Source organism: Pelodiscus sinensis, chromosome 20 (genome assembly GCF_052426305.1).
Source record: "Pelodiscus sinensis isolate ZL-2025 chromosome 20, ASM5242630v1, whole genome shotgun sequence".
NCBI classification, from domain to species: Eukaryota; Metazoa; Chordata; order Testudines; family Trionychidae; genus Pelodiscus; species Pelodiscus sinensis.
In genome coordinates, this window is record NC_143071.1 from 27,418,818 (window position 1) to 27,696,425 (window position 277,608).

At 51.5% G+C, this 277,608-nt stretch overlaps 3 protein-coding genes and 1 long non-coding RNA gene across 7 annotated transcripts; 1 reads left to right on the forward strand and 3 right to left on the reverse strand.

Annotated features, from left to right (window-relative positions):
• The first annotated feature begins 261 nt into the window (after positions 1-261).
• On the forward strand, positions 262-3,115 carry LOC142819165 (uncharacterized). Its single transcript, XR_016347568.1, has 2 exons — positions 262-376; positions 2,846-3,115. It is a non-coding gene; the product is annotated as an uncharacterized LOC142819165 (long non-coding RNA).
• Positions 3,116-23,460: 20,345 nt separating this feature from the next.
• Positions 23,461-55,388, reverse strand: PMP22 (peripheral myelin protein 22). 2 transcript variants are annotated; one of them, XM_006118701.5, is made up of 5 exons: positions 55,151-55,388; positions 52,413-52,513; positions 51,495-51,594; positions 30,505-30,645; positions 23,461-25,054 (listed from the first exon to the last, which is right to left on the reverse strand). In XM_006118701.5, exons 2-5 carry the CDS (start codon positions 52,488-52,490, stop codon positions 24,888-24,890), a joined length of 486 nt encoding a protein of 161 aa, XP_006118763.1. In that variant the 5' UTR covers positions 52,491-52,513; positions 55,151-55,388; the 3' UTR covers positions 23,461-24,887. The 2 variants fall into 2 exon arrangements, with proteins under 2 accessions (XP_006118763.1, XP_075759628.1); XM_075903513.2 differs by lacking the exon at positions 55,151-55,388 and adding an exon at positions 54,101-54,259.
• Positions 55,389-69,270: 13,882 nt separating this feature from the next.
• Positions 69,271-235,802, reverse strand: TEKT3 (tektin 3). 3 transcript variants are annotated; one of them, XM_075903508.2, is made up of 8 exons: positions 234,194-235,802; positions 86,615-87,222; positions 85,295-85,378; positions 81,658-81,728; positions 80,419-80,562; positions 75,382-75,604; positions 71,840-71,994; positions 69,271-69,632 (listed from the first exon to the last, which is right to left on the reverse strand). In XM_075903508.2, the coding sequence occupies exons 2-8, from the start codon at positions 87,191-87,193 to the stop codon at positions 69,416-69,418; spliced, it is 1,473 nt and encodes a 490-aa protein (XP_075759623.1). In that variant the 5' UTR covers positions 87,194-87,222; positions 234,194-235,802; the 3' UTR covers positions 69,271-69,415. The 3 variants fall into 3 exon arrangements, with proteins under 3 accessions (XP_075759623.1, XP_025038206.1, XP_006118761.1); XM_025182421.3 differs by lacking the exon at positions 234,194-235,802 and adding an exon at positions 92,057-92,181; XM_006118699.5 differs by lacking the exon at positions 234,194-235,802 and adding an exon at positions 91,587-91,724.
• On the reverse strand, positions 186,669-240,666 carry CDRT4 (CMT1A duplicated region transcript 4). The gene is made up of 2 exons (XM_075903512.2): positions 240,558-240,666; positions 186,669-187,208 (listed from the first exon to the last, which is right to left on the reverse strand). The coding sequence occupies exons 1-2, from the start codon at positions 240,664-240,666 to the stop codon at positions 186,733-186,735; spliced, it is 585 nt and encodes a 194-aa protein (XP_075759627.2). The 3' UTR covers positions 186,669-186,732.
• Between the last annotated feature and the right edge of the window lie 36,942 nt (positions 240,667-277,608).

The following is a 277,608-nucleotide window of genomic DNA, read 5'->3' on the forward strand; positions in this document are numbered from 1 at the left end:
TCTCTCTGTCCCCAAGGTGAGACCCTGAAATGGGGCCTCACCTCTGCAGAGCCACAGTCTTTGAGCTTGCCCCAGCCTTGCCCCTCTGTCCTGCCTGGCTGAGGTCAGGGTCTCTCTGAGGTCACCACCTCCCCACCACTGTCCCCCAACAGGGCAAGGTCCTGCCACAGGCCTTTGTGATGTCACTGCCACCCCCCCACCCCCCCGCAAGGCTGGTGTCCTGACCCTGGCCAGCCTCCCTGGATGTTTGACCAGCTTCCCTTGGAGCACCCCACTGAATAGCAGCTGAGTCTGGGGACCAAGCTGGCTGCAGTAAATCCCTAGAAGCTGCTTGCTAGGCCGCGCTCATTTTCCCACTAGCTAGTAAACTTTTAAGGTAAGAAGAGACCATTAAATCGTTGAATCTGACCCCTGCCGATCCCGCCCCTTCTGTATATCACAGGAGCTAAGTTTTGATCCAAACACCCACCAGGAAGGCATCTAGTCTTCATTAGGAAACATCAGGAAATGGAGAATCCGTCACTAACTCTGGTAATTTGTTCCATAGAATCCTAGGGCTGGAAGAGCCCTCAGGAGACAAAGAGTCCAGCGCCAAGCCCAAAGCAGGACCAACCCCAACTCAATCAGCCCAGCCAGGGCTTTGTCAAGCTGAGACTTAAGCACCTCTAGGGATGGAGATTCCACCCCCTCCCTAGGGAACCCATTCCAGTGCTTCACCACCCTCCTAGGGAAATAGTTTTTCCTAATTTCCAACTTAGATCTTCTGCACTTTAACTTGAGACCATTGCTCCTTGTTCTGCCATTTGTCACCACTGAGAACAGCCTCTCTCCATCCTCTTTGGAACCTCCCTTCAGGAAGTTGAAGGCTGCTATCAAATCCCCCCCTCACACTTCTCTTCTGCAGACTAAACCAACACAAAACCCTCAGTCTCTCCTCATAAGTCATGTGCTCCAGCCCCCTCGTCTTTTTGGTTGCCCTCCACTGGACCCTCTCCAATGCATCCACATCCTTTCTGTACTGGGGGCCCCAGAATTGGACACAATACTGCAGATGTGGCCTCAGCAGAGCCAAATAAAGGGGAATAATCACTTCTTTAGATCTGCTGGCAATGCTCCTCCTGATGCACCCTAATATGCCATTAGCTGTCTTGGCTACAAGGGCACCTTGTCAACTCATCTCCAGCTTCTCATCCACTGCAATCCCCAGGTCCTTTTCTGCAGAACTGCTACTTAGCCAGTCGGTCCCCAGCCTGTACCAATGCTTGGGATTTTTCCGTCCCAAGTGCGGGACTCTGCACTTGTCGTTGTTGAACCTCATCAGATTTCTTTTGTCCCAACCCTCCAATTTGTCTAGGTCATGCTGGACCCTATCCAGAGCTGGCCCAAGCTATGGGCTGACCAGGCTACCGCCCGGGGCGCCCAAACAGGGCGGAGGTGGGGCCGCGCATGCGCCGGGCACCCGGGGCCCAGGGCGCACGAATGGCTCAGACCAGCCCTGACCCTATCCCTTATTGCTAATATGAGTTTGTCTGTTTTCACCTTCCAGCCACTGGTCTTGTTCTGCCTTTTTCGGAGACATTAAACAGCCCTTTAATACCTGACATTTTCTCTCCAGGATGGCACAATGAAGTCATCTCTCATAGACTGGGCTCGTCTCCGTAGCTCACAAGATGGTGTTTTTCTACAGCCTCAAACACTGGGCTCTTTGCTGCCCCAGCTCCGATTTTTCAACATCTTTTTAAAATGTGGCTCTTAAAACAGACTGCAGACTCCAGTCTCGGTCTCAGGCCGGGTCTACACTAGCCCTGGAAGGCTGGGTTAAGGTACACAACTCCAGCTACATAAAACACATAGCTGGAGTTGGCTTCCCTTAACCCAGGGGTGGGGAACCTTTTGGGGGTCAGGGGCCCGCTGACCCACAGAAAATTCAGTTGAGGGCTGCACACAAGAGAGAAGCAAAAAAACCATCAAAACCCCCTCAGTGACGTGACCCCCAACTGAGAAGGAGAAAGACCCTCCCCACATTCCCCTCGCATCCCACAACCTAGGGGGGCCCAGGCTCGTAGATTTTGTGTGCTCCAACTCCAAGGGGGGGGGGGGGAGGGGCAGCAGGGGATGGAGTGCCAGCAAGGGCTCCCTTATGCTGGGGCGGGAGCCCGGAGCCCCAGAGGCCATATCTAGGCAAGCTGGGGGCCTTAGGTTCCCCATCCCAGGCCTTAGGTTCCCCACCCCTGCCGTAAGCCAAACTTGGTGACATCATCAGAGAGGAAGGCTAACTGAAGTAAACGCTTCTGTTGGCTTCCATTACTCCTCAACTGCAAGGAGTACCGGCGCCGACCAGAACTGCCCTCAGTGTTCGATTTAGCAAGTCTTAACTAGACCCACTAAATCAAATGCCAGAGGATCGATCTCCAGCGCAGCAAGTGGAGACGTGACCTCCCTGATGCTATGTCACCTCCCTGCCCTATTCACTTTTCTTCTCATATGTCTAAGGACAGCTTCAGCCGGGTTCCCCACAGCATCCCCTGGGAGCCCCTGTTGGGTGGCTGGCCTAGCATGACCCCTTGATCCTCCTCAGAGTCACTTCTTGTCTGGGCACAGTTTCCAGTTCCTAAATCTGGGCGTGTCCTAAATCTGTTTTGGTTGTGTGGGTCCAGCTTCCCAAGGGATCCTGATCCCTCTATTTCACTGCCCTGGCCTCAGCCTCGTTCCCCACTCTGCTCCTATTTTGTCCCCCACATGTGGCATCAGCAGGGATTCCATATTTCCTTCCAATTCATTGATGACAATTGTTTAAAGACAATTGTGGACCCCGAGAACCTGCCTTTCACTACATCTTTTTCAGTTCCGCTGTCTGCTTTTTGAGATGTCACCCAAATCTGGACAGAGTACTCCGGGTGCAAGCGTGCCGTGGATGCAGGTAGAGGCACGATGGGATTTTCCCTTTCCTAATAATCCCCACCATACCGATGGCCTTTGTGATTGCTGCTGCACCAGGAGTAGAAGCTTTCAGAGAATTACCCATGGTGGGTCCAAGATCTCTTCCTACTGTGGTAACCTCTAATTTGGAATCCATCCTTGGATTAGCTTTGCCAATGAGCATCACTTTTCACTTTTCAGTGTTGATTTTCATTCGCCATTTTGCTGCCCAGTTTATGAGACCTTTTGTCGCTCTGCGCTGTCTGCCTTGGACTTACCCTTCTGCAGTATCTTTGTATCTTCTACAAACCAGCCACTTCCCCGTTCACCTCCTTCCCTAGATTATTTGTGACTCTGTTGAAGAGCGCAGGTCCCAGTACCAGAGCTGTCCCATGCATAAGATGGTTCGTGGCGGCCGTTCCAGGCCCTGTGTTTTGGGGGGGTCCCACAGCAGTCACTCCATTTGCCCTGTGGATGGGACAGTGACCCCTACAGGCTAATCTCCATAAGGGGGAGAGGACCCGGGGGATTGCCTGGTGGATCTAGGGCCAGCAGCAGGGATTGGACCCCCGTGCACTCACCACACCCGCCTGCTCCTCTCCACCGCCACCTCCCAGCTGGGTCCCTCCACTTCACTGTGGCAGCAAGAAGCAGAGCAGCCTGGCCCCCGCCGGCTTCACTCCCCTGAGTGATTCGGACTCAGAGGAGCAGAGGCAGCAGGATGCTGGGTCACTCCAGCTCCCGCCACTGAAGTGAGTGTGGGGGCCCGACCCCTGCTACCACCCTGCACCAGCCCCTCCCCCCCCCCCGTAATTCCCTGGGTCATGTCGCTGGGGGGGGGGGTTTTGGGGGAGGGATGCAATGGGGTCAAGAGAGGGAGGAGTGAAGATGGGAAAAGGCCGTTCCAAAGTTTGAAGCCCGCTGGCCTGTCACTCCTTTCTGTGGGGAGAAAACGCCTGTCTCGGGGCTCTGGAAATAGCACCTCTCAGCAGCACTGGATTTGCCTGCAAAGAAATGAGAAGCCTCACATGGACAGCTCGCACGGGCACAAGATTTATCACTTTGCACGCATAGAAGGTGCAGGCAATTCTCTGCTCATAACTAGGCATGCACACAATTGCTTGCTTGCAACCACACAGGCATAGTGTGCCCGTGCAATCCCCTGCTTTCACCAGCGCGTGAATCACTCGCTGTGCATCACCTCCCTGTGCGGTGCATAATCAGTGGACATACCCTGCAGACCTATGCGCAAAGCAGGTGCCTACTGGGGCCAACTATCCTGTCCCTGCCCAAACATTTTTGCTAATCTGGTGAAAATCCAAAGTTCGCACTTTTATTTCGTGGCCAAAGCTACATCTCCCCTGCCCCCGCCCCTTCCCCTGCCCCTGCCCCTGCCCCTGCCCACATCCCCAACCTCCCACAGCCCAGCTCTGCTCCTGAGCAATTGCAGCACGTACCACAGAGCTGACGAGGGCATTGGGGAAAAGCACTGGGAAAAATATCCCAGCCACCCTGCCCGCTCCTCTGTTGCCGAAGGGTCAGTGCAGCTCCACCTACAGCCAAGCAGTGGGAGCCTCCTGCCCTGGGGGCAGAGGGGCTGGGGGGCAGGGGAAACTCTCCCTAAGGGGAAGGAAGGGGGGACACAACAAGATTAGACACTGAATAATAAGGGGAAAGTAATTCATTAGCCCAGCTTCCTGCCAGGCCTATTCAATCAGCCCGTCTTCTTGGCCGGGGAATAGGTGCTGCCGGAGCTGGGCCCATGTGCTGGGGGCAGATGGGAACGTTTCCAAATCACCCCGGGTGCTTCACGGTGAATTAGAGGCAACGGGCAAAGCCAGGCAGGGGGTTAAAGGTTATGAAAAGGGCTGGGCCCGGGACTCAGCAGGGGTCTCCTCCGTGTGTTTCAGAGACACTAATTTAGTTTAATTTACTTCAAAGACTTTCCGATACACTGGGGATGTGGGGATCCGATCTGGCTCTCTAGGAAGAGGGGCAAGGGGAATTCTTGCGCGCAGGCGAGAGTGTTTACAAGGCAGATCAGAGACGCACTGGGAAGCAGGAGGGCAAGGCAGGGCCGCATTATGAATTTCGTGGGCCATAGGCACTTTTGCCTTCTTGGGCCCTTTCCTCCATTAAAAAAAAAAATTAAACATTATTTTTGATATAACTGTAAATACTTCCACATTTTTTTTTCTGTTTTAGGCAAAATGTAATAGATTTTCGTGGGCCCTAAAAGTTTCATTTTTTTCTGCTGTGAGAAAAAAATTTAAACATTGTCTTCGACTCTAGACGTTTGGTTTTTTAAAACATTTTCATGGGCCCCTAAAAGTATCGTGGGCCCTAGGCACTGTGCCTACTGGATAAGTCAGCCCTGGGGCAAAGAAACGGGAGGAAACGAAAGCGCCACAGTGGGGCAGAACAAAGCCTGTCTCGACACAGAACCAGCACTCGGGCAATAAAGCAGCCATGCAAATGACTGAACAAAGACACCTCCGGCCTGGCGAAGTGCATCCCCTAACAAGAGCTGAGAGAAGATGTTTAATTACCCTGAGAGGCAATTAGACCAGAGGGGAGAGCAGAGACTTTTCACCTTTAACCAGAGTAGCTGGGGAACTGGCTTGTGAACGCTGAACTGGAGTGAACACTGAAGACCGTTCCAGAGGCGAGTGGATCTTCCGGGCATCGAGAATAATGAATCCGTAGCACTTTCCAGAGCCCTTTTCCCTTTCCAAACGCTCAGCAGATGATGACAAAGTCCCTCACAGATTCATTACTCTGTACCTATTAGAACTAGCGGTTTTCAAATATCTAAAAGGGTGTCACAAGGAGGAAGGAGAAAATTTGCTCCTCTTGGTTTCTGAGGACAGGACAAGGAGTAATGGGCTTAAAGTGCAGCAGGGGAGGTTTAGATTGGACATTAGGAAAAAATTCCTAACTGTCAGGGTGGTCAAATATTGGAATAAATTGCCAAGGGAGGTGGTGGAATCTCCCTCTCTGGAGATATTTAAGAACAGGTTAGATAGACATCTGTCAGGGATGGTGTAGACGGAGCTTGGTCCTGCCTTGAGGGCGGGGGGCTGGACTCGATGACCTCACGAGGTCCCTTCCAGTCCTATGATTCTATGATTCTATGATTCATCTCTGCCCAGCACTGGTGCTCACCACCCGAGCAACATGCGGCAACCGCTCCCCTTTCGAACCGCGCCCAAAAGTCATCTCTACGCACTTATGCATCACACCCTTCACTTCCCCACCCTCGTGTCCCACCCCGATAACAAATAGGGGGCTCTCTGACCTCCAGTAGACGGTGGGGAGCCCCGGGGGGCAGCCTTTACTGCACCTTGGTTCTGTGGCCCGTCAGAGACATCAGCACAGGCACGGTTCACCCCTGTTCCTGACACTTGCCCCTTCTGTGAGGGAGACCCTGGCACACGTCTCTCTTGAGTGCACCAGGTCACAGCCCCACTTTCAGCTTCCCCAGCACCTCTTGTTGAGGGCCTGGCTGCATTTCTCCCCTCACCTATTCATTTACGCACACCCCATCTGCGCCCTCAAAAAGTCGCGGCATCTCCCCATCAACTCCTCCTGGCTATGGGCAAGATGGCCGCTTACAAGACCCGGGAGCAGAGGCTGGCTGATGGACTCTCCATTCACTGCCTAGCAACTTTCACCCAGCTGTGTCTCTTGTTGGGAGCGCTCCTGCAACACCCCGAACCAAAACCTCCCAACTGTGTGAGGTGGCGTGAGTTGGCCCAGAGCTTCTGAGGACCCCGTGTGAGCTGAGCCGCTGAAATGGGCTCCTGAAAATAGCTGCCCGACACCCAGCAATGGCACCGCTGCTGCCTGGGTGCTGCCTTGGCGGGGTGACCTAACTTGGGGTGGGCTGGAAATCCAATTCCATGGGCCGCCTCCTGGCGATTTCTGTTTGTATCCACTTTTTCCAGAGACGAAAAGTCACGGCGCTGAGAGTGGACTTCAAACCAAGGTGCCAGGACAGAGGTAGCCAGGAGGCACTGGACTCGGTGTGTCCGTGTGCCAGTGTGTGTGTGCGTGTGCATGTCTGTGTCTCTGTGTGTGTGTCTTGGCTGTCTCTGCAGAGCACAGAACCTGCTTGGCCATTGCAGGAAACAAAACTAGCCTGAGGGGCAGTGTAGTTGAGTGGGTAGAGCACCAGGCTAGCACGGAGATGACCTGGCTACCATCCCTAGCTCTGATACTGACTTGCTCTGTGACTTTGGGCAAGGTGCCCTCTCTCTGCATGCCTCCTTCCCCATCAGCCTCGTAAGGTCTGCATGGCAAATGCAATCTCTGTCTGTGCGTAAAAGGCCTCTTGTAGGTACGGGACAGGCGCTGAAGGAGTAGAGGGGAGCAGGATCTGCCAAGCAGAAGAGATTGGGTTTGTCCCGGGCAAAGGAGCAGCCATTAGAACCTGCAACTATCCCCTTCCTATGGGGCAAACCATCCCCCTTCCCGCTGCTCGACATGGGCAAGTCAAAACCGGCTCATTTTCACACCAGGGGCCCACGGCTAATCTGATCAGACCCAGCTGCCCGTCCCCACAACTGTTACACACAGGCGGTGGTTGGGGGGGCCTTGTGGCAAAGCTGCTGCTGCAGCATGCTCCCAGGGGCGGGGGGGAGGGGTTTGTAGGAGATAGCTGTGCCTCAGTTTCTCCAGTGCCTGCTTTGGCCTCTTTCAGCCATTGGCTTGACCGGGCCCTTGGCAGGGCCTCAGCAGATTTCGCCGGAAGGCAGCCCACCCACAGACTCCTCAGCCACTGAGCTCAGCAGGCAGCCTGCGCTTTGCAAGCAAGCCTCAGCTTCAAACAGTCCCAACACCAACCCTCCTTCCTGGTTTTCATGCCCACCGCTCAGGGCGGGTCACGCTCTCCATTAAGCCAGGAGCTGAGGCTGCCTGCAATCCCTGATCCACCCCTGCCTCCAGTCCAGCATCCATCTCCGGGCTTATCCTCCTGGGCTTCCCTCCAGGCAAAAGTACCAGCTGTCCCTCAGCTGTCTGGATCTCCTCCCCAGCCCTCCAGCAGCAACCTGATGCCCCTTCCTCTATGAACTCCCAGGCCCTCCATAGCAGGGACTAACCACCAGCTATGCCTGAAACCCCTCCAGGTACAGCCCAGTGGGAGAACGGGCCTCCCAGGCCACTTGCAATACTTTCATCACCTACTGAAACAAACTGGGGATCTCGGCCAAGCTGGGCAACGTGTCTTTGACAAGTAACAAACATAGTCAGTCCACCTCAGTAACAAACTCCACTGTCAACTTGTGGAACTCCTTGCTAGAGGATGTTGTGAAGCCCAGAAAATTCAAAATTAAGCTAGATAAATTCATAGAGGTTAGGCCCATCAGTGGCTATTAGCCAGCATGGGTAGGAGTGGTGTCCCTAGCCTCTGTTTGTCAGAGGCCGGAACAGCCTTTCTTATGTTCTTACTCAGACTTAGCATGAATTAGTGAGCCCCAGGAGTGAAAGGTGCTTTCAGCGGGCGCTGAGGGGTTGAGCCGCTGGCTGTGCAGGGCACAGGTCCCCTTCCAAACTTTGGCCAGTGCCAAACTATGTGGCTAAACCAAGCGCTCCAGTTGTAGGTCAGCCATTTAGCAAGCTAGGGTCAGTTGTAAAATTCTGCCCCCGGAGGGAGTTCAGGAGAGGAAGGGGTCAGTCCGGCCCAGAGGGGGGCTGTGGTGAGAACTACCCCCACTTGAATAACATCTGGCTGCAAAGCAGGTGCCCAAACATCCAGGATATGGGGTGATCTCTGTAGGACCTGCATCTATTCTTCCCCCCCATCTTCTGCACCACTGTCCAGACACGGATCAGCGGCTGGGGGAGTTTGCAGGGGGGAGGCGCTAGTCAAGGTCAGCTCCTCAATAAAATGTTATGTCACATAAAATGTCCACAAAAAAAAGAAGTCTGTGCCCCCCCCCCCCCCGTTCTTGCTAAAAGAGAGTAATAAACAGTGACGGGGACGTGCTCCTTTTTATTTAGCCCATAAAACCAGAGGGAGAAGCGACTTTCACCAAAGCAGGGAAGAGCAGGAAAAGGACGATATGTACCAGGGCTGTTTGATATGTGCCACGTGCACAAAAGGAATCCAAGGGTCACTTACTCCCACTGGTTCCTCCATCCAACTTATTAAGGATAATTAATTATGCATCACTTACAAACTCGGCCGCTCTGCTAATTGACTTCATTACCTTGTGCACAGCGGCGCGTGCTCCCGAATCGCTGCAAGGTGTTTGCAAGGCTTGGACCGGCCGTATCCCAGGCCTGGGGCTCTTGCTGTATTGGCAGATTCAGGCCAAGAGTCTATCGAGTGATGATCGGGGGCTCAATTGGAGATGTCGTAAGTAGGCCTAATTCGGGGGGGGGGGGGATTTCGCTGTGCTCTGAAAGTTAGACCCATTGGAGAAGACTTGAACTGGATTCCCCAAAACTAAAGGGTAAATCTACACTACAAAGTTAGTTCAAACTAACAGCCGTTAGTTCAAATTAACTTTCATAGGCGCTACACATACAAACCGCTAGTTTGAACTTAATTCGAACTAGGTAAACCTCATTCTACGAGGACTAACCCCTAGTTCGAATTAAGTAGTTCGAATTAAGGGCTGTGTAGCCACTTAATTCAAACTAGTGGGAGGCTAGCCCTCCCCAGCTTGCCCTGATGGCCACTCTGGGCCAAACCAGGGAAACTTTTCTGCCCCCCTCCCAGCCCCGGAGCCCTTAAAGGGGCACGGTCTGGCTACAGTGCTTGTGCCAGTTGCAAGCTGCCAGCACCCAGCCCTCCGCCTCTTCCTAGGACCAGGCTGGCGGCTGCCAGGAGCCTGCCCGGGGCCCCAAGAGGCGGGTGCCTGCCTGGTCTAGTGCGGAGATCATGGACCTCATCCAGGTTTGAGGGGAGGCCTCCAACGTCCACAATCTCCACACTAGGCACAAGAAAGTGGCCGTCTAGGGCAGGAGAGCTGCCAGCCTGGCCACCAAAGGTTTGCGTGAAAATCAAGTTTGTCCAGTGAGACCCCCGACCCTGAGCCCTGAGCTTAGAACATAAGAACGGCTGTACTGAGTCAGACCAAAGGTCCATCTAGCCCAGTAGCCTGTCTGCTGACAGCGGCCAGTACCAGGTACCCCGGAGGGGATGGACCAAAGACAATGACCAAGCCATTTGTCTCGTGCCATCCATCTCCAGCCTTCCACAAACAGAGGCCAGGGACACCATTTCTACCCCCTGGCTAATATCACGCCATGGACCCAACCTCCATGACTTTATCTAACTTCTCTTTAAACTCTGTTATAGTTCTAGCCTTCACAGCCTCCTGTGGCAAGGAGTTCCACAGGTTGACTATTTGCTTTGTGAAGAAGAACTTTCTTTTATCAGTTTGAAGCCTGCTACCCATTCATTTCATTTGGTGTCCTCTAGTCCTTATATTATGGGAACTAATGAAGAACTTTTCTTTATGCACCCTCTCCACACCACTCATGATTTTATAGACCTCTATCATATCCCCCCTCCGTTTCCTCTTTTCTAAGCTGAAAAGTCCCAGTCTCTTTAGCCTCTCTTCATATGGGACCTGTTCCAAACCCCTAATCATTTTAGTTGCCCTTTTCTGAACCCTTTCCAAGGCCAAAACATCTTTTTGAGGTGATGAGACCACGTCTGTACACAGTACTGAAGATATGGCGTACCATAGTTTGATACTTCCCCTCCTCCTTCTTCCCCTGGCTTCCCCCTTCCAGCTCCCTCCTCCCAGGTTTCCCCCTCCCCTCTCCCACCCTCTCTCTTCCCCTCTCCCACCTCCTTTTCCCAGTCTCCCCAGAGGTTAATCCCCCCCCCCCCCAAGTTTTGTTCAATAAAGAGAGTTTCTATTTTTGAACACACGTGTCCTTTATTTTTTACATCAGGAAGGGTAATTGGAAGGAGGTGAGGGAGGAATGGGGTACGAGCCCCCAATGGGGAGGACTGGGGTGGCTCTGTGGGCTCCTCGGGGTGGAAGCTCTCCTGCAGGGCCTCCTGGATCTTGACAGCCCCCCCAATTGACCCCCCCCAGATGGCAGCCTGTGGCACATGCTAGTTTGAATGAGCAAAACGCTAATTTGAATTAGTTTTTAGGTCTAGATGCACTAGTTCAAATTAGCTTAGTTCTTGCACTTACAACCTAACTCCTGGAGAACTGTCGTGAGTCACGCTGTCGTAAGTCGAATCCTTTTTTCCCACAGGCACAATGTTAGAAATTGCAGTTCTGTTCCTAGAAATCCATTTCATACCCTAAAAATACCAAAATTCCCTGTGGAAATGGAGGAAAATTGAACTAAATAGTACAAATAATGCACAAAAATAACTAAAAAGAGAAGACTGATGTGGCGGAGACGCGCACAGTTCAAGCAGAAGATGCAGATTGGTGAGCCTGACTGACCGTATGTGTTTCCTGTTTGGGGATGATGCGTGCAGTCTGCGTTGTACGCCGTCGTAAATGTGAGCTGCGGACATAAATTGGGGGGACGGGTTAGGAGCTATCTTGCACGAAAAAACTGGTTGTAAATGTGGGGAGTTGTAAGTCAGGTGGTGGTAAGTCGAGGATCACCCCTGCTAGAATTGTGGCTAGAATTGGCTTTGATGGGGGTCCGTGAACGGTTTGGGCGGGTGATTGGGGGTCCGCACTAGTGAAAAGATTGGGAACCACTGCCTTAGGCAAAGCTGTTTTGAACGGCAGGGCGAGTCCTGGTGCAGAGATCACCAGTGAGTGGCTCAGAGGGTTTTCCCATGAGGTTGTAGCAACATTAGACCTGGTCGGCCAACACCCTTGTCTACCTGGAGTTTCGTTTTGAACCGGAGTATGATCTGGTCTCAATGGGGAGTCTAACGCTGATGAAGGTGATGGGCTAACGTCCCTGGGCTGGCTTGCGGTCGAGGGCCGTGCAAGAAGCAGACACGCGTCCAAGCGGCCATCCCTGCTGAGCTGGGTTACGGATTTGCAATGGGAACAACGGGTTGAGATGCCCAGTGCAGCTCATGTGCATTGCATCGCTGCCTTCGACACACCCGGGAACCCTTTCTGCCCTCCCCCCGGCCCCCGATCTCCCCTGCGTGCTACGGCCTGATGCAAGCAGAACTCCCTGCTCAACCCAACAAGGCGAGAGCCCCCGACCTCAGCGGATGGAGCAGGAGTGAACACAAATGCTGTGCTCAGCGGCAGCGAGGACAGGGGAAGGGGGCGGGCCCAGGTGTCAGGTGGGCGGGCAATGATGGGCAGAAGGATGGAGGAAGGATCAGGTGTGCAGGAGGGATCCAGTGTCCTGGGGAGAGGGGCAGCAAGAGGAGGGAGGAAAGGTGGAGCTGTCCCCCTTACTGCTCAGCAGGCACCTGGGGTACACAGGCTGCAGGGCACACCCATGCGACAGAGGGGGGGCCCCAGCGGCACTTGAACTCCAACCCCCCTTCCCAAGCCCTGCTTGGTATCTGCCAGCCTGGCTGCATCCCCCTCCTGCCGGTGTGCCATGTGCTGCTGCCCCCGTTTCCAGCCCTAGCACTAGCCCCTCCCTGGCCTGTCCCCTGAGGCATGTCCTCTGCAGGGCTGGGGCTGGAAACCGGGGAGCAGCAGGTAGAGCCAGCAGGGGAGCCATGTGGCCAGGCCGACAGACACCCACCCAGGATCAGGAGCCTTGTGGATTTGGGGAGCTGTGGCCCCGACTTGGGGGGCTGGATGCTAAGTGTGTGGTCACGGCCCACTCAGGCCTCCCCGTAGCTAGCCCCCTGCTGTGAATCCCTGGAACAAACCTCCTGGAGGCTCTTTAAATAGCTCCCCTCTTGCCGGCTCCCGGGGGAACTTGACATGGCACCAGCTGCTCTGCAAACCCGTCGCCCCTCTCCGCGGTGATAAAAACGGCCTTTGTCTCCCTGGGTCAGGCATGCTGGAGCTCTTCAAAGGCCAGATCCTGCAAAGTGCTGAGCACCTGCCCCTGCCATTGGCTTTCACAGGAGCAACTGGTACTCAGCATCTTGCAACAGGGGCTCTGCCCCATTGCAGGAGCAAGCCCTAAGTGGCCCATGCCCCTCCATGGGCAATCTCACAGGAGAGTTTCCTCTGGGTGAACACAGCTCACTGGCACCACCATGTGATCCTGGGAGGAATTACCCACTGGCTGGGTTAGAAGTGGATCCGAGTCAGAAAGCTAAACAGTGATTTCTAAACATATTTTTTTTGTTCACATTATAATTTTGGAATTTATGAGGCAGTTTTTGGAAGAGGAAGATAAGGTTTTCTCAGCACATATGGGCAAGAATATTTACTGCTGAGCGCAGTAGGAAGTCATTAAAACAATGACTTTTATGATACGACACCCGTTAAAGAAACTTTCCAAATAGCATTTTCCCCCATCCCTCTTCGCAGCGCCTCGCTACAGTGTTGTTGTTTTCCTGTTCAACTGCCTGTTTTATTGCATTACTCAGTTTTAATAGGCCAGCAGCTGCGGGCCACGCTAAAATTCCCAAAGCCAATTTGGTTCAAAAGTGTCCTTCCAGCGCTCAGATTGCAAGTGTGAATTCCTGATTAAATGTTCTGCCTCTTCTCATGACAGGGGAGGAGGTGGATGGGAAACGAAGCACCAGAGACGTCTGGAATGAGATGTATGATAATCCCGAGCTAGGTGCATTGTATCAGCCACGTGTCTCTAAATCTGGACTCAGATATGGGACTTACAATTGTTGGACAATTGACTACATCCTTAGATACTGCTCTGGTGGGAGCTAGAAACTTCCCTACATCTGAGAGAGAGAGATCGGAACTCCCTTTGATAGCAGCAGAAGAGATTTCAGGGTTGCATCCACAAACCTGATGTGCTGACTTTAAAAGGGAATGCATTGCACATGCACTAGCAGACACGACCACCCCGAGTTGCTGCTTTGGTGCTGAGCAATCTGACTGCACACAATGGCTATGTCTAGACTGGCATGATTTTCCGGAAATGCTTTTAACGGAAAAGTTTTCCGTTAAAAGCATTTTCGGAAAAGCGCGTCTAGATTGGCCACGGACGCTTTTCCGCAAAAAGGTCCCGATTGCCATTTTCGCGATCGGGGCGTTTTTGAGGAAAACAAATCTTTGCTGTCTACACTGGCCCTTTTGCGCAAAAGTCTTTCGGAAAAAGACTTTTGCCCAAACAGGAGCAGCATAGTATTTCCGCAAAAACACTGACAATCTTACATGAGATCGTCAGTGCTTTTGCCGAAATTTAAGCGGCCAGTGTAGACAGCTGGGAAGTTTTTCCGGAAAAGCACTGCTTTTCTGGAAAAAGTGGCCAGTCTAGATACAGCCACAGGGTAGAACAGAAGGAGCTAAGGCACACATTTAGCAACATGCAGCCTAGGCACTATGAAAGAGGAAGGGAACGTGTTGGTAGACATGTGCATGGGCCCGCGATGGATGATAGCCAATGCAGTGCTCCAAAACTGGGTGAGTCCATTGGTTGCATACAGCTGTGTGGAGGGCGGGAGGGAGGTGTTGTGGGGGCAGATTGCTAGGATGTTGGTCATGGGTGGCAGGTGAAAGTCCAGCTGGGGGAGGCAGCTGAAGCCCCGCCCCTTCTGCCCAAAACCACACCGTTTCCTCCCGAGACTGTGCCCTTTCACAACCTTTCCCCACTCCCAGCCAAGCCCCACCCAACCCCAGCTGACAGCCAGGGCTGCCCCTGCCCCGCCCCCGGGCAGCTGGGCAGTGTAGGCAATTTTGGGAAGGCAATGCCTTCCCTTGCCTACAGTACCCGCTGCCCAGGATGTTGGTGAGGCAATCTCACTGGAGTCAAGGTCTGGGCTGCAAAGTGATACCCAGCCAGATGGCAGAGCTGTAGCACAAACCTCATGTGGCAAAAGTTGTGGTAGCTGGACAAGATGGGGACTAAGCTCAAAGAAAAGCAGGTTAACGTACAGGAAGCAAAGGGGAAGTACAAGAGATACGTTTGTGCAAGCGGGGAAGGATGGCTGGGTGGAAATGGACTCGGCTTCTGCTGACAAGGAGTGGCAGAAGGTGGCTTGCGGCCGCAGAGGAGGCAGGTGGATAATGACAAAGGGAAGCTGGCGGAAACGAGAGGAGAGGCAGCGGAGTCGTAATCCAGGACGAGAATCGGCCGGAGTTCCTTGCATGGAAATGAAAGCGAATACAAAGAGTGAGCTGCCAGTAGGCAATGAGAGGCAGGGAGAAGCCAAGTTTGGAAAAGACCCTTTTGCTGGTTGGCAGAAAGATCTCTGGCAATACCAAAGAAAGCTGTAAAGGTAAGGAGGATGGCTTTGGAACTCCATTTGTGCACGACCTTCAGGGAAGCCTGCTAGCCATATGGAGAAACAATTCCCAGAGACCGGTGGAAGTCTGTCTGGGTCCCCATACCTTAGATGGGGAGCATCCATCAAGACAGAAATGACTGAGGGATAAAGCTATTGTTGCGTGGGGTGAACATATTGGAGCAGGTCCTGGCTGTTAGGGTTAGGAGAATGCTAGAACCTCTCCTGGAAGAAGAACAGCCCAGCTTTAGGAAGGGACGAGGAACTCCAGAGGCCATGTTGGCATTCGGCGAGAGGTAGACAAGCAGCTAGAGTACCAACAGGACAGCGTCTGGTCTCTTAGGGTACGTCTAAACTACATGGCTCCGTCGACAGAGCCATGTAGATTTGTTTGTTCGGCAAAGGGAAATGAAGCCGCGATTTAAATAATCGCGGCAATTGCGGCTTCATTTAAATTTAAATGGCTGCCGCCCTGAGCCGACAAACAGCTGATCAGCTGTTTGTCAGCTCAGCGCGCTAGTCTGGACCTCCCCGGTAAACCTTTATCGACCTCCCCGGTAAACCTTATCCTACGAGGCATAACGGGGAGGTCGATAAAGGGCTTTCAGGTCGGCGCGGGAGCGTCCAGACTAGCGTGTTGAGCCGACAAACAGCTGATCAGCTGTTTGTCGGCTCAGTGCGGCAGCCATTTAAATTTAAATTAAGCTGCGATTATTTAAATCGCGGCTTCATTTCCCTTTGCCGATCAGCCTAATCTACATGGCTCCACCAATGGAGCCATGTAGTTTAGACACCCTTATAGACCTGGAGAAGGCATATGATAGAGTGGCCAGAAGGATGTTCACGCCCGTGCTGAGGGAATAGGGACTGTCGGAGGAGATCAGAGCTATTGTGAATACTCTGTCCCACAGAGACCGAGAACAGGGAGCCAGACATGTTTTGAAACAAGAAATCCCTTCAGGGGAAAGTCAGACTGTCCGAGAGCAGGGCATGGGTGGTCAGGCATAGTGGTTAAAGCAGGAATTGGTAGTGAGGAACTGGAGCCTGGTCTGAGCTGGAGTCAGAAGCCAGGAATCAGCAATGAGGGTCAGAGACCAGGTTGCCTGGAGAGGGGATGGCAGGAGCTGGAACAAAGCTATAACAGTTGTAAGGAATGTTCTGATCAGCTGTTGAACATCTCCTGGGCTCTAAGGCCAGTCGGCTGTCGCTTCCCACCAACCAGCCACATAGCCAATCAGGCAACCTACTCCAGATCAGTGGCGCTAGCTGGGTTGCCTGGAGACAGGCTCTGCTTCAGGCCTCAGTTCCTGACAGGCGCTGCGGCCGCTACTACTTATCACGTTGATGGGCTGTGTCTGCAGGAAGAGCCTAACAGGAAAAAGCAAGGAGCTGCTAGGTGCACACACGGCATCCGCAAAAGAGGACCTGGAGGAGATTGTGAACTAATGGTATGACCAGCTATGCTGGCCTGAGGTGACCGGTTCAAGTCTCTTGATGGAAGCTGCTGAGCTGGAGTGTGAGAGATTGGGGAGTGCTGGAACAGCATGGGAGAACACCGCAGGGGCTGTGTACCACTGAAACTAAAACCAGGCTCCAAAGAACAATGTGATATGGTGCAGAGGCAGGGGCGATAGAGGTGGCAGGCGCTGAGCTGACGTGTTTGAGATGAGATGTCTTCACCCCACCTAAGGCGGGATAGATTGGGAAGCGGAAGTATGAGGATGGAAATCAAGGTCCGTGATGTGACTGACAAAATCCAGGGATTCTTTCCTGGTTCGGACACATGCAGAGGGTGAAAGAAGGGGAGCTGGGGAAGATAGATTGGCAGGAAAAGGTGGTAGGAACGAGAGCCGGAGGAAAGCCAAGGATGTGATGGATGCACTGCGCCAAAGATGGTCGGCAGGGGGCGTTAGCGCCACATCGAACAGATGGAGAAGGCTCGTGCTTGAATGGTATAGAAGGGTGTTCTAAGAAGGAGGGAGAAAAAATGTTCTCCTTGGCCTCCGAGGACAGGACAAGAAGCAATGGACTTAAATTGTAGCAAGGGAGGTTTAAGTTGGACATTAGAAAAAACTTCCTACCTGTCAGGGTGGTTAAAGTTGGAATAAATTGCCCAGGGGGGTTGTGGAATCTTGCAGGAGGCATAAGAGATCTGTTGAAAAAGGCTTCTTTCTCGACAGATCCCCCTCTAGACTGCCGCTTTTTGCAGACAAAGTGCTGAGTCGGCAAAACGCAGCGGCCATTTTTATGCAAATTAGGCACGGGATAGTTAAATCCCTGCCTCATTTGCCATGTCGACCTGCCTAATCTGCATCCCTGTGCCGACAGAGGGATGCAGTCTAGACATACCCTCACTGTATAACCCTCTCAGGAATGCATTAAAAACCGCCTACCTGAACATCTGCTGTAATCGCCAGAGGCCTCCCGTCAGCGCACGGGTTATTCATACGCAACGCATCATGTTCGGTGTTGTATCCTGCTCTGTGCACACAAACCCCTCAGGCCCTGCATAAGCCGAGCTGGCCGGTTTCAGATCTGCATCTCATACAGAGAGGGGGGCATTTAATCCCAACTGGAAAATGTTTTAGCAGCCATGAGGGGCAGGCCTGCTTCTTCCTGTGGTGGGACAAGGCGGCTGAGGTAAATATCTTTCATTGGTGAGAGGGAGAGAAGCTTGGGAGCTACACGGAGTGCCTCTGGGCACAGTTCACCACAAGGGGGCAGAATTACACCACATTTCACACCCGTGTGCAGCTGGCGGACTTTGCCAGCGCAGGCATGAAGAGGGAATGGATGCTGTGGAGGCAACCATGGCCGCCTGCAATCTGTACAGGGCCCACAGGCAACCTCCCTCAGGGGCTGTGTGCAGAACCGCCAGCCAAACTGTGCTGCCCGACTAGTCTGCTGCAAAAACCTCACCTTGCACACACGGCTAGGGATCCGCATCCACTGGCCACAATGCCCCCTCCTGGGCTGGGCCGTGGTCTCCTCTGGTCTTATTTGAGCCCGTTTATTCACTCCATTGCCCTGTTTTCCTGCTTTCCCAGGGTGGCCGGGTGCCTCCCCATTGTGCCACACCCCAGCTCTGCGCCAGGATACCACAGGGTTGGGGACCATCCACGAGGTGGCCACGCAAGCATTCTCTGGTCCCGGACATTCTGGGACTGCTGAGAACCGTGTCCACCCTCGCTGGTGTGACCTGGTACACTTGGGCCACACGTGGGCTACATTCTTGTAACATAGACGGCAGACAGGTTTTGCTCAGAGCGTTTCAGCCTCAGGAGACAATTTTGAAGGGCTTGAAAGTGAAAATGGGGTTACAGTTAAAACTGAATTGCAGCCACAACTGTAGCGCTCTCGTGATCGTTGGAGGGAAAATTGCCTCATTGTTACTATTTATTATTTGCATTACATTAGCATCTAGGAGCCCCAATCATAGCTCTCTTGTGTCAGTTGCTGTGTAAACCCAGATGAAAGGGTGATCACAAAGAGAGAAAGGAGGGGAATGGGGGGAGGGGGAAAAATTGGACAAAGAATTGGAACGTTTTGCATTTTTCCATCACAAAACCAAAAATCTCTGTACAAAATTCAATATGAAATAAAAAATTTTGTTTAAAAAAAGTGGAAATTCAGAAGAGTTTTTCTACTAACCCTTAGAGAAACTATCTTATGCAGGTGGCCAGGGTGTTAACCTACTGCAGGTGGAAATCCAGATTCTTATCTCTTGTTCACCTGACTTGGTTTCCTATGTCCACCTGGATCAGTAAACTCTTTCGAGTAGAGACTCCACTGTCTGTGTGTCCATACAGCATCTAGCCCTGGGGAGTCCTTGTCCATGACTTGTGATGGTGGCATCTACAAGATCCATAGCAATCTCATTAGAGAGCTCATGAGACATTTTCTATCAGCAGGGGTTTGTCTTGCCCCAATGACACCTTCCCACATCCTGGCTGTTACGTGGTAGGTACATTGTCCTTCTGGCTGCTGGGTTCCTCCAGCGAGCCCTGCCATGGGCTGTGAAATTCGGCAAGCTGCCCGAGCTGTGTGAGCGCGGCCAGCTAGCTCGTGGGGACTAAGAAAACTGCATCACACACAGGCTGGCAGCCTGAGCATGGAGTTCAGTGTCGTGCCACAAGGGTGAAGGGCATATGAAGGATACAGACCGGGATTAATACACCTAGGCTGTGTCTAGACTGGCATGATTTTCCGGAAATGCTTTTAACGGAAAAGTTTTCCATTAAAAGCATTTTCAGAAAAGCGCGTCTAGATTGGCAGGACGCTTTTCCGCAAAAGCACTTTTTGCGGAAAAGTGTCCGTGGCCAATCTAGATGCGCTTTTCCGCAAAAAAGCCCCAATGGCCATTTTCGCGATCAGGGCTTTTTTGCGTAAAACAGTACTGTGCTGTCTACACTGGCCCTTTTGCGCAAAAGTCTTTCGGAAAAAGACTTTTTCCCGAACGAGAGCAGCATAGTATTTCCGGAAAAGCACTGATGATTTTACATGAGATCATCAGTGCTTTTCGGGAAATTCAAGTGGCCAGTGTAGACAGCTGGCAAGTTTTTCCGCAAAATCAAATGATTTTGCGGAAAAACTTGCCAGTCTAGACACAGCCCTAGTGGAAATCCTTTGTGTAAAACATTTTCCCGCCAAAATAATACGGTTTCTTCAAAATCTGTTTTCACCAGAATATGTCAGTTCCAACAAAAATGATACGGGGAACCCTCAAAGGGGAAATTCTCATTTTGAGTCAGCCTTTTGAAAGGAAACAAGAATATTCGTTTTGCCTCCACAAAATGTTGTTTGGTTTCAGTTTAACCCCAGCCCCACCAAAATAACACAACTTTGTCTGTCACAGCCTTGACCGGAAACAACAAAATGTGTTTTGGCTTCAACTCTCTTCTCCTTTTGGTACTTTTGTAAACTGAAACAAAATGCTCTTTTAGTTCAAAACAAAATGAATATTTTTCTTCCCTTTCGAAAGGTCCATCCAAATCCAAATGTTTCTCCCCAACATTTTCAATGGGGAACCGACCAGGTCTAGATGAGGCAGAAGAGAAAGGAGTCTCCTAACCTAGATCTTGAGAGACCAAGGCTGTGCCATGCCATAGGTTTCCCGTGTGTCCGTGGACCATGTGTTTAGGCCTAGGTCCTCAAAGATATTTAGGTGAAACCCCCCACTGGGACAATTAAGGATCTTGGACAAGCCTGGATGCTCAGGGACAAGGTGGGACAAGGCATCTCCCACCTCAGTGCCTTGTGTGTGGCCATTCTCTCTCAAGGCAACCCCACCTGTTTTCAAGCCCCACTAGTGGTTGGGGGGCTAGGCATTGTGCACATTTGTGTGTCAGAGAAACCCGTTGGCCTGCTTTCCCTCTAGGGCTACGTCTACACTGGCATGATTTTCCGGAAATGCTTTTAACAGAAAAGTTTTCCGTTAAAAGCATTTTCAGAAAAGCGTGTCTAGATTGGCAGGACGCTTTTCCGGAAAAGCGTCCATGGCCAATCTAGACGCGCTTTTCCGCAAAAAAGCCCCGATCGTCATTTTCACGATCGGGGCTTTTTTTGCGGAAAACACTACACTTTTTTTGCAGTAGTGTTTTCCGCAAAAAAAGCCCTGATGGCGAAAATGGCGATCGGGGCTTTCTTGCGCAAAACCGCGTCTAGATTGGCACAGACGCTTTTCTGCAAAAAGTGCTTTTGTGCAAAAGCGTCCATGCCAATCTAGATGCTCTTTTCTGCAAATGCTTTTAACGGAAAAACTTTTCCTTTAAAAGCATTTGCGGAAAATCATGCCAGTCTAGATGTAGCCCTAATAAATAGCAATAATGCACAGCACCTACCACACTAGAGAGATGGTCCATGACTGGACGTCTAGCCATGACTATTGCGCCCACTGACAACGATAATGAATTGTAACCATCTCGCATGCGCTTTCATTCATCCTGACCAAATCCCGAGTTCCTTACTCAGCTCTAATTCCGTCTCTACGTGCGCTTTGGTGAATGAGGGCTAAGTCAGTCCTGACTGTAGGGTTGCCAGTTGGGGCTGGCCATGTTCCTGGAGGTTTCATCATGCCTTCAAGTCTTTGCTTAAAGGGTTACTTTTTAATTGTTGGAGACTCCAAGACACTTCCAGAAGGCCAGCAACCCTAGTAGGGACTAAGTGCAAAGTAAAGGCCTCAGGTTTCAGTCCAGTGTTTATAACTAGCCTCAGGACTTGGCTCACAATGAGCCATTGTATTTCTGCCAACCCCATTGCTAGGTGAGCTCAGATCCTCAGTTGCCAAGTGCAGATGGAAGTATGTACGTTTCACCACTGGCCTCTAAGACGGTACATACTGTTCGCAGTCTGTTCATCCCTTAAGTCACCTTCTCCAGCTCCATCCTCAGGGCTTGGCACGTTGGCTCAGGGTACCAGCACGTTAGCCAAAATGCTGGTCCCTGGAGGAACCGCCAAGGCCTGTCAAAGCAGAGTCACGCTTAGTGAGTTGTATAGCCACGCCCATCGCTTTGAAAAAGGAAGGGGGTGAGGCTGGGGAAAACGTAACCATGGCAGACTGAGCCTTTGCCATATGGTGGAATTGCAGCCATGCCCAAAATATACCAGCAGTGCAGGTGCTAAAGGGTGTCACCAAAACATCAGGACACAGGCTGGCTGATGTATGGACCTCTCTTGTTTAAGACAGATCTGCTGCTGCTCACCCAGCATGCGAGCCAGGCTGGGGCTATTCAGCTGCCAGCTGAAGTGAGGCAGGTGCAGAACCTCCAGGAAGCAAAATCATTCCCAGACCTCCCTCCACACACCTTCCCCTCTCCAGAATGCAGCATGATCCTCTGCACCCTGCTAGACTTGACAGGTGTCCCATCATTGCGTCTTCTGAAAAAAAACAGAAAATACTGGACATGTTTTTCTTGGATGGAAGGCCAGGGGGACATTTTTCCCTGCCGTGTTTGGCAGGGGGAGTGTTGAGCGCAGGAATTTAAAGACGAATTTTTTTGCTCAACAAATGTGGTCTCCGAGTTTTGGTTTTTTTTTTTGCTCAACCAAATTTTTCCCCACCATGTTCAGGACTCTGTGGTGGCTAGTGCCCCTGTGGGCCTGAGCAGAGAGCTCAGACCATACAAGCACATCCGTACAATGCTCTCACTCGGACCACACCAGCAGCATGGTGGCCCGGCCCTGGGGACGGGCTCTGCCCATTGGCTCTGTGGGAAAGTAGGCAGTAAGTGCAGTTGCAATCCTCATCAGTACCTGGCATCAGACGCGAATTCAGGGGTCGCATCCATGTGCCACCTCAGGCATGGTGCCCATGTGCCAAGCAGCAGCACCCATCTGCCCCTGGATGTCTGGACCTCGGGTTCTTCCAGAAGCTGTCTGGTGTCAGAGAGGTGCCTAATGGCTAGGGCACTGGACTAGGCCTCGGGAAAACAAGGGGTCAAATCCGCGTGTGGCTGCAGACCGCCTGTGTGACCATGATGGGGTCACGTCCCCTCTTCTGAGTTTCAGCTTCTGAGCAAACAGGGTGCGATGGGGTGCCCGGCCCCCATGAAGGCGGAAGGAGTGGTGGGGCAGGGCTGGGCCAAGGACCAGCTGGCCAGGGTGCTCTGGCAGTGGAACGGAGGGTGGGGGTTTGAGGTGAAGGACAGCGAGACGGCAGAGAGGCTGTAGCCTGAGGCAGAGTGAGCCACAGGGGTAGGACCAGGACTGGTAGACCTGGCCAAGAGGCTGGGGCCCGACCGGGGGAACAATTGGACTCCGAGTGAGCTGGGAAGCACCCCTGTCAGCTTTAGAAATGGCTGAAAGCAGAGGTGCGGGGGCCATGCCCCAAACTGAAGGGAAAACAGGGAAGGTGGAAGCAGCCAAAAAAGGCTGATCTGGAGTAAGAGGCAGAAGGGATTGAGGCCTTTCCACCTCAGGGCCAGGCCTAGACTTGGTGGAGAGGGTGGGCCTGGGGACCCCACTGTTCCCTCCTCCTTCAGCCTCTTGAGAGTCCCTGGCAGCCATGGGAGACAAACTTGAACACTGGGCCCCCAAGGCTCCCCAGCAAAGCCAAGCCTTGCGATAGGAGACTGGCTGCAGCCTGACCACCGTGCCTGCTGGCCCCTAAGCAATGCCCCCCCCCCCCCCCCCCCCCCCCACTGCATGGCAGGATGTGGTGAGGCCCAAGCCCAGGCAGTCAGATGGCATGGCCAGGGCAGGCAAGCAGATCAACTGGGAGCATTCACAGTCAAGCCCTGAGTAAGTGAATGAAGCTGAACCACTTGAGTTATTCTGACTTTTATTTCATTGCTGCTTAGTCCACACAGTCGGTATAAAATCAGAAAAAGCAAAGCAAAAAACAACAAACATCCTACGGTCTGGAGTCTTAGCATCAGAAGGCACCATATACGAATCTACAGTCAGATGCCCATAAAATTCATTGCCAGACACACCTCTGAAGCACAGAAAGAGGGTTACAGAAGCTGGACTCTGGGTTTCCATCCAGAGATTTGGTTTCTCCTACTCCTGACCAAGAGGGGGGTGGGGGGGATTGGTTATAAACATATTATTAACAATAATACTAAGAGCAACTTGTCTAAGTACAAAAGCCGTTATAGACCACTTATATTACACAGAATTATTTCTCGTTTCTACCTTCGTTGTTTACCTCATAAAATTGTTAACTGAATTTCCAGTGAGTAAGGTTAAATGGCTAGTGATAAGGAATGGCAAATAGATAGCACCATTTCACATATTTGGTATTTTATTTCATAGCTATATATTGGTTTTGATTTTTCCCCATCTTTATCTACACGGCAAGGAAGGAAAAATACATTTCAAGGTCATAGGCTACAGTGCTTGGGTGGTTTGGGTGTGTGGGATGGGACGTGAGAGCGTTACACACAAGATCTAACACCAGGACGTATCAGCATTCTAAGGGGAAACTTCCAAAATTAAGGTACGCACGTTACAGTAAAATTCCAGTGGAACTGGTAGCTACATATTTTAAAAGTACCTAAGTGAGTTAGAAGCTCAGGTTCCCAACTGGGTGTGGTTGGCAAGTTAGGAAGACTTCGGTTCCTACATCACCTAGGTGGTTTTGAGAATTTGGCCCTGTGCTCCTAAATGTCTGGGGCCCGGTAGTGATACATGCACATACAGGATCACCGCACGTGTGGCGGGGGCCAGACCTTCAGCTGGGGTAAGTGGGCACGATTCTCCCTCAGGTCACCGGCACGACGCTGATTTACACCCGCTGGGGATCTGGTCTGGCTTGGGGATTCTTTGGCGGGTTGCTTTGGGGTGGGAGTTTTCCAAGAGGAGTCCATTGGCATTCAGGGCAAAACAAAAACAAGGACACAAAAATACTGCGCTCTTGTTATACTGTTAGGAGTTCCTTAGGCACTTTCTTTAGGCTTTAAAACATAGCAGATGGTCAACAAAAGCAAACAATACTATGTACATATATGTAAAAAGTGTTATAAATAGGTTTTTAAACCATAGATACTATATACATCTTCAATGAACACAGTAACCCTTGGCGTGGTTCCTTGTGGGGTTTGTTGTTGGTTTTTTTTTTAAATTTGGAGGGTGAGGAGTTACTTAACTCTCCCCCTCCCCCATTTTCTCGTCTTTTCTTCCCCTGCCTCAATCCCCCTCCATGGACGTCATGAGTGCCCGTGTCTCGGCCCCCTCGCCTCAAGCTTCGTTATTCGCGCTTCCGCAAGATGACGTAGATCACCCCGCTGGTGACAGCCAGGGGGAAGGCCACCCAAGCCAGGATGTAGGCGAAGCCGAAGGCGGTGTCCCCCGTGGTGGGCTGCCAGTCCGTGTGCCTCACGGTGAAGATGGCGGCGCCGCTCATCACGCACAGACCTAGGGAGAAGACGTGATATGAATCAAGCTGCCCTGAGGATGCTTGGTGTCATGCAAGAGCTGCCCCGGCTTCCCCGGCCTGCCACGCTGGCAGGGATCATGCCGAGCAGCGCTGATTAAAAACCCGCCCATCCTATCGAGAACCCTGGGCCACAAAGCAAGAAGCCTGGTTGAAAAATCTGGGGGGGACAGGGGTGCAGCTGGAAATAACGGCGGCCTGAGACCGGAGATGTTGAGCAGAGCTCTCGGTTGGTGATTTTTGGACTGACACACAATCGGTCACCCCAACCACTCGTGCGACCTGCTCGCGGAATCTGAGCTCTGAAAAGGCAATAGCATGTGGGTAACCCCCGCCCTTGGGGGCGAACGCTCACGGGGTTAGTCCCACCGCAGTCCCTGGAACAGAGTGCTCCCCAGGGCCAGGAAGGGCTGTGTAATCGAGCCAACGGCCTCCCACAGCTACTGGGCATGCTCTCGAACAGCCCTGCCACAGCCCCTCGACCCCACTGTGCACCGTTTCCCAATTTCGCAATTCCTGAGCCTCTAGAGGAGAAATCCCCCCCCCCCATGCCCAGTTTCGTAAGATCCCCCACCCAACTCCTGCTCCACGTGAGCCAAGCCATGATTCAAACCCGGAGTCTGCAGCGGGCACTCACTCCCGTCCCACTAGAGCGCCGGGCCGGCAGGGTTAGATAGCACAAATGCTTTCGATAGGTCTTGGATCCGACCCCTGGGGCATTCGACGGGTAGGTCTGTTTCTGAGCAATGTGGCAGGTGCGCGGATTCATTTCCGAACTCCCAAGCCTTGCGTCAGGAGCACGAGGCACAGGCTTTGCCCGGGACACCCCACGCCTGCAGGTGCAGCAATGCCAAGAGCCCTTCTGCCGTCGAAATCTCAGGCTGTGGCAACATGCAGAAGTCGCCAAAAGTTAAAACGGATCAAGCCGTTTTTTCTGCCTCCCATTGTCAACATTTCATGACCACATTCCTTGCTCCCCTGACGCAGAGCAAAGCATTATGGGTAACCATCCCACAGGGCAGAGTGGTGGGAAGGCAGAGCTAATCCCTGTGCTTCTTGGGATTCCCTGGTAGCTCTGGGAACTCTCCGTGCTGAGGAACGTCAAAGCAGCATGGCTGTCTCTCCAGTCCTCCCTCTGCAACAGCAGCCTGCCTGCCGCTGTGTTCCTAGCAGGGCAGAAGAGAAGCAGTCCAATGATTTGTTCTTTGTTTGTTCCCCAAATGGAGCAGCTCACTCAGCTGTCGGCCACTTCCCGGAGCTTTAAAAGGGGAGGGGCGCAGGCCTGCCGAACAGCAGAGATCACAAAACACTGAGCACAGCCATTAGAACAGGCACTGTGGGATAGCGGCGGGAGTTAGTTCTCTTGACAAAACCAACAAAGGAGTCCACACTGGCTATCTGTCAGCAATAAACGGAGGTGGAAAAGACAAACATCCCTCGCAGGGCTGGAAGTGTTTTGTTGCCAAAAGGCAGTTTTTGGTGACAAAATGTGCCAGTGCAGACAAGGCCTAAGTGTGCTTCAGAATGGGTCTGTATCCAAATGTATTTGGTAAAAGTGTGCTCGAGTCCCTCCGCCCCCGCCCCGGTCCCCCCTGCCCGCACTCTGGATCAGCTCACAGATGGGGGGAGGAAACAGAAACACCCGCCACCGTGGACAGAGTTTGTCTGTCAGGGGATGAGTACACCCTCTCTATTCCCCTGCTACCCCACGCCCAAGACTGCCAAGGGCCAACCCTAGGAGCCCTGTGTCAACAGTGGGCCAGGCGCGACCCCTCTGAATCATAGCATTGACCAACGCTCCAGCAGTGTCGCAAAAAGTGCCTACGTCGGGGGCTGCAAAATGCTCGCACAAAGCCGCCACTGTCCCCCGCCAAGAACAAGGCTTTAGTTGATCTCCGCAATACCATTATCCATTCACGGTGCCATTGAAGCTAACTCTATTCCAAATCTCTCCAGCGGGCAGCAGGACCACCTACAGCTAACGGCAGGGCTCCGGGAGCTGTTCTTTCCCTTCACACTGCGCCTTTGTTTGTGGGAACTGCAGAGGTGGGAATAGGTTCAACCAGCAAGCTGCTGAATGCCGTTTCCATTTTTCAAACAGAGAAGAGAACTCCTACGGCACTGGCCCGCGCAGAGAAAGCAAAACGATTGTCTCTGCACTCGGGTGGGACAGAAAAGCAGCAGGCGGCCATTCCAGAGTCACCTACGGACGGCTAGAAATACTGCGGTCGATTGTCCATTGAAGGAGTCTGGTGGAAGAGAAGAGATGCTAATGACCACGTTTCTCTTAGCAGTACAGAGCTAGCGATTCTCACCAAGGGGATACGCTCCTGTGATAAAACACAGGGGAGGGCTCGAAGAAAGCTGCAGTCTCTTTCCTGTTCCAAGGCGCAACTTGTGCAACTCCTTTGGGGCTTGAGCTCCAGATACCTGATGGCGATGCTTGTGCACAAAGGCATTTGCATGAATAATACTTCTCTTCCAAAGGACGTGGTGGGGTCTGAAAAGCACGTTGAGATCCTTGGATGGAAGGGCACGTAGAAGTGCAAAGTAGTGTAATGTTAGGCTGTCCGCACCTTGCCTCAGTTCTCGATCTTCTGTAGCTCTTGGTAGCCTGAACCCGCAACCACCAGGCAAGGACAGCTGTGAATTAAGCCCACCCTCCCATCTGAAGGGGATTGCGATTTTGGGGATTTGGGTGTGTTCATAGAGCAGCATTGGGAAAACTTGTACACTTGGCTCTCGCCCACCCTCTATTTTGTGACTTTCAGACTAACACACCTCTCCTATGGTTAGATTAGAGGAACTGTCCTGCAGAAGAAAAGGAGCTAACCTGTCTGTCCTGAGCTAACCTGTCTGCTCTCAGACGTCTTTCAGTAGCAGGATGACCCTGGTACTATGTCTGCTTGTTGCACGCAAGGAGTTGCAAGCCGTTGCTGGGTGTAGTGGCTGCTGTCTTTGCCTGCACAACCACCTTTCCATCTCAGGGCTTTGCAAAATACCTTGACATGCATGGAACGCAAAAGCCCCTCAGAAAACCCAATTTGCATCTGGTGGAGCCTATGCCACAAAGGAGTGTAGTGTACTGACTGCCGTCAGACAATGAAAACTGGTGACGGAGCCGGAAGCATTGACTCGCGAGGGTTCTTTCTGTCTGCCAACAGCCTGACTCATCTCATGCTTGTACTGTGTGTGGAAGCGATCTACGAGTATTTGCAGCAGTGGACACCCAGGCTAGATTGGGAGACGTTTAAGGGTGGCGGAAGGGGGCTGACTTAGGAGTAACGGGCTGAACTCGCAGCGAGGAATCTTTAGGCAGCCTGCCAGGAAACGCTTCCTAACGGCAGGATCTAGACCCTGAAAGAATCCCCCGAAGAAGGCCTTCGGGAAAATGCTTTAGGGGCCCCCAGCACTGGCCCAGAAGGAGGTACCCAATGAGAACTCACAGGGCTGGTCTCTCCTGAGTGCCTTCAGCTCCATGCTTCCCACAAGGCTGGGATACACAGGAGGACTATGGGCTGCGGCACCTCCCCAGAAAGCGTCAGCAATGGTAGGAGATGGGCATCTCCCCTCAGCCGAAAGGCCCACATGGACTGGAATGAGCGCAGCCGGGTCCGAGAGCCGAGCCCTTGCACTTGACAGCCCCGGCTTCCGCCCTCGCACAGCTGGTGAGTCAGGCTCCACAACCAGAGGAGTTTACGTTGCGGCCCAGGCTGAGTCGTCTAGTCAGCGGGTTACCGTGGGGGCAGGATCATCTCAAGAGAGTCAGGGCGTGCCTGGGAAGAGACCGCGCCTCCCCGCCCACACGGGCACGCTGCAGAAGCTCCACCCGGCCGCAGTGGGATTTCCATCGCTCGCACTGGCACTGCCAGGGACCTCCAGAGGGAAAGCCACAGGCAGGTGATGGTTCCTTGCTGACGGGCTCTAAATCAAGGCTCCTCCGGAGCTGGGCCTTTCCAAGACCACATACAGGGCAAGGATAATCCCCACAATGACAGGATGCAGGGGCGGATATAGGGCAGGGCGAGCGGGGCGGCCGCCCCGGGCCCCACGCTTCAAGAAGCCCCGCGCATGTGCCGTGTCAAAGGGGGCGCCCCACGAAATTGTGCTGCCCTGGGCCCCGCAAAATCCTCATCTGCCCCTGACGGGATGCGACACGAATGTGCTCTTTTGGCTGCCAACACCAGCCTGTTGTCTTCCGGCACGTGAGGAAATCGGGGTGGAGGCCAAGGGGAGACCCGCCGGCTCTCCTCCGGTCACAGCTGCTGAGCTCCACAGGGGGGAGCACACGGATTCTAGCTGCTGTTTGCTTCCAGCCATCCTGAAATTCAGCTCACAAGGCCTAGCAATGCTGAGCGACCCCGGGCAGACGTGGGGTCACGCACGCAAACACTAGCCTGGTCTCCATTTCTACCCCCAGGGCTCCTTTGGGACTGGACATCTCACAAGGGCCTGTTTGCCCAACTCCGTAACGGATCGCTTAGGAACGATCCGCACTACGCAGCCCCGGCTGTGCGGGCACCTAACTACAGTTCAAAGAAACAGGTTTTCAAAGCTGAACGCTATCTAAGATGGAGGTGCTGCAGCTGGGAATTGAGGGGCTGGCTAACTGGGTGAGCGGCAGCGCCCCTGGCTGACGTGCAAGGCCCAGCTATCAAGCACCTCTCTGGGGGAAGACGTCTCAGGTCTCGTGCCATCGGTTCAGGAAGCCTCCCGCTGGTCAGTATGACAGCCCGGAGCGGTGAGGTCCCTGGGCCGGTCTCCCTCCGCAGGCGGCCAGCACCCAGGCTCTCGGCTCACCGAAGGAGGACGTAGCTCCTGGACCACACTCAGCCCTGCCGTCCATCTCCACAGCAAGTCGGTGGAGTTGCCCCAGGGTCTCAGCAGCCCCCAAAAGTCAAAGGGGCCGTTCTGCGTGTGCCCAGCCCGAGGGGTGCTGGGGCTGAATTTCAGAGCTGCTGAGCACATGGAATCCCCGGCTAATTCATTCGGAGTTAGCACCGACCCCGGCGGATGGGCCAGGGTTACCATCAGGAAGCTGAAAGCGCAGGAGGAGCTAGAGCCCTCCCAGCAGGAACTCCGACAGGCTGCTAACCTCTGGGGACCGGGCAGGGTGCGGGGGCCGTGGAACACGCCCACCGGTGCATTCCACATCTCAAGGCAGACCGGGCCTCCCCTCACGCTCTCTTCTCCTCGGTGCAGGAGTCCACTCAGAGGCTGTTGTGCTGCCAAGCAGGGCAGCTGCTAGAAGAGCCAATTCCCACTGCCCCGAGCCTAACCCTGCATCAACTAAACCACTGTAACAACCCGGCAGAGCCCTCTGTGTTATTCCAGAGCTTGCTCCTCGCCCGCCAGCAGCCTCGCACCGCCACCCAGCAGCGGTTTCCCTCCGCACGCTCCGAGCCAGCCCCATTTATCACTCCCCACTTACCGGCAAGGATCTGGAAGATTCCAGTAAGGTAAAACCGGCCCCCCTTGGTGAGAGTGAAGAGCTGGCAGAAGAACAGGAACAGAGACAGCACGCTGAAGATAATAGAGAGGATCATCATCGCCTGGACGGACTGCAGCCACTCTGGGGAAAACAGAAACACACTGGCAGTTAGAGCAGAGATCTCGGGGGCGGGGTGTGTGTGTGTGTGTGTGTGTGTGTGTGTGTGTGTGTGTAAGTGTGTGCGCGCGCGTGTGTGTAAATCACTGTGTGTGTAAGTGTGTGCGCGCGCGTGTGTGTAAATCACTGTGTGTGTGTGCGCGTGTGTGTGTGTGTAAATCACTGTGTGTGTGTGTGTGTGTGTGTGTGTGTGTGTGTGTGTGTGTGTGTGTGTGTGTGTGTGAGAAAATCACTGCTCCTCCCTCTCCAAAGCCGGGTTCCCGGCCCCTAAAGTCAATGGATGTTGTTCCAATGACTTCCGGGCGCGCTGGCCCCGGCCCAGAGGCTCTTGGTGCACACAGATGTGGCTCCACGGGAATGACACGACTTGTCTCCACTCATGCACAGCAGGGACCCATCCTGCAAGGCTACAGACCGGCCAGGTCTCTTTCCATCCACGCCACCTGTGATTCACGGGAGAACAAACATCCTTCCCTGAGCAGACACCAGGTAATTACAGGAAAGCCCTGCAGAAGCTACCCCCGCTACCCAACAAGAGCCCTGGGATTTAAGGGCAAGCCGGCCTGGACAAATCATGCCGTGGTCCCAGCATGGTGACACAAAGCACCGTAGGAGCGTCCCCGAATGCCGCCATGCCGGGCCACCAGGACCTCCCTCTTCGGAAATGACTCTGGCCCATGTTTGCTCAGCGCCAAGGAGGAGACTTTCAAAGCAGACTCACATGGTTCTGGGATGCCCGACTTCCTTAAGGGAATGGGAATTGGGCGTCCCAGTCCGTTAGGCAGCCCCGAAAGTGCCACGTCCTCCGTGGCAACCGCTTCCCTCCTGTCTCGCTGCTTGGAGCATCTTCCACTGCACGTGGACCACACCCCGGGGCCTGGCCCGTTTGGGAACGAAACAAGGTGCAACGTGCCACACGAGAATTCTGGAACACGTCCCCAAATCCGTGGGCAACGTGGTTATTTGTAACGTGGGAGCATCCATCTCCGTGGGCCACGGGGACTCACTGGAGTCTGATCCAAAGCCCACAAGAGTCTGTCGACATGTTCTCAGTGACTTCAGTAAGTTCTGGAGCAGGCCCTGATGGGAACCACGGAAGCCAAGGAAGCGAGGGACCTGACAGCTCCTTGGTGTCACAAACAGCCAGTGGGTATTAACACTCCCTCTGCCACCTTATGGAACAAAGCCCTTAGCAACGGCTTTATCACAGCAACATTTGGCAACTGGTAAGGAGGAGCTGAGTCAGACCAGCCCCTGCATACCGGCCAGCTCTTGTCATTATTTGTGGGTGCGTAACTCCCCATAGAAAGCAAACCCAATGCTACAGCAGTGACTCAAAGTATCACAACTGTGCTCTGGTGACCTGCAGAGCTCAGGACCACCCGAGCGCGGTCGTTGTAATGAAGGCTCACATGGTAATAGTGGCTCTTTAAATAAAACGGGACATAAACCATCAATACTGCCACGTCCTGAGATAGCAAAGCATGTCAAGTCATTCAGTCATGTACAGGACGCAACGGTTGTGATCAAAGCTCCCTCTAATTTTTTCCATTCTTGTGCAGAATAAATGTCGTTCTATGCACCAAAGCAAGTGCAGATGTGCACCACTGGTAGAAACACTGGCTGGAGATTGTGGGCACCCTGCTAATCAGCTGGGTGGCCACCCTCGGGCTCAGCTTACAGGGAACACTGCTCTTATCCTCATTGTATGGAAACTGAAGCATAGCGCAGGGACGTGACTTGCCCACGGACACAAAATAAGCAGCAGACCCAGGACCATAAGCCATGAGAGATGTGGCCACACGGACGTCCATTCCCACCTCCCGAAGATCGGAGCCAAACCTCTCGAATCCCAGCCTTGTGCTTTCCCCTTCCCTACAGAAGGCTGCTTCCCCGCTACGCTAGCTGTGTCCCACTTTCAGTCCATGTGAACTGTTTGAAACCAGCCAGCCATGAATGTCGGCACCGTGCCCAGCTCCTGGGTGAGTCACATGATGGCCAATGGCTCGTCTCTGTCTAGCTGCCTCCGTGCCGCTCCACTGGGGCTTTCCATTGCATAATGCAGCTATTTTAGAACCCAAAGGTCAATGCTGTTCTCGGTGGCATGGCTGTTACTCCCACTGACGTCCAGGAGCCCAGAGTAGAACTCCCCCCCACACTGAAACACAGACTCTAATTGTGACCCACCCTGGCACCACCCTGCCAGAGACAGCTGCCGAAGAGTCCTGCAGATTTAACAGAAAGCAGTCACTCGAGAATCCTGGAATCCCAGAGCTGGAAGAGACCTCGGGAGGCACCGAGTCCAGCCCCCTGCCCAAAGCAGGACCAACCCCAACTCAATCAGCCCAGCCAGGGCTTTGTCAAGCCGAGACTTAAACACCTCTAGGGAGGGGCTGGAATCTCCATCCCTAGGGAACCCAGCCCAGTGCTTTCCAGCTCTCCTAGGGAAACAGGTTTTCTTAATATCCAACCTAGACCTTCCCCACTGCAGCTTGAGCCCATTGCTCCTTGTTCTGCCATCTGCCCCCACTGAGAACAGCCTCTCTCCATCCTCTTTGGAACCTCCCTTCAGGGAGCTGAAGGCTGCTCTCAAATCCCCCCTCACTCTTGTCTTCTGCAGATTAAAGACCAAATTCCTCAGCCTCTCTTCGTAGGTCATGTGCTCCAGCCGCTGTATCATTTTCATTGCCCTCTGCTGGACCCTCTCCAATGTGTCCACATCCTTCCTCTAGTGGGGGCCCCAGAACTGGACCCAACACTCTAGATGTGGCCTCACCAGGGCCGAATAAAGGGGAATAATCACTTCTCTAGATCTGCTGGCAATGCTCCACCTAATGCACCCCAATATGCTGTTCCCTTCTTGGCTACAAGGGTGCCCTGTTGACTCAGACAGACAGCTTCTCATCCACTATAATCCCCAGGTCTTTCCTACAGATTTCTTTGAGTGCCTCTGAGCTAACAGAAAACACTCAAGGATAAGGCATACAACTCTGGATCTGTTTAATTCCAGAGTTTGTAGAGGACTTGTCATGGAGCTCGAGTGCATTTCTGGAGTCCTGTTAGTTCCACTCCTTTAGGATTGGCCCCCTCCCCCAGGGTCTTTCAAACTTTGCAGGTGCCGTAAGTGCAAGGGGGTTGTCCTAGCAGCCACCCCCAACTCTAGTTCCTGTAACTAGATCCTGCCACCCTAGAGTCCCACGCAGAGGGCCAAAGACAGGTCTTGACCACACAAGCAAAGGGGAGTCAATGAGAGCTGCCGCCATGCAGTTCAAAGCCTTTGGCCTCCCTTTTCTATTGTGTGTCCTGTCCCAAAGTGCAGGGCTATTCAATAAGAGCCGCTGTATTTTATCCCAGAGGTGGCTGCATCTCAGTGGGGAGCCAGCATGTATCCGTTTCTAACGGCACGTGCCATCGCTGAGACGGGAGGACTATCAAGGAGAGTCTCAAGGATCATTCCCCGTTTTCACACGCCACGCGCATGAAATGTTCAGAACGTCTCGTCGATTTCACGTCCCTCGTTAGGTCAACAAAGGGTGCGCTCTCCTTCAGCTCTGCCACTCGGCAGCTCCTGGAATGCTGGGCTCTCAGGGAGACAAGAGGCGGTGAAATGCCACTAATGTAATCAAACTAATGAATCAGGCTGTGCCCACACTTAAAGCACGACAGAGGCAGCACTGCGGGGCAGCCACTCGCTGCAGAGACTCCGGCGCGGTTGTTAATCCGGCTCGCTGGCGAGGCAGTAGCTATGTCAACAGTCGAATTCTTCCTTTGATCTAGCACCGTCTGCGCCGGGGAGAGGGCAGTTTAACTAGATCGCAGCAGGAATGGCGTTTTCACACTCTCGGGGGTTGGCCGTGGCGCTGTGGGTGTTCAGCGGAGACCAGACCAAACCACCGACCTTCTCGACACTCAGCCCCAGCGGATGCACTATTGGGAAGAGCGATGCAGCGACTGCATCTCCCAGTCCATCCGCTAACAGCCACTGCTAGGAAAAAGCGGTGCCCTTTGTCTACACACCTGCGGGGAAGGAGTGAGATCACCACGACAAGAACCGTCACAGCCGTTAGAAGTTGTGTGACCTGCCAGGGTAACAGCAGTGAAAGTGTAAAGTGAGCAAGCGTGTAAGATCCAGACCCTCATGGGATCATCTGCCACATGAACAGAGCGAGTGGGAAGGCCGCCACTCAAAGGTGCAAGACAAGGGAGAAGCCGATCCACAGAGAAAGAAGGTTACTGGAGCATTTTCCTGACCTTAATTTTAATTCCCAATAAATTACAAGCAAAAAGAATCCTGAGGCCGATTCAAACAACCTTCGTGAAGTCCAGCACATCCCGCAAAATGCCAGCAAGCACAGAATAAGAGCCACGTGCTGTAGTCTGCAGCTTATAATGACATTTTGTGTGCACGGGGCATCTTTCTTCCCGAAGGATCTCAAAGCCTAACCTGGACAAATGGCAGCCGCAGAATGCAGCCACCTCTTGGGAGGAAGGCATCAGCCAAACATACAGCCATAGCATACAGCACCCACACAGAAAACCAAGGGGAAGGGAAATTCCTGGCAAAGAATGGTAGGGCAAAACTCTACCATTAAGTGCCTTGGAGCGGAAAAAGTCAGCAGGGTTCACTAAAAACGTACCTCTACTGTTGGAGTGAAAGGGTTACACCTGTTATTGCGGGCGACACCTCCACGTGCCCCTGGGCACTTCTACACTAGGAACTAAATTCAAAATAACTCCCAAAGTAACAAAATCGAAATAGCCTGTCCCCACTACGGGGAACCTCAAAATTAGTCCGAGGCAGGCTCCATGACTGTCGATAAGTCGAGGTAGCGCAAAGCCCCAGAAAGCCCTGGGGAGCCATTACTTCAAATGATTCTGGGGAGTAGTTATTTCAAAATAGCAGCAGTGGAGCAACCCCACTTCCTCCCTTTTGAAATAGCTATTTCTAAATTCGCGTCATTTCCCAAGGAGAGCAGGAGTACAGATTTCCAAATAACCAGTCCGTTATTTCGAAATAACAAGCTTAGTAGTGTGGACGCTCTGCTTATTATTTCGAAATAATTCCCGAGTGTTGGCCAGGGCCCACGTACTCCTAAAGAGACAGTTTCGTGCTTTTCAAGCCCTGATCAAAAACATGAACTCGGTGGATCTGCTGAGTGAGGATGAAAATCTGTTCCCATGCTGCTGAGACTTGAACTTGTGGTTTTAGGGAGTATACATTTTTCAACTAGCCTTGCCCTGTGTTGGCTGGGCCTCCGGCGAAACGCCTCTCACCGTACAGCAGTGCCGTTGTAGCACTTGTCCTCATGTACGGTCACAGCCTCAGCAAGAGCTAGAAGAGACTCACTTCCCTGGCCATCTGAGTGAAGGTATCTCCTCGCAGGTGTGCTGGTCTGGGAATCCCACACATGCCCCAAGCTCAATACGGCTACGGCTCACGCAGGCCTAGTGACTGGAACCAAACCTCCTCCTCTAGCCAAGAGCAGCAGGGAACGTCTGCGACGTAGCTAAGCAAGCTTTCGTCTGGCTAGCCTGGAGCAGTGACGTCATCACGGGCTTGTCACCTGAGTGATCACAACCTACGTTGTCACAGCTTCATCTCTCTTAGCGCCTAAGCTAGGTAGCTTAAAGCCAGATGGGCATGTCTACATTAGGGATTCAGAGGGGGAGTGGTGTTAGTCTGAAACTTTAAAACCAGCGAGTGGCTCTGTGGTTACACTACCAGGTTAATTTGAAATAAGTTATTTCCAAATTACAATCCTGAAATAACGATTTTGAAATCAGCTTATTGCTCTTCACAAGCCGGAGTTATTATTTCGAATCAACGGGCATGGTAGTGCGGACGCTCCGCTGCTTGTTTGAAATAAGGGGAGTTATTTCAAAATAACTCCCCAGCGTAGACATGCCCTGAGAGACCAATATATAGGATCATGAGCTTTCATGGACAAAGCCCTCTGTCAGATCACTGCAGCTCATGGGATGAAGTGGCATTTGCCGACGTGACCGTATATATCAGTCTCTAAGGTGCCACAGAACTACTCCTTTTTAATAGGGATGTTCATGTTTAACCAATTAACCAATAAGCTGGCGCTTATCGGTTAATGTTATCGGTTAAACTCTGTGGGTGGATCCGCCAGCCCCAGCCAGCCTGGCTCCTAGGGAGGTGGCTGTGCTGTGGCAGGGACGCCTCCCCAGGGGTGAGGCTGGCAGGGGCTGGCAGCCCTGCTTCCAGAGAGGTTTCGCTGCGGGCGCTGCAGTATAAAGTTGATTTAACCGTGTAACCGCTCACATTCTCAGCAATCACTCCGTGACCGTTTTCACCGACTTTTGACATCCCTAATCTACATACACGTCCATCACACCCACACTCGCCGTTTCAACATGCGCTAACCTGTAAAGCAGTCCGGGGGTGGTTGCTAAGCCACCTGCCTATTTTCCTGGCTGGCACCCGAAAACGGTCACTTGCCCTCTGCTTTGCTCCCACCCCCACCTGCCACGATCCCAGCAAACCTCAGATTTGTGTTCCCCTCCCCCCGATGCCTCTCTGAGCAGCCTGGCTAAGGAATCTCAGACAGGTGCCGCTGGTTTGTTTCATGCCGTTCCAAGCATGGTACGAGAGCTCTGGACAGGGCTTTGACTCCCGCTGTGGCTGGCCAGGCTCCCAGCAAGGAGAGGTGCACAGGGCACTGGAGAGCTACAGGAGCTCGGAATTAATTCTAAACCCCTCTGTGCTGGCAGAATCCTTCTGGGGGAGGGGATTGTTCCATTTAAACCAAAGGATGCAGAAAATGCAGCCAGGCCCCTTCCATGCCTGCCTCCTCTCCTCTGGCGCCCGGTCACAACAAAGGCACGTTACAAGATTCCTGACCGATAAGGGTGCTAAGCACCACCTGGAGGAGCAGCAGCCTATGCCCAGCTGCTGCCCTGGTTGCTAGGTCAGTCCCTTTGTGTATCAGGGAGGCAAAGAGCCCAGGGAGCGTGGCGGGAGATCAGACATTCCTCACCCATTCCCCTGTGCCAAAACCACAAGAATGCTCACTCGGCGACACCCCGCGCCGGGGTGGAGGGTCCTGCCCTGGCCGTCAGGGGACCTGGAGTCTGGTCCTAGCTCTGCAACAACTTGCCCCTGTCTGGGCTTAGCTTTTCACTCCCCAGCCCTTGTCTGCCCTAGTCAGAGGGGCAGCTCCCCCGGAGCGACCCTCTCATTCCTGCCTAAGGGTGGCTTAAACCCAAGGCAGTATAGCCCAATGGGTCATGAAATGGACTGGGACTCAGGCAGTCCGAGCTCAGCTCCTGACTCTGCAACTGGCCCATAGGGTGACCTTGGGCAAGTCACTTCCCTTCTCAGTGCCTCAGTTTCCCCTGCTGTCAATGAAAAAAAATGATTGAGATCTGCTGCTAAGATCCTGCTGTTATGATCACGCCCCTGCCCAAGCAACGTAAACGAAACTGACAAGACTCACTCTCCTGCTAGAACTGGAGCGTGCACAGGGGGTGCACATGTGTGTGGGTGGGTGGGAGGGGGGGAGATACTGGTATAAGTACCTGTTTAAATTAACACCAGAGGTTATACAAAACCATCAACATTCTGCTATATAGGCAAGACCGTCAATTAAATGCTTCACAGCAGGCTCTGCTGTCCCTTATTGTGTGTGCGTGTACACAACACCAGCACAAGGGGGCTGTCTTGGCTTTGGGAGTTACCCTACAGCGGATACTGACACCACTCTGTTAGGAGCCTGTTATGCTCTCCCAGGGGCATACCAGCAAGAAATCATACTTGGCCAGCCGAGGATGAATTAGCTGAGCTTCACAACCCCACTGTAGGGCAAGTTACCACCATTTTACATCTGGGGAAACTGAGGCACAGAGCAGCTAAGACCACTGCTCAGGCTTTTCAGAGCAAGTGAGAGGGATGTTTCATGTTGCAGCAGAGATGAAGACCCCCTCCCCAGTCACAATCCACAGCCCCCCCTCCCTACCCCCCCCCCCCCCCCCCCGTCCTCAGTGCTGCAGAAATGTTCCGTAATTTCCATCAAGCGTGGCTTGAAATATTGCAGCCAGTATTTTGGTCACCAGAAGATACCCACCCCCCGCCAGATGTGGAAAGGTGCGGAGAGGTGCCAAGAGATGCAGATAACAAGTACTGTGTGGGAACTAGGTACCTAACTAAGGATTTTATTTAGGTTAGCTTAGTAATTTACTTGGATCTGTCTGTTATCACTCACTGCTACTTAAATCCTGTTTATACTTAATAAAATCCCTTTTGTTTTATTATCAAACCCCATATAAAGAACCATTATCTGCAGGGGGCACCAGCTGTTGCTAAAGAGAGCAAAGTTCATTGATAAAGAGAGCAAACTTCAGGAGCTTTATACTGAGTAAGGTGGATTTATTTGGGATTTTGGTCCTATTTAGGGGCTGTGTTCCTGGGTGCTGTCAAGACTCTGGGACACAGCTCAACCCACCAAGCTCAGCTGTTATCAGTATCTGTGTTACTCAGCCAAGGGGAAGGGGGAGCGGTTACCTCAACTTTGTGCCTTTGCTGGGGGAGACCAGAGCTGCTGGCCCAGCAGGACAAGGTGGTGGGGCGGCCCAGTGGGCAGGCTGGCAGGTTCAGTAGTATGATCAGCCCATTAGGTGATGGTCTCAAGGGGATCTCAGTGACCGAGCCGGTCGTAGCGCCTCGCTATGTTAATCGCATCTACTCAAGATCTGACGGAATCCAGCCTCTGAAAGAGACTCCAAGAGACGTGCTACGGTTTGCACCACCAGATACTTCTTCCTAAGTGGAGGCTGGTATCACACACAGTCACGGAGCCACATTCACTAGGATGCCGCAGCTGCCTCGTGCTACTCTGGCAATGCAAAGCAGCCACAATCCATGTCAACACAGTGGTGCCAGGCTCTTGGTGAATCTGTCCAGCATCCTTCCTCAGCGGGAAAGCCACAAGATGATGAATTACAGTCATTCGGCACCACAAGGAATGGAATGTGGCATTGGCAACGCCCACTCCAGAAGTCACGGGAATTTGGCTGAAGAGATTCACACTGCTGTTCCCTGCAGTCAGCATTACTGTCTGACACAAGCGGTCTCCCCGAGAAAGCAGCCGCTCCTCACTTGCATCCCAGGGAAATCCCACTCATGTCAAAGACAGGGATGACTAAGAGACACCCTTGACATAACATGCTCTTGTTGTATTTGTCACACACCAGCGACAGTGTGAGAACACCAGCCGGGAGAAATCTATTCTCTAGATCCGGCAAAGTTTTAGACACGGGATTAGCATTAGGCATGTACGTTTTCCCGCTGAAATGTGCGAGACCACCGTGCGTGAAGCTAAGAACGTGCAGCAGTCTCTACAGAATCAGGGCTTAACCAATTCCAAAGCAAGAAGTTAGAAAAGAGGTTTTAGCACCACGCCTTTGCTCTGAGATGACATCCATGCTGCAGTCACGTTGTGTGACTGTAGCTCAGCTAGACACACTAGCTACAGCGCAGCATGGACTCCCCAATGCTGGGGAAGGCTCTGAGCCTTGGGGTATGTCTAGACTGCATCCGTACGTTGGCAGAGGGATGCAGATTAGGCAGGTCGACATGGCAAATGAGGCAGGGATTTAAATATCCCACACCTAATTTCCATAAAAATGGCCACCGCGTTTTGCCGACTCAGCACTTTGTCAGCAAAAAGCGGCAGTCTAGAGGGGGATCTGTCAAGAAAGAAAGCCTTTTTCGACAGATCCCTTATGCCTCCTGCAAGGAGGTTTACAGGATCTGTCGAAAAAGGGTTTCTTTCTCAACAGATCTCTCTCTAGACGGCTGCTTTTTGACAACAAAGTGCTGAGTCGGCAAAACACGGTGGCCATTTTTATGCAAATTAGGTGTGGGATATTTAAATCCCTGCTTCATTTCCAATGTCGACCTGCCTAATCTGCATCCCTCTGCCAACAGAGGGATGCAGTCTAGACATACCAGATCCAGGTAAGCCAGGGGCTGCATCTGGCCCTCAGGCCGAAGTTTTCACCACCCCTTTATATTCTTAATTTTGCCTTAAGGGAAGCTATTCTAGAAATATGGTTGAGTAGAGGCTATTGGTACTAGACACGGAGAAGATTCTCTGCCTGTATAATCCTGCGCGCACTCCATTAACATCAGTAGGGTTACTCCACCATTCCAGTGATGTTACCAAGATCAGAATCTGTCCCCTTTACAAAGGAGAAACTCTGGTTAGCTTGAATTATTGCAAACTGAGACATCTTCCAATGTAGCCTGTAATCTGAATGAGACCAGCCTTTGCCCGTGATGGTCAGCACAGCTACTGACCATACGATTTCTGGGTTCTGTGATGACAATACTAGGCACTACGCCATCCTCAGAGCCTCATGTGTGTCATTCTGCGGCTGCCCGGCCAAGCTAAGAGCAGCGCCCGGGGGGGGCGCAGCCTACCTCCACGCTCAGAAAGGGGAGGCTGTGTTAAGTCATATTTGGAAGACTCTTTTCGACTTTTTAAATAAACACATTTTGCTGAAAGGAATGGCTCAGCCACACCCTTGCCGGAACAGCCTCCATCTCACCAGTGAAACAGATTTTCTAAGACCCGATCCAGCTTTTCATCAAGGGAGCAGAGTAGAATTTTCCTCTGTCCCTATTTCCATGATGATGTTCGCTGTGCCCGTGTGTTGGGTGTATTCCTGCTGCCAAGAACAGAATTGGACACTGCCCCAAAGAGATATGTCACACAAGCGGATTTAAAGCTGCTTTTAGTCATGAGTTGAGAATGCCGCCAGAGACATGCCTGCAAGAGCCCCCTCCAGCAACAACAGGACTCTTGAAAGACACGATGCTCCGATGAAATCTCTGCTCCCAGACTACGTTGCACAAAACTTCGCTGGGAAACTTGGTCAAGGCTCTGCTCTGGTTAAGGGATTGCATTTGGGATGCAAGTCTGCTCCCCGTTGCGTCTACACAGCCAGGCTCAACCCAGGTCACTTGCCTCAGGAGAGGCCGGAGAACTCTGGCAGATGACTCCTGAATCCATTCTTAGCTGGTGTTAGGAGGCCACACGTGCATTGATTTCCAGGGAGATGTGACGATCTACACCAGCTAAGGATCGGGGTCCTTGTGAAAATGAATGAGCAAGCAGGATCGGAGACGGAAGGAAGCTCCCTGCCTCCGTGGATAGCCTACACTGAGTCACTCCCGATTTAGATGGGCATGAACAAATCAAAAGCAGAGCGGAGGCTTTTGCAGTTGTCTCCTGTCGCTAGGTGGACAATTCTTCTTCTGAGCTCTTCACCTTTCCCTGCTAATTTGTCTCCTTTCGCTTTGTCACCATTTAGTAGCCAACTGAGAAGCAATTCACCTGGACCGGGACTATATTTAACAAGATAGCACTGAGAACATCTGACTTTTTAAACACACTTAGGCTATGTCTAAACTGCAGGCTTCTTTCAGAAGAAGCTTTTTTCGGAAGAGATCTTCCAAAAAAACTTCCAAATGAGAGCGTCCATGCTGCAAAAGTGCATCGAAAAAGTGATCTGCTTTTTTGAAAGATAAGTGTCCAGAGTGAATGGACGCTCTCTTGCGTGTAAGCTGTGATTACTACGGACAGAATGGCCACCAAAGCACCTGTGCTTTTTCCTCTTTCCTCTCCTTCCGAAAGAACTCCCTCTTCCCCGGCCACGCACACACACCTTTTTGCAAAAGACTTATTTCGCAGAAAGGCTTCTTCCTTGTAGAGTGCAGGAGAATGCAGATTCTTCCTTGTAGAATGCAGATTACTTATGCTGGAACAATCCCTCTGTTCTTTTGATTTCCTTGAGGAAGAACCCAACTGCAGTGTGGATGTTCCTCAAGTTGTCAGAAAAACGGCTGTTTTTCTGACAAAACTCTGTAGTGTAGACATACCCTTAGGCTGTGTCTAGACTGGCAAGTTTTTCCGCAAAAGCAATTTTTGCGGAAAAACTTGCCAGCTGTCTACACTGGCCGCTTGAATTTCCACAAGAGCACTGACTTTGTAATGTACAAAAATCAGTGCTTCTTGAGGAAATACTATGCTGCTCCCGTTCGGGCAAAAGGGCCAGTGTAGACAGCTCAGATTTGTTTTGCGCAAAAAAGCCCCGATCGCGAAAATGGCGATCGGGGCTTTTTTTGCGGAAGAGCGCGTCTAGATTGGCATGGACGCTTTTACTCAAAAAGTGCTTTTGCGGAAAAGCGTCCGTGCCAATCTAGACGCTCTTTTCCGCAAATGCTTTTAAAAGCATTTGCGGAAAATCATGCCAATCTAGACGTAGCCTTAGAGAAAAGCAAAAAAGGAGAGAGATAAAATGCAGTTTTCAAACCCAGGGGTGGCAAGTCCATTTAACGAGAAGGAAGAGAGAAGTCTATGGAGTAGTATGTATTCCTGCACCCTGAGTTTCAGGATCCTGGTCTTCTTAAGAGTTGCAGATGGTTCAAAATGCAGGGCTCACCGTGTTATGCAGCCCTCACTCAAGTGCTGTGTTTCTCTCCTGCTTCTCCCGGTGTAAAATGCATCTGAAGCTTCGGTCTCAGCCAACAGCAACATTTTCTGAGCTAGTCTAGTGTGGCTTCTTGTCCAGTATTGTGCTCTTATTCCCCGTGCACGGCTTCCCCTGAGCGCCCAACTTCGGGAGCAGGTTTCATGTCCCGGAAGTGTCAATAATCCCTGCAAAGTCTCAGAAGGGGACTGCCTAGTGATCAGGGTAGGGAACCTAGAAGTCCAGATTTCCAACCCTGGCTCTCATGCAGGGCTCTGAGTCTCAGGGTTTGGCTGCCCTGGGGATTTTAGCCTCTGATGTGGATCTATTGATGGAGGTGCAAGAGGGTGACGCACTCGTGAACCACCTGAGTAAATCATGACTTGCGTCACTCGGTGCCAGACCCATCTCAGCAGCTAGGAGCCGCTGGGACCCAGGGGATCACTGAGTTTGTCTCTCCCCCACCCCGCCCCGCTCAGTCCAGCAGCCTGGGGTGGCACAAGACCCCACAACACCACTACTGGATCACTCTACATGGAGGGAACCTTCCCAGGCTCCGAGTGCCGGGCCAGGGCCTGGTGTGCCAGGGAGCAATGCAGAGCGGTCAGCCCCAGAGCAGAGGCTGCAGTTCGGCATGGTAGCCACGTATCGTAAAAGCCGTCTTCAGAGCGGTAGGTGGAACCCACTGGTGGGCATGCAGCATAGGCCCTGCTCTGGGCCCACGCCGCAGTAAGGGTGTGAATGGGGAAGCAGGAAGCTTTGCCCTTAAAGCAGCCGTGGCTAACCCACAATTTGCAAGCCGCATGCAGCTCTTATCCCCCAAAAATGCAACTCATGAACCTGCTCCTGAGGTCCCTGCCAGCTCTCCCCTGACACCCTTGTGCTTACCGGATCAGAGCTGCGGGTTTTAAAAATGGTACCCAAGACGGAGGCCATCTTAAAGGGGCAGCCTCCTTTAAAAAAAATTTTTTTTTGTTTGTTTTGCTCGACAATTCTGTTCTGAGAGGCGATCTTTTTTTTTTTTTCCTTGATAATTCTGGTGCGGCTCTTCACAGGTCTTCCGCCACTGTTTTGGCTCTCTTAGGTAAAGGAGTTGGCCACTCCTGCCTTAAAAGGTGTGGCTTACCGGTTCCCATTAACTGGTGGGGAGCAGCTCCCCGCCTGCCACAGGCAGGAGGCTGTTCCAGCTCCACAGGGCCTGCTGCAAGCGGAGTGCACTCCAGCCAGCCGGACCATGGTGGGAGAGAGGGAGGGAGGATGCTCCAGCCCTGCCCCAGTGGGTGGCCGCTCCAACCCAGTCAGGCTGGCACAGCCCTCCCCGCCCAACCTCCTCTAATCGGTTCACTGCTTAGGCAGGATGTTTAACCGGTTAACCAATTAAATGGGGTTTACATCCCTACTCCGCAGAAGGGCAGGAGTTTGCTGGGCCTGCAGCAAGAGAGCAGGGCTCTTTAGCTCAATCTTAGCCGATTATGCTTATGTCTCTGCATGTCCTGGTTCCACTCCCTGACGCATAGGCCAAGATGGTGACCATCACGTCAGCCAACAGGAAAGCCCCTTCCCTCTCGTGATGTACAATAACTCTCTGCTTTACAAAGTGTCACGTACTCACAGGATTATTTTTAAAAAACGGCCCTTTCAACGACTTTAAAAAATGACCCACAATCCCAAGAGTGACCCAGCTGACCAACTGAAAGTTACCAAGAGGCAACTGGAGGACCCGGAAGAAGAAACAGGAAAAACCCATTGCAGAATGAACAGTCCTGAAGAGCGGGAAAGGAAGGTGCTCCGTTTTAAGAGTTTCCCCCAACATATCTGTTGGGGGAGGGGAAAAGAGCAATTTGGCAAAAAAAAAAGAAAAAAGTTTGAAAAATTCTGCCTTGCTCTACCTTAGAACCTCAAAACTCACAGGGTCAGCAGGCTCTCCTGTCGTACCTCCAGACATCACTGGATTGACCCCAGTAGACAGGTCCTAGACCCTCCCGGGCTAGACGTTACTTCCATTCGATATAGGGCTTACCATTTGGTTCAATGGCCCTTGCCACCCCCAACACTCCTGCCACTTGAGAATCTACCCCATCGCCTGTTCGATGTACAGTTCTGGGATTCCGTGCTGAATTCCTCAGATAAGTCTGCCCGGGAATGTCTGGCAGCACAAATTAAGCAGCGATTGCAACATTTCTGGCATAGTTCTCAGCCTCTTGAAAGAGGACACCAAGCAGGCGAATGCTGCCAACGCAGCACGGTGCCCACAGATGGGAAAACCAAAGGAAGGGGGCATGTCTGAGCCTCCTTCCATCATGCTGCAACCTGCCTGCCAGGCTCATATGCTCAGGAAGCGCTAAACCAGCCATCGGAAAGAAACTCTAGAGGTCATCGCTCAGCCAACCCCCGCAAGCTGACAAGGTCCAAGTGCGGAACAGCAGGCCTGTGCCATGCACCTAGGTCCCTTCCCAGACGTCTACCTTCAGGTCTGGCTTTGCCACCCACAGATTTCCAAGGCGAGACTTGCATGGCATGATCTGAAGTGTCCAAAGCTCAGGACCAGATGGTCAAGGGCTCAGCGCTCACCAGGTCTTCCACAGAGCTCAGCTCCCAAGTCGCACGTACATGAAAAGACCATGTTCTCCGGAGCTCTTGCTGGGGCACACATGGCTTGGCTTTTATCTGTGGCTACCTCTCGTGAAAAATCCAATCTCAGTGAGTCATCAGTGGAGTTGGGCTTGTTGGATTTTGGGCATGTTCCTTAACCTCTTTGCATCTCTGTTTTCCCATCTATAAAGTCTGGGATCTATGAACAAACATTCATGATCATCATGTATTTGTAGTCTTGCAGTTCTGGGGCCAGGACCCCACTGTGCTATGTGGGTGCTGTACAAACAGACCCAAAGACGGTCCAGGTCCAGGTCCCGGTCCCGGAGAGTTTCCAGTCTAATTATTAGCAATATGCAACTGATGCTGAACCCAGCTAAGTCAAGGGCAAAATTCCCATTGGCTTTCAAAGTGCAAGATCAGGCCCTATTTAATTGCTAACAATTTTTAGGAAGGTTGCAGGGGGCTGTGCTTGAGTCTAGCAAAAGGGAGAGGGAAATCTGACAAAGAATCATGCCATGATAGACTCTTATGATGGGTTGGGAGGCAAAACACCCCACTCATCTTTACTAAAGGACTCAAATTTGCCAAACGCTTCAACGGGAATTTTGTATCCGCCCCCCAAGGGTGGAATTAGAGCTACATTATTAAGTGCTGAGCAGGCTCATTGTCAGAGGCTCAGAAAAGCCGTAAGTTTTCCTAAAGTTCTTTCGGATACGGTGTAACAGCCTGGCATGGTGTGTGCATTGAAAACAGAGTCCTTGAGTCTCTCGTGGAACTTACTTTCCCCCTTCGCTCCCATAGGAAGCAAGTGTACATTCAGCTAACAGCCCAGCAGATGGCAGTACTATAAATGATAAACTTGAAACTACATGGCTACATCTAGACTGGCATGATTTTCCACAAATGCTTTTAATGGAAAAGTCTTCTGTTAAAAGCATTTGCGGAAAAGAGCATCTAGATTGGCACGGATGCTTTTCCGTAAAAGCACTTTTTGCGGAAAAACTTCTGTGCCAATCTAGACGCGCTTTTCCGCAAAAAAGCCCAGATCGCCATTTTCGCGATCGGGGCTTTTTTGCGGGAAAACAAATCTGAGCTGTCTACACTGGCCCTTTTGCGCAAAAGGACTTTTGCCCGAACAGGAGCAGCATAGTATTTCCGCAAGAAGCACTGATTTCAGACAGTAGGAAGTCAGTGTTCTTGAGGAAATTCAAGCGGCCAGTGTAGACAGCTGGCAAGTTTTTCCCCAAAAGCAGCTGCTTTTGCGGAAAAACTTGCCATTCTAGACACAGCCCATTTGAGGAGGAGTTAATGTGATTTACCACCCCAAAAGAACCAGCGTTTAGGCCACATCTACACCAGGAAACAATTTCAAAATTAGTAAATTCGACTTAACTCCTGATTTAACAAAATTGAACTAGCACGTCCACACTACGGGGAAGCCTTGAAATGAGTCCGAGGCAGGCTCCGTTAATGTGGATATTCTACCTCGGACTTAGAGCTCCAGGAAGCATTGGGGAGTAATTAGTTGGAATTACTCTGGGGAGTAGTTATTTTGAAATAGCAGCACTGGAGCGTCCACATCACTGTTATTTCAAAATAACCATTTTCGAATTAGCATCACTCCTGATGAAAAGCAGGCCTGTTATTTCAAAATAACGAGCTTGGTAGTGTGGATACTCTGCTTATAAATTTGACCGGGGGGGGGGGCTATTTCAAAATACTAGTGAAGGTCAGGGCTTAGAGTCTTATTCCTTAAGGGGATGGGGGGGGGGGGGGGGGAGGGAGTTACCCTGCAGCTATGTGCCCAGCCTAGACTTGAGATCTAGTCTCACTTCACTTCCCTGCTCTGCCACAGATTTCCTGTGTTACCCGGGGCAAATCACTTAGTACATCTAGACCACGTTTTTCTTTTGAAAGGAAATATACAAATTTGGCACTAATTTGAATATCTTCTGATCATTTTTTCGAACGTGAAAGCAGTTTAGATGCGGTTCTTTAAAAAAAAAATTTGAAAGAACCGTTTTCCTCAAAAATTGAGGTTTACAGGGTCTTTCGAAAAAAGAGGATTTTTTCCCCTAAAGAACTGTCTAAACTGCTTTCACTTTTGAAAAAAACTGCTTTAGAAAAAGCAATCGGAAGAAGATATGCAAATTAGCACCGAATCTGCATATCTCCTTTTGAAAGAGAAACGTAGTAAAGACGTACCCTGGCGTCTCTGCTTAGTGGAATCACTAATCCAGGTGGTGGAAATAACAGCATGGCCCTACCTCATGGCAGGACTGGGAGGGTGAACACTGCCAAGCAGGTGAGGTACTCAGACTACGGGCGTGGGGGCTACATTAGCTTACTTGACACAAAAACAAACACACACACACACAATGTTCTCTACTGAAAAAACAGACCAGTCTCGGGAAAATGGGAAACAACTGCAGGAGTGAGATGGCCTGCTGCCCAGGTCTTTTTGTTGTGTGTTTGTGCAGTCAACAGCACCGGGGAGTGGGGAGAGGTTGCTGGCTCGTGAGAGAGCTACCATTCTACAGAGTAATTTAGTTAAGGCATAAAGCCCTAAACCTGCAAAGACATGGGTGTAGTCAGACCACCTTTGCCCCATGCAAAAGCACACTGGCTTCTCCGGGGTTTTGCCTTAGGGATGTAAAAGCAATTAACCAGTTAAAACCCACCTGGCCCCACTGCCTGGCCCCCGGTCCTGGCATGCTTACCAGATAACTGTTTAACATCCCTATTTTGCAAGGCTCCAGGAGCATGGAGCGCCTCACAGGACCCGAGTGTCCAGGCTGACAAAGGCCATTTGGGGAATGTTCCTCGTTTGAGTGAGTTTGGGTGATAGCTCCTCAAAGTAGCTCAGATTTCACCATTCCGCTGGCTCGGTGAATGGAGAGAATGGAGCAGCTGGGCAGAAACACCGTTATACATGCGCACGTCCTGCAACCCTGCAAGCCAAGTGGCAGCATCCAGTCACATTTCTAAATCGGCTGCTCAATCGTTTGCCTTGAACAGCACAAATAAATCGGTGAATCCAGGTATGGAATTTATTCCACTAGCGCCAGCAGCATTCGGGCTGCATGCACGTAGCTAAAGAGTTCCCCCTTCAAAAACCTCCTGACATTCTTGCTGCGGGGAAGATTTACCTGGTTATTTTATGCCTTATAGAAAGTGTCCAGGAAATTTCACCTTGAAATTTGTAGTAATCCAGTTATCTGAAGTCAGAGGCACATTTGAGGGGTGACAATTCTGCCCCCCCCCCTTTTTTACAAAAAAGTTTCAGGGAGCAGTTACTGCTGCCCTTATCTAAGCACACGCACAGCCGGTTTGGAGCACACATGAGTGAACCTGAACCAGCCTGCCTACTTTGCAGATTGGCAGTATTTGCCTTACACTGCCAAATGCTGATTCAGGACATAGCGATGGTAATCTGTCGCGCTGTAACAGAAGATTCCAGCCGGGTTCCACAGACAGTCTGACCCGTGTCCACTAGGTGTTGCTAGAAGGCTGTGAAGAAGGCCGAAAGCCACTCTACCAGAAGCCTGGAAATTTGAGCCTCTGCCCAAGATGAGAAACATGGTGCTGCGTTGAGTACAGTTAAAATTAGAGGCAGGGCAAGCGCCTGCATTTATCTCCCATCACGGAGTACCCACGAGTATTTCATTACCCACCGCCTGGCTAGTTTGTCCAGAAAAATTCAGCTAGCAAATTAAAGACTTGCTTTGCTGCAAAGTGGAAACTGATAAGAACTTGCTAAACTCCCTGCACGCATTACCCACAATGCTCTCCTCCACATGGCGAATGCACCCCTCCTGCCCTGGCATCAGTGTTACGTTCAATCTAGGCACTCGATCTTACAGTCCTTCCCCCTTCTTGGCATTGCAGAAACAGCAGTTCACAGTGACGCTCACAGACCAGAGACGAGATTCGACTCTGTTACTCCTGATTGACAACAGTGTGACTCCACTGAACTCGCTGGGGTTATGCTGGGTTCAAACTGCTTACGGTGCAAATTGCTAAAGCTAAGTAATGCCAGTAACAAAGCCCCCTACCAATTGCTCAACTAAACACATTGTCCAGGTATTTGTCCTTAGCTCTTACATTGCACTTTGCATCAAAGCAGTTTATAAAGGAAGTCAGGATGCTGCATTTAGAGATGGGGAAACTGAAGCACAGAGGTGAAGTGGCCAGTGCAAGACCATTCAGTGTGCCAGCACAAGAATGCAGTACCCTGAGCCTGAGTCCAGTGTGGTATCCAGCGTGCTTTCCCCCATGCACGTGCTACAGAAATAGCCAAGCATATCAGGATAACTACAGCAGCATGGCTTACTGCGGCGCAAGTCTGGAGAGAGACTTTGGGAAAGTGACAGAGGCGCCATTCATCCCTTTATCGCAGAGGCCGACGTACGGAGAGCTGGGCTAGCCCACCCTGGCTGAGGAGTGGGAAGTTTTTGCATGCTTGGCTCTCGCAAAGCCACCCGGCTCAGGAAACTGCAGGGACGGGGGCCTATGCAGACAGCAAACCCTGGTATAGCAGAGACGGAGCAGGGAAAATCTGCAACGTCAACAGTCCTCAAACTCCTTCCACCTCCACAGGATAAGCGACCATCCGGAGCACTAGCTCACACCATGACTGGGTGCTGGGACCCATCCCGGGAGTGGCCACTAACCATGGGCAGACAGGAATGGTGGAGATCTCTCCTGGCTGCTGAGCAATATGCACAGAGGCAGGCCCTATAAAAACAAGCAGGACTGGCTGCCACAAGGACCCAGCAGATGTTCTTCATGGAGCAAATCTGCTCTGGCCCTTTAACACCCTCCCCCGTTGAGCAAACAAGAGGCATGCCTAGAGGAGCTACCACACCCGTGGGGGAGCAGGAAAGAGCCCTACCCCAAGGGCTGCCCATGTTTGGGGATCTAGGTACCGCCTAGTAAGAACTGCAAGGAGCACATGCCAAAGAGGTCACATGGGGTCAGTCCCGCTGCAGGTGAGACCACTGTCCATATACCACAGACCAGATGTAGGCAAGGCAGGCAACAGGACCGGACCAAGGGCTCCTCCTCCCCTAGTAGTTCAGCGGCCCAAAATCTGCTCCATTACAGCCACGTAAGGCTAAAGTACCTCCCCAGACCTCAAGGGCTCTGCTCTGGGCTCACACTGAGGTCACAGGCATCTGAGAACTCACATGTGCACAGATGGTCCCAGGATCTGGCCCCGTGGGCCTGATCCTCCATCGCACGGCAGCTCATGCCGCCTTCCCCATCAGTGCACAAGGTGCTGGGCCTCTGTGCACCAAGCCCTGGCTTTCTAGCCTGCAGCGAGGTGCTGGACGGACAGAGGCCCAGCCAAGCGGGGGAGGTGTGCCCTTCAGATAAAGATAAGGAGCAGTCCAGAAGACCCGTGAAGAAAAGGGCATTAAACGAGCTACATTCCTCGCCCTCCCTCTGCATCTTCACTTCAGGCCTGATTCTTCCGCTCCTCCCCAGGGCCTGTACTCCAGAAACTGTACCATCAACCTCCTGGAGCAACTATAGTAACTGAGCCCCTCACCTGAGGGACAGAACCAAACCCCTCAGTGGAGAAGGCTGGACTTGTACCAGACAGAGGCTGCAGAGATTTCTCTGCAATACGTGGCCGTCGCTAAAGGTTTGGGGGAGGCGTTAACGGGGCGAACTCCCCCTTTCTGAGGAACCAGACGAGACGTCAGGGCACTCACCGTTTGTGGAGGATGGTATACACTGAAAGGAACTCGAGACGCCTAGAGTGCTGCAGTTCTGCCAGAGGTCTGCCGTACGCCCGTTAGCGATGAACCATTGCTGAAAAAGACACACAAACCGGTAAGAGGCGCCGGCAAGTCACAGCAGCGAAGGCCAGGGGGAGGCCGGGTGCCGTCCCCAAAGCAAAACACAAACTTGTGCTCCACCACATGCGCTGGTGAGGAATCCTACAAAGCTGCGCATGTTCATTCTTGTTGTGAACTCTTTTGACTTTGTGTGTGTTCATTCTTTTGAATTCTTACGGTTCCGGCGGTTATTTGTGTCTCGGGTATCTCTCTCAGAGCATGCACAAGCATGAACATTTACACACACACCTTTATTTGAACTGAGATTCGAAAGGAAATGTTTCACATTGTACTCAACTGCATAAAGAGGAGACTTTGGTTATTCTCTTTAAATGGGCCAAAGCTCCAAAAAAAGTCACTTGTCTCCAGCGGTGTGGAAAGCTACACTAATGGCTTCATAGGCATCACAACCAGATCTGGGATCCTGTGATTATTTTAATGTGGTTTTTTTTTAACCCTTGGAAAACTAGTCTGGAATTGACTAGCTCAGCAGATCTCCTGCACTGTAAAATATTAAAATAGGGGTCAGCCTAGGTTGGTCACATTCATTCTTTGAGGGGGCCTTGTATTAAGGTCTGGCCCTGGAGGAGTGCAAAGCAGAGCAGTGATTTGGTGCACAAAGTGTGCGGGGACCCCGACTGCAGAGAGAACGACTGCTCTAGAGACCAGCAGGCTGAACCCTTCACTTGAAAGGTGATAAACGTCCTTTTGGCCACCCCATGTGTCCTGGAGACACCCGTGGGACGAACGGCAGGAGGGAGAAGAGGGAGAGGGGATCAAGTTTGTACTTACGCTCACGATGGTCGAGACAAACAGCAGCACCAAAACCGCCACATGGAGCACAATGATCCCCAGCAACAAGAGCAGCATTTTGGCTGAAGTCTTGGAACGATCTGAAGCGAGGGGGAGAGGAGACAGCTTTGAAGCAGCAGCAAAACCCAGTGCAGTCCCGCCTCTGCATTTGTGTCTGCAGGGTGTGTCCGGCTTTCGGGGGAGTTAGCTCTGAAAGGGCAGCAGGGGGCGCTGAACCAACCAGGAATAACCAAGGGGGCTCTAGTGATAGAAATGCAGCCCTGTTAGGCTGGTGTAGCTGAAACAAAACACAGGACTAACAAGATGGTTTATTAGGTGATGAGCCGGCCCACGAAAGCTCATCATCTAATACACCATCTTGTTAGTCTTTAAAGTGCTACATCGTCCTGTGTTTTGTTTCAAAGGGGCTCTAGTGAAGGAAACGTCCCAATTTGTATTAAAACATTATTTTACAACTACGAACAGCCCTGCAGCACCTTAGAGACTGACAAACCATGCTGATGGCATCATGCGTTTTCCTGGGCACACCCCACTTTAATGCCCACGAAAGCTCAGGATGCCATGGACACGTTTTGTTAATCGCCAAGGTCCTGCAGGACTATTTGTTGTTTTTTTAAAGGTTTGTTTCAGACTCACAGGTCCCCCTCCCCCGAAAAATGTGGAGGAAGGGCATTTCTTCCCCGCTGCAACATCTCTTTTGGCAAACTCATGCAGCTACTGGGAGGGGCGGGGGTCCTGCAGGAATCCAGCGAGGGGCTCGAGAGACAAATGGTGCAAGCTTGAAAAAGGCACCGCCAGCTTTTGGGGGGGAGGGGGTAAACATTAGCTGGCTTGGAAAAGGGCAGTCCATCTAGCTGGGCGTGGGGGTCCTGTGCGGCGCCCAGAGGGGCTGGGAATACGATCTGAGGATCAAGGAATCTTCCGCTTCTGCGCTAGCCGCCGCCCTGCTAACCTTCCGCGCTGGCCGTGTCATGATCCGGAGTCAGATGGAAAAAGGGCAACTTCTGTTAAATGCCTCAACATTTCCACTTGGCCCTTCCCAGACAGGCTGAGCCAGGGATCCAAGGGCGGGGCTGGCTCTTGGGAAGCGGCGTCAAAGCCGCCCGAAAGCCCGGCTCTCCGGGCAAACAAAGGCAAGGCTCAACATCCAACTGCCCCCATCGGAGGGGGCGGGCGCCGGGAACCGTTATCCGCTCGGCCGCCCGCACTGGGGCTCGGCCCCGCGGCTGCAAGGTCGGCTCCTCGCCATTAGCCGGGCAGGGAGAAGCGAAGCGGAGTCCGCGCAGCCCGTGGAAACCGGCCAGGGCGCGCTTCAGGAGCCGGAGCGGAGCGCGGCGGGGAGGGCCCAAGCTAAGGTTCCTGGCGGGTTCACACTGTGTCTAATTATACCGCGGTGAGGTCAGGGCCGCGGAATCCGTATAGGGGAGCGACCCGGCTGTAAAGAACCGGGGGGGGGGGGGGAGCAAGCCGGCCCCGCTGCGGCAGAGGGACCCGCGACCAAGCCCGGCGGGGGGGAGTTGCAGCTAGACGCCACCGGGCAAGCAGCCCCTGGCAGGCTGGGGACCAAGACCCGGCTCCACGTCTGGGATCGCCTCCTCTGGCCCCCGCTCCCCTCTCGTCCTCCGCGGGCAAACAGCCCGCTGCAGGGCGGCGCGGCGGCTACTTACTTCGCTCCCGCAGTCACCCCCCCGCGAGCAAAGCGGCTAATCCGGAGCGGGCGCCGGTCCCCGTGTCCCAGACGCACAGAGCCAGGGGCTGGAGAGAGGGAGGCGCCGGCCAGCGCCAAGTTATAAAGTTTCCCCTTTAACGCGGGACAACGCCCCAGATTGCGTCTGGCCGCAGGGTGTGTCCCGGGCCTGGCGGGGGGGGGGGGGGAGCGGCTATAAATACCCCACCCCCCGCTCACTGGTTCGTTGGATCCCGCCGCGCCCGGCACCCCCGGTCTCAGCCCACGTGGGAAGAGGCGACTGGAGCCCAGTACTACGGGGAAGCGGCGCGTCCCTGCCTGGGGGCGCTGGCAGGGTGGGGTCGGGGATCCCCGGTCGAGGAGCAGAGACCCCCCCAGGATCCGCTCCGCGTTTTGCTGCCCAGCCCCTGCTATTTGTGCCTGGGGAGAGGAGCGGCGGCTGCAGCCCTGGGGGAGGGGCGGGGACTGGAGCCCGGGGGGGGGGGGGGCTGCAGGGGTACCCGTGTCACCGGCCTGAAACCCCGTGGGGGGGGCTGCTTCCACCTTCCTCCAGCAGAGTCATCCCTTCCCCCGGTAGCCTGGGTCGCCACCCCCCGGGCCGTGCGCTCTGGAGCCCCGCAGGGCGCAGCGCGGCCCCGGGGCTGAGCGGGGGGGGGGGGGGGGCGAGGGGCAGCACACCCGGGATTTCTGGCGTCGCCCCTCTCGGCTGCCCCCTTGCTCTTCCTAACCCTCCGGGAAACGGACCCACTCGCCCTCCTCCGCCTCCTCAGTGCGCCCCGGCGCATCACAAGCTACTGCGGGAGACGCACCAGCCCCGTGGAAACGCACCAAACTTCGCTTTAGCTGCCGCGGGCTCCCCCTGCGCCCCGCGCAGCTGCCGAGCGAGCCTGGCTTTCGGAGCGCCCGCTCGAGTTCGCCGCGGGCTTCTCTCCGTGTAAACGCGTCTCCCGGCGGCGCGGCGCGCTGGAGAGGAGTCCGCGCCCGGCAGGAGAAAGCGCCCGGCTCTCGGCTTGCCCGGCCAAACACTTACCGCACTCCAAAGCGGGCAGCCCTTCCTGGCACCGGCAGCTCCTAGGAAACCAGCGCAACGTGCATTAAAGTCCCTCCAGGGGCGGGATGCCAGGCAGCGAGGACGCTAAAGGCCACCCGTGGCGCGGGGCGAGCTAAAGGGGGATCCTGGCGGATCGGAGCCCTTCTCTGAAACCAGCGATCTGGTGCATTCACTGTTTATTCATCCCCCAGCCCAACGCCCAGATATGTCACGGTGGCCTGAGAGCGCACAGCCTCTAGCATTTAAAGAGACAGCTCCGCGCTCTGTCTCCTCCCCGGAGCGCAGCTCGCGCGCCCGAGCTATTTAGGGGGGTCCGAAGAGTAACTGGAAGGAGGGGCAGAGACCTCGGGCATGCAAGGCCCGGGAAGCTAGAACAATAACCAGCGCTCCCCTTCTGGGAGCTGTCAGTCAAGCCACCGGGCTGCACGTTGCCAGGCCTGAGGGGTTTGGTTTGCTTAAGAAGGGGCCAGTACCCCGGTCTCCCCGCTGCCGGAAGCTGATGCTGCTTTGCTGTTGTGTGTGTTTTTTAGACAGTTGCTTATTTTCACTCCTAAAATAAAATAAAATAAAATAAAATAATGTGGTTTAAAAGTGGCCCCGTGCTGGTTCTGCAGCAAGTGTGCACACACAAGGTGTGAGGAAGTCACCTGGGCCTGTCCTCCACTTACAACCAGGGTCCGCACCCTGCCTCTTTCACAGCCACCCTCCTCCATGGACCCAGCCAAGCCCCCAGTCACCCCGTTCCTTTCTGCAGGGCTACCTGAGGCATGAGGAGGGTCGTGAAGTGACTAAGCGGTCCAGAGGCAGGCCCAAGAGACTGATTTCCATCTCAGCCACACTGCTGTAAAGTAGGCTCAGTCCACGGAAGTCTGTGGAGTTTGTGCAGAATTTCATGGGGGTAACAGAGAACACAAGGTGCCCCCTAGCAAACATAATATTCCTTCCCTGTTGTCTGTCTAGCCATCCATCCCCATGCACACCCACCCAGCCATCCACCCATCCATCCTTATACACTCTATCTATCTATCTATCTATCCCTATACACCACTCTATCTATCTATCTATCTGTCTGTCTGTCTATCTATCTATCCCTGATGTACTTTTAACAAGAGGGAACAATTTTCTCTCCACCCACTCCCTTCCATTCAAGTGCTTCATCAAACCAAATTTCAGGCCTCTGCAGTCATTCCTGGTAGGCAAAGGCAGCCCATCTATTTCAAAAGCTGGGCAGTCTCTTGGCTACACAACACACCTCCTTCCTTCAAGTCAGAATCATGTAGAGTAACCGATGTACAGAAAGAAGCAGAAAGCACAGAAATTCCTGTTATCCAGGTGGGTGTTCGAGGGGGCAGATTTCAAGGATGCCTGGGTCGCTGATGTTCTGCGTACTCTGCTGTGGAAAAGCTGTGGCCAGCTTGGGTTATCTGATTGTGTCTCAAGAGACTCGGGCCACAGGGCTAACAGTGGCAGTGTGGACGATCAGGCTCCACACTCCGTGAGAAGAGCCCTAATGAGTACACAGCAATTGTTAGGCCCACAACCCAAGTCAAGGAGGGATCTGAGAGTAAAATCCGCTGGTGAGCAAAGGCGTTTGGATTCTTAGGACCAAAGCAGCCCGTGAAGGACTTCAAAAGGATCTCACAAAACTGGGTGATTGGGCAACAAAATGGCAAATGAGTTTTAATGTTGATAAATGCAAAGTAATGCACTTTAGAAAAAATCATCCCAACTCTACATATACAATGATGGGGACTAAATTAGCTGTTACCATTCAAGAGAGAGATCTTGGAGTCATTGTGGATAGTTCTCTGAAAACATCCATGCAGTGTGCAGCGGCAGTGAAAAAAGCAAGCAGAATGTTAGGACTCATTAAAAAAGGGATAGAGAATAAGACAGAAATATCTTGTTATCTTTGTATAAATCCATGGTACTCCCACATATTGAATACTGTGTTCAGATGTGATCACTTCATCTCAAAAAAGGTATATTGGCATTGGAAAATGTTCAGAGAAGGGCAACAAAAATGATTAGGGGTTTGGAACGGGTGCCATATGAAGAGAGATTAAAAAACCTGGGACTTTTCAGTTTAGAAAAGAGGAGACTAAGGAGGGATATGATAGAGATTTATTAAAATCATGACAGGTGTGGAGAAAGTGTATAAGGAAAAGTTATGGGAACAAGGCAATAACATAAGAGCTAGGGGTCACCAAATGAAATGTATAGGTAGCAGGTTTGAAATAAACAAGAGGAAGTTTTTCTTCATGCAGCACACAGTCAACCTGTGGAACTCCTTGCCAGAGGATGTTGTGAAGACCAGGACTTTAACAGGGTTCAAAAAAGAACCAGATAAATTCTTGGTGTCCCTTTCCCCTCTTTGTCAGAGGCTGGAAATGGGTGACAGGGGAGGGATCACATGATGATTCCTTGCTCTGTTCACTCCCTCTGGAGTATCTGGCATTGGCCACTGTCAGAAGACAGGACACTGGGCTAGATGGACTTTTGGTCTGACCCAGTACGACCGTTCTTATGTTCTTACTACAGCCTCCTACTGGGAGCCTCCTCTTGAGTCGAGGCAGGATAATGAGCGAGTTTTAAAGCCAAAAGCACCCATCCATAAATATGATTATCTTAGTCCCATCCATGGTCAGGCCCACCATGTGAGGCCCAGCACCAACAGAACCAAAAGGTCGCCTCTGCCCCAAATAGTTTACTATCTCGTCTAACTTCTGAGGTTGGTCTAGTGGGTGGAGTAGGAGAGATCTGAATGCAGCTCCTGTCTCACCTCGGCCTCAGTTCTTTGGCTGTAAAATCGAGATGCCTCCGTATCTTGCCCTGTATCTTGCCCGGGTTCCGTAAGGATAAAATGCAGCTAAAATCAGAAAGGGCTCAATTCATTCCATGGTACAGGCCATAAAAGCCCCCAGATGAGTTGATTGTGTGAGCAGAACTCTCCCCTGTGGAAACGGGAGAGAAGAAACCCTTTTGTTCCCATGCGTCCGAGAATGGGGCCAAATCTAGCGTTGTCAGCCAGGGAGAAATATTCAAACGGAAGAGAAGAGCAGCCGCAGGGTGAGGAAGCTTTCACTGGGCGTGAGCCAGGGAGAAGGAAATGGAGACGATATGCACAGCAAAGGGCCCGTTCCACAAACAGTCTTCCGGCAGACGTTTGTCTCTTTTTAGAACTGCACTTTAGCCAAACAGACCAGGGCTTTGGGAGTATTTACTGAGCATGTGACTTCCCTTTTAGCTCTGGGGACGTGATACCAAGCTGCTTCCAAATATTTCAATCATGTGAACATGCTTCTAGGAGGGCTATTCTTTATGCCTTCTGCAAACAGAACGTGCGTGATAAATGCCTGTCAGGATACCCGGGAACCTAGGCAGCAAGGGGAATGCTTCTAAAATGGGCACAAATGGTGGCTCCATAGATACCAGTCTAGACAGCTGGCATGAGGCTTGGCACCCAAGAGATGTCAATCACCTCCCTAGGGCCCCCCCCATGGACAGGGGTGACAGTACAGCCCGCTGCCTACATTTCCCCTCCACACAGGTGTCTCTGGGTACAAACAGCCCTCCTTCAGGTCTGGGTAAATGGTCAGAACAAAACTCAACGTCCCTAACATCCCTTAGCCAGCTGCTTCCTGCCCTACCTGTTTTCTCTGGTGCCTCAAAATCCCTGCAGCCTTCAGTTCCCGGCAACACGCAGAGACCTTCCAGCTCCCTGCAAATTCCCTGTCCAGGAGGGCCTGTTTAATAATCTGTGTAGGCTGTCCCCGGGTTGCAGCCCTTCAAGGAGCAGGACGCCCTGTTGCAATATGGAACGGCAACTCCTTGCAGTCTCGTTTTGCTTCTGCGGTACATCATGCACGCAGGACACGCTCATGACGTCCTCCCGACCCTTTCCACGACAGCTGCATGGGGTCATAGCTGCAGGCCGGTCTGTTCGAATGGGACCAAGGTAACGTGCCGGGGAGAGGACAGACTGCAGGCTGTGCGTGTGGATCCGGGGTGCACACACGTGTGTGTGTTTGTGACCACGAGGCAGCATCGGGGCGATGTGTATGCGACCTCACTTTCCAATGCAATCAGACCTCCCACATCATCCCTTTATCAATCTAACGTGTGTACAGGGCAGACTATTCCCCGGGTGCCCCCAACACCGGCCATGAATTTGACCATCCTGTTTACAAGCTAGTCACGCCTGCTTGAGAAGACGGGACTTTCACTGTACGTCTCTGCACAGATGCGCCTCTTCCCCCCCAGGCCCGGCCCTGTCAGCAGGATCTCTGGGAGCCGTTCCAATTCAGATCCTGCTGCTTAAAGCCCCCAAACAGCAGGAGGTTTGGAATGTGTCTGTGGAGGGAAAGAGGCAGCAATCGAAGCTGAGATCAGCAAGCGTGGGATTCATGCGGCTTGGGGCAATGGGGTACAGACGCAGAGAGAGACAGAGGTAGGGCGTAGGGCCAACCTTTCTCTCTTCTCCATTAACGACAGGTATATATGTATCACTATTTATAGGGCGTCCCCACTATAAGTCACCCCGGTATACATCCATTCCACACTAACGTCGTTGACGTTTGTAGGAACTGACACATTATAAGTCCTCCCGTTCCCCGCTATAAGTTGTGCAAAACGCTCCCCCCAATTTGCTTACATGCAAGTCAGCCGCGGGAAAAAACTTCCCCGTTTTAAGTTGTTTTGCTATAGGTCCAAGGTTTTTGGAACATATCTTGGACTTATAGCGAGGTCAGCCTGTATTTGTGTGACGGCGCGTTGGGGGTCCCCCGTCTCCTGCACCCCGAAATGGCACAAACAGACTGCGCCAGCCGGTGGAATAGAGGAAGTTTATTGCCTCTCCGGGATACAGCACAGCACAGATGGAATCTGGTCACAGAGCTGGGCTAGGATGCCTCAGGCCCCCTTGAGATGGGGGAGACTGGGCCCCTAAACTCCAGCCCCTTTCCCTAGGATGTCTCCTCCATGCTCTCAGACAGCAACTAACTAACTCTCTTCCAGCCCTGCCCCCCAGCCAGGGCAGCCTCCACCTTCCTTTGTTCCTCTCCATGGGGGGTGTCTGGCCATACTGGGTTGCATAGGGACTCATCCTGTTTTGCTGGGTCGTGGTACCCACGGCAGCCAGTGGGGGTTACCCCAGAGCCAGCAGCATAGAAACCAGCCAGGTACCCCCACTACGTGACAATTTGTATAGGATACCTATAGGTGGATCACCAGCACATTCATAATTCCATGCACAGAACAAACCATAGAGGTATATTTGAAAATGACAAGTGGTCCCGTGGCACCTTAGAGACGCACAAATAGCGACAGTAGCAAGAGCTGGTGTAAGTGAACGTGACTGATTTGACTGATTAGTACGTGGGTTCTCAGCCTTGGGTCATGATGCCAGCTGAGGTTGAGAACAGATGTCAGAAGCCTCCCTTCTCCCCATCCCTACATAGGAGCAAGGCCCTAACTCAAGCTGGCCCTGGGGGCCAGATCCGGCCCACCTAACACTTTGATCTGGCCCACAGACGGCATCTGGCCGCTTTCTGTTGCTATCCTGCTGCCCGTGCCATTGAATTTCCAGGAAGTGGCTCAGGCAGCAGGATCCTATTTAAATGGCTCCCGGCTCCTGGTCACAGCGCTCTGCAATCCCTTTGAATAGCTGCAGCAACCCCCGGTAGCTGCCAGGCAAAGCAGTAGCGGCAGGGCCAGGAGCCGTGGGCCCTTTGTTGTGGTTTTAATTCAAAGCCTCTGGCCCCGCACAACTCTGGGGGGAGGCTAGTCTCCAGCCCCGCCCCTTCCGTCTCATGCTCCGCCCCTTCTGGGGGTGGAGCCAGCCTATGACTATGTACCAAAATTCATTAAGTACTTCCCGGTGAAAATTATTGCCCAGCCCTGCCCGAAATGGAAGGGGATGGGAGGGGAATCCTGGGGGCAGGGTGGGCATGTAAAAAGCTGGGAGCCCCGGCCTTGGGAGAGCTACTGATCCTTTCAGTAAGGGGTCTCTAAAGTAAAGTGGAGGCTGCAGGGTGGTACACAGGCGACAGGTGCAACGCGGTGCGGGGAAATGCTGATTCCACTGACGTCACTGGCAAAATCGCCCTGCAATTCGGTGGGGACAGGACTTCGCCCCCGGCTCCATGCAGAGAAGCATGGTAGTGGCAGCGTGCGTCTGCACGTGCACCCAGCAGTCCTGGGGCAGCATTGCTTGGCGAGACACAGAAGCAGGGGGTTTAGCGCAGCACTAGTTTTACTTGGGCTGGTTCCTGCCTGCTGCAAATAGATCGACAGCAGCATGAAACTCACTGGCCACTGGCTGGTCCGAGTCCTCCAGGGTGCTCTATCCACAGGGGAAGGGATGTGATTCCGTGATGGCTCTTCGCTATAGAGCAGGACTCTTTAAGCTATAGAGACGTAAATGGTTTGTTTCCTCTTATTGACCAAGCTAGGAGTCAGCACGCAAGGGAGCCCCCTGAGCCAGGGCCCTAGGCTGCACCCACTAAAGCCCCATGTTCCAGGCCAGCCCTTCCTGGGTGTGTGGGGGGGAAGCAGCTTCTCACACTGCTACTCCTCCGCCTCCTGCCACGGACTGGTGCCGCGTTGCAATGAATGACAGGGGAAACTCAGTCCCCCACACTGCGCTCACCTGCAGGCGGCTGTCCCTGCAGCTCCCATTGGCTAGGAATCGTGGCCAATAGGAGCTGCAGGAGGCAGTCCCAGCAGGCAAGCACCTGTGCCCCCCACCAAACAGGAGCTGCCCCTGGTAAGTGCCCTCTGTCCCAGCCATGAGCCCCTCCCACTCTCTAACTCCCACATAGACCCCCACACTGCCACCCCAGCTCCTGCCTTGACCCCATCCTCCTGCACCCCAAACACCTCCTCCCCAGTCCCACCCCCGAACTCCATTGGACTCCTCATCCCCTCCCACACTTACCATCCTGCCTCAATCCACAGCCCCCTTCTGCATATAGAACCCCTCATTTTTGGCCCCACCCTCGAGCCTACAGGGCCCCACAAAATCTAATAGCCCAGGGCCCCCAAAAGAATTAATCCAGCCCTTCTTGCAGCAAGCTTTGAGGCTTCCACCCACGGTGGGGCAAACCAGCACTTGCGCGCCCCCCCCCCCTAACTCTCGCAGGGAAAGGTTCTCAGTTGGGGGCCAGGCCCATGTTGGAAAACAGGTTCCCCATTCCTGGGAGAGTAAATGTATATAGTTTGCGGCTGATACCAAGGTGGGAGGGGTTGCAAGAGCTTTGGAGAACAGGATCATCATTCAAAATGATCGGGACAAACTGGAGAAATGGTCTGAGGTGAATTGGATGAAATGCAAGAAGGACAAATGCAAAGTATTCAGCTTAGGGAAGAACAATTAGCTGCATACATATAAAATGGGAAATGACTACAGAGTACGGCAGAAAGGGCTCTAGGGGTCATAGTGGACCAAAAGCTAAATATGAGTCCATCCTGTAATACGGCTGCAAACATGATTCTGGGCTGCATTAACGGGAGTGTTGTGAGCAAGACACGAGAAGTCCTTCTTCCGCTCTACTCTGCGCTGGTTAGGCCTCAGTTGGAGTCTTGTGTCCAGGTCTGGGTGCCACATTTCAGGAAAGATGTGGAGAAATTGGAGAAGGTCCAGAGTAGATTAATAAAACGATTAAAGATGTAGAAAACATGTCCCATGCGGCAAGATTGAAAGAACTGGGTTTGTTTAGTCTGGAAAAAAAGAAGACTGAGAGAGGACATAACAGTTTTCAAGAAGGAAAAAATTAATCTCCTTAACGACTGATGAAAGGACAAGAAGCAATGGGCTTAAATTGTAGCAAGGGAGGTTTAGGTTGGACATTCAGAAAAACTTCTGGTCAGGGTGGTTAAACACTGGACTAAATTGCCTAGGGAGGTTGTGGAATCTCCATCATTGGAGATTTTTAAAAGCAGGGTAGACTGTCAGGAATGGTCTAGAACGGTGTTTGGTCCTGCCAGAATGTAGGGGACTGGTTTAGTTGACCTCTCGAGGTTCCTTCCAGTCCTATGAATCTGTAAGCCATGATATAGTAATAGGTTTTCTTCTGGCTGCTGCTCCTGTCTTGTGGGTGAGTCTCCCAGTGTTTAATAAACTCTGTTTATGCCACAGTGTATGTCAGAAATTTTCTGCAAGTTTTTATTTCACCCTGATCCATGTGTAGCTCTCCAGGAATTCTCATTGATTTTTTCAGAGCCAAACTTGTTACAGCAGCACTTTGATAATTGGGTTCTTATTTTCTGACTGGGTTTTGGATTGAAACAGGATTTATCTTGAAGTGGAAAGCTAAAGGGTTTGGGTTGATTGTTTATATAAAAGACTGCTTTTCTCCACTGCACCATCTGATTTACTAGCCTAAATATCACACATGCAGATTTTCCTGATTGATAACAATGGGGAGAAGCTAGGAGGAAGAAGAACAGAACCACGAGTGTTGGATGCAAGGAAATTAGATGGATACAGAAATTTTGTTGGATTAACAGCAAGAAAGGCGGACAATTAATCCTCAGTCTCTGGGAAGTTAAATAAATTAACTCTGATTTGGACATGGTTATAGGTAGTGGGGGCAGGTAAGAAAGATAGAAGGTTGGATGGGAGAAATTGAGGAATTCAGAAGGTGTCGCAAAAGAAAAGGTGTCCATCCTGGAAGCAGAGACACGGCAGGGTGGCTTGCTGTGTGTTCCACAATAACTGCTTTTGGGAACTTAATCTTAAGAAATGAGATAAGTTTACCCCTAGAGCTTACCCCTAGATTGTTCTCCAAAGGTGATGTTCATATCTGTGCCCAACCACCATGAGAGACAAATGCACCTCTAAGGCTTGCATAAAGTTCCAAATGGGGAAATTTCACCCAACTACATTCCTCAGAAGAGTCACAAAATATGCGTTTTGTAGCCAGGTGTGGCTTACCTGGATTGGGATCGGCATAGGCCATATCATGCAGAAGAAACATGATTGAAGCTGAGCAGCGTTCGGGAGATGGTGAGCACAATATTACAGGAATTTTAGAGGAAGCACGTGCCAAAGGAAGCAACACGAGCGTTTCTGATTTGCCGATCATTGGCGTGGGGAAGAATGTGAAATACCCGAAGGAAATAGGGAATTCTAGAATGTCTGGGAAATCTGCTTTAGCAAAGTGGAAAGTGTTTGAGAAAGAAACTGGAGAGGCTGCAACAGAAATTCCTGCAGCTAAAGCTAAAGCCAAGAACCGCAGAGTACGCTGTGTATCAAAGGAGTATGGCAGGGACACTTATGGACAGTCAGCTGTGATGCTGCCTTTAAAATCTCATCAATTGCCAGAAGAGTCGGAAGGTGGGCAGCTGATTGGGACAGGCTAGTCTTTGAGATGATCTATGAGCTCATTTCATCCAAAAGACTGATCAAGCTGATGGGTGGTTGAGTGGGTGGGGAGAGGGTGACGGATCTGATTCTATTTGATATAACCCAAAGGCAGAGGGAGAAATTCTGGCCCCATTGAAATCCATGGCAAAGGTCTTAGGGACCTCACAAGGGACAGAATTTCATCCAAGGGATTTCGGAATAAGGAACCACAACTTTTAAATCTAGCTGAAGGGGTCTCTATTTTTGGGTGTCCAGTGTGAGACATCTCAGAGGGAGGGGCCTACTTCTCAGGAGAAGACATTCATTACTCTCTGAAGATCAGGCTCCATTATGATGTCTCAAGCACGTACAGTTCTGGACAGCACACTCATCACGAGACACTCAGGCAAGCAAATGCTGGCAGAACAACGCGAGACACAGGGACATATGGGTACCACACAAAACACATCACCAAGAGAGTCCGTCGAAGCTAAACGCAGAAAGCTCAACGAGCCCGTAGATTTATTTCCAGAGCAGGGAACGGCGACCGTCCGGAGACACAGCAAGAAGGTCCAATACAACGAGACAGGGCCGGCAGGTTAGGCTACACAGCCTTTTCCAGATCCTAAGATGCCATGGTCTTAAACAGGAAGCTGCTCTCTCCAATAGAAACCAATTTATAGTCTCCATGAGACCAAAATCCTGGTGCAAAAGGTCACCAAGGCCAATTGCTTCCTGTTTACTGTTGTGAAGGGAGAACCTGACAAGATGTAGAGGTTGTGGGAGAGGATCCTGCCACAGGTTAGCACGCTGGGAAACTGCACAGTGACTGGGGAGGGCTCCCAGGCTCCTGACTATCTCCATCGCCTACAGCAGCGGTTCTGAAGCTTTTTGGCCCGCGGCCCACCACACTCAGTGCAGATCTTGCTGAGGACCACCAGCCAACCACTCATGCTGACACAATGGGTGCGGGAGGGAGAAGGAGATGCGGAGTCTAGCCAGGAGGTTGAGTGCAGGTGTGGGCTGAGAGTGTGTGTGTGTGTGGGGGGGGTGTCTGGGAGGAAAGAAGGGTGCAGGGGAGGGGTGGGGAGTCTTGGTAGAAAAGGGTGTATGAGGGAGAGGGGTGTGGGATCTGGGCATGAAGGGGATGGGGGCACTTATCTGGCTCCATGCCTTCTGCCGCTCCCAGGCCCCGCCCTCGCTGCCCCCATTGGCCATGATTCCAGCCAATGGGAGCAGCAGGAAAAGCCTCCAGGTGAGTGGTTTCCTACACTGCCATTCCCCCAGCCATTCAAAGCCGCTTCCTTCCCCCACAAGCTGGATCCAGCCTACAAGGCTCCCATCACCCCCAGCAGGAAGCCAGCCTTGGTCTCCAAACTTGTGGGGCCCCGAGCCTGCAGACACCTACAAAATGGTCGCAGTGCGTGGACCACACTTTGAGTCCCACTGGCCTAGAGTATCCACCTTTTAGATACCAGGGACGAGCTTGCTGCCTCCCTGAACTGTGTGAGGCTGATCTCAGGGCCCCGTCGTTGGGAAACGCTGGTCTGGAGAATCGATCCCATTGGTGGCTCTGGCTGGGGTTCTCTGGGCTTTGCCACTGAGACGGAAACGGTCAGAGGACATTAGCCCCGAATGTCCCTCGCCAAGGACTCCTTCTTCCCGAGCCAGCAGCTCTGACGGGGAGCTCCCCCTTCCCAGCAATAGAATTTGAGGCCAGAATTTTCAAAGCAACCTGACTCGGACACGTAAGTCCCATTGGATGCCAGGGAGATTTGGGTGCCTCACTGCTTTAGTCTCCTTTGAAAGTCCCCACCTAAATCCACACCCCTGCGCTTTGCAAAGCTCTGCCCTGCATTCCAGAGAGCAGCAACGGCAACAGACGCACAGAGCCATCAGAAGGCATCCACACGGCGCCGCATGGGACGGCATATGCATGGTGACTTGGGCAGATTGAATACAAAGAACGAGGTGGGGAGATTTTCTGTTCATACTCAATTTCTTTTCACAGTCTTAATGAGGAGCATACACATGTTTCCATAGCACGTAGCTCTGTTCTGACGTTTCCTCAGGCTCCCAGGTGATCACAGCGAATCAAGCACCTTACGAAGTGACCATTCAGTGAGTTAACAGTGGTTCAGACTAGCCTAGGACTAGTTCAAACAGACTAGCGATCGGGGCTTTTTTGCGGAAAACCGCATCTAGATTGGCCACGGACGCTTTTCCGCAAAAAGTGCTTTTGCGGAAAAGCATCCTGCCAATCTAGACGTGCTTTTCCGAAAATGCTTTTAACAGAAAACTTTTCCGTTAAAAGCATTTTTGGAAAATCATGCCAGTGTAGACGTAGCCTATATGCATTGAGTGTTAATGATGGGTGATAAAGCACCACAGTACACCGGCAAATGCTCTGTAGTATGCAGAGTTGTAAAAAGACTCTGCTACTAGGGTAAGTACCAGGAGACCTCACTGCAGTTTGGCGAGCAGCATGTGAGTCCCGCCCCTTCTGTATGCGTGTTAGTGTGTGCTGGTTAGCAAGACTCTATTGTCTTTTCATTTCATTGCTTCTGGCAGGTGAAACCTTCACCTGGCAAAAGCCTTTATGAAACGATGTGCTTCGCTGTTTTGTTCCTGACCGTGGAGGGAGGTTATCAGAACTTCGGAGGTTTAAAATTTGCATATTTCCCTTTGTGCCTCATTTCAGCCTCCACCAATTCATCTGCTCTTCTCTACCAATTACTACTAGCCAATTAGCCTGTCATAAAACGGGATTTTCAGATCTCTCCTCCACGTCCTATTCCCCTTCTATCTCAGTCTTCTCTCCTGAGCCTCCGGTCTCTCTCTCTCTCTCTCTCTCGCTCTCCTCTCCTCCTACTGCCTATCCCCTCCCTCTCAGCTCTCCTCTGTCTCCTGCATATCTCTGTCTCTCTTTCTCTTCTCCTCCTCCTCCTGCCTCTCATTCTCTCTTCTCCTCCTCCTCCTGCATAGGGAGCGTGGAGCCCAAACGGCTGTTTGCCCCGCTTGCTCCCACGCAGCAGCCCAGCTGAGTGGCTGCCTATGAGCTCCAGCTGCTCCCCTGCACCATTTCCCTTCACTCCAGCACTGATCCTGCAGCCTCCCAGTTGTCCTCCACCTTCTCCTCCCCCTCGTTCCCCCGCCCTTCCTCCGACCAGGGTCTGTTCATGACCAGGGGGCAGGGCCTGGAGCCACTGTCACGCCGCACATCACTGCCCTGCCCCCCTTCGCCTCCCGCCGTGGCGCTCATCTGACTTGTGCGCTGCTCAGCCAGGCCGTCGTGGAGGAGCAAGCAAAGCAAATGGCTGTTTGGGCTCCCCCGCGGCGGCCTGGCTGAGTGGCGCAGAAGTCAGCTGAGCGCCATGGTGGGAGGCAACAGCCGCCCAGAGGGAACAGCCAGCATTTCAGCATTACATAGTCACAGACTTTGGGCTACTATATATATGATATGCGTGAGAAACACAACCGCAAACTAGACCAATGGAGGCAGGTCTATCCCATTGAAATCCGCGGGAACAACATTGTGTTCTAAAGATGTGGCTGGATTCACTCCATACACTGATGACAACATACACTGGTGACAAGAGTTGTATCACACATAAAGCTGGAGTGAGTCAGATCAAAATCAGGTCCAGTGAAATTCACATTTTCTCTTAAAAAAAGAAAGTATAAGAAATGTCAATAAAATATCACAGGGCCAAGCGCTGCCCTCCAACCCCTACTTCCAAAGCTCGTTTTCACCTGACTCCTCTCACGTACAGTACACCAGCGTAACTAATGATGTCCATGGAATCACTTCTAATTTACATTGCTATAGGAAGTGTATCTGGATTGTGGACTTGCATTTGGACCATAGTTTTTATCTGATTCCTGATTTTAAGTTAAATGCTTTTATTTGAATGATAATGTTGACAACTTAAAGGAAGACTTAATGCATTATCAGGTCACTTGTCTGATTTTCAAAGTGGTTTAGGCACACAGGGTTAGCTTTTAAAAGATATTTAGGCATGACAAGAGATAGACCGATGCCTACTGGATGGTCAAATGAACATAAGTGCTTAATTCCTAGTTAAATAGTTGATTTCAATGAGAGTTTGGTGCCTACCTTCTTCGTACTTTTGAAAATCTTACCAGACACCAGTGAGACTATATTTGAAAATCTGGCCCTTGGAATCCCAGCTCTCATTGGGATTCTAAAGAAGTTGGCTCCTAAGTCACTTTGGACCTTTTGAAAATGTTACCCCTACACTTGTAAAGTACCTTCAATTGTTAATATGATAGCACTTGTCAGAGCTATCATATGATAGCTCTGGGCTTAGGGTATCTCTTCTATTTAAGCAGGATTATGTGGCATTCTAGACAGGGAAGATAGTTCTGCATTGTCTGGTTACTCGAGTGGTTGAAAGGTACACAGTGCAAAGGGTCCTGAGACTCACAATAATTTGTGTTTATCTTGCTGGGGTCCTAAAAATACATCCTCAGTATCAACACCCAATTACTCTAATTGCTGAGTATTTTTAGTTTTGTTTCTGCTTTTTTTTTCCACTAGAGAGAAACAAAGGGAGAGAGACCCTACAATTTTAGATTTCTAAAATTACAGGGTGAGACGACAGGAATAATTCCCATTATGGAGTAGAATTTCTCTCCGTGTCAAACAGCATGGTTTCAGATTACCTCTGTGCACTCTGTCAAGAAGTAAAGCCACCAAGAGGGGTGGGGGAAAGTCTCCCAAGACACAGTCTGACAAAGAAAGTAATAATTTAATTCCTATGAGGGCATCCTTTAATAAATGAAAATATATCTCCATAGTACTGAAACACGCAGTGTCATTGAGACATGCCCTCCGCACATGCCTTCACTAATCAGTGCAGGAGCGTATGCATGGCCTATGTGTACCCCACCAACCTAAGAGTGTTGGGGAAAGTCTTGCGCATCCCCATGCACTTCTCCTGATCAATGAACAGGGAGTTGGCTTTGACAGCCAGGTCGTGCTCCAGGTTAGATTTGGTGTGGACTAACATCTGCAAAGTGTCCTCCGCATCCCTCAACCTCTGCTGAAGGCTCTGGATGGTGTCGTCAATTTCATGGACCTCGTTCACCAGGCTAGAAGACAACAACAACCACAAAACCAGCATTAGTAGATTCTGGGATGGAAATAGCCCTATAACTTGGCATGTTCCTGGCAAGAAATTATGACCAGGGCTTTTGGTACTGTTGAATACCATCTTGGGTACATGCACATGTTTCAGACTGAAAGCTCATCTTGGATCCCATTCAGAACAATGGCAGAGCTCCTTTCCCCTTCAGTGGGGGCCCTTTAACAAACAAACTGCTCTCAAACATTAGTGACACATGGAAACAGCCCACCTGACAGACTGTGCCCTTTAGAAAAGTGATGGAAAGCTGTGGTTTCCTGTTCTCAGTTTGTTTTTCTGGTTTGTTGGCTTGTTTTTCTGGGTTTCTCCTTGCTTGCACACATGTGTGCACACACAGATGCAAATGTGCATGCACACACACAGCGTACAGGGTGAAAACCAGCTGAACGTAAATATTAAAGAGCAGGATATGAATGATAGATGAATACAGACATTCAGGATGCCAAGAGAACAATCAGGGTATGTCTACACTTGCACCCTATTTTGAAATGGATGCAAATGTAGTGTACCGAAATTGCAAATGAAGCTGGGATTTAAATATCCCATGCTTCTTTTGCATAATCGTGTTCTGGTGCTATTTCGAGTTAGCGCTATTTCGAATTAACAGATGCTGTGTAGACGTGGTTATTTCAAGAAAAAACCCTTCTCTTGAAATAACCCTTATTCCTCGTACAATGAGGTTTAACAGTTATTTAGAGAGAAGGATTTTCTCTCGAAATAACCACGTCTACACAGCATCTGTTAATTCGAAATAGCACTAACTCTAAATAGTGCCAGAACGCAATTATGCAAATGAAGTGTGGGATATTTAAATCCCGGCTTCATTTGCAATTTCGGTACACTACATTTGCATCCCTATTTCGAAATAGGGAGCAAGTGTAGACATACCCTCAGGTGAAGTGATTCTAGATGATTACATAGAGTTTACAGGGGTTGTGCGGATCTTTACAGTGACTCCCTGGAAAAACTCAATATTGGGAGTTATCTCAGCACACCAGTCATGTTCTGTTGGACTGGGTGGCTGTATAGAGAGTTGGGAGACAGCAGGGATATTCTAGCATGCAGGGTGCCGGTCTGGGACTCAGGGACCTGAATTCTGCTCCCTGCTCTGTCCAGAGGTTCTGTGTGAGTTTGAGGACGTTGCTTCATTTCTCTGGGCCTCTATTTTATATCTGTGCAATGGAGAGAGCAGCATTTCCCTACCTCGCAGGGTCAGGCCTTTGCGAGGCTCTTCGCTGCCGTCTGCGCTATGCCACTGCAGGAAGCAGCAGATTGCGCCCAGTCCCTGTGCAGATGGAGCGATGAAGCGCGGTTTTGTGCACAGAACTCGGGAAGGGTCAGCACTCCCTTGGAAACTGACCAGAGCAGCCACACACTGCAGTGCGGTTCTGCGGCTTGCAATGCATTCTGGGGCTGCTGCCTTTATCAGATATCTGATAAAGCCACGGAATCAAGATGGGGGGTGAAATCCTGGGAAAACGCCCACTGACTTTCATGGGGATCAGCATTTCAGCCGAGGCTGCTGTTAGAAACTGGGCTACAGAGGCCAAAACACATCGCTGGAATCTCAATGCAAAGAGACAGGCAAGGGAGGAAGTGACAGAGTCCCCTGCTGAAAGGACAGGGCAGGTGCCAGCAGCATCTCTGGAGACAGGCTGCAAAGGGGGAAGACCCTGGTCCCTCTCCAGGTCGGGGCTGGACCGTGGGCTCCTTTTCAAGAGGTGGTTTGTTTTCAAAAAAGCAACAGTCCAAACACTTTCACGCTTAAAATCCTGGGCACGGAAGGCCACAGCCTGTGGCAGGCCGAGGGCTTTCAACTAGTGCTGAAGTCAGCGAGTGTTAAGGATGCTCTGCATCATCCTTAGTGTCTCTCTGGTCAGGATGGAAACCGTCAATGTTCTCCTTTGGAGAGACAAAGTTTTGGGTAAGTTTAGCCTCTTGCCACACAAAGCCTCGGAAATGTCCTCACTCACAGTTGAATTCACTCGTGTGCTTCAGGTAAGAACATACACACGGAGCCACGTTCACTTCTGTTTGGCATCTTGCAAACCTGGGAACACTACAATGTTCTGACAGCACTGGCCGTGGGTTGTAACAACCGCCACACGGAACAGGGTTTCCTTAAGGAGAGCAGTACAGGCGAACCCGACTTACCGTAACTGGGTGGAATCCCGGCAGAGCTCCACGTTTGGCCGCCGCGTGCGCTCGTCCAGCCGGGTATGAGCCACCTTTAAGGGGGGCCCTTTATCTCTGATGGCTTTTCGAATAGCTGCTATGGTCATCTCTGTTTGGAAGATTTCTTGTAGCGTCTACAATCAAACAAAACCAGGCCAGACACAAATGAACCTAGGCAGGGAATGTGTGTTTGTAACTTCTCTTTTCCCATCCATCATCCAACACTTAGAGATCCTAAATTCAACAAGCAACCTATGTATCAACAGTACAACCTATGTATCTGTGTAACCCACATGCATTCTGGATGTGGCACTGTCCCTTCTAGTTACCATCTTTGTATCTCTGTGCCCATTTGTACCTCTGTGCCCATTGCTTCATTCATCTGAGGAAGTGGGTTGTGCCCACGAAAGCTCATGATGCCATCGACATTTTTGTCTTAGTCTCTAAGGTGCTGCAGGATCATCTGTTGTTTTTTAAGTTTTTTCTGTTACAGACTAACACGGCTCCCCCTCTGAGACTTCGTCTCACTGAGGCCACTTAGGGTCCGTCTACACTGCAGGACAAAGTCGAGTTAAGCTACGCAACGTCAGCTACGTTAATTGCATAGCTGAAGTCGCAGTAGCTTATCTCGGCTCTAGGCGCTGTTTACAGTGGGAAATAGGTCAATGGAGGGATGATAGGAGCTACTATAGAGAACTTTCTGGGTGTCTGGCTGATGAGTCTTGCCCACATGCTCAGGGTTTAGCTGATCGCCATATTTGGGGTCGGGAAGGAATTTTCCTCCAGGGTAGATTGGCAGAGGCCCTGGAGGTTTTTCGCCTTCCTCTGTAGCGTGGGGTACAGATCACAGCTGGAGGATTCTCTGCATCTTGGGGTCTTCAAAGTATTTGAAGGCTTCAATATCTGAGATATAGGTGAGAGGATTATTCTAGGAGGGGTGGGTGAGATTTTGTGGCCTGCACTGTGCAGGGGGTCAGACTAGATGATCATAATGGTCCCTTCTGACCTTAAAGTCTATGAGTCTATGAGTAAGTTGAAGGGAGAACACTCATCCTTCAACTTCCCTTACTCCTCGTGAAACGAGGGTTGCAGAAGTCAGAGTAAGGACCCATTCTTTTGAAATCATTTCGAAATAACGGGCGAGCTGTGTACACTCGCACTCTGTTGTTTCGAAATAAGCATGCAGGGTAGACATAGCCTTACGGAGAGAATAATGAGCTCATTCTACAGACTTAGCTAAAAGCCAGCTGGTTTTCAGCTCTCAGAGGCTCACGCACTTTGCTCCAGAGGTTCCCCAGATTCATTCCACCTGTCGGCGTTATGTTTGTACCACCGCTGGCTCAGGGGTTTATAGTTTGACCCATATTCACAAGCCAGGAGAAAGAGGGGGAAGTGGCATCAGTATTGGCAATACAGCATTAGGGCTGCTGGGCTAGAACCCAAGTCAGTTTGTATCTTGTCTGCCAGCAGGAAGCAAGAAAGACTGGAAACCGCTCCTGCTCCTAGGCAGAGACTTCTGGATTTGTATTTATTTTCTGGGGAGGGGAGCTACAATCAAGCTAACGAGGCAGCACATGGGGGAGGAAGGGCAGCAAGGCAAATCCCATGCCTGCCGGAGGCTTGCCCTTTGGGCGGCGGGGACAATGCACATCCCCCCCCCCCCCTCCAATGATGCCCATGATTCTACTAGATCCGGCTGGACTTTCCACTGCCCTGATTTCAAGGGTCATTCCAGGGACAAGGATCCTTACGACTGCTGCTAATCTCCCTGCTTCCCAGGGAGCGCCCATCCTGAATCAGACCAGGAGATGCGGGAAGGAAGGGGAGGGAGGGAAGGGGAGAGCTGTGGGTGCTCCAGGAAATGCCCTAGGAGCTCTGCCAGGAGAGGGTGCAAAGGCAGAGTGCTGAATCAGTGCCAGAGCCTCAGTCATGGACATGCCCCTGCTGGCAGCATCGCTTTTTGGGCTGTGCTCATCCCCTGCGGCCTTCCTGGAAGGAGAGAGACGGGGGTGGCACAAAGCTGCCTTAATCTCCTAATCGAGGAGCTTTGTGCACCCAGGTCTCTGATGGCAGAAGTCAGCATGGATCCGTGGTCCCCAAACTTTTTCAGTCTTGCCCCCTTCACCTGGACCGTGCCCCTCCCCCTCCAGCTCAGAGGGGCAGTTGGGGGCTGGGAGAAGGGCCAGAGCTGGGAGCAGGGGTTGGGGCCTGCAAGCTGGGAGCTGAATTTGGGGGCCAGGAGAGAGGCTCTGGCCAGGAGGGGGGCTGGAACCGCATGTGGCTGGGGCAGAGCTGGGGGCAGAGTGGGGGTGGGGTAGTGCTCTCTCCCCACCCTATTGGGACTGAGAGGGATCCTGCTGCGCCCTTCCCCCCTGAACATTCCTCCACGTCCCCTAGGGGTGTGTCCCATGGTTTGGGGACCACTGGCCCAGACTCAGAGCTGAACGGAGCCGCAGGTGTTTGGCCACTATTTAGAAATTCAGCTCTGCTGTAACTACTACCGTCAATGGCAGCACAACCATGAATGCAGCCCGTTAAGCATGACGCTGCTGCCTCTTAGATCTGAAAACGAAGCAGTAATACGATCTCTCGGTGCTGTCAGCTTGTCTACAGAAATTGTATAAGGAGCCCCCGATGCAGTTAACATTTGCAATTAGTTTTTGCCATCAGAGTAGAATAGCAAACACTGTCTCATCGGCCATCAGAGTTCAGAGTCTGATCCGACGTCCATTCAGATCAGTGGAAGATTTCCAGTGGGGTCAGTAGCTGTCGGATCAGGCCCTGCGTGAGTGTGTCTCAGGAAATAACTGTCCCATAAGCATTGCGCTGCTGGCTAATCGGGGAGAGACAAACAGGTCTCCTTCTAGTTCACTACAAAGCACAGTGACTTTTTCATCTTCTCAAGAAAAGATAATCACTAAGTCTCGGCTTGACAAAGCCCTGGCTGGGTTGATTTAGTTGGAATTGGTCCTGCCTAGAGCAGGGGGCTGGACTTGACCTTCTGAGGTCTCTTCCAGTTCTATGATTCTATGATTCTATGAACACGTATGTGAACAACACACACACAAAAATCTGCTTCAGACAAACTAGTATGTTGCTAAGTAATTCTGGTCAAAAAATTTCTAAATTTCAAGTTTTCAATAAAATATCTTGGCAAAATTTTGCATTTCAACAAAAATGGAAACAAACAATTTTTTCTACATTTTTGTGAAAAGTTTCCCACGTTTTTCAGCCCGCTCCCTTTTGAAGTTAAAGAATCTAATTTGTGGCTTTCTTTTATAAGCAGCAACGTAGAAAGTTCCGATTTAAATAAGACGTTAGGAAAAGGGCATTAACTCTATAGGCAGTTCAGCCGGGGAAGAAGTTACTAGGGAGGTTGTAGAATCCTTCTCATCCGATTTGTAAAGAATTTGACCTAACACCTGTCAGGGATGGTGGAGGTTTACTTACTCCCTCAGCGTAAAGGGGCTGGACCAGATGAGCTCTTAAAGTTCCCTCCACCCTTTGGTTTCTATGCTTACCTTAGCCAGATGCGTCTGGATCTTATTTTTAGCATCGGCTGTCTCAGAGATGCGATTCGTGAATGCAACGTTCACTCTGTTGAACTGGTTCCACATCTCATTTGCAGTCACAACCAGCAGGTTTTCAATATCGTCCCTCAGTTTGGAGGAGGCGGCTCGTTCGCTCTGGGAGCGTAGAATGTTATCATCCGTAAACTTGGCCCAGGACTCCGGCACAGAGATCCTGGGAAAACAAGACCACAGGTGAGCAATAGCATAATGCAGCTGAGGCTGATGGTCAACTGCCCAACCTAGCAGGGGGGGAAGTTGGATTAATCTGATCCTTGCTGGCATCTGTGATCCTGACTCTGTCCCATAATACATAGACTATCCAGATACAGCTTATTCAATAATGGTGATCTTTATCATTCTGACAAATATAACGCCCGTCACATGCACGAAGACAGCTCTGACATTTGATGCAGGCTACATAGACATTGTCTCACATGGGGACTTTTGGATCATGTCAGGGGGTTTAATGTAACCACGTATTTGTAACCGTTTAGAGTCTGCTCAAGCTCTAGGGGACACAAGTTACAGTCAATTCATTGCGTCCACAAGAGTTCTAGCAACTTCCCACTGAAGAGATAGTACATGCAGTACAGATTGGACCTATATAGTCCGGACTTCCATCGTCCAGCAGCATCTGTGCTCCAGCATCCCTGTGGGCAATGTTCCCTTGACTCTTTCCCAAAAATGTGCAGATTTTTCCCATCCATGTGTGGAATAAATTGTTATGTGCACCGAGGCATATGTGAATGTGCACCACCAATAGAAACAACAAATCATAGAATCATAGAACCATAGAACCGAAAGAGACCTCAGAAAGTCAAGTCCAGCCCCCTGCTCTAGGCAGGACCAATCCCAACTAAATCAACCCGGCCAGGGCTTTGTCAAGCTGAGACTAGCTGGGGAGCTGTTAATCAGCTGGGTGGCATTTAGATCCCTCCTGAGCAGCCGCACAAGCGCCCAGCTTACAGGGAATGCTGCCAATGGGTGTTCCCGGGCTGGAGCACTTGCTGGGAAAAGCAGGGTCCATGCTCAGCAACTCCTTCCCCTCCCTTTCAAAGCATCTGGATTGCCACAAAAGTAGCTCATTTGTGGTGCTCAAGCTCAGGGAGCGAGTTGCAGGCACAGGGATGGAGGCGGTGCTTGGGGGAATAATTTGGGGGCAGGGCAGGAGGACACCTTGGCTATGTCTAGACTGCAGGCTTCTTTCGAAAGAGGCTCTTTCAAAAGCATCTTTCGAAAGAGCCTCTTTCGAAAGATCGCGTCTAGACTGCAGGCGGATCTTTCGAAAGAGAAATCCGCTTTTTCGAAAGAGAGCACCCAGCGAGTCTGGATGCTCTCTTTCGAAGACGGCCTCTTTACATTGAAGAACGCCTTCTTTCGAAAGAGGAGCTTTCGAAAGAAGGCGTTCTTCCTCGTGAAATGAGGTTTACCGCCATCGAAAGAAAAGCCGCGTTCTTTCGAAATAATTTCAAAAGAACGCGGCTTGAGTCTGGACGCAGGGGAAGATTTTTCGGGAAAAGGATACTTTTCCCGAAAAAACCCCTGAGTCTGGACACGGCCCTTGCGGCTGGCTGCAAGGGCTTGGAGCGCAGCCTGGCCGCCAGGGCCGGAGTAAAGGGGGGCTAGCCGGGCAGCTGACCGGGGCACCTACCTATGGGGGGCACCTGATGGTAGCTGTAAGGGGCGCTGTGAGCCCGGCCGCATGGCGCCCCTTAGAGCTGCCACCAGGCACTGTGCGCCCGGGGCTGGGGCCACGCACCCGATTGCAGCTGTAAGGTGCACAGCGTGCCGGGGGGCCGGGCCGCGCATGCGCCGTGTGTCCGGGGCAGAGTCGTGCATGTGTCGCGCACCCGCTGCCCGGGGCGCAGGAATGGCTCGAGGCGGCTCTGCTGGCAGCCGTGGGGCACGGTGAACTTCTGCACGACTGTGCTCTGCAGCCGCCAGTCACTGTGCTCCACAGCCGCCCTGCATCTTCCCCCGAGCTCCCCCCCAACCCCAGCTCAGCCAATGCCGGCCCCTCTGCAGCTGCCAGCACAGAGTCCCACAGCCAGCGGCACCAAAGGGGCTGGCATTGACCTCCCCAGGTATGGCAAATCCCAGAGTTCGGGACTGGTCAGGTCTCACTGGTGCTGGACCCGCAAGGTACAACCTGTCTCCTATTCAGCGCCCTTCCTTCCTAGAAACCGCTGTTTGTTCAGAGCGAAATCCATCCCGGGCACCGGGCCAGCACCCGGCCGGTGCAACCCTGAATTCCAGGTAAGGCCCCTTTCACACATGCCAGCCTGCGGCACGTCTCCCCCACCTTCTGGGAATGGGCTTCATTCATTGTGGCGGCTGCTCTGTGGCTCATCCAAACCCCTCTGGTTCCACTAGGGAGAGAATTAATGGGCATTTAACCATTAATAAATGTACCCTGTACGTGGACTGTGATCATTAACACCTTTTGCCCTCAGCCAGCTACGGTACAGCCACCCGCCTCCTGATTTATGGCTCATTCATTCATGCAGGGCCGGGGCTGGCTAATGAAGAGCAGAACTGTATTTCCAGATGAATGCTCTTTCACCTCGCTCCCATTTTGTTTACATTACTAGGTGTTCTTTAGGCAGCAATCAAAGCCAACCATCGGCGTCTGAGTGAAGGGTGAAATTGGGAGTCAGCGGCTGTAGGTCAGTGCTGACAGAGAGATGAACAAGATTTGTAAAAATATTTGAAAAAACACTTGTGACATTTTACAACTGAGTCGTGGATCCATAACTAACCACGCATAGCAACATGGTCCAGAAAAGAGCAACAAGAAGGATGAAAGGTCTAAAGAACATGATCTCTGAAGGAAGACTGAAGGAATTGGGCTTGTTAGTTTGGACAGGAGAAGACTGAGAGGGGACATGAGAGCGGTTTTTGGGTATCTAAAAGGGTGTCACAAGGAGGAGGGAGAAAAATTGTTCTCCTTGCCATCTCAGGATAGGACAAGAAGCAATGGGCTTAAACTACAGCAAGGGAGGTTTAGGCTGGACATTAGGAAAAACTTCCTACCTGTCAGGGTGGTTAAACACCGGAATAAATTGCCTGGGGAAGTTGTGGAATCTCCATCTCTAGAGATATTTAAGAGCACGTTAGACAGACACCTGTCAGGGATGATCTAGACAGCACTGGGTCCTGCTGTGAGGGCAGGGGACTGGAATCAATGACCTCTCGAGGTCCCTTCCAGTTCTAGAGCTCTAGCATTCCATACGTGTTAAAACCAATGACCCTCGCTGGAAATTAAGGCCATCAAAGGGGTTTGGAAACGGAATCTCATTAATTTTACTCAGAACTGAGTTTCTAAACACTTGGGCTGCTCTGGAAATTTCAGCCAAGGTGTCTCAAATCAAGCTCTACATCATGGGTTCCCAAACTGGGGGGTGTGAAGAAATTCCAGGGGGGCGCAAGGTGACCCAGCCACACATCCTGGGTCAATCCCACCCCATGTTTTGATGCTATTTTGGGGGGGGGCGGGATGAGGGTTTCTCAAAAATCAAAAAGGGGGTGTGATGCTGAAAAGATTGGGAACCACTGCTCTACATGAACTTTATTTTTCCTTTCTTCTTCCTTCTCCTGCCTCCACCCTGCCTCACCCATGCTCAACCCCCCAATCTCCCTCCTTTGTCCTACAGGAAATTTGTATCCTACCCACACTGTAATCCTTTGGTTACAGCGCACTCCACAGAGTCATTATACAGTTAAGACTGGCTAGATTGTCGAGCCCAATGGGTAGTGATCAACGGATCGATGTCAGGTTGGCGGTCGGTTTCTAGCGGAGTGCCCCAAGGATCAGTTCTTGGACTGGTTTTGTTCAACATCTTTATTTGTTCAACAACCTGCATGAGGGGATGGATGGCACCCTAAGCAAGTTTGCAGATGACACTAAGCTAGGGGGAGAGGTAGATACGCTGGAGGGCAGGGACAGGGTCCAGAGTGACCTGGACAGATTAGAGGACTGGGCCAAAAGAAATCTGATGAGGTTCAACAAGGACAAGTGTAGAGTCCCACACTTGGGACGGAAGAATCCCAAGCATAGTTACAGGCTGGGGACCAACTGGCTAAGTAGCAGTTCAGCAGAAAAGGACCCGGGGATTACAGTGGATGAGAAGCTGGATATGAGTTAACAGTGCGCCCTTATAGCCCAGAAGGCTAATCGCATATTAGGGTGCATTAGGAGGACAATTGCCAGCAGATCTAGAGAAGTGATTATTCCCCTTTATTTGGCTCTGGTGAGGCCACATCTGGAGTATTGTGTCCAATTCTGGGGCCCCACTATAGAAAGGATGTGGACGCATTGGAAAGGGTCCAGCGGAGGGCAACCAAAATGATTAGGGGGATAGAGCGCATGACCTATGAGGAGAGACTGAGGGTGTTGGGTCTATTTAGTCTGCAGAAGAGAAGCGTGAGGGGGGATTTGATAGCAGCCTTCAACTTCCTGAAGGGAGGTTCCAAAGAGGCTGGAGAGAGGCTGTTCACAGTAGTGACGGATGGCAGAACGAGGAGCAATGGGCTCAAGTTGCAGTGGGGGAGGTCTAGGTTGGAGATTAGGAAAAACTATTTCCCTAGCAGGGTGGTGAAGCACTGGGCTGGGTTCCCTAGGGAGGTAGTGGAATCTCCATCCCTAGATTTTTTTATGTCCTAGCTTGACAAAGCCCTGGCTGGGTTGATTTAGTTGGGATTGGTCCTGCCTTGAGCAGGGGTCTGGACTTGATGACCTTCTGAGGTCTCTTCCAGCTCTATGGTTCTATGATTCTAAGAGACTACACAGGTGCCACTAAAATTGCCTTTGATTGTTAAAACACGGGTGCTAAAATGGCCCCGGCTGTAGTCAGCGGTGGGGGAGGCCCACGATAAAGGGAAAGCTAAAGGGAACCATTCAACAATTTCGGCCACATGGAAGGAGAGCTTTTTACCTGCGGGCCTGTGTCCCCACAAGCTTGCCCATGATGCTCCAGACGTACTTACGTCGCATCCACACGCTCCACTCCTCTGTAGTAGCTGATGCCATCAGACGTGTTCCTTAGATGGTGACACTTGTCGTCAATCCGATGAGCTGATTGTTTGTCACTGAGGTCTTTCTCCAGCTCGTGCTGGGCTGCCCTGTCGGATCTGTAACACGCGAAGAGCAGTTCTTGCAGCGTGAACGGCACTGAGCATAACAGGCCACATCCTCAGCCTAGGGACAGATGTGGCTAATGTGTCCCCACCTGCAGCCCCCGGGTCCTCCCCCTGCCTGAGTCCCCTCTCTTGCTTGCCCACAGCCAGGGCTGGCCCACAACATTTTGGCACCTGAGGCAGGGAGCTCAGATGACGCCCCCAAGCCCCTTTGCTTGGGCCAAAACTTTGAAAGGTCTCAATTCTGCCTCCTTCCTGTTCTACTCCTCTCCTGGGACTGCTCCGCTACCTGCATATGCACCAGGAGCAGACACAATTTTCTACACTCTGGGTCCTAGTGGCGCCCCCCACAGTCTGGCACCTGAGGTGGCCACCTCAGTTCACCTTATGGTAAGGCCAGCCCTGCCCACAGCCACAGTGACCACTGATCAGCAGGCATTGGGGGCCTGGAGTCAGCTCTGCAGTGGGAGAAGGAGCTATGAGGGGAGTGGGGGAAAGGCGGCGTGTGCCGCATGGGGGGTGGGAACGAGCCCAGAGATGACGCATGGGGTGGTCACCTGCCCCCCAACTTTCAAACGGTGTCCCCCACCATCAAGAGTTTCTGGTTGTCTCTGTAGATGATGCTACTTCCTGCAGCAGAAGGAAGGATCAAACCCCCGTGGTAGCTCTAAAGTATTCCCAACCTGTTTCACGTAACCCTTCAGAAGGGCATTTAAGGCTACATGGTCACAGAGCGCAGCTTCCTGTTAGGCACCAAAACAAACGGCCAGATTTTCAAGAGCGCTCCGCATGCTGGGCCAATGAGCTCCTTGCCCGGCACTCCCAGCAAACATGTCTTACCTCTGGGGGAGCATCTACGTCAGGGCAGCTACTCCAACTGCTAAACACAGCTGCACCTTCTGCTTGGGTCCAACGTCTTCAACCATTGGATCAAACTTAAGCAAGAGCTGGGCAACTTTGAGGAGTGAGAGACATTTCTCCCCCGGCCAGTATTGTTTGCAGGAAAGGGGATTTGCTGAGGGTTTACGTTGGAAATTAGAAAACAAGAAACATTGTTTACTAAGAAAAATTGAGGTGAAACCGCCTTACGCAAGCTGGGCGATCGCCTTATCCAGGTGGCGATTCATCCTCTCCTGACATGACCTGATGACGTCAACTTCCTAGTCAATTGACAAAAACAAAATCCAAATTCCATCATTGTCCATGCTTATGAATTCAGGTAACTTTCATTCTAAGACCCACCCTCATACTCCTAGGTGGTCTCCTCACACATGGGTCCCGGCACGCAGCAGTAACACAATGCCTGCTATTCCTGCCACCCCGAACGAGCATGCCGGAAGTGTGTAAAGAGTAAGCAAACCTTGGCTTCCTCCCTACCACGCACTGTCAGCTGAGCCAGCCCAGACGTAAGTTGGCACAGGTTGAACCTCTCTAATCTGGCACCCTCAGGACCTGACTGGTGCTGAACCAGAGAATTTGCCAGACCAGAGGAGGTCAATATTGTCTAGCAGCATTACTAACACTTCCATGGCTTGCTAGGCTCTTAGACAACATTTTGGGTAAATTCGAGCTAAATAACAGCACAGAACATTGCGAGCCAGGACAGCTGGCTGTAAACAAACTTTATGGGACGGCGGGAAACTTGGCCACACCCATGAAAAGTGGACATCCGGCTCACTAACGACATACAGGACTATGGATGTTGCCAGACCAGAAAACGCCAGAGAGTGCTCCTCACTAGGAGAAATGGCTCCTGGCTCTGTTTCTGATATGCAGCATGAATGTTTGAGCCCAGTTGTGGACTCATAGAACCCCAGGGCTGGAAGAGACCTCAGGAGTCATCGAGTCCAGCCCCCTGCCCAAGGCAGGACCAACCCAACTCAATCAGCCCAGCCAGGGCTTGGTCAAGCCAGGACTTAAACACCTCTAGGGATGGAAATTCTACCCCCTCCTTAGGGAACCCAGCCCAGTGCTTCCCACCCTCCAATGCAGTCACTAATTCCTGCCTTGCTGGAGCGAGCTGGGTGAATCCTTGGGCTGCTCTTGGTGTGGTGTAGCTAAGCATTGCTTCCATCCATGTCAAGTTCTTTCACAATCCCGCCCTTCATGAAACGTTCTTGTTCACATCCAATGAAACACACACGCTACACGGACATAGCACCTCCCTGCTTTTCAGATGTGTCTTGTGCTGGTGGACTGTGGCTAGTCTTTATGTGGACAGGCAAAGTGGGGGAAGGAGCAAGGTACCCCCTCCTCCCTGTACTTGGGCAGCCAAACTTCCCTCAGTCAGGAATAAAATAACTGAAAAGGGGGTAGATAAGTGCAGAGAAGGGGGCAGGGAATGGATGGAATTATGGCTCCTTGCCAATATGTTGCATTTCTCAGGGGTGTAGCAATTTACTCTCCCCCACGGCCTAACTGAGGAGCTCTGACCAGCATCAGTCTCCCTGGCCTGGTCTACCCTAGGGCCTTAATCTGAAATAACCTGCCAAGGCTGAATTTGTAAGTGATACGTCCACACTACCAAGCTTGTTATTCCAGAACAAGCGGTGGCGGAATTCGAACGCTGTAGTCCTGCTTTTCACGAGGAATAATGCTGTTCCTAAATGTGCATGTCCAAAATAACGGTAGTGTGGACACTCTGGTGCTGCTAATTCGAACTAATTGGCGTCCGGGAGGCCTCCCGCAGCTCTCCAGAGCACTTCTTAGGGTGCTGAGTCCGTGGTAACGCGTCCACACTAACACAGCGTGCCTCGACCACATTCGGTTCTTCCCCGGAGTGAGGACACAGAACTTCACATTTGTAAAATCGGGTGCCCCGAAGTCGAACTTAGTACATTCAAAATAATCTCCTAGTGTAGACATGGCCCCTGGGAGTTTGTCTTCATTACGTCTGCGTGAAAACATCGCCCGGAGGAGTCAAACTAGGTAACGTGGTGCTGTTGACAAGTTGCCAGTTAGGGGGGTGTGCCCTAACGAAGGCAAGGCCCAGCCAGCTTGGCTCCCAATGCCTTCCCTTTTAATTGACACCCCAATGCCTCCTCTTTTAATTGACATGAGTTTTCGCAGGCTGACTGTTCATCTGATCACCCTCTCTACACTGAGGTTTGAATGTCATATTAGTCCCATGGATTTCCAACCCCTGCTTGCTGTCCTTCGGCAACTGATCTAATTTTCACCACTGTACTTGAGCGTGTGGTGTTTATTATGCACCCCTCCTCCCAACGGCAGGGAGAGCTAATTCTGTGATGACAGAAGAAGCAGCTCCCAGGTTTCCAGCTGAACATGCCACAATGACAGAGAGCTATTCATAGCCTGCAACCACACAGCAAGTAGTGTAAGAGTTACGGCATTCGCTTGCACGGCCTGAGGACTGGATCGCCAAACATTTGTCCTATGCTGACATCAGTGTGGAGTCCCGAGTAGAGGCAGATTCTTAGCTGGTGTAAATCCAGGTAGCTTCCATCATATGTCAATCAACAAAGCTACACCTGTGCACATCGACTGAGAATCTGCCTTAGTAGCTCCCATAATGCCTTGTCCTATTGTGCAGAGATAACTCCCATACAGCCAGGATCCATAGCACACGGCGGGAGTTTTCTATCTTTGATTGATAGAAATCTCCTTGTTTTCATTGTTTCTCTCTTGGCCAATATGAAACCATCTGGGCTTGTTCAGTACCGAGCACAATGGGATCCCGGTCCAGGACTAGAGCTCTGAGGTGCTATCATAGTACAAACAATAGAGACCCTGCCTACCTTATGATAGTGCCTTTCACTCCGGGGAAGGAGAAGCGCACCTGTGTTAACAATTCTTGTATTTTTGCAGAGACTTGTGATGTTTGCGAGGTCTCTGAAAGCCCCGGCTCCCAGCGATAGGTGATTAGGTTTCAATGTAAATTTCAGATTTTTTAAAACAAGTTTTGAGCCCGCATGGTAGAGGAGGAAAGCTGGAAAACATGCACCCACTGCACCTCAAAGCCCAGCAGATAATAATAGGCCAAGTCCTTAATTAGGATGTTTTATACTCTGCTAAACAGGTTGTTATTGGTGCTGGATCAGCTCCTGCCATGGGGGGGCTGGGGAGGAGGGCTCAGTATTCAGGCTGCCCCAGAGAGAGAGGGCAACCCCAGCCCTCTCTTACCGTAGTGTTTGTCCATGGCTGCTGCAGCCACAGTGGGCACAGCCAGGGGAGGGTGCACGTCTCCCAGGTGGAGGACAGACAGATGCACAGACACAAACTCTCTGAAATACATAGTAGATAGCTGTCCCTTTCTCCACCCCTGCCCCCAGCTGGCCCAATGGGGTTATAGCTGTTCCAGTCCCCATCTCTAGCCCCTCGCTTCCCCCTGTGGGCATTTTATAGTATAACTGTCCTTCCTACCAGATCCCTCCCTTTCCATTTTGAGAAACAATCGAATTCCAGGAACATCCTATTATCCTGGCATAACCAAACTGTGACCTTGCTTTGAGTTATGATAAGAAGGAGCTGCCTAATGAATTTGGTGGTCCTAGCTCTTACTGTGTAGGAGGAGTTCTTGAATAGACTCACAGACGGACAGACAGACAGACAGACATTTCTAACATATATAGTAAGAAGAAGGAGGATAAAGATCAATGATGAAGGTCCTGTGTTAAAGCTACACCACCAGTTACTGCTAGTCAGCACAGGGCTGTCTTTGCAGTTAACTGCTCCTTTCCCTGGTTAGGCTGTTACAAAACCTTACTGTCAACAGTTGTTTTTCCACATCATCATGGACCAGATCGATTCCCATCCTCTTCTCTCGATGGAGTAAGCACTCTTGGGCTACCTGTTGGTAAACAAATACAGTAAACTTCCGATAATCTGGCACCTTTAGGACCCAGGGGGTGCCGGATTATCAGATATGCCGGACTATCGGACGGGGGGGCTATGAGGGGTCTGGGGTGGGGAGGGGGAGGATGCCACTCCAGACTCCTCTTAGCCCCCCCTTCTGATAGTCCGGCTCTGCCCCTGGCGTCCCCGATTCAGCCGCTACTGGTCAGTTTCAGCAGCGGCTGAATCCGGGACGCCTGGGACAGAGCAGGTGAAGTGCTGCCGGGTTGGATGCCGGACTAATGGAGTTTTACTGTATAGCTCTTAACCAGGGATGGGCAATAATTTTTGAAGAGGGGAGCCACTTCATGAATTTCAGAAGTGGCTGCAGATTGCCCCAGAAGGGGCGGAGCCTTGGGCAGAAGTGGTGGGGCCAGGAGACTTCACATATTCCTCCGCCCACAGACCCTGATTGGCTGGGGGAGAACGGGGTGGGGAGCGGCAGGGTAGCTGCAGGCTGGATCCAACGCTTGGGGGGCTGGATCTGGCTCATGAAGAGTGTCTTACCCACCCCTGCTATTAACTATCAGTTGACCAATCAAGTTACACCAGACAGTGATGGAAAAAATTCCAGGACTTAACATTAGTGCTATTCAAAGCTAGATGTTTATCACACTGCATTATTTAGAAATGGCAGTCATCTTGCACTTGGAATGGGAATTTTTCCTTTATGAGACAGATCTTCCCTTGGGTGTCATGAGAAAATGTCATAAGTGGAGAAGGGTCATCTGTTAAGAACACAAGCCATGCCGATACAAATGTACCTATTTGCCATATGCTGGTGTGTGGCTGGTAATAAACAACCGAGCTAAAATATCAGAGTGATCAAACCATAAAGGAGCACACCTATCTGTGGGGTAGCGCCCACTGATCTCAAGGAAACGACTCTTGGCCGGACTTTGGAGCCTTGCAATAGGACATTGTGAAGTGTGACCTTAAATGGGATTTTTGATGCAGTGCATGAGAAAATATTTTGTTAAGTAAATACTGTTCCTAAGTGCTCAACAGGCATTGGATAGGAGATGTATCAGATAGCAAGGGCTGTGTGTATCCCTAGCTTGGCTAAGGGCCTCTTAATAAAAGCCATTCAGACATAATGTAGCTCAAATGAAACTTAATTAGCTATGTGAATAGCTGCAGATGGGAGCCGATCACTATAACACATTGATACATCAGTGAAACGGATTCCTACCTGGAGAGGTCCTTCTGTTTCAGCCAAGGCCCTTTCCAGTCGTTTCTTCATGTCTGTCAGAGCGTTGGTCTCCCCAATCATCTCGTCTATCTCGTGGTTGAGCTCTGATTTCCAAAACGTGATGTCATTGACCCGTTCGCCCAGATTTTTGGTGGTCTCCGTTTGGGTTTTCCTCGTTTGCTGATCTTTGTCCTGGATCATGCGGGATGTGTCCACTCTTAGCCTCTCTGCGCTGTGCCGGGACGTTTCGGACTCTTTGTAATTGGTCAGGTTGGATCTGTACCAGTCGTCAGGGGTATACCTGGTGAAAAGGGCTGTTCGGTTGGAAACAAAGGGAAGCATCTTGCTTTGGGTGAGCCCCTGAGAGCTTTTGGAGAAGGGAGCCAATGTTGGCGTGATGGCTGCTACTTTATAATAAGTACTGGGTCGCCATGGAAGGCTCAAGCTATGGGTCAAAGAGTAGTGAGGGAAACGGTTCTTGTAGCTCGATGCCATGGTGCTGATAGCTGGTAGGAAGTTAGTAGGTGTTGGTCTTGGGTGGGCATAAGTTGCCGTCAAAGTAGAGCCTACAAGCTCCATGATGGAAAGCTGCTATTCACTTTTGCTTCCTGCATAAGAGAAACCCAAAAAGACAACAGAGAATGATCTCATTTAGCAGGGTCCCACTTAACACCTCTTCCATAAGCACATGCAACTCATAATACAAACACCAACATGTATGATAGTTGAGTTTCAAGAAGATGGGCTTCGAATGCTAGGTAGCAAAGCCCTATCACAATGTCCATCCATTTGGTTACAGGACTGAAGTTTCCCAGGCCTGGCCCACACTAAAAAGTGAGCTCAGACTAGCAACAGCGCTCATGGGTGTGAAAAATCCACACCCCTGAATAATGTCATTAAGCCAACCTAACCCTGGTGTAGACAGTGCTAGGTCAATGGAAGAATTCTTCTCTCAGCCTAGCTACCACCTATCAGAGCACGGATTGCCTGTAACAATGGGAGAACTCCTTCGACTGGCATAGATAGTGTCTCCACTGAGGTGCTACAATAGCATAGTGTTTAAGTATAAACAAGGGCTGTATTTCTTTTGCCCCATTTATCATCATTAGGTCCTGATTCTGAAAATGTGTTGTTTATTCATTATTATTATTGTTGTTGTTCTTGTTGCCATGGGACCAGGACCTACTGTCCTGGAAGCTGTACAAAACAGAACAAAAAGACAATCCCTTCCCAAAGAACTTACAATTTAATTCTAAGAGAAGAGCCAACTGATAGATACAAACACAGATAGGAGAGTCAAGGAAACAATGTGTTTTATTTTACTTTTCTGAGTAACTCCATTAAAACCAACAGGGATATTCAGCAGCTAAAATTTCAGCAAGGGAGGTTTAGATTGGACATTAGGAAAAGTTTCCTACCTGTCAGGGTGGTTAAACACTGGGATAAATTGCCTAGGGAGGTTGTGGAATCTCCGTCACCGGAGATACTTAAGAGCAGCTTAGACAAACACCTGTCAAGGATGGTCTAGATGGTGCTTAGTCCTGCTGTGACTGTAGGGGACTAGAGAAGACCTCTCAAGGTCCTTTCCAATCCTCTGATTCTATGACTTGCAAGGAGAGAACATTTGATGTTCCTGTCACCAGCGTAGAATAAAGATATATGAAATGAGCAGAAAGGACAATTACTGGAAGATCAGTACTTTCATTTTTAACCATTGTTACACTTCAAAAGTAATTTGAGAAAACTTTCCCCCGCTGTCGTGCTGGAGCAAACGAACCCACCGGAAGGTTTTCGAGGGTAGTGATGGTGTTATTTTTCAAGTAACTGCATCCTCTGCTGTGCAGGCTATTGTACTTTTTGCTTTGAGGTCATGAGTTAATTGTGTGTCAGTAATAGAATATTCACAGCACACAAAGGTAAATATTGATGTGTAGACAACAGCCATCATTCATTCACAAACACACTGAGAGAGATATTGGGCTACTGGGGAGTTCTCTTATGGTTCCAAGAGTCAGAGTGCTGGTTGAAATAAAAGGGATTTTTGGCTGCACTAGACTGAAAATAACAGCTCCTGTGGTTGGATCAATGGTCTGCAGCAAGTTGATGGACAAAGCTGTCACAAAAGCTACAGTATTTGGATGAGTTTGAAAAAGAAAATGTGTTGTCCAAAATGTGTTCCTTATAATTAAATAAAAACGCATCAAGTATTGAACATGTTCCAATATTCATATTGTACAAGTTGAACCTCTCTAGTCCAGCACCCTTGTGACCTGACCAGTTCCAAATGAAAGCACAGAACACTGAGAGCCAGGATTGGTGGCTGTAAACAAACTTTTTGGGACCACGGGAAACTTGGCCATGCCCATGAAAATGGATGTCCGGCGAACTAAAATCATTGTGGACCACAGATGTTTACAGACCAGAGCGTTCTGGACTAGAGAGGTTCAACCTGTATAAACAACCTTGGTATGTTTATTGTCTGATGTATTTGTACTGGGGTGGCCCCTAGGAACTCCCATCATGGACCCTGGTGGGAAGCACAGTGCGAACACAGAACAAACAGACAGTCCTTGTCTCAAAGGATTTAGAATCTCAGCGTATGTCTTCACTAGATTGGCCACAGCCATGAACCATTTTTCACAGCCCTGAGCGATGTACTTAACTCAATCTCATTTTTAGGAGCAGACCCAAACGAAATAGTAAAGACCTTGATTCAGGAGAGGATCCCCATTCAGGAATGGTGCTTAACCCGAAGTATGTGACTTAAGCACTTGTTTCACGTCATGCATGTACTTATGCGCTTTCCTGAACAGGAGTAAACATATGCGCCTGATGAGGTGTTTTTCTGAGTCAAGAGATGTCCCATAGCTGTATTTTACGGACACAATGCCTATTACCCACATAGATCCTAAACCACTGCAGAAATAGCCCATTGTGAAAGCTACATGCAAACACACACACACACACACACACTGGTAATAGTTTAACAATTATTTTATTCCTTAAATAGTGTAATTGTTATTCCAGAATTTCACTTGTTCCTGCATAGTGTCCAGACACTGGAATAGCTATAGCAGTGTAATTTTTCCAGTACACCTATGCTGGCCCATTTCCCCATGAGAGAGACTGGTTTGTATTTAAAGTTCTAAGCCTCTGAAGAAGGAGGATTTCTTGGTATTTAGTCACCTCCACAAAAATGGAAGCAAACTTGTGCTTTCCCAGAGGCAAACGCAAGACAGTCCTAGATAGGACTAGAAGAGAGACACACCGTGCTGGAAGCACAGACTGAGATAAATATCACGTCTTATATGTTTGGCAGATGACAATCCAGATCAGAGAGCTTACTGACCTGAGTCAGATCTAACTTGCACTCTTGTACATTGGGAGTAACACCACTGAACTCACCCTACCAGATCCTCAGCTTGCCCATTGGTTTCAACAGCGTTATGATGATTTTAAACCAGCCGAGGATCTGGCTACTGGAACTACAAGGATGTAAAACGTGTGAGATCAAAATCAGGCAACGTGGCGGGAAAGCCACATGAGAGCCCAGGATGCATCTCTGCTAACCAGCAATGAACATCTGTAGCTCATCTTTGGGCTGCTCAAACCACTGTTGCTTTAGCATGGCAAAGACTTGGCATTAATACTAATGAATGCCTCCTAATATAAATGATCTGGAATATAATACTGCAAATAATCAGGCAAACCAGTGAAAATGAGAGAGGTCACAGGAGGAGAAAAGGATGTTCTCTGAGGCCAGGAAACTATTAAACTTCCGAGCTGGGCACAGACAGCTTGGGCTGGAAGAGGAAGGCAGGAAGCCACACACAGATCTGGAGGGGACTGTTATGCCAGGTAACTTCTGCTCATTTGCAAATGTCTGGAAACAGGACTAGATCTTTTCCATCTCCAGCGTCTCTGCGTGCTTTGACATGCTCTGTGAACAGCGCTTGAGAAGTGCAATGTGTTATTTACAGCAATGATAAATAGCAGGTAACTCAGCCAATGCTAATGCAAACTACAGGAAAAAAAGGAAGGAAAGTACATTCCCTGCATCTGTGAAATTATTGAATGTGTCAATGCCTTTTGGCTGCTGTGGTGTGCTGCTACTCTGCCTACAACACCTACTCCCCGATCTCTGGAGGTGCTGTCGAGATCAACAGAAGCTGCAGGTGCTCAGCTTCTCCGACGAATTGGGCCCAATTTGTCTCAAGCTGGACACCGCAAATTCGCACAAACTTTTCAAAACGAGGCCCGTTGAGCAGGCTATTTTGTCAGGGCTGGGATTCAGTTTGCAATGCCCACTCCCACTCATCAGTGACTCCCACCCCTTTGTCCTCCTCCAGCTACATATTTAGCCCTAGGGAACAAAGGGTTCTGGAGGGGGAGGGAGAGTTTCTGTGGTTTTCGTCTCCTGGGAACTGCTTGTCCTTCCCCTCCTGACACACAAGGGGAGCTTTGAGGTGGGGTAAAAGCCACGTCATCCTGGCTCCCCCACTCTAAGTAAATTCCTTCCCGCCGCCCTGTACAACCCACTCCCAAAACTACTGATCCATCAACTCCCCATGCCCAGGCTGCACCCCTCAGCCCTCCACACACACCCCTGGAGTGCAGAGCACTTTCTGGGGTGCAGCGGGGATCCCTCACCTGCATGCCGCTCCCCCCACTTGCTCGTCTGTGTGAACATGAGCAGCGTCTCCTTGTCCCCACAGATTTAGCTCTGGGGAAGGGAGATTTGGGGAGCGGCTGGGCTAAATTCCCCTGACTGGCTCCCCACTACATTCACACACACACACCCCTTGAAGCTCACACAAGGCAGGGCAGTGACAGGGGAGCTGGGTTCTTGTCCCTGGTGCTTGCTGGGTTCCTTTCAGCATGTAGGCCCCCAGCAGCCCCTGCCAGGGGCTCCCTCTTCTCTGCCTCCGGGCTGGGGGGCTGCTGCGGGGCGATGGGAGATGCAGGCACTCACCTGTCTGCAAGCTGGTGCTGAGGAGGGAGGGAGCCTCCTGCATCCACAGGCTCCTTCAGCTCACTCAGTGCTCAGCAGCACCCCACCCCTCCCCACTTCTATGCCCACCCCCTGCTTTGTGACATACGCTGTCCCGGCTCCACCCATTGGCCAAGCAGGGAGGGCAGAGGAGGGAGAGAGGAGGAGGGAGCGTTGCTAAGGACTCACAAGATGCTTAGTAACCAGATTCTCTTCCGGAGGCCTGGCGGTCCGGGGATCTCCCTGACGTGGAGCTGGGTGGACAGTGGGAGCCCGGGGGGCATTGCTCAGCAGCCCTGCCAAGGCTCCCTGGCCTGCAAACCGGGCCGCCAGCCCGAGAGTAAAACATCACCATTCTTAACGGCACTCCTGGCCGGAACCACGTAGAGCCAAACACATCCACAGCGGAACCGTGGGTCAGGTCCCTGCTAGCTTCTCTCTGCCCATCTCACCTCCGACTGCTGCCCATGCTCCTCCGCACGCCGGCTCTCACGGGGTCACCTCCCGGTTTCCACGTAACATCGTCTGTGGGCCACAGCAGGGAGGAGGAATTTGATTTAGTTTAGTTTAGAACGTCAGGTAAGATACCTGGCCCGCTGATGGAGAACGCGGCTGAAGGTCAGAGCAAATGGCTGTTTGCAGTCATTTGGTAGCCCTCTTGGTCCCAGGATTTCAGAGAGACAAGGTGTGTGTGTGTGTGTGTGCGTGCATGTGTGTGTGTGTGTGTGTGTGTGTGTGAGAGAGAGACAAGGTGTGTGTGTGTGTGTGTGTGTGTGTGTGTGTGTGTGTGTGTGTGAGAGAGAGACAAGGTGTGTGTGTGTGTGTGTGTGTGTGTGTGTGTGTGTGAGAGAGAGAGAGACAAGGTGTGTGTGTGTGTGTGTGTGTGAGAGAGAGAGAGAGAGAGAGAGAGAGAGAGAGACAAGGTGTGTGTGTGTGTGTGTGTGTGTGTGTGTGTGTGTGTGTGTGTGTGTGTGGCTGGGGGGGGGTGGATAGCTTTTATTGAGACAGCTTCTGTTGGCGAGAGAGACAAGCTCCCGAGCTGACACCGAGCTCAGCATCAAGTCTAGGAAAAGTATTTAGACCGTCACAATTAAGCCCCAGGGGGAACAATAACAGCGCTGGGGGAGAAATGGGATAGGCACTGTGCTCTCCTATTAATTAACACAGAAATGTGATAAAATGCAAAATCCTATCAGCCGTGGGTGAACCCTTTTCACAAGACAGTAAACGGGCGGTAAACAGTCACTCTACTCTGTATCTGTCCTCTCCGTCCTCCTCCTCCTCGTCCAGCTTTACCGACAATCCTGGGAGCTTGGGAGCTTAGAATCATAGAACCCCAGGGCTGGAAGAGACCTCAGGAGTCATCAAGTCCAGCCCCCTGCTCAAAGCAGGACCAACCCAACTCAGTCATACCAGCCAGGGCTTTGTCAAGTTGGGACTCAAACACCTCTAGGGATGGAGATTCCACCCCCTCCCTAGGGAACCCAGCCCAGCACTTCACCACCCTTCTAGGGAAATCATTTTTCCTAATATCCAACCTGGACCTCCCCCACTGTAACTTGAGCCCATTGCTCCTCATTCTGCCATCCATCACCACTGAGAACAGCCTCTCTCCAGCCTCTTTGGAACCCCCCTTCAGGAAGTTGAAGGCTGCTGTCAAATCCCCCTCACTCTTCTCTTCTGCAAACTACACCAGCTCACATCCCTCAGCCAGTCCTCATAGGTCATGTGCCCCAGCCCCTTAGTCATTTTGGTTGCCCTCTGCTGTACCTTCTCCAGTGCATCCACGTCTTTTCTATAGTGGGGCCCAGAACTGGATGCAACTAATACTCCAGGGCTATGTCTACACTCGCAGCTTTTGGCACAAGAACATCTTGCGCACGGGTTCTTGTGCAAAAAGTCTTGCGCAAGAAAACGTCCTCACTGCCATGTGCGCGCTGGGCTTTTGCGCAAGAGCACCCATGGCAGTGTGGACGCTCTCTTGCGCAAGAAATCCCTGATGAGCATCCACGGGAGAGCTGCACAAATAGCTGTGAGGAGCATGGCCCATGGGCAACTCTGCCTCCGCCTCCACCTTGGGCAGGGCTCAAGTATTAGGCTCCCGAGCTCTGGGCTGAGGCTAATGGGGCCAGCCTGCAGCCAGTTACTCCAGGCAGCTGAAGCAAATGGTTGTGCTGCCCTCCCACCCAGCATCCTGGGGCTCGTGCCTGTGGGGTGGGGCAGGGCATGCCCAGCTGCCTACCTGCCATTGCTGCAGAGGTGAGGGAGCCTCTGGGCTCTGTTGGGGAAAGGAGGGCAGGGACCTGGGCAGAACTGGCCGGCTAGCCGGGGTCTAAGATACCCAACCCACCAATCACCAACCTCCGTGTGCAGGGCCCTTATCACAGAATCAGGAGGTCATCAAAGAATCAACAGGTCATCCAGTCCCTCCCCCTGCCCAAGGCAGGACCAACCCAACTCAACCATCCCAGCCAGGGCTTTGTCAAGCCAAGACTTAAACACCTCTAGGGATGGAGATTCCACCCCCTCCCTAGGGAATCCATCCCAGTGCTTCCCCACCCTCCTAGGGAAAGAGTTTTTCCAAATATCCAACCTAGACCTCCCCCACTGCAACTTGAGCCCATTGCTCCTTGTTCTGCGACCTGCCACCACTGAGAACAGCCTCTCTCCATCCTCTTAAATTTAAACTTAAATCTCTGATGGGTACTGTCCTATCGCAACCCGCTCTTTAAAGAGCTCCCTGCTGGCTTTTGCCGCTGCTCAGCCCGTTCTAGGCAGAGCTGGGCACGGCAGTGCACCACTTTACTTTCACCTCGGCTGGTAGTAGCACCCTAAAACACGCCTTCTTCACTACAGCATGGTGGCAACTCATGTTGCACAGCCAGCACAAATGCTGCCTGTCTGCTATACCATGCTGTGGCCTTTGCATGCCCTCTGGGGCTTTGTGTGGAGTAAGTCGTGTGTGAAAAGCTTCTGAACTCCCCTGATGTGTGGCTGTGGCGTAGTGGGGGGGCTGTCGGCTCTGTAACCCGGGGTCCCCCTGCGCTGTGATGTGAGATTCTCATTGACTCATCCAAATGTGTATTAACCCAGACACCTAGGCTCAGCCTCCCAGGGAGAGAGACAAAGGCAGGGAGGCGGAGACCAGCACCAGGTTTCCCATGAAGGGGCAATGGTAGTCTTGGGCTGGAATCATGAAGGAACCAGTCTAAGGACGGGGCTGGAATTTAGGGGCCCAGGGACCCTATCTCAAGGGGGTTGGAGGCATCTTGGCCGACTCCTGTAGCAATAGCACGTCTGTGCTGGGCTGTATCCTGGAGAAGCCATAAACCCTCTATTCTACTGGCTGGTGGAATCTGTTCTTGCTGCTACGGGGGTGCAGTGTTGGGGGAACCCCGACTGCGTCGTCACAGTGGCACTTTTATCCTAATGGCTCCAGATGTCCTCCAAGCCAGCTCCCTGCATGACAGCGGGCCTAGCGCAGATTCAAGGCAACACAGTGACATTAAAAAAGAGGCTTCGGGGTAGCCGAGTTAGTCTGTACAGAAAAAACAAATGGTCTGGTATCACTTTATAAACTAACAAAACATGTACATGGTTTGTTATCAGACCATTTGTTATTAAAAAAGAGGGTAATTGCTTTGTCCTTGAATCCCATATTATTCTGTAGGAAGAGGTTTTTCCAACATTTGGCCTGTCTACACTGGACCAAATGTCAGAAAAAAAACCTTCTTTTGGAAGCCACCATATTCCTTGTGGAAAGGGGAATATAGGGGTGACCAAAAGAGCCTGTTTGCTCTTCCACTAAAAAAGCGGAAGAACAAACGCAACCCAGGATGCAGAAGAGTTTTTCTGGGATATCTCCAGAATCCTGAAAAACTCCTGCAGTCTAGCTGGACCCTTGCTGTGTTGAGACAGGATGTGTAGGCTCTGGGGTGGGAATGAGGGATTTGGGGGTGGGAAGGGGTGAGAGGTGCAAACTCTGGGAGGAAATCTGGATGCAGGAGGAGGTGGAGAAGGGGACACTGGCTCGGAGAGGGGGCTCCAGGCTGGGCAGTGTTGGGATACTAAGCAAGCCACAGGCTTGCGGATGTGAGGGTGCAGGAATTTGGGTTGGGATATGTGAGGGGCTGAGGGCATGAGGTTCCAGTGTTTGTAGGCTCAGATCTAGGGTCTGGGGAAGGGGGAGTGCAGGAGTGGTTGTGGCCAGATGGGGGCTTGGCCCCAACTGGGGGTTTGTTGGCCAGGCTTCATTTTTAAATAGAATACTATGTTAAACACAAAAAGTTTCTGCGTTGTCTTTATTTATGAGAATGGCAGGGAACCTGCCTTGAGTCAGGGGTCACTGACCCATAGAAAAGTCATTTGGGAGCAGGGGACACAGTACTGGGGAGGAGTGCTAGTGAGTTCTGGAGCAGGGAACAGGGTGCCAGTGGGGGCACGGGAGAGGGGGCAGGATGCCAGGACAGGTTTCTGCAGCAGGGGGCAGCGGGCTGGGGGGGGACAGGTTTCTGCAGAGGGGAGCAGGGGGACAGGTTTCTGTAGTAGGAGACAGGGTGCCAGAAGGAACTGGTTTCTGCAGGGGGGGCAGGAGGGCGGGGGACAAGTTTGGGGCAGAGGAGAGGGAACAAGGTTGGGGGCAGGGAGTTCCCTACACCAGCCACGGAGGGAAGCCTCTGACCCGCGCTCCCTCCGGACTGACTGCAGGGCAGCCGGGCTGGAGCGAAGAAAAGCGGCTGCCCGGCCAGCTGGCCATGGTGCTCAGCCAGGGTGCCACCAAGCTCCACGTGGGCAGGCGCAGAGGGGAAGCCACCCAATCAGCTGGAGTGCGGTTCAGCCTCCTCTGGGCTGAATGCCACAGCCAGCAGGCCAGGCAGCTTCTCCTCTGTGCCAGCCCACGTGGAGCGTGGTGCACCCTGGCTGAGTGCCATGGCCAGCTGGCTGGGCAGCTGCTTCTCTTCCCTCCAGCCCGGCTGCCCTGCGCTCAGCCCAGGGAGGCTGCGCCTAGCTCCAGCTGTGAAAGCCAGAGTCAGCTGGCTGGGGTGTTTCAGCCCTCCCGACCTCCCAGCTCCCACCATTCCTCGCAGCTACTCACCTGTGTTGTTGCTCGGTGAGTAGCTGCTCCTCAAATGAGGAAATCTAATGTAAATGTACTGCACAGGCGCGCAGTTCAGAGAGGGCTCAAGAACTACTCTTAGAGCCCCTGAGATCTACAGATAGCTCACGATCTACTGGTTGGTGACCACGGCCTTATTGGAATATATTGAGACTCGAAATGCTGCCTGCATTAATCTCTCTTGCAAAGTCTGTCCCGTGCTATAAGGGGATCTGTCTGGTTTGTGTATAACTTAATGCAGTGTTTCCCAATGGAACCCCGGGGTTCCGTGAAGCGAAAGTAAGGGTTCCGCGAGAACGCAGCATTGCCCCGCCCCCTCTTAAAGAGACAGAGTATTTTGCAGGTTTTTTCGCTCAACCAATTCTGGTGGTGCGTTTTTTTTGTTTTTTGCTTGCCAAATTTTACCCTGGGAACCCTAAGGGTTCCTTGAGATTATTTTAAGCTGAAAAGGGTTCCATGGCCCAATAAAATTGGGAAACACTGACTTAATGAATCGTTTGCTCTGAGCTTGCGAACCCAGGCAAGGGAATTGCCTCCCTCGCCTGTGATGGGAACCTGCCAAGATTAAACGAACCGTTGAAAAATGTCACAACACAAGGAATTGTTGAATGGCCCTATCATCCCTTGCTAATGCTACGTGCAAGGCAGCGCGGGTCACGGACCATAAAGCAGCAGGACCCCAGAAAATATTTCATCTCATTGCTGTTTGAACCATCACAGGTCCAGAGACTAAACTGGCGTGAAAGATCCCCCAGGGCTAACCCGGGGTTTGCCCTGAGTGCCGTTTTGAATTGTCCGATCACTACAGTTCTGACACTGGTAGGATTTACAACTGATGTGTGTTGTATTCTTGCTTGCCTGGACCTACAGATAGCTCATCCCACTCCCCCACTCCGGATAATAAACCTGCACATACTTGATTATAGAACTGGCTACAGACATTGCCTTTGGTAGGACCATCCCTAGAGAGGGGTGGGGCCAAGCTCCGGGCTCCACCCCCATCTCACCTCTTCCTACCTTTGCTCTGCCAACCCCCACTCCACCCCTTTCCCCAAGCCCCCCCTCTTCCCACACCTGCCCCCCCCACCGCCCGTTCATTTTCTCCAAAGCCCCCTCCCCTGAGTGACGCATCCCAGGGGATTACTGGGGGCCTGGCTCAGGAAAGCAGGGGTCCAGGCCCCCTGCACTCAGTGGTGGTGGGAGCCATAGGAAGCAAAGCGACCCAGCAGTCTGCTTCGCTCTGCCACCCATCTCCCAGCCGAGTCACTCAGCTTCAGCCAGCCGCAGGAAGCAGAACAACCTGGCCCAGCCTGCTCTGCTCCGCTCCCCCGAGCCCTGCGTGGCTCCCGCTGCCACAGTGATTGCGGGCAGGGGCCTGAACTGGGCTGCCGCCGGCCCCAGGCCCCCAGGTAACCCGCCCCAGTCTCCCTAGGCCCCGCAGGCCAACCTCAATATGCGGGACAGTCCTGTCCATAGGACAGCTGGAACAGCTGCCGTAGGGTCCCCCAAAGTTCAGGGCCCAAGATGGCCACCCCAAACCATCTCATGGACAGGATAACTCTGGTCTTTGGTGTGAGATCTGGGATTTCAATTGAGCTGGGGTAAGAGGATGACCACTGGAAAAACTGAGGGGCAAGTCCAAGAGAAGGGGGGACTTCTCTCCCATCTTATTTTTTCCACCCTTTCCCAGTGACAAAAGTTTTAAGAGATTTCATGCGCGTGTGCGCGCACACACACACACACACACACACACACACACACACAGAGCTGGGACTTAAAAATTGGCAGAAAGATTCCCTCTGCCCCCACCATTACAAAATGGAAAATGGAAAAAACTTGTAGTTTGAAAAGAAATAGAAAGGTAGCCGTGTTAGTCTGATCTTGGTAAAACAAAAGGAAAAAATATGTAGCACTTTAAAGACAATCAATCTTGTTAGTCTTTAAAGTGCTACATATTTTTTTCCTTTTGTTTTATTTTGAAAGTGAGTCAGAAAAGTGAGAAATGTCATGAACTTCATCATGAAAATGCCACAAAGTGATAGCGGCTCCATTCCAGCAAGCTCTTGGTGCCTCCTTCACTTTCTTTTTAAACTCTAGCTCGAGGGCCAGTGTTTCTTGCCCCTTGATGGACACCAGAGGACACCTGTCAACTGTGACCCCTCCAAGTACTTTTTCAGACTGGAGAAGAGCTCTGTGGAAGCTCAACGCATTTTTCTTTCCCAGACAGAAGAGGGTCCGTTACAAGATTCCCTCACCCACCTTGTCTCACTCACCCACATCTGTCGGTGTGTGCAGATGGGAGGTTTTATTTTACATGAGTGATTGCTTTTCCAGAAAGCTGGAGTCCTTACCAAAATTCATGTTCCAGTGGATTGCTTCGTGGCCTCCCATGTCTTTGCAGCTCTGCAATTTTAATCATCTCGATAAATGTATGTCCACCCACCTCCCCTCCTCCCGCCACCATCTGTTTTCCTGCTCTGCCTGGAGTGACTTTCAGCTTGAGACACAGGCCTTTGCTCCCAATATAGACTGGAGAGTGGCTCTCAGAGGGCCAAATGCTGAGGTTCTAATTGAGGCAAAAGTCACATTCGTTTCAGAGAGACTTGTCTAAATCCTGAGAAGCAGATTGTGCCTTTGTCTTACTAGGTCACGTGGGGAAATATGCGCATACCCAGCCTACCCAGGTCTCGATCCCTGGTCTGGTGTGGTGTGCAGGCTCCTTCTTCAGCAGCTCCCTGCTTACCGCCACCGGGTGGGGAGTAGACACAGAGGCCAGAGGAACAGGCTGAGACTTGGTTCTTTCCCCCACTCACTGGCGCAAAGGGGGACATGAGCAGTGGCCTCCTTCCTGCCACAACCCCCCTTCTCTCCCAAGCTGCTTGTGGTGGAGCAGGGCAGAGGCCTCAGTCTCATAGCCAAGACTCTGTCTACATGAGGCAGTTGTCCCGATATCATCCAACAGGTTTAGAAACGGGTCTAGTGCCATCACCGTGACCCATCGTGGGGGCATTTAGCTTCAGTAGGTGACGCCTGTCCACAGGCAAGTCAGCACCACAGCCAAGGTGCTCAGCAACTCTACGGCGAGGACAGGTCTGCACGAAGAACATCAGAACGGCCACACTGGGTCAGACCAAAGGTCCATCCAGCCCAGTGTCCTGTCTGCTGACAATGGCCAATGCCAGATGCCCCAGAGGGAATGAACAGAATGGGGAATCATCAAGCAATCCCCCTCCTTTCACCCATTCCCACCCTCTGACAAACACCGACTAGGGAAACCATTCCTACCCATCCTGGCTAATAGCCATTGATGGACCTGCCCTCCCTGAAGTTCTGTTGCTCTTTTTTGACCCTGATAAAGTCCCGGCCCTCACAACATCCTCCAGCAAGGAGTTCCACAGATGGACTGTGCGCTGCGTGACGAAAAACTTCCTTTTGATTGTTTAAAATCTGCTACCTATTAATTTCATTTGGTCATCCCTAGTTCTTATGTTATGGGAACAAGTAAATAACTTTTCCTTATTCATTTTCTCCACACCTGTCATGATTTATACCACTTGAGTCAATGTAACTTACTCAGGGGTGAGAGAAGGACACCTCTTGCCTAAGCAACGTAACCTACGTCCACACCTGCGCTATGTTGGTGGGAGGTGCTTTCCCACAGACACAGCTCCTGCCTCTTGCTGAGATGGAACACTCACGCCAACCAGAGAGAGCTCTCCCATCAGCATAAAGCATCTTCACCCGATGCGCTACCATTGTGCAGCAGCGCCGATGTAGCCTGTCTTGTGTAGACCTGCCCTGAGATGGCTGGTATGTGTCCAGTATCCATTTGAATCCAGAACACACACGCCAAAATAGAGCGGCAGGAGCTGAGTGCTGGGTGCTGGGTGCCAGAGCTGTTCTCAGTGGGGGCAGATGGTAGAATGAGGAGCAATGGTCTCAGGTTTCAGTGGGGGAGGTTTAGGTTGGATATTTGGAAAAACTGTTTCCCTAGGAAGGTGGTGAAGCACTGGGATGGATTCCCTAGGGAGGGGGTGAAATCTCCATCTCTAGAGGTTTTTAAGTCCCAGCTTGACAAAGCCCTGGCTGGGATGGTTGAGTTGGGGTTGGTCCTGCTTTGGGCAGGGGGCTGGACTTGTTGGCTCCTGAGGTCTCTTCCAGCCGTAGGGTTCTATGATTCTATGACTCCTGGAAAATGTGGCTCCAACGGAGGTGTGGACTTCTTGAAATCTAGCCCCATGAGGACAACCACTTCAAAAGGTGCTGAGTATCAACAGTGCATGCTCAGCCCCTCTGAAAATGCCGTAGTTCTTAGCTAGATAATTTGATTTTATGGACAACTCTGGGTTTGCTTGTTTGTTTTAAAAGCCACACGACAAATGTGGCATGAATAAATCTTTTCAAATCCATCCTCTCCTCATGAGTCACCACACCACAGGCCTTGCATTTATCTCAAGAGCAAGTGCATGGCATTTTCCCATCGTTAAAATGCAGTTAATTTGTGTGATCACAACATGTGTCAAGAATTGCACTTTTCCTTGACCTTCAAGTGTGATTTGTGGGACATGCACTCCTAAATCCTCTGGACCCATTTCAAAATTCTTCTGTAGGACTTTTTATTTTAAATCACTAACTAAATAATTTGAGTCAAAACTTTTGCTCATTGTGATATATTTAATCAGAATCGGTTACTACGAAGACTCCTCTTTGTCTGATGCTATTTCAAGACCGCAAGTCAAATTTTACCATTAATAAGCTCTCCTCTGGTTAGAGTAGAAAATAGAAACAAATTACTGTAGTTGCATCAAAGTCTCCTTATAGCGTCTATGAACTAGAACAGGCTTGAGGCAATGGGTCTGGATCCTGTTCTTGGAATTAGATTATCTGATAGACAGCCGTGTCCAGTTCTGCAGGAGAGATGTGCTCAGAGTGGAAAATGGCCTGTTTGCATGGAGTTAGTACAACGCAATGCTGATTCAAAGGGCATAAAACCAGAGAAACAAAAATAAACGACCATTTGGAGTCAGAGCCACCCGTAGATTTAGCCACATAAAGATTTAGTCTTCAAGAATAGCAAAAGCAAGAATGAGTTTGAAAGCGATGGATAAGATCTGGAAAGGTAAAGCCATTAGCTTAGGAATAAAGCTGAGCCAGGGGTGGCCTGTCTATATAGATGAACTAGGCAGTTGCCTAAGGCGCCAAGTTAAATGGGGCGCTAAATGGTGGCGCAATATCATTGAGGGGTTTGGAGATGGGGGCGCCGATTGCCTGGTTCGCCTAAGGGCCGGTTGCTGGCAGCTAGTCTAGGGCTGCCCCTGAGCTGAGTGTCCTGGAAACGTGTATTTAGCAGCATGTTGTACGGATGAGAGACATGGGTGATAATGAAAGATTTGAAGAGAAGGATGTTGGCCTTTGAGAGGAGTTGTTATAGAAAGATCCTGAGAATAGGATGGATGCAGAAGGTCACCAACGAGGCATTATCTAGGAAGATACAGCCGAAAGAGAACCTGCTGCAGAAGGTTACACAACGGAAGTTACAGCTCTTCGGGCATATCTGGAGAATGAACGACGAGCAAAAAGTTAAGACCCTGGTATTCGGCATAATGGATGGTCCGAATAGGAGAGGCAGACCCCACAGAGACTGGGTAGATGATCTAGTAGATTGGTGTGGAGCTAGTCTACAGAAACTAAGTCACTCCGCACTGGCCAGGGAAAGAGGGAAGGAAATAGTGAGGGAGTCATCGGACACCAATGGGTGTTGAGCCCATGGTTGTTGTTGATGATGATGATGATAGAATGAAGTGAGAATATTAACGGAGGAGATCGTTTCACGCATGAGAATATTACATTGCGTATGCAGCGTCATCTGGAGCCAGACCACTGCAAAACGCCATGTCATAAACTAGGTTTAGGTTTTATAATAATTGGAATCATAAGAACAGGGATAGGAGGTGTCACTTGGTTTAGATGCCAGACCATAAGTCCCAGGAATGCTGGGTTAGCTCCCAGTAGGCCACCGGCGCCACTATACCTGCACCTCCACAGGTACCAGCAATCGCAGCTCCTATTAGCTGCGTATTGCCATTCCCAGCTAATGAGAGAGGCGGGAAGAGTCATGGACTGGGATACCTACTCCTGCAGCTCCCATTGGCCAAGAACGGCAATCTGTGGCCAATGGGAGCTTTGATCGCCAGTACCTGTGGCCATGCAGGTAAATACAGTGTTGAGGGCCCACCAGGAGCTAACCATGTGGACCAGCTCACCCACACCACATTGATGGCTGGATCTACATCCCATTATAGCCTACACAAAGGCTCCTGTTTAATTCCTTGGCAGCTGGACCAGGCCCTTAGAGATCTGTCATCAGTCGGGCAGGGAGAGCCAGAGGTCCCGGCTTCCCAGTGTATGACACGATGCTATTGGGTGGAATCTGAGGGGCACACGGGCTCCACATTAAATACTCCCTGGAAAGCTGTGGTAGTGCTGGGGTCACAGCGGAGCCTGCAGTTGGCTTTCCTGGGCCGCCCTGCTCTTGAGCCAAGGAGCAATGCTCTCAGCACAGCGTTCGGCCCAAGTAGGGCTCCCGCAGCACACACTGGTGAAATGCAACAGTTGGGGAAAGAAAAGTTTTCCTGAGACTTCCTGGAAATCTGCCCACTCCAGCACTCAGGCACGTGATTCTCCTCACGAGCGCTAGCAGCTCCATCTCTTCCGGGCACCGTGGTCGCCAGCCACCTTGAGTTCCCTTCCACCAGGCCCCACCAGGGACTCACACGGCTCCCAGGCCCCTTCTCGGCCCGCCATTCCCTATTTCACTCCTCACCGGCTGGCAACCCAGCATGCCGGAAACAAAACCCCAGACCAGACACGGAGTCTCTCACCAGTTCCAGCACCACACGAAATCTTGTTTCCTGGGACCCGCTGGCCTGCCACCAGTTTTGTCTTTTCCCAGCCACTCCACCTTCCCAGCATCCTGCTGCCTTGTGTATATTTATATCCACCTGACTCCGCCCTGGTGGGCTCAGCGCAGTCAGAGCTGCGTAGTCCCAGGTGCTGCAACCAACCTTGTAACCACGCGCCTCACATTAAGCACATGCTTTGCTCAGCAGAGACGCGATCACTCACTGACCTAGTGTAACGCATGAGCTTGATGCTCTGATGACTGGGGCCTTGATGGCTTCATCAGGCTGCCTCTACTTCTCCTCAGTTCTGAGTCACAGGTGCAAGCAATGAGCACACCAGCAAGACCATGGGTAAGCCTGCCAGCCTTTTGTTAGGTCAGTGTTTATTTTTGAGTTCACTTTCTTGTAACAAATGTTGGCAGAGCAGCCCGGAAATGTTCTGTTGGGACTGGTTCTTTCTGGTACATCTTGATCCCCTTGGCAGGATTTTGGTTTGGGGGGCCAGGCGTTGGGGTGTATCCCCCCCCCAATACATTTAGGCTACAAGACAACAAAGGATCTTTCTACAGCTCAGTTTTTGTCTCCTCCGCAGCCCCCCAGAAGGGAGTGGAATGCCATTCTGGCAAGGACCCACAAAGCACGTCCAGAAAAAAAATAATAACAGACAACCCGCTGGGGAAGTGTTTTAAAAAAGAAATGAAAATATCCATCCTCATTTGTCAGCTTCCATTGCAGGGAGTAGCATACGCACTGCCACGGTGATCCTTCCATAGCAACGTAAACAATCTTCTCCAAGGTATTCCATGAGGAGGACCCGTGATAGCCACTCACGCACGAGTGCACCGCAGGGTCAGTAAGGGCACCATAAAGACACCCCCAATACTGCCAAACAACGTCTCCTCCACCAGTAGCTGGTTTTGCTCCAGGGAGGCCCTGCCCCAGTGGCCTCTGACATTAGAACCAAGATCCCAGCTGAATCTCCCATAATTTAGAAGGTCTTGGATAAATGGTCCCATGTTGACCACTCACGTATACATTCTGCTGAAACACATGTAAGGGTTATGATTATTATTTATTGGCAAATAACATCCAGTCTGTGCTTGGCACTGAACTCTGCCCGAAGACACGGACAACCTAATGAGTTATTCATAGAAAAGAGGAGCCCGTCATTCCATGTATTTCTCTGATTACATAGATAAGAGCAAGTTATTGTCTAATTCCAGGTGTTGCCACGTTTAGTAACTGCCCTTGGTAACGGGTTGAAATCTGCACACAGATTGCATATTTAAAAACCACCTAATCTGCCCTGCAAGTATCAACTCCACTTATTCAGTAAAACCTCCAGATGCTCTTGTTTACTTTCTGGATTTCATTCAAACTGGATCATGAAATTGGCCTGGCCAATCCAATCTTTTTCCTCGCAGTCCTGGGCCTGAATCAAAACCCTCGTTCTGAACAATCTTGGCCTTTGGGAAAGTTTGGATCCAGAACCAAACTTTGCCATCGGCCGTTTTTGTGGTAATGGGCCAAGTAGAACCTGACTTTCAAACACAAATACACTTTGGTGGAATTGGGCTCCCGGTTAACGCCAGTCTACTCAGCTCATCTTTAATTTTTAGTCAGTTTCATGTTGGAGTTCTCACGAACACTCAGCTGTTGTTTGGACTGTAAAGATTACAGACAGATGTTTACATTTTTTTAAAATCCCAAGGTATTTTCATTGAAAATTAAATTAAATACTTACAATATTCCTATTCAGATTAGATTTTGTTGATTTTATTTTTTGTAAATCTACATACTGAGCCTCAAATGGAGTAGATCCAATCCTTGAATTAAAAATACCTTATTTTCTGTCACTATTAGCTCCCTTCATCTTGTGATCTACCAAAAAGGTTGTAATATTTGTTTTCAGCGTTGCCCTGCCATATCCCTTCTGTACTATCATCAAGATTTCCTCACATAAATATTTTGCGTGGTACTTAATCTCATATTACATGGAATTTTTATCCACTTAACCTCCGGGATTCATAGTGTCTGTTAAAGAAAAATGAAAACCCGGGCTGGCTTAGCTGCTCTGTTCCCTTGCAAGCGACAAGTCTTTGTCAAACAGTTGAGCAGGGAAGGTGTGTTCTGACTGGCTGCTGAACTTGTCTCCAGAGGAAGATTAATCCTTGCATACCATGCAGGGATGAAAGATTGTACAAAAACTGGCAAGTTGACCAAAGTAATTTGGGAAGGTGTTTAGAGCACGTAACTTGGCAGCATAGGATGTTTTGGCTCTGAGCACACGACTCCAAATGGGTCTCTCCTGCAAAAAGAGCTTTCAGGGCCAACTGCTAGCTGGAGTTTGAATCTATGACTGGGATTCTCACAGGAGTTTTGTGCCCAAGTCCCATTTACATTCAAAATCATGAGGGTACCAAGCTCCCTTGGGTTCCCTTGCAAATCCCAGGCCACAATATACCAGAGAAGCAGCAACCAGAGTTTCAGGCATCAATGCTTCACTCTAGTTCCCGTTCTAGCACAGGGACAGGCAGCTCTGCAGAGGCCCAGCAGCAGTGTTTCCTGTAAGCTGAGCGCTTGGGCAGCCACCCAGGAGAGATTCAGGTGCTGCCCAGCTGATTGGTAGAGAGCTCACAGCACCGAAAGTTTGGCAGCATGTGTTTCTACGGGTGGTGCACTTCCGCACATGCCTCGGTGCACAGAACAACATTTATTCTGCACATGGATGGGAAAAATGAGAGGCAACACTTCCCAGCAGTGGAGTTAGGCTAGGCTAGGCTGCGGCAACATGATGTACATGCGTTTGCACATGCACACCATGGCACTGTGTACCTTCACCCCTGCACATTCCTCTGGCTACCACCAGGCTACCACCCCTGTGCACTGGGGACAGTGGCGACCGTAGCTGACCCAGGTGGACAATTAACCTGGCCCAGCTTAGAAGGGGCACTGCTGCCTCCCAAGCACCCCCTTGCAGATGAGTGTGCCTCAGCTGGGGCCTGCCTCAGTTTCCCCTCTTTAAAGAACTACCAACTAGGTCATTTAAACAGCCCTGTCAAGGAACAGCCAGTGCTCTCTACTTTATAGCACCATATCGCCTTTGATAAAAGCTTCTGAAAGGAGGATCCAGACTAGAGCATAAGGGCTCCGGGCTCAGACCCAGATGACGTGTAAAAGTCCCAAAACAAAGAAGCATCTTCTGGGGCAAGGCCTGGGATTCCCTGTTGCCTGGAGAGCTCAGCACTCCGTCCCCTCTGTACTCTCCAACCAGAGAGCATCTTCCCTCCTCCCGAGCTCTCCTCAGCCTGTTACTGGGCCCAGGGGCTCCTTAATTAACTGCCTTCCAGCCTCCGAGGCAGTTACCTCTCCTCAGGCGGCCCTGGTTGGCTCATTCCCTTCCGCGGAGCCTGGCTGCCACAGATAGGCTGCAGCAAGCTCCCTCCAGGGCCAGTCCCAGGACACCTTGGCAGCGTTATTATCCCACACGCCTTGTTCCCTCAGAGACACAGAACCTGTCCAGCATCCCCAGACTCTTCCACTTGCCCCCACAGCTCCTTTCTGTGCCCACTCAGCTGGGACCGGTGCTCCCTGCCCGGCCTCCTTCAGGCTGCTGCACACGGAGGTGGAGCATCGTAATCTTCGATTGAAGGTGCCTGCGTACAGGCCTCCGCTGAGCAGGACTCCTTGGCACAGCACTGTAAGGAGCGTAGGGCTGACAGGTGTCCGGTTTTGAACTGGACAGTCCGGGTATGTCTACACTACCCTCCTAGTTCGAACTAGGAGGGTAATGTAGGCATACCGCACTTGCAAATGAAGCCCGGGATTTGAATTTCCTGGGCTTCATTTGCATAAGCGGGGAGCCGCCATTTTTAAAACTCCGCTGGTTCGAACCCCGTGCAGCGCGGCTACACGGGGCACGAACTAGGTAGTTCGAACTAGGCTTCCTAGTTCGAACTACCGTTACTCCTCATTTCACGAAGCCTAGTTCGAACTACCTAGTTCGTGCCCCGTGTTGCCGTGCGGCACGGGGTTCGAACCAGCGGGGTTTTAAAAATGGCGGCTCCCCGCTTATGCAAATGAAGCCCAGGAAATTCAAATCCCGGGCTTCATTTGCAAGTGCGGTATGCCTACATTACCCCGCTAGTTCGAACTAGTGGGGTAGTGTAGACATACCCTCCGGTATTTGAGGTTTCTGTGAGAGAAACATATAAATGTCCGGTATTTTCTAATTAAGTTAATTTTATTAGTATGAGTAGCAGTACGTAGTTGCATACTGCCTGGCTGCGTGAGCGTGTCTACCAGCCCGGCAGTACGTAACTACACGGGGGGACGGAGCTGGGCCAGGAGGGAATCTCCGGGACCAGACTCACTCGTGCTTCACCAGGACCGTGCACGGGACGGGCAGCACCCCAGGATCTGTGTGCGCTCGGGTCAGTCCCGCTCCCCACCAGCCAATTCTTTGCCCCCACTTTCCCCATCCCTGGCCAGCCCTGCCCCCCCCCCGACCCCCTCCCGGCCAGTTCCCGCCCCCATCTGAGATCAAGTGTGTCCGGTGGTTTTTTTAAGCCATCTGGTAACCCTAAAGGAGCTGCCTAAAGACACCAGAGCAGGAGAGAACCGAACTCCCTCCCTCCCTCCAGGGAGAGGAGAAATCATTCCCAGGAGCATGTCAACTTGTGCTCACTGCACACTCGTGTCTCGCTACCGGCCACGGGGTCAAGTGGTTGCTGTATGCGTGGAGGGCCTGATTCACAATACAAGGGGGGGCCTTCGAGTGCAGGGGTGGGCAATAATTTTTAGAGGTGGGCCACTTTTGATACGTGATCACGGGCTGGCTCCACCCCGGAAGGGGCAGGGCCTGGAGTGGAAGGGGCGGAGCCTGGAGTGGAAGGGGCGGGGCTGGGGACTAGCCGTTCCCCTCCCGAGTTGTCTTGGGCCAGAGGCTTAGAATTAAAAACACAGCAAAGGGCTCGCAACTCCCTGCCCCACCGTTACCCGTTGCCTGGCAGCTGCCCAGGGTTGCTGCGGCTATTTAAAGGCTCCTGGTCATGGCACTACCCCAGCAGGGGCTGGAGCTGCAAGCCTTAAAACAGCTGCAGCAACCCTGGGCAGCTGTCTGGCAACACGGTTGCAGCAGGGCTGGGCGCTGCGAGCCCTTTAAGTAGCAACAATTTAAAGGGCTCGCGTCATTCAGCCCCGCTGCTAACACGTGGTCTGGGAACTGCCCGGGTTGCTGCGTCTATGTAAAGGGCTCGCGGCTCCGGCCCCTGCTGGAGTAGCGCTGCAGCCGTGAGCCAGGAGCTATTCCAATAGGAACCTGCTGCCTGAGCCACCGCCTGGAAATTAGTGACACGGGCTGCAGGATAGCAATAGAAAGCGGCCAGATGCCATCCCCGGGCCGGAGCAAAGTGTTAGGTGGGCCGGGTCCAGCCCCCGGGCTGCATCTTGCCCAGTCCTGTTCTAGTGCCTAGGGGCCAGGAGTAGGTGCAACCAGCTTGCATCCCCCAGACAGCATAGCACCCTGTACAGCGCTCCCTCGGCCCTCACGGGGGGGGGGGAGTTTTGGGGGACAGGGTGAGAGCAGTGCCCCTATGTATTCACTAGCCTGCCCTCCCCAGGGCAGCTCTGAGGGAGCCAGGTAGGCCTGGGGAGCTGCAGTCTGGGGAGGGCTCCTTTCCCGTGAGCCCCCTCCGTACCCAGGCTGGGTACATGGGCATAGCAACAAAGCCTTGCCCACGCCCCACCCTGCCCAGCCTCGCAGCGCCTGTCGCCCACGCAAACGGCCCAGGGAAAGAATGAAGGCTCGGGACCGCCCGGCCAGGCTGCCGGTGACATGTCACCGCAGACGCCTGGGCGCTGTACCCTCCGCCGCGCAGCGCAGGGTACGTCCCGGCCCGCTGATTGTCCGTGGTCTCGGCATGACCCGCAAGGCCTGCCGGCATCCTGCCCCTCCGCCCAGCCACAAGCTGGGACTTGTTCCCTAATCAGGAGCTCGCTCGCTGCGCTCTGCCCTGGCTGCCTGGAGCGCAGGGCTGGGGGCTGGGCAGTCAGAGGCGAAGGCTAGACTAGGAGCCCCTGAACCGGGAGTCTCATGTCGCAGGCATTGGGGGTTTCTTCGCAAACGTTTGGTGCCTGTGACGGGGCGTCGGCCCTGCACTGGCCTGACAAGGGTTAAATCCAGCCCTGAGCGAGGGCCAGCCAGCTGTGGCAGATAGTAGCTAATTAGGCGGGGGGGGGGGGGGGGCAGCGTATAAATAAAACCTCCGGGAGGGGAGGAAAGACTCTCACTCTTGCTCCTGCGGCGGAGCAGGAGGGACCTGGCTGCCAGGGAAGCTGGCGGCTTCCTGACACAGAGCAGGGCTGCGGAAAGGCAGGCGGGGTGGGGGAGCTCTGGCCAGGCAAACACCCAGGCTGAGGCCTTGCTCTCAAGGCCTGAAGCTATAAGGGAGGCAGTCCAGGGCAGCAGAAGGCAGCAGGCCCAGAGCCCCTGCCAATGATGAGTGGCCACATCAGACAGAGTCTGCCCCGAGGCAAGGGGCTAGATGATGGGTGGCAGAAGGCTTAACGAGGCAAGGTGGGTATAGGTGTTGGGGGTTCTCTGGGAGGGAGGACCCCGGAGTGTGGGGCTACTATTGCAGGCTGGAACCCAGAGGGGGGCACCGCACGGGGCCCTAACACAAAGTGGTGAGGGGGGGGGGAAAAGGTCACAGAAGGTGAGACGCCGGCCAAAAGGGGGCGCACCAGGGCTGACAGGCACTAATTCCCAAGTGACCAGCAGGAGGTGCCGCGGGGGTGAGATGCGCCATGTTACCATGAAACTAACTCTGATCCCACCAGCCTGAAGGGCCCGACACACAGTGCCACTGTGGGAACCGATTACACAAATGGCCTTGTGGGATTCCCCCCCTTGCCTCTCAGTAGCTCTAGCAAACACGCTCTGCTTACAAGCTGGGGTTTCCTACCCACCCTGCAAAGTCCCCGGGAGCTGAGGATCAAGGTGCTGTCTGGTTCATGCCCAGTTATTCAGGATAACAACTCTGCAAGCCCAAATTCTGCTCTCGGCTCTCCCTGCACCCTGGCATAACTGGGCCTAGGATTTGGCTGTGCAACTGGAATGCAAGTGGCAATTCTGCTGCTGCTGCCGCCTGAGCCAGAACGCACTCCAGCTCCGGCTTCCTGAGCTGTGTTGGCTCTGCAGGGATCACAGGAGTCTTTGAAAATCTCAGGGTCGCCGCGTTCGTCTGTAACTTTAAAAGCGCGTGGTCGTGTGGTACCTTTGAGACCAACCCAAAATACAGAGAATCGTGAGCTTTCGTGGGTAAAACCCACTGCCTCGGATGCACTGGAGTGGAAATAACAGAAACCAAGGGTACGTCTAGACTACCGGGTTTTGCCGACAGAAGTTTTGTCGACAGTATCTGTCGACAAAACTTCTGTCGACAAAGAGCGTTCAGACACATTGAGTTCTGTCGACAAAGCAAGCTGCTTTGTCGACAGAACCCTGTACTCTAGACGCAACCCTACAGGCAATAACACCTTCTGTCGACAGAACTCTGTCGACAGAAGGTGTTATGCCTCGTAAAATGAGGTTTACCAGCGTCGACAAAACTGCTGAGTTCTCTCGACGTTATGTCGACAGAACTCAGCGGTAGTGTAGACGCTGGTATAGTTTTGTCGACAAAAGTCCACTTTTGTCGACAAAACTCAGTAGTCTAGACACACATATGGAAGAGCAGAAGGATTGAGTTCAGCCTATGAAAGGTAAACATAGCAGGGTATATGCCACCCAGCAGAGCTCTCAGGTCTCCCAGGAAATTCTAAGAAGAGCTGAGAGTCCACCCAAGAATCTTGGCTGTGACTATTTTCTTCCACTATTTGATCTGAGGAAGTGGGTCTGGCCCACGAAAGCTCATCACCTAATAAACCATCTTGTTAGTCTTTAAAGTGCTACATAGTCCTGTATTTTGTTTTAGCTACACCAGACTAACACGGCTACATTTCTATCACTACCAAGAATCTTTGCATTTTCCCATCATTTCCAGGAGTGACAGAACCTAATCCCCAATCAGCCTAGCTCCAGAGAAAAGGGGCTAGAAATTGGCAACCAAAGCAGCAGTCCAGGGAATTGGGAATAGAGCCCTAAAATCTCCAGGCTACTCATCTGAATCCAGTAGGGACCCAAAGTTCCCTCCTGCAGGCAGTTGCCTAGCCTAGTACACAGATCTGCACAGTGCAATTCGCACTTTTGGCAGGCACAGAAAAGGGCCCAAATACCGGTGGGAGTTGATTGGTATTTTCTATTATTTATTTGGCAGTAGCACACAGACCTCGGCCAGGATAGGAGGGCCCCGCTGCTGGGCAAACTCATGGCAAGAGACAGTCCTGCTCTGGAGAGATTGCAGAGTAAACCGACAAAGTGTGGGAGGGGAAACAGACGCGGAGACAAGGGCAGGGGAAGTCGGAGATCAGTGGCACAACTAAGAATAGAACCCCGGCTGTAGTGCTCTATCCACTAGACAATGCTGCCCTTTACAGCACCTGATTTATCTACATTCATACCGCCCTCCAGAATGACCTTGCACCTCTGGGCACCCTGTGTAATAAATAATGATACAGACCTAGATCTTGCTGCCCGAGGCTCACCCATGGAGGAGACTTTCTGCCTGCACTTTCCAACGGAAGGGGGTTTCAGCTAAATGTGTGATGTCAGCCCACCTCCTGCTGGGGGGCTTGCTGGAGACTGAGAGGACTCCAGCTGGAGACCCTCACTCGTTTGTGTAGCTCCTTTGTGAGTAACGATGACTTGTGTGCGTGACTGGGTTTGCAGCATCAGATCCAAAATCAAACACAAGTGAGTCACCGGTGCATGGAATAGTGCAGGCTTGCAGTGCGCTGACGCTGAGCGCTGGCCACGGCGCCAGAACACAACACAGCTGTATCCTGGGAGTAAGGGAACTAAGTGTAACTCCTCATAGCTATCACCCATGGAGAGCAGAGAAACAAGGGATTAGCTCTTAGGTCTGGCGCAGTAATTGGCTGATCTGTTTAAACACACAAGGAAGGTATCCCTGAAAGAAAGAGGCCTGGGGCAGAGTCCTTACTTCAGTTGCCTGGAAGCCCCGGGGGAGCGATGGTAGGACCATTCAGTCAGGAGAGCTCCGGAGAAGGATTTTCACTTAAGTGTTTTTAGTGGGAACATCTGGGAGGAAACAGGAGTTGGAAGCAATTGGCTGCACTGCCTTACAAAGAGATGGTCAGGCTGGTGCAGAGTAAATGTGGATTGAAAGCACTACGAACACACGCCACAGAATTCTAGGCTTGAGACAATCCTAGTGCTGAGTCCGCGGTTTCTTTGTGCCTGCTCTTCGGGAGCCTAGATGCCAATGTGAGAGGCTCTCTGGCAATCAGTAAATAATATGCTGCCGTTTATAATCTTACAGCTCTGTGCAGTCCCCATTCAGACAACACATCTGTTGACTTTAATGGGAGAGAACACAGCCCGGGTCTAATCTAGACATAGATCTGACACAGCAATGCGGATCCAAAACACCCCTCCGCTTTCTGCAGCATACGCATTAGTCTTTCCATCTCTGCTGTTAGTGGAGAGAATCGGCCATTTGGTGTTCAGTCAAGGACAGACGGCCGAGATACGCTTGATGCCCCATCTCACGGAGCCTTTATGTTTGTTCTTTCTTGCTTTGTTATTCGCCTAAGCTAAACTAAAGGTCAATCCAGCTTTCCCTGGAGAGGTTGTTTGCGCTTTGCATATGGAAAACACACTGGGGAGCATGCCTATCTAGAACACAACTGACTATGTTAAACGGTACCAGGGAAAACAGGTTTCCGGAGCCTATTAGAGCAGGTAAATTACTGATAAGATCCAGGCATCATTGGCTCAATGACCAAAACCCCTGATTCAGACTGAGAGGAAAATAATTAGGATTTACTCTTGATTGTGTCAGGCAGTCCGTGGTACTGCCTGGCATTGGAACAGCAACCCAAACAGCTTCCTTCCGATACCTGCAGAGGCGCAGGTAAACAGAGGTGGGGGCCCACTAGGGACCACATCTGGCCCATGGGCTGGAATTTACCCACCCCTGGTCTAACTGATCACCTTATTGGGAGTTGGGGAAGGAATTGGCAGAGACCTGGGGGTGGGGAGGTGTCACCTTCTACAGTATGTGGCACTGCAGCAGGTTTGAAATGGAGCAAATAGCAGATTCTCTGTCAGGTGTCCCTCAGTAGCTCAGCCAGAGGTCAGGGATCTGTGGCAGGAGTGAGTGCGTGAGGTTCTGCAGCTTGCGATGGGCAGGGGTCTGACTAGACGGCCTTGATGACCTGGGTTTTGTACACTTGTGCTTAGCTATAGCATAGTCTCCGATGTCAGATTCTTTAACAAGCCAGCACAGAGAACACTAATCCCACTGACAGAGACCAGAAACATCAGGATCTCTACCAAGCATTTATAAACCTCAACTACCCACCCGGAGAAATAAAAAAGCAAATTGAAAGAGCCAGACGAATACCCAGAAACCATCTACTTCAAGACAGACCTAAGAAAACCAACAATAGAAAACCACTTGTCATCACCTACAGCCCCCAACTTAAACCCGTCCAACACATTATCAATAAACTACAGCCTATACTGGAACAGGATACTACACTCCGAGAGGCTCTGGGAGACAGACCCATAGTCTCCTATAGACAACCACCTAACCTCAGGATGATTCTTACCAACAACCACAGGACGTACCACACTAATACGAACCCTGGAACTTTCTCTTGAAATAAACCCGGTTGCCAGCTTTGTCCACATATTTACTCTGACACCATCATTGGACCTAACCAATTGAGTTATAAGATCAAGAACACATATTCCTGCTCATCCAGAAATATAATTTATGCCATCATGTGCCGACAGTGTCCATCTGCTATGTACATTGGACAAACATCTCAGACACTTCGCCAAAGAATCAAAGCTCACAAAACAGATAACAGACAGTTTCACAAAACAGTTTCTTGCCATTTCAACCAGAAAGAGCATTGTCTCGACGACTTGATTACCTGCATCCTGCTTCAAAGACATTTTAACACCAGACTTCAAAGAGAAACCTCTGAACTGTCATTCATGCTTAAATTTGACATTTTACGACTGGACCTTAACAAAGATGCTAATTATCTTACCCATTACAAAGATAGCTTCCCCAATTATCACCTCTAATATCATTAGCTCGCAGACATTAACCTCCCCACCTCATCTCTCCTCTGTTCTGAAATTTGATTTGTTCTTTTTATATATGTTCACTTTTTTTGATTGTATCCCTTTGGTATATATGGTCATGCCAATTTTCTTCCACAATTTGATCTGAGGAAGTGGGTCTGGCCCACGAAAGCTCATCACCTAATAAACCATCCTGTTAGTCTTTAAAGTGCTACATCGTCCTGTCTTTTGTTCCAGCACAGAGGGCAGCAGTAGGAGCAGGTTCAAGACCTGGCCATGCCATGGGGACCCTCCCACACCAAACAAGGGAGGAGAATGGGTTGCAGCTGTGGAGCTCTGGGCTGTGACCCCACCTCGTTCCAGGGGAGAGGGGTTCACCCAATAGTGACTATTTCTTGCGCCAGTGAATTGAATGGCCATCACTGAGAATTTCGTCTTGTGACTCAAGCACCTGATTAGGTTTATGCTCATTAACCAGTGAAATGCCCGTGCAACTTCTGGCCACCCCACATTGTGTTGACAGACGTTACTATGGAAGCAGGAGCACTTGGCTTGGACACAAGATGTGCTCTCAGACCAGTGCTGGGGACAACCATAAAAACCCTCTGTATTTTCAAGAGCCACGGGAGCCTTCTCCCACTGGCTTCATAGGCATTTGTGGGGTTCCAGAAATGCAGCTCATACACAGTAAGTGAAAGGGATAAAAATATCTCACAGTTATTGCAATGGGATGCACTTTAGAGTCACGTGTTTCTTCCTGAAAGAAGAAAATGGAGTCTGTAAAATTACATTCTCTCTAGCCTAATGTATTAACCAAACATCACTGAGGTAACTAGCACAGGGGACAAAGTACACTGGATTCTTCTGTGTAACGTATTTCAAATTTTCTGTCTGGATTGGATGACTTACTAAATATTTCCCTTTTCATGTTTTAGCTCTGGGATACAGCCCCAGCTCAGGAGGCGGCTGATTGTGGGGTGCAGATTCCTGCCTGCCATGGTTGGGGCTCTGATAGTAAATAAAGTTGCTGGATGGAAACCAGAATTTCGGTCTGAGAGGAAATTCTACAGTTTTCAATTTTTTTGCCCCAGTCTGAAATAAAATGGAAACAAAACCATTCTGAAATGTCCCACAAAACAAAATTCTGGGGAAATATTCGTTTCTTTGATCAAAATATTCCGTTTCAATAAAATCAAACGTTTGCTTCAATTTAAACCTTTTCAAATGCTCCATTCATAAATAATTCAAAAAAGGTGTTAATTCTGATACAATTTTGTTTAGAACAAACAAATCCCCATTTCAGTAATAGTGAAACAGCTGGTTTCAGTACTTTCAGAACGGAGTGGTTTGACATTGAAACTTCATTTTTTTTAAATGAAAACGAACTTGATTTCAGTGAAAATGGCATTTTTGTCGAAAAACTGTTTCAGTGAAAAATGTCTAACTAGCTCTAGTAACATGCTACTCCAGTGAAGCTTGAGGATCCTAGCCCTAAACCACAAGGATCAGGGACGACTCTCTACATGTTGAGGTAAATATCTGAGGTGATAACAGGATGTTATCCCTGAGAGCCAAGACACTGCAGCCCTTCATCTAAGGCGTTGCCATTTCCTCTGGGTGCAAGCCAAAGGGAACCTTAGTCTTAGATAACCCTGTGTTCCTGTCCGGGGCTGACTCTTTTCATCTGCGAGGGTAGGGGTGGCCAAGGCGAGACCCATGGCGGGGCAGTGGGAGGCGGGGGACAGACAGCTGCACCACCCTTAGCTTTGGATTGATGCCAGAATCTGGATTATCTTTGTTCTGCCCTTTTGTAACAAAGACAGGACATTTGAAATGTGCTCTAGGTGAGGCCAATGAAGTAAGTTGAAGGGCTCATGGCAAGTTGCCAAAGAGGCAAAGTCTGGCCCTTCTTCCTCACCAGGCCTCACCACTTCTACTCTCTGTGGAAAGAGTCCGGCGCAGGGGCGTACCGAGGAGAGGAGGGAGGTGAAAATACCAGACACCTGGCAACCCTATGACACACTGAGCAACTGGGCATAGCGCCCCCAGTCCCCAGACTCCCTGCTTACCTGGTTCCGCAGGGAAGCTCCTTTCTGGCTCGACCAAGATTGCAAGGGGAAGCAATGCCTTCTCTGGGTCTTAGTGCTCAACCGCACCACTTCCTATCCCTATTCTGACTCTGCACACACTTAAAGGGGCCATGCTGTTTTATTTATGTATTTATTGTTTAATAATTCTTGGGGTCCTTTTTTTTTTTGCTCAGTGACTTTGGTCCCCCCCCCCCCTTTTTTTCCCCTCAACAAAATTTTGTACCTGTTTTTTTTGTGTGTGTGGGGGGGGGGAGGTGTTCGGTATTTTTGGTTAAACCATCTGGCAACCCTAGTTCTCCTCACGCCTGATCCGGGGCCACCAGAACCACTCACAAAACCCTCAGTTTGAGGGTATCATTCTCATGGCCCCTGGCCATTTTCTCATGGGTCAACTTTCCTTTTTCCCTAGCAGCACAGACCGTTTGGGACGGTCTCACACACATCTCAGCCTGCATATTTGTGACTAGATTATAACTAGTGTTCCGCACCCAGCTCATCCATGTCATCTGATTAAAGAGACCTGTGTGGGGAAGGCTGGCAGACCACCAGCAAGCTTTCCATGAGTCTGCCTGATTTTTGCAGCTGATTTTTAATGAACGGTCTCTTGAATCCTAGAATCCAGGAAGGGACGTTGGTCGCAGGCCAAACAGAGTTGGTTTGGCAGCTCGGAGTGTGCAAAGTTTCAGATGACAAAGCAGCCACATCCCTCTTTTGGACAATAACGTCCCTTGGCAAGGAATCAATTGATTGGGATGCTTACGGTGCCATCACCTGGGGTCAAGGCTGAAACCCATTTCTTAACAATTAAACCTGGGCTATTTATGGAAAGCGCTTGAGGTTTCCCCGGTCTCATTTTCCTAATGGCAACACCCTCTGTGAGACCATAGAAGGGCTATATTTAGCAATGTGTGTGGAGGGGGATTTGGTCAGGACGCTGGAATGCTTTCCTTCCTTTCAAGAACACCAAAGAATGTTGAGAAACCTTCACCTTGGAGGTCCCGGTTTGAAGGGCTTTTTTTCCAGCTATTGGATAAATCAAATTAATTGGTTAGCTCAACATTTAGTACATGGTCACATGACATGCCTGGTTTACTCTAGGAACCAACAGCAGGACAAAGTAATTAACCTCCACTGTAGGAATGACTGATATTGGGTAATATTTACTTTAATTTTTTTTATTAACTGCCACTAGTTTTATTTATTCCCTTCTATTGGCGCCTGAGAATGAAAATTTTTCCATCAAACCATTTTCTTCAATGGAAAAAGGCTTTTCAGATAGATTTTTTTTTTCTGTTTTCATCTACATTCTGGTGGGAGGTCCTTGAAATACCAGAGCCCTCAAAAAATATTTTTGATGGGCGGAAGGGAAAGAGGATTGGTTTATTTGGTGAAAATTTTCAGAGGAAAAAAATGGTGAAAAGTATTTTTGTTTCGTTTTTGTAAAAAAAAAAGAAAAGTTGTTTCTGGGCCAGTTCCACCTTTGAAACACTTAGCCCAGAAGTGGGCAAACCTTTTGACCTGACAGCTCATCTTGGAATGGAAATTGTATGGTGGGCCATGAATGGTCACAAAAGTGAGGCTTAGGGTGAACATTCCTGCTAATCTTTTCCAACCTTGTGTGGGTTTTTCCATCCATGTGAAGAATAATTTTTTCTGTACACCGAGACATGGGAAAATGTGCACCACCAGCAGAAACAAAAAACCTAGCTGTGGGCCCCCTGCTAATCAGCTGGGTGTCATCTGAATCTCTCCTGAGTGGCCGCACCAGTGCGCAGCTTACAGGGAGCTCTGGTTGGGGTGCAAACGGGGAAAAGGGCTTCAGCTGGGGGTGCAGGCTCTGGGGTAGAGCTGGGGATGAAAGGCTTGTGGTGTAAGAGTGTGCTCCAGGCCGGGATAGAGAGGTTTGAGAGCAGGAAGGGGATCAGGGCTGGGGAATAGGATGAGGGCCCAGGAGGAGCTCAGGGGTGCAGTCTCCGGACAGCGGTGGCATGTCCCCCGACCCCCGGTTAACTACATGGAGGCACAGCCAGGCAGCCCCATCTACAGGGGCCAGCAATGCAGCTCCCATTGGCAACAGTTCTCAACCAATGGGAGCTGCAGAGATGGCGATGGGGCAGGGGTGGGGTGTGGCACCCCCCACTACTCCTGCTTCCAGGAGCCACTCAGAGCCATGGCACATGCAGAGGGGAATAAGCCCCCAACTCTGCTGAGTGGCAGCAGGGTGGAGCAAGCCCCTGTCCCCACTTCCCAGTGGGAGCTTGGGGGGTCAGAGTGAAAGGTCTGATGGACCAGAGGCAGCCTGTGGGCCAGAGTTTGCCCAGCCTGACTTAGAGCCACTGAGAGCCTCTGCTCTTTAACTCAGAACATTCCCTGCATCATGCAACCGTTCCTGAGTGCCCCCTCCCCCTGCCAGCCACACACACACACACACACACACACACACACACACACACACACACTGCCCCATTTGCACGAGGAGTCGCCCAGCCTCTCCAACCTGTGGGCTGAATAGGTTATTTCAAACAAGGTCAAGGGTCCACAGCCATCAAAACTCCCCCAACCCACCTGGCCATGGGTGAGATCAGACATATCTGCTCTTAATCTCCCTCCCTTACAGGAGAGCAAGGGGGCTGCGTAGCAGCAGTGACACCCCCTCATCCCCCATGCTTTATGAACTGGACTCATTGCCATGAATATACATATCTCAAAAGTGGTTTGAGCGAATCATTTTGTGTAACCCTTCAATCTTCATGTCACGATCCTCTGGTTCTCTTTACCTTACTCTGTTGTAGGTATCATTAGTGTGTGTAAAATTAGACACAGGGAGTGGGGAATAATGTGTGAGTTTCAAATGTATGAATAGGAGACATGGGAGGTGTTACCCTCAACTGTTAAATTATCTCTTTTGTCCTTCAGCCTGAGCAGTGGTTGGTAGGGAGGGGCATAGGAGAGGAGAGGTCTGGGTCTTTTGGCTGGGCTGCACCTGAAGGAAAGGGCCTCAGACCCCAGGGTGGGGAGGAAAGCCCTGGTTTAGAGGGGCAGCTGGAAAGGAGGTTTTAGGGTGAGTTTGATTCAGTTTATACTCAGGTTTCAGTGGAGAATTAGCCAAGCGGTTTTGTTTCTTTTCATTTATAACCGACTTTGCTCTGCCTACTTTCACTTCTTACTACTTAAATCCTACGGCTTCCACTTAACAAAACCATTTTTATTTTCTATCAAACCAGCATAAGCGATTGTTACCTGGGAGGCAACCAGTGGTCACATTCCCCCTTCCATTGCTAAAGGAGCTTACCTAATTCTTAGGGGTTTGATCCCATCTGGGGAGTCTCTCTCAGGAGATTGGGCCCTAAACTGCACTCTCCTTGGACCAGAAGTGGTTCAGTGTCTGTACTGCTTCTCGGTGGGGGCAGGGACCTCAGCTCGGGGCCTTGGCTGGGGGAGACCAGCGGAGCTGGCCCAGCAGGACCGGGCAGTGAGGAGCCCCAGAGAGCAGGAAGGCGAGTGGTAGTGGCCATGTCAGCACCCAAGGAGACACCCCCGAGTGGTCGTCAGTGACCTCACCCCGTCACAGCAGGGAGGGGACCAGCAGCTGGGAAGAATGATGGTCCAGGAGTGTGGGGGCAAAGCTGAAATTCTGGCAAACCGGGGTCCAATTCCTTGCTTTGCTGCGGATTTCCTCTGAGACCTAGGGCTTGTCTTCTCTTTGCATTGAGCCATGCCCCTCCAGGTACCTTTCCCACTCCAGAGCAGAGCTCTGTGTCACTTGTGAATGGGCCTCTGTCACCAACAGAAGTTGGCCCCACAAACGATACGACCTCGCCCCTCTAATAGTGGGTCAGAGCTGTCAATAGAACTCACGTTTGCTTCCTTCTAGCCTTATGCCCCCAGGGCGGCTTCTCTACAGCACATGGAGGTTGCTGGACTCATTAAATCCCATTTGCATTGAAACATCACATGCAAGACATAAGAAGGTGACTGGACAGCCAGTCACGTGTGCACCGCACTGGATCAACCTACGAACTTCCACTAGGTTTGGGAGGGGCAAAGCCTCGACTCCCCAGGCCCAGTGGAGCTGTAAGGGACCATCTAATGCCCCCTGCAGCATGTGAGGTGGTAATGAAGATACGGCGTCTAATAATAACCTGCATATGCGGTACTGTATGCACAGGGAACTATGTCACTTTCATGCCTTTCTTCTAGTGAGAGCCAAGAAGAAACCAGCTGTAGAAAGGTCATGCCTGGGGAGGGGTTTGGGCTTTTCAGTGCGTCAGGAGGGCGATAGGGTGTATGTGAGCAGTGTACAGTGACCGAGTGAATTGACGCTTGGGACAAGCTTGCGAGCTTCTTACTCGCAAGAATCCAGAGTGGTGGTGTATATTTCCTGTGCTCCTAAGGCAAGTAGTGATCAGCAGCGATGGGTTCAAAGGTTTTGCCTTTGCTAATATCATAGAATCCTAGAGCACTAGAACTGGAAGGGACCTCGCGAGGTCATCGAGTCCAGCCCCCTGCCCTCACGGCAGGACCAATCACCATCTAGATCATCCCTGATCGATGTCTATCCAACCGGCTCTTAAATATCTCCAGAGATGGACACTCCACAACCTCCTTAGGCAATTTATTCCAGCATTTCACCACCCTGACAGTTAGGATGTTTTTTCTAATGTCCAACCTAAACCTCCCTTGCTACACTTTAAGCCCATTTCTCCTTGTCCTGTCCTCAGAGGCCAAGGAGAACAATGTTTCTTCCTTCTCCTTGTAACACCCATTTAGGTACTTTATGTACGCCCCAGAGATGAGAGGGATGCTCAGAGTAAGTGCACCTGAACCTTCAGTGACAAAACCAGAGACCAACTATGACTGCAGCTGCCTTGGAATGGGGAATTATTCACTGGAATTTGGGCACCTAGGAAATATCTCAGCTCTAAGCTTTGGCTCTCAGGCTGTTCTGGGATGGGTGACGGAGTTATTTGTGAACTTGACTAGAACAACACAACCGCCCCCCCACAGTACAACTTGTCCTCAATATTGCAGGGTAACAAGGTTCATATTTTGCCTCCATGTCCACTCTGGACCTACCCAGCCTAGGAACTCAGCTGGAGTAAATTGGCACAGACCCATTGTAAAGTCACTGGAGCTAGGTCGACTGATGCTACCTGGAGATGTGGCCCGTAATAAGCAAGGGTCTAGGCCGGGTTTTGCGACATATGGGAGAACCATTTTGGATAAAGCCTTGGAATTAACCCGAATGGAAACTTGATTGGCATACCTACCACAATCTGATTAACTTTCACTTCATTTTGAAATCCATTGCAGGTGCTTATCTGGCCCCATCCCCGTGTTAGCCACGCACCTTGCAGCCTTTAACGTATTCCTCTTCACTGCATCCCATGAAGTAGGCAAGGGCTTTTATGCCCAAGTTACTGATGTATGGCACGGACTGGAACCAAGGTCTGTCCCAGTCACAGGTAAGCCTCCCCTACAACTCTTGCGCTGTTTCCCCCTCCTGCTTGTTGCATGCTGCCACATACTGGTTGCAGAAAGAAAGGCCCATTCCACAGTTCATCAAGGAACTCCTGCTCTTGTGCTGTTTTCAGTGCGGCGAGAGGCCAGAAGTCTTGGGAACCTTCTGAGAACACAGGTTTTTGCAGGTTCCCCAGCCCCGTTCGGTGCACCGGGGCGGCTCAGAAGTTGTGACTAAGGCACAGAAAAGCAGCGTCCAACAGGGAGGGTGCTACGCAAGGGAACTGAACGCCCACAGCATGAATGAAATCGGACGTGGGATGGTTTCACTGCCCCCATGGCCTTACAGCTTATCACTGCCAGTGGGAGCTCCCATGGCCTTACAGGGAAGAGCGCAGGCACAGGAAGTCAGGCAGTGGAGATAAGTAAAAAGTTGGCCAGAAGCAAAGAAACCACCATAGCTATAAATAATATTTTGGTTTTAAGTGGCACTCAGTGGAAGAGCCGCACCTGCTCCTATTATTGATCATTGTTTTCATGACACACTCGCTGTGCGCAGCCTGTTACGGGCAATTATTATTGCTTGGAAGCTGCACAAGGGCTTAAAAAGAGGCAGTCTAAATAGACCAGTCTTACAAATGGTACAAGGGGAGGCAGTGTTTCCCAGTGGTTATACCACAGGGGTGGGATTCAGGAGAACTGAGTTCTGTTCCCAGCTCCAGGGGCGAGTCCTGTCATCTCTCAGGGTATGTCTAGACTACACGGCTCCGTCGACAGAGCCATGGAGATGAGTTTACTAGACATACGGAAATGAAGTGGCAATTTAAATATTCGCCGCTTCATTTACATCAAAATGGCCACCGCGCTGTGCCCATCAGCGGTTTGGCGGCACAGCGGGGCAGTCTGGACGCACTGTGGTCGACAAGGGGAAACCTTTGTCGACCGATCCGTTATGCCTCGTGAAATGAGGTTTACCGGAGTGGTCAACAAAGGCTTCCCTCGTCGACCGCGGCGTGTCCAGACTGCCCTGCTGTGCCGCCAAATAGCTGATCGGCACAGCGCGGTGGCCATTTTGATGTAAATGAAGCGGCGATTATTTAAATGGCCGCTTCATTTCCCTATGTCTAGTAAACTCATCTACATGGCTCCGTTGACGTAGCCATGTAGTCTAGACATACCCACAGTGTCCCCATCTCCAAAAGGAGGATAATGACTTTTTCCTAAAGCACTTTGAGCTCTACTGATGAACAGTGCGGTATAAGGACAAGGCACTATTATAGAATCATAGAATCCCAGAACTGGAAGGGACCTTGAGAGGTTTTTAAGTCCAGTCCCCTGCCCTCATGGCAAGACCAAGCACCATCTCATGATCCCCAATAGATGTCTGTCTAATCTGCTGTTAAATAACTCCAGTGATGGAGATTCCATAACCTCCCTAGGCAATTTATTCCAGTGCTTAACCATATTGACAGGAAGTTTTTCCTAATGTCCAACCTAAACCTCCCTTGCTGCAATGTAAGCCCATTACTTCTTGTCCTATCCTCAGAGGCCAAGGAGAACAATTTCTCTCCCTCCTCCTTGTAACACCCTTTTAGGTACTTGAAAACAGCTATCATGTCCCCTGTCTTCTCTTTTCCAAACTAAACACACCCAGTTCTTTCTCTCGTAGGTCATGGTTTCTAGATCTTTCATCATTTTGTGGCTCTTCTCTGGACCTTCTCCAATTTCTCCACCTCTCTCTTGAAATGTGGCACCTGGAACTGGACACAATACACCAACTGAGGCCTAATCAGTGCAGAGTAGAGCAGAAAAATGACTACTCGTGTCTTGCTCACAACACTCCTGTTAATGCAGCCCAGAATCATGTTTGGTTTTTTTGTAACAGTGTCATTCTGCTGACTCATATTTAGCTTGTGCCTCTGACCCCTAAATCCGTTTCTGCAGGACTCCTTCCTAGACAGTCACTTCCCATTCTGTGTGTGTGAAACGGATTGTTCCTTCCTAAGTGGAGCACTTTGCATTTGTCCTTTTGAACTTCATCCTGTTTACCTCCCAGCATTTCTCCAGTTTGTCCAGACCATTTTGGATTTTGACCCTGCCCTCCAAAACACTTGCAACCCCTCCCAAATTGGTATCATCTGCAAATTTAGGAAGCGTATTCTCGATGCCCTCATCTAAGTCCTTGATGAAGATATTGAACAGAACCAGTCCCAAAACAGATCCCTGCAGAGCCCCACTTGTTATGCCCTTCCTGCATGACTGTGAACTCTCTGGCTGTGTCTAGACTGGCAAGTTTTTCCAGAAAATCTGCAGCTTTTCCGGAAAAACTTGCCAGTTGTCTACACTGGCCACTTGAATTTCCAGAAAAGCACTGACGATCTCATGTAAAATCATCAGTGCTTTTCCGGAAAAACTATGCTGCTCTCGTTCGGGCAAAAGTCTTTTTCCGAATGACTTTTGCCCCAAAGGGCCAGTGTAGACAGCACAGTACTGTTTTCCGCAAAAAAGCCCCGATCGCGAAAATGGCCATCGGGGCTTTTTTGCAGAAAACCGTGTCTAGATTGGCACGGAAGCTTTTCTGCAAAAAGTGCTTTTGCGGAAAAGCATCCTGCCAATCTAGACGCGCTTTTCTGAAAATGCTTTTAAGGGAAAACTTTTCCGTTAAAAGCATTTTCGGAAATTCATGCCAGTGTAGACGTAGCCTCTGAGAACATCGCTGTGTTGGAAATATTCCTTTAGAAGAGCAGTTAACCCAGCCAGTTATGCACCCGCCTTATAGTAGCCCCAACAGACAGCAGATGAATTTCAGAACCAGGATAAGAACCCCCTTGTGCTGCCCTCTTGATGTAGTGTCTAACCACTAGATCACATGGCCTCACTCCCCCCAGGCCTCTCACGGGCCATCTAAATGGAGGACATGACAAGGAGCTACAACAGACAGGGCTCTTTTCTCCCTCCACAGGACACAGACCTCCCGCTGAAGTCACAGGCCTGCTCATGAGGGGGAACAGAAGAAGACCATAGAATACAAGAGGACAACAACAACCCATGTAGGGGAAGAGCATTCTTGTCAGAGCATTCAGTGGATCAATTAGTTATTAGCAGAGAGGTGGCCAATCCTGGCAGACCTGACCAAACTGCCCAACAGGTTGTGGCTGTTCAGATCTTGGTTTTGGTTTAGGTCTGTTTTGTCGCTCAGTATCGGGCTGCAGCTGGTGCAGATGAAAAGCCAACAGCTGTCTGCGGCAGCCTGGAAATCATGGAAGCCAATCTTGGCTGTGTGGAGTTTCAAACTCGTTTGTTCTGGGATGCGTGAACTTGGAAAGTGTGCACGTGTTCACCTGAGCCCCTTCAATACAGGACCTAGGCTGGTGTATTAGCCATGGTAGCTGAGCCTCTGGTGAGATTGCCCATCCTCCTAGCTGAGAGAGGGGTGCATTGGATGTATTTCTAGAAGATTTCCACTAGGTCAAGCACAGGTCATTAGGTTCAATGCAGGAAGTGCTGGGTGAAAGTCTCTGGCCTGTATTATGCAGGAGGACATGATAAAATATCGTAATGATGCTTTCTGGCATTGGAGGCTATGCGTTAGGAAGAGATTCTTAGGTGGCATTATGGTATTTCTGCTTCTGAACCAAGGCGCTCAGAACCGTGGGAATACAATTTGCATCTACTTTGGGCCTTATTTTCAAAAGGGCCTCACTTGGCTTCCATTTCTGTGCCTGGCAGTCGACTTGGAGGAGAGGCAGTGGTGCCTGTTGGTTAGAGCAGAAAACCTGGGATCTGTTACGTGGTCTGCCACTGGCCTGCTGGGTGACCTTGGGAAAGTCACAGCCCCTCTCTATGCCTCCGTTTGCCCTCTGTAAAATGGGGATAATGATACTGACATCCATAAAGCACCTGGGTATCAATGGGCATTACCTAAATGGTAAGAGCTTGGACCACCAAATTTGGTAGGCAGCTTCCTCTCACCCTAACTTAAAGCCAAGTCAGGGTTTGGTTGTGGCAGGAAAATAGGAAGTTCCTGGAATGGGACTGTTTTCCATGACATGGATAGGGAGGGGCTTATCAGAGGGACACAACACTGCAGAGTGACCACTGGGGGCAGTTGTACCAGGAAGGGAGTGACCAGCTGGGGCTGGGGCTCACCATCTTGCTGGCCATTGGCCCAGGTAAATGGTCCCTTCCCCCAAACCCTTCCTCCTGGTCCTTGGCCCCAGTGCTGGACTGGGCGGGGGGGCGAAAAGCCCTGCCAGTCCCACTGCTGAGACCCCCTTCAGGGGCACTATTGGAGCTGGGCAGTACAGCCCCCCCCCCCCACGATCCACAAGCACACCACCACAGGCCTATGCAGCCCCCCCTCCGCCCTCCCTGGGCCAGCCCAGGGAGCGTCGTTGATAGGTCCCTGCAGCCCACAACCCCCCTCATCCTCGGGACACTCTCTTGGCCCCCCAGCTGCTCTCGGCCAGCCCAGCTTCTAGCCCCCATCTCTGGGCCCAGTCTAGGAAGCACCAGTGGTCGACCTGCCCCCTGCCCCGATCTCCGGCTGGACCTGGGCAATGCCAAGTAAGTCTTCTAGTTTATTTATAAAGGACTATAATTGTGATATCCAGGCACCACATTAAAAAAATAGCTTGAAAAGCAGGCAGGAGTAACACAAGCAGCCTTCCAGTAACAGTCCTGGAATACTGATGCGACCTGTCTCTCCTCCAAGAGAAGTCTGCTTTGTGCCTTGGTCTAGCAGCTCTCTGTCAAGGACAATTTTCCTTTCTAAGCCAGTGGTTGTTGGTTTTCTGCATGTTTCTCCAGCTGTTGATGCACAATCCTAGGCTAATCGTAAGGAACTGGGAAATGGAGGGTGACTCGCTAAATAGGTTTGGGCTTATTTAAGTACAGCACAAGTGTTGTGACATCAAGCCAGCTTGGAACCTTAAAGGGAAACTGCCCTTTTAGCTCAGCCCGGTCCCCAGAAAGCCAGAAGGCAAGAATGAGAATGAAGCCTGAATGCAGGCCCAAAACTGCATTAGTCCAGGGAAATCAGCTGGGTGCACTTGAGGCGAGATCTACACTAGGAAACTATTTTAAAATACCTAAAATCGATTTAATAACTCCCAAAATAACAACATCGAAATAGCGTCCCTCACGATGGGGAAATCTGGAAATTAGTCCAAGGCAGGCTCCGTTAATGTGGACGTGCTACCTTGACAGAGTGCCCCAAGAGGCACTGAAGCGCCATTAGTTTGAACGGCTCTGGGGAGTCGTTATTTTGAAATTAGCCAATTAGCCCGTCATAAGATGGGATTTTCAGATCTCTCCTCCACGTCGGTCTTCTCTCCTGAGCCTCCGGTCTCTCTCTCTCTCTCTCCTCTTCCTCCTCCTCCTCCTACTGCCTTCCCCCCCCGCCCTCAGCTCTCCTTCACCTCCTGCCTCTCACCTCGGGGGACCACAGAGCCCAAACAGCTGCTTGCGCCACTTGCTCCCACATGGCAGCCTGGATGAGCATCGCAGAAGTCAGCCGAGTGCCATGGCAGGAGATGAAGGGGGGGCGGGGCAGTGACATTCATGGCCAGGGGGCGGGGCCTGGAGCCGCTGTCATGCTGCATGTCACCGTCCCACCCCCCTTCCCTTCCCGCTGTGGCGCTCGGCTGACTTCTGCGCCCCTCAGCCGGGCCACCGTGAGGGAGCAAGCGGGGCAAGTGGCCATTTGGGCCCCACACACCCCATGCAGCACGGGCCACCCAGAGGGAACAGCCAGCATTTCAGCAACAGCGCCACCCAGAGGGAACAGCCAGCATTTCGGCAACAGCGCCACCCAGAGGGAACAGCCAGCATTTCAGCAACAGCGCCACCCAGAGGGAACAGCCAGCATTTCAGCAACAGCGTCACCCAGAGGGAACAGCCAGCATTTCAGCAACAGCGCCACCCAGAGGGAACAGCCAGCATTTCGGCAACAGCGCCACCCAGAGGGAACAGCCAGCATTTCGGCAACAGCGCCACCCAGAGGGAACAGCCAGCATTTCGGCATTACAGACTCTCAGACACTGGGCTACTATATATATGATAGCAACAGTGCAGCTTCCGCACTACTGCTGAAATAACTATTTTGGAATTAGCGTGTTCCCCCAAGGAAGGCAGGAGTACAGATTTCCAAATGAGTGGCCTGTTATTTCAAAAGAACGGGCTTAGTAGTGTGAACACTCTGCTTAGTAATTCAGCCTAAGGGGGGTTATTTTGAAATGAAACCCTTTGGGTATATCTACACTGTGGACAAAAGTCGAATTAAACTGCGCAACTTCAGCTACGTCAATTACATAGCTGTAGTCAGAGTAGCGTAACTCGGCTTTTGGTGCTGTCTACACTGCAGAAAGTTGAAGGAAGAACGTTTTTCCTCCGACTGCCCTTACTCCTCATGACATGAGGGTTATGGGAGTTGGAGTAAGACGCCCATTATTTCAAAATTATTTCAAAACAACGTGAGTTATTTCGAAATAACACTGCAGTGTAGACATGTGAGTGTTGACCAGAGCTGAGGGTCAGGACTGAAGAAAAAAAGGAGTAAGGACTTCACATCCCCAAACTGTCACATCCCAACATCTCACCACCATGCACTGCAGACCCTCAAATCTAGATCCATATCCTGTTCCCCCACCCCCGCCACACGACCACAAGTCTGGGAGCGTTTCAAGCTCAAGTCTCCCTGAGATCAAAGACCAGCGTAAATATAGATCCAGGTCCAAGGAACCGAGTCATTCTGAAGTTTCAGCCCCAGCCATGTGTCTCCACCACTTCAGGCACTGTGTTCCAGTAGACACCTCTCCCTCAGATCTAACACTTCTCCCCTCTGCACTTAAGTCAGTGGCTTCCTCCTTGTCAGAGGGGAAGGGGGAGATTCATTGAGCACCCACAGGAAAGGGCTTCCCTTCTTTCAGGCCGGGTACGTGGCCCTGGGGTAGCCCCCGCAGCCCCAAGGTGCAGTTACCGAGGCTATGCCTACGCTAGGTTCTTTTGCGGCAGAGGCAATGCAAATGAAGCACTCATTAGCATTTTCTCATGCTTCATTTGCATTTTTGTGCAAAAGGGCTTTTTTGCGCAAAACGGGTCCAGCTACACTGCTAGTTTTTGTGCAAAAACCTCTTGCGCAGAAAGCATTGGAAGAGATTATGCAAATGAAGCATGAGAAAATGCTAATGAGCACTTCATTTGCATTGCCTCTTCCTCAAAAAAAAAAAAAACAGTGTAGACATAGTGTCCGGGGCATGCTCAGTGCACATGGAATCTTCAGCATTTTTAGCTGCAAAGCTCTCGTGTCTCTCCTGTGCATATGTGACCTGCAGTGTTTCCATGGCATATAACTGAGCCAGAGTTGGGCAGATTTTCATGGCGCTAGCTGAGGGCACATCCTTGACACAAAGACCGGCTCTCTGACAATTTTCAAGTGCCGGCTCCCGAGCATAGGCTTGCTAGAGCTTATCAAAGCAAAGGTGCCCAGAATGGAAGGCAGGCAATGCATTTTCCCCTTGCTTCGTTCTCTGAAACAGCTGAATCCGTTTGGCTGAAATAAAATAAATAACATAAATAAAATAAAAAAATCCTGGAAGCAGACACCCAGCATGGAAAATTTCAGCCCAAATACTTGAAGTTTGGCCAAGGTATAAACAATTGGAAAGAGATTCTTATAAAGGGCATCTTAATAGCAGGGAGTGCTACCAGCTGTGCCTATAATAAAAAGGATAATCTCCCTGTAACAACCACTTCAGCCTAAGGCTCAGAAAGGTACTTAGGGAGGGCTAATCTTTTCCTCTGGAATGAATCAAGTGTCGTTTTTTGGGGGTTTTTTAAGGAAGAAGAAGTGGCTTTTTCTGGACTTCTGTCAACAAGGTCTTCGGAGAGATGTAAGTGACATGATGAACACTGTGCTGTCCAATTAGGACACTGCGTTTGCTCAGTGTACTTTTCAGGAACAAAGTATAAACTAGTCCAGGGCAGCATATTTCATAGATGCTTTGCTTGCCAGACTGCATTGCCCCTTTGCTGGTTATGTGGAAATGAACCAATAAATCATCCAGTTCCTCACTCCCCCACTCTCAGTCCTGGTCTCCACTAGGACTTTATTTCAAAATAACCCCCCCCCACACACACACAAGGTCAAATTTATAAGCGGAGCATCCGCAGTACCAAGCCTGTGATTTTGAAATAACGGGCTACAGAATTCAAAATCTGTACTCCTGCTTTTCATCAGGAGTAATGCTTATTCTGAAATAGTGATTTTGAAATAACAGTAGTGTGGATGCTCTGATGCTGCTATTTCAAACTAATTCCTCCCCAGTGCTTCCTGAGGCTCTAAGTCTTAGGTAGCATGTCCACATTAACAGAGCCTGCCTAGGACTAAAATGTGAGGCTTCCCTGTAGTATGGACACACTAATATGAATTTGTGAAATCAGGAGTTATGAAGTCGAATTTACTAATTTCAAAATAGTTTCCTAGTGTAGACATGGCCTCTGAGAATACACATCCTGGGAGATGGGCGAGATGGGAGAGAGGTTTGAGAGTAAAATATTGGCAGGATTTGCATTGCATTAGTGCCTCAAAGCCACAGAGTTCAGTCAGGAGCACACTGTGCAAGGGGCTGTGCAAATGTAAAACAAAAACATGCTCTTTGCCCCAAAGAGGATACAGCGTAAGGGCAAGTCTACACTGCAAAATTAAGTCGACCTAAATTATGTCAACGTGCAGCCACTACAATAATTAAACCGCTTTGCATGTCCACACTATGCTCCGTGCTTAATTTGCTGTGGCTGAGTCTTGGCACCTCTGGGCCTGGTAAGTCAGAGCCAGGCACCTCTGGGCCTGGCAGTTCTGAGCACGGCACCTCTGGGCCTTGTAGGTTAGAGCCAGGCACCTCTGGGCCTGGCGGTTCTGAGCACGGCACCTCTGGGCCTTGTAGGTTAGAGCCAGGCACCTCTGGGCCTGGCAGTTCTGAACACGGCACCTCTGGGCCTTGTAGGTTAGAGCCAGGCACTTCTGGGCCTGGCAGTTCTGAGCACGGCACCTCTGGGCCTTGTAGGTTAGAGCCAGGCACCTCTGGGCCTGGCGGTTCTGAGCATGGCACCTCTGGGCCTGGCGGTTCTGAACACGGCACCTCTGGGCCTTGTAGGTTAGAGCCAGGCACTTCTGGGCCTGGCGGTTCTGAGCACGGCACCTCTGGGCCTTGTAGGTTAGAGCCAGGCACTTCTGGGCCTGGCGGTTCTGAGCACGGCACCTCTGGGCCTTGTAGGTTAGAGCCAGGCACCTCTGGGCCTGGCGGTTCTGAACACGGCACCTCTGGGCCTTGTAGGTTAGAGCCAGGCACCTCTGGGCCTGGCGGTTCTGAGCACGGCACCTCTGGGCCTTGTAGGTTAGAGCCAGGCACCTCTGGGCCTGGCGGTTCTGAGCACGGCACCTCTGGGCCTTGTAGGTTAGAGCCAGGCACCTCTGGGCCTGGCGGTTCTGAGCACGGCACCTCTGGGCCTTGTAGGTTAGAGCCAGGCACCTCTGGGCCTGGCGGTTCTGAGCACGGCACCTCTGGGCCTTGTAGGTTAGAGCCAGGCACCTCTGGGCCTGGCGGTTCTGAGCATGGCACCTCTGGGCCTTGTAGGTTAGAGCCAGGCACCTCTGGGCCTGGCGGTTCTGAGCCTCGCACCTTTGGGCCTGGAAGGTCAAAGTCAGGTGCCTCTGGGCCTGGTGGTCCTGAGCCCAGCACCTCCAGGCCTGGCGGTTCTGCGCCCGGCGCCTCTGGGCTTGCTGCATCAATTATGTATGTAAATAGTTTACTTGAGCCCCAGGTTCTCATTTGTTACAAACCAAGCACTGACTAGCTATGGAGTGGCTGGAGCGCTTGTAACGATTTAGCTGTTGTGTGGGGGGCATTGTGGGATGGCTCCGGAAGGCAACAGCTATCGGTGTAAGCAATGCGTGTGTACACTGACAACGCGCTGTGCCTCTCGCGGAGGTGCCGAGATTAGGTCGGGGGAGTGTGCAAGTTACATCGGCGGGAGCTTCCGTTTAGTGTAGCGGCTGAGGGGGTCCGGTTAATGGATGCTGCCTAACTATTGTTTTGGCTAGCGCTAAATAAACCTCCCTCAGAAACAATTTCCTGACCCTTTTTTGTTGTTGCTGCTGCCAAGGAGTCAGAGGAGCCATTTCAGATTTTGGGAGGGGAGGGGGTGACCTATGCATACCATGATGGGTCGGGGGGGGAGAGGAAGAAAGCATGGGGGCACATACCAAGGACACATACCAAGGAGGAAGGAGAAAATTTGTTCCTCTTGGTTTCTGAGGACAGGACAAGGAGTAATGGGCTTAAAGTGCAGCAGGGGAGGTTTAGATTGGACATTAGGAAAAAATTCCTAACTGTCAGGGTGGTCAAATATTGGAATAAATTGCCACGGGAGGTGGTGGAATCTCCCTCTCTGGAGATATTTAAGAACAGGTTAGATAGACATCTGTCAGGGATGGTGTAGGTGGAGCTTGGTCCTGCCTTGAGGGTGGGGGGCTGGACTCGATGACCTCTTGAGGTCCCTTCCAGTCCTATTATTCTATGATTCTATGATTCTATGAACAGCTTCAGCAGTGTTACTGAGCATGCTCGGTACAAGTCAACCAGCAAATGGAGTGGACCGACTCCATCCGCCGTCCCTCCTACGCACATATATCATCTCTTTCCAGGAGCTACGCAGGCACCTGAAAACTCTAGGTTCTGGCAGATAACGTAGCAATTAGCTGACAGGAGCACTGTATCTAATTCCTATGTAAAAGAAAGAAAATTAAATATTATATCCACTCAGCTCTAATCCTAACATGTTTTGACATCTTGTGGCAAGGCACTTAAGGAACACTGGCTAGTCTTAAAGTTTTAATATAATTCTCACCTTGTTTCTAACTTTGAAGAGAGAACAAAAGACAGGACTATGCAGCACTTTAAAGGCTAACGGGATGGTTTATTAGGTGATGAGCTTTCGTGGGCCAGACCCACTTCCTCAGATCAAATTGTGGAAGAAAATTGGCATGACCATATATACCAAAGGGATACAATCAAAAAAATGAACACATATGAAAAGGACCAATCAAATTTCAGAACAGAGGAGAGATGAGGTGAGGAGGTTAATGTCTGTGAGCTAATGATATTAGAGGTGATAACTGGGGAAGCTATCTTTGTAATGGGTAAGATAATTAGCATCTTTGTTAAGGTCCAGTCGTAAAGTGTCAAATTTAAGCATGAATGACAGTACAGAGGTTTCTCTTTGAAGTCTTGTGTTAAAATGTCTTTGAAGCAGGATGCAAGTAGTCAAGTCCTTGAGACAATGCCCTTTCTGGTTGAAATGGCAAGAAACTGTTTTGGGAAACTGTCTGTTATCTGTTTTGTGGCCATTGATTCTTTGGCGAAGTGTCTGAGACGTTTGTCCAATGTACATAGCAGACGGACACTGTCGGCACATGATTGCATAAATTATATTTCTGGATGAGCAGGAATATGTGTTCTTGAGCTTATAACTCAATTGGTTAGGTCCAATAATGGTATCAGCAGAGTGAATATGTGGCCAAAGCTGGCAACGGGCTTCGTTGCAAGGGAAAGTTCCAGGGTTGGTATTAGTGTGGTAAGTCCTGTGGTTGTTGGTAAGAATCATCCTGAGGTTAGGTGGTTGTCTATAGGAGACTATGGGTCTGTCTCCCAGAGCCTCTCGGAAGCTCTCTTTGAAGAGAGAGAGACTGTTAGGACTCCTGGGCTCTATCTCAGCTCTGGAAAGGGAGTGGGTTCTAGTGGGTTACAGCAAGGGTATGGGATACAGTTGGGTTCTATATAAGAACATCAGAATGGCCATACTAGGTCTAGACCAATGAGCCATCTAGTCTAGCATCCCGTCTTCCAACAGTGGCCAATGCCAGGTGCTTGTGAAGGAATGAACAGAAGAGGTAATCATCAAATGATCCGTCCTGTTGCCCATTCCCAAGTCCTGGCAACCAGATACTAGGGACGCCATTGATTAACCTTACCTCCTTGAACTTATTTTGTTCTTATTGGAATCAATGTTCCCTCTAATTTATTCCATCCTTATGTGTAATACATTTTGTTATATGCACTAAGGCGTGTGTGGATGCGCCACCAGTAGGAACACATGCTGTCAGCTATGGGCGCTCTGCTAATCAGCTGAGTGGCACTTGGATCTCTCCTGGGTGGCTGCTCAAGTATTCAGCTTACAGGGAACACTTACTGGTCGCCCTCATTAGCCTCCCTAGTTCGAACTAGGGGGCTAGTGCAGACATACCCTAAGGTGCCACAGGAGTTCTCATTGCTCTTGCAGATTCAGACTAACATGGCTCACCCTCTGATACTCTTCATTCTGCTCCTTCCTCTCTCTTAAATGGAGTCTCTGGCACAGTTTCCATGATCATCCAAGAATCCCTCCGTTGCTTAAATGAGCCGCCTTCTGTTATCTTAATCATCCAGCCTCCCTCTGTTTATAAACAACCCCCCTGCTCTAGAGACAGAGCTGGAAGCGGCACAAACTTTGTGGGAGTTAAGAGCTGCCTCTGGAGCTAGCGCATGCATTTTAAGCAGGCCTCAAGTATGAAATCCAGGGGTTCCAACTTTAGAGGGTGGCCTACAGTTTGTCCTTGTAAGAAGTGTTCCTCCTGCATCTGAGCACAGATTCTAGACTAACATAAACCCAAGAGCATAATTTCCAGGGTGGGTTCCACCACCCCACCATGCTCTGTCCATGCAGGACATTAAACCCTGTGATTTTCCTGTTCTGTTTCATGGGGCATGCCATTGTACTGTGCCCATCTGCCCTTCAGCACACGAGAGGCAAGCACCCCCGCTCTCCTACTGTCCAGCTGGCGTAAGCGTCGCAACACTGTTTGAGGAGAGGCCAGCCCCGTGGCAGCCAGTATGCTAGGCAAGGGAAGGCATTGCCTTTCTAAACTGCCAACCTGGCCCCGCCCACACTCCGCCCCCAGAACGCCTGTGGTAGGTGTACTGGGGGCGGAGTGATGCTGCCTCCAGGGCCTGCCTTCCCCATGCGCCTGGCCAGGGAGGCTGGAACTGCTCACCCTCCACCCTCCTTGTGCTGCAAGGCCTGGGAGGCTGGGGCCACATGCCTGCCCTCCGGCAGCTTGGCGCCTATGGAGCAGGGCCTCAGCAGAAGGGGTAGAGCTAGGGTAAGGCTGAGGGAGGCAAGCCCCCAGCCCTACCTTCACCGACCGCCCCGGCTAGCTCTCCACGCCAGAGCACTCCAAGTCTTTGGGTCCAATGACATCTTGGGGAGTGGCATATGTGTAAAGAGAAACAAGAACGCGCAGGGCAGTCCCTTGCTTACTGAAGGTGGAAAGAGGTCAGGAGACAGCATCCTGCCCATGTCACTGCTTGCAATAGCAGAGAGAGCACTGCAGAAAACAACGCCTGCGCGCTCCGAGTGGCGAGACACGAGAACTAATAACCCAGCACATAACAAGGGCGGGGGGCAGTTTGGAAAACTTCTAATGACACCCAGGTGAGCTGGTGAGCGAGACCCTAAAGCAGGGGGAGGGGAGCCGTCTTAGATAAGCTGCTTACAACAGAGGGAGAAGATATATTAGTGCAGAGCTGGCGGGAAAGGGATTTCCCATCCCAGGAAGCTGTGTGGGGTTTCATAGGGTCTCTCTTTGGGCGCTGTGAGTGGGGGGTGAGGGGAAGGCAGTGGTGTGGCAACATTTTTAAAAGCCGGGATGCTAAACCCCCTTATCCCTGTCCAGCCCCAGCTGAGGCCAGGAGCAAAGCCCCAGCATGTGGGACCCTGGGCATGGGGCTGGCAGCAGAGCCCGGGGCGTATGGGGCCAGCAGCTGGGACACCAGGCACCAGCCAGGAACCCAGGGGTGCTGGAGCATCTCCCGCGCCCCTCGCTCCCAGGCCTACGGATGAAGGATGAGGGAAGCAATCCCCTCCAGGGTAGCCCACAGACTGGTGAGTAAGGTACTCGCCTCGTACATGGGAGAATGGCTAATAAGGGACTTACCATGGGTCTCCCACATCCTCACCACCAGGCTCCTGGCTGTTCTCGAGTAGCCCTCTCTTTCTCTCTCTGGTTTGGCCCCGAAATTCCATCCTGGCCCTGAGAACCCTTCCCCCTCGGACCCGCTCTATTCCAGTGAAACGTTTCCATTTCAACACCAAAAAAAGCTGCATCGGCAAATTCCCGACCAGCTCCCCCTTAGAGCAGCAGCAGCTAATTAGGCAACTAGCTTCCCATTATAAATCCCATTTTCAACCCACTTCCTGAACGTCTCCCAACAGAAATGAGAGCCCTTGAAATCTCATGCCAGGGTAGGTGGACCACCCTTTGAAGTCAATGGGAAGTCCCATCTGCAGGGCTTGCAGGATCAGCTGCCTATATAATATTGCAAAATATAGCCCTAGCGGCAGATCTTCAGCGCAGGATCTAGCCCAGAGCCTTAGGCACAGGGTCCTGATTGGAAAGTGATCTGTGCTTCAACACAAGAAAAAAGCGGGGAGGGGCTTCTCTTGCATGTGTGTATGCCAAACCAGCCACCTTGTAAACAGAACAGAGCAAGAGAAGAGAAACACGACGTCCTTTCCAGCATAAGTGCATTTCAATGTGTGCCGAGCACATGGTAGAAAACAAGGGGAGTTTTCATACTGTGGCTGTGAAGAATCAGCACAGAAGAGCCATGTGCTCCCCAAGAAGCACAAGTGGCTTTTGTTCCAGGAGCAATTAGCGCATTCCACCCGAGCCATCAGCCCCGCTCAGAAGCCAAGCGGGCTCCCTTCTAACAGGCTCCATCAGAAAGCTCCAGCAGAGAATTCCAGCCCGGTGGGCGTTTCTACAGACGGAGGCTAGCGAGCCGGCTGCTCCGATGAGGCGTGCGGGATATTGTCTATGCTGGCAAAAGGCTGCGGAGATTCTTGGCCCCGATTCAGAAAGCCCTTATGCACCCACTTGGCGGTGAGCAGGGGAGAACCATTGATTTCATCAGGAGCACTCAGAGGCTGAGCGTTAAGCCCATGTTGAAGGGCATTGATGGTTTGGAGCTTATCCAACTCCAGGGCTCCGGGTGGTCTCCTGAATAAAAGGGGGATCACTATAAGGAGAGAGTTTGGAGAATGGATATTTGCAAAGTGCTTGGGGTCCCAGCATTGTACAAATGTACATAAGAACATAAGAACGGCCGTACTGCGTCAGACCAAAGGTCCATCTAGCCCAGTATCCTGTCTGCCGACAGTGGCCAGTGCCAGGTGCCCCAGAAGGTGGACCGAAGACAACGATCAAGCGATTTGTCTCCTGCCATCTCTCTCCAGCCTCTGACAAACAGGCCAGGGACACCGTTTTATCCCCTGGCTAATAGTCTTTTATGGACCTAACCTCCATGAAATTATCTAGCTTCTCTTTAAACTCTGTTATAGTCCTAGCCGCCACAGCGTCCTCTGGCAAGGAGTTCCACAGGTTGACTACACGCTGTGTGAAGAAGAAATTTCTTTTATTAGTTTTAAACCTGCTACCCATTAATTTCATTTGGTGTCCTCTAGTTCCTCTATTTAAGGAACTAATAAATAACTTTTCTTTATCGGCCCTCTCCACACCACTCATGATTTTATAGACCTCTATCATATCCCCCCTCAGTCTCCTCTTTTCTAAACTGAAAAGTCCCAGTCGCTTTAACCTCTCCTCGTATGGGACCCGTTCCAAACCCCTAATCATTTTAGTTGCCCTTTTCTGAACCCTTTCCAAGGCCAAAACATCTTGTATAATAGATTCCCATCAGAAAATGCAGACACCTGACCCATGAAGAGAATTGAGTGGACACTGTTCAGACACGTACCTGGGAGAAAACATTTGTCTTTCCCAGGAACTGCAAACACTTTCTAACACTTCATCTGCCTCTCCTGATGGGGGTGAGATTTTCAGAAGTGCTCCATATTGGTCTAACAGCTTCCGCTAAAATCAACAATTGTGCCTCGCTCCGATGTGCCACTTTTCATCCGTAGCTCTCAAAGCACTTAACAAAGGCGGTCTGTACGGTCATCCCCATTGTGCAGATATGGAAACCGAGGCATGGGGCCTCGGCGGCAATGTCTTCACAACAAGACAAAGTGTGTTTTACCTGGAGACAGCTAACGTAAAACAGCTCTCTTGATGTAAAACGCTAGTGGAGACTTCACACTAGGGCCTGGTCTACACTGCAGGGGACGGTCGAATGAAGATAGGCAACTCCAGCTACGTTAATTAAGATTAATTAAGATTCAACATATTTTAAATTGTGTTTCCATGCCGTTCACAGAGCAGGAAGACGATGGAGGTAAACAGTCCCATTGGCTTCCCTTACTCCTCATGAGGAGCAGGAGTACTGGCTCCAACAGGGGCGCTCTCTGAGTTCGATTTAGCGGATCTTCACCAGACCCGCTGAATCGAGCCCCAGACGATCGACTGCGGCGCCATCAATCTTCCGCATAGCATAGACGTGCACCGGTAGTTTTTCACCTCAGTCCAGGAGGTAGTCATGATATTAACTGGCTAGGCTGAGGTAAAACTTTCTTGTGCCTCCTCTCCACTAGGATTTTACCTCACGATATCCATTAAAAGCAGAGCTCTGGCAGCCTGAGGGGTTTGCCCATGCTCCCATGACGATTCTGCAGCCAACTTGTGAATATGGCACCACTCGTTTTCATCTGTTTATTGCTGGGAGAGGGGCAGCAATGGAGTGCTCAAATTTGGTCACCTTCCCTGGCCCCTTGTGGCTTAGGGCCGAGTGGTGGCCCTCGCCCCAGCTGACCTCACCTCTGCTTTCGCAGCGTATTTAGTGTGCTGCCTGGCTGTGCTGGTAAGATAACAACCGAAAAACCAGAGCCAGTGCCACCTCCTTTTAGTAATCCCCATGAAGGAAAGAAAAAGAAGAAGCTGTTTTGCTGCCTTGATAATTATCCCTGTGTGTTTTGAGTCTCCGGACATAGAATCATAGACCTGGAAGGGACCTCGAGAAATCATTGAGTCCAGTCCCCTGCCCTCACGGCAGACCAAGCACCATCTACATCATCCCTAACCTGCTCTTAAACATCTCCAGTGATGGAGATTCCACAACCCCCCTGGGCAATTTATTCCAGTGTTTTACCACCCTGAAAGGTAGGAATTTTTCCCTAGTGTCCAACCTAAACCTCCCTTGCTGCAGTTTCAGCCCATTGCTTCTTGTCCTGTCCTCAGAGGCCAAGGAGAACAATTCCCCCCCCCTTTAGATACTTGAAAATACATGCCAGTCAGACCTTTATGGACACATTCCCTTCAATAATCTGCTAACAGAGCCTGAGAGAATGTGCAAATCACAGGCCAGGCCAACATGTCATGTGTCACAAACATTATTTCAATGCCTCTGTGGCCACTGGCTCCGTTCAGACACCCTGTATCATGGGGGGTCATGATTAGACCAGGGCAGAGAAGGGTCAGTCCGTGTTGAGGAAGGGTCAATATTGTAAATGTTGTTTTAATTCCTCACTGCTGGGCAGCTGTCTGTGAAATGGGAATCCGGGAGAAAAAACAACATTTACAAAGTTTTCCTTTGAATCGTTTCAGACTGATATTCTGCCTGCAGGGCTGCAGTGGAGACTGGATGCTCGAGGAGCTGGAGATCTGGGGAGTTGTTGAGCCCCTAGAGTTCTTTGGGGGTGAGCCAGCTGCTGGGAAACCAAGCAGGTTTCTGAGGTTCCATCAGAAGATTTCCAACTGGCTCCAGTAACAATATGCAATTAATTAATTGTGACTTTAATTGAATGTAATCACACTAGCTCCTTATACTTCAATAGCACCTTCCATCAGGGGCTCTCAAAGCAATGTACAAAATAGGAGGATGAAATACATCCCCACACAGAGGACCAGCACAAGGCCCAGTCAACTCTTGCTGGTGGGCCCGAGGCTCAGAACTTCCCCTCCACAGTGGGGTTCACACTCCAGTTCCTGCCCAAGGTGCAGAGACCTGCCACGGGCTGGATCAACTTAAGCTGGAGGCCGGATTCATCCCCTGGGCCGTAGGTTCCCCACCCCTGCTTCAAACCCACAAGAGGAAATTCCGGCCCTGTTGAAGTCAAAGACAACACTGCCACTGGCTTCAATAAGGCCTGAATATAACCGATAGTACTTAAGAGGCGAATAGCTCTTCAACTGGCCCTCTATATGGGGTAAATATTCTCTGTGAATGAATTCGAGGCCTCAGAACAACCGTGTGAGACACCTCAGTATTTTTACTGGTGGGAAAGTAAGGTAACATCCAGAGCCGGTGTGTGGAGGGTCGAATCAGCATGCAGGTGATTTCAATGGGAGTTTGGGTATCCAGGAGACAGGTCCTCCTGGTAAGACATTTGGAAATTGGATTCCCTACTTAAAATGATGGCATGGGGGAGAATGACAACTGAACTACTCCTATAGAACACAATAGAAAATGAATTCCCTGGTGTAGATTTTCTGAATTAATGAAGAATTACATCCCTGCTCTGGGATGCTCTCGGATTTCTACAGAACTCTATTAAATCTTTGTAGTGCCTGTTGATTTCCCCCCTATTAAATTATCCAGCACGTTTCCACAAGGGCACAGCAGGGCCAAAAGAAAACCCTGCCTTCAAACTTCTCGTCTCCAGGAGGACGTTCTGCTCCAAGGCTGGTGTCTCTGTCCTAGTTCTGACGCAGACCAATTCATGTTTTACAATGTGACCCCCGGACCATGTCAACACTAGCAAAGTCTTTTGAAATGACTAAATTTGACTTAATAACTCCTGATTTAACATATTCGAAGTAACACGTCCATACTATGGGGAAGCCTTGAAATGAGTCCGAGGCAGGCTCCGTTAATGTGGACACGCTTCCTCAGACTTAAAGCACCGGGAACAACTGGAGAGGAATGATTGAAGTAGCAGCACCGGTGCATCCACACTGCCGTTATTTCGAAATACCTATTTGGGAATTAGTGTTACTCCTGATGAAAAGCAGTACAGATTTTGAATTCCACGGCCCCAGAGTAATTTGAAGTAATGACTCCCCAGTGCTTCCTGGGACTCTAAGTCCAAGGTAGCGCATCCACATTATCGGAACCTGCCTCGGACTCATTTCAAAATAACTGGTTTGGTAGAGTGGATGCTCCACTTACAAATTCAATCTTGAGGTGGAAGGTAATTTTGAAACTAGCCAATTAGCCCGTCATAAGAGGGGATTTTCAGGTCTCTCCTCCACGTCCGTCTTCTCTCCTGAGCCTCCGGTCTCTCGCTCCATGTCTCTCTCTCCTCCTCCTACTGCCTCCCCCCCGTCTCTCTCAGCTCTCCTCCGCCTCCTGCCTCTCACTCGGGGGACCACAGAGTCCAAATGGCCTTGTGGGCTCAACACTCCTCGTGCTGCATGGGGAGCGTGAAGCCTGAACAACCGCTTGCACCACTTGCTCCCATGCAGCGGCCCAGCTGAGCGGTGCAGAAGTCCGCCGAGCGCCACGGCGGGAGTCAAAGGGGGGCGGGGTGGTGACATTCATTGTCAGGGGACAGGGCCTGGAGCTGCTGTCACGCCGCACATCACTGCCCCACTCCCCTTCCCCTCCCGCCATGGCGCTCGGCTGGCTTCTGTGCCGCCCAGCCAGGATGCCACGGGAGAGCAAGCAGCACAAGCAGCCGTTTGGGCCCCGCACTCCCCAGGCAGCATGGGCCCCCCAGAGGGAACAGCCGGCATTTCAGGCAACAGCGCCCCCCAGAGGGAACAGCCAGCATTTCAGGCAACAGCGCCCCCCAGAGGGAACAGCCAGCATTTCAGGCAACAGCGCCCCCCAGAGGGAACAGCCAGCATTTCAGGCAACAGCGCCCCCCAGAGGGAACAGCCGCATTTCAGCAACAGCGCCCCCCAGAGGGAACAGCCAGCATTTCGGCGTTACAGACTCACAGACACTGGGCTACTATATATATGATAAGGTCCTAGAGTAGACCGGGGCCAGGAGAGCAGACATCAGTACCATGTTCCCAATTCAGCACCTGTTGAAGGCAGCGGGAGCATTTTTACTGACTTCAATGGGCGTTGGCTCAGACCCCCTCTACTTGCAACAGCCTTTGATGACCTAGCCCAGATTGCACATCGATTTTTCTGAGCTAGGGAGTGCCAAGCATAGTCTTAAGGCTGAAGGCTTGCAGCCAAAACTGCCTCCATGCAAAACAGATCGCATTGCGCCATCGGTTTTATCTAATTATGTAACTGCCTTTCCTAATTCACTTACGTTTCACTTTGCCATCCATCATGCGCCCGGGCAAGCCGTAACTTGAGTGCAGTTAGTGTCTCCATCCATGCTCCATGAGGCTGGCGGTGGATGAAGGGAGACAGGTTTGTGTAGTTTATTAGCAGAGGTTTGTGCTCTAAACCAAATGTCCGTGGCAGCTGGTCGCACTGAACCACGGGCACATGAGGAGTGAGCACCTGTGAGTTTGACGGGTGTCTGAGTGGCGGGCCGGCAAAGAAGGCTCCATTTCAAACATTTGGGTGTTGCTTGGAAAATCCAAAGGCTGCAATTTGCCTGCTAATTCTGCCACCCTCTCCCCCCCCCCCCAAAAAAAACCCAGGGGAGTTGTAGTCATGCTCCAATGGCAACATTGTTCTAATGGGAGATGGGGCGGGGAGATCAATAGAGCATTCTCCATCATTTCCAAGGCACCTACTGAAATGCCCCGATACTGGTCTCAGTAGGCTCCCAAATCCCACCATCCAGCATGGAGGAGGACATCTGCTCTCTACAGCCACCAATGAGAGCTGCTCCACACATCCACGTGCTCAGGTTTCAGCCTCCGTTAAAGAGATGCAGGATGGCGCGCAAGCCGGCCCGGCTGTGGTAACACCAGCTTAGAGCAGGCACAATTCGGCATCCCTGAAATTCATTGGAGCCTGACCATGAATGTCAGTGTGATCTGGCCTTCACATACCACAGTGAAAGGTGCTTTAAACAACCCTTTATAAGGAGGGAAAGGGATGATTCAGTAGGGCCCGGTCTCAATCTTCCATCCAATCAGATTTTCAGGTAACACCGTTTTCATGCACAGCATTGGACTTCCACAGAGATGTTTGATTTTGACATTGACAAACCAAAATGCCTGAAAACCAATATATTTCAGTTTGGGAATCCCACTCCAGTGCCTTGTGGTAGATGGAATTTGGTTTCTTTGGGTCCCCCTTCTCCTCTGTGAACATGGCTCCCCCAGCAGAAATACACCGTCCATCGTGCACCACGGACAGACATTCCCATGATTGCAGCTCCCCTCCCATAAGATGTGGGGCACCACAGAATCATAGAGCGCTAGGGCTGGAAGAGCCCTCAGGAGTCATTGAGTCCAACCCCCTGCTTGAAGCAAGACCAAGCCAACTCAACCATCCCGGATCGGACTTGGTCAAGCCTGACCTTAAAAACCTCTAGGGATGGAGAACCCATCCCAGTGCCTCAGCCACCCTCCTAGGGAAATCGTTTTTCCTAATATCCAACCTAGACCTCCCCCACTATCAGACTAGGTTTCTTTCTACAAGATACCATTGTCCCTTCTAAGGCAGCATACGCTCTGGGTACCTGTTCACACTTGTAGCAGAATCATGCTATCTGCAGACAAGTTTAAAGGCAGGACTCTTGCCCCCTGACTTAAAGGCAAAAGCAGGGTGGACTTTTCTCTGAGCACCAAGTCTAAGCCCGTTCAGTCGGCCCTGCATACTGAGAGACAATAGTGACAGCAGAGAAAAGCCAGACTCCATGGACTTGAGATGATGACCGGGCTCCTCCTACCCAGATGTTCCTTATTTTATTAGGCTCCTCCTACATCCTGCTGTGGTCCACTCTGATAGGCAGAAGCGGCGAGGAGTCTTGTGGCACCTTATAGACTAACCGAAGCGTTGGAGCATAAGCTTTTGTGGGCAAAGACCCACTTCGTCAGATGCAAGATGAAGTGGGTCTTTGCCCATGAAAGCTTATGCTCCAATGCTTCGGTTAGTCAATAAGATGCCACAGGACTCCTCGCCGCTTTTGCAGATTCAGACTAACACGGCTACCCCTCTGATATCTGATAGGCAGAAGACCAGGAATTCTGTGTGTTCAGCCCTGTTCCATATCTCCCTTTGTTTAGATTCTTAAACCTTTTCCTACCCAAGACTATAAACCAATAAACAACAGCTTGTAATAAAACTCAGATCCTTTCAAATGATTTACATTCATCTCCGGAAACCTCTTTCTGGCCTGCACTCAACTCTGCTAATGCTTTTGGTTTGTGATAACCACTGACATTTTATTGCTCCACACATCCACGTGATGAGTTTTTACTGCATCATCTTTCTTTTATTTGTCTTTACTCTTTCCCTCCTTGGGTTTCAGGCTTGGTCTTTCTCCTCTCTCGGCGTTTTTGTCTATTTTTTGTCTTTTGTCTTTGTCCCTATTTTTTGTCTATTTTTTGTCTTTGTCCCTTGGCTGATGTCCCAGTGACGTATGCAGTTGTAACCCCCTAAAACAAATTCAGATGTGATCTTCTGTACACTCAGAAGTGTGCCAGTCTCGCCAGCTGCACTCCCAATGAGCTCTGGAGAGTCACCTGTGATGATGTTCATCTGTTTGGACAACTGCCACCTCCTTGGGGAACGTTTCTCCTCTCTGGTTGGAACACCAAAGGCCCGCCAAGCCACCGGATCTGGCCCACGGAGGCAGTGAGGAGCCCCAGGCAGGCTCCCCTGCTTACCCCACAGCCCCACACAGGAACGTGGCTTCTGGGCCCCATTTCTGTTTCAAAACTGGAGGGGAGGGGGGAAAGCTTCCGGCCCTGCACCTACCTCCAGTACAATCCCATTGGCTGGTTTCTGAGCAGAAACTAGCCAACGGGAGCTGCTTGTTTGAATAAGAGGCAGCCAAGAAGAACCACGCCCCCTGTTCTCCGCTCAGTTATTCACTCAAGCACATGGCGGGGCAGGCAGGCAGGTTGGGAAATGTTTTAAGCTCTGCAAGCCTTCGCTCTGCAGGTAGACAGGCTGCTTTGACTGCTGGCTTGGTTAGTCTCCTGGCCAGAGCCTGCCTCTGGCACCCCACCCCTCCCTGCCCCAATCCACTGCTTCCCTGCCCCCCTCAACATAGCCAAACCCTTTGTCCTCCTCTTGCAGCCATACCGCTCCCAGATCTGGCACCCAGTCTCCTTCCCAGATCACAATCCCCTCCTATCCTAGGCCATATTCAACCCCCTGCTCTCCAGTCCCCTGCCCTAGGACACAACTGCGCTCTTCACCCAAACTCCCTCCCAGATTCCATTCTCCCTCCTGCACCCCAATCACCTACCCCAAGTTCCCCTCTGCACCCAACCTCCATCCCAGACCCCGCACCTCCTCCAGTAACATCATAGAAGAGTGCGGTCCTCAACCACTTTCCAAAATCTTGGAGTGCCCACCCCTGGGCTACGTCTAGACTGGCATGATTTTCCACAAATGCTTTTAACAGAAAAGTTTTCCGTTAAAAGCATTTTTGGAAAAGAGCGTCTAGATTGGCACGGACGCTTTTCCGCAAAAGCATTTTTTGCATAAAAGCATCCGTGCCAATCTAGACACGCTTTTCCGCAAAAAAGCCCCGATCACCATTTTAGCCATCGGGGCTTTTTTACGCAAAACAATACTGTGCTGTCTACACTGGCCCTCTTGCGCAAATGATTTGTGCAAGAGGGCTTTTGCCTAAACGGGAGCAGCATAGTATTTCTGCAAGAAGCACTGATTTCAGACAGTAGGAAGTCAGCGTTCTTGCGGAAATTCAAGCGGCCAGTGTAGAGAGCTGGCAAGTTTTTCCGCAAAAGCAGCTGATTTTGCGGAAAAATTTGCAAGTCTAGACACACCCCTGGTCTAGAGCTTTTCTTCTCCCTCAGACTGTGCTGGAAATGGGTCACCAGGCTGTAAGGCAAGAATGTTGTATGGTAGCTAGAGCTGACAAAATGTTTCAACTGAAACTTCTTTTTTTTTTCCACAAAAACACCGAGATTTGAGCATTAACAATGAGACAAGGTCAGGCCAGAGAGCTGCTACAGAGTGGGCCTATTTGAAATCATGGGAAGGTGGGCGGGCAAAGCCCGCCCACGTTCTAAAAGCCCCTCCCCAACCTTATGGGAGGGACACTGAACCCATGTTCAACTGAGTCCGGGGGACAAAAAATGACAACAGGTTTAAAATAAGGGAGCTGGATGGGGACACCGAGCAGAGAACCCCAGACAGCGCCCACCGCTCCTCAAAGCTGTCGATGGAACCAGTGGACGCCGCCCAGAGGAACTCTGCCCGGATTCGTGACACGAGGGAAGAGCGGAAATAGGCCCCACAGTCGCAGAGAATCCCCTCGTCTAACATCCTCCTCCTGCTAGTATAGATGGCAGCTTTCACTAAGGCCAGGAGGAGGGTGACGAGGAGGTCTCGCGACTTTGTGGGGCCACGGATGGGGTGTGCGTAAATAAAAAGGTGAGGGGAGAAGTGCAGCCAGAACCTCAATAAGAGGTTCTGGAGGAGCCGGAATAGGGGCTGCAACCTGGCGCATTCAAGGTAGGCGTGCGCCAAGTTCTCCCTCATGCCGCAAAAGGGGCAGGTGTCTGGGATGAACCATGCAGAGTACATTTTTTAAATTAATGGAGATTGCCTATCTCCTAGAACTGGAAGGGACCTTAAAAGGTCATTGAGTTCAGTCCCCCACCTTCACAGCAGGACCAAGTACCATCCTTGACAAATTTTTGCCCCAAATGGCCTCTGCAAGGATTGAACTCACAACCCTGGGTTTAACAGGCCAATACTCAAACCACTGAGCTATCCCTCCCCCCTTGCTACAGAGTGAGGGAAAGGCAGCCCAAAAAGAGTCAAAGGCCTGCTAAATAGGGAGGTCCTGCAGGACAATTAGGAGCAGCTGGCAGGGGGCTGCCCCAGGCAGATTGGGGCCAGTGGATTCCACTTCAGGCCTGCTGGAGGCCTTTAAAAGCCTCCCCAGTCAGAAGGTGGGGGAGAGAGTGAGCAGATGGGAGGAGAGACAGAGGCTGGGAGAGGAGGGAAGGAGAGGCAGAGGGCAAGAGTTTGAGACAAAATTCCAGCAGTTATAATGCTAGAAACAGCAGGGGAGGGAGTCCCAGAAGGAGGGGCTGGGCTCCCCCTAACCTGGAAACCAGCTGCAAGCCCCAACTCCTAGCAAAGGGGGAAAGCTGCTGGCCCCCACACTGGCCAGGGACAGAGAAACCCTTGCCATAACAAATGACTCTGGATATCCCTGAGTTGTTTCAGCTGGGCAAAACCCCCTAAAAGTAAAATCCAACCCACATGGAAATACTTTGAGTTTTCAATTCTAAACAGGTTTTTATTTCCAAATTTACTTCCAAAATAGAGTTTTAAAAGCTCAAAAGTGATGTTTTTCTTTTCTGTCACATGAAACATCATGTGGCCTGAAATGAATTATTTTCCCCATGTTTTGCTCCGCTGAACGTTTTGAAAATAAAATTTTGGAATAAAAATGATTGTGAGGGATTAATTTTCTTCAGAAATTCCAATGAACTGAAAACTCAGCAGTAGGGGGATACTGTGTTGTAGCACAACAGTGCTGTATGCATGATAACATCATACGCTCTTGACAGCGTGGCTGGGCCCATGTTACAAATCCATGCCAAATGCTACTTGGATATTAAGCACTTTGAAAATATGCTCCACATCTGATGAAGTGGGCTTTGCCACGATATATTTTTGTTGGTCTCTAGGGTGCCACAGGATTTTATAAATATGGACAGTGATAATAATGCTGAAGAGGAATGCTAATAAAATAGTAATTTAAAAATGAATACATAACGAGGCATGTAAGTCAAGCAGGCTCTAAGTTGGCCCTAGAACTTGAGAATTTCTGCTTCTGCTTCTTTCCAGTCATTTCCCTATTCGGGGTCGGTGACTTGTCTAGCCACCTTCCAGAAGTCATGACTGTAGGCTGCCTTGCAAACTGACCTCTCAAAGGCCCACTGAGATCTGTTCTGTGTACTGAGTCATTGGTCTCTCCCCTGGCAGTGGCGCTGGAACTATTTTTTGGAGGGAGGGGTGCTCAGCTGTGCCCCCCTCCCCCCACACCTGTTTGCACCCCTCGCCACCCACCTGGGTAACACCTAGGGTGGCCTAATCTCCTGAACCAGATGCCAGTGGCAGCCTAGCCACAGCTGGAGGTGGCTGCGGGACCCAGAGGGGCAGCAGAGGATCCCCAGATGATGGTCTGGACTCTGCAGACAGCAAGCTGAAGAGCGCATAAGGAGGGTGGGACCCCAGGGAGGTGGCGAAGCTGGTAGAGCTGGTGAGACTATGCAGGGCTGCTCGGCGGCTGGGACCTGTGGCTGGCAGAGCCCGTGGTGCTTATTGGCTAGTCACAAAAGTCCCACATCCGTAGGAGGTTCCTCTATCCGCCACCTGGGGGTGCACCTGTTGGGAATTGGTCATCCCTTCACAGGGCCTCACGCCTTAGAAGAGGAGTGGGGAACCTAAGGCCTGGGAGCCAGATGCGGCCCCCAGCTAGGCTGGATCTGGCCCATGAGGCTCAGAGCTCCCCCTCCCCCAGGATTGGGGATCCCATGCTGGTGCTCAAGCCCCCCCGATATTCCCCACAAGTCTGGAGCACTCAAAATCTACTAGGCTGGGTCCCCCCCAAGGCTCTGGGGTATGAGGAGAAAGTGGGAGTGTCTTTCTTCTTCTCAGTTGGGGTCCACATCAGTGAGGGGTGGGTTTGGGGGGTTTGTTTGGTTGGTTTTTGGTTCTCACTTGTGTGCGGCCCCCGACTGGTTTTTCTGCGGGTCAGTGGCCCCTGACCCAAAAAAGTTTCCCTACCTCTGCCTTAGAACCTCTGTAAAATTGTTAGAACAGACACGACCAAACTTGGCCATCGATTGGGTGTTATAACGCGGTGCCACCATGTTGTAATATATGTGATGCCAAGGAAACCATAGCTAACTAGCATGGTAAAAGCTATAGCATAGCTTGGCTAGTACATTCCACAGGAAAGATCTCCCTGCCCACACAGGTTAGGGAAATCAAACCAGAGCAGAAGTCTCCAGGTAATCATGTCTAGCAGAGGAGGTGGGCCACTCCGGCAGGCAGGAAAGGGGGTAGTCCATACAATCAAGAATGGTAGAGGGATGCGTCCAACATGAGAAATTGGGCTCATGGTGCCTGAGGAAAATTCTCTGGCCTGTCATACAGGAAGTCAGACTAGATGAAGGTCTCTTCTGAGGGGGGATATGATAGAGGTCTATAAAATCATGAGTGGTGTGGAGAGGGCGAATAAAGAAAAGTTATTTATTAGTTCCCATAGTAGAAGAACTAGAGGACACCAAATAAAGGTAATGGGTAGCAGGTTTAAAACTAATAAAAGAAAGTTCTTCACACAGTGCGTAGTCAACCTGTGGAACTCCTTGCCAGAGGAGGCTGTGAAGGCTAGGACTATAACAGAGTTTAAAGATAAGCTAGATAATTTCATGGAGGTTAGGTCCATAAAAGGCTGTTAGCCAGGGGATAGAAATGGTGTCCCTGGCCTCTGTTTGTCAGAGGCTGGAGAAGGATGGCAGGAGACAAATCGTTTGATCATTGTCTTCGGTCCATCCTCTGGGGCACCTGGAGCTGGCCACTTTCGGCAGACAGGCTACTGAGCTAGATGGACCTTTGGTCTGACGCAGTATGGCCGTTCTTATGTTCTTATGTTCTGGCCTTATATTAGTGTGCTCCTGAAAGAGACCGGAGGCCATCTACATGGCTGAACCCAGAAATAGAGCTGGAGAGTAGGGTTGCCAGATGGCTTAACCAAAAAATTCTGTTGAGGTAAAAAAAAGGGGGGAGACCAAAGTTGTTGAGCAAGAAAAAAAAGGGGGACCCCAAGAGTTTTTAAGCAAAACAAAACAAAAAAATATATAGATAAATAAAATAAAACAGCATTAAGACAGCATGGCCCCTTTAAGTGCGTGCAGAGTCAGAATAGGGATAGGAAGAGGCGAGGTTGAGCACTAAGACCCAGGGAAGGCATTGCTTCACCTTGCTTTCTTGGTCGAGCCAGAAGGGAACTTCCCTACAGAACCAGATAAGCAGGGCATCTGGGGGCTGGGCCCAGTTGCTGAGTGTGTCGTAGGGTTGCCAGGTGTCACTATTTTCGTCTCCTGGCAGGGAAAAAAACCAGAAAATGGCGGACATTTTAGGTGGCTGGTATTTTCTGAATTTTTTTACCGGACAGGAAGCGAAAATACTGTTCTGTGCGGGTCAATACCGGACACCTGGCAACCCTGCTGGAGAGTGGAGAATGGGAGGGAAGTGTTCCATGAGCAGAGCTGGTCAGAAACTGATGAAACATTTTCACAAAGGAAAAAAGAAGATGGACCGGGTTTGGTTTTTGATCCTTTGAGATGTTGGAGCCGTCCGAAAGCGGCCAACATTTCCCTTTTGCACAACAACGCCAAATGTTGGCTGTTGACGATTTCCACCCAGCGCTGTTTAGGAGAGACTCCCCGTTAAGATATGGGCCGTGCTCTGAACGTTCCTGAGCGCTCCCATGGAAAGACATTTAACAACACAGAGAGAAGCTGTGCTGCTCGCCTGAGAAGTGCTGTGAAATCCAGAGGTTTTCCTTATTCCCTGCCTATTGAAGCTTTCCCGGGTCTGGAGATGAGAAGCCTGGTGCTTTGCTTATTCTTAGCCTGCCCCTGTAACCATAGTACAAGGAGAAAGGGCGTGCTTGTGGTTGAAAAGGGCTGAGTTCTAGCTTGGAAAATGCCACTGACTTTGGTCAGGGATGTCAGGGCAAGACCTGAGCCAACCCACTGTAAAAACTGAGGTGAGACCTCAAGATTGAGACCCCACGGCTTTGGTTTCACCATGTGCAATACCTCACAGGATGCTGTGAAGCTGGATTTGCAACATCTCATGAGGCTTTGAGATCTGGGGTATGGAAAAGTCCCTTTATGATTATTAAAACCCACTGGGGAAAGGACAAAAAAGACGCCCAAATATTTTCACCAATGTTGTTTCCATTTATCACTACATTTTCATTTCCACTGAAATTTTTCACCCATATCTCATAATGATCTGGCCTTCCCTGAAACACAAAAAGCTCTGAAACAAGCTTTGTTAATGGACAGCAGGAACAAAGCCCCAGTGGTCCCTTAGATTAGCCCTGCCCTGTCCATGCTGATGGCTGAATTAGTGCTGCAGTGACTCCCAGATTAGGAGCCAAGGTTTGGGCCATCTCTCTGGCCTGAGAGATGTTTAAAAACCAACCACTCCCCAAAGCATGCATTACAGCTGTCCTTCCTGCTATGGTTGGCTGTGCTTCTCCTCGGAAGTATGAATGAATATTCTCCTGGCTAGGAGCTGAGCGATTGCACAAAAGAGCTGTTTCATTGTGTTGTTATTCTGACGGGAGCTAACAATTAGTTTGCTTTGTTCGGGTTAACGATCAGGACTCTTTGGATTGAGGGGTTCAATGTTTAGGACATCTCTGAAAAAGCAGGAACAACACACAAAAGTTGCAGTCCCTCCCCCCAAGTATCTGCCAAAACAATTTTCTTTGGGAGAGGGGTTCCCTACAAGAGTTCTGATTTGTGAAAGAAAATCAAAGCCAAAAAGTCTTGAGCAAAATGAGCATGACGTACGAGCCGTATGTAAATGGGAATCACAAAAATTAACCTTAATAAAGAGACATGAGGAAAAGCTATTGACTGCCAAGGTAGTTAAACACTGGGATAAATTGCCTAGGGAGGTTGTGGAATCTCTATCACTGGACATGCATCTGACGAAGTGGGTCTTTGCCCACGAAAGCTTATGCTCCAGTAAGTTAGTCTATAAGGTGGCACAGGACTTCTTGTTGTTCTTGCAGATTCAGATTAGCACGGCTACCCCCCTGATACTCATCACTGGCGATATTTAAGAGCAGGTTAGATAGACATCTGTCAGGGATGATCTAGATGGTGTTTGGTCCTGCCTTGAGGGCAGGGGTCTGGACTTGACCTCTCAAGGTTCCTACCAGTCTATTGTTCTATAATTATATTATCCTATGACATAAGCATCTCCGGACAGTCTCCTTGGTGTACACGTGTGGTTAAAAAACACAGGCCGTCTCCCAGTGAGGGCTCCTTGGGTTTCCCCAGGAGTTTTCCAGGGATGGCGATAATCATTTTGATTTTATAACAGCCTTGGTCATGCAATTAGCACGCACAGGTGGGGGTAGTGATCTCTTGTATTGAACCAGCTTCTGGTGACGAGAGAGACGTGCTTTCACATTCACAGGGAGCTCTTCTCCAGGTCTGCCGTGCAAAGCCATTTCTGAGTAGGTTAAAATGGAGAGCATCCAGCCACCCCTGGAGCTATTTGGAATCTTCCTACGGACCTGAGTGGGCCCTGGACTGTGTCACACTGGGCATCAAGAATACCACGATTTTAACAAAAAATATCTATATCTCCATGACTGTTGACATTCCTGTTGCCAACTTGAGTCCTGGGCTCAGGGAAGGGAACAGCAGCAGCAAATTTCCGTTTTCAACAGCTTGAGGAGCTGCCTGCATTTCACACGCCAAGGGACAGTTCCTTTATACTTCGTAGAGACGTCTCATAGACAGTGTATGTTGTTTCCTTCCTGCCCTCCATTCACTGTGGTGGCTGTTCATGGTGCTGCCTGTGCAGCTGGGCCTAGCGGAGCACTGCAGTGAAAGGACAGATCTTACACTCATAGACAAAGTATTGTCCTGTGCCCGAGAACTCTCAGCCCAGGGGATACCCTTTCATCCCCTGACTCTGGACTGCTTTGGGGCACTGTCTAAATTTCGACAGCCAGTCCTCACCTGCCTCTGGGAAAGTGCTGCCTGGATTCACTACAACCTGCAACCCTTTCCTAGCCCCCCACCACGACCAGCCATGCCCCCCAGCTGTCTTCCTCAGTTCATGCTTTGCAGAGTCCCCTGGCCACATTGGAGACTCTTTTTGTGTCAGGCTGGCTCTTTGATTCAGCGCAAAAAGGCCTGAGCCAGAGAATCTCACATATAGACTTTAGAGGGGGAAATCCCCCACTGATCAATCGGCCGGTCTCCGTGCAAATTCAGGATTTTTCCTGAGTTTGTGCTTTTTGTCTCACAAATGTGCTTGGAAGGCTTTGCAAACAACATCTGTGCTGCCCAGTAGTCACCTGTCCCAGAAATAAAGTGCAGACACCCCTGTAGTGCACAGCAGCTGTTTACTCACATACTACAACCTTCGTTTGGAGCCAGAAGAGAGGAGAGCAGAAAGTTAGCCCATGAAAAAAGGTAGAGGAAGCTACATTGGATTATGATCAGAAAACTGGGCTTAACAACTTGTGCAAAAATGTGTGCTGGAATCTTTAATGGCTACTATGGGCAGGACCTGGATTCTTTATCTCCTCTGGAAGACCATACCTTTAATAGAATAGCACCCCCTAGCTCCATGCGGAGGAATTGGTTCTATAATGACTCCCGGGAATACTGCTATCTGCAGCAGTCCCGGAAGCATTTCTTTGGAAATGCCCCGGGCAAGCTCAGTCCTGCTTGTGGAGAAGGCCGAGATCTTCTGAGATGACAAAGCTCAAAGCAGGTTTTTAAAAAAATACCCACCATGCGTGAGGCACAGTGGGTCTCATTCCACTGGCAACAAAAGGGAAAACTTGGAACTTAAAAAATAACAGTGTCAGCAGGTGGCCTCGTGGGGGGAGCCAAAGCCAAGTCCCTTATGCGATAAGGGCACCGGTGGCTCAGTTTCACAACCCGTTGGCTCTTCTTTCACCAGCACTTCTGTTGAGCGCAAGCCTGTTCGCCAGTTAAGACCCAAACAGGGACAGCGTCTGGGACTGATGGACAGGAGAAGAATGGCTGAAGTGTAAAGTCATGTGGGATTTCTTTAGCATCAGTGATGTTTTCTATGGCCCCAGCATTGCGATTCTGCTTTCCCAGCATATTGACTGACAGCTATCAACAATGAAACATTACTGGGTTGGGCTTGAGTCTCCCCTGCCCTGCACCTGGCGTCGCTTTCACCAGAAAGTAGGTGCAATACACCACCATCCCATGTCAGAATCTTGCAACCAGAGGATTCCTGAAGTTATGAGGACGTTCCATGGATTAGTATTCCCCAGGCTAATATTGGTACCAAGACAGTCCATGCGTTACTAAGGTATCCCAGAAGCTACCTTTACTATCAGAACAATGAGTAGTCCTGTGGCACCTTAGAGCGTAACAAAAATATATAGCTTCAGGGCGCAGCCGAGTTAGTCTGTTAGGGTATGTCTACACTACCCCCCTAGTTCGAACTAGGGGGGGTAATGTAGTCACACGGAGTTGCAAATGAAGCCCGGGAAATTCAAATCCCGGGCTTCATTTGCAACTCCGTATGACTACATTACCCCCCCTAGTTCGAACTAGGGGGGTAGTGTAGACATACCCTAACAGAAAAAAACAGCAAATGGTCTGGTAGCACTTTATAGACTAACAAACCATGTAGATAGTATCATGAGCTTTTGTGGGCACAGCCCACTTCTTCGTGGGTAGAGGGTTTTACCCATGAAAGCTCATGATCCCCTAGATTTTTGTTTGTCTCCAATTCATCTGATGCAGTGGGTTTTGTCCACGAAAGTTCATGATCCTATAGATTTTTGTTAGTCTGTAAGGTGCCACAGAGTTACTCATTTGGAAAGTTACAGATTAACATGGCTACCCCTCTGAGACACTTTATTATGGGTTACTTTAAATGTTTCTATCATTACCAGGGTATTCCAGGTGTTAGCAGCATTTCCTGAAAAGTCAAAGATACTGTCTGCAAGTATTGCACATGCTTAAATTGCTTCTCAGTGTCTGTAATGGATAGGAGGAGTGCTGGCAAGCACCCCAGTGGGGACCGACTGGCAAAGCAGCAGTTCAGCAGAAAAGGACCTGGGGATTCCAATGGATGAGAAGCTGGATATGAGTGAACAGGGCGCCCTTGTAGCCAAGAAGGCTAATGGCGTATTCGCATGTATTAGGAGGAGCATTGCCAGCAGATGTAGAGAAGTGATTATTCCCCTTTATTCGGCACTGGTGAGGCCACATCTGGAGTATTGTGTCCAGTTCAGGGTCCCCCGCTATAGAAAGGATGTGGACACATTGGAGAGGGTCCAGCGGAGGGCAACCAAAATGATGAGGGAGCTGGAGCACATGACCTACGAGAAGAGGCTGAGGGATTTGGGTTTGTTTAGTCTGCAGAAGAGAAGAGTGAGGGGGGATTTGATAGCAGCCGTCAACTTCCTAAAGGGAGTTCCAAAGAGAAGAAGAGAGTCTGTTCTCAGTCGTGACAGATGGCAGAACAAGGAGCAATGGGCTCAGGTTACAGTGGGGGATGTCTAGGTGGGATATTAGGAAAAACTATTTCCCTAAGAGGGTGGTAAAATACTGGGCTGGGTTCCCTAGGGAGGGGGTGGAATCTCCATTCCTAAAGGTTTTTAAGTCTCTGCTTGACAAAGCCCTGGCTGAGCTGATTGAGTTGGGTTGGTCCTGCTTTGGGCAGGGGGCTGGACATTATGACTCCTGAGGTCTCTTCCAGCCCTGGGATTCTATGATTCTATGATAATGGGTTAAACTCAGGTAGCTAGCAAGGGGATTGGCAGGAAGCCAGAAGAACCAACAGGAATAAAACGCTGAAATTTGAATTGTATAAGGTATCTTACCTGATTTCTTTGAGGGGGAATATTAAACCTGGAATTGTGAGAGACAGACAGAACGATTTAAACCCAGGCAGGACAACCATGTCTCCAGGGCATGGAAGTGGACTGAACAAAGAGAAGATTGTGAGTAAATAAAGGGGAAAAAAGTGAATCTAGTTGCAATCAAAGTATTTTCTTTATTTTGTGGTTTGGTTTGAACTGCTCTGTGTGAATCTATGCGTCCCTATGTACCATCTAAGCATTGTTCCCAGAGATTTACTCCGTATTTTAATTTGTTTTCCTTAGTTGCTCTGTAACATCTAGCAGCCAAGTATGCTTTATCCAATAGCTCTTTTGTGTTGTAATAAAAATCACTGTTAAGGTGATAATTTGATTCTTGTGTCCTGGAAGGTACAGGAGCTCTGTCTGTCTGTCTGTGTCTGCAGGCCTCAGACTGAGAAGTCAGCTACCAGAGACTGCAGCTTGTTTTTCTCTTTTTTTTTCAAGCTCTTTTGGAGCAAAAAAGCTTGGGGTGCCCCTAGGAGTGTTCGCCCCTGGTTTTAGGGATAAAATCACTTGATGGTGGTAGCTTGTTTTATTAGTTTGTTTGTTTGTTGTTTATTTCTCAGAGCCAGGGAATCTGGGGAGTTTTTGTAAGCTGAGCCTTTTATAAGGGTTTTTGGGTTTTTTTCCCTTTTTTTGAGTTCTTTGCAGGCCCCCACCTTCTGCACTTGGAGTGCCAGAGTGGGGAACAGCCCTGACAGTACCATGTGACTATTTTCAGATATATGGACTCTAGCTAAACACAGCTGGCCTTCTATGTGAGTTTCTCTGTGCTGGAAGACACCAATCAAGAGGAGCAAGGTCAACAATTCTCAGGCAGAGGGAGGTGTTCGCATCTTATGGGGAACACACAAGTACAGGTAGGTTCAGAAGATGATGAAAAAGTAAGTTCATTTTGTGGCTTGCTTCCATTAAGGGTACCCATAGGTATCTGGGGCCAGACTGAAGGATAAATTACTACCACAAAATCTGTACCATGGATTTTGTAATATAAGTTGAACCTCTCTTGTCCGGCACAATCTGATCCAGCAACAAACATCCATGGTCCGGCATGATTGTAGTTAGCTGGATGCCCACTTATCATGGGTGCGGCCAAGTTTCCCACGGTCCCATAAAGTTTGTTTACAGCCACCCGTCCTGGCTCAGTGTTCTGGGCTGTTATTTAGCTCTAATTTACCCGGGCATGTCTTCTGAGAGCCCAGCAAGCAGTGGAAGTATTGGCAATGCTGCTAGACAATATTGACCTCCCGTGATCTGGCAAATTCTCTGGGTCAGCACCGGTCAGGTCCTGAGGGTGCCGGACTAGAGAGGTTCAACTTGTAGTACCCATTAAATTAAACAATAGGTGGGAGGAGGGACATTCTGTATGTTTCAGCAGCCTTTACAGGAAGACTCAAGATCTGCAGTGCTGGATTTCCCAGATGCAAGCTGGAGCGGCAGATTACAATGCAGCGTGTCACTTGTACCCTTCATGCAGGCAGATAAACCCGAGGCTGCTGGTCACGTGGTTTCACTTCATAGTGCAGTGACACAAACAGAGATGCCACAGGCAGGAACAGCCCTGGAAAGTGCCAGGGAGGTCCGAGACAGAGGGCACTGTGTGTATCCAAACAGGCCTGTGTCCCCGGTTGCTTTCTGCTCATTACTGTATCTGCACGGCGAGCTCCCGGGCCTTAGCTGTGCTCCCCACCCCTCTCCGGAAGGTCACGTCTCCCAGGGCGCCAGGGGGTGACAGTTACCTTCAAGCCACACGCGCAGCAGGCGGCTGTGTTGTGAGATTCTGGCCGAGTGAGCGTGCGGCAGGATGCAGCTGCAACCACAGCTGCTGGCAAAGTACAACGTGCGCGGCACGGCCATGCCCAGCCGGTCCATGAGGGGCCAGCCCCGGACAGGAACGAAGCTGGGAACTAGCCACAGGGCCACCAGGGGAGTTTCCGACTCTGAGAATCCCTCCCATCTCTAGCACAGTGGATCACATCACGTCAGACAGATCCCATGGGACACGCACTGATGGTACAGTGGTGAGAACACCCCGTGGGATCCCAGGAGACCTGGACTCTCCTCCTGTCTGTGCCACTCACGTGCAACTTTTCACATCACCGTGCCCGCTTCCCCTCCCCCATTCCACCCATTTAGACCAGAAGCTCTTTGCGACAGGGACGCCTTCTCCCCCAGCATTGGCACCGTGCCAACTCGAGGGGCGTCTGAACTTGACTGGGCCTCTCGCCATTCCTGTAATGCCACTTCTCAGGTGCTCATGGCGGGAGAGTGCGACTTCCGCTGTTCTTTGGAAGCTGCGACTCACGTGTCTACATTCCCCATCAGCAGCTGGAACGCACAGAGAGACCTCCTCCACCCCGGGCAAAATGCTTCCTCCTTCTGTGGTGCCACCCGCGCTGCTGTGGTACGAGCCGCGGCTCCTGGAGACTGAACTCACAGCCCGCTGGGGCTGCAGCATGGACTCATGGGAGCGCGTGGGCGGAGGGATTCAAAGGACTTCATGCTGCTCTCTCCCAAGCTATTCTGGTCACTTGCTGAGTCCTTCCCTCGGCTGGGTGCATGTCAGGCGACCCTCGGAGAGAGAGACTTTAAACAGAAGCATCTCCTGTAGGCGCGGACCTCTTCTGCACAAGGCCAGGCCTCAGGCAGAGCTGCTGTGGGGGGATGGATGGGAAACAGCCACAGGGAAAAGTGGAGTGGCGCCACTCAGACGTTCTGCTTGAAGGTGAGTGTTTAGAATGGCTCACACCCTCCAATACACCCACGCACACCCTCACTTTGTCATTCCCTCGGACACCCACACTTGGTCAGCCGCCTCAACTCAATGCCCTCCACCCCCACGTGTAACTACACACGAACCCCAGCTTCCCTGCCTTGCCCTAGTCAATGGAGTGAAACTCCCTGTCAATGGACCCCAAGAACTAAGCTGTGGTTTTAGTTGGCATCCAGTGGGACTGGATCCTAGCGTAAAGATGCTGGGGTGACAGAGCCCCAAAGTGATGTGATCCAGTCTGCAGAAAATGAACATATTCAGTAATTACTCGTTTAACACATGCCCACTTAACATGTTTTCGCAATAGCACGGTTTTTTTTAGGGAACGTTTTTCAAATAACAGAACCGTCCCTGAAATGACATGGAAATAATCAAGTGGTGGACTACTTTGTGCGGCGGAATAAATTGGTGAAAACAGTGGTAGTACGCACGAGCGGATGAATACACATGGTCACAGCTCTCCTCCGCTCACTCGTGTTTATCTTTGTGTTTTAACAAACTGTGGTGACTTGTGTTGCTAGTTATCTTGTGTTGCTAGATATCTAATGTTGACGTTGATGACCGAGCACCAACAACAAACTGACTTTGCCACCACCACCGGAAACGCAATCCCCACCTTTTCTATTTTTGTAATGGGAAAATGGACCCCGCATAGCACGTTTTCGCTTAGCACGAACATCTTCAGAAGTGCATCTCTAGTGTTAACTGAGGAATTACTGTATTTGATGTGGTCAGTCCTAGGAAAGCGAACCTGACGTGGATGGGGCTTTTGGACACACCACAGAGGTTCACCTTGTGCTGCACCAGTGGAGCGCTGAAGGCACATCGTGCGGTAGAAGAATGCGCTCCCCAGATATGTCCCCTCACGGCTCTTTCCTCTCTCGTGCCCTCTGCCAACGGTCGCTCTGGTCTTGCAGCGGTCTACCTGTTCTCGTGACATGGCCCTCCGGCCAGGCCGCATTTTAATGCCACCCTTTTCAGAGTAGCCTCAAGCAACACAATAATAGCCCCAACCCTTATATCTGGTCTTCTGCATTCAGCGGTGGGCCCTGACGTCCTTGTCCCCCTCCTCTCAGGGTACTTCCACTGTCCTTATCCCTTTCTCAGGGGCTTCGTGCCACCTTCCCCACAGCTGGGGAGAGAACCCAGCATGGGCAGTTGGTGAAGGCCACCCCCCAGCCCCACCCTCTCTGCTGGGGCCCCAGCCCCCATGGGAGCCACGCTTCCTCCCCCTCTCCTCCCACGACAGGGAAGGGGATGGGAGGGTGCACAGAGCATGGGGAGGGAGGAGACTGGGCAGCTTCAGGCCCCTCCGTCTTGAGCAGGGGGAGAGCAGGCGTTGGGGCAGCAACACGCCACCCCAGGACACCTACAGCAGACGTTCTGGGGGCAGGGTGCGGGCAGGGCCAGGCTAGCCCTTCCCCCGCCTAGCACACGCACCGCCCGTGGAATCCAGGCTCTCCCTCCGCACTGAGTTCTAGTCCAGCAACCCTGTAACGAGCAGCCAATATCAGACTCCCTCCTGTCTACCACAAGCCATGCTTCAGGCTCCTGGGAGTAGCTCCCTGTACTGGTCACTCCCAGGCCCCTACATGAACTGCCTACCCCTGCTGAGCTCCTCCAAAAATCACCTTCCAACTTAGGTTCAGCTTTCCCTGGTTATGCTTGTCCCACATCTCAGGGCCTCCACATCAGTCAGGGTTCCCCAGTTCTGCCACAACCTCTCTGCAGCCTGAGAGGGATTGCAAAGTTCCTTCCCCTCTCTTCCTGCCACCCTCTTCTGCTTCAGACTTCCTGCCTTTATAGCACCACCTGGCTCCTGCCCCCCTGGACTTCACCTTTAATTAGGCCTTGTCTGCCCCCGGCTGTCGTCCAAGAGCCTAACGGGGCGCTGTGCCCCAAATCACTCTCTCGGAGCGAGGACGGGGTGGCATCCCATCACCCATCCTGGTTGATTTTAAGGTCATTTAACCTGGCTGGTGTTCACCTTACTCTGACTGGGAAGAAATTGCTCATTCAGATAGACCCGCTGCTCTACTCCAACCTTGAGATGATATGGCTCACAGACAGGGCAAGCCAGGGGCTCACAATTGTCCCCTCATGGGAACACTGTCAATTGTAAGTAGTTCTTCTGTGATATTCTTTACACTGCATTAACAGAGCATGCTCCTGTTTGCTAAATCAACATGCATCAACCATTAAGAAAAATAAAGACAGACCCTAATTCAGAACATAGGATCCAAACTCTTGTCCCCTTTATTGGGGGGATTTTGGATTTGGAACAAATGCAAAGTATTCCGATTAGGGAGGAACAATCGGTTTCACCCTTACAAAAATAGGAAGTGACTGTCTAGGAAGTACTGCAGAAAAGGATCTAGAGGTCAGAGTGGACCACAAGCTAAATATGAGTCAACAGTGTGACACCGTTGCAAAAAAAAAAGAAAAAAAGAAAAGCAAACATCATTCTGGGATGTATTAACAGGAGTGATGTAAGCAAGTCACAAGAATGGGAAATGACTCCAGAGTACCGCAGAAAGTGATCAGGGTGTCATAGTGGACCACAAGCTAAATATGAGTCAACTCTGTAACACATGCACAAAAAAGCGAACATCATTCTGGGCTGCATTAACGGGAGTGTTATGAGCAAGACACAAGACGTCATTCACAAGACGTCATTCTTCCACTCTGTTCTGCACTGATTAGGCCTCAGTTGGAGTATTGTGTCCAGTTCTGGGCACCACATTTCAGGAAAGATGTGGAGAAATTGGAGAAGGTCCAGAGAGGAGCAGCAAAAATGATGAAAGCTCTAAAAAACATGACCCATGTGGAAAGACTGAAAAACTTAAGTTTGTTTAGTTTGGAAAAGAGAAGACTTAGAGGGGACACAATAAAAGCTTTCAGGTACCTAAAAGGGTGTTACAAAGCAATGGTATAAAATTATTCTCTTTTCCCTCTGGTGATAGAACAAGAAGCAAGGGGCTTAAACTGCAGCAAGTGAGGTTGAGGTTGGACATTAGGAAAAATGTCTTACCTGTCAGGGTGGTTAAACACTGGAATAAATTGCCTAAGGGGGTTGTGGAATCTCCATCACTGGATATTTAAGAGCAGGTTGGACAGACACCTGTCAGGGATGATTAGGTGGAGCAGGGGACTGGACTTGATCTCTCAAGATCCTTTCCAGTTCTAGTGTTCTAGGACTCTAGACTCCCAGCTTGGGTCCATCTCTGCTTTATCAGGGTTTGCAGTGGAAATCATGGAGACATGAAGTCCAATCCTGCCTGAGTGATCTATGGATATAGTTTAAATCGAGCCAGGTCACTGGGGGATGCACTTTTCAAGCAATATTTTAGCAAAACTGCTGCTCCCAGATTATAGTAGACACCCTCCCTCACCACCACCACCATTTTTCAGACCTTTTTAAGCACTGTGATTTGTGATGACACTACGGCTCCTAAGTGCTTATGTTGCTTTTGAAAATAGGGTTTAAGTTCCTAAATCTCCTAGGCACATTGGAAAATGGTGCCCTTCGTGCGCTATAGAAACTTCTAATAGCTCCTCCATCTTGCTGCTCCTTGTCTTTGGCCTGCTTCTAGGCCTTCTGCAGACCAAACAGGAGCAAAGGAAAGGGCTGTCAATATGGGTTCACAGGAGCCATCTGCCAGCATCCCCCTCCACACAAGCTAGTCCAGAGAGGTCTGACCCCTCCCAGGCGTGCCTCTTGCACACGGGGCTTCTCCTCACTCAGCAACCCTCTGCACGATGGGTATGGGACCGAGCTCACCGCTGCTCCACAAGCCTTTTCTGCCTGGTGCCGGGGACAGCCACCCCTGCAATGGCGGTAGCATTCTGTTCACCCCGGAATCAAAGAAGAGGCTTTCGTAGGAAGCATATGGCATAATGGGGAAAGAGTGGAGGATGCGGTCATTTAAATTATGCACACTGCCTAGATTTTATGGGGATAGGGACACCAGAGAGAGGAAGTTTAATAGAGAACTAAATTGAGGTTCAGTCTCACAAAGACCCAGTTGGATTTCATCTGTCAACAGCTGGATCGCTGCATTCTCAGCTTTTGCAGCCAGGATCCCTGGCTGGGCTAAATTTACTGTGCTAAATCCCACCTCCAGTTCTAATGTTTCCACATTGCTCTGCCCTGCTAGGAAAACAGGAAAATCCTCCCCTTATCTGATTCTTTGCTTGGCTGCTGCGATCTGCTTCTCTCCATCAGGCCCTGGGATTTCTCCCGCGCAGCCTTCCCTCTCTAATCTTCTCAAAGTTGCTTTTGGCTTGTTGGCCGCATTTTTCCCTGGGCTGATTTTTAACCGTGCATTTGACATCTCCATCTCCGCCGCCCTCTTCAGCCCCACAAAACCCCCTCCGGCTCAAGAGCCAGCAGCAGGCCCCAGTTCCGGGGGAAGGGGCGACTTCAAAGCGACTGCGTCTGTCCGCATCTCCCATCACGTCCCTTTCCACTTTGCAACGCCACACTGCCCAGCTCCAACCTCAATATCCCGTGTCCTTCCTTCCCCTGCTCTTCTCCCCGTGCCCCAAAAATCAGCACCAGAGCAGGTTGGAGCCATTTTCATTGGTTTGATCACAGGCCAGCTGCACTGCCGGTGCCCCTAAGAAAGCCACTTTGCAGTAAACAAATGCCACCAGTTACAGGCTCCGAAATACCCACTGGAATGAAGGAGCTAAAACCCCGCTCCTGTAATCCAACCCACTGAGCAGATCTCTGGAGGGCAGGATGCCAGAAAGTCACCAGGGCCAGGCTGCAAAAGCAAGGCCTTAATGTCCCAGCACATTTCTCTCAGAGAAGCACGTCGTCCCTCGGGGACTCTCAGCCTGCTGGGCAGAGGAAAAGGAGGCGGGATTTAAAGCCAAACTAAAGGGGGCAGCCGCTTATCCCCTCATAGGCAACAAAACTGATGAGGGATTTGGAACGGGTCCCACATGAAGAGAGATTAAAAAGACGGGGACTTTTCAGCTTAGGAAAGAGGACGCTAAGTGGGGGATATGATAGAGGTCTATACAATCACAACTGGTGTGGAAAAAGTGAATAAGAAAAAGTTATTTATTTGTTCCCATAACATAAGAACTAGGAGTCACCAAATGAAATGAATAGGTAGCAGGTTTAAAACAAACAAAAGGAAGTTTTTCATCATGCAGCACACAGGCAACCTGTGGAACTCCTTGCTGGAGGATGTTGTGAAGATGAGGACCTTAACAGAGTCCGAGAAAGAACTAGGTACATTTATGGAGGTTAGGTCCATCAATGGCTATTAGCCAGGATGGGTAGGAATGGTGTCCTAGCCTCTATTTGTCAGAGGCTGGAAATGGGTGATAGGGGAGGAATCACTGGATGATGCCCTGTTCTGTTCACTCCTTCTGGGGCATCTGGCATTGGCCACTATTGGCCGACAGGACACGGGGCTAGATGGACCTTTGATCTGACTCAATCTGGCAGTTCTTATGTTCTATGTTATCCCCTCCTGTGTTTACTGCGGCGAAGCGGAGTTTGGTCTTGCATTAATGCTACTGCTGGAATCTGAGGGCCCGATTCTGATCACCAGAGAGGAATCAGGAAACACGCCACTGAAACCAACAGAGGTACCCTCATGTCAGTGAGAAAGGCTCCCGCCTTTAATCGCCGTCTCCTGTCTCAGAGCAGCTCCCTCTCCTTCCTATTGTGTGTGTTGGCTGCAGAGGACAGGGCAGGCTGAGTTCTGAATGAAAACTCCCCTCCTGCCTTGTTTGAAACCTGATGAACAATCCCTGCCTCCCTTGCTGCTTCAATGCAGGCTGCCTGGTCCCGGCTGTGTATTCAAGGCATCTCCTGCCCTCTGTCCGCTCTGCCCATCTCACCCAAACCCCACACACACCTCCGACCAACTCCTCAATAGGGAGAAAGAATATAAAGCGGATGGGTTATTGATACCAGTGGCAGAGGCAGGTACAGGCTGAACCTCTCTAGTCCAGAAGTCTCCGGTCTGGAAACATCCGTGGTCCGGCATGATGTGAGTGAGCCGGATGTCCACTTTTTATGGGCGTGGCCAAGTTTCCCGCAGTCCCATAAAGTTTGTTTACAGCCACCAGTCCTGGTTCTCAGTGTTCTGTGCTGTCATTTAGCTCTAATTTACTCCTAAATGTCCTCTAACAGCCCCGTAAGCAGTGCAAATGCTGGTAATGTCGCTAGACAATAGTGGCTGCCTGTGGTCTGGAAAATTCTCTCATTCAGAACTGGTCTAGAAAGGTTCAACCTGTACATGCAGTCATTAATACAGCACTTTTCATCCCTAGCCTTCAAAACTCTTTACCAACAAGGACAGTGTTTTTATCTGCACTTTCTAGGTGGGGAAACTGAGGCACAGAACGGTGCAGTGCCTTGTCCAGAGTCACAGAAACAGGAGTAGAAGTCAGATCACCTGAACCCCAGTCCAGAGCTCTATCCATTAGGAAACACTGCCTCTCATTAGCTCAGTAGCGTGGGGGAGGCGGACAAGAATCAGACATGACTCTGTGTGGCTGGTCTGAGAATATTGCACTGCTGAGCAAAGGACTCTGGCCATGACACACACACTCTTACTCCACTCTGGAGCGTGGACATCAGAGGTCGCTTGCCTTAAGCAACATCTACATGATGAGCTGGAGCAGGAATCCCCTGCTTGTGCGCACTTCCCCACTGCAGTTCCCTTCAAAGTAGGGGGAGTATAAACAGCATTGCAGCTGGCGTGGCAGTAGCAGAGGTACAGCTGAGCCATGCCAGATACAGAGCCACTGGTTTCAGGTGGGACTGGCTCAGCCAGGCCTCCGTAGTCACTCCTGTGCTAGCAGGGCCACCCGGTTATTTATACTCGCTCTAGCTCGCAGAGGACTAATGCACATATGCACACACAAGGGATCACAGCCCTCACTTACCACGTGGTCACAGCCTTCCCTCCACCCCAAGTTGAGGCGGCAGACATTTTTTCACTGAAAAGTCTGTTCATTTAAAAAGGGAGTTTTGTTGAAAACAATTTTTGGTGAAGAAATGGCATTTCTCAGGGGAAACATTTAGGTTCTCATGGAAAAAAACAAAGTCCCAAACTAAAACATTTTCCATGGACAAAAAATAAAGCAAACCAGGTTTGGTTACAGAAAGAACAAGACTATTCACAGATCATTGTCATGAGCACTGGGCCATTAAGTTCCTCGTGCACCACCAATGGCCTTCATTAGCACATCTAGACAAGTTTATGCTTCATATTTCTAACTTCAAATACAGGAATGCTACATGTACACAACTAGAATATACACCTTGGCTGCATCTAGACTGGCAAGTTTTTCCGCAAAAGCAAGTGCTTTTGCGCAAAAACTTGCCAGCTGCCTATACTGGCCGCTTGATTTTGCACAAGAGCACTGACTTTGTAATGAACAAAATCAGTGCTTCTTGCACAAATACTTTTACGCTCCTGTTCGGGCAAAAGCCCTTTTCCGGAAATGCTTTTGTGCTAAAGGGCCAGTGTAGACAGCTAAAAACTGTTTTGTGCAAAAAAGCCCCGATGGCGAAAATGGTGATCGGGGCTTTCTTGCGTAAAACCGCGTCTAGATTGGCACGGATCCTTTTCCGAAAAAAGTGCTTTTGTGGAAAAGCATCCATGCCAATCTAGACGCTCTTTTCTGCAAATGCTTTTAACGGAAAAACTTTTCCGTTAAGAGCATTTGCGGAAATTCATGCCAGTCTAGACGTAGCCCTTGAGTAGATTGCAAGCTTTTCAATAACTGCTTACATGCCACATTTGCATAAAGCATATTCAGATTAGGCATATTCATATTCAAAAACATAGTTCCATAAAGAATATAGAGGTGCAATGTCCCAGTGGAGCTTATTCTGAATTTTCCAAAATGCATGTGAAACCTACAAGATGTCTCCACTCAAAAGTGTGCTACTACTGAACAATAAAACAAATCAAAAAGGATTACAATGCTTTTGGGACGCATGTTAATTTGCACCAAAAACCTGGAACCTTTTGGAATCATGCTCCTTTGTGGCATGAAAATGGATGCTTGATGAGAAAGTAAACACCTCTATCCACGGGTGGTGGAGAACCAAGTGATGCGACTCACTTAGGAAGGGCAGAACATTAGAATGACTACTGTCTGTGGATAGAAATGTAACCATGTTAGTCTGGTGTAGCTGAAACAAAAAACAGGACTATGTAGCGCTTTAAAGACTAACAAGATGGTTTATTAGGTGATGAGCTTTCGTGGGCCAGACCCACTTCCTCAGATCAAATAATGGAAGAAAATTGTCACAACCATATATACCAAAGGATACAATTTTAAAATATGAACACATATGAAAAGGACAAATCAAATTTCAGAACAGAAGGGGGATGGGGGGGGGGCGATAAATGTCTGTGAGCTAATGATATTAGAGGTGATAATTGGAGAAGATATCTTTGTAATGGGTAAGATAATTAGAGTCTTTATTCAACTTAGGTGTAAAGTGTCAAATTTAAGCATGAATGACAGTTCAGAGGATTCTCTTTCAAGTGCAGTCTTAAAAGGCCTTTGAAGCAGGATGCAGGTAGTCAAGTCGTTGAGACAGTGTCCTTTCTGGTTGAAATGGCAAGAAACTGTTTTTTCTTTGTGATCCTGTCTGATATCTGTTTTGTGGGCATTGATCCTTTGGCGAAGTGTCTGAGACGTTTGTCCAATGTACATAGCAGATGGACACTTTCGGCACATGATACAATCTGTGGAGTGAGAAGATTCTCAGGCCAGAAGGGACCACTGTGATCCGTTAGGGCCACGTTTCTCAAACTGTGGGTCCATCCCCCCGGGGGGTTGCGAGCAACTTAGAGGGGAGCCACGGTATCACAAAGTTTGAGAACCCCTGCGTTAGGGTGACTTCTCACACCACCCAGGCATTTTACCCAGTTATTCCTGCATCGTTCTATTGGCCGTCATTCGATTACCCACTCCCCAAGCCAGGGGGGTTTCTAGTGGAAAGGCTGCTGAACTACACAATGCAATCCACCCTGCCTCCCCAGCTCCGCCTCTCCACGCACACCCTGCTCCGCCTAGACATGAGTGCTCTGATTTATCCATTAGGGGATGAATCAGCAGCCCGGCCTGGGCTGGCTGTGGATTAGCTCTCCATTAGAAGCAAGAGCCTTGTTATGCGCATTGTGCTTTGCCATTAATCCTGCCTCAGGAGGTTGGCTGGCAGCCCAGAACAGCGCCGCAGGCCCCAGAGGGAGTTTGCGTGCAGGGGGCGGATGGCAGCTCAGCTGCAGTTTGCTACCAGTGGCCCTGAGGGGAGCATCGGCCGAGAGGGAGGCCGCTTCTGTGTGTCAGAGCTCGATGGCCATTGGCTGCCTCACACCAGCGTTTCTGGGAACCCGGCGTGCCGGGCCCTTCTGCAGGCAGATGGGCGATAGAAGGGAGGGAGCCGGTGAGGAGATGGAGCCGGAGATGGTCCTGGGCTTGCAATTCACACCCAGGCTCCATCGCAAACTGCTTCAGACTCAGGGTGGTTGGAACTGAGGCCAGCGAGAAATCTGTGATTCTGGCTCAAGTTCTAAGCCCCCATTTGCCCCCAAATCAAGCTCTTCAGGGCGTGGCTTTTGGCCCCGACCCAAGCGTTAACCGAGTCTCTCCCTGCCCAAATACAGAGCCTCAGACCGGCAGCACAGCAGCCAGTTCACCACTGACCCGCTCTCCAAGGTGAAGCAGAAATGGCCCCTGTGGAGCCTGCATTCAGCAAGGGGCCTAGAACCCGATGCGCACACTGGCAGATTCTGACCAGCTCCCCTGAACAGCCAACCTCTGCGTGCATCCAGCCCAGCAACGCCTGTGGGCGTCATTCACCAGGCCGATGGGAAATAAACAGCAGCAGAAATAAGACGTGGAGCTTTGGCGTTGAGCACTCTCCTCTCCCCTTGCCTCCTGGGATGGAAGCCAACACCTTCTAGGAAGTACTCAGTGCCTCTCAGGAGAGCCTCCCCCCTTAGTCAGCCGGTAGAATCCTCTCCCTTGATTTTTTTCATAAATATACAGCTTGAAGCTCGTGTTGTTCAGTGACGGGCAAACTGCGGCCCCAGGCCCGCACGCGGCCCTTCCGGGTTCTATGTGTGGCCCACGAGGCGATGGGTTCACCGTTGATCAGCCACAGAGTCTGCTGGTGTCCATCTGCGTAGGGTTTTTTCTACTGGCGTTATTAAAGTGGCGCCCGTAAAGCAAGGACCCATACAGTGAGGTATGTGGGGATTTCATACATTAGTGACCGGGAGAGCCGCGTGCTCCCTCCGCATCCGATCACAGCGCTGCTACGGCTAGGATTGCCAGGTGTCCGGGATTGACCAGACAGTCCGGTATTTTCGCCTCCTGCCCGGTAAAAAAATTCAGAAAATACCAGACACCTAAAATGTCCTAAAATGTCGGGTATTTTCTGCCTTTTTTTTCCTGGCCAGAAGGCGGAAATCCCGGATGCTTATCTGGTTCCACAGGGGAGTTGTCTGGCCCAGAGCAGGGAGAGAAGATGGTGGCCAAAAAGCCTCAAAAGTGTTTCTTAAAGGGGCCACACTGTTTTTTTTTTTTTTTTTTGGCTCAACAACTTTGGTCTCCCCTTTTTTTTTCTCAGCAGTGTTTTTTTGGTGGGGGGGGAGTGTTTGGTATTTTTGGTTAAACCATCTGGCAACCCTAGGTACGGTTCAGGACCCCCCGCATATTCTAGGTATGTAAGCGCAGTGAGCAAAACTACCCTACCCCAGGAGGCTGTTTTGATTGCGAGCATCTTGCAGCCCACTGAGATGGGGGCCACTCCTGCAGCCCCCTTGCTTGCCTTGCTGGCCCAGCGCAGTTGTAGTGTAAAGCGCCTGCTGGACAGGGAAGAACCAGAGAGGTACAATGTCCCAGTTCTGAGTTCTGCTTGGCAGCAGCCCGTGTAGGATGCAGCAGCAGCTGGACACATCGCTTAGTTACACACTCGGCGGGCTCTGGCTGCTTTTAGCTGATGGGTTGTTTCTGTGGGTGGCTGGAATGCCATCCATCTCCTGAGGCTGCAAAACTGTGGCCCGGGGTGCCGGCCCAGAGGGTGGAATTCTTCAGAGAGCAGCAGACGCTGCCGCTGGGCGGCATTCCGGTCACTCCGCTGAGGGGCCAGCATGTGCTCGGGGGAGGGCAAAACCCACCCTGGCGCTGGAGCCCCTGGAGAACTGTGATTGCAATTCAAAGGCGATTTCACCCTCCAGCTCTGGTCTAGGCCGTCGCAGGGCCCCATGGACGCTGACTGGCATCCGGGGGGTTGTTTACTGGTTCCAGGGGGTGGGTTTCTGTCGCCACTTATTTATAGCACAAGCCTTACCCAGCAGAAAGGGCCACTGGGCCAGAGGCTCTAGGGGTTATCCAGGCAGAAGGGCCCTGTAGGGATTCCCTCCCTTTCTTGCTTGGGGTGAATGTCCTCTGTGCCCCGACCTCCCTCCCCTTCCCAAACCACACACAGGGAGCTGCAGTTACAGAGGGGCCTGTCCAGATACGGGAGGGAGAGACCAAGAATTGGGGGGGAGCAATTAGCATTTAGCAACGACAACACCACCGTCCCATTTCTGATTCTGCAGGGAGCACAAAATTCCTGCCTGCAGGGCCAGACCCTTCCCTGACGTAAATCACCCTGATTTCGGTGGACGCAGGCCGGAGAGCCAGCCCTGTGTCATTGATCTCCATCCCTTTGCTCCGGGACACACAATCTTGCCAGGTTCCAGGCTCGGGCAAAGCACCGGGCCCGGATAATGGACAGGCCGGCACGTGCGTCGCCTACAACTTCCTCCATTGAGGAGGCCAAGGAATGCGGAGCATCTGACAGGCTGTTCCCCTGCCCGCTGTAATAGAAACCTTGACATTAGGGCTGTAATCTGCTTCCCTGAGGAATGCCAGGACTGCCTCTGGAGCGCCGCTGCTTGCTTTATTTGGCCGTACAGTGCGGCGGGGGGCAGCACTCTGGCTGGGCAGCTGCCCTGAGAAGTTACACATCTTTTTACCAAATGAGTCTCATCTCCGCATGCTGTGCCAGGACCCTCCTTCCCCTCGTGGCGGGGCACCAGCTGGGATGGGCGTAGTAAACAGACGGGCCCCACCAGGCAGCCAAACCCTTTTTTAGCTCTGCCGCGCACATGCCTCCAAACAAGGCCAGGCTGTTGGAGCCACCGCACGCTGCTTCTCAGATGCTCACGGATGCCAGGGTCCGAGGTGCTGGGGGGGGGTGCCCCCCGGCTTGCCACGGTCTCCATGGTATCAAGGCGTCTGGTTTAGTTCAATGGAGCTCAGCACCGCCCCCCACCATGCATATTTCCTAGCCCCTCTACGAATACGCGCCTTCCGTGCTTGGCCCGTGTGAGTCAGGGGCTACCGCCATAGGCGCCAACGTCCAGTTATCCCAGGGGCGTGCCACCCGGCTCCGCACCTTCCCTCTTGCCCACCCTTTTTCTGCCTCTTCCCATTCCCTCTCTGTGGCCCCCACCCCCTGCTCTCCACCCTCCCCTAAGCCCCAGCCTGAGCTGCCAAACAGCCTGTGACGGCGCGTTGGGGCTCCCCCGTCTCCTGCACCCAAAATGGCACAAACAGACTGCACCAGCCGGTGGAATAGAGGAAGTTTATTGCCTCTCCAGGATCCGCGCAGCACAGATGTAATGTGGTTACAGGAACTGGGGCTAAGAGGCCTCAGTGCCCCCTTGAGATAGGGGAGTCCCAGCCCCCTCCCCAGCTCCTTCTTCCCTGCCTTCCAGCCAGGAACTAACTAATTCTCCTCCAGCCCTGCCCCCCAGCCAGGGCAGCATCCACCTTCCTTTGTTCCTCTCCATGGGGGGAGTCTGGCCACTGGTTTGCATAGTGACTCATCCTGTTTTGCTGGGTCGTGGTACCCACGGCAGCCAGTGGGGGTTACCCCAGAGCCAGCAGCATAGAAACCAGCCAGGTACCCCCACTACGTCACACAGCCGCTTCAGGGCGGGCACAGATCTGTAATCCAGGGCTACTCAACACACGGCCCACAGGCTACATGTGGCCCACGGCCTATTTGTTTGCCACCCACAGTGCGATTTGGGTTGATCTGTGTTTTAGTAGTTAAATTCCAGGATTGGTGTGAAGCCAAAACAAAAAAAGTCATCAATATAATGGTCTTCTGTCAATATGTGTTTTAGTAGTTAAACTCTTGGACTGTCCTTGCTCATTACAAGTGCTGTCATATCGGTGGAAATCGGGTAAATGTTGCATTTTATTATTATCAGCAGAACTGACTTCAATGGGGCCTGCGTGTTGGGTCGTCTTGCCTTAATCTTTGTATTCGTGCCCGCCAGTGTGAGAGAAGCTATGTGCATGTATTTGCATCTATGTTTGCATGTATGTGCAACCACACTTAAGTTGCAGCCCTCGGCATGTGCTGTGAGTATCACTGTGGCCCCCAGGGCTTCCAAAGTTGAATACCCTGCTGTAGCCTATAGGCCTCGCCTGCTTGTTTATACGTCTTTTCATATGGGTTTCATTATTTATTATGATTGGCTTATTTTAGCGTAGGTTTTGGCTGTAATGCAAGGGGCCTGCAGGCCATATCCCGTACGTTGGACTGAAGCTAAGTTAGCGCACATCCGTTTGGGACCTTTCACCTAGACAGGCAGAGAGGAGCTAAAGCATAAGGTCCGTCTAGGGCTGTGACCTTCAGCATCGATGGAGGAAAGGTCTGTGGACCTTAGCAGGCATCCTAAGTTCTTATCCTCTTTAAACATCACAGGGGGGCCACCTGGAAAGAACCGAAATACCTGCTCAGAACAGAAATAACACGTCAGAATGAGCTGATGCCATCGGGATTTGTGTATATACCATCAGCGCGTGTCAGCATGCCAGCCTATGGCGTACGTGAACCCCAACATTTTGTGGGTGAGGAAACTAAATTTGGACGTAGAAGGAGGGCTCAAGTGCTCAAGATGCACCAGGCCAGGGAAGATTCCAAGCGTCTAGTCTCCAAGGCTTCTTCATTCTTCATTTATTGTTTTGTGTTTCTTAGTTTGTTCGTTCTTAATTGTAAGTTTTAAGTCAGTCAACCCAGTAAAACTCTGTTAGCTTCTTTAGTCTTCAATACAATCATAGACTCATATATTCCTAGAACCGGAAGGGACCTCAAGAGGTCATCGAGTCCAGTCCCCTGCCCTCATGGCAGGACCCAGCACCATCTAGACCATCCCTGACAGGTGTCTGTCCAACCTGCTCTTAAATATCTCCAGAGATGGAGATTCCACAACCTCCCTAGGCAATTTAGTCCAGTGTTCAGTCACCCTGACAGTTAGGAAGTTTTTCCTAATGTCCAATCTAAACCCCACTTGCTGCAATTTAAGCCCATTGCTTCTTGTTCTAGCATCAAAGGCCAAGAAGAACAATTCCCACCCCCTCCTCCCTGTGACACCCATTTAGATACCCCAAAACCACTATCATGTCCCCTCTCAGTCTTCTCTTTTCCAAACTAAACAAGTCCAATTCCTCCAGCCTTCCCTCATGGGTCATGTTCTCTAGACCTTTCATCATTCTTGTTGATCTTCTCTGCACCTTCAATTTCTCCACATCTTTCTTGAAATGTGGTGCCCAGAATGGGACACAGTACCCCAATTTAGGCCTAATCAGCGCAGAATAGAGAGGGAGAATGACTTCTCGTGTCTTGCTCTCAACACTCCTGTTAATGCCGCCCAGAATCATGTTCGCTTGTGTGTGTGTGTGTTACAGAGTTGACTCATGTTTAACTTGTGGTCCACTATGACCCCTAGATCCCTTTCTGCCGTACTCCTTCCTGGACAGTCGCTTCCCATTCTGTGTGTTTAAGACTGACTGTTCCTTCCTAAGTGGGGCACTTTGCATTTGTCTTTATTAAACTTCATCCTGTTTACCTCAGAGCATTTCTCCAGTTTGTCCCAACCATTTTGAATTATGAATTAAGTCTTTGCTCTTTAGCTTCTCCTAAGCTCTGCGCCTCCCACTCGAGAACTTAAAGAACCTGGTCCTGAACTGTCTTTGCATGCCCGAAGTCAGACTGGCCCGACCACCGGGTATCAAGGAAGGGGTAAGAGTCTGTGAATCAGTACATCTCACAGGGGTCTCTAGAACTAGAGTTCTCAAACTGTGGTCCCGAGCTCCATTCAGGAGCGGCACAAAAGAGAGCGAAGGGCTGCCCACCTAGTTAGTGGAGCCTGGAGAAGATGCACATGCAGGTCCGTGGGGGGGGGGTGTAAAGGGTGCGAATGCACCCCCCATGACTCCCATGGTTCCCCCATGGGGATGATTCCAGCTGGAATCCCACCCCTGTGTTCTGGCTGCCAAGAGAAAGCTGGGGCTGTTTTCCACACACACATGCCCAGAGGTGGGGCGGGGGAGGGGGGCGGGGGATATGTGGTTGTGGCAGGAATGGTGCAGCCTTTCCCAACTCAGGCCAGGTTGCCGCAGCCACGGCCCAGCCAGACAGTGGGTCTGATTCTGCCCCCAGCCCTCCCGGGTGGCCGGGAACTGTTTGGAATATTGTTTTCCGTTTACGATACTACCGCACGTCCCGGAAGGTCATTTCTATAAACCCTTTATCACGGAATACATTTTTACTATGTTATAACAAAATCATTCGACCAATCACCACTTCCACCCAAGCTTTTCATCCATCTCTCTTCTGCACACTCCTGCGTGACTATTTTGAACCGTTACAAAAAAAGCACACGCACCCCCCGAAATTCCTGCGTACGGGCCTGACGTGCACGGTGAGGCGGTGCCTTAGAAGGAGCAGGTGAGAAGAGGGGGAGGGGGAAGTTCAGACGGGCAAGGCTGCCCGTGGCCAGAGAAAGAGGCAATCCCAGCTCCAGGGCTGTGGCTGCCAGGGCGTTTGAGAAAACATTTCCCCATAATGCGAACACTGTCACCTCTCTCATTCCCAGGCTCCCTCTCTTAAATGCAACACCCACACCAGGTACCTCAAGCAGAATTCTGAGCCCCTGAAGGGAGAAGTGCCAGAGGCTCCATGAACTCCACCAGGGGAGGTCACAGCTCTGAGTTTAATTCACGCCATGCTGAGGCTCTGGTCCCATGTCTACAGGCACCGAAGGATTTGGGAGGCACTACCAGGAGAAGAAGAAAGCTTTCCCCACTGGTCTCTGAGCTGCCCTGGTCTTGCGGCAGCAGAGAAAGTTTCAGGCTGCAGAAATAGCTGCTCATCCTCTTTCATCAGACTGAAACCACATCACAGCTCCTGGTCCCTGACTAACTCCGGCAGCATGGGGGGGGGGGGGGCACAGCAGGGCCTGTAAGGTTATCCTGCTTGGTGAGTAGGAGTCACAAGTCACATCTTGTGCTGGCAATTCAAAACCCAGCCCAAAGTGTGTGGCTTCCCCTTCAGATTGTTCTTCCTGATTAGATTAGCAGCAAGGGGCTGAGTCTGCTTGGTTGGCACCCAGCGCTTTCCGGAGATGCTCGAGAGGCACACAAGTGCCTGGTCAGTCGAGGAACCTCAATTTTTGGATGCCCATCGAAAAAGCCACTGTAGAGCGGGTGTTGGGCACCTTGTAGGCTGTGCCCCATAATGAAGCGACTGGCTGAGGTGATTTTTAACAGAATGTTATTGGTGCCCCGAACTCCCTTTGCCAAGTGATCTGCCCAGCCTGCCTTGAGAAGAAGGACCCGCAAAAATTCCCGCTACCAGTGACAGGTTTCGGAGAGGCAGCTGGGTTAGCCTGTTTCAGCGGAAACAACGGGGAGTCCGGGGGCAATGAAGACTAACAAATGGATTTAGGCGCACGCTTTTAAGGGCTGGAAACCATTTCATCAGAAGCAGGAGGAAGCGGGTTCGTGCCTTGACAAAGTGGGCCCCGGCCCACGAAAGCTTGTGCTCTGCTAATCTTTACTCTTCCCCCAGTGAGGCAAAATGGACTCCCCGTAGGCAAGCGTGTGCTGGACTAATGACTAACGTCCTGGCTGAGCGCTGTCCTAGGAGGACATGCACAATGCCCTCGGTGGCACACACACAAAGAGAGCTTGTGTTTATGCCCTGAACTATAAATATTCCCTTTCAAGCAGGCAGCGCTGGAAAAAATGTCTGAATGTCTGTTTTTGCCACCTCTGCTTCGCCCACTCGAAACATTGACATCATACCAAGCTCCCACGGAGGCAGAGTCAGCCCCGAATCGCGGCACGGCTCCCCAGCACTCCGCCACCGGCTCTGGGGAAGGGGAGAAATGGCCACTTAGCCAGAGAAGGGCGGAACCACCAGCTTTTGCGGGGGAAGAATTCACGTGTGAAAATGGTGATTCCCAAAGCCTGAGTTTTCACGGGCTTGGGCTGCACTGAAAGGTTTCCGTACAACATTAGGTTTAGGCTATGCCATGAGAGACCTGGGCATAAAGAGCAGACAACTCTCTTCAACGTTTCCCTCCATTTCATACCCAGGCAGGACCAGCCACGCTTAAAGTTAAAGACCTGGATTAGTGACAGAGATTAGTTCAACGTCCCCTGGCGGGATTTTTTTTTCAGCCTTCTGTAAGCCCATCATCATTGTGGAATTCCCTCACTTCCTTCGTCTCTTTCAGAGATCTCTTTCCTCCGAATCAAGAGCATCCCCTTTGGGATCTGTCTTTCTGGTAGTAAATACTCAGGCAGAATATATACCAGAGACAACCCAGTAGCACACTGCTAGCACACTGCCTCCAGCTGCATCAAGCAACATGTCTGGGTTTCTAAGAGAGGAGTCTGACTAGCCACAGGTCTCATGTGGCTGAACTCTGAGCTCTGTAAAACGGTTGGATTCCGGTGCCTGATTTCAGCTAACTGTAAACCTTGGTTCCACTCTCACCTCTTGGGTGGCTCTATTCCAGCGAAAGGCTAAGACAGCCCCTTATTCAGCCTTCTCCAGTGAACCCCACTTTGTACCAAAATTAAGGCTCTCATCACTTGTCAGTGTAAAATTGCACCCGATTTAACAAAATTGACAGTGGTGCATCTATTCCTCCTTCACAGTGTAAGCTGAAACCTTAGACCTTCAAAGGGGGCCCAATTCCCTTCATCTCTGTGTGGCTGCATTTAGTAACTTCAGCTAGATATCCTACTCTGGGTTTCATGCTTCTAGTCTCACCAGAATTTCTCCAGCCTGGAACAGGAAAAATTGCACCGTACGTCGTCTATCAGACCTGACACAAGGACGCAGGCTTAGTCTATTAAGACACCAAGGAACTAATATGGCCAATGAGGGATTCACCTGTCCCAGCTGGAAATTTTACAGCTGTGCAGCTAATTTGAGATTCGTCTGGGAATGGCGATGCTTCAGGGAAACACAGAGAGCCGGACAGTGACGCATCATATTGCCAATACCCCAATCTTCCTATCTCACTGAAGAGACAACACTTGCCTACCCACTCTGAGGAGGATCTTGAGGAGACATACTCGTGCTAATTCTGACTCAGCTACAAATTTGACATTGTTACCCTGGGCTTGAGTAAAGACAACAACTGGTTAACCCATTACAAAGCCAATTCCCCCTGACTTTAACATCTGCATTTTCTCATCAAAAGCTATGAATGGGGCACTTCCATTCCACTTAATTAGCTTCATTAACACAGGTCCTACAATTGACAGGTAATTCTTCTGCTGTTATCATATATATAGTAGCCCAGTGTCTGTGAGTCTGTTACACCAAAATGCTGGCTGTTCCCTCTGGGCAGCCCGTGCTGTGCTGCATAGGGAGTGCGGGGCCCAAATGACCGCATGCGCCACTTGCTCCCCCACGGTGGCCCAGCTGAGCGGCGCAGAAGTCAGCCGAGCGCCACAGCTGAAGGGTATGGGGGGCAGGGCGGTGACGTACATGCCCGGGGCTTGGGTCTGGCCATGTACGTCACCGCCTCACCCCCCTTTGCCTCCTGCCATGGTGCTCAGCTGACTTCTGTGCCGCTCAGCCGGGCCACCACGGGGAAGCCCAAACAGCTGCTTGCTGCCCCGCTGTGGCCTGGCTGAGCGGCGCAGAAGTCAGCCAAGTGCCACGGCGAGAGGCGAAGGGGGGCGGGGTGGTGATGTGCGGCATGACAGCGGCTCCAGGCCCCGCCCCCTGGCCGTGAATGTCACTGCCCCCCTTCGCCTCCCGCCGTGGCGCTCGGCTGACTTCTGCACCGCTCAGCCAGGCCGCCGCATGGGAGCAAGTGGTGCAAGTGACCGTTTGGACTCTGCGGTTCCCCGAGTGAGAGGCAGGAGGGGGAGGAGAAGAGAAAGAGGGAGACAGAGAGAGAGGCAGGAGGCGGAGGAGAGCTGAGAGAGAAGGGGAGGTAGTAGGAGGAGAGAGAGAGAGAGAGAGAGAGAGATGGAGCGAGAGACCGGAGGCTCAGGAGAGAAGACCGACGTGGAGAAGAGACCTGAAAATCCTGTCATATGACGGGCTAATTGGCTAGTATATATATATCTTGGTTTCTGTTATTTCCACTCCAATTCATCTGAAGAAGCGCGTTTTATCCAAGAAAACACATGTTGCTATATATTTTCATTAGTCTCTAAGCACTTGTCTATGCGAGGGCTTTATTTCAAAATAACCTCCTTAGGTTGATTTAATAAGCGGAGCATCCACACTACGGGTGCGTCTAGACTTTCGAAAGAGGAATGTAAATAAAGGAAATTGAAAATGCAAATGAAGTGCAGATTTACAAATCTCATGCTTAATTTGCATAATTGCATCCGATCGCTTTTTTGAAAAAGGTTATTTCAGGAAAAAAAAGCAGTCTAGACGCGGTTCTTTTGGGGGAAAAAAACCCTTTTTTAAAAGAACCCTTATTCCTGAAAAAATGAGGTTTGCAGGGTTCTTTCGAAAAACGGGGTTTTTTTCTGAAAGAAGCGTGTCTAGACTGCTTTTTTTAGAAATAACCTTTTTGGAAAAAGCGATCGGACACAATTATGCAAATGAAGCGCAAGATTTGTAAATCTGCGCTTCATTTGCATTTTCGATTTCCTTCATTTACATTCCTCTTTCGAACGAGGAATGTCGTCTAGACACATCCTACCAGGCCTGTTGTTTTGAAATAACGCAGTGTCTCTCAAACTGTGCCCCGCGGCGCCCCAGTGCTCTGAGACACACCTCCAAGGGCTCCGCAAGGTTGACAAACTGGAAACATCGATAGGTACAACACATACAATCAGTGGACCGCTGGGGCACCGCATTAATTTTTACGCATGTAAAGGGCCCCAGAGCCCAAAAAGTTTGAGAAGTGCTGTTAACGGGTCGCTTAATTTGAAATCTGTACTCCTGCTTTCCTTGGGGAATAACGCTCATTTCGAAATAGCTATTGTGGATGCTCTGGTGCTGCTATTTCGAAATTACTACTCCCCATGGTCATTCAAACTAACTGCTCCCCAGGGATCTAAGTCGAAGTAGCGCATCCCCATTAATGGAGCCTGCCTTGAACTACAGTATTTTAGCGTATATAACCCTCACCCGTGTATAACCTGCACTCGTGTATAAGCTGTGGATTTTCTTTTTTGTGTAAAAAAACCCTTCGATTCCCCGTGGACGTGTATAACTCACGGGTCCTGCATTCCATCCATCTGTTGTTCTGCCAGTGGGGGGAACGGAGAGCACAGAGTAGGCAAGCTGACCGGCCTGCAGGAGGAAACCCACCCTTGTACCCAGGCCCCACACAGCCGCAGCCTGGCGCAACCCACCATCCTCCGGGTGGGGGAATGGAGAGCACAGCACAGGCACGCTGGAACTCATCAGGCCCTCCCTGCAGCGGAGCAGAGCTGACCCAATTCCAATAGGGCAGAGCTGCTTGTGAGTAAAAATAAACTTGTATACCCCACAGGGGTGGGGCGGGGTTTGTAAAAGCGTGTGTAACCCACAGGTTATATACGCTAATTCACGGTCATTTCGAGGCTTCCCCGGAGTGAAGGCACACTAGTTTGGTTTTGTTATTTTGGGAGTTGTGAAATCGATGTTAGTTGCTGTGAAATAGTTTCCTCGTGTAGACACGCCCTGAGGTGCCATAGGACCGCTTGTTGTTTTCAAAGTGATAAACTAACCCGGCGACCCCTCTGAGAGTTGCTGACGGAGGCAGCCCTCTGAAAGTGGCATAGCCACGGCAGCATGGGCAGCGGGAAGGGCCAGCGGCCCTGAGGAGACCCATGGTCGCAGATGGATTACGCACTTGGGGCAGCTCGTCCCACCTGCCGGTCATGCCGCCGTGGCTCCCTTCTGTAGTCCACGCACTTGATTAGAGCTCGCACAAAGGCCTGTCCAGGTGCTGAGAATCACACCCCAGCTCGAAATGTAGACACAGCCTAAGTCTGGCACCATCCAGTCACAATAAGGATCATTAAAACGTGGAAGAAAAGCATTACTTACACAGCCATCTCCAGAGTTGTCTCTGGGTCAGGACCTCCCCGGTTTTAAAAGCCGATAACATGAGGGGTTACCATGCACGGTGAGAGAAAACAATAGGGAACTTCCAGCATCTTAAATGATAGATTTGAATTTCCCTCTAGAGGTTTCCGTTGGCAAGTGAGATGTTTTCTGAGGTCTTTTTCCTAAGGTCTGTTCAGAAACCTTCCAGCAAATGTGAGTCAAGTTTCCAGGGAACCTGGAGCCAGGAGTAATGTCTCTCCTGGTGCAGAGAGATAAGATTCACTTGCAGTGACTTCACAGTAGGATCCTGTAGGAGACTGATGGCCACAGATAGGCCCTGTGGCTCTCTCTCGTCTTGTCCTCACCAGGGGCGTTTGGCAGAAATGTCCTTGCAGTGGAGACATAGATCCAGTTCTATGATTATTATTTGCACTATAGAAGAGCCCCAGGCATGACCCAGAACCACACTGCTAGGGACTTTGCAAACACAGGACTGGACGACCATCCCTGCCCCCAAGAGCTGACAATGTCCGGTGGGAGCCATCCTTGGAGGCCCCGTGGAAGCGGGCTGCCACCATTGTAGCGGTTGGATCGTTCTCTGCACGTGCTCAGATGAGACAATTAGAACTAGTGGGGAAGCCTCCTCCCCTTCCTCCCCCAAAAGTTGACTTTTTCATAAGAATGGGAATTTTTACCCCCCCCCCCCCCAAATGGTTTTCACCAAGTGAACTGAAAACCAACGATCGGTTGCTGTTCGCTTTTGGAGAGGACGTTTTGGTTTTTCAGTGACACTACCCCAAAAGGTCAATTAAACCCAAAAGCAAAGCTCGTTTTCTGCAGAACCGCTGGCAAACATCTCCTGGCCAGCTGGAGGTGAGGCGTTTGGATCTGCCAGTGGCCCAGGTGCGCTAGGCTCTCCGCACTGCTAACACCAGCTAAGCCCGCATTAGCCTAGCGAGAAATCTCCCTGCTGTAGACAAAGCTGGGCTGCCCACCGTACCCTCGCACAGTTCTTAAGCTGTGCTCTGGACTAAGCCATTATAGCACGGGTCGCCGACTACGCTACAGGCTGCTGTATCACTGAAGCTGGCAACACACCCAATTCAAGGATCCCACCCGACTCCTTCCCCAAGCTAGGCCCAAAATGGGGCTTTTCTGACTGGTTGATGTGGGTTGGAATCAACTCAAAGCCAACCCCAGGCCTGCAAACCCTGCGTGGACCCAAAGGGTGTGTCTAGACTGCATCCCTCTGTCGGCAGAGAGATGCAGATTAGGCAGGTCGACATTGCAAACGAGGCAAGGATTTAAATATCCCTTGCCTGATTTGCATAAAAATGGCCACCATGTTTTGCCGACTCAGCATTTTGTTGGCAAAAAGCGGCAGTCTAGAGGGGGATCTGTCGAGAAAGAACGCCTTTTTCGACAGATCCTGTAAACCTCCTTGCAGGAGGCATAAGGGATCTGTCGAAAAAGGCGTTCTTTCTCGACAGATCCCCCTCTCGACTGCTGCTTTTTGCCGACAAAGTGCTGAGTCGGCAAAACGCAATGGCCATTTTTATGCAAATCAGGCACGGGATATTTAAATCCCTGCCTCGTTTGCAATGTCGACCTGCTTAATTTGCATTGCTCTGCCGACAGAGGGATGCAGTCTAGACACACCCAAACTGACAATACACTCCCCGTGTAAGGCCAAAGCCCACAAGACTTATGGTTTATTACATTCCTTAGAGACCACCCACAGCTCCATGGTCCACTTTGTGAGCAGCCCAGGAGAGTCTGTGTGCATGGGGGCAGGCTTTGTTGGCCAGGCCCTACTTCCGTTCCAACGAAAGTGCACGGGGATTGCTCCCTATCCCAGCGGAATTACTCTTAGCTGAGCGTGCACCAAAGATCCTGCCTCAGCTTCCTGGTTCTGGGCTGCAGTAGAAATCAACTGCTTTCCTCTGGGCCCAGCCCTCTGTGTCAATGCTCCCAAAACGGCAGTACACACCCACACTGGGGCCTAAATAAAAGCCAGGGTCCATCATGCCACGTCCCGGCTCTTTGCTTCTCGGAGTGAATGTCACACTCACCTTTATGTGACATCAGGCAATATTCCACTAAAACAAGCCGGCAGCATCTGGCTTGCATCTGTTTCACGAGATGAGCATCTGCTTTCAATATACCGGAGTCACAACACAATGAGGGGCATTTAGAGCAGCAATTAGCTTTAGACCCCGCATTTTATATCCCTGTAACTGGTGCTGCCACATCGATTGATGCCTCTAGCCGGGACTCCAGCTTTTTCTTTATAAAGAGCGACTTTTCTTTTCAGTTGCATATTCTGGCCCCTACTGGTCCAGCAAAGATGGGAAAACTGGAAGATTGGAACATCTCCTCTTCCTCCTGTCTCAGTCCAGGTTTTCATTTGGCCCCAGGATTACACTTCGATTTCATCTTTCACTGAGGGATCGCAAGGCACTTTACGTGCAGGCCTGAACTCGGCTTTGATTCAGCGTGTACTTAGCATGGGCCAGAGCTCCCCTGGCGTAAGCATATGACTGAAGTGAAGCAAGTGCTTAAAGGATTTGCTGAAGTGAGGCCTTCACCTTCCCAACTTTCGTGAGATGTGGGTTATTAATTATTGTTAGCGTTCTTTCAAAGCTGGGGAAACTGAGGCAGAGAGCAGCAAAATGATGTGCGGAGTTTCACAGAGAGAGGCTGGAGAAGAGCCAGGAATAACCCCCCCTGATTCCTAAGTCCCTGTGCTAACCAGTGGAATTCACTTTTATTGCCTACACACAGGCCAATAAAACTGAAGTGAATTATAGACTGTCTGGATTAACACAGGACCTGGCTGGAATAGGGGAACGCTAACAGGGACATGGGACTTTTCACCTCTACATCATTAATTCAAAGCCAGCTCAGGTTGGTAGCAACCGGAAGTTGTTATCTGAGAGCTGTTCTGTGGCCCCTGTGGATGAGGCCGAGGTGTTCAAAGGGGCCTAAGGCATTTGGCTACCTCTGAAAATCCTGCCCGAAGTTCAGTACTTTTCTGTCAGTTCCTGATGAGGAGGAGTCCACCCTCCCCCCACTCTGCCAGGACAGCTGGCTGCCATCAGCACTCCCCTTTAGAGAAGCTACGAACTTCACCCGCATGGGCAGTGGATGCTCCTCTCCGCCGTGAAAGATGCAAAACCTTCCCGTGCAAATCTGAGGCAGGCTGGGGGGGGGGGGGGGGGTGGAGGAGCTTTTCTTCTCTCCAGGCTGAGTCTGGTCTGAAGAGTGCACTACAACCCACAGGCCTGTCCGTTTGGAGGTTTCTCCCCAGAGCTGCAGTTTAACAGGGGGTCTGGGTGGCTGTGTGTCGGTCCCCCAGCTGAGATGTGGCTGCCTTGCTTTAAATTACAATAAGAGGAAGCTGCATTCCAAATGTGGTGGTTCCAGCTGTTACCGTTTAGGAGGCGTTCTTGAACAGGCAGACAGATAGCCCCACTCAGACAGACAGACTCTCTCAAATATATAATAGATTCGTTTAGTTATTTATTCAGGGCTTCCGATGTTCAATTTTAGCCAATAAACACAAATCAATCAGCATAGGCATATTTCATCTTCATCAAAAGCATTGTTCATCCACTAAACACCAGCAAAGCTTCAGAAATGGTCATTTGTATCTACACAGAGCGGTAATGGTGACCACAGAGGTATATTTTAAAGTGCACTAATGTGCTGTATGTTAATCAGTCTGTGCAGATACTGCTGTTGCACACAAAGAGTTGCTTAGTGTCATTTAACATAGTGGCTGCATCTAGACTGGCAAGCTGTCTACACTGGCCACTTGAATTTGCGCAAGAACACTGACGATCTGATGTAAGATTGTCAGTGTTCTTCTGCAAATACTATGATGCTCCCATTTGGGAAAAAGCCCTCTTGCGCAAATACAGGCAGTCCCCGGGTAACACGGATCCGACTTACATCGGATCCCTACTTAAAAACGGGGTGAGGCAACCCCACACTAGCTGCTTCCCCCCAGCAGACCAGGGAGTTGCAAAACTAGCGCCCCCCTCCCAGCAGACCAGGAAGACGCAGAGCAGCTTTTCTCAGCAGACACCTCAGCTTGAGAATAAAGGACTGAGGGAAGTGAGGTGTGGGAGAATAAAACTGAGCTCTGGAGAAATGTTTGGCTAGAGTTTCCCCTACAATATGTACCAGTTCCGACTTACATACAAATTCAACTTAAGAACAAACCTACAGTCCCTATCTTGTATGTAACCCGGGGACTGCCTGTATATTTGCACAAGAGGGCGAGTGTAGACAGCTCAGGACTGTTTTGTACAAAAAAGCCCCAATGGCGAAAATGGCGATCGGGGCTTTCTTGTGCAAAACCGTGTCTAGATTGGCACAGACGCTTTTCCGCTTTTTCCATGCCAATCTAGACGCTCTTTTCCGCAAATCTAGATGTAGCCATGCTGTTTGAAAACAGGGCTGTGTTGAACCACACCAACAGAGCATTACCAGATCACTCATTGCCCACACAAACCGACAACTCCAGCACACACCCATTATTGGATAGCTACATAAAGCTCAAAAATTGCTAAATACAGGCCCTCAATAATGAAATGAATAAACCCTGAAAACAGAAGCCCTACTTAATAGCTACGTTTTTAAAATAATGCTTCAACCAATACAGTCCCATGAAACATTTTAATTTAAATGATGCAGCATTTCCCAAAAGAAAACGGCCATCAGAAAGTTTTCCACCAGGTTCTCCCAGGTTAAACTTCCTGGGGAGGCAGTTAAATGTTGTGATTCCCATTTTATAGATGGGGATAGTGACCTGTAAATATAACAGAGAATCAACAACGGAGCAAAAATAGAGCCTGGACAATCCAGCAATCCTGTACTTTAACCCTTAGACCACACTTTCTATCTGAGGAATGTCCTTTTACCAGCACCGAGTTCACAAACACACACACACGCACACACGCAAAAGGAAAACACTGTTTTTCAGTCACATTGGCCACTAGTCCTGGGAGTTCGGGATGATTTTAGCCTCCTACTGTCGTTTTTTCTGCTCGCTGAGGTGATTATAAATAGCTGTTTTCCTACTTTTGTAGCATTAGCAGCCAGGGAAGAAAGTCGTGGGTGGTGAGTGAACCCAGGCCCGGGGGAAGCAACTCCCTAGCCCCGCCTTTTCACCCAAAGGCCCCGCCCCTTCTCCCTGAGGTCCCCAGCAGAACTCCCCTCAATAGCCAGTGGGCGGCCCCAACCTCCCCAGCCCAGAGCACAGGGAGGCCGAGCGACCCCGGCCATCCCAAAGCATGGGAGGGGTGCACAGCCTCAGCCTCCTGGTCCTGGAGCGCGAGGAAGGAAGCCTGGGCAGCCCCGGGAGACGCGAGGGAGCCACGCTGAAGCCGAGGCAGCCGGGGGCGGAGTGTGGGCGGAGCCAGGCTGGCCGTTTACCCTGCCTCGATACCTGCCTCCCCCGGAGAAAGGGGCTTAAGTCAGTGGTTACAATGTGCCCGCGGCTCAGGGGTAGATCTTCGATTACGTTCATTTCCCCCATCTCTACCCAAAGAGGGCTCGGTATAAAATCACTCACCAGACAGTGGAGCACGAACACCCAGTCTCGTGCCACACAATGACTATTTGGGCCTGATTAGTCACTGCCCTGCCCCCGCTGTACTGATCGCCCCGGTGTCCACTAAGGCCACTCGACACCCTAGGGCAGGATTAGTGACCCCAGGTCACTGTACGCCGCCCGAGTGAGGCAAAGCGGCCTGGAAGCAAACGAGAGTCGGTCTGTTCTGACTAAGTTGCACCTCCCACCCCCTCTGCTCTGGTGAAACGACCACACCAACAGCAGCGACCCGTTGACTTTTACGGGACGAGAGGCACACAGCTCTCCAAATGGACTGTTGGACTCGCTCCATCTTGAATTGCTTTAATGTGGGGTTGCCATATTCCCCTGAAGTCAATACTCTAAGAGCCAGTGGATTACACAATTAATTATTCATTACTATCCTCATCGGAGTCGGATTCCTTGGCCTCTTGCATAGGCATTTAAACCCGCGAGGAGCCGCTGGCAGCGGTCCAAGCGGTGCAAAGCGTTCCTGCATGACAACGAGGCGCGGCCCAGCGCGTGTTGCTTGAGGGAACGGATGACCCAAGAGGGCAGAGCAGAGGGCCCGGAATGTGCGTTGTCGCGTGCGCCCCTGCGTGTGGTTGTGTGTTGTGTTCGGCGTTCTACCCCGGCTGGGCGTTTCCGCAGGCGCGCGTGAACACACCGAGACACGTTCCCTATGCCACGTAAGCACCATGCCGCCTTCACGCAGCCATCCCAACCAGCACAAGTGGGGCTTTTAAGGGAAAGATTTAAGGGGAAAAAAAACCGTGCACAGTTAGTTGCAGCGGAACTTTAATGCAGCCCAGAGTGGTGAAGCAGAACACTTAAGAGGCATTTTTCTAACTGCAGGCGGTTGGTTTCTGCTTGCCGGGAGACATCTGGGAGCCATATGGCAGCACACGGAAGGGGGGTTTACTGCAGAAAATAACCCTATTGCCTTTAATTGGGGGGCCCGCCGGTGATGAACTACTCTGGCAAAACAAGCCTGCAGTGTTTGCTGGAGAGCCCCTGGCAATCTGATGGGGGCCGCTATCTTCATTTGGCCTTGATGGCTCCTGGGTTGGCTCAGGGAAACCTGCTTTCTGAGATTCAGCACTCGGCTTTCGCTCTGCCACGTGGCCCTCGCTGCTCACGCTGCTGCCCGCGTCCGCTCTGTGTGGCTGAGATGTTCCTCGGGCCCCCGCCTTCCTCAGCTTGTCTTGCTCCACAAGCATCTTGACCGTCGGAGAGGTGAAGGTGATGTAGGCTGGCCACCGGCGGCCACGGGGGATCAAAGGGCTGGGGAGGCCAATATTTGCCGAGAACAGACTTTGTTCTGGAAGCCAAAAGGCAGAGAAAAGTTTAGAAGGCAGCAAGCCCAACCAGCTACGTTCCCGTTTGCTATGACGGCCGCAGGGGCCACACGGGAAGGCCCTAATTCACCATGGCTCTCACAGAGCGCCGGGAGGAAAGGCTGGGTTTCCAGCCATCGGTGCCTCGCCAGATAACGGCTCCCATGTCAGGCAAGGAAAGGTTTTCTCCACACCCTTGCGGAGGCAGATTCGTGTCCGAGGCAGCGCCAGGAGGAGCAGCAGAAAGCACAAGATCTGCCAGCACCAGCCAACAGGAAGAGGGAGCGCTCACGTAGAGGCAGGATCAGAGAGCAGGGCCCCCACTCAGGAGAGCCCAGTGACTGCTGCTGTGCCCGAGGGAGCAATTGCATGGCTGGGCCCTACCATCCCTTGCTCTGTTATGTTGAAAAGAAGCTACCTATTTAGGCTACGTCTCCACTTATCAGAGGATCAGTGCTCTGGAGATCGATCTTCCAGAGCTTGATTTAGTGGGTCTGGTAAAGACTTGCTAAATCGAATGCTGAGGGCCCCACTATTGGCACTGGTACTCCTTGCTGCCAAGAGGGGTAAGGGAAGTCAATGGGAGCATTTCTCCCATCAACCTCCTGCTGCGGAGATGGCGCCAGGCTCTGCTTAAGTTACATTGACTCCAGCTACATTATTTATATGGCTGGAGTTGCATACCTTAAACCGACTTTCGGGTGTAATGTGTGCCTGGCCTCAGGTACTTAGTTCTTTGCTATCTAGATAGTGTGACCTAGTGGACAGTGCTGCAGGTGAACACTCCAAAAACCTGAGTTCTGTTCCTGATTCTGTCACTGGCCTTCTGGGTGACCTGCACCGACACAGATGGGCGCAGAGAAAAACACTTTGCTGTCCCTCGGCGAGGTTGGCAAGCAAGTGGAAAAGCTGAGAACCGGCTGCCCAGGGGCGTCCCTTTAAGCACGAGCCTCAGACAGCAGCCACACAAAGCAACTACTGACCTGATGCCCTGCCAGAACCGGTTTCAGTTGCCCTTAAATGCCCCCCTGCGTCCAATCAGTGTGGACGCGCTAGTTCGAATTAGCAAAACGCTAATTCGAACTAGTTTTTAAGTCTAGATGCGCTAGTTCGAATTAGCTTAGTTCGAATTAACTAATTCGAACTAAGTTAGTTCGAATTAGCGCTGTAGTGTAGACATACCCTAGGAGGGCCTAGCCTAGAATTCAAATCTTCCAACTCCCAGCTTTCTGCTCTCACCACTAGACACAGTTTCTTCGTTAGGATCTAAACAAACAAACCACAAAGCCGTGAAAGCTGGCGGGTATGAGATGAGCACCAGAGGGTGTGTCCATGCTGCAGCTGGACATACCTGGCTACCTTTCCCTGCGCTGGCGTGGCTAAAGAGAGCAGTGTAAATGCAGTGCACAGGCCGTGCCAACTCACCGGGCACCCTGGGGACCCACTTGTGTTGTGGAAGCCTGCAGGGCTTCATCTGCCCTGGTGTTTGCAGCCACGGGAGCTGGCCCCGGAGCCTACCCCGGCTGCAGTCACGGCTCGGGGTGCAGAGGAGACTTGGGTCATCTTCACATGGGAAAGAAAATCCAGAGAAGAAAGAACACAGAACAGCCCTGACCACCCCATCAGACATGCCCGGAGGAATCAGCCTTTTCGTTCCCTTTCTAGGGCTGACCTGAAAGTCTGCCATAAGCCCATCTCCTTCTTGCCGGGCAGCAATGATTCATCTGAGAATGGCAGAGGCCACAGGCAGCTATAGAATTTCCTCTGTGCCTCTAATTGCTTTTATCTTTACCAGCACTGCACAATAAACCACAACAATTATGTAATTCGTGATTAAATATTTACAGGCGTAAAAAACCCTGCTCTTGCTTAAACAAGCAGGTTATTGGGGATGGAGAGCAGGAAGAAAAGGTCCCTCTGACCAGGCCCCCCAAAAACAGGGAATCCTAGCGAGTCCTGGGGGCACCGAGCAGGAGCCGAGGGCCAGAAGATGAGTTGGGGTTGCAGCTGCCTCAGTGGCTTGTTTTAGGGATGTAATTGTGTATTGGTTTCAGGGCCAGCCCGAGCCATTTGCGCACCCTGGGCCCAGGAGCACAATGCTGCCCCCGGGAGTGCGACACAGGCGCGGCTGCGGCCCTGCCCCCAGGCGCCCGGCGCATGTGCGAACCCACCCCCGGGCACCCGGTGCACGCGCGGGCGCTGCCCTGGGCACGTGGAGCATGTGCAATGCTGGCCCCGCCCGGCCCGGCAGCCCTGCCTGGTGCCCCCTACAGGCTGGTACCTTGGGCCGGCTCTGAGTGGATTAACCGATTAGCCAATAGGCAAAAGCGCATAGGTTAATGCTATAGACTACACGCATTCCCCCCCCCCTTCCCCACCGGTAATTGTTTTATCAGGCTGGCCAGCAGCCCGGCTCAGTCCTGGCTTGCAACGGGTTCAGGACCTGCCCCTGCTGCGGCTCTGCATTTAAAGTGTATTAGGAGCTAAGCAGGCAGGCAGCCCGGCTCAGTCCCAGCTCACGCCAGGGCCAGGAGTTCAGACCTTCCCTAGACAGGGGCTGCTGCCACCCCGCACTGCTACTTCTGTATCGGCAGCAGCGCAGGGTGACAGGCAGCCAGTCCACAAAGGGAGCTGGTTTTTAAACTGGCTCCCCTCGCGGACCAGCTCCCGCCTGGCTCCCTGCGCTGCTGCCTCTGATACAGAGATAGCAATGCGGGGTGGCAGCAGGCTCCTCGGGAGTGGGGCTGGAGCGCACTGGCTGCTGGCCCCACCCCCAAGTACTATAGAATACTCTAGTAACCGGTAAGAATTCATGAGGTTAATCAACTTATTCAATTAACCGATATTTAACATCCCTAGTTTGTTTAATCCCAGGTGCTTCTCACGCCCATATAACATGGATTAGATTTCTCAGGGGCCAGCCAGGAACACGAGATGAAGTGTCCACAAGACGTTTCTACTGAGGCAGAGTCCACACTGTAAGAGACCTTGAGAATCCCTCCTTTCCCCAGGTGTGCCCCTGAGTCCTACCCCAGTCTCCGTGCCTCAGTTTCCCATCTGGTAAGTGGGGATAATACTACTTTTCTCACTCTCTTCAGCTAAAGAGTGGAAGTGTATATTTGTGCAGTGTCTTATTCAAAGGGCCTTTGACCTCAGGGCCTTTACACAACACAGTCCCTGTGTTAGCTCGGGAGCTATTCTTACCCGCATTTAGAGATGGGAACTCTGTGAAAATGCTACATGAATTTCCCATGGTCCCTCAGAAAGTCATTGGCGGAAACGAGAGCAAAACCCAAGAATCCTGACTCCCAGTCGTCTGTTCTAACCACTGAGCAACGTTGCTATGCCTAATCATTCCAAGACATGCTCTGTTCAAGCCTATCTTCCGCTCACAATGTTGGTGGACTCGCACTGGGCCAGAAAGGCCCCTCAGTGTTTGTTTTCAGCGCTCTGCACCTACACACGTTCTGTTCATTCATTCCCAGCTCCAAGAACGTCGGCGGGTCCAGCAGCAGCTGTGCTGTATCATTATTCCTGTAGCGTCTGGACCGCTTGGCTCTCTCGCTCCACAGCCCCTGGTGACAAACTGACTCACACAGGATGCACACAGTCTGGAATTTCCTCTCGTGTGCGCTGTGCTCCTGCCCACCCTGAAGAACATGGAAGTCACTGAGATAATTGGCTGCGGCTCTCTTTTATTTTCTGCTTCCCACGACTCCCTTTCTTCCTTCAGCTCTCTCCACAATTGCCAGCGATCCATTCTGAGCAGGACAATGCCGCTACACATTTCAGTCACCTGATTTGAATAAGAAGAATCGTTCGCTACATCCCAATAACATGTGCTGTAGGTTTTCTGCACGCCCCTGTATTTACTAAGCTGTCCAAAGTCTACCTGTAGGCTTGTCCTTACTGCTTCGGAATAGAATCCTCATGTAGCGATGGCATGAGTCAATTTTACCGATGACTCTCATAGGTAATATGAGTAGATCAATTAGTGGTGGGCAAAAATTAAAAGCAAACAATACATTAGCAGAAAATACATTTTTCAGTACATGGAAACTATTCATAAATTTAGATTGAATTTGGCAATAAGTTTTGGCAGAGAAAAGATGGAATTTATTTAGCAGAGTTGAAACATTCCGTTTCAGCCATTTTAAAATAAAATGTTTTCACTTTGTATTTCAAAACCTGCATTGTAGTTCAAAATGTAGCTAATTTAAAAGAAGGGTGATGTGCAAAAATGACCCCAAACTAAATGAACTCCCCCAAATCAGTAGGAGGGGGTGTTAAACAGTCCTTTTTGTTCATCCTCAAACAAAAGCGAGAGAGGGAGTGTTCATGTTTTTGGTTTGGGTAATTAAAATAATTTTGGTTTGAACTGAGCCACTTTTTCTTTCCAGTTTGCCCCTGAAGCAAAAAATCAATTATTCACTCCGTTGTAGTGTCCTGTAACGTATAAACTTGATGCAACAGGAACACTTGCAGAGTAAATGTTGCGGTTGTTGTGAACTCCCCAGTTGTGCACTATCCGTGGTCAGATTCCACAGGCTACTAGATAAGACACATGGCAGACACACAGGCAAGCTTCTCCCATGTGTAAGAAGAAGGGGTGAAAATATTAAGCCCCAAATAATTCCTATTAGGAAATACGATTTTGTTGAAATCCACATTTTTCACAGTTCAATGTCAATTTTGAGGAAAAGGTTCAATTTTCTGATCAGGCGACACAAACCAAACTGTTATTTGAAATCAACGTTTTGAAACAAAGTGAAATTTTCTATTCCCCAGTTTTAAAAAGTTCAGGGCGATGTGTCAAGTTGTTTTGTTCTCATTAAAAAAATCAACCTTTTCCACTCTAATGTTTGCCCTTTGAAACGCTTCAGAATTTTTCAGTTTCTGAAAAGTGTTTGCCAGTTTGATTTTTCATTCCTTTTCTGAGCAGCAAGTCATTTCAGAAAGTTAACATTTCATGTGAAAGGACAATCCTTCCTCCCTCCCCCCCCCCCAAAAGCTCTATTTATACGAGTTTTAGCCTGGGAAGTAGCCAGGAAAACAACTCCATACAGCTTTCATTTTGCAAACCCAGAGGCATCTGCTAGTGAGGAGCCAGGCTGGGAATCAGTGGTTGCATATGATACATTTGCACTACAAAAAATGTATTTAAACTCTGTGTGTGCAAACACAGCATTGCACTGACAGCCCTGTAGACTGCAGTGCAGCACTGGCAACGCTGACGATTCGGTGTTGGAAGACACAAGGAATACGGGCTAAGGCTTTGGAGTCCTTCCCCTGACTTCCCTAGGGTAAGGATCAGGACTTGACAAAGAACTTACGCTCCCCTTGAAAAATGTGCACTCTGCCTGTCAACAACATCGAGCTGTAAATTACACAGGGGAATAACAAAGGCCGTGGAAAAGGACTCTGTGCACCCCACAGGCACATCCAAACTGTACAGTCCGTTCCCATCCTGCAGGCCTAGGAAGCAGCTGTGAGCTGCATTCCAGAGCACCTCGGAGAAAGCCACAAACGGTCGCTGCTCCAGAGCAGTGCCCAAGCAAATCAAAACATAACACTGTAAGTGTTGGAAAGAGACAGACCAACGGACCTGCCTTTCAAAGCTCTCTGTGGGAGGGTGAAGTCGGGAGAGCGGGTTATTTTTAGTTGCTATGCAGAGCCCTCTGAAAATGTGAGCAGGGATTTGCAGAGCGCTCAACAGACATGGCGTAGCACCTGCCCTAGGGAATTTACAATGCAACAAATGAAATTGACAAGCCGGAGTAGGGGTGTGTCTAGAATGCATCCCTCTGTCGGCAGAGAGATGCAGATTAGGCAGGTCGACATTGCAAATGAGGCAGGGATTTAAATATCCTGTGCTTAATTTGCATTAAAATGGCCACTGTGTTTTGCCGACTCAGCACTTTGTCGGCAAAAAGCGGCGGTCTAGAGCAAGATCTGTGGAGAAAAAACGCCTTTTTCGACAGATCCCTTATGCCTCCTTCAAGGAGGTTGACAGGATCTGTTGAAAAAGGTTTTCTTTCTCAACAGATCCCCTCTAGACTGCCGCTTTTTGCTGACAAAGTGCCGAGTTGGCAAAATGGGGCAGCCATTTTTATGAAGTTAGGCACGGGATATTTAAATCCCTGCCTCATTTGCAGTGTCGACCTGCCTAACCTGCATCCCTCTGCCGACAGAGGGATGCAGTGTAGGCATACCCTAGGGGATGAGATAAGGAAGGGCATGAATTGCATTTGCAGCAATGAGCAATGTGTGCATCTCAGTTACATTAATATTGCTTTTTAAAGGGGTTCTGAGCTGAGCCACACACAGCCGAAATCTGCACCCAGCCAAATTCTCTTGGGATAGGTCTACATGGCAACATTATTTTGAAATAATGTCGAAATACTGTCAAGCTGGAGGACTTCTTACTCCGACTCCCGTAACCCTCAGGCTGTGTCTAGACTGGCCAGTTTTTCCGGAAAATCAGCCACTTTTCCGGAAAAACTTGCCAGCTGTCTATACTGGCCACTTGAATTTCTGCAAAAGCACTGACTTCCTACTGTCTGAAATCAGTGCTTTTTGCGGAAATACTATGCTGCTCCCATTCGGGCAAAAGTCCTTTTTGGGCAAAACTTTTGCACAAGAGGGCCAGTGCAGACAGCTGAGATTTGTTTTCCGCAAAAAAGCCCCGATGGCGATTGGGGCTTTTTTGCGCAAAAGCGCGTCTAGATTGGTATGGACGCTTTTCTGCAAAAAGTGCTTTTGCGGAAAAGCGTCCTGCCAATCTAGACGCGTTTTTCCGAAAATGCTGTTAACGGAAAACTTTTCCGTTAAAAGCATTTCCGGAAAATCATGCCAGTCTAGACATAGCCTCATTGTGTCAGGAGTAAGGGAAGTCGGAGGAAGAGTGCTCTATTTCAAAATACGTGCTGTGTAGACACTCCCAATTTCAAAATAAGCTACGCAATTGACATAGTTCAATTTGCGTAGCTTATTTCAAGTTAAGCGCTGCAGCATAGATGCACCCGTAGAGAATAACAAAGGCCTGTCTTTAATATCATGAGCTCTCATGGGCAAAACCCACTTCTTCCCGAAGCTCAGTATTCTCTGGAAAGCTCCTGTCCCATCCCCATTCCTAGAAGAATTATTTAAATTGAATAATTTAGGAAACTGACCTAATTTCTATGAGCAACAGCTCAGCAAAAGGCACCTCTCCTGCAGCATCCAGCCAAGCTGGCAGATGGAGGATGTCCAGGAGGACCCTGTCAAAGAAGAATGTGTCATGGAAGGTTTGCACCTCGCTCCTGTTAGTAATGAGGCCAGAAGCATTGGCCTTCAGAGCAAGTAGAAACTCACCAGACATTCTAACCGGGGAGGTGACATCTGGGTTTGGATCCAAAAATTAACCTCTGAGCAACCGGATCCTACCTAACTTCATGCCCTCCTGGGAAGGCTTTCGGTCCGTTCCTAAACGCACGGGCGTGCATTCTGCAAGGGCGCAGACTTTAAACCCCCTGCTGGAAATACATCCCTTCTTGGTGCTGTGAGCCCTTCTTGTAGCACTCCTCTTGCCCCTCGCTAAGTCCACTTCCCACTGGCACTCAAAGCCCAGGGATCCGATCTCAAGTCTAGGGCTGAGCCAGAGTTTCAGTGCAGGTCGGGGGGCTGCTGGGACTTCCCCAGTGCTCACGACCATTTGGATGCAGGCTTGTCATTGCACTCTGGCCTCTGCTCCAGCAAAAAGAAACTGACGCGGGGCTGGAATGCGCCATATGAGGACCACTCCTCCAGGTGTGCCCCAGCACCCCATGGAGGTTGGGGAGACGTGTGCCCCTCCTCAGCAGTGAGTTCTGCTGGCCAGGTTGAAAGGGAGCATTGGGCTGGCCTGTGTCACGGAGGGCAGGGACAGAGACACGGTGCAGGAAGTGCATTTCGACTGTAGCCTGGAACGCGGTGTGCAAAAGAAGGAAAGTTCCTTGCACAGTTCCCGGACAACACACCCACATGCCAACCATGTGACTTTGGGTGTGCAACAGGTGCGCCAATGTAGCAGAGGAGCTTGCTAGAAGAGCCACGCTTCTGCAGTCTTATCCGATGCAGATTCAAATTAGGAGCCTTTTAAGCTTTGCCCGTCACTCTACTCCTCCTAGGGAGGCACCAAGACATGGATTTTGTATTGGGGTTTGTTATGGGGGGGAAGAGGGGCTTGTACTAGGTGCGCCATAGAATACTAGAGCTGCAAGGGACCTCAGGAGGTGATCAGGTCCAGCCCCCTGCCCAAAGCAGGACCAATCCCAATTCAATCAACCCAGCCAGGGCTTTGGCAAGACAGGACTTAAACACCTCTAGGGATGGAGACTCTACCCCCCTCCCTAGGGAACCCATTCCAGCACTTCCCCACCCGCCTAGTAATATAGTTTTTCCTAATATCCAACCTAGACCTCCCCCACTGTAACTTGAGCCCATTGCTCCTTTTTCTGCCATCTGTCACTACTGAGAACAGCCTCTGTCCTCTTTGGAACCTCCCTTCAGGAAGTTGAAGGCTGCTCTCAAATCCCCCCCTCACTGGCTAACTCTAAGTCTACATCTACACTGCAGCACTATTTCGGGATACTGGAGGGATCCTGAAATAGCTATTCCACATCTTTTGAGCGCACCTGTTATTTCGAAATATAACAGGGCTTGCTATGCCGACATCCCTGTGAACCTCATTCCACGAGGGGTAAGGGATGTTTTGGAACAGCGATTTATTTCAAACTAAGTGCTGTGTAGATAGCACCTAATTTCAAAATAAGCTCTTTTGAAATTGACTCTAAATAAGCTACACAATGTGCATAGCTCACATTGCGTAGCTTACGTAGGGCTACTGCACCCGGAGCTCTAATTGTTTTATGCTGCTTTCATGATGAAAAACCAGTGGTCCAGTCGACTCCACTGCCAAATCGGTTTTACAGCTGTTTCGGGTCACCAAAACAGCCAGCATGGGTTGGTGAATCTGCCCCATCGAACCACATGAGCCAGCAAGGATACAGACTTTTTAAGAAGTGTAAAATCAAAGGCAGTAAGAGAGGGGAGAGAGTCCCATACCGTGGAATAGATCTGGGAGACAGCACAGTCTATTCAGAGTCCAGACCGAAGGCTACCGCTGTTCACCCGTGATCCGATTCCAGGCGTGAGATTCAGACCTCGCTTTAATTGTGACAAAAGTGGTAGTGCCCTGTACAACCTGCAAGTGCTGCAGGCAAAGAGGGAGACCCTTTTCACAAACCTCTGGAGAAATCTGCCAGCATCGTTGGTGGAGAAAGTGGGTTTTGCCCACGAAAGCTTATGCTCCTACACTTCAGTTAGTCTATAAGGTGCCACAGGACTCCTCGCCGCTTTTGCATATTCAGACTAACACGGCTACCCCTCTGATACTTGACACCATGCAAGGCACTGCATTTAGCCATATGGAGTGGAAATCTATCAACCTCATGAAGAAACTTGCACAAGAAAATAACCAGCCTGATCCTGGCCTGCATATTTATTCCTGCCTCTGGAAATTTCCACTACATGCATCTGACGAAGTGGGTCTTTGCCCACGAAAGCTTTTGCTCCTACACTTCAGTTAGTCTATAAGGTGCCACAGGACTCCTCGTCGCTTTTGCAGATTCAGACTAACACGGCTCCCCCTCTGATCAGTGGATATAGATTTCCCCGGCTAAAACGATGCAGTTTCCAGCCCAGACCCCCCAAAAGTGCTCATTTTTGGCCAAAGATGAAATGTCACTGAATAAAGCCACCTTGAGTTCTGATCATTAGCATCACGATGCTGATAATTACAGCTCTCTACTGCTTGGCTCGTCACTTCTGTCCATGCGAGGGCCTCTGCAGCCAGAAACACCATGTTATGTATCATGTATGATTTATTTTACAAGCTGCTCCTGGAGAACACTGGATGGGATAAAGCCCAAGGAACAAACCTCTGCTGATAAAAATCCTGGTCAATAAACATTTCCTCTCTAAAATCTGCACTGCTGGCAACAACAACCAGGAGTTACACCCATTGTTTTCCCTTCCTTCCCCTGGCTATGTCGAGATGGTCAATGTAATCGAAGCCGTCAGAGAAACAGTCTCCCCAAAAAAAGAGGATTTTGCTTTTTAGGAAAGACGGACATTTAAATCATAATGCTACCACTGGACAATTTCCTGCATGCTACAACGGCTGCAAACTACAATTCTAGGAGGAATTCCTGGCAGGGGGGACAATTTTCACACCCTTATATTTAGTGAGAGCTTGCATGAAAACTAGCCAAATCTGTCAGTGATAAATCAGGCTGTTCTGACAGTGCCCAGAGCATGCAGTAAAAGCAAATGAGGGGGAAGTGAAATTACAAGTTGCAGAGGGGAACTTCGCAAACTAATAAGCGTTTGTTTTTGTTTAAAAAAAAAACCTGGAAAAATTAGAACTAGTTTCTCTCTTCTTCTTTTGTTTAAACTAGTTTCTCTCACCCCTCCCTTCTGATGGATTGCCGGCTCCCACATGCTGATCTCTTATTTATTTTATTTTTCACCATGTGGTTTCCATATTCGTTTGCTAATCAGACAGAACTCATGTCTCCAGGGATTGGGGCAGAGGAGGGAGAATTACTTCAGTTTTGCTTTGGAGTCAGGAACTAGTCTAATGAAAACCATTTGCTTTTTTAGTAGTTTTAATGGGTTGCACTAGAGACACACAATTGCACCATTACAAAGGGACACAGAGATAGGACTTGATCCACTAGGGATAGTGGGGAAAGAATCTCAGTGGGTTTTAGATGGGGGCCAGGGTGTTTTTTATTGACATATTTAAAATCCAACTAAAATCTAATAATCCCTGTGAATTAATCCATCTCCAAACCCCAAACCCTGCCAGGAAGGCTCCTCTTGCCACCTGTCCAAAGCTGAACCATGCATAAGAAAGTTTGATTTCCCCAGGTAATAGCCAGATCAAAGCAGTTCAGATAAGCCCCCGGCTCCCATCCAAACTGGCTCAGGGACTAATTTTCTTCATCACTTTCTTTAGATAGGGAGGAAGCTGCCAACGTTATAGGGCAGGAGAAATCGCTGATAAGTCATGACCAATATCCGTCACATCACAAATGTGAGCAAACGGAGTCATCTTTCACGTCACCTCTTTGCTCCTGTGTTAGTTCCAGCCATTTTGCCTCTTCAGGGATCCTAGAAACATCCCTTCTTTTCCCAGGGCACCCCAGAGGTGAGAACATTGGTTGAGGCCTTCCAGCAAAACTGGCTGGCAAGAAACCCTGTGATTTTGTCAATAATAGAGATGTAGCCGTGTTAGTCTGGTCTTGCTGAAACAAAAGACAGGACTATGCAGCAATTTAAAGACTAATAGGATGGTTTATTAGGGGATGAGCTTTCATAGGCCAGACCCACTTCCTCAGATCAAATTGTGGAAGAAATTTGCCATGACCATATATACAAAGGGATACAATCAAAAAAAGTGAACACATATAAAATTGACAAATCAGATTTTAGAACAGAGGGGGCAGGGAGGAAGGGGGGAGGTTAGTGTCTATGAGGTTATGATATTAGGGATGATCATTGGGGAAGCTAGCTTTGTAATGGGTAAGATAATTAGCATCTTTATGATTTTGTCAGTGCTTTCAGTCTGGGAGAAACCCACAACCGTACCCATTCCCTAGAAGTACAGATTGGCGAGGAGCATGGGATGGCTGGATTAGATGTTACCAGAGATACAAGAGACTCATCTTCCCAGGAGCATTTCTTCATCCTATATATGAGATCATATTTCTTGGTTCTTAGATTTTACAGCAATTTTAGCTGCTTATTTTCCCTTGTTAAGGTTTCTGAACAAAATACGTGAAACTCTGAGAACAAGGTGATGCGTTTTCTGCCTCTGTAACTGAGCAGTGGACAAAGGGTTGTCAGCAAGAGATGAAGCCGACTTAAAATCTTACCAGCAAGTGACTCCCAATGCATCTGATCCTGGTCCTTTTGGAGTCCATGGTGGTTTGCTGTTTACTTTAATGGGATAAGGCTTCGCCCCGCAGTGCCAAGTCAGATATAGCAGTGACTGTTAAAGGAATTACTGGAAACGTGAATAAAGCTGATGCAGGGATAAGAGCAACAAAAAGCCCTTTCTTCGTTCCTCTGATTTCACTGCTTGGAATTCTCCATAAACCGATTCACAGGCAAACTTGGGCCCAGGCGTGTGACTCGGGAAGCTGCATAGCAAGAGCAGAAAGCGATCGTCATAAAGCCCAGCGGGCACCTGGCAGACAGACGAGCCAGAACAGGAGGACCTGGGTACCCAGCAGCACAAACCCAGGAAGAAGAAAATGTGGACAGGCCTCTCTGACCTGGGGGGGTCTGAGCTCACAGTGGGAAATGAAAGGAGGAAGAGGAGAGCCTGGCAAACATTTTGTCATTCGTTAGAGGAAGGGCATCAGCACCTGCTCAGCTCGGTGGGCACTTTTGCCATTGACGCCGGGGGGCTTCAGTTCAAATCAGCACCTGCCTGGTGAAGCAGAAGCACCAGGCGGCCTGGGTGGGGTATGAAACCGATCAGCTGAGATCCAGAAGATGCGAGTCATGTCGCTTAACACGCTACTGGCAGGTGTTCAGCTGTTCCCATCAGCAGGGCGGGACAAGAATCGCAATAGAAACGAGCCCTTTTCACAACTGCGCCTCTAATTCCAGCAGCATTAGTGAGCAGGATGGACTAATCAGATGGTGGTTTCTGGCCTTAAACTCTAAGAACAGCCAGACTGGGTCAGACCCTCCATCCAGAATATGCGATACCAGCCCCGTCAGCCATTCCCAGCTTCTGGCAAACAGAGGTTAGGGACACCATCCTTACCCATCCTGGCTAATAGCCTCCATGAATCTATCTAGCTCTTTTTTGAACCCTGTTAAAGTCCTGGTCTTCACCACATCCTCTGGGAAGGAGTTCCACAGGTTGACTGTGCATTGTGTGAAAAAATACAACACACGGTCAATCTGTGGAACTCCTTGCCAGAGGACGTTGTGAAGACCAGGCCCTTAATATCAAATGCAAAATCTCCCCCATTAAAGTGCCATTAGGTTTATACAATTAACACTGGCAAACATGAAGAAATGCAAAAGTCAAGGTTCTGAAAGCATTGCATCTGCTGAGTTTGATAGGACATATTTGACAATATCCCCATTAACATATTAGAGGCCAAGGGACATTAAAACATGCACATATCTGCAATTCACCTGGATGAACAGGTGCCACAGAACCTTGACTTTTTGCATTCCATGTTGTGCATCATTTCTGCTTCTCAGCCATGCCCCTGCATTAACTCTGGGGGCAGGACAGGTATTTAATGTCTTTGCTTGAAAAAAGAGAAAAGAAATGGGGCCAGACTCGAACTCAAAGATCACTAGAACTGGAAGGAACCTCTAGAAGTCAAGTCCAATCTCCTGCCTTCACAGCAGGACCAAGCACCATCAAAACCATCCCTGACAGGTGTCTGTCTAACCTGCTCTTTAAAATCTCCAATGATGGAGATTCCACACCTTTCCCAGGCAATTTATCCCAGTGCTTAACATCATGCACGGGATAGTTCAGAAAATTCTAAGCAGGAAGAAGCAGGCACTACAGTTCAAGAGTCACAATGGCAGCTGGTGCAAACCAGTGTAGCTTCATTGACCTCCTACCCTGGCTTCCCGTGAGGCCAGGACTTCCCAAGGACGTGTCTCCAAAGTCAGCGAGAGCCGACAGGAGCCTTCCCACCGACCGAGCAGGCTGCGGAGCAGACACGAAGTGCATCACACGTCTCCTGAGCACCCCATCCCACCGCCTGGGCCCTTCCAGGCCACCAGCGCCCTCTAGGGCCGCGCCAAGGGAAGGATATACGGGGGGCGGTCAGACATACGGGGGGAGGGGGGACTTGTTTATCTGCAAACACAAGGAGACAAAGAGTTGACATTAAGATTTCATGCGCGCTGTGGGATGGGGCTGCTGTTTTCAGTCCTCACACAAAGGGACCTTTTTCCCCCTCGCCCTGTAGAAAAGAGGCACAGTGACAGGCACACACAGAAGCCACATTGACGGCCCGGGAAGGGTCTGTGGAATTTCTGTGGATTGTTTCTCTCCCGGAGACACAACGGCCTGGGCGCCAAAGCAAGAGACTCAGTAGGACGCAAAGGCCAAGATGGTCACATGTGACTGTTGCTGCCACCCCCACCAGCCTCTTCACCCCGGCAAAGCCCTGACGGCTCCAGAGCCAGGATCTCGAGTGCAGCCGACGGCCAGGACGAGAGTGAGATCCCGGCAGCTCCGGTCCCTGGCAGAGGCGCATGTGCAGACAGACCCCACTCGCCAGGATCTCTTGCATGGGCTGGCAGGTTTATGGACGCTCCACTGGTCCCAGCCACCTCCCTGCCCTAATATACCCTCTAGGGTGAGCTAAACCAGCTGACACCAGAGCTCCAGAGCAGCATTTTCAAACGTAACCAAGTGATTTAGGAACCTAAGTCCCATTTCCAGGCGTGAACTAGATGTTTCGGCCCCTAAGTGTCAGTGAAAGCGAATGGGACTTTGTCTCCTCACGCGGGGGCTTGGGAAATCTCACCCCTCATCAGTGTTGTGCTGTGTTGCCTCCCTTAGCGTGCAGCCGAACAATCCCTCTCTTCTTCCCGTTGTTCGGGGAGTGACAACAGCGCTCTCATACGTGGGACCCTTGTCCAGCCCGATGGCGCTTGCAAGGGAGGCAGAAATCACAACACGGGGCTTTTCTCTGTAGCCATAATGTACAAACACCCATCGGCCTGGGCCCGAGAGGGCAAACGTTGAGCAAAGAAGCGGTGCCCGGGCGAGTGGCTGGAAATCTCGCGGGAGCCCCCAAGGCACAGATCAGCTGTAGATCTGTAGGTGGCAGGCCTGGGCCTGGCCTGAGGACCTGGCTGGTCTGGGGCGGGCAGACTGGAAAAACTGGCCTCCTCACCTTCTTCCTCCACCCCAGGAAATCCAGCCAGGTCTCCTCCGGCTGCGGCAGGGAGCTGCCATTCCAGAAGGAGCCAGGAGATGGATCCTCCTGGATGCCCGGCTCGGCACTCCTGGAAGGGGGCGGGGCCTCAGGCAGAAGGGGCGGAGTCAGCAACGCCCCCTCCCTCAGCGCCATCTAGAGTGTGTTGCCAGGGCGCTGCAGTGCAACGCGAGGGGCTCCAGCGGTGATTTAAAGGGCCCAGGGCTCGGACTGCCGCTGTTGCCACAGCCAGGAACCATGGGCCCCTTTGAATTGCCAGGCCCCGGGGCAGTTTGCCCCCTTTGCCCCACCCTGCCGATGGGCGTGGATGGGCCATGCTGCTGCTGCAGGGCCCGGCAGGCTGAGCGCCTGGGCTCGGGTCGAGGGGCAGGCGAAGCGGAGGCCAGAAATTCCTGCACCCAGCAATCAGCCACTGCCCAAAGAGAAGGAATTTCCTGAATCCGGGACGAAGGCGCCGAGGCTGGAGACGCTGCCCAAGCTATCGTGGCTGACGGGTTTGTGCCGGGCTCCCATTCAGCCCTGTGCACGGACACAGGGGCTCTGTCCACACAGAGCCCTGAGCCCTGGAGCGATTCCTGGCTGAGGTCCTGCCTCCCCAGAGCTGGAAGCAACTTAGCCGAGGGGAGACCCCCTCGGACACTCACCCTGAAGCCTCTTGGAGTGTGCGACTGGACGGTGCCACCTCCTGGCAGTTCTGGGGCTCAGCTCTCCCTTGTGACAGTGGCGCTCTGCCCCTTCCTCTCTCCGGCACCCCTCGCCTTCCAGGGACGGCAGCCGTCTCTCAGTGGCCTGGTGGCTCCCCCTTCGGGGCTCCCAATGTCCTTCCGCACCAACGGTCTCCAACGGCCTTCTCCAGCGCTGCCCTGATGAGGCCACTTCCCCCGTAGCCAGGAGGGGAGCCTGGGCCTGCCCATGGCTCTGACAGCTGTGGTCTGTATCCCTCCGACTCCTTCCCTGGGCGACCTTCCTGCACCAGCTCCAACTGCACCAGCTTCCTGCACCTTCCCCCCAGCTGCACCAGCTCCAACTCTTCCCTTCCAGGGACCCGCTCCAGACCGCTCGCCCCTGTAGCCTCAAACACACGTCCCTTTTCCCGGGATGGGCCTGGGGATCACGTGCCCACCGCCTCCCTCCCGTCGCTTTAGAAACCGGCCCAGCCCCACCCCCAGCTGCATTTCACCAGCCAGTTACACCCTAGCCCGCCCTGGCTTTCCTCTAGGCGCAGCCGATGGGTTAATTGGCCTCATTTACTCCGTCAGGGCTGGACACCCCATCAGAGATCCTGTGCGCTTTCCAAAATGGCTGAGGAGAGCAGCTCGGCTCTGTCAACCTGCGGAGGAAGAAGCTGGGGCGGGGCGGGAGGACGCACTGGGGACAGCGGTTGTCCCTTCTCTAGTGCATGCAGGGCCATGTCGCAGCGGCAGCTGCGACCGTTGCAAGAGCATAGATGGATGCGGCAGAAGCAAACAGCCTCAGCTCAGGTCAGGGCTCAAGAAAGACCACAACGCAACATGCGTCTCCTAGCATCCACCTGGCAGGGGCAGGAGGAGGAGACGTTAAAAGGCCATTTAGACTCCGCCGCTGTTTTCATTCGGGATTTATAGCAAGGAAAGCTCTTAGCAACAAGGTCATTTTAGGACAGTGTTTGTACGCCAGGCCGGAGACACACTGAACATAAATACACCGTTCTTACAGTCAGGGCTCACTGTGGCCCTTGTGCCAGGGAAAAGTTAGCTGTTCAGGATCAGTCCGATACGGAGGAGGACTGCAGATACCAGGGACAATGGAATGCCTTGTGTCTGCAGCCGAGAGAGTCACATAACACAGGAGTGACTGGCAAGCAGCGACGCGAAGAGCTGATGTTTCACTTCCTCCGTTAAGCCTGGCAGAAGGAGGAAGGAATTAGCGCAATGCTTCTCTCCAGACTAGCTGTGAACCTGCCTGGCTTTGAAACACAAGGTAACATCCAGCGCTTCCTCCCAGGGGCGCCTCAGCAATTTACAAAGCTAACTGAGTCCATCACAGCCAGCTATCGATTGTAGAAGGCCCATTTTACAGGCAGGCAGACTGAGTCACTAACCCAAGCTCAAACACTGAGTCACTGTCAGGGCTGGGAGGGGAACCAGAGCTTCATAGAATCACAGGAATAAGAGGCTGTCCGGGATCTTGAGGGACCATCTAGTCCATTTCCCTGCACCGAGACAGGGCAAAGTCAACTTATCATAGAATCCCAGAGCTGAAAGAGCCCTCAGGAGTCACCGAGACCAGCCCCCTGCCCAAAGCAGGACCGACCCAACTCAATCATCCCAGCCAGGGCTTTGTCAAGCCGGGATTTGAAAACCTTTAGGGATGGAGATTCCATCCCCTCCCTAGGGAACCCATCCCAGGGTTTCCCACCCTGCTAGAGGGATAGTTTGTCCTAATATCCAACCCAGAACTCCCCCACTGCAACTTGAGCCCATTGCTCCTTGTTCTGCCATCTGTCACCACTGAGAACAGCCTCTCTCCATCCTCTTTGGAACCTCCCTTCAGGGAGTTGAAGGCTGCTCTCAAATCCCCCTCACTCTTCTCTTCTGCAGACTAAACAGACCCAACTCCCTCGGCCTCTCCTCGTAGGCCATGTGCTCCAGCCTCCTCGTCATTTCGGTTGCCCTCCGCTGGACCCTCTCCAGTGTGTCCACATCTTTTCTGTAGTGGGAGGCCCAGAGCTGGGCTTACACCACGTACACCGAATCTGTTCCTAGGCTCTGCCCAGCAGGCCAGGCTCCTCCTGGGCACCTGGGGGGGTGAACCCCACGGAAGAAGGATGCAAAGCTAACGGTGCCGGTTGTCAGCAGGGGGCAGCCCAAGCCGCCCAGCGCAGGGAAATGACAACCTGAGAGGTGGAAACCCTGGGAGGTCAAGGGCCCCGACGCTCAGGAAGCGAGGCCTCCTTGGCTTTGGGCCTTGGTGCTGCCCTGCCGTCCAGACGCCATGGGGCTGCCCTGCTGCGTTACAACCTCCCCGTCCGACAGGCAGTGAGACAGAGAAAAACAAACGACTGCACAATTTCCAATCGATGGGAAGGAGGAAGTCTGAACAATGGGTACGTCGTGAGCCTGGGGACAAGCGGGGAAACACCACCAGGCACTGCAGGGACACGCGTAGGGGACCTCAACGGTTCAGCCGGATCCGCCGGGGTTACCCATTTCCCAAGCTAGAAATTCTGGCATGGCCATGTCAGATCAGAGCTTCACTTGAAGCCGGGCTCTAACGCTCTGAGGAAACTCTCCGGCTGCCTGGATGTGGTTCTTCCTCCTAATTCCCAGTCTGATTCATCTTTATCAATCCCAGATTTCTCAAGCCTCTCTAATCCCGCTCTGATTCACGCTGGGATTAGCCCTGTTGGCTCCAAAGAGAGTGGAGCCAAGCAAAGTTTTTCCTGCAAGAATGTCTTGGTCAAAACTGGGCTTCTCTCAAAACCAAAACTATTAGCGAAAAATTATCGACTTTCCTGAAATCTTCTTACAGAAAGCGGGCGAGAGGGGAGCTAACGGAGAGGGGAAAATTCAGTTCAGCGTCCCGTTCCAAGGTATGGCAGAAAATCTTTGTGAAAAATAGATTATGGGTTTGCTTCCAACCTTGCAAGTGACTCCACCCTCTGAGCATTTTTCCTCAGCCCCGTTTCCTTGCTCGCCACCTTTCGGGCAGAGGTAGGGATCCAGGTAAGCCAGTGGTGATGCTGACTGCCTCGTCTTTCCTGTTGCTAATCGTGTCTGCTCTATCAGCTGTGGGCATCTCCTCGCCCTTCGTTAAAGCCATTCAGAGTCGGTTCTTGGGTTCGCAGGGGGCAGCGGTGGCCAGAAGCACATTTGTTGACTTCTTCAGGGAGCAGAAAACAGCCCCCTTTCTTCTGAGTCAGTTTAACCACAGCCGGTCATGTTCTCATTGCTGCTTGGTTGGTCTAGACCTGTGGTCCCCAACCTTTTTGTGTGGGTGACGTCAGCCCGCTGTGTCGCCCAGCCGGCCGGCCCTGTGCCAAGTGCACCTGCGCCGGCACCAGACCCCCCCACCGTGGACATTTCGCTGCTCCGGACCGGCCGCCCTGCTCCCGCGGCTTCCCCGCCGCCGGCGCTTCCCCACGCCCCGTCATGGCACGAGTTCGGCCCCGCAGCGCATGTGGCCCGTCCTCCCCAGGCCATCCCGCGTCATGACCCCAACTCGGTGGGCACACATAAATGCCCTGGCGGGCACCATGTCACACTCAGGCACCGCGTTGGGGACCACTGGTCTAGACAACAGGGCTTCACCTGAGACTGACTGTAGAAGCCATTGAGAAACATCATCTGGAGCAGTGGTCCCCAGCCTTTTGGGGCTGCCAGGTGTCTGGGGGCGGGGGCCGCACATACACTGCTCACCCAGGGGCGGCACCTCGCATGCACCAGGCACCCAGGGTGGGGGCTGCGCATGCGCTGGGCGCCCAGGACCAGGGGCGCAAGAATGGCTCGGGCCGGCCCTGGGCACTAGGCAGGCGCACATAAATGCCCCGGCAGGCACCATGGCACCCACGGGCACCGCGTTGGGGACCGCTGATCTGGAGTATTGCATCCAGTTCTTGCCTTCCTCCCCCGACACACACACACAGAAAAGATGTGGGCAAACTGGAAAAAGTCCAGTGGACGGCAACAGAAGGGCTGGGGCTTATGAGGAGAGGCAGAGGGATCTGTGCTTATTTAGTTGGCAGAAGAAAAGAAGAAGGGGCATTTAATTGCAGCCTTCAACTACCTGAAGGGGGAACCAGGCTGTTCTCATCGGGCACGTCTACGCCAGTGTTTCTCAGCCAGCGGAACGAGTACCCTCAGTGGCTGGAGAGGAGTCTGGGGGGTACTTCAGCACAACTGAAATTTGGAGAAAACTGAATTTTTGTTTTAAGTTTTATGGCGTTTTATTATTTTTGTCCTTTTTATACCCAAAAATTTCATCACCTGTCCGGCTACGATAAAGTAGTTTAAACAAATGTGTTGCAATTTTATATGTGTTCACTTTTTTTGACTGTATCCCATTGGTATACATGGTCATGGCAATTTTCTTCCACTATTTGATCTGAGGAAGTGGGTCTGGCCCACGAAATCGCGTCACCTAATAAACCATCCTGTTAGTTTTTAAATTGCTGCATAGTCCTGTCTTTTGTTTCAGCAAGACCAGACTAACACAGCTACATCTCTATTATTGACAAAATCACAGATGGCCGCATTCCTGTGCCTACTGCGGAGGTCATGGACGTTGGAGGCCTCCCCCCAAACCTCGATGAGGTTCATGATCTCCATACTAGACCAGGCGCGCACCCGCCTCTTGCGGCCCCGGGCAGGCTCCTGCGAGCCGCCAGCTTGGTCCTGGGAAGAGGCAGAGGGCTGGGTGGCAGTAGGTGGCTGGCTCATGCCATGCAAGGTGCAGAGTCTGCTGGCTGGGTGCTGGCAGGCTTGCAACTGGCACAGGCACTGTAGCCAGACGGTGCCCTTTTAAGGGCTCCGGGGCCGGGAGCGGGGCAAAAAAGTTTCCCTGATTTGGCCCAGAGTGGCCATCAGGGCAACCTGGGAAGGGCTAGCCTCCAACTAGTTTGAATTAAGTGGCTACACGGCCCTTAACTCGAACTACTTAATTCAAACTAGGCGTTAGTCCTTGTAGAATGAAGTTTACCTAGTTCAAAGCATGATGGTTATTCTTTCAAAAGTTTGCAACAACTGAACACTGATGTCATGCAGCTTTGACACTTCCCTGTGCAGAGAGAAATGTTGCTTTCCCTTTTTTTTATCAGTTTTAAGTTTCACGCAGCACTGTACTCTATTTGCTTTTTTCTCTCTCTCTGCCGCCGGATTGTGTGCTTCCAGTTTCAAATGAGGTCTGTGGCTGGCCACTCAGTTCAGAGAAGAATAACCACAATGTTTTGTACACAGTTATGAACATTTCAGAGTTGTGAACAACCTCCATTCCTGAGATGTCCGAGGTGTCTGTAACTCTGAGCTTCTACTACAAGGGTGAGTCTACACTGCACCGTAGGCTGAAATAAGATATGCAATTTGAGCAACGAAAAATTGCGTCTCTTACTTCGATGTTACTTCTAAATAGCTTATTTGGCGCTGTCTCCACAGCACTTATTTTGAAATAAATGGCTTTTCTGATACGTACCTTACTCCTCATGGAATGAGGTTTTCAGGGACGTCGGAAAAATGAGCCCGTTATATTTCAAAATAATGGGCACGCTCAAAAGGCGCGGAATAGCTATTTCGGGATCCCTCCAGTATCCCAAAACAGTGCTGCAGTGTGGACGTAGCCTACCAAACCGCTGTAAGTCCTTTGGCTCATGAGTCATCATTGTTTTATGCCGAGTTCGTACAGTGCCTGGCACCATTATACACAGATGACTCAGGTGACACCAAATAATGAACACAAATAAAAATCCAATAACCCATGTTACTTTTTGCTGGGTACATAACTTTGCTCAGAAGTCAGCCTATTTGTCTTTGAAATTAGGTACATTTTTCCCTGAAAACTGTCTCTTTTTAAAACAGTGTTTTCCACTTCTTTCAGAATAAAGACTCTTTAAAGCAATTGCAAAGTGAATCACTCCTACAAGGCCATGCTCAGTCCAGACTGAGAACTTTGAGTTTTTCCTGGTCAATTAAAGGGTCGTTTTTTCTCCCCACTGACATGACTGTTCACATGTGGTGATGAATGGCTACAGGAAAACCACAAACAGATGAATGTGCAGGTATAAGAGGCTGCAGCCGTAGCACAAGCAAGATGAAAGGAGAGCCTTATTGCGCACAATGAGAGATGTTCCTTACTTCCAATGAGCTCACGTTCTCAACGGACCAGGCAGACAGGGCATATTGTGATGTCCATTGTACAGAGAGGTAAACGAATGCAACAGGTACACTAATGCGGGATCAATACTTGGAGATCGATCCACCGGTGGTTGATTTAGCAGGTCTAGTGAGGACCTGCCAAATCGATCACAGATTGCTCGCTAGTCGACCCTGTTACTGTACCCCAATGAGAAGAGTAATGGAAGTTGACTGGAATATTTCTCCTGTCGACCCCACATGGTGTAGACCCCTGTTATTAAATAGCAGAAGAGGCATAGCTTAAGTTGACTTTCTGAGGAAGTGTAGATGTAGACTAAGCCAAAGACACAGTAAATGTCTCTTGGGCGGTCCTGCGGTCACACCTCAAGCCTGGAGCAGAGCCAGAAATTGAACCCCGCTCTCTCCACTCTTAGTCCAGAGATGTAGCGATGGGGCTGTGCAAACCATCCGTTTAGCAGTGTGGCTTTCTTCCAGCAGCAGCATAATACATTGGTTTGGGTTCCACGGATGTCAGCTGGCCCCACGTGCTCTGTGGCAGCAGAATGCCACAAAGCAGAATGTGAACATACAGCCAAACCACGGCAGTCCCCTACCTACCACAGCATGTCGATGTTTGAGCCTACTCTGCATGGAAATGATCCTACTGCAAAGCCCGGTATTAGGAATATGGGCAAATCCTAAGAAAGGAACAGAATTGTTTCAGGAATCATCTTGCATCTTGCGAAACTCTGGAAGAAATGGGGCCAAGAAAATTTGGGCTGAATATCATGAAGAACCCACATGAGATAGCAGGCTATGGAATAGCCTCCCCGGGAAATTCCTTTGCTAGCACTCTTAACCAGGCTGAGTAATCACCTGAGAAGTTGGTCCTGTGTTCTCTGGCTGCAAGATACATAAAAGAGGAAGGGCTGTGGGCGGGAGTGGGGTGTCCAGATTTGGTCTTATTATTATTTATTACTTGCATTGCAATAGCACCTAGGAGTTTTCACCTATTTTCGGACACACTATGGCTGCATCTAGACTGGCCGCTTGAATTTCCGCAAGAACGCTGACTTCCTACTGTCTGAAATCAGTGCTTCTTGCGGAAATACTATGCTGCTCCCGTTGGGGCAAAAGTCCTTTTGCGCAAAGCTTTTGTGCAGAAGGGCCAGTGTAGACAGCTCAGATTTGTTTTGTGCAAAAAAGCGCCGATCGTGAAAATGGTGATTAGGGCTTTTTTGCGCAAAAGCACATCTAGATTGGCATGGACGCTTTTCCGCAAAAAATGCTTTTGCGGAAAAGCGTCCGTGCCAATCTAGACGCTCTTTTCCGCAAATGCTTTTAACGGAAAAGTTTTCCATTAAAAGCATTTGCGGAAAATCATGCCAGTCTAGACGTAGCCTATTTGTTTTTCTGGAAAATGCCAATTCTTTGAAAAAGAAATTGTTCGCAGGACAGGCTTGGTTTCCAAAAACTTCCCTATTTTGGGGGGAGGAGAAGGTGGATTTAAAAAAAACAGTTTTGAAATGGTCAAAATGTCCCATTTCAATATTTCCAAAATACAATTCCTCTGAAATGACTTTTCTTTCTGAAATCGTAGCTCATCTGAACTAACAAAACCCAAATCAAAAAATTTTTTAAAGTTGCAGCAGAAATGGAAACATTCGGAGTGACACAACCCGAGATCCTTTTGGGATCAGCGGCTTGGGGAAATTGGATGTTGACATTTTGCCCTGATGCAAGAAAGGGAAAATAATCAAAAATCTCAAAATGATCCCAGGATGAGAGAGCCTTTTCTCTCCCCGCTCTGCTGAAAAGCCCCAGGCCTGCACTAGGACCTGATGGTGCTAGGCACTGTACAAACAGAACAAAAAGAGAGTCCCTTCCCCAGGGGCTAATAAGGCAAGTACTAAAACCACAGACTGCAGCAGCATCCCTTCCCCAGAGCCATCCTCAGCACTTACCTCGTTTACCAGCTTCGGGATGATGGAGCCCCACAGCCAGTGTACGGGGATCAGGGCCAGGGCCGTCTCGAGCCATTCCTGCACCCTGGGCAGCAGGCACATGATGCATGCACAGCTCCGCCCCCGGGTGCACGGTTCATGCACGGCCCCGCCCCCAGTGTGCTGCGACTTTTACAGCTGCAATCGGGTGCGTGGCGCCTGATGGCAGCTCTAAGGGGCGCCGTGCAGCCCCCGGCCCTGGGCGCATGGTGCCTGGTGGCAGCTCTAAGGGGCACCGTGCAGCCCCCAGCCCTGGGCGTATGGCGCCTGATGGCAGCTTTAAGGGGCGCCGTGCAGCCCCCGGCCCTGGGCGCATGGCGCCTGGTGGCAGCTCTAAGGGGCGCCATGCAGCCCCTGGCCCTGGGCGCATGGCGCCTGATGGCAGCTCTAAGGGGTGCCGTGCAGCCCCCGGCCCTGGGCGCATGGTGCCTGGTGGCAGCTCTAAGGGGCACCGTGCAGCCCCCAGCCCTGGGCGTATGGCGCCTGATGGCAGCTTTAAGGGGCGCCGTGCAGCCCCCGGCCCTGGGCGCATGGCGCCTGGTGGCAGCTCTAAGGGGCGCCATGCAGCCCCTGGCCCTGGGCGTATGGCGCCTGATGGCAGCTCTAAGGGGCGCCGTGCAGCCCCCGGCCCTGGGCGCATGGTGCCTGGTGCCAGCTCTAAGGGGTGCCGTGCAGCCCCCGGCCCTGGGCGCATGGTGCCTGGTGGCAGCTCTAAGGGGCGCCGTGCAGCCCCCAGCACTGGGCGCATGGTGCCTGATGGCAGCTCTAAGGGGCGCTGTGCAGCCCCCGGCCCTGGGCGCATGGTGCCTGGTGGCAGCTCTAAGGGGCGCTGTGCAGCCCCCGGCCCTGGGCGCATGGTGCCTGGTGGCAGCTCTAAGGGGCGCCGTGCAGCCCCCAGCACTGGGCGCATGGTGCTTGGTGGCAGCTCTAAGGGGCGCTGTGCAGCCCCCGGCCCTGGGCACATGGTGCTTGGTGGCAGCTCTAAGGGGCGCCGTGCAGCCCCCCGGCCCTGGGCGCATGGCGCCTGATGGCAGCTCTAAGGGGTGCCCTGCAGCCCCCAGCCCTGGGCGCATGGTGCCTGATGGCAGCTCTAAGGGGCGCTGTGCAGCCCCCGGCCCTGGGCGCATGGTGCCTGATGGCAGCTCTAAGGGGCGCTGTGCAGCCCCCGGCCCTGGGCACATGGTGCCTGATGGCAGCTCTAAGGGGCGCCGTGCAGCCCCCAGCCCTGGGCGTATGGTGCCTGGTGGCAGCTCTAAGGGGCGCTGTGCAGCCCCCAGCCCTGGGCGTATGGTGCCTGGTGGCAGCTCTAAGGGGCGCTGTGCAGCCCCCAGCCCTGGGCGTATGGTGCCTGATGGCAGCTCTAAGGGGCGCTGTGCAGCCCCCAGCCCTGGGCGTATGGTGCCTGGTGGCAGCTCTAAGGGGCGCCATGCAGCCCCCAGCCCTGGGCGTATGGTGCCTGGTGGCAGCTCTAAGGGGCGCTGTGCAGCCCCCAGCCCTGGGCGCATGGTGCCTGATGGCAGCTCTAAGGGGCGCCGTGCAGCCCCCGGCCCTGGGCGCATGGTGCCTGATGGCAGCTCTAAGGGGTGCCGCACGGCCAGGTGCATGGCGCCCCTTACAGCTGTCATCAGGCATCCCTCAAAGGTTGGTGCCCCAGGCAGCTACCCAGATAGCCCGCCTACCCCCCTTACTCCGGCCCTAATCAGAAGTCACTGGAAAGTCCCTCCATGAGTCATGGTGCCAGGAGGCCGGCGGGGTGGGTAAGGAAAGACCGGAATGAGTGCTGAAGCACAGGGCTCCCATCCACACGGCCCTGTGCCTTCCTGGATCCCCAGGAAGCAGTGAGTTTTGGCAGGGTGAGGGAGTGGGCCCTTGTGTTTCTGTGGCGGCCCTGGCGAGCGTGTTACCAGTGAGGTAGCAGCTGTCGGGCTGGTGGTTAGAAGGCACTGCGATCATCCTGCCGCTGCCTTGCCTTTGCTGAGGATCGTGCTAATTATCAGATGAGGCCATGAGCACGAAGGAAAAGGCAGACCGGGCTGGCCGTGCAGGCGGGGAGGCATAAGGCTTAGTCAGAAAGAGTCAAAAGTTCACTCTGTTCCCACCGCCAACAGTGCGCGCCGGGCTCAGGTTGAGAAGCATGAAAGAGACGGGAACATCTCAGCCAGGGCTTTTCCATCAAAGGCTCCCCTGGCTGCCAGCGACCCTGGCGGGGGTAGAAGCCCCCGTGCTCCAGAGATTTAAGGCCAAACTGGACAAAGGTCGACCCAGGAGCACGTGGCTCATCCTTTGGCTAGGACGTGGCCCTTGGCCTGTGGCGGGTGAATTCTCTCCGTTCCCTTCTGTGGTGGGGTCCCAGTCCCCAGTAAGGTACCGGAGCTGCTTTGGCTTTTGACATCCAGCAATACGCACAGAGGGTCCGGTTCAGAGCGTAAGTTAAGATCCGGTAGGTTGGCACCAGTGTAAGCAAGTCGGAGTCTGTCCCAATGAGCTTGGGAAAGCCAAGTACCACATGGTCCTAAGGCTGCTGCATTCTGCAGAGCGAGCACCAGGAGAGCAGCTGAATTGCCAGGCCCCATGGCAAGGTGGGGGCAGCTCTGTGCTCCCAGAAGGGGCGGGGCCTCTGGAAGAAGGGGTGGGGCTAGGGAAGCCAGCCGTCAGCACTATTCGGACTACACCATGCCCCCCACCCCGACAGCCCTTAGTGCCTTTGGGAGCGTGTTGCCCAGGGCTCCAGCGGCGATTTAAGGGGACCACTGTCACAGTAGTGGCAAATGGGAGCCCCAGGCCCCTTTGAATTGCTGGGCCCTGGGGTAGTTGCCTCCTTTGCCCCGCCAGCAGTGGGCATGATGAGCACAAGACTGATGTTGAGGTTGAGGACCATGAAAAGTCCCCCAAAACTGCACTCCTATTACTGGGCGAACACAGAGTACCTAGTCCAGAGCGGCAGGCATCAGACTTACTGAAGCTCCCTTGAAGAGAGCAGCTACAAAGGCAGGGGACAGATGCCCCGAAAGAAAACCAGTACCGGAAGCAGAGCTCCACAACCCCACCTCACCCCATCAGGACCCAACCACAAGCATCAGGCTCAGGTCAGGTTATCTCTCATCACCATCTCCTGCCAGGTGGTCAGCGGCATGCCAGCCATGTGCCTTCTCTAGCCAGCCACGACCGCCTCACTGCACCGCGTGAGCTGTGGCCAGATAGGGCAAATTAATGTCCACTGGAAAACACAAACCCAACTGCACATGGAAGATAGTGGGGTCTACATGAGCTGTTCCCACTCAAGAGCGAGATCTTGGCGTCACTGTGGAGAGTTCTCCGAAAACGTCCCCTCCGTGTGCAGCGGCCGTCAGAAAACCAAGCAGAATGTTGGGAATCATTAAGAAATGGAGAGAGAATAAAGGCAGAAAACATCTCATTGCCTTTGTATGAACCCATGGTACGCCCACAACTTGAATATTGGGTGGAGATCACCCTTCCTCAAAAACAATACCTTGGCATTGGAAAAAGGTTAGGAAAAGGACAATGAAAATGATCGGGGGTATGGAACAGCTGTCATGTGGGGCGAGATTAATAAAATGTGAACCTGGCCCTGCCCCAGGCTGGGGACATGCACCCTTCCCCCGGCCGTGTCCGCCGGGGCTGCAGCAGCCATGGAGAAGTGCTTCTCACCCAGCTCGACACTGCTGCAGTGAGAAAGGGCTGGGGTCGTCCTCTATCCCCTGCATCCTGCACTCCTCCTCCCCAGCCCTACCCCAGAACCATGGTTCAAATGAAGCAGAGACATTTCCATATCAGTTTATTTTCCAAAAAATTAAGTTAAAAACCCAAGCAACCCTGGGTAAATCGTCTAGCATGCTATACGCTCAAATGTAAGTACAATATTTATAATCCTATCTATTTCTTGTGTAATTATATGATACAAATCAGAAAGCAATTTTTCAGTACTGGTGCACTATGACACTTTTTTTGAGTTTTATATCTGATTTTGTAATCAAGCAGTTTTTCAGTGAGGCAAAACTTGGGGTACTCAAGATAAATCAGACTCCCAAAACAGGTTCAGTAGTCTTGAAAGGTTGAGAGTCACTGGTCTAGTTCACTTTCTGCTAAAATGTAAAGATTATACCAATATTTGGAGAAATTATACAGACAATCCTCTGTCTGAAGCGTTGAGCTGAACACAACATTTTCAGTGGGACGGTTTTCCATTGGAAAATGCAGTTCCAACAAAACTGAAATGTTTCACAAGAACATGTCAATGCCAGCAACATTTTCAATGGGAAAAAGTTTCAAAGTTTACAAGTCATTTCAACTCTGTCATGTTGTTTCAATGATGTCAAAATATTTTATTTTGATAAGGTGATGTTTAGACTTTCCCATTTACATTAATGTTTTCAACATTTATATTATAGAAATATTAGTTACATTATATTTAATATTCTATATATTATATTCAACTTTTGATATAATACTAGAATTAGACATTACTGACATTTTTATCTTCTGGAAATTAAATGATTCAATATTTTTATCTTCTGGAAACTAAGGGTACATCTACACTACAGAGAAGATCAAAGCTACTGCTGTTGATCTTCCAGGGTTCGAATTAGCAGGTCTAGTGAAAACAGCTCATTTGAACTGAAAGGAGCGCTCCAGTTGATGCCAGTAGTCCTGCTTCCACGAAGAGTAAGGGAAGTCGAAGGAAGAGTGTTCTCCGTTCAACTTCCTGCAGTGTAGACAGCACCAAAAGTCGAGTTAAAGTACTTCGACTTCAGCTATGCAATTAACGTAACTGACATTGCATATCTTAATTCAACCTTATCCTGTAGAGTAGACATACCCTAAATGATTCGGCATTATCACAATAAAACATTTCAGTGGTCAAAAATGTTGGGGAATTTTCATTTCAAAGGAAACATCAGCCGTTAGGCCTTTTCTTCTGATTTCGAACTTTCCCCCCTAAAATGTCAGAATTTCTTGTGAATGAAAAATTCCATTTTCCAGCCCCTCTGAAGAGTTACTTGAGTTGGTGGATAAGCTGACAGAAGGAGACACCTATGGAAGGTCATTCTGGATGACCAAGAATGAATAAAATAATTAGATCGTCCTCACAAAATAATATTACTGGGTGCTGATAAATGTTTAAATCCCGTTTGCTTCAGAAGCATAACTGCCGCCTGGAAAATTAGCCTGATGTCTTTGGCACTGTATTTATTTTCTTGGCATCATGGAACAATAATCCTGTTTTTAGTATTGGCAGCCTTCTGATATGCTGGGGTTTGGGGTAAATGTGTTATCTATCATGGAGAAAACCAGATAAACAAATACTATGGCTTTTCCTTCCTGCCTAGGCTACCCACAAGAAATAAGAGGATGTTTTGGAGTAGCTCTCTTTCTCCAGTTTGACGGCTCAGAACGCCAATAATCACAGCAAAACTCCCCACCCAAGTGTGTTATTCAGGGAAATGGCAAATTCTTTTTCCGATGAAGACAAACAACAATCTACCACACCCATGAACTAGTACAAACAAAAAAGCAGGGAGTATGGGAGTCAGTAGCAATCCGTGAATGAGTTTCAGACAGAATGATGTGGAATTCCCAGTGTTCATGTGCTGTGGCTGGGACTCAAACGTGGCCTGATAACAATATTTAAGCTTCCTTTTCTGGCTGAGTTCATCCTAATAGAACTTGCTTAGATGAGCTCAGATCTAGACATGTGCTGAATGGGGTGAGGGCTCAGTCGGGCAATTCACCAGGAAACCCGAGCTCGCTGTCACCTGCTTAGCAGCTGGAGAAACCCTCCCCAGCCTTCACTGGGTCCCATGCTCTCCTCTTCTGACCTTTCATGTTTTCTTCTGTTGCGTGCAACGCTGGTAAGACGGGCAGGCGACCCTGTGCCGTGCACCCAGCTCTCCCCTCGCACCTTTGGTCTGGCCCGAGCACACTGGCTCCACCAAGGCAGTGTGCCCATTGGGCTTAGACACAGATGGATCAGACAACCTCCTACCGGAGCGGGCAGGGCGGGGGAACGCTGCAGAAAGAGAGAAAGTGAAGGGCGGGTGTAATTGGCAGGGCAAATTAGCAGCTTCCACTGGTTAGACTAACCCTGCAGCCCGCAACCGTGTGTGATTGTCCTTCACTTGGCCTCTGTCCGCAGCTCAAAGGGAATGTCGTCACTAAGCCTCTTATTCCGAATGGGAGTCTTTGGATTTGACAGTCCCTGGCTGTCTGCCGCCTGTCCTGTGCTAGGAGCCTCTTCCCAGTGTTTTGTCCTCCAGTGACAGTGTTTTGTCTGGTAGTGCAACACCGTGAAGGCAGCGCCCAGAGAAAGGGGATTTCTGGATGGGGAGAGAGCTGGGCAGTCGGGTGTGGTGGGGAGTTGGGAGCCCCTTTACATAGACCCTCCTGGGCACTTTGGGGTCAGGGACACAGAAGCTGGTCAGTGGTGGCTGCTGCGGATTTGATGCCTGTCCCTCGGGAGATGGCCAGGAATGCTGCCGGCGCTCACGTCAGCGAGGAGGGAGCTATGCGGCGAGCAAGGCGGGCAGCTGTTCTCAGAGAGGCGCTGCAGACGTGCAACGCTCTGTTCTGGCACGGGGCTTAGGCTGGATTCGGACCAGGCCTTCCGCTGGAGGGAGAGCCCAGGGAGAACTGCAGACCCTATGCTCGGGGTGCAACTGGCAGAGCTGGCTCGTTGAGCAGGTGGGAGCATGCGGCCACCCCTCACATGAGGGGAGCCGTGTGCACCCTCCTGCATCCACCACAGAGCCCTGGGCAGCTCTGTGAATGCTCAGAGCCCTGCCTCAGTGCTGGGGGACGTAGGAGCTGACTGCCTGACACCCTTCCAGCCAGGCCCGGCCACAGGGTTTGAGGTACCCAAGGTAGGACGCTGGGGGCGGGGCCCCAGGCCCGGGGGTGGATGGTGAATACTCAGCAGCACAAGGCCCCAAAAGTACAGAGCCCCAGGCATTTGCCTTGCTTGCCTTGCCTGCTTCCAGCCCCCACTTCTGTGATTCTCTGGTGTCTCCTGGCTGCGTGCCTCTCCTCCCTGGGTGACCTGGCTGTGTGATGCTCCCAGACCAGGGCTGTGCCCCGTGGTTCCATCTCTTGCCCCCAGGGGTAACTGCGTCCTCAGAGAGTGATCTCAGCTGCGAAGGGTGGACCCACTGCCTTTGTTGGGGGTCCAGGCCCGCCTCAAAGGACACTATACTGTAGAGAAGGAGGCTGGACTGGTGGTTTAGGGGTGGAGCCCCCAAAACCTGGGAGAAACCCCCAGCTTTGCCATGGACCTCCTGTGTGACGTGAGACACGTCTTCCAACCTCTCCATGCTGCTGCTCTCACAACAGTCCTCTGTCTCGTCTCTACAGACGGAGCTCTTTGGGGAGAGACCGCGCATCTCAAAGGAACATTGTCCTGCCACAAGACCGATTATAATACATGCACGACTGGTTTGCATGTACTGTGGGAGATGCGCTTTTATCGCCCTTGATAGGCAAGAAGAATTTTCGCTAAGCAAACCAATTCCACTCTACCCCGCAATTAATTCAACCCCTTGGGTTGCCTGATAGTTCACTGTCAATGTAGCTATCTCCTTATGTCCGACCCTCCAGCCCTTTCTGTACTCTTGTGCTCTCTCAGAAGGAAAGAGGCACACCGACCCCGTCACGTCCAACTGCCACGTCCTCAGCGTTCAGCCATGTCGTTCAGAAGCACAACTCCGGCCTCCGATTCCCCTTCCCTTCTCCTGAACTAGGCTTGTCCATTGCTTCGCATGGTCCTTGACTCTTTGCAGGAACTGAGAACATCTGGGTGTGGGTGTGACACAACCAAGCACTTCAATTTTCATCGCAGTGCCCTGGCTTGTGAAACACACACACCATCCTGAGGATGCGCCTTGTGCTTCCAAAGGAGAGTGGCAACTCGGAGTGAAATGAAGATTTAACCGAAGAAACATCTTTTAACTATCCGTCATGATTTCAGTTGGAATCAGCAGCTCCCAGTGACTCGTGGAACACATGCTGGATTGACCGACAGGTCGGGCAAGTTGAAAATTTGCCTATTTGGATTTGTAGGAAAACTTCAGGGTTTTGACCAAAGAAACATTTTTCATGGAAGGCGTCTGAGTGCCATGGAAAATATCAACTTGCCATCAGAGAACTAGCCCCCACTCCCAAACTGGGAAAATGTAATTTTTCATTAGCAAAACAAAACCCCAAACCCAGAAACATCAACTTTCCATGCTCACGGTTTCATGTTAGGTTTCACTTAAGAAGAAACAATCCATTTCACACACACAATGGGAAGCAACTATATAGGAAGGATACTGCAGCAAGGGATCTAGGGGTCAGAGTGGGTCACAAGCTAAATATGAGTCAACAGTATGACTGTTGCAAAAAAAGCAAACGTGATACTAGGCAGCATTAACAGGAGTGTTGTGAGCAAGACACACAGAGTCATTCTTCTACTCTACTCTGCGCTGATTAGGCCTCAGTTGGAGTATTGTGTCCAGTTCTGGGCACCACATTTCAAGAGAGATGTGGAGAAACTAGAGAAAGTCCAAAGAAGAGCAATAAAAATGATTAAAGGTCTAGAAAACATGAGCTATGAGGCAAGGCTGAGGGAATTGGGATTGTTTAGTTTGGAAGAGAGAAGACTGAGAGGGGACATGATAGCTGTTTTCAGGTATCTAAAAGGGCATCACAGGGAGGAAGGGGGGAAATTGTTCTCCTTGGCCTCTGGTGATAGGACAAGAAGCCATGGGCATAAACTGCAGCAAGGGAGGTTTAGGTTGGACATTAGGAAAAACGTCCTACCTGTCAGGGTGGTGAAACCCTGGACTAAATTGCCTAAGGAGGCTGTGGAATCTCCATCTCTGGAGATATTTAAGAGCAGGTTGGACAGGCACCTGTCAGAGCTGATCTAGATGGTTCTTGGTCCTGCCATGAGGGCAGGGGACTGGACTCGATGACCTCGCGAGGTCCCTTCCAGTTCTAGTGCTCCAGGATTCTACGATTTTGAAGGAAAAGCGCAAGTGTTCCATGGATAAAAGAGCCCTTTTTCTGACTGGTTCTGCTGATGGGCGGCCCGAGCGTGCCGTGTCGATTTTCATGGCCGTGGGCATGACTGCCCATTGGGCTTCTGTCACAAGTTGCTCCTGTTTGTACCACATCTGCCTGCCAGAGTGTGACTGCCGTGAGAAACACTAGCAGCCAAAGGGGGAAACCACTTGCAGGTTTTTCCATGTCCTTGGGGGTTGACATAAATGGTCTGAATTAAAAGAATTCCTGCCGAATGTGGCAGCGAGGAAGGATGGGCCTGTGGTTAAGTCACAGCTTGGGTCTCACAGGGTATGTCTACAATGCAGCACACCCGGGGCTGGCCGGGATCAGCTGCCTCTGGCTCGTGGGGCTCAGGCTGCCGAGCTGTGAAACTGCAGGGTAAACATTTGGGGTCAGGCTCCAGCCCAGGCCTGAGCGTCTACATGGGGGTTGTATAGACCCACAGTCTGGCTCAGCTGAGGTGGGCTTGCCGTGGGCACGTACTGCAGCATAGTCTAAGACCAGAAGGGGACCAGCAGATCACAGTCCACAGCCTGGCTCAGCAGATCTTGCTCCTGTCCCTGGCTCTCTTTGTGTGACCTCCAACAAGGCCCCTAATTGCTCTGCATCTCAGCTGCCCCTCGTGGTGGTGCATCAGTGTGAAAGGTCGTGTTCTGGGACGGGCACCAGGCATCTTGCTCTGTGTTTAGAACCAGGAGGAGGCCAGAGCTGGACACAAGGGCCAGAGCCAAAGTCAGAAAACAAAAACCACAGCCAGGACCTCGAGCTGGAATCAGGAGCCTGGAGGGGAAGGTAGGGCTGAGCAGGATAGGAGCAGGAGTGACCACATGCCGAGCAGCCAGCAACCAACAGTTGATGCTGAGCCTAAACGCTGCTGGATTCCTCCAGCCAATCAGGCCACCCCACCACCAGCAGCTGGCTGAGCTCAGTCCTCCAGGCGGCCGGCCTGGCTTCTCCTAGACTAGGCAGGTCAGCAAAAGGCATAGTTAGACTCGGCTTGTCTTAAACCAAGTTGTGGAAGCATCCACGCAGTGAGAGGCTGATGGGAGCACACGTGTCCCGTGCTTCTTGCTGAAGGAGAAGCACCAGATGCCAGCAGGGGCTGCCCTCGGCATTCGATTGAGGGGGTCTATACTAGACCCGCTAAATCAAACGCTAGAAGATCTAACTCGGGAGCATCGACCTTCTTGTAAGTGTAGACGCGCCCTTTGGGTCTATGCGGCAAAAGCAGTGTCGGGATCAGCCTGCCCAAGGTGACTTGATCCAGCCGGTGCTACAATAGGAGTGACGCTAACGTGGCATGGGTGCCAGAGCAGGCTAGCAAGCTGAGCGTGTCTGAGCAGGGCTTGTATGGCAAGTCCATCTGTAGTAGCTGGGTTCAGCCTCACTTTGCTGGGGAGATAGATCCACATGGTGCATGCCCAGTGTAACCCACACACCTAGCGTGGTTCACTGTCCTGTGCAGTGGCACTTAGGCTATTGAGCGCCCTTATTCTTATCTCTCATTGTAAGTGATCTAAGTAGCAAACCAGCTGGGTTTATCGCTCAAGCGGTAGAGGCTCCTACACTAAGCTTGAGAGTCCTAATTCAAATCTGCCCAGTGATGGTTATGCTAGCATTGTGAGGCCTTGATCTGCCTCGGGAGCCGGGAGTAATTACCATTTTTGCTCAGAAACAGGGGTATTTTGGACAAAGCTCACACTTGCTAAATCTGGACTTTCTAACTGCTGTTTGGGCAGAGATAAGCCTTTGCCCTGCCCCTGAAATCCTGGTCCGGGAGAAGCCGATGGCTAAGGCCCCATTGACAGCAATGGAGCCAGGATTTCAGTGTAGGTGAAAACCCTGGTGTGTCAAGTTCCACGAGAAAGCGTCACTCTGCAAACCGGAAATCCCAGGCCACAGACACACAAAACGTCTTGTGGGTGGTTTGTCCCACTTTGAGGCGCAAGTCGACGGTAGAAATCGCTGGACACCGCGCGGTCGTAGCCGTGACAGTAGGGACAAGGGGGGTGACATAGTGTCTTTTATTGGCGCAACTTCTGTTGCTGAGAGACACAAGCCTGGGAGCCGCACAGCACTGCGTCAGGCCTCAAACGATTTCACAAGAATTCTCCCTCCCTCAGGGCAGCGGGGTGCCGTCCTGACTGGAGATTCCACTTCCAGTCCAAGGGAGATATACTGGCAAGCCACCTCTGGTCAGACCCTGATGCAGCAACCGCTGCTCGGCTTCCCCAGCGTGAAGGAATTTTTACGGGGACTCACACAGGCCGTTGGGTGAGGGGGATGTCCACGGAATGCTGCAGTGTGAGTGCCAGAAATAGTCGTGCCCAGGAAGTGAAATTTGCACCGTCTGTACTTTTGTGTTTCAGAGGGGGAGCCGCATTACTCTGTAACTGGAAAAACTTAAAAAACAACCAATCGTCTTGCAGCACCTTAGAGACTAAGAAAACATGTCGATGGTCGCCTGGGCTTTAATGTTGTGCCCACGAAAGCCCAGGTGACCACCGACATGTTTTCTTGGTCTCTAAGGTGCTGCAAGACGATTGGTTGTTTTTTTATGTATTTTTCTGATTAGTTAACACCAAAACCAAAACTCCCTAGCACCAGGGTGCGGTTTCACTTGCCTTCCTCTCCTGCTACAGCTGTGCCAGGAAGATTGCTGGCAACATTATAATCTGTTATTGCTTGGGTCGATTGCCGGATGTTGGGATCAAATCCCAGATCTCTGGAGCTAAACGCCTAAGTCTCACCTCCATTTGCCAAGGCATCACAGTGTCGACCTCTCTCTGTGCCCTGCCTTTTAGAGGGGGACAAGACACTGCACGAAGGTGCACAGGGCTCACCTCCCCTCCCCACTCATTCACCCCAGGGCTTGGAAGGAGTTTTCTTTATCACCTGACTTGGCAGGGCAGTGATGGAGGGATTTCTCCATCTGAGATGGAGATATTGCAACCAGGTGCTGAGATATTGCAACCAGGCAACAAGAATGTCAGGATGCAGATAAGTGCTCCCCCAAACGCTAATCAGGCAGCAGCACCAGCTCTCTGAAACCCCAGGGTGAACACCCTCCATCCAAATGCACGGGCTGTAATTGGAGATGGCTTATTCTCTTCCAAAATGAACAAAGATAAAATCAAATTAAAGCAACTTGACTTCTCAATGCCAGTTCATGACGTTTAATTAATGCACTTCAAATTCATGAAACAAAAGACGGGACTATGCAGCATTTTAAAGGCTAACCAGATGGTTTATTAGGAGACACACTTTCGTGGGCCAGACCCACTTCCTCAGATCAAATTGTGGAAGAAAATTGGCATGACCATATATACCAACGGGATACAGTCAAAAAAAATGAACACATATAAAATTGACAAATCAGATTTTAGAACAGAGGGGGAGCGAGGGGAGGAGGTTAGTGTCTACGAGATAATGATATTAGGGGGTGATAACTGGGGAAGCCATCTTTGTAATGGGTAAGGTAGTTAGCATCTCTGTTAAGGCCCATTCGTAAAGTATCAAATTTAAGCATGAATGACCGTTCTTTAAAGTGCTGCATAGTCCTGTCTTTTGTTTCAGCAAGATGAGACTAACACGGCTACATCTCTATTACTATTCTTCAAATTCATATCATTCAGATTAAATTTCCTGGATGCTCCAGTGCAAACAAGCTCTCAGAGGCACCTTGCTTATGGAAAGCACTATTCTAGTTTTCACTCTACTCCTAGTTTTCACGGCTAGCATCGTCCAACATCTAAAAGAGCCGCCACCCTGCCTGGTGGCCATCAAGGGAATTTCAGAGGGCTCCAGCTTCTATTTCCCAAATTACTCTCGCTGGGAAGGCCCTAACTCTTGGAGAGCTCTCACGGAAATCAACGGGACTTTTTACTGTCTATGTTGCTATTCAGCCGGTGAAATCGTTGCGCCGCTGAAGCCAATGAGAGTTTTGCCACTGACTTCATTGGATCCCGGATTTCACCCAGTATGCTCCAGGGTACCAGAAATAGGCCCATAGTAAGCAAGGAGGTTTCTGCCAGCTCATTGAAACTACCCATTAGTTCGTGCTGACATTGATCCTCAGGTCCCCTTGGATCACGACGTGCGCTGGGGGAAAGTCCATCCCAAGTCGCCGGCGTATTCCTTGGGATCTCTAGAGGAGCACTGTTTCAAATCTGTGCACACACCACTACGTCACACAGTACATCCAGACCTTGGCCGGAAAGCTGAGCCGTGGGGTTGAGTTTCTGACTTTCTCGGTCCGAAGATCCTGGGAGGCCGGGCAGGGGCCTGTGATGCTAACCATGAGGAGCAGGAATGTTCAGTAGCCTGGAGAACAGAAATGTTGACTTCGTACAATTAATCTTCCCAAGGGGAAAAGAACATTCCCCGTTTCCCGAGCCTGGGAACCACAGCTCAGCCCGACAAGAGGATCTCTCAGCTCCAGCGTGCTTCAGCAACAAACAGGAACAGAAAACAACAGCACAGCCTTAAAGGGAAATCATACCTGGGCATGACCCCAAACAGCAAGTTGCAGTGGGGGAGGTCTAGGTGGGATATTAGGAAAAACTATTTCCCTAGGAGGGTGGGGAAGCGCTGGGCTGGGTTCCCTAGGGAGGGGGTGGAGTCTCCATCCCTAGAGGTTTTTAAGTCCTGGCTTGACAAAGCCCTGGCTGGGATGATTGAGTTGGGTTGGTCCTGCTTTGGGCAGGGGGCTGGACTCGATGGCTCCTGAGGTCTCTGCCAGCTCTGGGATTCTCTGACTACTTGGGAAGAAATCTGTGCTGTCTGCGTTTCACACACTTCGGCTGAAGGGCTGCGTTCTGTTGATCCAGACGGATTGTCATATTTATTTACTTAAGGGGCTTTTGAAGTGGGTTAAGCTCCGAGGAATTCTTGCGTTTGTTTCCATTTTCCCATCTCTGCCTCTGCAACCGCCCCCTTTTCTCTCCATGCATCTCCATGCCTGGCCAGCACTTCAGCCAAGGAGCCGGTCTGCACAGGAGGATAAATGTTGTTCTAACCTGCACTAGAAAAGCCCCACAGGAGCTGTGGTGGTTGGATTCAGCTGATGTCTTTTTTTTTTCTTCAGGAGCCCAGAGACTGACCTGTGGGGAGGTGGTAGCCTCTTGCTGACCTGGCTTTCCATGGCTTGAGAGGCCCAAATAGAGCAATGAAAGCAGGCAGCAGTGAATTTTGAAGTGGCGTGCAGCAAGCTCGGGCCTCAAAACAGGAGCGGGGGAGAGGGGAGGAGGGGTACACCAGAAAAAGAACTCTCTGCTCTCCTGTTTTAACAGCTGGCCCGTAGCTAAACCCTTCCTTTGGATCCCAGGCTTGGGAGTTTGGTTTGGGTGTGAACAGCTCGGGTGGGTCAGACAACTAAAACAAAGGCTTGCTTGGGCCCCTTACTGCTTGTCCCGCGTTATCCTCGGTCAGACAATAACTTGGCCCCAAGCAGAGAATTCTCTCCACCTCGGTATGTGTGTGAGCACAGACAAAGCTCAGGACGGGGTTCTTTTCACTGCAGGAGAGGACGCTGAAGGCAGAGCCGCATTGGTTGTTATATGCCCCGTGCTCTTCTTGCCCTCAGGTCACTGAGAAGCCACATGTGAAATGGATCCAATATTCCCTTGGACACAGGGCTGGCAAGAGACTTAGCTGGGCCCTGGGCAAGGCTCTGGACTCCCCAAAAGGGGTGGGACTGTGGTTAGCCTCCCTAACCCAGCCATCAGCGCTACCTGCACCGCGGAAGGGCCCAGGGCTCTGGCCGCTGCTGCTGCCCTTTTGAATTGCCCGGCCCTGGGGCAGCTGCCCTCTTTGCCCCGCCCCTCCCTCCCTCTCAGCAGCCCTACTTAGATAATAGATGCCATGAAACGCTTTCTTCCTGCTTAGAGACTGGTCCAAGCCAGCAACCCAGAACGGTGGGTCAATTTCAGTCCAGGACCCAGCTCTGTGCATGGAGCCAATGGCTATTTCAGTGTTTTACCCAGGACAGACAAATTCAGCCCAGCGCTTAGGGCCTGATCCTGGCAAAACTGCCGTCCATGCCAATGGCTCCAGAGTGCACCTTTAAACAGATGCCTAATGTCAACCCTGTGGGTAAACCCACCCCTCTCCTGCATTTAAGCCCAAGCTTAGGTGGAGCACACCCCCAGCAGATCACCGCAGCGTGGTTAGTGGCAGCACGTGCTTAAATGTGTAGCGAGTCAGGGCACCAAACGCTAGATTCAGGCTGTCGTATTGTCCTCCCATCTGCCTGGCTTTATGGAATATAGTAAGTGAATGGAGAATTAATGAGCTTTGCTCTTGGAAGCCAGGAGGGACTTTTTCACTGATGGGCTGTGTCTACACTGGGCCACTTATTCTGGAAAATCAGCCGCTTTTCCGGAATAAGCTGCGAGCTGTCTACACTGGCCCTTGAATTTCCGGAAAAGCAACAACGCTCTACTGTACAAAATCAGCCGCTATTCCGGAAAAACTATTCTGCTCCCGCTTGGGCATAAGTCCTTATTCCGGAACACTGTTCCGGAAAAGGGCCAGTGTAGACAGCCCAGTAGTCTTTTCCGGAAAAAAGCCCCAATCGCGAAAATGACGCTCGGGGCTCTTTTCCGGAAAAGCACGTCTACATTGGCCACAGACGCATTTCCGGGAAAAGGGCTTTTCCGGAAAAGCAGCCTGCCCATGTAGACGCTCCTTTTCCGGAAAAACTGAAAACGGAATAGTATTCCGTTTTAAGCAGTACCGGAAATTCATGCCAGTGTAGACACAGACATGGTGTATTTTGCGTGTGTGTGCATGTGCGCATGCATGTGTGCATGTATGTGTGCATGCATGTGTGTGTGTGTGTGTGTGCATGCACTTAATGTTTAAATATTTAAAACATTTTAAAGACTCTGGGATGCCGATGGCAGAGTTTCCACGGAACCACTCTGGATACAAAGGGCCCATGGCCTGGTTTGGGGTATGAAACTGACCAAAGTAAACGTTTTTTACACCATGCATCATTAGCCTGTGGAACTCCCTGCCACAATATACCACAAAGGACAAGAATCAGAGAGGTAGCCATGTTAGTCTGAATCTGCAAAAATAATGAGAAGTCCTGTGTTACCTTATAGACTAACAGATTTATTGGAGCAAGATTTAGATTTAGAGGACAAGAAGTTAGCAAGATTGAAAAAAGGATAATACACTTGTATATTAGCTCTATACAGAGAGGGAAACAGCTTATGAAAGAGCCCAGCTTCTTGGGGAAGCTATTCACAGGCACATTTGTATCCACCTGTCTACTGGCCACTCCTGCCCACATTTCAGAAGGCTGCAAGAAAAGCCTAGCTTTATATCAGCAGCCTTTGTCTAGCTCGGAGGCAGCTGCCTGCATGTTTCTGGTACTGTGTTTCTTCCAGTCTATAGATGGCAGCAACTCTCTGAAACATTTTGAACTTGTGGATTGAACAAAAAAATATTTGCTTATACCGCGTAATCCAATACAGGACCCGAGGCACTACAAGTAGGGATGAAGGGCGTGGATCCTAGTGGAGGAAGGAGGGCATAGGAAGATTTGCAGCACATACATGCACATGAGCACACCCCCATGCACACACATGGAAGGGATTTAGCTAGCTCTCAACAACGGCTCATAATAATTGATCTTACAAATTGTCTGCAATCGGATCGGCAATGAGCTCCGGTGCGTTTGCCCTGTGGATACGTCCTCCTCTCTTCACCTGATTATAGGACCATAGATTGTCCAATAGCCATTTGTTTTGAGTATTTAATATTCTGAGTCATTCGGGTCAGTCCCATAGAGCACAGTTTAAAGGTTCTCATTGGATACATAGACCACATGGTATGTTTCTGTTGCATGACTGAATAAGCATGAATCTTAAATGGAGGCTTCTTGAGTGAATCCTCGCAATTCCAAATGCTAAATTAGCTGCAAACATTCAAGATAGTCACTTCACATTTGCTGGGTCCACCAAATATTTCTGCTGTGAAACTCATTTGCCAGAACATTTGTGGGAAATGAACACGAGAGAGACCCCAAAAGAGGGGAAGCGAATTTGTTCATAAATGTGATTAGCTGATGACTTTTTTTTTTTAACAGTATTTGTCATTTTCCTGAATGAGCCAACAATGTACCAGATCGTACATCCCAGGGCCTTTCCTCCGAGCTCTTCAGAATCTTTTACAGACATTTAATCCAGCCTCACATCATCCTCCATTTGGGACAGACGTGTTACTATAATCATTCCCATTTTACAAATGGGGAAACTGAGGCCCAGAATATTATATGGTTTGCTTAAAGTAACACAGCAAGTCAAAGACAAAGCCAGAAACCAAATGTAGTCTTTTTTTTTTCTGAACAGGTTTTCTTCTGGCCACTACCCGACCCTTTCTTCCTGGTTGCTGTGTGATGGAGAGTTGGGAATTAAAATAAGTTCAGCACAATACAATACATTTTACAACCGAGTTTTTATACTCAGAAAAGAGATGCTGACAAATGAAAATACTGGCTTACTTTCCCAAAAGTGATGGGTGATTTCGGGTTGCACCCTTGAAATCAGGTCCCTTTAAGTTGTCTGAAGTTGGGCTTCCAAAATCATTGATCATTTCTGGAAAACTTGTCGTTTCCCCAGAGAATCGATGCTTACAAATCAGACATCTCCACACAGAGAAACCTGTTAGCCAACATTTTAATCAAACTGGCCTTTCCCTTAAAGACCTGACAACATGGGTCTTACTTCAAAGAGACTTTAACACCAGATTACAGAGGGCGACTTCAGAACTTTTATTCATGCTAAAATTCGACAAGTTGCGAACGGGCCTTAATTTAGATGATAATTACCTTACACATTACAAAGACAGCCTCCCCACCTTTTGATATTCATAGTAACTCCAGATTAGCCACTTAATTGACTCTTACAATAAGCAATTTCCTCTTCTTCCTTGTCTCTTCCTTACCCCTTGCCCCCACCTTCTGTTCTATGTAGCTGATTCCTTAGGGTATGTCTACACTACAGCACTAATTCGAACTAACTTAATTCGAATTAGTTAATTCGAACTAAGCTAATTCGAACTAATGCATCTAGACCTAAAAACTAGTTTGAATTAGTGTTTTGTTAATTCGAACTAGCATGTGCACATTGAGTAGACCCTGAACCGATGTTAAGAATGGCCGGAAGCAGTGCCGGCAGGGCATCAGATTAGGACTTAGAGCATGGAGCTGCTGTCTCAGGCTAGCCGAGGGCTGTGCTTAAAGGGACCCGACCCCCATCCCGGACAGACAGTTCTCAGGGGTTCCCCGCTCGCTTGTCTAACTCGATGAGGGACATCAAAGCAGTCCTGGCTTGGAGTGCCCTGAATGCCCACACTCGGCACATGACAGGACTCGGCCATCAGCCCGGCTGCACTTGCCGCAGGCTGCCATCCGGGGAGGGGTCAATCAGGGGGCTGCAGTAGAGCTTCCACCCCGAGGAGCCTGCAAAGCCACCCCAGTCCTCCCCATCGGGGGCTCGTACCCCATTCCTCCCTCACCTCCTTCCACTTACCCCTCCCTAGCCCCCCTTCCTGATGTACAAAATAAAGGACACGTATGTTCAAAAAAAAACCTCTCTTTATTGAACAAAACTCGGGGAGACTGGGAAAAGGAGGTGGGAGAGGGGAAGAGAGAGGCTGGGAGAGGGGAGGGCAACTAAAATGATCAGGAGTTTGGAACAGGTCTCATATGAATAGAGGCTAAAGAGACTGGGACTTTTCAGCTTAGAAAAGAGTAGACTGAGGGGGGATATGATAGAGGTCTATAAAAGCATGAGTGGTGTGGAGAGGGTGCATAAAGAAAAGTTCTTCATTAGTTCCCATAATAGAAGGACTAGAGGACACCAAATGAAATTAATGGGTAGCAGGCTTCAAACTAATAACAGAAAGTTCTTCTTCACAAAACAAATTGTCAACCTGTGGAACTCCTTGCTGCAGGAGGCTGTGAAGGCTAGAACTAGAACAGAGTTTAAAGAGAAGTTAGATAAATTCATGGAGGCTGGGTCCATGGAGTGGTATTAGCCAGGGGATAGAAATGGTGTCCCTGGCCTCTGTTTTGGAAGGCTGGAGATGGATGGCACGAGACAAATGGTTTGGTCATTGTCTTCGGTCCAACCCCTCCGGGGTAGCTGGTGTTGGCCGCTGTCAGCAGACAGGCTACTGGGCTAGATGGACCTTTGGTCTGACCCAGTACGGCCGTTCTAAGCTCAGGGCTCAGGGTTGGGGGTCTCACTGGACCACCTTGATTTTCATGCAAACACGCTCCTGGGTGGCCAGGCTGGCAGCTATCCTGCCCTAGATGGCCACTTTCCTGTGCCTAGTGCGGAGGTCGTGGATGAGGTCCACAATGTCCACACTAGACCAGGCGGGTGCCCGCCTCTTGCGACCCCGGGCAGGCTCCTGGGAGCCGCCAGCCTGGTCCCGGGAAGAGGTGGAGGGCTGGGTGGCAGCGGGTGGCTGGGTGCTGGCTGGGTGCTGGCAGGCTTGCACCTGGCATGGGCACCGTAGCCAGCCTGTGCCCCTTTAAGGGCTCCGGGGCCGGGAGGGGGGCAGAAGAGTTTCCCTGGTGGTGCCCAGAGTGGCCACCAGGGAAAGCTGGGGAGGGCTAGCCTCCCGCTAGTTCGAATTAAGTGGCTACACAGCCCTTAATTCGAACTAGTTAATTCAAACTAGGGGTTAGTCCTCGTAGAACGAGGTTTACCTAGTTCGAATTAAGCACTCCGCTAGTTCGAATTAAGTTCAAACTAGCGGTTTGCATGTGTAGCGCCTATCAAAGTTAATTCGAACAAACGGCTGTTAGTTCGAATTAACTTTGTAGTGTAGACATACCCTTACTGTGTAATTTGTTTACTTCTTCATCGTATCCCTTCAGGAGCGGTCCGAGGCCGGCTGCGGCATCTGGTGCCCCAGGCAGAACACGCGATCAGCACCCCCACCTGCAGGGCCGTCAATGGACTGACGTCATTGGCAGCCGCCCTGGGTGCCCCCGTGATGTCATCATCGGGCGCCCCGGGTGGCGGTGCCATAGGCGTCAGCCGAGTCCGCCTATAGCCATGGGCTACCCCTGTATCCCTCTGTTATATAATGGTCATGCCAATTCACTTTCAGAAATGTGATCTGAGGAAGTGGGTCTGCTCCAGGAAAGATCATCACCAAGGACCCAAACCTGTGAGAGAGGAACTCAAGTTGCAATATTTGCATCTAGATTTCAGACTCCCAAAGTCTAGGGGGCCCACTGTGTTTTTTTTCCCTCCTGGGGAAAAGACAGATGTGTCTGAAGGAATGTCAGTCCGTGTGAGTTTGGCTCCTAATGTAAAACACATTAGAACCCACCCCCAAAATACTGCTTTTCCTTACACAAGAAAAGGCATTGTGAGCACCTCTGAGCTTTCTCTGTCAATGAAGTCTGCAACAGCATGTGTTCTGCAGGGATTTGGCTGCCCTGTTTCAGCTCTGCACTTCCAGTTCCTTGTAGACGTAACGGTTAACGGAGCCTAGGCGCAGAACCGCGTTAAATGAATCCCTTCTCGATTGTGTTCCACTGAAAGAAACCTCAGGGTGCAGGCGGCTGAGGAACTCACACAGAGACCTCCCTATTCTCCAGCCGAACGGCTTCCTTGCCACATCTGAGCTGCGGCACCGAGCCAGAAATCTGGAAGAATTTAACACCCGGTGGATTCAGACACAGGGAACAGTGTTCAAAGTCAACACTGGAACCCCTCACTCATCATCCAGGAATGCAGAGCCAGCACTACCCTGAGCTCAGCAACTTTGGCTGGGAGGGATCTGAGCCATAATGCAACGTGCCAGAGTGGACGGGAAGCAAATGGGGTCCCTGTGCTCCCCAGGGTAACTCATGGGGGGAAAGCGAGCTCACCGGAGTCTGTCTGTGGGCTCCTCTGGCTGCACTGGGCCTTTAGCTTGTGGAACTCTAGCTAGGACGTGTGGTTGCCCCCACTTGACAGAGCTCCGGCGCTACTAGCAGCTTTTATTTACATTTGCAAGGGCTGGTAAGAAGCAGCGTCGTGTGTGAACTTTCAGGGGGTCACGCCGAGCAGAAACAAGGGACTATTGTCACGTACGTTCGAATGCACACGTACGTAACATGGCTTCACCAACGCTGCTTTGTTCATGTAAAACAAAGGGGAAAGAACTACATTGTGTCTTACGGACAGCTGAGACTATAAGGTTGGGAGAGACCTCAGGAGGTCACTGAGTCCAACCAGGACCAACCCAACTCAATCATCCCAGCCAGGGCTTTGTCAAGCTGGGACTCAAACACCTCTAGGGATGGAGATTCCAGCCCCTCCCTAGGGAACCCATCCCGGGGCTTCCCCACCCTCCTAGGGAAATAGTTTTTCCTAATATCCAACCCAGACCTCCCTCACTGTAACTTGAGACCATTGCTCCTTGTTCTGCCATCTGCCAACACTGAGAACAGCCTCTCTCCGTTCTCTTTGGAGCTCCCCTGTAAGTAGTTGAAGGCTGCTCTCAAATCCCCCCTCACTCTTCTCTTGGGTAGACTACGCAAGCCCAAATCCCTCAGCCTCTCCTCACAGGTCAGGTGCTCCAATCCCCTCACCATTTTTGTTGCCCTCCGTGAGCCCTTTCTAATGTGTCCACATCCTTCCTGCAATGGGGAGGTCCAGAACTGGATGCTATACTCCAGGGCTGGAAAAACTTGCCAGCTGTCTACACTGGCCGCTTGAATTTCCGCAAGAACACTGACGATCTCATGTAAGTTTGTCAGTGTTCTTGCGGAAATGCTATGCTGCTCCCGTTCGGGCAAAAGTGTAGACAACACGGTATTGTTTTGCGCAAAAAAGCCCCAATGGCGAAAATGTCGATCGGGGCTTTCTTGCGCAAAATTGCGTCTAGATTGGCACTGACGCTTATCCGCAAAAAGTGCTTTTCCGGAAAAGCATCCATGCCAATCTAGATGCTCTTTTCTGCAAATGTTTTTAATGGAAAAACTTTTCCGTTAAAAGCATTTGCGGAAAATCATTCCAGTCTAGACACAGCCCAGATGTGGCCTCACCAGAGCTGAATCCAGTGCCTGTATGGCCTTCTCTCAGGGCCCGGTGGTGCCACCCTGACGCACCCTGACTGATCCCTTAGCTCACGTGATCCAAAGGGGCTACTCAGCATGAAGAAAGGCAGAACAATGAGACCTCGCCTTGTATCTGTGTTTGCACGCGTGCGGGTGTGTGTTCTTTGCATCCTCGGGGCCTGATTCTCCTCCCACATTGGTGGCTCGCTCTCCGGTGAGTCAAAGGAGTTCCCTGAAGGAGCCCGGAGTCTGATGCGCTACACTTTCAGCTGGTGTCAAGCATCGCAGCCCCTTTGTGTTTGAAACCAAACCAACCATGGGACTTCTGGCTGAATTTGTGGGTTCATTGGCACCCCAGGTTCAAAGTCAATCAGGCAAAATTGAAGATGGGTCCAAAAGGAAACTCCGATCAAAGTGGTCAATTTACACAACCCAGAGGGTCCTGTTTTCTGATGCCAGCTTAGATGAGCCTCCACTACCTGGTAATAGGGATTCACACATGATTTTAGCCCAAGCTAATGAGATCTTGTGAGACCAGCTGGTCCTGTGAAGTTTCCACTCATGAAACTAGATCCTCAGATTTTAGCAGCATCAAACTCAATTCCAGCCATAGGACTAAACCTACCTCACATATAACCAGCTGCTCAGCCCAAACTTCTTTGCAAGCTACTGAATGTAAATGGCTGGCAGAACCAGGCAGGTTCAAGCCAGGGCTAACTCCAATTTCAGACCAGGATCATCAAAAGTTCTGTGAAACTCGTCAGTGAACGTGCTCCAAATTCCTGGTTTTGTTCCACAACTTTTCTACAACTCCAACAGACGTACCTGGTGCATGTGCGCCAAATATCGTAAAAACAATTAATCTGATCTATTAATCATACACAGTCTGTGCTTATGGTCATGAGCTTTTTCTATATTGAACAGAAAAAAAAATCAAGAGATAGTGAGGAAAAGTTAATTCCTGTTATTTGCAGGCCGTGGTGTACTTACCAAATCTGCCATGCCATACAGAGCACAAGTCACTCCGTTACTTTACATCGGGGCAGGCAAAATACAGCCCACGGGCTCCCATTGGCCGGTTTCCCTTTTGTGCATGGCTGGAGCGCTGTGAAATGGGGCTCCGTCAGTGCATGCGCGGGAACTCTCAGTGCACCCGTGCAAGGCTCACACAGCTAGTGTGCAACACACTTACGGGCACTAGAATCTGCACCCGCAGCTGGTTCACACTCCTGAGCCTCAGGCTCTGCTGGAGCAGCTGTGGAAGTGTCCGAGAAGGGAGAGTCCTTCACTGAGCATGCCTCAGAGGGACAAACCCAGGGAGGGGGAGGAATTGTTTAAGTCACACGCCAAAGGGGACCCCAGCACAAACGGCTAGAAATCGCTCGTCGTCAGATTTAGGCTTGGAATTAGAGGATGGCTCCTCCCCATCCGAAGAGGGACGTTTTGGAACAGCCTGGAGCAGTGGCACGATGGGTCAGCTGACAGCGAGATGTGGCCCAATTCCCAACTGGTAGCACAGGATGCTGGATGGGGAGGGCTCCGAGTTACTCCAGAGAATTCTTTCCCCGGAGTCTGCCTGGTGGGCCCTGCCCACACGCTCAGGATCTAGCGGGCGGCCCCGTTCGGGGTCGGGAAGGAATTGTCTCCTGAGTTCGACTGGCAGAGCTACCCTGGATTTTATTGGCTTCCTCTGCGGCAGGGGGCACGGGCCACTCGCCAGTCCAAACTAGTGCAAATGGAGGATTCTCTGTTACTTGAAAACTGAGCTCATGATTTGAGGACTTGGGTGGCTCAGCCAGAGGTTAGGGGACCCGTTGCTGAGCGAGGCTCTGTGGCCTGAGACGTGCAGGTCAGGCTGGATGACCTTGATGGTCCTTTCTGACCTCAGTCAATGGGTTTATATGGTGTGTTGGGACAGGCTGTGTGGGAGGGCACCAGAGGTGGAGTACGGTCCCCAGCTGGTAAAACAGAGCAACCTCCCGGCTACTCTGGCCCGCAGGGGAGGGTTAACCAGTTCCTTGATAGCGCCCGGCTCTGCGTCTGGCCGAGAACTCGGGCCAACTGTTCTGGTAGGTGAGGCATCAACCTTGCCTCAGTTTCCCAGCTGCAGCCTTGCCGACAGCCAGACTGTCTAAGCCCTCCAGTGAAAAGAGGAAACCGATGCCGGGGCTGGCGGCGAAGGCCTATTGCTTAGCCGCACGGTCACAATTCCATCTGTTTTCTATGTCCCTCTGGGCAGGGCTCCAAGCGTACAACATCGGCACGGATCTGTCTCCATACGGCCCTCGTTATTAGCCTCCTCCATGGCCGGGGCTGTCAGCAAGGCCTTGGATGTGGGCTCTGGGGTGTCCTGGCCGCCGCACGCCCCTCGCCTCAGGAGAAGCGGCAGGCTGCACAGCAAGCAGCCCTGCCGACGTCTAACGTTTGGCCGGGCTCAGAGAGCGGCGCTGGCTTTCGCAGAGGCTCCGTCTCTCCTGGGCGGTGTTCCGCAGCCCCCGGCCGCCGCGCGGGAGGGCCCAGACGCTGTTATTCTAACCCCGACCACGTGGGTGGCCACAGGCGCGTCTGCAGGCCGAGCGGCGCACGCAGCGCGACGTGAGCGCAGGAAAATACACGGTCGAAGGGGGACTCGCCCCTCCCACCTCGAGAGGCCCGGAGTGGGACTGCGCCGCTGCCAGCTGTCTGGAGCTCAGAGACCGTTTGTCTTTCATACGGGAAGGGGCTGGGTTTTGCCTTCCTCCTCCAGCTGGTCCCCGGGGGGTGAAGAGGCACCCTCGCTCCCCACAGCAGCCCAGCTCCTGCTCCGTTCTGCAGCAGGGCGGGAAGGAGCGTGGCCCAAGCCCGCAGAGCTGCTGCCCGGGTGTGCAACATGCAGGAGCAGCACGGTGGGGGACAGGCTTCGGGGGGCCACCAGGCCCGGCTCCGCGGGGGCGCCTGAGGTGGCCGTGCACGGTGGTTCTTCGGGGGCTGGAGAGGAGAATGTGCCGCTATGTGGCTCCTCCCCCCCCCCCATGCCACGGAGAAGGGCAGCAGTGGCTCCCCCCACGCTGGGGAAGGGCTAGCAGCAGAGTGGTGCGATGGCTGCCTTATTGAGCCACCCCCCGGGCCTGACACAGGAGCCGCATGGCCTGCTACCGCCAAAGCTGCCCAGCTAGACTCCGCGCCCCGCACGCTCGCCAGCGGGCTACTGCCGCACGGCCTCCTGGGAGGAAGGATTCCCCCTCCGGCACCCCGAGCAGGCAGCCAAGCGAGCTGGGCTTTGGGGAGAGGATTTAGACGGTACAAGGGCTAGGACTCTCTTTCTGGGTGGGACGCCGTCCAACCCCTGTGCGGTGCGCGTGGCTTGCTGGGGGTGGGCTACACGGCTGCCTGCGGTGCGCGTGCACCCATGACACCCGTGCACCGTGGCCATGTGCACCACACACAGAAAGGGCTCCCGGGGGGAGCCGCTCGAAATCCTGTGTGGAACGGGGCAGGGAAGGGAGCAGACGGGTCCCGAGCAGCAGCAGGGTCACGTCTGGCGCCATTAGCCGTCTCCTGACTGAACGTTCCTCCCGTCTCAGCCGTCCCTTCCGAGGGACGCGAGAGGCTGCAGACTGTCACTCAGCCCCCGAGGCTCCTCATAGGGCCCTTGGACACAGCACCGCTGCGCCCCCCGCAGGAGGAGTTCTCACGGGTCTGCTGCGTTGGCTTTAGAGTGGCTATGAGCTTCCAAAGCCAGGCAAAACTCCTGGAGCAGGGCTGAGGTTCAGACTGCATCTCGGGCATTGACAGGACTTCACCACCAAGCTCCCCTCTGCATAACTATATGGCCCTGCTCCTGGGCCCCTGAGAGCCTCCGAGCCCTTGAGGAACTCGTCTTCACCACACACAAGTGGAGAAGTTGAGAGATGGGAAACTGAGGCACGGAGCAGCTAAGGGCTGTGCCCAGCCACCTCCCAAGTAGGCAGGGAGCAGGGGAGAAAGCAGAATGGGGCTCGACTGAATACCTGTGGGCAGTGGGGGCAGGCGTCACGATGGTCAGAGGCAGGAGTCGACTTTCTGGCAACGAACAAGAGACGGGAGGTGCAGCTAGGGCCGATGCAACAGCAAAAGGGGAGCTCGCTGAGGGGCGCAGAGAGAGGGATGAGACACTCCAAGTGATGGGCTTGGAAATGACCACTGGGGCGGCTTTGTAAGTGGGTCTGAGCAAGGCAGGGCGGCGTGTGTCGAGGCCAGAGAGCCGTCCGGAGCGCCCGGGAGCTGTGTGCCGGCCAGCTCTTAAGTGTTCCACCAAAAGGGCCTCCCGAACTTAGCAGCCTGGCTGTGAGGCCCTGAAGAGAAACCCGAGCTGAGGATGACACCCAGGTGGCGGGCGAGCTTGCTGACGAGTTGAAACGGGGCGTTACCCCCAGGAGGCCGGCTCGGGGCGGGCGGGATGCCCGTCGCCGCCGCTCTGAGCTCCTGCTGCCAGCTGGACACCCACAAGGCGACGCCGGAGAGGCAGGCGAAGGACGCGAGACGGGGATGGCGCAGAGATGTCCGAGCAGCGCCTGGATCGCGTCGCGCCGTGTGTGCATGTTTACATTCCCACAGCACGTCCCTCCCCCGCCCTGCTTTCCCCTGCGGAGCACCGGGACTCTGTTTGAAACATCCCCTCTCTTCAGGGGATGCCCCAAATACAACAGATCCTGCCCCGGCCATTCCTAGAAAAGCTGGAGCCAACAGGCAATAGACGAGGCATGTTAAATGTCGGTTAATAAATAGCCGAGGAACCTCGTGAATTCTTACCGGTGACTCGACTATTCGATAGTCCCGGGGGCAGTTCCGGCAGCCAGTGCGCTCCGGCCCCACTCCCAAAGTGCCCCCTGCCACTCCGCGCTGCTGCCTCTGCGAGGGGAGCCAATTTAAAACCCAGCTCCCCTTGTGGGGCAGCAGCCCCTTTTTAGGGTGTGGTCTGAGCTCCCGGACCCAGCGCAAGCCGGAACGGAGCTGGGCTGCCGGCTGGAATGCTAAAAAACGTACTGGCAAGCGCAGGGGGAGGGCGAAGCATGTAGTCTATAGCATTAACCACTACGCTTTTGCTTACTGGTGAATCGACTGCACTATTACATCCCTACAATAGACCGATCGACAGCTGACTCCAAGCCCGTGCAGAGCTGCTGCTGCTCTCTCGGTAGCGGCACGTACCTGCGGAGGGGCTGTCCGAGGCCTTTGATGGCAACGGCCGCCAAGAAAGCGACTCGCCAGCTCTGCCTGGAGAGTCCGGCCTTGTCCAAGCTTCCAATGTCACCGAGGGCCAGCGGGGCAGAGCCCTGGGCAGAGCGAGCGCCCCTCTCCTGGCAGCGTGCAATGAACAGAGGCCGGGAGCTGATGTTTGACTCCCCGGGAACAATGCACAGAGCCAAGCAGACAGCAACCCTGCCTACTGCGAAAGAGCCTGACTTCTGCTGTGTCAGTACGACGGGGCTCTCACTGGAGCCGGCTGGATCTACGCTGAGAAGCATCTGCCTGCTGCTGGCTGGAAGTTACGCCCCTTGTGATCCGACCTGGCCAGACGCAGTAGAATGAGCGAATATTTCAATTCCTGGGCCCAGTGGTCTCCACTCAGAGACCTCAGCAGCACTTCAGGGGGCAGAATGTACAGGTGGGCAAATGATTTGCAAGCAGCTTACGTGATCACTTGCCCCTCGAGCTGTTTAATTGTCCGTGAACAGATTCCAGTATTTTCCAGTGTGTTGGAAATGAATCACGTTTGTCAGGGAATAAATGTAGGGCTGCAAATAACGTGCTTTTGGCCCGTATTCAAACGTCCCGGTGATCTAGGTCCCGGACTGAATGATCTAGCCCGCAAGGCACAACTTTCAAACGGCATAGGCACGAGAAAAATTTCCAGGGAACAATTCTCACTGCTCTGGGTTGGCTTTCTGCTTGGAAATTTGTTTTTGGTGAGCAGTGGCATTTAAGGGCAGGTCCACCCCAGACTTAACCCGCTCCCCTGCAGAGACAGGGCCACGTTGATGGAACAACTCCCAACCTAGCCACTGCCTCTCGGGAAGGTGGATTAACCACAGCAGCGGGGAAACCCTCCCGGCGCTAAAGTGAGCGTCTATGCTGCAGTGCGCCAGCCTCACTCCAGCAGCGTTTTAAGTGTCAACGTAGCCTCACGTTCACACTAGTAAACTGAGCAGCAGAGCAGCAGTTCTCAAACTGGTGTCCATGAGGGTCTTCCAGGGGGTGCATGAGTCACATCTGGAGCCACCTGCACCACTGATCAACTCCTCCCCCTCCCTCCCAGCCCCCTCACACACCAGGAAACAGCTGTGCAGCTGGAAGGGAGGGGGCGGGAAGAGGAGGGGCAAGGGTGGAGTGGCAGCAGGATGAAGCAGGTTGGGGGTGGGGCTTTGGAGGAATGGGTGAAGGGGGCGTGGCCTGTGGCTGAGCAGAGCTTGAGCTCCCCTGGAGAAAATTAGAAACTGGCTCGGGGATCTGTGAAAATTTTAAACTCCAAATGGGGGCTCTCGGGTTGCCAGCGCTTGAGAACCGCTGCAGTGGAGTGTCTGTGGAGAGCAAGCCGACAAGTGGAATGAGCACTGTGAAAGTGCCTTTATTTCCTGTGGTCGGTGAGGTGGGCTTGTTCCCATTTTACAGATGGAGAACTGAGGGTGTGTCTAGACTACATGCCTCCTTCGACGGAGGCATGTAGATTAGCCAGATCGGAAGAGGGAAATGAAGCCGTGATTAAAATAATCGCGGCTTCATTTAAATTTAAATGGCTGCCCCGATCTGCCGATCAGCTGTTTGTCGGCAGATCGGGGGAGTCTGGACGCGATGCCCCGACAAAGAAGCCTTTCTTCATCGACACAGGTAAGCCTGGTTTCACGAGGCTTACCTGTGTCGATGAAGAAAGGCTTCTTTGTCGGGGCATCGCGTCCAGACTCCCCCGATCTGCTGACAAACAGCTGATCGGCAGATCGGGGCAGCCATTTAAATTTAAATGAAGCCGCGATTATTTTAATCGCGGCTTCATTTCCCTCTTCCGATCTGGCTAATCTACATGCCTCCGTCGAAGGAGGCATGTAGTCTAGACACACCCTGAGGCACAAACCGATTCTAGTCAAAATGATTTGCTAGTTGTGGGCGCCTGGCTTGAGACCCTTGGGCACAGGTATTTGCAGAGGGCTGAGCTTGGCACAGCACTTTACAGGCCTTTTAGAGGCTTTTTTAAAAGTATTTGCTCAGCTGCTGCTGAATTTAACCGCTCAGCTTGCAAGGCCACTCCTGCCCCCACAGCCATCAAAGGCCGTTGCCTTCAGTAGCAGCAAGTTCAAACCCTCGGAGGTACCCCTTTGTCCCCACCATGCTGTCCTCTTACCTTTCAGTGAGCTCTTAAAGCTGTAAGCCGGGGTCGCTTCCATCTGGGTCAGGTGGCTGAATGCGTCCCTTTGAGAAGGTGCCAAGATTTCCTTTAAAAAAACAGCCATTTTGGTCTCTCACTAAGCCGGAAGGGGGCAGAATATGGCTCAGAGAAGGCTTCGCCTGCGAAACCATTCCCAGCTCTTTCCCTCTCCCAGAGGCAGGCCTGCGAGCCATGAGCCAATTGACAGAAGTGGCAGTAAACACTGTGTGTTGCTATAGGGATGTCACATTACGGCCGTTCACAGGGAATTGTGAGAGCTACTCGGTACGCCGCCAGGCATGCCGCCGTCACAAAAGCTGCCCAAACTCAGTGGGAGTCATTCCTCTGACCGCAGTGGGGTTTGGATCAGGCTTTAAATACAGAGCAGACATCGGTCAGGTGGCGGGGGACAACCTGAATTCACCCCCTGGCATTTTAACGGGTCTTAATGACACAATCACATAGTATTTCTTCCACAGGTCCCTTGCCTCGTTCAGTGCTCTTCCCTCCGCCTAGCTCCTAGGGGAGATGCCTCCACAGCGAGCAGTCCCGGAGTGTCGACAGCCGGGCCGCTGGAGCATTGTCCACGTCGGCCCAGTCAATGACTCGCCTCTCTCCCAGCCAAGTGCTAAACACATTGATTTTTCTTTACAGCCTCCTGTGGCCTGTGGGGTGGGCTTGTTCCCATTTTACAGATGGAGAACTGAGGCACAAACAGATTCCAGTCAAAACGATTTGCTAGTTTTAGGCCCCTGGCTTGAGACCCTTGGGCGCTGGGAGTGCTCAGCACTTCTCCAAATCCACCCAGGCCCTGTTCACCCTTTCCAGCGCCTCGTCCAGGCTGTCTCTCCCCTCCCAGTCCTCGTCTCTCTCCGTTTTTCCGAAAAAACTTCACTTACCTCCACACTGCAATCGCCTTCTTTCACAAAAAACTCGAAAGAACAGCGGGATTTTTCCGACATTGGTAAACCTCTTTCTCCGAGGAAGAAGCCTTTTTCCAAAGAGCTCTTTGGGAAGAGGCATGTGTGGATGGGAAGGGGGGTTCTTTCGCAAGAAGAGGAAAGAGGAAGAAGCAGAGATGCCCTGGTGGCCACTCCGTCCATAGTAGTCACATGCGAGAGAGCGTGCATTCCCTGTGGATGCTCTCTGGCGAAGACGCAGATGGCTTTTCCGATGCGCTTTGGCAGTGTGGACGCTCTCTTTCGGAAGACGTTTTTTCGGAAGCTCTCTTCCAGAAAAGCTTCTTCCGAAAGACGCCTGCAGTTTAGACGTGGTCCCTGTCTGATCTGTCTCCTCTTGTCCCCATTCCCCCTGCTGGTGTACTCCCCGGCTTGCTGGCTAGGCAGTCCCAGTCTCTCCTCTCTAGCTCCTTGACTGGGCTCACTGTCGTCCCGTCCCCCCCTCCCATAGCTCCCTGGTGCCCCCTTTTTCCTCTGTGGAGGCCGTTGGCAGCGCAGGAGAGAGGCGCCCAGCCGCCCCCGGGCCCACAGCAACCATTACAAGACACGACCAGCTTCACTCCGCAGCCCCCAGCTGGAGCATGCTCAGCCATTCTGTGGGCGTGGCATGCACGCCGTCTCCTCGGCCGCGGGAGGTGGGTGGGGATGGAGCACGCTCAGTGAGGGCAGATCCTGCTGGGAGTTGGTTTCTGCTCAGCAAATGCAACCTGCAATTGCCCCAAACCCCATCCCTTGGCCACATTTGGGTGGGTTTTCCCGGGGATAGCCCTGACACAAGGGCTGCCACCCTGCCAGATCTTGAGTCTCTGCCCCAAGGCACAGGGGAGCTACAGCTGTTTAAAGAGAAGGTTGTGGGAATTTTTTTTAAGGTGGCCAATATATTTATTTTTATCCTAGCCTTCTTCTTGGAAATGGCTGAACCATCCTGACAGAAATTTTCCAAACGTATTCAGCCCAAAAGAACCACCTGGTACGAAAAAGTTCAGCCCAAATGGTTCAGCCAAGTGCACAGTCAACCTGTGGAACTCCTTGCCAGAGGATGTTGTGAAGGCCAAAAGGTGTGTGCAGTACCTTTGCTCCCACTGTAACCTTCCTCTTCTCTGCCCTGGCATTGGAAATGTGGCCAGTGTCCTATCAGAAGCCACAGCAGGGCTCCTAAATTCCTCCTTGCAACGTCTCCCCAGGGGTTAGCCCACTCACTGGTGTTGACTCCCAGCGTTTGGCATGATGGGTGCTCTTCTGCAGGAAGCCCCAGTCTTTGTCCTAGTCCATGCAGCACCTGCTGTTGTTTCTTCTCCCCGGCTGCTTCATCCCAGGAGCCCTCCTGGCCAGGGACCCCTGCTCCCTCTGACTGGCAAGAGAGGCAGCCGTGCACAGCTGGGAGCTGGCATTGTGACATAAGAGGTGGCTTAGCTTGTCATTACACACCACAGCTGGCTTTAATCTAGTTGCATGCTGCAATGCTGCATGCTAAACTTCCTTAGTGAGTCCGTGTATTAATAACATGCGCCGAATGACCCGCAATGAGACAGTTAACAGAGTAAGTTCTGTAGCTACAGGGGACGTGTGGGGCACAGACATGGGAGTAATTTTGCTCTGGCAGGAGGGTGAAGTAACTGACCTAACGGGTCATCGATTCGCTTATGAGTCCTGCTGTGACTTCTGTTTAGCGGCTCGTGGTCAGCTCCGTGGAAGGGTGAGGTGCTCGTCAGGGTCAGAGTCTGCTTGGCAGCAGCGTGGATGGGGAAATGTTTTTACACCAAACTGGAAGCACATTTATCTGAAAAGAAATAATATTCCACCTACAGTGAGTGGGTGAGGGCCCCATGCCTGCGCTGGGCGTGGCTGAGGATACACTACACATGGGAAAGAGTCAACCACATGGTATGCCTGGATTAAGTCATAAACTTGGCAGGATTCCCCCTTCTCCCCCCAGCTCAGGATCTGTGTGTGTAATGCTGCATCTCATGCCCCAGGGGCTGACAGCACATGCGGGAGAGGGGTAGATTAAGACACCACAAAGGCACAGCTGTGTGCACAATTCCCCAGCCTCCGCCCCACCCCGTCCGCTTCACATGCCGGGTTATGTTCCCTTGAAGTCGCACGGAGGTTCTGAGTAAATTTGATCATCGCTAGGGTGGCTCCTATCAGTGAACTCCTGCTTCCTGTTCCAGCCCACAGAGCTATTTTCTCTCTTCCTGAGAGCCCCCCGCCCACCCCAGCGAGTGACCCGATGTGACAGACCCGCCCCTTTTCGAAGAAACCGAAAGGATGATAAACAAAACTAGGTCTGAGTTCAAAAGGGCAACTTAAAATATGAAGGGAATTACACTGGACTGAAGAACTGAATGTAGAAGAGACTTGGAATCACTGTAAGTCAAAGTTGCAGACGCTATCCGAAGCCAGCATGCCACGCGCGGGGAGGAGGGAGTCATAGGAAAGGGTTGCAGACCAAGCTGAAAGAACGAGCATCTCAAAAAAGTTACTAAGAAAAAGCCGAATGCTTGCAAGGAACAGAAGCAGGAATGGATCAGCAAAGAAAGTCACTGCTGGGCAGGGGCGGCCATGCGCATAGGCCGACTAGGCCATCGCCTGGGGTGCTGCGTTAAACGGGGTGCCCAACGATGACATCACACCACTGAGGGCTGTGGAAGCAGGGGCGCCGATCGCGCATTCCACCTGGGGCACCAGCTGCCGGCAACCCGCCTCGGGCCGCCCCTGCTGCTGGGAGGACAGAAAGGAAAGGAAGGCAACAGCAATAGTGCGGGGGGGGGGGGGGGGTTAGCCATAAAAAAAGAAAAGAAAAAAAGTCATAGTGGAGGGGTCTAGGGGTCAGAGTGGACCACAAGCTAAATATGAGCCAACACTGTGACGCTGTTGCAAAGAAACCAAACATGATTCTGGGATGTCTTAGCAGGCGTGTTGTGAGCAAGATGCAAGAAGTGGTTCTTCGGCTCTACTCTGCATTATTAGGCCTCGGTTGGAGTATTGCGTCCAGTTCTGGGTACCACGTGTCAGGAAAGATGTGGGGAAATTGGGGAAAGTCCAGAGAAGAGCAACAAAAGGTCTAGAAAACAAGACTTTTGAGGGAAGATTGAAAGAACTGGGTTTGTTTAGTCTAGGAAAGAGAAGACTGAGAGGGGATATGATACTGGTTTTCAAGTAGCCAAAAAGGTGTTGGAAGAAGGAGGGAGAAAAATTGTTCTCCTTAAACCTCTAGGGATAGGACAAGAAGCAATGGGCTTAAATTGCAACCAGGAAGGTTTAGGTTGGACATTAAGGAAAACTTCCTACCTGTCAGGATGGTTACGCGCTGGAATAAATTGCCCAGGGAGGTTGTGGAATCTCCATCTCTGGAGATATTTAATAGCAGGTTAGACAGACACCTGTCAGGGACCGTCTAGATCGGGGTGGGCCAGATTCAGCCCATCAAGCCAGTGGATCCGGCCCACGGGCCACCTGATCCAGACCATGGGCTGTCCCACTGCGACCCTCAGGCACAGAGCCTCTTCCGAGTAGCCCCATGCCACTTTAAACAGCTGGCTGCACCCTGTGGCTCTCTGCTCTGAGTGCCAGGGGGGAGGGAGGGGAAGCTTCACACTCTGCCCCAGCCCCCCAGCAAAATCTCTCAGCTTGGAAACTGGCCAAAGGGAGCTGAGAGATTTTGCTGGAGGTTGGGGACAGCACACAAAGCCTCCCCTTCCCCCGACGCCCTCAGCCGAGACCCACAGGGAGCAGCCAGCCATTTTGAGCAGCCTGAGGCTGTGGCAGGTAGGGAGCTTGCCTCAGGGTCCCGCAGGGCTGCTGGCTGAGGTAAGCACCTCCCAGCCCTACCCTGCATGTAGCACCCCAGTCCCTCCCTCCCTCCTGCTCCCTGCCCTAGGTCACCCCCACTCCCCTTATGCCAGGTGGAAGTGCTAATACCATTATGCAAGGCACTGGGGAGACCTCCTCTGGAGTAGTGTGCGCAGCGCTGGTCTCCCGTGTTTGAGAAGATGAATTCCAGCGGGAGCAGGCGCAGAGCAGGGCGACTCCGGTTGCCAGAGGAACAGATCATCTATCTTAGGAGACAGGACTTCAGGAGCTCAGTGTATTTAGCCTCCCCAAAAGCCTCACCACTGGGGGCAGCAAGCACAGGTGACAGCTATACTGCAGAGTGATCACCGGAGGCAGCTGCATCACCAAGGGAGTTGCCAGCTGGGGATGGGGCTCACCATCTTGCCTGGTGTCGGCCCGGGTAAGTGACCCTCTTGCCCTAATACCCTACACACAGCTCTCGGTCCCAGCACTGAATGGAGGGGGACCCGCCAGACCCACCCTTAAACCATCCCCCATTTCCCAAGCCAGACTTGGGCAGCGCTGGGTAATTCTAGAATTTACTAAATTTCAATTGGCATTCTATTGTTGAACAGCCCAATTAAAACTCTGATTAATCACGATTTGTTTTTTTAATCGTGATTGCTTTTTGAGTTAATTGTGAGTTAACTGCAATTCACCGACAGCCCGAGTGGTCATTGTTCAATGGTACCATGCATCGGTTCCTGTATGGGGTGTGGGGGGAGAAGTCGGGGGGGTGTGGTTGAAGGGGGTTATATTTCCATATGGAAGGAGGTTCTCTTAGAGTATTTGGGGGGCCCATTCCATGATGCAAGGCACTTCTCTGGTGGAGTGCCTGTGCCTGGTGCAGGTGGGTTAGGGTATAATTGGCCACACTTTCTCCTCGGAGCAGATTCTGTGGTAGCTGAGTGTCTGTAGGTAGGAGAGGCTGTAGGTAGGGGATTTCCTGGTATGTTTGGGGTGGTTGCTGGATCTGTGAAGCTAGGTGTGGTGACTATAATCTCAGGAAAACATATTGTCACCAAAAACCACAGCGCTCCCAAGAGCTCACACTAGTTCAGATATTCCTGGGAGTGAACCATCTCCTCTCCCGACTTCCCAGAACCTTAGGGAGAGATTCCCGGCTTTGCCCAGGCCTGACACAAGGAAATGACAGGACAACATGACATGTTGCCATTACACACTGGCCTTCCATTTGGCAAGCAGCCAGGGACGTGTGTGAGCTGGGAGGAAGGAATGCGAGTGCTCAGCTCCTTGGCACGGTGGGTGTGTTTTCCTGATACGCGACTGAATCATTTGTTCTGAAAACCTCTCTGCAAAGGCCGCAATAACCTTGCACACAGGCCTCAGAGTTTGGCTAGTCTCTGAGCGTCCTGTGCTGGGCAGTGTTCCCTTTCTGCATGCCTGTGTGAAGTGCATGCGAGCTGTGACAGTTGCCTTCAGCGGCTGTCCTCCCGGGGAACTTCCTAGACATGGAGCATAGAGGAGGGACGAGGGACAGCTGTTTCACTCAGCCTAAGGCTGTGTGCTGAAATGGTTTGCACTTGCTCACATGAGAAACAGCCAAGCGTTAAAATATAAAACACGCATTCCTGGGGCAGCACGATCCCCACACACCCATAGATCGGTCACTTATTATTCCCGTTGGATAATAGGGAAACTGAGGCAGAAAGGTGCAGCGACTTGCTCAAGGCCACGGAAAGAGTCAGTATCGGAGCCGGAATTAGAATGCAGAACTTCTGACCTCATAATAATCGGTCTTCCGGGTGACACTGTTTCAAATCAGACCAAATCCACAGTGCTTACATGCTGCTGCTTGAACCGCCAGGGTGAAGGGACAGCAATTTTGTAGCTGTCAGAAAGAACTCAGCCAAATTCTATGCTGGTGTCACTGGTCCCGCTCCACTCACTGGACCCTGGGCTATTTGGACCAGCAGCAAATTTGGCTCCATGTTGCAAGTGATGGTGTCTGTTGTAGGTCATGTACATTGCAGCTGGACCCAGAATGCGCCAGGTGCTGTACGGACATGAGAAAACACAGCTCCTGCCCAGGCGGCCTGATGGCTGAATTCCTATCTCCCCTGTTGGCCGGGGCTGTGGGCAGTTGTTTAATCCAGTTGTAACAGCAGTCCCAGGCCACTGTAACTGGAGCTCTCCAAATCATTCCTTGGCCTCTCTCAGCTGCAGGGCCCTGTGCAGCGCCAGAGTCTGTTTAGGGGAGCAATTTCTGTGCCCCTGTTTATACTGGGCTCCACTCCCCCTGCTGCTATGGGGCAAGCAAGAGGCACTGTGGAGAGAAGCCAGAAGGAAGGATCGTCCTCTCTCCTGCTCCTCCTGTTCCTTTGCACGTACCTTAACACAATCAGTTGAGTCTCATTTCTTGATTATACAAGATTATTTGTCAGCCAAGTCATGCCGGCAACCTGTGTGCCTAAGAGTTCTCACCTCCTGGGCCTCCCCTCGCTGACCGGCTGCCACTAGAACCAAAGAGTGGCCAGACTGGGTCAGACCATTAGATGTACCTAATGTATCTTGAACCCTGTTAAAATCCTGGTCTTCACCACATCCTATGGCAAGGAGTTCCACAGGTTGACTGTGCGCTGTGTGAAGAAAAATGCACACTCAGTATTTACCAGGATCCCCACAACTGGAAGCAATCGAAAAATGCAAATACACCATGAATTAAAACTTCAGTGGCAGCCATGCAAAAGCAAATAGTGGAAGGAGGGGCAACATTTTGGTATCAGCCCCATGTAAGAGGTTCCCTGGAATATGCTATCTGGGGTGGGGTTAGGATACTATTTATCAGGCTGTTAGTAACAACACCAGCTTGTGCGGTGAGGCTGCTCCAACAGACAGACATCTTCACTCTGAATTTCTGATCCAGGATTAAAGCAACACCTTCCTCCCTCCCCTGTCGTCCATTTCCAGACAGACAGAGATTAAGGACACCATTCCTACCCATCCTGGCTAATAGCCATTGATGGACCCAACCTCCATTAATCTATCTAGCTCTTTTTTGAATCCTGTTAAAGTCCTAGTCTTTGCAACATCCTCTGGCAAGGAGTTCCACAGGTTTACTATGAGCTGCATGAAAAAAACCTTATTTTTGTTTGTTTTACACCTGCTGCCTATTAATTTCATTTGGTGACCCCTAGTTCTTATATTATGGGAACAAGTAAATAACTTTTCCTTATTTACTTTTTCCACACATCATGGGATGCATGAGGGTAGAGTAGTTTGATCCTGCAGTTGGAAAATATGTTTAGTCTGATGGAACACAGAATAGCGCCATATGATGTGAATGGATTCCTCTGTTTTATAGTGAGAGCAGAATTTAGGCCTTTTAAAATCTTTCTGTTGCACATGCATGAGTCTGAACACCATCTGGCTTACTCTCCAACAGCCAGGTTAGCTTTGTAGAGATACTGGTCGTACCAGAAGCACAGAAGATTTAAATGTATTTGTAATCACTAACCGGACAGACTGAATACACATGAAGAGGAAAGGTGTTATGCAAGCCTTTGGGGGGCAGGAACAGTCGTTTATTATGTTTGTACAGAGCCTAGCACAGTGGGGCCTAATAGGATTGTGGCCTTTAGCATTTAGCATGCACACTGTAGTAAAACCTAATCATGATACAAGAAGGTGCTGGTTTTAGACATTACCATTTCAGAGTCGAGCAGCACATGACATGTTTGGGGCATGATACAAATAGCCTTTGTTTTTCTGAAAATAAAACTTCTGGGTAAGTTTCACAAGTAGTGAAATAAGCCAAGAACAATAAAACTCCATCCAAATGTAAACCAGCTCTACCAAAAAGGGATGTGCAGTTAATACAGGCTAGGGGGCATATTCAACAATTGAAATCTGACCTCTCCTACCACATTAATTCTTCCCTTTCCACAACACTAAAGGGACTTTTTGGACATCACACCTTTGCACTGTAGAATTTACTCACATACTCTGCACTGCATTGATAATGCTCATTTTTCTGTTATTAATGGTTGACACTATATGCACAGATAATGGGATTTCCTTCAGGGCCAAGATATCACTTTGAACAGTATGGCCGATATTTTCTTGAGGTCTTTCTTGATCCCTGTCTTGGGTCTGGTAAGGAGTCACCACCTCTTTTCAAATGAGGAATGCACAGTATTCCAGGATTGAGACGGTGGTGGCAGGATTCCAGTTGGCAGAGAAAGCTGATGACTGACTGTACTAATAACCCAAATGTCACACTGGTCACGTTACAAAGCAAGGAGAGAAAGGAGCAGGCCAGAAATCCACCAGGAGGCATGTGGAGTCCTGCCAGTTTGGTTTTTTTTTTTTAATATGGTGAGTGACGTGGATGTTCTAGAAAGAAGGGGAACAAAAGCTCTGGACGATGCTCATGCACATCATGTAGGCAAGTGCTCCATCAGCTTTCCACATGGTCATCTGTCCATGTGAGTCTCAACTGCAACAATGGCCTCCTAGCCAAGGACTAATAATCCTGACGTGCAGCAACCGTTGCTGCTGCACTTCTAAATTCACACAGTCGTCCCCAGGCGCCTCAAACCTGTCCCGCAGCACCCCCGGTTGCGCTTGTCCTTGATGATATCCAGAGTTCTCCCATGGCCTGGTAGCCCTCGAAGCTGCGTGGCCATGTGGCCACACAGCTGCTTGATAAGCCCCTCGCAGGAGCTCAGAGCTTCCAAGCTTGAAGCTGCCACAGCCAGGATAGACACACCCACTCTACGTTCTCCCTCTGCTGTCCCCAGCAGCACAGACTTGCTGTAGCCAGGACGAAGGGGTCCTTGCTCCAGCCCAACCCAACCCAGCCTCACTGCAACAGCTGGCAGAGAGGGGCCTCTGGCTTGGCTTGAAGTCACTGCAGTGAGAGAGGTCTGGGGGAATTCCTCTCTCCAGGGGAGCCTGTACCCTAAACCTCTCATCCCCAGCCCCATCCCAGATCCCACAGCCTTCACCCCTCGCCCCCACTCTCTGCTGGAGCAGTTGAAGCTGCAGGCCCCTTTGAATTGCTGAGCCCGAGGGTAACTGCCCCCTTTATCCCCTCCCCACCCCATTGGCGGGACTGCTCTGGATATTTTATATTGGTCCCCACCCCACTTGCCCTTTAAGTACAGGCCTAAAAATAGCCGCCAGGGTCGCAGCCTTGAAAAGGCAGTTGGGAAATGAGAAACCTGAGCTGCGCGAGCAGGAGCTTGCTGCACATGCAGGCCGTGAATTCAATTAGCTGGAGAGTCAATCGGCCCCGGTGCATTTGGCTCCCGCCAAGCAGCAGTGAGACTTGGCTGCCAGCAGTCACTGGAATGGCAGTACGGCGGCAGGGAGCTTTGCACGAGGAATAGCAGGTGCGGCTGTGCGGCGTGCCGGGGCTAGTTAGCCTCCGGGTGAGCAGACAGCGCTGGCAAACACATGCGAATGCCTCCAAATCGCTCTGGTGTAAAAGGCAGCCCCAGAGTCTGGCTGGAAGAGGCAGTTGCTTTGCTCAGATCCATGTTGCAGAGGCACTAGACAGTGTCTGTTACAGGGTATATGTTATGGCCCTCTTTGCCCCCCAAAATGAGACTGTTGGGCTGTGTCTAGACTGCATCCCTTTTTCGTAAAAGGGATGCAAATTAGACATATCGCAATTGCAAATGAAGCAGGGATTTAAATCTCCCCCGCTTCATTAGCATAAAAATGGCTGCCGCTTTTTTCTGGCTCGGAGCTTTGCCGGAAAAAAGCGCCAGTCTAGACGCGGATCTTTCGGAAAATAAAGCCTTTTCCGAAAGATCCCTTATCTCTCATTTTAAGAGGGATAAAGGATCTTTTGGAAAAGGCTTTATTTTTCGAAAGATCCGCGTCTAGACTGGCGCTTTTTTTCGGCAAAGGTCAGAGCCAGAAAAAAGTGGCAGCCATTTTTATGCTAATGAAGCGGGAGAGATTAAATCCCTGCTTCATTTGCAATTGCGATATGTCTAATTTGCATCCCTTTTACGAAAAAGGGATGCAGTCTAGACACAGCCTTGGAGTTCAGAGGGTTGCATGTATCTTCTCGAGGTGGGGAGAGGCATTGGTTTCTTCTCTTGCCTTACAGCGAAAGTCCCTAGGGCAGGGTCTTTGTTCAGGTTCCCACACCACCGTAGAAAAGTACAACATTCAGGGTGTGTCTAGACTACAGGACTTTGTCGACAAAACTATACCTGACTTTTGTTGACAGAACTCAGCGGTTTTGTCGACGGCTGTAAACCTCATTCTACGAGGAATCACGCCTTTTGTGGACAGAGTTCTGTAGACAAAAGGCGTTACTGCATCTACACTGCCCTTTGCATCTACACTGTCCTTTGCATCTACCCTGTCATGTCGACAAACCAGCTTGCTTTGTTGACGACAAAGCGGCTTCCTTGTTGACAGAACTGGATGTTGTCTAGACGCTCTTTATCGACAGAAGCGTTGTCAACAGTATCTATCGACAAAACTTCTGTCGACAAAAGCCTGTAGTCTAGACGTACCCTCAAAGTGGATTCGAGCATAAGCTGACATGGTCACATGTCTTTGTAGGACCAATCGTAGTCCAGGCTTCCAGAAAAAGCAAGACTATTCCTAGATCATTGGCCCAAAAACCAGGCCATTAAGCTCCGTAAGCACCACTAATGACCCTCACTTAGTACATCTAACTCCGTAAACAGGTTTATGCTGCATCTTTCTAACGTCCAGTACAGGAATGATACACGGGCACAAAGAGAATATGCATATTCAGCAGTTTATAACTTTTAACATGACATGTTACATGAAGTATTTTGCATAAAGCATATTTGAGTTAGGCATATTCATATTTATACACATATGTTCATAACAAATTTGAAAGACACCATGACAGTGTCATCCACACATTGTATAAGCATATTCTCCACCCCATCATTCAATTCTCTAGTGAAAATATGAATTACTGTGGGAGCTATAGTAATAACATATTTTTCACAATGCTCTTTGATGTGTTCTAGGAAAGCCTCAGAATCATTGATTGCCATTTTATCTGCGGGGAAACAGACAGAGGAATTAAAACTACAAGAATGAACACATGGCAGAACTAAGACTAGAACTCATGACTCACTAGGCCGTGAGCTTACTGCCAGCTTGTGACCCCTTGCCAAAGGCTGGGAAGAGCTTTCTAGAACATTCCCTCTCTCGAGCACCATGAATGTGTGTGGCACACTCAATACACTTTCCGACAAATAGAGCCTTCCTTCTGCCACGTCCCTTTCCCCAACACGGCACACAACAGGCTTTCATTCCAGTAAGGAGTACACAGACGCTGTGGGTCAGTCATGAGGCCGAGCGACTAAGGGAAGAGAACGGGCCTTCCCTTTGCCCCTGCTTCATAGCTCCCGTTATCTGAACTTTGTGGTGAATCATGAGCAGTCCCATGACGGTTTCCCACATGCATCCTCAAGGAGACTTAATTATTCCCTACACGCGACGCAAGAGGTGGACAAGGCAACTCAGATAAAATTAAAAACCCAACCCACAAACACTAGCCCTAAACGCCGTCTCAATCCCGCCGGGATTTTGGGGGGTTTTCTTCTGGGCCACCTGTACCAGGGAGTTCTGGGAAACTCACAGATGCGTCTGTCCCTTGAATTTAAATCCAAACGGTTCCGCTAGGCAGCAGAGCATGTGGCTGCTAATCTGAGCCAACACTGGGCCATCGCCATATTTAGCTGCACACCGCTGCTCATGAGTGGGGTTTGCATGCCTGGATCAAGAACTGTATCTGGCCCTAGCTTCTCGTGGCCCCGATTTGCCTTGTAAAAGACCTTGTTTTACAGGTTTATGTTTTTCCATTTACAAAGAGCAAGCGTGTGCTTTCAGACCAGCTGGCCCAAAGGTTAGATTTGGGGGGGGGGGAACAAAACCAAGAAAGGGTGGAAGTGAAACCTTCCCCTCCCCAAAAGCCCCGTGCGTATTTCTCTTCTGCAATCTGCTGCTTCGTCTGGGTTTCACAAAATAACGGCTTTCCTAGCTCCGCGCTTGGGGGACCCTGTGGTGAACGGTGAGGCTCTCCTTCAGAAGACTCCAAATGCTACACAGAGGGGGCGCGGGAGAGCTGGTGAGGAGAAGAAGAGAGAAAATCATGGGAAGAAAGGGGATTGCCAGCGGGAAAGCAGAGAGAGGGGGAGCAAGGAAGAAGATGTGAAGGGAGTGAGGGAGAGAGCAGCATGCTGAGCTATGTGATTGCTAAGGAGAGGGGTAGCCATTTTGTGGTCACCAGCACAGTTAGTCCCAGAAGAGGCACCGTAGTGTTGCCACCCACCCGTTTTTCACCCCGTCGGTTTTTGGCTTCTGTGGACAGAGTCTATGTCGGGTTGCCCAGGTGCCCTGGTTTCAGGGTCCTGGTACCATCCAAACCGGAAGCCCAGTTCCCAGTAGGGATGTGAAGGATTAGTCGACTAGTCAGTGCCCCCCCGCCCCACCCGCCGAGGCCTCTATCAGAAAGAGGCAGCGGGGGAGGGAAGAGGAGGGGTACTTCAAAGTGGCAGCGCCACATGGAGCCTGGGGCAGAGCCCGGGCTCCATGTGGCACTGCCGCTTTGAAACACCATGTGCAGCCCAGGGCCAGCTGGGATGTCCCTAGGCTGCACACGGGGTTTCAAAGCAGCAGCACCACATGGAGCCCAGAGTCAGCTGGCGACTCCCTCGTTGATCCCGGCTCCATGGGGCGCTTTCACCTTTGAAGTGCAGCAACAGCCCTAGGAGGGGCCCTATCGACTAATCGAACAGTCAATGCAAAATGCAACAACTATTCGATTCGTCAGTTACTCTCAATTTAACCTCCCTAGTTACTGGAGGCTCCAGGTCATTAACCTGCTCCTGCAAGGGCCACCTCCTCCCTGCAGACAAGCTCCTTAGGACAATCCAGCAAGCAAATCAAGGCGGGGGTCAGGGTCACGATCATGCCGTGTACGGAGGCAGGCACCCGAGGGCCCAGAGGAGCTCCCAAAGCCAGGCACGAGATGGCATCGCAGCACGTACAGCGGGGTGGGCAATAATTGTCACAAGAGGGACACTTAATGAATTTTGGGAAGTGATCACGGGTCGGCTCCACCCACCAAAGGGGCGGGGTCTGGGACAGGGTTGGGAACTAGCCTCCCCCCAGACTTCTCTAGGGCTGGAGGCTTTGAATTCAAATATAGCAAAGGGCTCCCAGCTCCGCCGCTACCGCATTGCCTGGCAGCCCCCCGAGTTGCCGTGGCTCTTTAAGGGTTTGCGGCTCTGGCCCCTGCCAGATTAATGCCACAACTGGGAGCCAGGAGCCATTTGAACAGGATCCTGCTGCCTGAGCCACCGCCTGAAAATTCAGTGTCATGGGCATCAGGATAGAAATAGAAAGCGGCCAGATGCCGTCTGTGGGCTGGATCAAAGCAGTAAGTAGGCAGGATCCGGCCCCTGGGCCGCACCTTGCTCACCCCGCCGTAGAGCGTCCCTGGAGCCCCTGTTAATGCAGGCTCGTCTGCTGCACTGCCAGCCTGAGCATGGCGATGTCAATCTGATCCGAACCGGCACGTCTTTTGAGCTGATTATAAGCACGGTCTTCCTGGGTGGTCCCATGTTGCTGCCCAGCCGAGAGCCAGAGGAGGGCTGGACATTCTCAGGGCACCTTCCACTCCTCCGGCCCACACAGCAGAATTCATCCCTACCACCCGCGTCCACCCCAGGGCCTGCCAGCCGCGTGCTGCCTCTCCAGGTCTCTCCTGAACGCAGCGAGGGTGTCACGGCTGAGTCTGAGACGGCGGAGGATGGAGCTCCGGATCCCGGACTGCGCAGCGGGGAGGCCGAGGGGGGCAGGCGCAGAACCAGGAAACAGGGCGGAAGCAAAGGGGAATCCTCGAGGGGCCACAGTGCCCTCGGTCCCATTCCTGTCCCCCCGCACAAGGGCAGAGCCGCGCCTGCCAGGCCCCAGCGCTGTGTCTCTCTGGATGGGCGATCACCGGACGAGATAAGCTCGTCCCCAGGAAGCATGAGCCACCTCTGGCCCCGGCAGTGCGGGAGCCCTCAGCTAGTGTCCCTCTCAATGAGCAATGACCCTCCTTCCTGATGTCAAAACAAGCGCATGGTTTGCCAAGGGACGGGCCGAGTTCGCAGCCTTCTTTCCTGTCTGAGTCTGAGGTCAGCCGCCGCCTTCCCAGGGCTGCTTCCTCCGCTTCTTCCCAGACTGCCTCAGGAAACTGGACAGCGCATCCCCGGGACCATGCGCCAGCCAGGTGGTTTCCAGGCTGGAGGGCAAAGGGAGCGCGAGCCACCCTGAGCAAATGGCCCGGCTCCCCAAGTGAGGGAGGGGCCATGGAGCTCAACGTCAGCTGAGTACTGGGGATAGCACAGCGGGGAGAAGGGGGAAGGCCCAAGGTGCAGTGACAGACGTGGAGGGGGACGCTGATCAGAGACCCTAGGGCCAGTTTGACAGTCAGGAAGGGGGAATTACGCTATTCACAGAATGGGCATCTCGTGAGCAGAGGCAGCACAAGCATCCCTGACCCCCACACCACCCGCAGCATCCACCAGCAGGCCCACGGATCAGCGCCTCCCTCTCCCCGGCTCCTCCTGCCCACCGTGGAGCAGCTGCTCATAGCATCCTAGAACCGTAGAACTGGAAGGGACCTCGAGCGTCATCGAGACTGGTCCCCTGCCCTCCTGATTTACCTGCTGCTTGGGAAATCGAGGGGGTGCCCTCAAAGGCAGGCTAGGCCCCCCATTTTGCGTTTCAAATGCTGTTTTTCCTCACCAGAAAGTCCTTGCAAAAGCGAAGGCTGCACAGGGGAGGACCTCCCACCAGAGTCTGGGGTGTAAATCGGGCAGGATCCTGGGGCGTACGGGAGTTGCTCTGCAGCACTGGAGGAGAGGGACTCTTGTCTGTCCCAAAGCCCTGCCTGTTCCTCAGGCACCAGCCAACTAGCTGAACAGAACGATCATCGAGTCCAGTCCCCTGCCCTCACGGCAGGACCAAGAACCATCTAGACCATCCCTGATAGGTGTCTGTCTAACCTGCTCTTAAATATCGCCAGTGATGGAGATTCCACAACTTCCGCAGGCAATTTATTCCAGTGTTTGACCACCCCGACAGGCAGGAAGTTTCTCCTAATGTCCAACCTAAACCTCCCTTGCTGCAGTTTCAGCCCATTGCTTCTTGTCCTGTCCTCAGAGGCCAAGGAGAACAATTGTCCCTCCTTGTAACACCCTTCAGTGGCTTGCAGGAGGCAGTAGCAGGAAGGGGGAGGAGCAGGGGATGGAAGAGGTGGGGCGGGTGTGAGGGCTTGGAGGAAGGGGTGGAGTGGAGGCAGGTCCAGGGGTGGAGCAGGAGTCAAGAGGCATCCCCAAGATCTGAGACAGCACCTACCCCCCCCCCCCCCCCCACTGTTCTCCAGGGATCATCTCTCAACCCAAGGCGGCAGCGTTCATCCTCCATGGCTCAGGAAACTAAAGCCGGGTTCCTCCTGCTCTGAAAACATCCTGGGGCCTCTCTTAGAGCCCACTGGCAAAAGCCTTTCCTGGGCTGGAAAGGCCGGCGCTGGGGTGCAGTCATGGAACCATAGGGGACAAGGGCCGGGAGACACTTCTGGATCTATCGGAGCGATCGGGTGGGGTGCGCGCCCAGCAGAGCATCGGCTACTTCAGTTGTTCGAATGTGTCGCGTTTAGTCGTGCGGAGGAACCCAGCCGGCACCCCCTGAAGAGTGCACACTTGGGTTATGTCTGCACTGGTGGGTTCTTGTGCAAGAACTCTTGTGCAAGAACACATCCACATTTCCATGTGCTTTTGCGCACGAGCATCCATGGCAGTGTGGACGCTCTCCTGCGCAAGAAAGCTCTGAGGGCCATTTTAACCATAGGGCTTTCTTGCGCAAGAAACCCCTGCTGCACGACCACACTGCCCTCTTGTGCAAGAAGCCCGCTCTTCCCACGCCGGACTGTAAATCTTCGTGCGCAAGAGCGGGTGGGCAGTGCGAACGCTCTGCAGGTTCTTGCGCAAGAACCCGCCAGTGTAGGCATAGCCTTGGAGCCGGCAGCAGGAGAAGGAAGGCAGCCGCAGCCGGTCACTTTGGAGGGATCTCTGGAGTCCTGTGCGTCTGTTCGGTTCCTGAGCACGGCCCTGATGGCTTGCGTGCCCTCACGCGAATCACCGCACCCCTTGCGCGGTTTGGTTGCCTGGAAAACAGAGGCCGCTGGTCCCGGCTGGGGAGGCCTGCAGATGAAAGGTGCCCGAGAAGTGCCCAGAAGTGTCATGAGCCTCTGTGCCACTAAAGATCCCCTCCCCCCCCCGCCCCCCCCCGCTCTTGGCAAGAGCCTCCCGGCCAATTCCCAACTCCAGGCAGTTTGCCTCCCGCCAGCGTGTTTCTTCCATTCCCCCAGCAAACAGCAACAAGAGGTGGGCAGGGCACAGCTGCTGCCCCTCCAGCTCAGGGGTGCCGGCGCTCCCCGCCTGGTCAGTGGCCCCAGGCTGCACTGCTCTTTCCTCCAGGCCCGCGCGCGTGGTCGGCAGGCGCCAGTGAGCAGCAGCGGCTCAGCTAGGCCAAGAATGCCGGAGCCGTAAGCCGGGGAGCTGCAGAGGGCAGAAGGCCTTCTCAGGCTCAGAGACGCCACGAGAAGGGAGCGCACCTGCGGGGACCCGGCCCTGGGAAGGACCCGAGCAATGCCTGCCCAGTGGCCATGAAACAAAGTGGGGAAATCAAAGGGGCATCCTGGCTGGGAGTCCCCGGGGGCTTTGTGTGCCTGGGACACCTGGCTCCGGAGCAGCCTGCGACCCCATTGCCTGGAGGAGTCACTCAGCTGCTGTACGAGCGAGATGCAGCCTGGAGCGGCGGGTGTAACGGGCGGGGGAGGCGTCGCCCTCTCAAACTGCCGGCCTGGCCCTGCCCAGGCGTGCTGGGGGCGGCGTGTGGCTGCCCCCAAGTGCCCGCCCTCCCCATGCGGCCACGCTATGCATGGCGGAGGATCTCGGCTCCTGTGGGGAGGGTGTGGCCGGGGTAGAAGGGCGGGGATGGGACCTCCCCCAGCCTGTCCTTCACCCACCGCCCAGGCGAGCCCTGGAAACACCACCCCGCACTCATCCAGCCACGCAAGCTGCCGAGCCTCACCTTTGCCTTGCACCTAGAGACAGCCCATCGCGGAAAACCACAATAGAGCTAGTCCCACACACCCAGACAGAGCGCGGCTGTACGGCCCTTCCAGCCTGGCAAAATCCATCAGCGGGACAGGCGGGGATCTGCCTCCGGGCCGCTGGTGTGTAGGATTAAAAACGGCCCAGCTGGGGAAGAGGAACCAGGACTCCTCCATGCAGGTTTGCAGGGCTGGTAAGAGAGGGAGGCTCTGGCAATCTGTGTCAAGCTGCCTCTGCAGCTGCTGGCTGCCAGGTCGCCCCGAGGACCTGCTGCCAGGCTGGAGTTAAGCCTTTGCCTTGGGTTCCAAAATTCCACACAGCGCTCCAGAGCCAGCTCGTAGGCCAGCCCAAGGTGCCAGCGCTGCCACGGAGAACAGCTGTTCATGTGCACTGGGTGACCAGCGCCCTGCCCAGGGCTGGTGCGTGGCCAGGGTGGCACATCTCTGTACACGTCTGTCTACGCGTGGGTGTGTCGTGCCAGGCATTGCACCCTTCACTGCGCGCGTGTTCCGTGCATGGATAAGGATGGGGATAGCCCTGGGGTTTACAGCCGGGATCTGCTTTCCCGGCCGGCGCTGATGTCTCGGAGGCTGTGGGTCCGGTGTGCCTGTGTGTGTCACCGCAGGTGGCCGGGTGACAGGCTTAGGGCAGGGATGTCAGGTCCCTCTGTCACATACAGACATGATGGGGCAGTACCTGACCCCTAGGGACTGTTGCTGGTTCAATCCCTGAAGTCCTGGCCCTGCATGCACTGAGCTGAGTGTGAAACCCGGGGTGGATTTTCTGGACGTGGGTTGGCCGGAACTCTGCAGACCTCCTCAGGACAGGAGATTAACAAGACTGGGACTTTTCATCTTGGAAAAGAGGAGACTAAGGGGGGATAGGATAGAGGTCTATAAAATCACGAGTGGTGTGGAGAAAGTGAATAAGGGAAAGTTATTGACTTGTTCCCATAATATCAGAACTAGGGGCCACCAAATGAAACTAATGGGCAGCAGGTTTAAAACAAATAAAAGGAAGTTCTTCACACAGCGCAGAGTCAATCTGTGGAACTCCTTGCCGGAGGAGGTTGTGAAGGCTAGGACTTTAACATGGTTTAAAAGAGAACTAGATAAATTCATGGAGGTTAGGTCCGTCAATGGCTATTAGCCAGGGAATAAGGTAAGGAGTGGTGTCCCTAGACTCGGTTTGTCAGAGGGTGGAGATGGCAGGAGAGAGATGCTTGATCATTCCCTGTTCGATTCACTCCCTCTGGGACACCTGGCACTGGCCACTGTGGGCAGACTGGGTACCGGGCTGGATGGACCTTTGATCTGACCCAGTCTGGCCGTTCTGATGTTCTTACATTCCGGCACTGGGGCTCACCCATTCCCCCCGCACGACGAGAGAGAGCTGGGCTGGTGGCTGAATTTTTGTGAACATTTGTTTAAAAGGAAGCCCCACTGAAGACAAAGGGTGAGCACTGGGCTGAGCAGACAGAGGAGGAAGGCAGCATCTGTCAGAAAGGGGACACACAACGATCAGATGCCGGGTCTCGCCAACCCGGCTGGAAATCCCGGCTCCAAGGGGCCTGACCCTCTGCTGTGCACGTGCTACTGCCGGCACCCACCCAGCAATTGCGCCTCCGAGTCGTGTGTGCCAGCCAGGGGCACCTGGTCTCCCTCACTGTGTAGCAGAGGCCCCAGCGGGCAGCTGATCTCGCAGGGCAGGCGCTCTACTGACCCCAGAGCTTGTGGCTGAGGGAGGCAGCAGCTCTCCTGGCAAAGTCATAGGAGCGCTGCCGTGTTATGCCCAGACCAGATCCCCTTTGCCTGCCTTACCCAAGGAGAACCAACCTGGTGAAAGGTCTGGAGAACATGAGCAAGGAGGGAAGACTGAAGGAATTGGGCTTGTTTGGTTTGGAAAAGAGAAGACGGAGAGGGGACATGGCAGCAGTTTTCAAGTATCTAAAAGGGTGTCACAAGGAGCAGGGAGAAAAATTGTTCTCCTTGGCCTCTGAGGACAGGACAAGAAGCAATGGGCTGAAACTGCAGCAAGGGAGGTTGAGGTTGGACATTAGAGGAAACTTCCTGCCTGTCAGGGGGGTGAAACACTGGACTTAATTGCCTGGGGAGGTTGTGGCATCTCCATCCCTGGAGATATTTAAGAGCAGGTTGGACAGACGCCTGTCAGGGATGGTCTAGACGGTGCTTGGTCCCGCTGTGAGGGCAGGGACTGGACTCGATGACCTCGCGAGGTCCCTTCTAGTTCTAGTGATCTGGGATTGTAGGATTCTATGACCCTGGCCAGGATCACAGCCCTCGAAATCAGATCTGTGCCCTCTGATTTGCCGGCACTCACACGCCATGTGCTGCTGACACAGCTGAGGAGTGCAGTGAGCAGTCCCCTCTGGGCCAGGTCTGCTGATAAGTCTGTCACAGCTGCAGCGAGGGGCCAGTGACTCTTAATCTCAACCTGTAGCAGCTCCTGCGGTTAGCTCCGGAGGTCCCTGATTCAGTCCCTGTGTGTCAGCCACTCTGTTCAGCTAGTTGGCTGGTGCCTGAGGAACTGGCAGGGCTCTGGGACAGACAAGATTCCCTCTCCTCCAATGCTGCAGAGCAACTCCTGTACGCCCCAGGATCCTGCCCGATTTACACCCCAGACTCTGTTGGGAGGTCCACTCCCGTGCAGCCTTCGCTTTTGCAAGGACTTTCTGGCTAGGAAAAACAGCATTTGAAACACAAAATGGGAGGCCTAGCCTGCCTTTGAGAGCACCCCCTCGATTTCCCAACCAGCAGGTGAATAAGAAGGCAGCCCTGGGACCGGAGTGGCACTTGCTTTGACGCGTCACTCAGCGCAATATTCTACAGCCGGGCGGGTCCCTCGGAGCTGCTGGAATTCCAGAGGAAAGAGCAAAAATGCTGCTCTGAGCCGCGACGCTGCAGAGCAGCCTCCGGAGCGTTTCCTGTGTGCTGGACTCAGGAATCTGGAGCGCCTGCCACACGCTGCACTGAGCGGTGACTCACACAGCTCCGGGTTGTGCAGACAGGGCACGTCTGTGTCGCTATGTGACTTGCAGCTTGAAGCCTGAAGTTCCAGTGGCAGGGAGCCATGGGAAGTCCCCGAAAGCTGCCTGGCGCAAGTTAGCCCTCTTGACCTGCGTGCCAGGCCACAGGGCAAGGGTGGAGGCAGACAGAGGCTGCAACACAGGAGTGGAGAGCTTGCAAACATTCAGCCAACGTACTGAACAGCTGCTCAGCTCAGTCACGTTCATGCCCTTTTTGAAATTATTATTAGCCATTCCTGGACGGCTTTTTCATTGCACAAGCATGTGGGGAATGGCTGCTCTAACCCCGCACCTGCCTACTTGTCATTCTGACTTTTATATTCATGTTAATACATTAACATTTCATATGCTAAGGACAGACATTTGGTTTCATTCCATTCTAACCTGGTTGGGATGAAGCCCTTCCATGGCTCTGATGCAAAATGCCAGGATTTTGGTTTTGCAGGAAAATTTAATTTTTCATTCCCATTTGAACAGATTGTTTTTTCCTCCTAAAGTGCCAGAATTTCCTGGGGAACAGAAGAAACTCCCGTTGCTCACCAGCTGTTGTAAAAATACATTCCTATGCAACATCCAGCATCATTTCTTAAAGCAGGACACAGTCACGCTCCAGAGAGTGCCCCGGAAAACACTGTACAGAAGTTTAGATTTATGTACGTCAGCCCGGCCAGAGGGGGAGCGGTAGAGCCTTTTCACCCCCGTAAACTTCCTCTCGCTGGGGTGTAATGAACGGTGGATGTACTTGTTGTGCAAGGCAGGGGCGGATGAGAGTGCCGTGGGGCCCCGGGCAGCGAAATTTCATGGGGCTCCCCCCTTTGACACAGCGCGTGCGCCTTGACATCACGGCGCATGCGCAGGGCCTCGGGAAGCGCAGGGCCCAGGGCAGCCGCCCTGCTCGCCCTGCCCTAAATCCGCCGCTGATACAAGGACCCATGATTTGTTGTTTCCGTTAGCACACACACACGTGCCTCGCACACACAGTGAACAGGCCACACGTTGCCTGCCCCGAAGGTGGAACTATGTTCACAAAACTGCTCAGCGACCAATTCCAAGCAACATACCTTTGTCAAAACAAACACGTTTCACAAAAGCAAGGTTTGTCTGCGAAGGGAACAAAGCTACGATCCCGAAGCAAAGTAGCTGGTAGGTCTGGCGCCACCAGCTCTATTGACCAGTGTCCTAGTGCAGCTCACACCAAGACCTGGGCACGGTTTCATAGACTGGCAGATTCCAGACCAGAAGGGACCATTATGATTTAGTCCAGGGGCGGGCAAAGGGCCCTCCGTGGGTCAGATCTGGCCTGTCAAGCCGATGGATCCAGCCTGCAGCCGCCCTGCTGCTCTCTAGGGTTGCCAGATGGTCTAACCAAAACTATTGAACGCCCCGCCCCTCCCCCCAAAAAAGGGGAAAAGCTTCTGTTGAGAAAAAAAAAAGAGGGAGACCAAAGTTGTTGAGCAAAAAAAAGGGGGGGACCCCGAGAATTATTAAGCAAAATAAATAAATACATACATACACTTTAAAAAACAGCGTGGCTTCTTTAGGAGACTTTTTGGCCCTAACAGGCTGCTGGCGGCTGTCTGCCATCCTGTCTCCCTGCTCCGAGCTGGACAGCTCCCCTGCGGAACCAGGTAAGCACCCGGGATTTTCGCCTCCTGGTCAGGAAAAAATCAGAAAATATGGGACATTTTAGGACATTGCAGGTGTCTGGTATTTTCTGAATTTTTTTACCGGACGGTCTGGGTCAATACCAGACCCCTGGCAACCCTACCGCTCCCCCACCCCCAGGCCAATCAGGGTCTGGGGGCGGGGGGGCACGCTCAGTCTCCTCACCCCTGCAAGAGCGCGCGGATGTATCTCTAGCTGCCGTGAGCCTTTGGGGCGGAGCTTTGCACACTCCCCGCCCCCAAGCCAATGAAGGGCTGGGGGTGGGGAGCACACGAAGTTTCTCGCGCCCTGTCCCCACCCTGCCAGGGGTAACCCCTGTGAGACTAGATCAGGGGTGGGCAATCATTTAGAAAAGGGGGCCAGTTCAGAAATGTCTCCCTTTGTGAGGTAATACTTTTTACTAGACCAACTTTTGCTGACCAGAGACACACGCTTGGGAGTGAGTCTTCCTCAGGGCAGCCCCCCATCCTTCCTCCCTGTGAACTGGAGAGCGAGTAGCATTCGGCAGTGCTGCACTTGTTCTCATTCGTCATACGAGGGCAGGTCTGCCCCTGCTTTCCCTCAGCAAACCGACTTCAGCGTTTCCCTGAGCGCACCGACGTTTAGGCCCTTCGGCCTTCAACGTCACCGTTGGAAAGGCAGCACGGGAGTCCACACAAGTAACTGCACCTCCCAGAATTTAGCTCCCGCAGTTTTTTGCTGTAGTCAGAGCTGCCCCACTGGCTTCAAGGAGAGCGGAATTGGAAAATCCAGCCTTTCGTGTGGGGTGGGAGAGATTCACCACCTCGCCGCTGGACTGAGACACGTGCCAGGAACACATGGGCTGGAAGAGCGCCGGGGGCTTGGGCATGCAGACTCAAGTTGCCTTTGCTTGAAATGAGGGGGAGGGGCAGATGTAATTGCTTTTCCCAGAGCCGGAGGCCTAGGCAGATGACACAACAGCTCTATTACTATTCTACATGCAAGGCACTACATTAGGCCGACTACAGACATTAATGATGAGGGGGTTGGAGCACATGACCTAGGAGGAGAGACTGAGGGAGTTGGGTCTGTTTAGTCTGCAGAAGAGAAGAGTGAGGGGGGATTTGAGAGCAGCCTTCAACTCCCTGAAGGGAGGTTCCAAAGAGGATGGAGAGAGGCTGTTCTCAGTAGTGACGGAGGGCAGAACGAGGAGCAATGGTCTCAAGTTGCAGTGGGGGAGGTCTAGGTTGGATATTAGGAAAAACTATTTCCCTAGGAGGGTGGGAAGCACTGGGCTGGGTTCCCTAGGGAGGAGGTGGAGTCTCCATCCCTAGAGGTGTTTAATTCTCGGCTTGACCAAGCCCTGGCTGAGCTGATTGAGTTGGGTTGGTCCTGCTTTGGGCAGGGGACTGGACGTGATGACTCCTGTGGTCTGTTCCAGCCCTGGGATTCTAGGATTCTAGGTTAAAGTGGAGACTCCCCAGTAGCTCAAGTGACAGGGCAGCTGCAGTCAGCTTCACAGGGCCCAGATTCAAACCGCAGCCGAGGCGGAGGCCTCCCCCTACCAGGCCTTGAGTGTTTTGTCCGTAAAGTAGCTGGAGGCCTCACTGCAAGGCCTTGAGCCCCTTGCAAGAGGGAGCCCCGGGGGCCTGACCCTGCGAAGACGTGTGCCTCCATCTCTGCAGGCTCAGGGCCAACACCTGCAAGCGTGAGGCTGCCAGCTCGGGGACACAGTAGAGAGCTCCAGAGCCCAAGACTCGCCAGCGGTTGCTGTACCCGATTCACATCGTCTGTGGAACTGGTTGGAGGGAGGCCGCTAAGGAACTAGCCAGCGGGATACACACAGGGGAGGGAAGCTCGACAAGAGCGTGAGTGGGGAAAGCCGTGCTGGTACTTCCCCCCCCCCCCGCCCCCCGCGACGCGGGGGAACCTAGGGGCTATTTCACACCACAGCCTATTTCCATCTGCCTCGGCTAATTTTTCGTGGCAAAGCAACCAGCCAGCCCTCCACAGAGAGAGGCAACCAAGGAATGAGGGCATGGGGCCTCCAGACTAGCGACGTGATCCATGACAAACAGGAGCCGCGAGGCCCTTTGGGTTCCCCGAAGCTGCTCCAGCGCAGGGCTGGGGAGAAAAACCGGGCAGCGCAAAGTGTGTCGACAAAGCAGTGTGTCCACCGGAGCCTTAGTTCAGAAACTCCTCCCCAGGCCAACTGCTGGGAGTCTCTGTCTCATGCATCCACCAGTCATTCCTCCCGCTGCGTAACAGCACTGGCGTGAAATCACCTTCCTGTTCTATCTCCCTTCAGCCATGGGTGGCCCAGAGGGAGCATTCAAGGAAGGAGGGGCGGTTCCGGCTGTTGTTTCGCCGTGTGTCATCCCCTCGGCAATCTGCAGACAGGCAGAGGGGGAATGAGATGACAAGGCCAAACATGACACAGAATGGTTACGCCCTCTTCCCCCCACCCGCCTGTGCGCTCTCTCTCGCTCTCTCACACACACACACCCCACGTTCTTCCCCGCTGACAGGCCCAGTTGCAGTCTCTCTCCCCCAAGAGGAGCGAGGTGCAGACTGGCAGGTTGTTTTTAACACTTTCCACATTTCATAACTGTTTCTTGGAGGCCTTCCACGGAAAAGCCGAATCCTTCCAGAAAACTTAGTTCCGCCAAGTCGCCATTTCCCCTGCCTCTCTGCCTTCCCGTTAAATAAGTGGAGCAGCTCCCTCTGCTGCTGGAAACGTGCCCGGCAGCCAGAAACCGATTCTCACACCCCAGAGCTAAGATGGAAGTGTCCAGCCTGCAACCAGTGAAACGCTCCATCACTGCAAAGAGAGGGTTAAATGCTACCCCCTCTGCACAGCTTCTGCTCCCCGGCTTGGCCTGGGTTGGTCCAAGCAGCAGTCGGCACCGTGCTCCTGCTCCGTTACGTCTCCTACCTGAGGAAGCAAAGATAAATCAAACCCCGAGTTGCCGGAGTTCCCAGCCAGAATTCAGTTAGGGCACGCGTGGATTCCTGCACCCATCTGCCACCCAGCAAGGGTCCCAGTGCACATTGAGTGGACCCTGAACCGAAGTTAAGGCTGGCCGGAACAGGTGCCAGCAGGGCATCGGGTTAGGACTTAGAGCATGGAGCTGCTGCCTCAGGCTAGCCGAGGGCTGTGCTTAAAGGGACCCGACCCCCACCCCGGACAGACAGTTCTCAGGGTTCCCCGTTTGCTTGTCTACCTTGATGAGGGACAGCAAAGCAGTCCTGTCTTGGAGTGCCCTCACTGCCCGCACTCGGCACATACCAGCACTCGGCCATCAGCCCGGCTGCACTTGCCGCAGGCTGCCATCCGGGGGAGTCAATCGGGGGGCTGTCAGGATCCAGGAGGCCCTGCAGGAGAGCTTCCACCCTGAGAAGCCCGCAAAGCCACCTCAGTCCTCCCCATCGGGAGCTCGTGCCCCATTCCTCCCTCACCTCCTTCCACTTACCCCTCCCTGATGTAAAAAATAAAGGGCACGTGTGTTCAAAAATAGAAACTCAAAAATAGTGTAGCCACGGGCAGTTAGTTCGGACTAAGAGGATTTAAAAATGGCAACCACCCGGGAACATGCAAATGAAGTAAATCCCGGGCTTCATTTGCAAGTTCGAATGCCTTCATTAGCCACCCTAGTTTGAACTAGGGGGCTAGTGTAGACTTACTCCTAGAGTTCTTTGATGGAGTCAATGAACATGTGGATAAGGGGGATTCAGTGGATAGAGTGTACTTAGATTTCCAGAAAGCCTTTGACAAGGTCCTCCATCAAAGGCTCTTCAGTAAAGTAAGTTGTCATGGGATCAGAGGGAAGGTCCTTTCATGGATTGATAACTGGCTAAAAGACGGAAAATCCTACCCTTTGTTTCCTAAGTGGAGAGAAATAACTAGTGGGGTCCCCCAAGGGTCTGTCCTGGGACCAATCCCTTTCAATTTATTTATAAATGATCTAAAGAAAGGGATAAATAGTGAGGTGGCAAAATTTGCAGATGATACCAAACTGCTCAAGATAGTTAAGACCAAATCAGACTGTGAAGAGTTTCAAAAGGATCTCACCAAACTAAGTGACTGGGCAACAAAATGGCAAATTACATTTATCAACATTAAATTTCAAGTCATGCACATTGGAAAAAATAATCCCAACTATACACACAATACGGTGGGGACTAATTTGTCTACAACTACTCAAGAGAGAGATCTTGGAGGCATTGTGGATAGTTCTCTCAGTGTGCAGTGGCAGTCAAAAAAGCAAATAGAATGTTAGGAGTCATTACAACAGGAATAGAGAATAAGACAGAAAATATCTTATTGCCTCTATCTAAAACCACGGTACGCTCACATCTTGAATACTGCGTACAGATGTGGTTGCCTCATCTCAAAAAAGATATATTGGCATTGGAGAAGTTTCAGAAAAGGGCAACAAAACTGATGAGGGGTTTGGAACGGGTCCCATATGAAGAGAGATTAAAAAGACAAACTTTTCATCTTAAAAAAGTGGAGACTAAGGGGAGATATGATAGAGGTCTATAAAATCGTGATTGGTGTGGAAAAAGTAAATAAGGAAAAGTTATGTACTTGTTCCCATAAGAACTAGGGGTCACCAAATGAAACTAATAGGCAGCCGATTTAAAACAAACAAAAGGAAGTTTTTCTTCACTCAGGCACAATCAACCTGTGGAACTCCTTGCCAGAGGATGAGATGAAGGCTAGGACTTTAACAGGGTTCAAAAAAGAGCTAGATGGATTCATGGAGGTTAGGTCCATCAATGGCTATTAGTTGGGATGGGTAGGAATCGTGTTCCTGGCCTCTGTTTGTCTGGAAGTGGGTGACAGGGGCGGGATCACGTGAGGATTACCTGTTGTGATCCCTCCTTCTGGGGCATCTGGCATTGGCCACTGTTGGCAGACAGGATAGTGGGCTAGATGGACCTTTGGTCTGACCTAGTATGGCCGTTCTTATGTTCTTAACCCCTGGCCTAGACTATTCTAACAGTGCTGCATGGCAGCCATGTCGCTTCTGACTCTATAAAAGTGTGTAAGGGACAGCCTGTGGGGCTAGGCCCATGCCTCTGTGCAGGGGCAGATGACCATTTTGCTGGGCCCCGGGCAGCATAATTCCACGGGTCCCCCCCTTTGCCATGGCGCATGCGCAGTGACGCTAGGCGCATGCACGGTGGTGCCACGGCGCATGCGCGGGGCTTTTTGAAGTGCGGGGCCCGGGACGGCCGCCCCGCTCGCCCTGCCCTATATCCACCCCTGCCTCTGTGTGTGTGTGTGTGTTTGTGTGTGTGTAGTGGCCTGCACAGCTAGGTACCTGGTCCTGACTAGAGCCTCTGGGAATAGCGGTGTCATAAACAGAATAGTTCTGACTTCAAAATGGAGCCCAGATGTGAACAGCAGACAGCCTGGGACGCCGTATGAGCATGCCAATAAGCATTATTAGAACTGTGCACAAGCCAGGCTCCAGATGTGATTTGTAGGCTCCCCTCCCCCCACAGAGCAGAGGGAAGAGAAAACATCTCCTGTGTAGCTTGCTGACTAAAGATACCCAACCTACCTCTGCTAGGAGTGGATAAAGTTACAGTATCCACGGTTTAAGAACTCAATGATTTGTGTGGCACGAAGACCTGCTGCATTCTTGTAGCATGTACTTTTGAAACTTGGCTCATTCAGTTCAATCTGGATGTCCATTTCCAATATTTTAACTACACTTGGCTGTTCTACCCGTAAAAATGACGTCGACCTTGCTAGAGATGATGGAAAAACTTGGCACGCTGAGGTACGTCTACACTGCGGCGCTATTTCGGGATACTTCTGGTAATCCAAAATAGCTATTCTGCATCTTCACAGCATGCCCGTTATTTCGAAATATCTTTCAAAATAAAGGGCTCGCTATTCTGACATCCCTGTAAACCTCATTCCACGAGGATTAAGGGATGTTTCGGAGTAGTGGGTGATTTCAAAATCTGGCACTGTGAAATAAGCTATTTCAAAATGAAACTTAAAGGCTAAATAAAACTAGCATGATTTTCCAAAAATGCTTTTAACGGAAAAGTTTTCCGTTAAAAACATATTCGGAAAAGCACGTCTAGATTGGCAGGATGCTTTTCCGCAAAAGCACTTTTTGCGGAAAATCGTCCGTGCCAATCTAGACGCGGTTTTCCGCAAAAAAGCCCCAATTGCCATTTTCGCCATCGGGGCTTTTTTGCGGAAAACAGTACTGTGCTGTCTACACTGGCCCTTTTGCGCAAAAGTCTTTCGGACAGTATTTCCGCAAGAACACTGATGATCTTACATGAGATCGCCAGTGTTCTTGTGGAAATTCAAGCGGCCAGTGTAGACAGCTGATAAGTTTTTCTGCAAAATCACATGATTTTGCAGAAAAACTTGCCAGTCTAGTCACAGCCAAATTGCATAGCTTGTTTCAAGCTAAGGATGCAGTGTAGACACCACTGGGTCGCTAGAAGGATTCCTCCATTGAGTTAGAAAAAAGGATTAACTGCAATCAACACAAAAGTTCCTCTGTTGGCGTAGGAAGCGTCTACACTACAGCTACACAACTGCAGTGTCATAGCTGTGCCACTGTAGTGTAAACATACCCAGAAGTTTGAAGGTAATTTCTATAGCTAAAAAACCAGCCTCTCTCTGATTTCACACACTCTGTTTTGTAGGACATCCCTTGGAAGGTTGAAGCTGTAGTCTGATCCCGTAGCAGCATTTGATTTCCCTCCAGACCATGCACACATCGGTTTTATTACTACAAAGATTAGAACAAGGTGGATTTTGTTACTGCGTGAGAACTCAGGAGTGCCTGCTGGTTTGCTATTCCAGGGCTGCTCTTCAGTTCTGAGCTGCAAACTTTTGAAAGGTTTTTAATTCCTTTAAAGAATTAGAAAAAAACTTAAAAAAACAACAAATAGACTAGTAGCACTCTAAAGACTGACAAAACATGTAGATGGGATCATGAGCTTTCGTGGGCACAGCCCACTTCTTCAGATGGCAGGAGTGTTGGAAGTCCAGATCCAAGAATAAATAAGGGAAGGAGGGGGAGGGGAGAGAAGTTCCTGTGTTCCCAGTCCAGGCCTCGTCCAGCAGCCTGATATTGTAATCTCATGGGAGACAGTCTCGTCTTTTCATTGGCAGATCACAGAGGTTTGGGGGGTGGGAGGGGCAACTGCAAGCCCTGAACCCAACAGTGGTGGCTTGTGCTGAGTATCCCTAGTTATGTGTCCTAAGCACCCATCCCTATCTGCCTAGCCAAAAGGAAACCGGTCTAAAGCATACCTGTGCTTCCACTGACCTCGATCTCATTCATTTTCTTTAAATGAAATAGCCACTAGTTTGCATGAGGCTGATGGGTTTACAACACTCACCCTGGCTGAGCTTTATAAGGAAGGGAAAGGACTATTATCCCTAGTTGATAGATGGGGAAACTGAGGCACAGAGCAATTTTTTTTTTTAAGAGCTAGACTTTCACAGGTGCCCAGCATCTCTGCAGATCAGGCCTTGAGGGATTTACCCAGTCGCTGAGACAGCAACACAGTCAGGACTAGAACCCTGGTGGTCCTGTACATAGCCCATTAAATAAATATTTATTTCCACCAAAAGCCACAGAGTGTGATGGCCACAAGTGGTGAGGAATGTGTCCCAGCAAGGGCTCTGTGTGCCCACCTCCCCAGATGGGCAGCTCATACTGAAGTTCTGGATGGGGACTAGCTCAGAGAGCCAACATTGGCCCTGCATCTAGGAATGCAGGAGCTAAGCAGGGTGAACAGAACAGGGAATTGTCAAGTGATCCCTCTCCTGTCACCTGTTCCCAGCCTCTGACAAACAGAGCCTAGGGACACCATTCCTGCCCATCTTGGCTAATAAGTATTGATGGACCTGTCCTCCATGAATTTATCCAGGATTTTTTTTAACCCTATTAAGGTCCTGGACTTCACAACATCCTCTGGCAAGGAGTTCCATGGGTTAATTCTCTGGCCTGCGTCATGTCACAAGACAGCTTAGATAATCACAATGGACCATTGTGGCAGGATCTAACCAGACTCAGACTATGTCTAGACTGCAGGTTTCTTTTTTGGGAAGAAGCTTTTTTTTGGAAGAGACCTTCTGAAAAAACGTCTTCTGAAAGAGCACATCCAAAGCGCATCGAAAAAGTAATCTGCTTTTTCGAAAGATAGCCTCCACACTGTGCTATCTTGCGTGTAAGCTGTGATTACTATGGACGGAGAGGCCACCAGGGCACCTGTGCTTTTTCCTCTTTGCTCTTCTTGCGAAAGAACTCCCTCTTCCCCATCCACACACACCTTTTTGCGAAAGAGCTCTTTCAGAAAAAGGCTTCTTCCTCATAGACAGAGGGTTACCAATGTCAGAAAAACCCCACTGTTCTTTCGATTTTTTCCCCGAAAGAACTCAATTGCAGTGTAGATGTAAGTGAAAACGGCTGTTTTTCCGGAAAAAAAAGTCTGTAGTATAGACATACCCTCAGCTGAGCGACTGGTGTTACGGCAGATTGGGACATAATATTGCGGGGGATTGGTCAAGCCAAGGGCGGGAGCCTGGGCTGCTCCTGTCCATTGCTGCGAGTCACAGCCGAGTCAATTCCATGTGCTGTGTGCTTCTGCCTGACAGTGGCATAAAGCTCATTCTTCGCATGGCTGTGGCTTGCAGTCTGCTGGCTCAAAGCTGCACAGATTCTTCTGTGGCTAACTGGCGGGTGGGGGGTGGAGCACATGGGAGGTTCCCGACATGTGCTGAGGGAGACTGCGTTAGGCTGGCCAGCTCCCCTGCCCAGCTAGAGACCGGGTCTTTGTTAACGGGTGCAGGGGGCTATTTCACAAACACCGAAGGTCTCTGCTTGAGTCCAGCCCTGTCCTGGGTTAGCATTTTAGAGCAGCTGCCCTCCAGAGCGCACCCACTGCCGGGAGGTGCCAACTTACAACAAAACTTGCCTCCCAGGAAGGAGGCTCAAAGCCCTGGTCTGCATCAGGGAGTGAGTTAGAAATAACAAGCGGAGCATCCACACTCCCAAGCACGTTATTCTGGATAAGGGGCTGGTTATTTTGAAATAATAATTCCTGCTTGTCACACAGAACAATGCTTATGTCAAAATAGCTCCGCTGCTGCTATTTCAAAATAACTACTCCCCAGAGCAGTGGTGGGCAATCATTTTTGCCTGGGGGACACGTCAAAATTTTCTGAAGTACTCCCGGGCCATCCTGGAAGGGGCAGGGCCTAAATGGGAAGGGGTGGGGCTACCCCACCCCCAGAACATACTTGATCTGGGGGTGGGGGAGCCCCTTTGCTCCCCCTTCCCACTAGGCACCCATGCCCTGGAAGAGGCTTGGCATGCTCCCCCAGCCCCAGGCCAATAAGGGCCTGAGGGTGGGGGAGTGCAGGGAGCCTCCTCCTGTCTTGCCAGGAGCATGTGGCACTTTGAAGATCCACGGGCTCCTTGCAGGGCTGGGACAGGGCGAATGAAGCTTCACGCAGCAGCTGATTGGCCAGGGGCGGGGGAGCGTGTAAAGCCTCCTCTGCTCTCCCCCCGCCCTGCGAGCAGCGAGCAGCGCTTCAAAGCGCCACGTGCTCCTGGCAGGGCGGGAGGAGGCTTCGTGCACTCCCCCGCCCCCAGGTCCTAATTGGCCTGGGGACGGGGGAGCAGCAGGGCCTACTCGGGCCAGATCCACCCACTTGGCGGGCCGCATCCGGCCCTTGGAGGCTCTTTTGCCCACCCCTGCCCCAGAGTCATTCTAAGGAATTCCTCCCCAGCGCTTCCTGGGGCTCTGAGTCGAGAGAGTCCCATTAACGGAGCCTGCCTCAGACTCGTTTCGAGGCTCCGCCGTGGTGTGGACGCGCTCGTTTGAAATAGCTATGGCGGGAGTTATTCTTCTGAAATAATCTCCTAGTGTAGACAGGCCCTAAGGGAGGAAGCCGAGAGGAGCCATTTCAGCCATGAACAAATGCTAGGGCGGGCCCTAGGGATCGGAGACGCTACCCTCTTTGTCTCCTTCCCCCCCGACTCACTAGCCCGACACAAAGAGACAAACGTGACGCTTAGCAAGGCTCCAAACAATCAGCGGCAGGAGGAAACGTAGACATTCCCACGCCCGGTGAGTTCACCCAAGCCCCTCCTGCCACGGCAGCTGTCACACGTGCCTGCTCCGAATCCTCTCGGCACGGGGAGAAAGCTCTTCCCATGAGCACATCAAAGAGAAACACACATGGAATTGGCCCAGGGGACCGCCGCATGCTGCCCCCCGGCCGATCACGTGCTGAAGTGACCGGAGAGATGAGACACCCCGGCATCCAGGGTCCAACTGGCAAGGCGCTCCGTGCCTCAGCAGGATGCTGGGTTTTAACGAGGCACAAGGGACAGTGCGATTGCATCCCAGGGAGGGAGTTTTCTTTCACTGCTGAGGAGTGGCTCCGTCCAGGCCTTGGACAGGCTGCGTCCTTTCTCCCACACTCCGCCCGTCTTGTCCGTGCGGCTGGGGCAGAGAGTGTCTCTGAGGCGTATGTGCAGCGGGTCCCCCAGTCTCAGGAGCAGGGCTGTAACAAGAGTGAGGCGAGAGAGGCACTTGCCTCAGGCACGTAGCTGAGGGGGCGCAGAAAAATAATATAGAAAACTCATTACTTTAAGAGAGCACCGCTTCCCTCCCCCGCCCATTAGCAGCAGCCGGCCCGCCGTTTCCATATCAGGTAGCACGTTGCTGCTCTGCCATCCAACAGTCACCAGCCCTGGCAGCCGCCCAGCGCGTCAGCTGCTTCCAAACAGCGCGGGAGGCCAGACACCGGCTCAGCCGCGCCAAGCGCCGCCTTGAGGTGCCCTAGCGCAGTTCCCAGGCGCGGGGCCGGGGTAGGGTTGCCAGGTGTCCGGTATTCTACTGGACAGTCCGGTATTTGTGCTCTCTGTCCGGTAAAAAACATCAGAGAATACCGGACACGTGCAATGTCCAATGTCCGGTATTCTCTGATTTTTCTGGCTGCGCACCGGACGGAAGCCTGGCGTGGACGGGAGGAGTGGCTGGAAGGCGGGGCCACGATCAGCACTAGGAGCCTATGAGTGCGCAGAAGCCTGGCGGGGGGAGTGGCTGGGAGTCCCAGCTGGGAGGCGGGGCCATGATCGCTGCTTTTGGTTTTTTTTGCTCAATCACCAAAAATACGGCGTATCCAGTATTTTTTGGGAGACCATCTGGCAACCCTAGCGGGGGGAGACGAGGCTCAGATTGCCCTGCACAGGGACAGAGGTGCAGGAGGTGAGGTGGGGGTGTCAGGCTGGGAGCCAGGACTCCTGAGTCTTGTCTCACCTCTGCCAGGTTCTAAGGGTTGGGGTCCAGGCCCTTAGCCTGTTGGAGTCACGGTTTCCCCTCCAAAAACTGGAGCCCGGGCTGCTGAGCCACCAGGGCCACGTGCTGTGAATGTGCCACACAAACCAAAGGGACCAGGCAGTGACTGTAGCGTCTCGCGAAAGAAGTTTTAGTAAAAGAAAATTCATTAAGAACGACCTTCGCGCATCCATGGGTCCGGAGAGATGATCAGCTACGTCGCTCTTAGCGCTAGAACACGAGGCAGCAAATAATATTAATTTCAACGCTATTCTTGATGAGTGTGCCTCATTAACAGCACGCAATGTACAATTATAAACAAATACCTAAGAGTACCTGACATGGTGATATTTGATAATGAGACGTATATATGTAGTGAGTGAGGGTTTATGCAGCTCTCATAACTATAATAAATACATGTTGTGTCATTATTATTGTTATTATTTTATTTTTTATTATTTTGGTATTTCCCCTTTTTCTACAAAATAACTGCTATGAATATATTCACACGAGGGGGGGGGCGCAATGTTATATTCTTGCCTCAGGCGCAAAATTAACTAATTATGGCAGTGCTGAGGAGGCCGGATTGCTGTCCCCTCGGGGCCCTCCCGCCCTGCCAGGAGGCCAGAGATCAGCACAAAGCTGAGGCCAGGCTCCCACCCGCCGCACCAGGCCTTTTAAAGGGTCCCGCCATAGATGTGTGACCCAGCCGGCCGCTAATGCAGGGCTGTGGCCAGAGGGGTTCATGGTGCAGCTGCTGTCGCCAGGCGGGCTGTTCTAACATCCAGTGCTTTGCGTGAGATGAGGCTGGAAATCCGCCCCTTCCCGGAGTCCTGGAAGGCAGCCAGTGACTGAGCTTGCATCCCCCCTTTCCGTGTTTCCCTGCACACTCCACGCCCTCAGAGCCGCCCCGAGCAACCCCCCCTCCCCTGCCGCCAGCCCTCAGAGCCGCCCAGAGGGGGGCTGTGATTTAAAGGGCCCAGGGTTCTGCTGCCCACAGGTCGCCTCCTCCACAGCTCAGCAGGGCTTCCAATGACACCTCAGTCGTGGGGGTGGAACAGGGCAGCATCAGCAGCAGGGTCGGGGACCCCCAGGTCCTGGGGCACCTGCCCCCTATTGGCAGACCGGTGTGTAATCCCCTCTACGGGGCCCGAGTCAACACTGGCAGCGAGTTAGGCAGGGGAACACCCATCTTCCCTCGGGCCCTGCACTGCTCAGATGCCCGGGATGGAGCTACAGCCCCTTGTGCAGAGGCAGAAACACAGGCACCAGGGAACTTTTCCTGCAGACATAAAGGCACCGAGTGAGTTTAGGCACCTACAAGGCCTGGGGCCAGCTAAGCAGGGGGTTTTCAGAGACCCATTGCAGCTTGATTCTGGGATGTAAGCACCCAGACAGTTCCGTGACTCGGTTTCTCCAGCTGTAAAATGGGGGGATTCCCTCCCCATGTAAAGTGCTTAGAGATCCTAAGGTGAAGGGGGCTGTTAGTATTATCACTGCTGCTGGATATTCACTTGGTTATTCCACTTCCCCTGTGGAGCGTAGCCACCACCTGCTCCTTCCGTTCTTTGCTCTGGATACTCCTATCGAGTCATGCCCTTGAGGAATTGGCTTCGTAAGAATCCTCCCAACACCTCTGCACAGCACGGAACCCGGTCAGGGAAAATCTCATTGCCAGGAAACGGTCGCAGGGTCAAAACCTAAAATCAAACAGCCGTCACCCCCAGGTGGAAGGGAGATAAGAGTCTTTGTTCTGAGCCACACCGCAGAGCAAAGCAATCACTTACCAGCTTCTGAAACGCCATCACCTTGGACACTTGTCAAGAGGCTAAATATAACCACAGAGGGCTATATTTAGAGGTATTATTAATAAACTTTCCTGGCCTTGATGCAGTTAAGTGCACTTTCCATAAACGACTGGGCTTGTCTCCTCTTTTCCACATTAGTGTTATGACAGATGCCAGGATTACAACAAAAAATCTCCCGTAAATCAAGTCCTGCAGGATTTAGAAGGCCGGATCCACAACTGGTGCACTATTGACCTCAGTGGAATGCCACCAGTTTGGGATCTCACACTCCGGGGGTACGTTTCCATGGAGGCTGGCCCGTACAGCATGAATTAAACCCAATGTGGTCACTAGGGCCCTTGATTACAGTAATTTGCTGGAGTCTGGCAGGTCGCCTTCATTATTTGTGTTTTTCCCACAGCATCTGAAAGTCCCAAGGAAGATGGGGGCCAGATTGTGCTGTACATGCAACAGTGGTTGTAGACTTCAGATGGGTGGGCAGGAATCGGCAGGAGAGCCGCACCAGATGGGCTCTGACGGTCAGCTAAAAATAGTAAATATAGCAAGAAAATATCGAGTTCAGCTGATCTCTGTACACACTGGCTACATCTACACTACATGCTTCTTGCGCAAGAGCACGTCTGCACCTCCAAGCGCATCGCAAAAGCCAGGTGCTTTTGCGCAAGAGAATGTCCACGCTGCATGGATGCTCTTGCACAAGAAAGCTCTGATGGCCATTCACAGAATGGCCATCAGAGCACCTGTGCTTTTTCCCATAAGGGTTTCTTTCATAAGCAACCTCTCTGGAGTGTCCACACTGGCCTTTCTGCACAATAGCTGTAGCACAAAAAGGAGCTATGCCTCGTAAAAGGAGGTTTACCTATGCCAGAAAAAGCCCTCCCTTCTGCCGTTTTACTGTTCATTTACTTGCGCAAAAGCGCATTGGAGATGTGGATGCTCCATGGAGTTTTGCGCAAAAACCTTGCAGTGTAGATGTAGCCACTGTGACTATAGAACCTAGAGTTTTGTGTTTCATTTTAATTGTGGAAAACCAGGGATTGTTGTGTTTTTCTGAATCAGAGAATTTTCGTTTATCAGGGAAAACCAGCATCCCTGTTCATCATACGATTTTTGTGTTTTAATTCCCTTTTCTTAAAGAAAAAACAAAAGAAAAAGCAAAATCCGTTACAGCATCTGCAATTTGTGTTGGTGCTCACCACAACTAGTAAAAACCTGCAGCATCGACACTCCCTCTTGTGGAGGTGCTACGTTGCACAGGAGCATAAAAAT

Coding starts and splice junctions, on each gene's coding strand:
- PMP22 (XM_006118701.5), bottom strand. CDS start 52,490: ATGCTGCTCTTGTTGCTGGGGATCATTGTGCTCCATGTGGCGGTTTTG. Junction 51,595..52,412: donor TTGTCTCGACCATCGTGAGC/GTAAGTACAAAC, acceptor TGTCTTTTTCAG/CAATGGTTCATCGCTAACGG. Junction 25,055..30,504: donor AATCTTCCAGATCCTTGCCG/GTAAGTGGGGAG, acceptor TCTTCTCCCTAG/GTCTGTGCGTGATGAGCGGC.
- TEKT3 (XM_075903508.2), bottom strand. CDS start 87,193: ATGGAGCTTGTAGGCTCTACTTTGACGGCAACTTATGCCCACCCAAGA. Junction 85,379..86,614: donor AAACAGAAGGACCTCTCCAG/GTAGGAATCCGT, acceptor GTTTACCAACAG/GTAGCCCAAGAGTGCTTACT. Junction 81,729..85,294: donor TGGAAAAACAACTGTTGACA/GTAAGGTTTTGT, acceptor TCAATTGACTAG/GAAGTTGACGTCATCAGGTC.
- CDRT4 (XM_075903512.2), bottom strand. CDS start 240,666: ATGGCTGTTTTTTTAAAGGAAATCTTGGCACCTTCTCAAAGGGACGCA. Junction 187,209..240,557: donor CTTTAAGAGCTCACTGAAAG/GTAAGAGGACAG, acceptor TTTGGCTTCCAG/AACAAAGTCTGTTCTCGGCA.